The sequence below is a fragment of the Rhinatrema bivittatum genome, chromosome 5, assembly GCF_901001135.1.
Source record: "Rhinatrema bivittatum chromosome 5, aRhiBiv1.1, whole genome shotgun sequence".
Classification (NCBI taxonomy): Eukaryota; Metazoa; Chordata; class Amphibia; order Gymnophiona; family Rhinatrematidae; genus Rhinatrema; species Rhinatrema bivittatum.
In genome coordinates this window covers 300,946,986-301,235,343 of record NC_042619.1, presented here as the reverse complement: position 1 = coordinate 301,235,343, position 288,358 = coordinate 300,946,986, and the positions used below count along the sequence as shown (strand labels likewise).

The 288,358-nt window shown below is 46.5% G+C and overlaps 1 protein-coding gene and 1 long non-coding RNA gene across 4 annotated transcripts; one reads left to right on the top strand and one right to left on the bottom strand.

The window, feature by feature from the left end:
* The first annotated feature begins 68,452 nt into the window (after window positions 1-68,452).
* Window positions 68,453-81,546, top strand: LOC115092840. The gene is made up of 3 exons (XR_003857094.1): window positions 68,453-68,513; window positions 72,976-73,119; window positions 80,713-81,546. It is a non-coding gene; the product is annotated as an uncharacterized LOC115092840 (long non-coding RNA).
* A 3,412-nt stretch (window positions 81,547-84,958) lies between these two features.
* On the bottom strand, window positions 84,959-247,801 carry ELMOD3 (ELMO domain containing 3). 3 transcript variants are annotated; one of them, XM_029604179.1, is made up of 14 exons: window positions 247,720-247,801; window positions 240,374-240,428; window positions 239,126-239,232; window positions 210,401-210,478; window positions 202,902-202,971; window positions 186,486-186,548; window positions 181,940-181,963; window positions 149,567-149,658; window positions 148,542-148,665; window positions 133,037-133,159; window positions 132,778-132,908; window positions 120,434-120,510; window positions 120,224-120,351; window positions 84,959-89,114 (listed from the first exon to the last, which is right to left on the bottom strand). In XM_029604179.1, the coding sequence occupies exons 3-14, from the start codon at window positions 239,162-239,164 to the stop codon at window positions 88,885-88,887; spliced, it is 1,179 nt and encodes a 392-aa protein (XP_029460039.1). In that variant the 5' UTR covers window positions 239,165-239,232; window positions 240,374-240,428; window positions 247,720-247,801; the 3' UTR covers window positions 84,959-88,884. The 3 variants fall into 3 exon arrangements, with proteins under 3 accessions (XP_029460039.1, XP_029460040.1, XP_029460038.1); XM_029604180.1 differs by having other exon boundaries at window positions 247,702-247,772; XM_029604178.1 differs by lacking the exons at window positions 239,126-239,232; window positions 240,374-240,428; window positions 247,720-247,801 and adding an exon at window positions 230,022-230,191.
* Window positions 247,802-288,358: the final 40,557 nt, after the last annotated feature.

Here is a 288,358-nt window from a genome sequence, read left to right as displayed (position 1 = left end):
TCTACTACTTTACTGCTCTACAGCTACATCTCTTGTTCTGCCTCTAAGCAAAAACTGCACTGAATGTGTCAAGTTAATCCATACCACTACTCCAGATGGATTCCAGATTGTCTCTACCATTATACACCAATCTCAGCCACCTGACTCATGTGCAAATCAGCCTGCGTGCTCATTAAATACAACTCAAGGATACCAATCTTTTCACCGGTGCCTACAAAATGACAAGGTCATTTGTCATACACCTACAACTCCCAAGTACTATAACATCACCTTGACCGCCGGATTACCAAAGAGCTATACCTCAACCATCGTTCCAGAAGGAAAAGGCATCCTGTACTACGTCAACTCGACCAAAGTCCTTGTTGGAGGAGAATCTACTGCCACCATTATCTTCAACGCCTGTGAAGCCATTGGAAAGCACCCGAACGCCCTCCACTGCGGATCCAAAGCCTGGAAACAGGCCTATGCTCACAACCATAAGTACCTTTGCCCTTACAATCGGGTGGCCAATCCATCTCAATGGCTACCATGTCAAGGAGACTTAATTTCATCAGGATGGGCTCTGGTATGTGACTATACAGGAGGAGGATATCATGGTTGCCATGGAATTGGCCGGTTAACTGCAGTAGCTGGTAATACCATGTCCATACAATGGCCCATACGGGGTGAAGGATATCCCTGGCAAGATACTTGGGGCTTTGGAATCGATGGAACAGGAAAAGACCCCATGACCTATATAACAATTACCCAACGTCGAGACAAACCTCGACCAATTATTCATCAGACTACTGTAGTAGGCTATCAGTCCTTCTTTGATGAAATATCCCACGCATCAGAAGAATTGAAAAAACATGCATTCTCCAAGCAAGCAAAGAATATGTTTGTTAATCTGGCTGAGAATATAGCTCTCTCTCTTGAAATTAAAAATTGTTTTGTCTGCGGAGGAACGCACACTGGAGAACAATGGCCATGGGAAGCTAAAGAGGTCTTCCAAACCGATCTCAATCAATTGAACGCGACAATAACTTACAAACGAAAACCTCACCCATATGAATGGGCTCTCCAAACAGATGTCATTGGCAGACATTGCATATCTCGACAACATTCCCGAGTATATACTACTTCTGTTGGTAATTCCCCATGTACTGGGGTCCTTACTGCTAACCTAACCAAACAAACCTGGTGGCAAACTGAGAATTTGACAATGCCCACCACCATGTGGACTGAAGCAGTCCTCAACAAAACGTGGACTAATGCTGGAGTGCCAACCACCCTCTTCTCTGCACCAGACGGCTATTATTTCGTTTGTGGCCGCCGGGCATATGAATTACTCCCGCTAAACTGGTATGGCACCTGTTTCCTAGCCACCATACGACCAAGTTTCTTTCTCTTACCAATCACAGCGGGTGAAACATTGGGTGTACCTGTCTATAGCCCTATGAAACCAAACAAACGTCGCAGAAGTCCTAAAGTTTCCATTGGTGACTGGAAAGATCAGGAGTGGCCCCCTGAGCGAATTGTACAATACTACGGCCCTGCTACATGGGCTGAAGATGGATCCTATGGATATAGAACTCCAATATACATGTTAAATCGCATCATTCGCTTACAAGCAGTACTAGAACTCCTGACCAATGACTCCGCTATGGCACTCAATATCTTGGCCAAACAAAACACCAAAATAATAACAGCTGTCTACCAAAACCGTTTAGCCTTGGACTACCTCCTTGCACAAGAAGGTGGTGTCTGTGGCAAATTTAATCTCTCCAATTGTTGTTTACAGATCGATGATAAAAGCAAAGTTATCGAAGAGATTACTGATCGCATGATACGATTAGCTCATGTCCCTGTACAAACATGGACCGGTATCCTTGATTGGACTTCCTCACTACCAAATTGGCTTACTTCAATCCCCGGATTGAAGGACATCTTCATTCCTCTTTTATTTTTTATTCTAACTTGCATTCTGTTCCCTCTTTGTTTACCTCTTATTTTCAGAAATCTACGATCAATGATTGAAACCATTGCTGATCGCAGGGCTGCAGCACATATTATGATGATCAATAAGTATGTGTCAATTTCTACTTTCCCTGATTCTGATGGTTCTGACTCTGATGATATCTCTTTTGATTCTGATAATGATTATTTTGATACTAAACTCTAAAACCACCTAATCCACAGATAGGACCACTTTTGTTACTAGGGAAAGCCGGGCTACAAAGGGGGTTGACGCCATTAGGGCCCATCCGTCTCAAACCCGTGAAGAAACCAACGACCTAGTAACATTTTAGGGTCCACCTTAACAGTTAATAGTATTGATTTTTGTTTCTATTTTCAGTTACTTAACAGCAGCGAGTGATACTTCCACTACCCATCGTCGTTGAAGTATCAAAGGGGGGAATGAAGGAGTTCGATTCCATGAACCCCTGAACAGTGCACAACTGTGACGCCTCTCGTCTCATCATGCTGCAGTGAAACGCACAGCCATTTTGATTTACTAACATTTGCAACGCAAACGGAATCTAATACGTAATGACGTACTTACGCACTAACGTTTAGTGAACGTAACTCCATTTTGGATTTATATTTTGTATTGTATTAATACGAACGCTATCGCGAATGTCTAACCCGTCAATTAAATGACGAAACAATAGTCTGATCATAAGCTACACCTACTAGAGACCACGCTAGCTATTGCTTGCTCAGCAGTTTGTAAAATGTTTGTTCAGCAAAACCAGAACGCATGTGTGAAAGATAAGAACTGTAAAGTGTATAAAGGTTTGCTCCAGAGGGGGCGTGGCATGCAGTTGTACTAAGCCGTTGTCTTAGCTGCATCTTGCTGGCAATAAAAGTCTATCTTTGCGGATCAGTTGTCTGGACCTCCTTACTGACAGAAAAACAGACGGTTACAAAACCACCCTATTAGCCATTACAGGTGTCATTCCATTAGATATAGGGATTCCTTTTCCAATTTATGGTACAAAAATACAGTGCTTACAAGCCATTTTTTAAAGTTGTGGCTTGTGAATTTGAATGTGCTTTTAACAGGACTATTGAGGAGTTGTCACAGCCATATGTACAAATGATTGTTATTATCCCAAAGCGAAGTATGTGCTATTGTAAAAGGACAAGGTTGTATTTCCATTGATAATAATTTTGAATTAGTAATGGATTTGGTCTAATTGGTGGGAACAACTGCTAAACTGGCTCACATTTCATGGGGAAATTGGCAGTGGTTTCTTGTGGTTTGCTCTGATCCTTTGCTTGTGTGAAAGTAGTGTGAATGTGTTTGCCTACCCGTTTATTGTTTTATCGGCCTAAAACAATGACTCCTATCACCTTGAATATAGTCAACATTTAGAGGTCATGTATGACACAGAAGCCCTATTACAGCAGCTTTTCTGGTAAGAAACCTCCTCAGGATGAGTCATGTTGACAATGACGGGTAAGATCAGAGTATGCCCTCTGACAACCAAAGACAGTTGTATGGCCCTGAGTGTGATGATTGTCCCCAATCATTAAGAGGGAAATAATGAAAATGTGGGTTATTTGTTAATTGCTGCTTTAGAAGAAAGCTACCTCATGTTAACAAGTAACTGGAACATGAAGGCCTGAACAGCATGGGAATACAGAGTAAATGTGAAGATGAGACTGAGTAAGCAGAGAATGTGTGATGTCTGAGAGATGCGTGAGGGGAATGTACCTGCAACGTAAGAGAATATGAGAGCCATGTTTAACAGCCCAAAAGAGGGTAATGCAAATTTAAAACAATGCTACGTTTACTCCTATAAGGAAAATACAATCTCATTCTTTTGGTTTCCACTATTTCTTTGTATAAGATTTGGTTAACCTACCACTAGGATGGGTAATTCCGGGCAACCTAAGACAGCCGGATACAGGCCATTTGGTGTGAAGAATTAGTAGTGCTAATTCTTCAAGAGGAGAATGATAATAAACTGGATTAAAACAGTTAAATAATGAAATTAATGAAACAGCTTTGCACAAGTGAAAGAATGTGTTTTGTCTTCATGAGCAAGTAAAACAGTCCATGGGTGACAGGCAGAAGCAGTTTGTGTAGAAACTTGCTGACACTTCAAAGCCTAGCTACTGAACAGGGAAAGAAGGGAGTGTACCAAGATAATGCACGGTGACATCATTAGTTTTAGTAGAGATTTCAGTAATTCTCCACTCCAAATAAGAGAGCCATCCCAGAGAAAAAAAATGAAAAAGCGTTGTTAGCCATATCTGTATATAAGACAATGATGTATCCTGTAATAACTGAGCAGATTAGGCAATACATCACTGTTAGAGGTACTGCGCTGCTACCAAGAAAGCTAATATGTTAATTTCTTGCATTTTACTAAAAAAGATTATTCATTAAGAAAAGAGTTGATAATTATTCTAGAAGGACCGACCTTCTCTCCAGGAGCATAGGCTCTGGCATTGAACTCTCTGTGTACGTGGAGAACACAGGTGATGATTCTTTTTCAACATGCTGCAAGGGCAGTAAACGATCTGAACTCCTTGGGCAACGCAGCCCAAGGTAAATGAACAGGTCCTGGCTCTGACCTACACCCTGGGTCGGGGCCCCGGCTCTGACCTATGCCCCAGGTTGAGGTCCCGGCTCTGACCTATGCCCCGGATCTAGGTTCCGGCTCTTACTTATGCTAGGGGTCGGGGTCCTGGCTCTGACCTATGCCCCGGGTTGGGGTTCCGGCTCTGACCTATGCCCCGGGTCAGGGTCCCGGCTCTGATCTATGCCCCAGGTCTGGGTCCTGGCTCTGACCTCTGCCCTGCGTCGGGGTCCAGGCTCTGACCTATGCTCTGGGTCTAGGGTCTCGGCTCTGACCAATGCCGCGAGTCGGTGTCCCTGCCCTGACCTGTGCCCCGAGTTGGGGTCCCGGCTGTGACCTATGCCCCGGGTCGGGATCCCGGCTCTGATCTATGCCCCGGGTGTGGGGTCCCGGCTCTGACCTATGCCCAGGGTTGGGGTCCCGGCTCTGACCTATGCCCCGGGTCGGGTTCCCAGCTCTGACCAATGCCCTGGGTAGGGGTCCCGGCTCTAACCTATAACCCGGGTGTGGGGTCCCGGCTCTGACCTGTGCCCCAGGTCTGGGTACTGGCTCTGACCTATGCCCTGGGTCGGGATCCCGGCTCTGATCTATGCCCCGGGTGGGGTCCCGGCTCTAACCTATGCCCCGGGTCTGGGTCCTGGTTCTGACCTATGCCCCGTGTGGGGTTGTCGGGGTCCCGGCTCTAACCTATGCCCAGGGTAGAGGTCCAGGCTCTGACCTATGCCGCGGGTCAGGGTCCCGGCTCTGATCTATGCCCTGGATGTGGGATCCCAGCTCTGACCTATGCCCCGGGTCAGTGTCCCGGCTTTGACCTATGCCCAGGGTCGGGGTCCCGGCTCTAACCTATGCCCCTGGTGGGGTTGTCGGGGTCCAGGTTCTGACCTATGCTCCAGGTGGGGTCCCAGCTCAGATCTATGCCCCGGGTCAGAGTCCCAGCTCTGACCTATGCCGCGAGTCAGGGTCCCGGCTCTGACCTATGCCCAGGGTCAGGGTCCCGGCTCTGACCTATGCCCAGGGTCGGGGTCCGGGCTCTGACCTATGCCAAGGGTCGGGGTCCCGATTCTGACCTATGCCCCGGGTCGGGGTCCCGGCTCTGACCTATGCCCCAGGTGGGGTCTAGGTTCTGACCTATTTCCTGGGTGGGGTCCCGGGTCTGACCAATGCCCCGGGTCGGGATCCCGGCTCTGACCTCTGCTCCGGGTCGGGGTCTGGGCTCTGACCTATGCCCTGGGTCGGGATCCCGGCTCTGAGCTATGCCCTGGGTTGGGATCCCGGCTCTGACTATGCCCCAGGGTTGGGATCCCGGCTCTGAGCTATGCCCTGGGTTGGGATCCCGGCTCTGACCTGTGCCCTGGGTTGAGTTCCTGACACTGACTTATGCCCCGGGTCTGGGTCCCGGCTCTGACCTATGCTCCGGGTCAGGGTCCCGGCCCTGACCTATGCCCCAGGTGTGGGTTCCCGGCTCTGACGTATGCCCAGGGTCGGGGTCCCTGGCTCTGATCTATGCCCAGGGTCGGGGTCCCGGCACTGGCTATGTCCCGGGTGTGGGATCCCGGATGTAATCTCTGCCCCGGGTCGCGGTCCTGGCTCTTACTTATCCCACGGGAGTGAGGTCCCGGCTCTGACCTATGCCCTGGGTGTGGGGTCCCGACTCTGACCAATACCTCAGGTTGGGGTCCCAGCTCTGACCTATGCCCCGGGTGTGGGTTCCCAGCTCTGTCCTATACCCCGGCTCAGTGTCCCAGCTCTGACCTATGCCCCGGGTCAAGGTCCAGGCTCTGACCTATGGCCCGGGTCGGGACTGACCTATGGCCCCGGGTGGGGTCCCGACTGACCTATGCCCTAGGTCGGGTTCCCGGTTCTGACCTATGACCTGGGTGTGGAGCCCCGGCTCTGACCATTGCCCCGAGTCAGGGTCCCACCTCTGATCTATGCCCCGGGTCGGGGTCCGGGCTCTGGCCTATGCCCCGGGTCGGGGTCCCGGCTCTGACCTATGCCCCGGGTGGGGTTGTCGGCATCCTGGCTCTGACCTATGCCCCAGGTGGGGTTCCGACTCTGACCTATGCCCTGGGTCGGGGTCCCAGCTCTGACCTATGACCCGGGTGGGTTCCCTGTTCTGAACTATGCCCCGGGTTGGGGTCCTGCCTATGACCCATTGCTCTGGGTGGATTCCCGGCTCTGACCTATGCCCCGGATGTGGGGTTCTGGCTCTGACCAATGTCCCGGGTCGGTGACCCGGCTCTGAACTATGCCCCGGGTCGGGGTCCCGGATATGACCCATGCTTCGGGTGGAGTACCGGCTCTGACCTATGCCCCGGATGTGGGGTCCCGGCTCTGACCAATGCCCCGGGTTGGTGACCCGGTTCTGACTTATATCCCGGGTCAGGATTCCGGCTCTGACCTCTGCCCCGAATCGGTGTCCTGGCTCTGACCAATGCCCTGGGTTGGGGTCCAGGCTCTGACTGTGCCACGGATCGAAGTCCAGAAAACACTTCACAGTGAACTGAAAGAGGCCCCATGGATTGAAAAAAAAAGACAACATTCAAGTTATCTGGAAGGGGAGATAGTTGTGCCAAGGGAAAAAACAGCACAAGACTTCCAGAAAGCTAGATATCAATGGATGAGTAGAGAGGGATTGTGTGTGTAACTGAACGTAGAAGCCACTAAGATGGCGAGTATACTTTCATCAGCAGTGTGGTAGGCCCAAGTCAGAAAGGGGAAGCAGGATCCCTTCAGCCCAAGCAAGGGCTTGGGCTGAAGGGATCCTGTGGGTCCTGTTTGGAATATCTGAACCATGGGAAGGGAAAGCCCGTTGGTGGACTGCATTGTAGCTGGAATCAATATGTTGTTGATTGCTCTAGACAAGGGGAGATGAGCAAGTACTGAGCGCTTAACATCCAGCCCTGAGTGAGGTATGAAAAAATCTGATGATAACTTGGAACTAAAGAACGCTTTGCAGGATGTGTCCCCAGTTATATAGGGGAATCAATGGAAAGCTGTACAAGATACTTTATAGCTTCAGTGTGACATAAGGAAATATGGTCATGCAGCTGCAGTAGCAATGACTTGGCAATCAGCAGAAGTGGTGAAAAAAGATTGAGGTGGCTTTTCCCCCAGTGGAAAAGGAAAATGCCCTAAACCTATCTGAGATCACTGTGTAGAAACAAGAACATAGCGATCTAGTTTCTAGCTCTGTATCAATGCAAACAGGTCAATGGCATTCAAACCCCTAAAATGAATAGTTTGCTGGCTGAGGATTGTCGAAAAGATGACTTGTGTGGTCAGAAAATTTTGCTGAAGTGATACGCCAGCATGTTGGATATTTCCAGAAAATAGAAGGCCTATAGGATCTCATTGCGTACACCATCTTGAATGCTCCCTTGCAAAAAGGTTACAATTCAGCGCCTCCCTATTTCTTGACATAAAACAGAGCAACTTGGAAGACATTTTGAATTAAAGTGCTGTTCCCTCGTAGACAGAACTGAAAACGTGACAAATGCATACTTCCGCTTTCAAAAGTGGATGTGGGTAATAAAAACAGTCTAGAAAATTGCAGGAAAGAAAACCACCTTCAGATTTTGACTACAGTCACTAGGATAGTAACCCACACAGAACTGGTGCATAGAGATATAGGCAGAAAACATGGACCTTTGGAAGAATTCTTTGCCAAGAAATGGTTAGGAGCCCTATTCAAGGCAGATCCAATGATGACTAACTGATGCAGCAGTCGGACAACTGTGAACCCCAGATAATTTTAACTTTGCATTTGAGATTCAGCTTTGTAGCTATTAGAATAACAGAGGCAGGCATTTCCACATTCTCATCAGCAAACAGTTCAGAATGCTGAAGACTGGGAGAGCCCCTAGCTCTGAAAGGGCATCCAATAACTGGAGGGACCAAAAGATTGCTAGGGAAGGGACTTTGACACTAATAGGTGAATGTTCAAAGGAGTTACCTAGGCAAATTTAATACAGGTAAAGTTTATGTACACAAGGAGACCCTAGATCTAAGCATGGAAACGTCCATCTCTAAACCTTGAGTATGACAGGTGTGCCAGTGCAACGTCAGGCTTATCCAGATATGGGTCAGAAAGTGTATTCGTAGAACCCTGTCATGAAAGCAAAGCTTTACTAATCCAGGACTCCAATGATGATGAAGGTGAACCATGAGGATCTACTGTGATTGAGTGATAACATCCATATCCCCATTATCAAGGGTTCTGGAAAAAGTGTTCACCAAGATGGATGATGCTGGAACTCTGATCTAAGGAATGACTGTAGCAACGCTGAAAAGAATTTGGTTATTCTGTCTCTTTGCATACCCAGGCAGGAAAAAACACATTTTTTTGCCACTTTATCTGATTGTATTTGTAAACCGCTGACCCTGTGGGATGGGATCGCTGTTGTGACCAGGATTGGTATTGAAAGTGTAGTCTTCAGAACGGGCAGCAAGCTCTCAGATGTTTCCCACAGGAGAGTGCAGTTCAATGTCTTTCTCCCTTCTGGGACTCCCTTAGGTTTGGGTACATAAGGATTTGGGATACTACCACCCACCCAGTGAAGTTTCTTGGCGGTAAGAATAAATAGAACAATACTGTATTATTTGATATTTATTTAAACACTTTCAAAGAAAATATACTGTTTCATAATGACAATGTGCATATTTAAACAACAATTATCCCAATAAACTTTAACATAAATTTCTCTTCTTTTTTCTAAAGAAATTATAACCTACATCTAAGCAAGAAATTACAAAAAAAAACGCTCGTGTTGCTTGTATTTCAGCTACTTATCAGATAAGTGTTCCTCTTTAATTTCCTCTTTTATCTCGGTATTATAGTTAATGTTCCATATATTGTTTCTTTAACTAAAAAAATTACTGATTCTTTGTGTTTCCTTTTCTTTCTTTTTGTTTTAGGTCCAGTATTACTACTTTTCCTTGGTATTCAGGTAAGTATTATTCTTTCAAAAAAGTCTTTTATTTTATCACTTTCTCTTAGCTTCTATTCTTTCACTGTCTTTTCTTGTGTTTTATCTTTAATAACTCACAATTGACGTTTGTGTGTGCTCAGGCCTGGCTCAAGTGTTAAGTGTTATTTTGGTATACCAACTTATCTGTTTCTTCTTCTGCCAGTGCTGGCTAGCTTTCATTTTTGACGTCGTCTTCTTTTCCTACTAACGCATTCGTCAAATAAATCAACAAAAGAAACTGTCTCCCTGCAACTGCTCCAGGTCTTCCATAAGCTAGTTAGTATGGTCCCTCAATGTAAATGTATTTGCAGAATATCTAGCTAGTATAAATCAAAAGATAATTACAATGTCCCTATTTTTCTTTTTATATGAAAGAACAATTTCACCAAATAATAAAATTACTTTAGTCACTCAAACATTCATTCTTCGGTTACTGCCACATTAAACTTAGATATTCCTTTTATCATGTATGGACTTTGGTTTCTCTCTCTATATATATCAGCACATCTAATACTTGGCTTTGTCAAGGTATACCTACCTATGGGCCATGACATTATGGCCAGTCTCTCTCTCTCTCTCTTCCTGAAATAGGACTTACGGGAGACATCGCAAATGGCAATGAAACCTTACCGCATGGTCACGGCAGCTATCGCACAGCCTAACGCAATCCAAAGAGGTGTAGTTAAAATCAGCGTTATGGCTGTGCAATAGCTCTTCGCAGACAGGCTAACCCAGCCCACTCTCCGCCCCTAACTCCTCCTATTTTCTGAATTTGCATCGCACCATACGATATGGTGCGATCGCATGCGTTAAACACGTTTTCGCATGCGATAAGCCCTTAATGCATGATAAATGGCCCCCATAGATGGGCCACTGGCACTGCTATAACACGCACAGAGTGAGCCTTCACTCTGCCGGCCAGCTCGAGGCCTGCCTGCTCATAGCAGAAGGCAATGCAATCCGCTAGCCAGTTGGAAAGGGTCTGCTTTCCCACTGCTGCTCCCAGCCTCTTGGTGTCAAAGGACACAAAGAGCTGGGTGGACTGTCTGTGCCTCGCTGTACATTCCAAGTAGAAAGCGAGCACCTGTTTTGCAGTCCAGGGTGTGAGGAGCACATTCCCCCAGGTGAGAATGAGGCCGCAGGAAGAACATGGGAAGGATAATTGACTGGTTGATGTGGAACGCAGTCACCACCTTTGGTAGAAATTTTGAATGCGTGCGCAGCACCATACGATCATGGAAGAACTTTGTGTAGAGTCTAGAGAGTGTATGTAACCAGGGCTTGGATCTCGCAGACCCTGCAAGCGGAAGTGATCGCCACAAGGAACAAAACCTTCCAGGTGAGCAACTTCAGGTCACAGGATTTGAGAGGCTTGAACGGATGTCACATGAGCCTGGCTAGGACAACGTTGAGATCACATGGGGTCGCCGGCACGCAAAGCAGGGATTTTACTTGGACTAGGTCCTGCATAAAACGCCCGACCAGCAGCTGGATTGAGATGGGCGCCCCAGTGACACCCTGATGGTATGCGCTGAGGGCGCTGAGGTGTACTCGGACTGAGCTTGTCTGGAGGCCAGACTCGGACAGGTGCCACAGATAATCCAGCAGGCGGGGGAGCAGGCAAGGTAAAGGGTCCAGTCCGTGGCCCCCTCACCAGGTGGAGAAATGCTTCCTCTTTGAGCTGTAAGATCTGCGAGTGAAAGGTTTCCAGGATTCAATCAAGTCCCTGGACACCCCATCCGAGAGTTGCAAGGGCTGGAGGATCATGCGCTTAACATCCATGTTGTGAGGGCCAGGACCTGGAGGTTCGAGTGGTTCAAGGTACCCTGGTTCTGCGATAGGAGGTCAGGAGCCATCCCAGCAGAACCGGTGTGCTCATGGACAGGTCCTGAAGCAGAGGGAACCACACCTGCTCTTGTGGTTTTGACATTGAGTTGTGGACCCTTGGTCACTGCAAGAGATGGCACCTCCCACAGGGCTCTGCCCTGTGGGGACTTGTAGCGATAGGCTAGCTCTAGCAGTAATGGACACAGTGATATGCAAGTCTTTATTATACTGGAATGATGTTGATAGCCCGAAGAATGGGCAGTGATCCTTAGCAAGAAGAGGAGGGTCTCTGATGGTGTTGTCCCGTCTGTCTCTCACAGCGTAGAAATGCAGATGCAAGGTCCTGGGAAGGTGATGGGTCCAGTAGTGGTCTGCAGAGTGGGGTAGGCCGAGAACCCAGATACCGATGATATGCCAGTGAAGGTAGATCCAGTAGTGGTCCGCGATGCGGGGTACACCGAGAATCTACTTTGAAGGAGGTGAGACAAAGGCAGAGACAGAGCAAAGGCTGATGTACTCACTCTGAGGCTGGAAGCTGTTGTAGAGGGAGACCCCCGAGAAGCGAAGATATGGGATGGATCAGGGCCCCCAAGGAGCGGGTACCTTAGGCGTCCTTGCTGGAATCTGGTAACCCTGGAGGGTAGGTAGGAGCGAGGCAAGGCCCCTGAGGAGTGGGTACCTAAGTCGTCCGTGCTGGAAGCTGGTAACCCAGAAGGTAGACAGGAGCGAGGCAAGGCCCTTGAGGAGCGGGTACCTAAGTAGTCCAGGAGTGAGAACACAGAGCGGAAGCGTCTGGTAACAAAGCGAAGTTGCAGGACGGAATCCTTGCTAACTCGTAGCTGGTACAGTGAAGGGAGTTTAAATATCCGGAGTTCGTGACATCATGCAGGGGTATGCCCCCAAGGTTCCCGCCATGACGCACGTAAAGGAAGCGGTAGCGCACGTGCACGCGCCCTAGGTGATCCCGGGAGAAAGATGGTGAACGCAATCGCCCATGCTGGTCCGGGGACGCCGGAGAGGATGGCTTGTGGAAGCGGAGACAGCCATCTTGCCCATATGGACTGAAGCAGACAGGAAAAAGGTGAGCAACAGAGGGCACAGCCGTCTGCAACCGAAGGGCGCAACACCTGCCTTGGCCAGGAGGGTGCCACCAGGATCACAGTGCCCTCGTCCTCTTGCAGCTTCATAAGAAACTTCAAGAGAAGCTGAATTGGGGGGTATGATACATGAGACCTTGTCCCCAGTGGAGGAAGAACACATCACAGGTTGGACGGTCCTTCCCCAGAAACAGGGAGCAGAAAATGCTCACCTTGTGATTATGGGGAGAGGCAAACAGGTCCATGTCCAGCGTGGCCCAGCAACAGAATAGGCTGGCTGCTACTGCCAGGTTCAAGGACCACTTGTGTGGTTGGAAGGACCAGGTGAGGCAGTCCGCCAACGTGTTTAGGTGGCCTGGCAGGTATGTGGCCCACATATACATCCCCCTTGGAGAGGGCCCAATCCCAGACCTATAAAACTTCCTGGCAGGGAAGGAGCCCATGCCTCCCTGCTTGTTGATGTACTACATTGCCATCTGGTTGTCCGTTCTGATGAGACCGACCTTGGAGGACAGCCTGTCCTGGAAGGCCCACAGGGCGTACCAGATCGCTCGCAATTCCAGAAAGTTTATCTGGCAGCGGGATTCAGCCACAGTCCAAAGGCTCTGAGTATGCAGGTCATCCGTGTAGGCCCCCCATCCCTGAGGTGAGGCATCGGTGGTGAGGGCCACCTGGGGCAGAGCAGGCTGGAATGGGAGTCTGATTTTCAGATTGGATAGGGCTTCCCACCAGGCTAGGGAAAGACGGAGAGGGTCTGTGACCATCACAGGTGATTCCAGACCTGGGACACCTGCCGCCATTGACACTGCAAGGCCCACTGCGGGCCCCTCATAAGGAGGTGGGCCAAGGGGGTCACATGGACCGAGGCTGCCATATTGGGCCATATGGCAGCCTCGGTCCATGTGACCCCCTTGGCCCACCTCCTTATGAGGGGCCAGCAGGCGGAGCAGCAGATGGGCTGGTTCTGTCATCAGCGAAGAGAGGTCGACCGCTCGATCCCTGGGCAGAAAAGCTTTCACTTTCACTGTATACAACCTGGCATGGATAAAGCCCAACAAACAAGAGAACCAGAGAGGGAATAGAATATAATCCTATAAACCACAGTTAAATATAACAAAGAGACAATATCATATGCTTATGCTCAAGAGTATTTAATCTGCTGTCTCTTGCCCACAATGGGATAAAGCCCAGCCATGGAGAGGGATTGAGATGTGACTTGGGGAAGTTGATAACGAATCCCAGAGTCTGTAAGGTGTAGACCGTCAAGGCTAGAGAGTTCATGGCTCCGCAGTGTGAATTGCTCCGGAGTGTGAATTGCTCCGGATCAGCCAGTCGTCCAGGTATGGAAAGATGTAGGCTAATGATGTCCAAATTATCCCCAACAACTGAAAAGCAGGTTGTTAATACAAACAAAAAACACACTTTGAAATGTCTGTATGCCAATGCCAGAAGTCTAAGAAGTAAGATGGGAGAGTTAGAGTGTATAGCAGCAAATGATGAGATTGACATGATTGGCATCACAGAGACCTAGTGGAAGGAGGATAACCAATGGGACAGTGCTATATCAGGGTACAAATTATATCGTAATGATAGGGAGGATCAACTTGGTGGGGGGTGTGGCACTTTATGTCCGGGAGGGTATAGAGTCCAACAGGATAAAGATCATACAAGAGACTAAATGCTCAGTAGAATCTATATGGATAGAAATCCCATGTGTGTTGGGTAAGAGTACAGTGATAGGAGTATACTACCGTCCATCTGGACAAAATGGTCAGACAGATAATGAAATGCTAAGAGAAATCAGGGAAGCTAACCAATTTGACAGTGCAATATTAATGGGAGATTTCAATTACCCCAATATATACTGGGTAAATGTAACATCAGGAATTGCTAGAGATATAAAGTTCCTGGATGTAATAAAAGACTGCTTCATGGAGCAATTGGTTCAGGACCAACAAAAGAGGGAGCAATTTTAGATTTAATCCTTAGTGGAATGCAGGATTTGGTGAGAGAGGTAATGGTGGTGGGGCCACTTGGCAATAGGAATCATAACATGATCAAATTTAAAATAATAACTGGAAGGGGGCCAATAAGTAAATCTACAGCTCTAACACTAAATTTTCAAAAGGGAAACTTTGATAAAATGAGGAAAATAGAAAAAAACTGAAAGATGCAACTGCAAAGGTTAAAAGTGTTCAACAAGCATGGACATTGTTTTAAAATACAATCCTAGATGTGCAGTCCAGATGTATTCCACTCATTAAGAAAGGTGGAAGGCAAAAAGATTACCAGCATGGTTAAAAGGTGAGGTGAAAGAGGCTATTTTAGCCCAAAAATATCCCTCAAAAATTGGAAGAAGGATCCATCTGAATAGGATAAAGCACAAGCATTGTCAAGTTAAGTGTAAAACATTGATAAAACAGTCAATGAGAGAATTTGAAATGAAGTTGACTGTAGAGGCAAAAACATAATAAAAACGTTTAAAAATATATCAGAAGCAAGAAACCTGTGAGGGAGTCAGTTGGACCTTTAGATGACCGTGGGGTTAAAGGGGCTATTAGGGAAGATAAGGCCATTGCAGAAAGACTAAATGAATTCTTTGCTTCCATGTTTACTAATGAGGATGTTGGAGAGATACCTGTTCCAGAGATGGTTTTCGAGGGTGATGAGTCAGATGAACTGAACCAAATCACTGTGAACCTGGAAGATGTAGTAGGCCAGATTGACAAACTAAAGAGAAGCATAGGGTACTGAAGGAACTAAAAAATGAAATTTCTGAACTATTAGTTAAAATGTATAACCTATCATTAAAATCATCCATTGTACCTGAAGACTGGTGGGTGGCCAATGTAACCCAAATATTTAAAAAGGGCTCCAGGGGCGATCCAGGAAACTATAGACCAGTGAGCCTGTGTTGTGCCCGTCAGTTGCTCACCTTTCTCCTGCCTAATTCAGCTCCATTGGATAAGATGGCTGCCTCCACTTCCGCAAGCCGCCCTCTCCGGCGTCCTTGGACTGGCATGGGCGATTGCGTTCGCCATTTTCCTCCTGGGATTACCTAGGGCTTACGCGTGCACCCTGACCCTCCTTTTACCTGCGTAATGGCGGGAACCTCAGGGGCGACCCATCTGCATGACATCACTGTCTCCGGATATTTAAACTCCCTTCGCTAAACCAGCTACGAGTTAGCAAGGATTCCCTTCCTGCTGATTTTGCCTTTTGACCAGACACTCGCTGCGCTGTGTTCTCGCTTCTGGACAACTTAGGTACCCGCTCCTCGGGGGCCTTGTCTTGTTCTGGACTCTCGCTCCATGGGGGTTCCTCTCTACTACCTCCTGCAAGCCTCTGAGTGAGTACTCTTGCTCTTCAGTCTGTCTCTATCTCTACCTCACCAATTACAGAGTGGATTCACGGCATACCTTGCACTGTGGACCACTACTGGATCCATCTCTCCAAGGCCTCCCTTCTACTGTGGATTCTCGGCATACTCCGCACTGCGGACCACTATCAGACCCATCTCCTTTTCAGGACCTGGTAGACTCCATCTTCGTGTTTTCCATGCTACAGAGTACAGATAGAACTATGCCATCTAAGACTCTCCTCATCTGGGCTAAAGATCTCCGCCCGCTCCTCAGGTTATATCCAGTATTTGCTGTACAATAAAAACTCCATTTCCTCTGTATCAGTTACTGCTAGAGCCAGCCTATCGTGGCAAGTCCCCACAGGGCTCCGCCCTGTACGAGGAGTCATCTCTTGTTGCAATCAAGGGTCCACGACTCACGTCAAATTATAACAGATTGCTAACCCCATGGACCCGGCTCAGCTCTCAGCCTTAATTGCCATTCCTGGCCTGGTTCAATGGATCACCGAGCAGCAGAAATCTCTGGAGACACTAGCCATCATCTTCAATCAGCTGAATGCCAGACTGAACACTCCGACAGTTCCAGATAGACTCCTCTTCTCAAATGATTACTGTTCGAACCACTGTGCCTCTACCAATTCCTACACGCTTTCCTGGTGATGCCCTGTTGTGTAGGGGCTTCCTTAATGAGTGCTGCATGCACTTCTTGTTGCAACCAAATTACTTTCCCAACGCTGTTTCCAAGACTATATATACCCTATTGTTACTTGATGGAAGAGCCCTGGCCTGGGCTTCACCACTTTGGGAATGCAACAATCCAGTCCTAAGTGATCTGACTGGGTTCATGACCCTCTTCAAATCTGTGTTTGATGACCCAGCTCGTCAGACCATAGCAGGGTCTACTCTTCTGCATCTTCAGCAAGGGAGCAAGACTCTACCGGACTACATTATTGAATTTAAAACACTATCGTCTGAACCCCACTGGGATCTGGGATGTCTACGTGCTATATTCTTAGAGGGCCTCAACTCCTGTATAAAGAATGAAATAGCGACTCGTGACTTGCCAGACACCCTGTAAGCTTTCATTGATTTAGCTGGGAGAGTTGATCGCCGGATACATGATCGGACCCAGGAAGCAAAGAGCCCCAAGAAGCATGCCTCAGGAGGTACCTGTCCTAGGACCATGCATACGGCTTCCACCCAACCTTCTGCACCCAGTGAACCAATGCAGTTAGGCCGCAGTCACTTAACCGCTAAAGAGAGACGCTATCACAAACGCATGGGTCTCTGCATGTTTTGCTGGTAGTGGCAGAAAGTACAGTCCATGTAGAAGTAAGGAGCCAGGCTAAATGAGATTAATCCGACGATATCCGACACTGTGGTGTTTCGGAGAAACCTCCTTCTTCAGGGAGTCGGATGATTTTTCTTGCCGGCACGAGGACTGTAAATTCATGAAAAATTCTTATGTCACTGCGACCGTGCATTTCAATGTATTTCAGTGTCGGATATCGTCGGATTAATCTCATTTAGCCTGGCTCCTTACTTCTACATGGACTGTACTTTCTGCCACTACCAGCAAAACTTGGACTGGAGGGCATTTCAACACATTCAACAAGATAAGTGCATTTCATGATAACTTCATTAGTTGAAGTATCTTTCAATATCGCTTAGCTTCCATTGGGAGCATTTGTTAAAACATTCTCAGTGACCAATGATTAAAAAGGCCTAACGCTCCTCAGAGCTCTCTGAGCCTGTAGCTCTCTGGGCACGTTATATGAGGTCACTTTGAGAACAACACATCGTTGACCCACATACATATACAGCAGGATCTGATTTTTGTGTTACTTCGTGGTTTCCTGACTGTTTTGGATTCTTTCATTTATTGTATTTACACGAGAAGAATGTCCATGCAAATACTCTTTCACGCTCCTTTTTACCTTTTGCCTGATGAACCTCGCCACATCATCAATCCAGAAAAGTGGTTCTGGCTGCTACTCATGCTATTCCCGCTGGTAAAATGGTGGTGGCTCGGGGAATGAGGAAAAAACTATTAAGATGGAAACATGACTCCCGTCTGGCCCATCATCCCAGGCAAGCCAGCACGTTAGCCATGCTCCAACACTATTATTGGTGGCCAACCATGAAGGCAGATGTCCAAGCATATGTAGCTTCCTGTGCTACCTGCGCAAGACAGAAACCTCCTCCCGGACGTCCCTGGGGCCTCCTTCAACCTCTGCCAGTACCTGAGGAACCATGGACACACATTGCGACCGATTTCGTGGTGCGACTGATTTCCCATGATATGGGTGACTGTTGATCACTTTTCGAAAATGGCACAATTCGTGGCACTGCCGAGATTACCATCCGCTGCTGAACTGGCTAAACTATTTGTAAAATACATCTTCTGTCTCCATGGTATGCCCAAACACAACCTATCGGATAGAGGCGTCCAGTTCATTGCCAAGTTCTGGAGAGCGCTTTGTCAAAAATTTGACATCTCCTTGGATCTAACTTCGGCCTACCACCTGCAATCCAATGGACAGATGGAGAGAATGAATTGGACCCTCAAACAATTCCTATGTTCCTATGTGAATTCAAGACAAAGCGACTGGGCAGATTTACTTCCCTGGGCCGAGTTCGCCCTAAACTCGCATCCTGCTTCAGCTACTGGGTCAACCCCATTTCAAATTGTGTATAGTCGCCAACCATTACCTCCATTACCCTCTGCCGCTGTTTGTGGCTTCCCCAGCAGCCCAAACCACTGCAATAGAGTTGCAACAACTTTGGAGACAAACCAAGGATCTACTGCTCAAGGCGGGACAAAGGGCCAAGAAAACATATGACGCCCCATCACAGAAAGGCGCCTCAGTTCCAGCCAGGAGACAAGGTATGGCTCAGTACGAGATTTCTTCACCTCAAGTTACCCTCTGCATGCTTCGCCCTTCAATACGTCGGACCCTTTTCCATTCTCCGACATCTAGGAGCACTGACATACAGCTTAAAGCTACCTCCATCCATGAAGATACACAATGCCTTTCATTGTGTATCTTCTGCTGAAACTGTTCGTCCTTTTAGAGTTCTCCAACAAAACTCCAGAACCCGTGCCACTTGATGCTGAGGAGGATATCGCTTACACAGTCGATGACATCCTGGATGTCCACAAAAGAGGTAAACATTGGGAGTATCTTATCTCCTGGGAAGGATATGGACTGGAGGAGAACTCCTAGGAGCCCGCTATCAATATACTTGACAAAGACATGATCCGACATTTCCATCAGACTTATCCTAGGAAACCAAAACCCCCTGGGAGTGGCCCTAAGAAGAGGGATACTGTTGTGCCCGGTCGCAGACGGCTGCGCCCTCTGTTGCTCACCTTTCTCCTACCTAATTCAGCTCCAGTGGGTAATCGGACCGGCATGGGCGATTGCGTTCGCCATTTTCCTCTATGACGCACGCTGACACTCCTTTTATGTGCGTCATGGCGGGAACCTTGGGGGGCGTCCCCTCCCCATGATGTCACTGTCTCCAGATATTTAAACTCCCTTCGCTAAACCAGCTATGAGTTAGCAAGGATTCCCTTCTGCTGATTTCGCCTTGTGGCCAAACGATCGCTACGCTGTTTTCCTGCTTCTGGACGACTTAGGTACCCGCTTCTCGGGGGCCTTGCCTTGCTCCTATCTACCCTTCGGGTTCAGCCTGCTTCCTGCAAGGAATCCTAAGGTACCAGCTCCTCGGGGGCCTTGTCTCATCCTGGACTCTCGCTCCACAGGGGCTCCTCTCTACTACCACCTTCAAGCCTCTGAGTGAGTACTCCTGCTCTTCAGTCTGTCTCTATCTCTACCTCACCTATTACAGAATTGATTCACGGCATACACTGCGCTGCAGACCACTATCGGATCCATCTCTCCAAGGCTTCCCTTCTACTGTGGATTCTTGGCGTATTCCGCACTGCGGACCACTACCGGATCTACCCCTTGCTGACCTACCATCTGCAACTGGGTTCTCAGCCTACCCTGCTCCACAGACCACTACCGGACCCATCTCCTTTTCAGGACCTGGTGAGACTCCATCTCCACGTTTTCCACGATACAGAGTACAGACAGGATTACGCCATCTAAGACTCTCCTCATCTGGGCTAAGGATCTCTGCCCGCTCCTCAGGTTATATCCAGTATTTGTTGTACAATAAAAACTCTATTTCCTCTGTGTCTGTTACTGCTAGAGCCAGCCTATTGTGGCAAGTCCCCACAGGGTGGAGCCCTGTGGGAGGAGTCATCTCTTGTTGCGACCAAGACCCCACGACTCACGTCAAATTATAACAGCCTGACTTCAGTGCCGGGAAAAATAGTGGAATCTATTCTAAAGATCTAAATTGTAGAGCATATAGAAAGACATGGTTTAATGGAACACAGTCAACATGGATTTACCCAAGTCTTGCTATTAAAACTCTGCTTTATTTTTTAAAGGGGTTAATAAAGATGTGGTTAAAGGTGAACCGGAAGATGTAGTGTATTTGGATTTTTGGAAGGAGTTTGACAAAGTCCTTCATGAGAGGCTTCTAAGAAAACTAAAAAGTCATGGGATAGGAGGCAATGTCCTTTCATGGATTACAAACTGGTTAAAAGACAGGAAACAGAGAGTAGGATTAAATGGTAAATTTTCTCAGTGGAGTGCCTCAGTGGAGTGCCTCATGGATCTGTACTTGGTCCGGTGCTTTTCAATATATTTATAAATGATCTGGAAAGGAATATGACGAGTGAGGTTATCAAATTTGCGGACGATACAAAATTATTCAGAGTAGTTAAATCACAAGCGGATTGTGATAAATTACAGGAGGACCTTCCAAAACTGGAAGATTGGGCATCCAAATGGCAGATGAAATGAAATGTGGACAGGTGCAATGTGATGCATATAGGGAAAAATAACCCTTGCTGTAGTTACATGATGTTAGGTTCCATATTAAGAGCTACCACCCAGGAAAGAGATCTAGGCATCATAGTGGATAATACATTGAACTCGTCGGCTCAGTGTGCTGTGGCAGTCAAAGCAAACAGAATGTTAGGAATTATTAGGCAGGGAATGGTGAATAAAACGGAAAAATGTCATAATGCCTCTGTATCACGCCATGGTGACACCATACCTTGAGTACTATGTACAATTCTGGTTGCAATGGAGAAGCTACAGAGAAGGGCAACCAAAATGATAAAGGGGATGGAGCAGCTCCCCTATGAGGAAAGGCTATGAGGTTAGGGATGTTCAGCTTGGAGAAGAGATGGCTGAGGGGGGATATGATCGAAGTCTTTAAAATCATGAGAGGTCTAGAACGGGTAAATGTGAATCGGTTATTTACTCTTTTAGATAATAGAGGACTAGGGGCACTCCATGAAGTTAGCAAGTAGCACATTTAAGATTAATTGAAGAAAATGTTTTCACTCAATGCACAATTATGCTCTGGAATTTTTTGCCAGAGGATGTGGTTAGTGCAGTTAGTGTAGCTGGGTTTAAAAAAGGTTGGATAAATTAATGGAGGAGAAGTCCATTAACTGCTATTAATCAAGTTGTCTTAGAGAATAGCCACTGCTATTACTGGCTTCAGTAGCATGGGATCTACTTAGTGTTACGGTCGTGGACCCTTGGGCTGGCTGAGACTGCAAGTGTTGCACTGTGGGGACCCACAGTGAGCGTCGCCGCCGGGAGGCGGCGCTGAAGAGAGACTCTGAAGAAGGCTTCACCACTGGAAGTCCGAGGTCCCCCCAGGAGGAGCCTGTAGGGACCCGGACTTAGGTGGGACCCTATGTGACCAAGGATCCAGGAAGCGGCTGAAGAGATGGTCGATGAGGACGTCAAGAAGATACAATAATTATTAATAACACTTAAAATTAAAAGAGAGAATAGTACAATATTTCATAAATAGCTGTTAAAAATAGGTATTAGATAATTAAGAGCAGATAAAATAAGTAAAATAAGTGAAAATTATAGGATCATATCAAGGCAGATCTATAACATAGAATGCAAGTGCTAAAAAAATAACTGGACAGGTAAAAAAACTAAAAACTACAACGGTCGAAATGCTGGTATTCAGGAGGATGGACATCAGAATGGCAATGGAAGAAAACGAAGCTTGCATCCAGATGAAGCGCAGGTGAGCTGCAGTGGTGTCCAACCTCCACAGAAGCATGTGCGTGATGTGCACTTCTCTGATGCAGAGAAGGAGCAGCTCTACCTGAGTGTCTGCGAAAACTACAGGGCGCTCTTCAAATTAAAGGGCTCACAGTTGACCAGAAAGCAAATCTGGGAGCAGATCGCTTGAGAGGTCAGTCTCCAGGGGGTCAAGACCAGGGATGTCAACAGATCCAGCACCGCTGGCATGACATCCACAGGAAGGTGAAGGAGAAACCTGCCAAAATTGGGGCTTCACAGAAACAGACAGTTGGTGGACCTGCTTGTAGTCTGCAATTGACTGCCCTGGAGGAACTGATCCTCTCCACAGTGCACTCAGAGGCACTTGACGGAGTAACTGCACCGACAGCTGTGACTCAGGGTGACCAGAAGGTACAATTTTCGAAATGACTACCATGTTTGCATTGTTTGTTTCTTTGTATGTACTTGGGTAAGCGACCAATAATTACTATTTTGTCCATTCCTGCAGCTGCTGTCTCAAACGTGAGAAGAAACAAGATGGATGAGGGTGTGGAAGGAGATTCAGACTCTCCTTCCATGCCTGAATTCATGTTCCCCGACATCACCGATGAGAACCCTCCCACTGAGACCCAAGTGGTCGAGGAGACGCAGACCCTGTAGAGACACCCCTCCAGAGGATGCCCCTGAAACACAGCCGGCAGAGACTACAGGGGGCTCCAGTAGACCAGCAAGTGGACGAGGTTCGCATGCCCATCATCTGCCTGGATGAGCTTGCCAACAACATGGTGACCAACCTAATTGAACATCAGCAAGGTCACAACTCTGCTGTTGCAGAGGGGTGGACTGGAGTCCAATCGGTCCTCCAGCAGATGTTGCGGGAGAATTTAGGATTCCACAACAACAACACCGCACTGGTGGGAAGCCTGGTTTTGGCCGTGGAGGCCTTAAGCCAAGTCTTCACATCAGCGACACCACAGTGACAGTTTGATTTATGTTTTCTCAATAAATTAGTTCCCTGTTTTTCAAAGGCTGCAATGTCTCTCATTTTTCCAGTGTTTTCAAGATGTCTATGTTTTACCTTCTTATGCTTTATTCGAGTATGATTAAGTGTTTTCCCAAATGTGGGAAGCCTGCTAATAAAAACACAGGTGATAATGGCACAACCTCAGATTTTCTTCCCTTTTCTCACCTTTTCCCCCAACCCCTAGACATTGCCACCTGGGCAGTCCTACCTATCTTCAGCTACTCTCTCCCCATTTCCCACCTATGTCATCCTCCCCCCAACTTCTCCGATGCACATTACAGGCACAGAGAGAGATAGAGGTGAAAGGGAGGGTCAATAAGAGAATGTAAATGAGGAAATACCTTTCAATTTTTTCTTTTATTTATATGAATTTAAATATATTTGTTGTTATAACAATCTTATATTCTTATGCAAGTTATTCAAAATCAATAGAAATATGTTTCAACACATAACACGGATACCAATATTTTGTACTATACTCTAAAATGTTTACAATCACGTTTGTCAGATAAGTACTATTTTTTTTCTCCTCTTTACTTAACATTCCATTTAAAATTTATTAAAACTCATTTTCTTATTTATAAAATTAGTAAGAGTTCTAAGTCTTTGTGCACTTTTATGTATTTCAGATGTGACATGAATTCAGTATTCCAGAACCAAAAGTTAAGCGTTCTATTTTTTTATATATTAATGTTTTTTTCTTGTCTATTCTCTGTTGTTAAATTCTGTATAAACTTGTCTCCTTGCAATTTCTTATTTCTGTTAATGCTATTCAATGTTGGTGTATGCATACACTTATCTGTATTTCTTTTCAGTATCGTCTTCTTTCTTCTTTCTTTTCTGTATTCTCTTCTTTCTTTAACCTACTAACTTATGCTTTAACAAAATCAACAAAAGAAAATTCCTTCCTACAACAGCTGCAGATCTTCCTTAAGCTAGTCAGTGCGTTCCCTCAGTGTAAGTGTCTTTGACAGCTTATTGATACTGAATTTCTAACTAAGTAAAAAAAAAAAATCGAAATGACCCTATTTCTCTTTTTATATGAAAGAACAGCTCACAAAATAATAAAATAACTTTTGTCATTCAGACATTCATTCTTCTTTTCCTGCCATATTACATTTAAATATTCTTTATATCAGGCATGGACCTTGGCTTGCACATATATATATATATAGATATATCAAGACTGAACCTAAAACTTTTTTTCTTTTATGACAGCGTATTCAATCCTTGCTTTAACAAGTATTGTTATTACTGTTACTATTAACAATTACTCTGTCATGCGACAGTATATTTAACAACTCCTCAGGATAGGGTATGTCTCTTTCATGTGATCTCCACTTCCCTTGATGAAGCGCTCTGAATTCTCAATTTTTCAGAGTTCATCAATAATAACAATCACGATCACTCACAATCTAGTATTGACTCTAATAATTGCTGTGTTAACACGCGGTACAGCAACAAAGTTTATATTTAAACTTCCCTAAATTACATCTTACCTTTAGCAGGAACCTGCAAACACTCATTCAGTCATTCATTCATTCTTTCCTATCAGTGTGAGTGCTCTTTCATGACTTAAAAGTACTTATTATACTTTATATAGGCCCTTGAAGTCAGAGTACATTTACAGCACTTCTGATACATTTGACTTCAGGCTCTTAAATGATGCCTCAGATCCTGAAATTCTAAACAGTCTTTCAGCTATCACCGACCACTGCACTTGTAACCAGGGAAGTCAAACGTACGCTAGCACTGGTTACAGCTATAGAATTTTCCTATAGCCCCCCCCCCCCCCCCCCCCCCTCGGAATTATGGGTGCCCTGCTGATGTCACCAATTACATAAGCACAGAGGCCTAGATATTTTATTTCTCCATCAGGGCCTTTTATAGCTCCTCTGTCAATTTCCTTTTTTTTTTTTATATATAAACAAGGTAGAAGCAGCAGTTAGCCTCTGAGAGAAACATCAGGCATTTACCCACTCCCTGCAGTCAGCATGAGAGCAAAAATTGCCCTGCTTCAAGCAGGTAAAGACAGAAGAACAAGACTTCCCTCCTGCTAGAGGGCGCCCAACCCAAACAAACAAATGAAACACCCTCCTTTCATCTGCATGAAAGCAGACATCACCCTGCCGGCCCTGCCAACACTCCCAAACGTCGAGTAGCAAACAAACAAAACCACATGCCTCAAACAGCACTGGGCCTCTCTCCCTTGTCCACACTCCTCCCTACAAGTGCAGCAGTTGTTACACAAAAAAAACCCCTCAATGACAGCTCAACTTCTTTAAAGAAACGATTCTTGCTACCCCTGAAACTCTCTCCCCATTTCCCACCTATGTCATTACTCTTGTCATCATCCTCTCCCCCAACTTCTCCGATGCACATTACAGGCACAGCACTGAAGGCCAGTGCAGGTCATAATACCATAGAGTCAACAGGACATGCATCAAAAGTTTAAAATGATGAATATTTTTATATTGAAAAATAAAAACTATTTACAAATTGACTATTTACAGAAAGGGTAGGGATGGAGGACAGGGATTGGGCAAGTTTCCCGGGGGGATGAGGAGGAGCGTCACTGGCGGGGCAGCAGGGACCCACTTGGCCGGGGCCGGGACAGGACCATCAGCGATCCAGCTCCTGCCATGGTTGACAGAAGCTCAATCATCTGCTGCTGGCCGGGTACCAGCTCTGCCAAATTGGCCCCCACATACACCAGGAGCCCTTGCATTGTGTCCATCCTGCGGTCCAGCCGACTGAGCAGTGCTAGTTTAACCTCCCCCTTCTTTCTACGAGACCTTCTCCCGCTTCACGGTGGCTAGGGTTCCGTGTGTCGATGTTTCTAATAGGAAAATCTCTTTCACAAGAGGGGGTGATTAAGAGGAATACCCTCCTTTCATTCAGGGCACCTGACCAGGACTACTTGGGAATTTCTCCCACCTAAACTCATCCCTCGGAGATAAAGGTGAAAGGCAGGGTCAATAAGAGAATGTAAATGAGGAAATACCTTTCAGTTTTTTCTTTTATTTATATGAATTTAAATATATTTGTTGTTATAACAATCTTATATTCTGATGCAAGTTATTCAAAATCAATAGAAATATGTTTCAACACATAACACGGATACCAATATATTGTATTATACTCTAAAATGTTTACAATCACGTTTGTCAGATAAGTACTATTATTTTTCTCCTCTTTACTTAACATTCCATTTAAAATTTATTAAAACTAATTTTCTTATTTATAAAATTAATAAGAGTTCTAAGTCTTTGTGCACTTTTATGTATTTCAGATGTGACATGAATAGTATTCCGGAACCAAAGGTAAGCGTTCTACTTTTTTATATATTAATGTTTCTTTTCTGGTCTATTCTCTGTCTTTAAATTCTGTATAAACTTGTCTCCTTGCAATTTCTTATTTCTGTTAATGCTATTCAATGTTGGTGTATGCATACACTTATCTGTATTTCTTTTCAGTATCTTCTTCTTTCTTCTTTCTTTTCTGAATTCTCTTCTTTCTTTAACCTACTAACTTATGCTTTAACAAAATCAACAAAAGACACTTCCTTCCTACAACCGCTCCAGATCTTCCTTAAGATCTGGAGTCAGTGTGTTCCCTCAATGTAAGTGTCTTTGACAGCTTATTGATACTGAATCTCTAACTAAGTAAAAAAAAAAAATTGAAATGACCCTATTTCTCTTTTTATATGAAAGAACAGCTCACAAAATAATAAAATAACTTTTGTCATTCAGACATTCATTCTTCTTTTCCTGCCATATTACATTTAAATATTCTCTATATCAGGCATGGACCTTGGCTTCCACATATATATATATAGATATATCAAGACTGAAACTAAAAATTATTTTTTTTTAGGACAGCGTATTCAATACTTGCTTTAACAAGTATTATTACTGTTACTATTAACAATTACTCTGTCATGCGACAGTATGTTTAACAACTCCTCAGGATAGAGTATGTCTCTTTCATGTGATCTCCACTTCCTTTGATGAAGCGCTCTGAATTCTCAAATTTTCAGAGTTCATCAATAATAACAATCACGATCACTCACAATCTAGTATTGACTCTAATAATTGCTGTGTTAACACGCGGTACAGCAACAAAGTTTATATTTAAACTTCCCTAAATTACATCTTACCTTTAGCAGGAACCTGCAAACACTCATTCAGTCATTCATTCATTCTTTCCTATCAGTGTGAGTGCTCTTTCATTACTTAAAAGTACTTATTATACTTTATATAGGCCTTTGAAGTCAGAGTACATTTACAGCACTTCTGATACATTTGACTTCAGGCTCTTAAATGATGCCTCAGATCCTGAAATTCTAAACAGTCTTTCAGCTATCACCGACCACTGCACTTGTAACCAGGGAAGTCAAACGTACGCTAGCACTGGTTACAGCTATAGAATTTTCCTATAGCCCCCCCCCCCTCTCGGAATTATGGGTGCCCTGCTGATGTCACCAATTACATAAGCACAGAGGCCTAGATATTTTATTTCTCCATCAGGGCCTTTTATAGCTCCTCTGTCAATTTCCTTTTTTTTTTTTATATATAAACAAGGTAGAAGCAGCAGTTAGCCTCTGAGACAAACATCAGGCATTTACCCACTCCCTGCAGTCAGCATGAGAGCAAAAATTGCCCTGCTTCAAGCAGGTAAAGACAGAAGAACAAGACTTCCCTCCTACTAGAGGGCGCCCAACCCAAACAAACAAATGAAACACCCTCCTTTCATCTGCATGAAAGCAGACATCACCCTGCCGGCCCTGCCAACAGTCGCAAACTTGGAGTAGGAAACAAACAAAACCACATGCCTCAAACAGCACTGGGCCTCTCTCCCTTGTCCACACTCCTCCCTACAAGTGCAGCAGTTGTTACACAAAAAACCCCCTCAATGACAGCTCAACTTCTTTAAAGAAAAGATTCTTGCTACCCCTGGAACTCTCTCCCCATTTCCCACCTATGTCATTACTCTTGTCATCATCCTCTCCCCCAACTTCTCCGATGCACATTACAGGCACAGCACTGGAGGCCAGTGCAGGTCATAATACCATAGAGTCAACAGGACATGCATCAAAAGTTTAAAATGAATATTTTTATATTGAAAAATAAAAACTATTTACAAATTGACTATTTACAGAAAGGGTTGGGATGGAGGACAGGGATTGGGCAAGTTTCCCGGGGGGGACGAGGAGGAGCGTCACTGGCGAGGCAGCAGGGGCCCACTTGGCCGGGACAGGACCATCAGCGATCCAGCTCCTGCCATGGTTGACAGAAGCTCAATCATCTGCTGCTGGCCGGGTACCAGCTCTGCCAAATTGGCCCCCACATACACCAGGAGCCCTTGCATTGTGTCCATCCTGCGGTCCAGCCGACTGAGCAGTGCTAGTTTAACCTCCCCCTTCTTGCTACGAGACCTTCTCCCGCTTCACAGTGGCTAGGGTTCCGTGTGTCGATATTTCTAATAGGAAAATCTCTTTCACAAGGGGGGGTGATTAAGAGGAATACCCTCCTTTCATTCAGGGCACCTGACCAGGACTACTTAGGAATTTCTCCCACCTGAACTCATCCCTCGGAGATAGAGGTAAAAGGGAGGGTCAATAAGAGATTGTAAATGAGGAAATCCCTTTCCATTTTTTCTTTTATTTATATGAATTTAAATATATTTGTTGTTATAATAATCTTATATTCTTATGCAAGTTATTCAAAATCAATAGAAATGTTTCAACATATAACACAGATACCAATATATTGTACTGTACTCTAAAATGTTTACAATCACGTTTGTCAGATAAGAACTAATTTTTTCTCCTCTTTACTTAACATTCCATTTAAAATTTATTCATTCTTTCCTATCAGTGTGAGTGCTCTTTCATTACTTAAAAGTACTTATTATACTTTATATAGTCCCTTGAAGTCAGAGTACATTTACAGCACTTCTGATACATTTAACTTCAGGCTCTTAAATGATGCCTCAGATCCTGAAGTTCTAAACAGTCTTTCAGCTATCACCGACCACTGAACTTGAAGCCAAACGTATGCTAGCCCTGGTTACAGCTATAGAATTTTCCTATAGCCCCGCCCCCCTCGGAATTATGGGTGCCCTGCTGATGTCACTAATTACATAAGCACAGAGGCCTAGATATTTTATTTCTCCATCAGGGCCTTTTATAGCTCCCCTGTCAATTTCCTTTTTTTTTTATATATATATATAAACAAGGTAGCAGCAGCAGTTAGCCTCTGAGACAAACATCAGACATTTACCCACTCCCTGCAGTCAGCATCAGAGCAAAGATTGCCCTGCTTCAAGCAGGTAAAGACAGCAGAACAAGACTTCCCTCCTGCTAGAGGGCGCCCAACCCAAACAAACGAAGGAAACACCCTCCTTTCATCTGCATGAAAGCAGACATCACCCTGCCGGCCCTGCCAACAGTCCCAAACTTCGAGTAGCAAACAAACAAAACAACATGCCTCAAACGAGTTACGCCGCTGGCAGGCGTAACTCGTGCGACCCGGCAGGCCAGGCTCCGACACAGGCCGCTGTGTCAGGGCACTCGGCCATGCCCCCGGACCGCCCAAGACCACAGACATGGCCCCCGGACACGCCCCCCTGGACCACCCATTTTAGCAAGCCCCAGGACTTACGCACGTCCCAGGGCTTTGCGCGCGCCGGCAGCCTATGCAAAATATATATCTCATAGTGCGCAGTATCACCAATTAGTGCGCACTGTTTCGTAAGTGCATAGTGTGCAGTAATGTCCATTAGTGCGCACTGATCTGGACATTACTGCACACTAATGGGAATTAGCGAGCAGTGTTCTCATGAAATGTACTGTGCACTAACTCTGTGGTAGTGCGCACTAACAGCTGTTAGTGAGCAGTAAGAGATGTCAGCATTGTGGGCCCTTGAGCCGGCACGCGAGCTGGAACTCCCACAGTGGGAAGGTCCACCAGGGGATCTCGTAGCCGGGAGGCGGTGCAGGACCAGGAGACCTGACAGGAACTTCACCTATACTAGCCCTCGTTCCCCTCAGGTTGAGCCCTTGGCAGGTCTTAGGCGAGGGTCTCCTGGCGCATAGATGTTCATGGATGGAAGCAGAGTAGACGGTCCAGGTCATGGTGGCAGAGGTCTGGAAGATGAGGACAGTCCAGGAGTCAGGGCAGGCAGCGAAGATGCAGCACGAGGAAGCAGGTCAGACATCTGGGGAGGCAGAAGACAAGTAGGTACTGGGAATATACCAATAATCAGGACGGGCAGGGGGCAGCAGAATCAGGAAGCCAGGCCGAAGTCAGAACCGAGAAGACAATCTGAGGGCTGGAATCATGAGAGGTAGCAGAACCATGGGAACAGGAGCAGGAGGTCAGGAACGCAGGAACAGGCAGGAACAATCAGGAACAAGCTGGAACGCAGCAACTAGAAACTCCGAGGAGTAGACCCGTTGACAAGCCAAGGAACAGAGCAGAGAGCTGGACTTAAATAGGCCTGAATGATGACCTCATCTTCAGGGGCTGGGCCGAGGTTTCCCTCTGTGGCCCCTTTAAGAAGCAACAGATGCTGCACAGCTAGGGAGACGGACATGAAGAGGAAGTTGGTGGCGACTGAAGCTGCGTGGGAGGTGCACTGCAGTAGGGCCTGGGAGTGGCCTGCCTCGTGCCGTTGGGGAGAGAGGCAGAAGCCGGCACCTGGCAGCAGAGGTAAGAAAGCCCGGCTGCAGCGATCCTCATCCGGGATTCCTAACAGTACCTTCCCTTACGCCCCCTCACAGAATGCCCAGGCTTGTAGAGGTATGCATGATGAAATTGTAGGAGGACTGATTTATCCAATATATTGGAAGCAGGCTCCCAAGTGTTCTCCTCTGGGCCGAAGCCCTCCTAGGAGATTAAGTACTCCTAGCGCCTGTGGTTGTACCTGATGTCAAGTATGTCCTGGACTTGGTAAACTGAGTCCTCATCGGCAACTGCATTCAGGGGTTCAGGTGGCTTGCGATGAAAGGCTGAGAGCACCAAGGGCTTTAACAGAGAGACATGGAAGACATTGTGTATTTTTAGACCCGAAGGTAAACGCAGACAGTAGGAAACTGGACCCAAGCGTACATTCACCGAGAAGGGACCAATGTATTTGAGTGCCAACCACATAGAGGGCACTCTAAGGTGAATGTGTCGAGTGCTAACCCACACCCGATCTCCAGGATTGAAGAGAGGAGCCCGGCGATGATGTTTGTCTGTACCCTTCTTGACGGACTCGGCCGCCCATTGCAGGTTAGCTTGAGTGGAATTCCAGAGTGTGTGGAGCTGTTGGGCCATAAGTTGAGCTGCAGGCGAGGGTACATTCAAAGGCAGAGGCAGGAAACAGAGAGTAGGATTAAATGGACAATTTTCTCAGTGGAAGGGTGTAGGCAGTGGAGTGCCTCAGGGATCTGTATTGGGACCCTTACTTTTCAATATATTTATAAATGATCTGGAAAGAAATACGACAAGTGAGGTAATCAAATTTGCAGATGATACAAAATTGTTCAGAGTAGTTAAATCACAAGCAGATTGTGATAAATTGCAGGAAGAACTTGTGAGGCTGGAAAATTGGGCATCAGAATGGCAGATGAAATTTAATGTGGACAAGTGCAAGATGATGCATATAGGTAAAAATAACCCATGCTATAGTTACACAATGTTAGGTTTCATATTAGGTGCTACTACCCAAGAAAGAGATCTAGGCGTCATAGTAGATAACACATTGAAATCCTCAGTTCAGTGTGCTGCGGCAGTCAAAAAAGCAAACAGAATGTTGGGAATTATTAGAAAGGGAATGGTGAATAAAACGGAAAATGTCATAATGCCTCTGTATCGCTCCATGGTGAGACTGCACCTTGAATACTGTGTACAATTCTGGTCGCCGCATCTCAAAAAAGATATAATTGCGATGGAGAAGGTACAGAGAAGGGCGACCAAAATGATAAAGGGAATGGAACAGCTCCCCTATGAGGAAAGACTAAAGAGGTTAGGACTTTTCAGCTTGGAGAAGAGACGGCTGAGGGGGGATATGATAGAGGTGTTTAAAATCATGAGAGGTCTAGAACGGGTAGATGTGAATCGGTTTTTCACTCTTTCGGATAATAGAAAGACTAGGGGGCACTCCATGAAGTTAGCATATGGCACATTTAAAACTAATCGGAGAAAGTTCTTTTTCACTCAACGCACAATTAAACTCTGGAATTTGTTGCCAGAAGATGTGGTTAGTGCAGTTATTGTAGCTATGTTTAAAAAAGGATTGGATAAGTTCTTGGAGAAGTCCGTTACCTGCTATTAATTGTTGACTTAGATAATAACCACCGCTATTACTAGCAATGGTAACATGGAATAGACTTAGTTTTTGGGTACTTGCCAGGTTCTTATGGTCTAGATTGGCCACTGTTGGAAACAGGATGCTAGGCTTGATGGACCCTTGGTCTGACCCAGTATGGCATGTTCTTATGTTCCTATGTTTTTGTGGTTGCTTCCCAAAGATGATTTGAAAGGGGGATGCTCCCATCACGGAGTGGGCATGCTGGTTATGGGAGAACTCCACCCAAGGCAATAGAGCTGCCCAGTCATCCTGTCTATCTCCGACAAAAGAGCAAAGGAATTCCTTTAAGGCTCGATTAGTCCGCTCCGCCTGGCTATTCCCTTGCGGATGAAAGGTGGATGTGAAATCTAATTGGATCCCAAATTTATTGCACAGTGCCTGCCAATATTTGGCCATGAATTGAGATCCTCGGTCGGAAGCTATGTCTTGGTAGACCATGCAGATGGGAGATATGTTGAGTAAACAATTGGGCAAGCTCGGGAGCAGTGGGGAGTTTTGGGAGTGCCACGAAGTGGGCCATCTTTGAGAATCTGTCAATGGTTACCCAGATGACTTACTTGCTTCCCTTCGGATACCAATAGATCTACCGCAAAATCCATGGAGATGTGGTCCAAAGCTCCTCAGGAATGGGAAGCGGCTGCAAAAGTCCCCAAAGGTGACCAGGCAATGACTTCTGTCGTGCACAGGTCGGGCAAGAACTGACGTATGCCCGGACGTCATGGTCCACATGACACCACCAGTAGTAGCGGGTTAGAAGTTCCAGCATGTGACCCTGCCGGGATGGCCGTCAGTCAAGGAGTCGTGTGCCCAGGAGAGCACTTTCCTGCGAAGGCGGAGTGGCACAATAGTCTTGCCTAGGAGAATGATGATTGGTGGCAGTGAGGTAGACTTTAGCTGGGTCCAGAATATATTGGGATGTGGCCATAATTTCCTCGGTCTCCGAAGTTCGGGAGAGGGCGTCCGCTCTAGTGTTTTTTGAGGCCGGGCGATACTGCAGAGAGAAGTCGAATCTGCTGAAGAACAGGGACCAGCATGCCTGCCGAGGATTCAGTTGCTGAGCCCGGCATAAGTATTCCAGATTCTTGTGATCTGTGTATACTGTAATGGGATGTTGAGCCTCCTCCAACCATTGCCGCCACTCCTCGAATGCCATTTTAATAGCTAGGAGCTCTTTGTCTCCCATACCGTGGTTCCTCTCGGCTGGTGAAAATTTTTGAGAGAAATATGAGCATGGTACTAGGGTGCCATTGCAAGAGAACTGGCTGAGTACAGCTCCTACCGCTGAGTCAGAGGGACAAGAAGCATCAGGGTGGCGCAGGCAAGAGTCATGAAGGAACTCCTGTTTCAGTTCTTCGAATGCCTAAAGCGCCTCAAGTAGCCAGTCCCTGGCATTGGAGCCCATCCTAGTAAGGGCTCCAATGCCATCGCTGACGCCCTGAGTTCGCCTGTTGTTAAGCTTTTATGTCCGCCTGTTGTTAAGCTACATTTCTAAGCTGCTCTTGTGTTATCCCCCTCCCAGTTCTTTCTCCCTGTTAATATGTACTTTCAAACCTGCCATTCAAATGTGAACCAGTATGATGTCCCTACTAATACGGGTATATAAAAGTCTCTAAGTAAGTAAGTAAGTAAGTAAGTAAATAAATAAATAAATAAATAAGGGCAGTGAGAAGAGCTATCTTATGTGAGTAGTGAGGGATGAAGTGCCAATAGAAGTTGGCGAAGCCGAGGAACCGCTGGAGGGCGCGGATCCCCACCGGACGTGGCCAGTCCCTGATGCTTGCGACCTTCTCTGGGTCCATGTGGAAACTGGTGGTTAATACTATATATCCCAGAAATGGGAGCGACTCACGCCCAAAGAGGCACTTCTCAAGTTTGGCAAATAGAAGATGTTCCCGGAGGCATTGTAAGATGAGTCGCACCTCCTTGCAATGAGTAGGAAGATCCTTGGAATACACTAGCACCTCATCCAAGTAGACAATCTCGCAGGTGTGGAGGATGTCCCAAAAGACCTTGTTCATGAAGTTTTGGAAGACCGCCGGGACATTACACAGTCCAAAAGGCATTACTAAATACTCATAATGCTCGTCGTGGGTATTGAAGATGGTTTTCATTCATCGCCAGGCTTTATTCGGACTAGGTTATAAGTCCCCCAGAGGTCGAGCTTCGTAAAGATTTTTGCCCCTTGCAGACGGTCCAAGAGCTCTGGGATGAGTGGGAGAGGTTACCTGTCCCTATGGGTTATGGTGTTGAGGCCACAATAGTCTATGCATGGCCTTAGGGAGGCATCTTTCTTGGCCTTGAAGAAACCACTGGACCTTGCCAGGGAGGTTGAAGGTTGAATAAACCCCCTCTTTAGATTTTCTTGGATATATTGTGACATTGCTTGGGTCTCTGGTAGGGACAAGGGGTAAACTCGGCCTTGAGGAGGAGTAGAATTGGGTAAGAGGTCTATAGCACAGTTGAAGGGTCAGTGTTCAGGAAGAGTCTCAGCTTTCTGTTTTGAGAACACATTGGCGAAGTCCGCGTAGTGAGCTGGGAGTTCCAGGGTCGTAGTTGCCAAAGGTAGGCGAGACTGGGGTAATTCTGGCAAGCAGGATGAGAAGCAGGCCAGACCCCAGGCAGTGATTTGAAGGGTGTCTCAGTCTCTGCGCGGGGAATGCTTCTGGAGCCAGGGTAGTCCCAACACAATGGGGTGAATCGCTTTTTCCAAAATAAAGAAGGTGATCTCCTCCTAATAGAGAATCCCAGTGCGGAGAGACACTGGAGCAGTCACCGCGGTGACCCAGCCAGAAAGTGGACTCCCATGGATAGAGGATATTTGCAGTGGTGGATTTCTTGGTAATACTGGGAGCTGTAGCTGTTCCACCAAGTCAGCCAAGATGAAGTTCCTTCTGGCTCCCGAGTCGATGAATGTTAGCATAGGGAACGATCCTCCCAAGTAGGCAAGGGACACAGGAACAGTGCATTGGGGAGCAGGATTTGCACAGCCTAGGGTCAGCTCCCCTATGACACCTAGGCTCGGGAGTTTCCCGGACATTCCGTGCATTGAGCCAATAAATGGCCCTTGCCACTGCAGTAGAGGCAGAGGCCAAGTGAGTGGCACCACTGTCTCTCTTTGGGAGTGAGAGGGCTGCGACTCAGCTGCATGAGTTCTTCATCACGTGAAGAGTTGTGCTTAGCAGGAGGAGGCGGAGCCATCGGTTGAGAGAAGGAAGGAGCCAGTAGTACAGGCCTATGCCCAGGTTTCAGCTCTCGTGCACACTGCTATAGACAGCGGTCACTACGCCCAGTCGGGTCAACTAGAGACTCTAGGTCTTCAGGGAGTTCCCGAGTAGCGAGCTCATCCTTGAACCTTGAGGTCAGGCCTTTAAGGAAAATACTTTGCAGGCTGTCCTCCCCGCCCGCCCAGCTCCGAAGCCAGTGTGTGAAATTCAATGGCATAGTCTACCAAGGATCAGAATCCCTGGCGTAGGTGGAGATCTGTGGCAGTTGTGGACAGTTAAGCTGGCTCGTCGAAGACCTGCTTGAACATGTGGATGAACTGTGGAAGGTCACCTAGCAGGGAGTTGCCACGCTTTCAAACGGGGGAGGCCCATGCCAGGGCCTTGCCATCCAATAAGGACAAGATAAAGATTGTCTTGACCTGCTCTGACATGAATTGCCCCTGCTGGAGAGAGAAGCGCATAAAGCAGTGGTTGAGGAAACCACGGAACTGCTTAGGATCCCCAGAGTAACGGGGTGGTGCCGGAAGATGCAAGGATGCTGAGGGCACCTGAACTGGAGGGGGAGGCGGTGGCGGAGCATCGGGTTGAGGAGTTGCATCCAGGCGATTCGCCAATAGCTCGACAGTGGCCACCAAGAGATCCAGACAATGCTGCTGCTGTTGTAGACATTGAGCCAGGCCTGCAATGGCCTGATGTCCGGAGAGGTACATTGGGTCCACGGCCTTGGCAAACTGTTAGCGCTGTGGACCCTTCAGCCGGCACGAGAGCTGGAACTCCCACAGTGGGAAGGCCCACCAGGGGATCTCGTAGCCGGGAGGCAGGACCAGGCAGGACCAGGAGACCCAACAGGAACTTCACCTATTCCAGCCCTCGTTCCCTTCAGGTTGAGCCCTTGGGTGCCGGGGCAGGCAGGTCTTAGGTGAGGGTCTCCTGGTGAAGAGATGTCCACGGACAGAAGCAGAGTAGGCAGTCCGGGTCGAGGATGGCGGAGGCCGGAAGACGAGGACATTCCAGGAGTCAGAGCAGGCAGCAAAGATGCAGCACGAGGAACCAGGCCAGATATCGGGGCGGGCAGAAGACAAGCAGATACTGGGAACACGCCAATGGTCAGGATGGGCAGCGGACAGCAGAATCAGGAAGCCAGGCTGAAGTCAGAACCGAGAAGACAATCTGAGGGCTGGAATCAGGAGAGGAAGTGGAACCACGGGAACAGGAGCAGGCAGTCAGGAACTCAGGAATACAGGAACAAGAAGGAACAAGATGGAATGCAGCAACTAGGAACTCTGAGTAGCAGACCCATTGCCAAGGCAAGGAACAGAGCAGAGAGCTAGGCTTAAATAGCCCTGAATGATGACCTCATCTTCGGGGACCAGGCCAAGGTTTCCCGCTGTGGCCCCTTTAAGAAGCGGCAGACATCGAGCACATGCGCCTAGGGAGGCAGACGCGAGGAGGAAGTCGGCGGCGTCTGAAGCCACGTGGGAGGTGTGCTGCAGTAGGTCCTGGGAGCGGCCAGCCCCGCTCCGCCAGGGAGAGAGGCGGAAGCCGGCGCCTGCCAGCCAAGGTAAGAAAACCTGGCTGCGTCGATCAATGGCTGGGATTCCCAACAAGAGATGCGCATTAACATTGATTAGTGTGCACTGTTTCGTAATTGCATAGTGCGCAGTAATGTCCATTAGTGTGCACTGATCCAGACATTATTGCGTACTAATGGGAATTAGCGCGCAGTATGCTTATGAAATATAGTGTGCACTAACTCTGTGGTAGTGTGTACTAACAGCTGTTAGTGTGCGGTAAGAGAAAATGATAATAAATTGACACTTTTTAGTCAATTTAGGAATGAATATGTATTCCAATTGGCTGTCTTCTTGTTATTTATTCGTTACCAAGGTTCCCACTGAGGTGGTGTTTTTTTTTACAGTGTGTTTTATATGGGGGATGGGGAATGGGAATGGGGGATAGCTTGACAAAAAGATCAAGTCCTACTGTGATTACATGTCATCAGTCATGTGACTAGAACTTGTTTGTTTATTCTGGCGTTACCAGCACTGCCAATCCCTGTATATTTTAGAAAGGGGATCTTGGCATTATACATGCATTATGCACACACTTTTAATTTTCCAATCCTGCTTCATTTTTTATGAGAGGTACATGGTAATTGGTTAAGTGTATTTTTGAATTGGCTACTTATAGGTTTATTTTCCCTCCTACTTTTACTCACTAGCTATATAATAAGGGGATCTCTGCTTGTGTGTTGCTTTTGTTTTGTGGGGTTTGAGGAGAAAACATCAGCTCTTTATTCAATCCATTCATTCGAGTTCTTCTAGATTTATTATATCAATCTACTAGATTTATTATTGATTTATTATATCAATCAATCAGTAATTAACTGCAGCTGGTGATTGATACTACAAGTCTTTCTTGTTAAGGGGTAGCTCATAGGTAGCTAGCTGCTGCTACTAGCCTAGTGTCACTGGCTATGGCTACTAGCCAGTGAGCTACTGCTGCTTACTTAGCATTTAGCAGCCTTATCCTAGACTAGGTAGGCACCAGCCAGCCACAGCAACATTGCTTGTAAGGTAGGTGCTTTCTGTGCAGTGCAGCAGCAGTAGTGTTTTAGTAAATTTATTATATCAATCTACTAGATTTATTATTGATTTATTATATTTATTTATTTATTTGTCTTTTTTTATACCGACATTCGATTTGGAATATCACATTGGTTTACAGAAATAACTCATGGTATAATATGACCACAGTGTCATTATTATTATTACATTTTAAGATAGAAACTTAGTTAAACAATTTGGAACTTAAGTTTGATTTACATAGAGACTGTGTAACTTAATTAACAGATGGCGAGGAGCGCGGGCAGGTCCCCTACCTCCCGCGGCCAGTCGGGCCACTGCCGCTGCTCCCTCCGACACGGCACGGGAACCGTGTTTTTCTCCTGCCCTGCACAGCAGGGCTGAGCCGCCGGGAGCTCTCCCTGGTGGCTGGGATCCCTGCTGCCGCTCCTGTTTTCGCAGCTGGAGCCGCTCCCGAGGTCCTCTCTGCTACCGGGGACCTTGCCTGGCAGGGAAGCTGTCCCTGCCAGTGCCTACTGCTGTCCTCGTCCATCTCTAAAGCGTTATTCTCTTACGTATCATCTCTCACCAAACCGACACCACCATCCATTCCAGACCAACTAGCGCTCAGCAAGGCCAACGAATTAGCCACCTACTTCAAAACAAAAATCTCAAACCTCACTAGCTCCCTCACAACCCATCAAACTCTACCAATACCTCATAGCTCATACCAACCCACTCTGAATTCTAGACTAAAGTCATTCGAGCCCACATCCGCCATGGAGATTGAAAATTTACTTAAAAAAATTAAACCATCTGCACATCCATCGGACCCACTCCCTACCAATCTGCTCACTGCCATCCCTAGCACCGTCGCAAAACCTATTGCAGAAATCATCAACACCTCTTTGGCCATGGGCACAGTTCCTAACCAACTAAAACTTGCAATCATCAAACCCCTACTGAAAAAACCAAATGCATCACTAACGGACCCAGCTAACTTCAGACCCATTGCAAACCTGCCCCTGATCTCCAAATTGATGGAAAAAGCCGTAAACAAACAACTTTCCGATTATCTCGAGGAATACAACATTCTCTCCCCTGCACAATATGGTTTTCGAAAATCACTAAGCACAGAGTCTCTTTTGCTTTCTCTCACTGATAATTTACTTTTGAACCTTGAGAAAAAACAATCATTCTTACTGGTCCTACTAGACCTATCCTCAGCGTTCGACACGGTAAATCACTCACAACTCTTGGAACAACTATCAAACATAGGAATTAAAGGCACAGCTCTCAGTTGGTTCAAATCATTCCTATCAAACAGGTTTTACCAGGTCAGAATTAATAACAAGGATTCTAACCCCATCCTATCAGACCAAGGTGTACCTCAAGGTTCTTCCCTCTCTCCCACCCTGTTCAACGTCTACCTCCTCCCCCTCTGCCATCTGCTATCACAGCTTAAACTTACTCATTACCTCTATGCAGACGACATCCAGATCCTCATCCCTATCACAGAATCTATTCAAAAAACCTTCGCCTACTGGGAGAATTGTCTTCAACCAATTAAACAAGTACTCTCCAGCCTGAACCTGATTCTAAACTCCAGCAAAACAGAGTTGCTACTGATTTCACACAACCCGAACACCCACACACCTAACCTGACACAAACCACATCTTTAAACATTGAGCTCTCTGCTGACGTCAGGAATCTAGGAGCATGGCTGGACAATCAACTTAACCTAAAAAAATTCATAAACACAACCACCAGGGACTGCTTCTTTAAACTACAGGTCCTAAAGAAACTAAAGCCACTCCTTCACTTCAATGACTTTCGCCTCGTACTTCAATCCATTATTTTTTCGAAACTTGATTACTGCAACTCAATCTTACTTGGCCTCCCCTCCAACAGCATCAAACCCCTACAGATAGTACAAAATGCCGCAGCCAGAATCCTAACTAACACGAAGAGAAGAGACCATATTACCCCCATCTTGAGCAACCTCCACTGGCTACCCATCAAACAGAGAATCCTATATAAAACATTAACCATCATTCATAAAGCAATTCATAACGTCGCACCTATATCTCTACAAACCCAACTTCGTCCACACTTATCTTCCAGACCCATCAGAAGCGCCTACAAAGGCACATTAGCTGCAGCTCCTGCCAAATCAACACTAAGAAAAAGAGCACTCTCCACTGCGGGACCACACCAATGGAATGCGCTCCCACCAGACCTTCGACTCGAATCCAATCTACTAGAGTTCAAAAAAAGGTTAAAAACCTGGCTCTTCAGGCAAGCTTTCCAATAGGCACCTCCTCCTGACTTTCAGATCCAACCATTGCAGGGTATCACCAACACCTTGCCACTTAATTTTCATACCGTAATTGCTTATTCACAATTCTATCAGTCATTATTCACCTTTATATAACCGTCTACTGCAGACCATATTCGCTACTAAAGTTCCTTGTAAAAAAGGTTAAATCTGTTAAACGCTATTGTTACACTCTATGTTATTTGTAATAATGTTCAATGGTTTATTGTTATTGTTCCATGTTCTATGTAAAAAAAACCCAGGTCTAACTTCCCAGACCAGGGCAACCTCTTTCGTTACTTGTAAACCGGACTGATTTGTATTGCATACAGGAATGCCGGTATATAAAAATTTAAAATAAATAAATAAATCTCCTGGCAGGGAAGCCGTCCCTGTCGGTGCCTGCAGCCCGCCTTCCTTCATCTTCATGGCAGGGCTGCTCCTACAGCCTGCCTTGCTTCTTTGGGCCTTCCACGTGGCTGGGAGGATGCCGCCAACGATCCTGCTCCTCTCTTCCAGATCTCCTAAGGCGCAGGCATGCACTTCTCTTCTGTATTTCAAGGGCCAGCCAGGTGTGGCCTTCTCCTAGCTCGTCCCCGGGCGTTGGCCTCTTCAGCCGTACAAAAGGGCCCAGCCTTCACTCCAGCTTTGCCTTCGCAAGGAGTTAGATGCTCCTGGAATCTTCCTGTCCTTCGCTCCAGGAGTCGTCCCTGTTCCAGCTCATCTTCAAGGTCCTGTGTTTCCTGTTCTTTGTTGGAGCTCCTCGTCTTGTCCAGTTGTCCATGTTCCAGTCCAGATGTCCGCCTGCTGTTCCTGATACCCTTTGTCTTCCAGTTCCTGATATCCATGATCTAGTCCAGATGTTCGTCTCCTGTTCCTGATGTCCGTATTCCAGTACAGTTGTCCTGAACCCCTGGTTCCTTGTTTCCACCCTTCCTGGCATGCCATGTCGCGGGCTGAGTAGGGCGCCTCGTGGTGCAATGCCTTCCTCACTTCTGCAGCACAAGCCTCCGGGAGACTTCCGCTTGTATCCTTGTCCCTGGTCTATGGAGTCCCTTGTGCTTGCTCCATCCATGCCAAAGACTCTGCTAGTACCTGTGCCATTCTAACGTGGTCCGCGACCAGCCTCTGTCGGCTGTGTAGGGCGCGCCATGGTGCAGTCCGCTCCAACTTCTGAGACATGCTCTGTTCATTACTCCACATCTCATCTAGAGGCCATTTCAAGTCCAGCGTGGTCTGCGACCAGTCCCGCGGGTGGACTGTGTAGGGCGTGCTGCGTCGCAGTCTCAACCCAGTACTTTGTTTGACTTGCCTGAATACCTTGAACCCTTCTTGAGTCTCCTGAATACCTTGAACCCTGCTTGAGTCTTCTGAATACCTTGAACCATGCCTGAGTCTTCGTCTGTGCATCCAAGTACCTCGTTCCTGAGTCTTTATGTAAATTTCCATGTTCCGGTCTTCGCTGCCCTGGCCTCCATCTGGCCTGCCACTTCTTGCCGTACCTAGCGGCAGGCCCGAAAGGGCTTGGAACTGTCGGAGGACTGTTCATAAGACCACCATTGCGTTGCTGGACTTCCCGAAGTGTGCAGGTCCGGAGGAGGGTCAGTATCTTCAGTCATCCGTCTTCAGTCCAGCCTCGTTCCTGTCCAGCCCATGCTCGGACATGCCTCACCTGCCGCGGCACCTCTTCGGAGTTCCTCTGGGGTTGAGCCATGGTCCAAGAACACACAAACCCCTGGAAAGTGGAACCACTCTCCTAGTGCTTCCTATACTTCTAATGCATGTGAGGATGTAGAAGTACAAGGTTACTTGCAGGACAAGGAAAGAGCTAAATCAGAACAATGTGAGGGAAAGGTCAAATTCTTAGATGAAAGAACAGTGCTAGAGAAAGTCTTGAGGAGCAGGATGACGATGTTGATGATTAGAATTTCTTGGCTAGTAAAAATTCTGAGGAGGAGGAGGAGAACACCACCAATGACAATGTACTGTCAGATGATGGTAATACTAGTCAGATTGCAAAAACCACTGCCAGTGCCAGTATCGCCCCTACACCATTTGAACTTCGGCAAGTGACCAACTACTACTACTACTACTATTGTTAGTACTAGTATGAAAATGACAACAAGTGTCCAGCCTTCAGTAAGGGACAATAGAAAGACATCTAAGATATGGAATCATTTTCATGCTGTGGCTGATCAGAGATTTGGTGAATGTATCCATTGTAAAATGATGGTGAGCCATGGAAGAATTATTGGACATCTTACTAACAGCAACATGAAATATCACCTTGAAAAAGAACATAGAGCATTGTTGCTTGCAGAAGAAGCTGGTCCCACCATTGTGCTTGCCCAGGCTATAAGTAAAGCAACAGGGAAGCCACAGAAGGAAACTAGTACAGAAGATTGTATGCATCTGCAGCAGCAGCAGTCTCCTCCTTCTCTTCCCCAGCAGCAGCGGCAAGCTACCATTGAGCAGCTGGGGTGGTGTCCTTCTGCAATTTTACAGAGTTGGAAACAGGCAATATCCAAAGTGGCTACATGACATATTGCTGTAATGATCGCTTTGGATGATCAGCCACTGTAGATTGTAGAGAATGATGGATTTAAGCAGCTTGTTATGATTCCTGCCTGCGGAGCTACCCTCCGCGAGCAGGCCTCTCACCTCTTCTGACCGCCGCGCTGCCTTTCCGCGACAGGGACCTGCTGAGACTACTGCTCCTCCGCAGCCCGAATCGCCACGCTGACTTCCACCTATGCAGTCGGGTGACCGCCGAGCTTCTGCCACCCTTCTGCGGCCGGGAGGACGACGCTGCCACTCCTCCTTCGTGGCAGGGAGCCACTGCCAGGGTCCTTACTTGGCAGGGAGGCTGTCCCTGCCAGTGCCTGCTCCTCTGCTGTCTTCATCGAGCCCTCCATGCGGCCTGGAGGCCGCTCCCAATGCCTGTTTGCTTCTGCGTGGCTGGGCGCCGCTGTTCGAGGTCCTGCTCCTCTTCTGGCCTTCTTAGTCGCCGGCGCATGCCTCTTCAGTGTATTTAAAGAGCCAGTAGCAGGAAGTGCTCCTGGCCCCACCAGAACACAGCTGATCATCATTTCCTGCTTCATCCCTATTTAAAGGCCCTGCCTGCCTTCATCCAGTGCCTTCGGATCGGGTTCCACAGTTGTCTGTGCTCCGTGACTGGTCCAGGTCCTCCGTGGTCTTATTTATTTATTTTATTTATTTAACATCTCTTTTATACCGATATCCGTTCGCACATCGCATCGGTTCACAATAAACAAAAACTTTTGGGCGGGTGCCCTTACATGTAACAGATAACTTAGTGAACTAGGAAAAATACAATTAACTTTTGGGAGGAGCCCTTACATATAACAAACATCAATGGGTAGAAGCAATGCAATAGAACTGTAACTATAACTATATACATGAGAGTGCACAGTACAAAATCAGCAGACATAAGGCGTTCATAACAAAATAACAGTGTAAAATTCACAGGGGGGTTTTATGTAATAGGGGGTGACATGGGGTAGGCTTGTTGAAAGAGCCAGGTTTTAAGTTTCTTTTTGAAAGTGGGGGTATATGTCTCCATGCGAATATCATGGGGCAGGGAGTTCCATATGGTGGGGCCGGCAAGAGAAAAGGCTCTGTTTATAGTAGAGGAGAGTTTAAAAGATTTGATAGATTGGGCACGAAGTGTTCCTTGGAGGGCTGGGCGGGTAGGTCTCTTGGAGGTGCGAGGTAGGAGGGGGGGGATTAAGCCAGTTGAGGTTGGAATTTAATAGACTCTTGTGTATGATAGATAGAGTTTTATATAGAATTCGTGACTGTATAGGGAGCCAGTGTAGTTCGATAAGTGTGGGAGTGATGTGATCTCTTTTCTTTGTGTTTGACAGTATCCGAGCGGCGGCATTTTGTAGGAGTTGTAATGGCTTAGTGTGTGTGTTGCGGGAATGCTAAGGAAGAGTGCATTGCAATAGTCAATTTTCGATAAAATAATAGACTGGAGTACTGTACGGAAATCAGTGAAGTGTAGTAGGGGTCTGAGTTTCTTTATCGTTTGTAGCTTAAAATAGCAATCCTTTATGATGGATTTAATGAATGGTTTAAAAGAAAGGTGATTATCAATAATGACTCCTAAATTACGAGTGTGTGATGGCTTTGTGTTCAGTGTCTTTGTGTTCAGTGTCTTCATGTCTTCATGTCCCTGGTCTCGTTCTCCATTGGAGCTCCTTCGCTGTTTCCTGATGTTCCCTGTCCTGATGTTCTGAGGTTTTGTTCATCCATTGTTTGCTCCAAGTCTAGATGTCCTGATTTCGCACGCCCTGATGTTCCTGTTCCTGATGTTTCAAGGTCCCCTCCTTCGCCGCTTGTTCCAAATCCTCGCCTGAGTCTTCCTAGCGCTCAGAGTTCCTCCAAGTCCTCGTCTGAATCTTCCTAGCGCTTAGAATTCCTCCACACCCTCGACTGAGTTTTCCTAGCGCTCAGAGTTTCTCCAAGTCTCTTGACCTTCCAGCTCCTTGAGACCTCCAGATGGCCATCCCGAGGGTAGTTCCGTTCCCTCCGGTTCCTGTTTCCAGTCATTGGAGCCTCGTCTGGCTGGGTTCCCTTCCTGTGCTTGTCCCACTCTCTGCGTGGCCCGCAACCAGCCTTCTCAGGTTGTGTAGGGCGCACAGTGGGACAGGTGGTCCATGACCAGCCCATTGGATCTGCCCATGACGGTGGGCTGTGTAGGGCACTCTGAGAGACAGTGCCTATGTCTGAACCTTCCAAGCTCCTTGTCTCATCTAGAGTCTTCTATGTCAAGGCCTTCGTCTGCCCTCGTCCTCTGTCCGGCCTGCCTCCTATTGCCATTACCCAGTGGCAGGTCCAAAAGGGCCTGGAATGGTCGGAGGACTGTTCATTGATCAACATTGTGTTGTTGGTCATCCTGAGGTGTGCAGGTCCGGTAGAGGGTCAGACCTTCCGTCTCCTTGTCTTCGTTCCAGCTTGTCCTGCTCCCTGTTACCCATGCTCACACCAGCTTACCTCCTACGGTGTGTCTTGGGGCTCCTCCCTGAGTCATGCCGTGGCCTAAGGGCTCACCACACCCGTTCCAGAAACGACTGCACCTCTGCGCTTGCAACACAGCTGATCCATTTTTTTGCCCCTTACTACAAACTTCGTTCAAGAACTACATTTATCCATCGGGTGATTCCTTCCTTGTACACAAAATGTTGTGCTCAAATGCAGATTATGATGACAAGGGCAAAGGGGAGGAGCATTCATCTCACTACTGATGTTTGGACTAGTATGCATGCAATGCATGCATTGCATTCATACTGAACGGTACTTAAGCATATGCAATATTATATACCACTCTGTTACTTGGATTAATTATGTTCAATGTTATTTATTTATTCATTTATTAACTCGCATGTTATTTATTAACTGTTTAGCAATACTATATACTATTCTGTTACTTAGATTAATTATGTTCAATGTAAACCGCTAAATGAAGCGATAGTTACTGTTCCTTGTAAACCGGGGTGATATGTATATTATACAGGAACTTCCGGTATATAAATCCTTTAAATAAATAAATACATAAATAAATAAATATTTGTCTCTAACAGCATATTGGTGGCACCTGGAGGATTCATTACTTGTAAGCAGTGGCAGCAGTAGCACCAACAGCTCCAAAAACGTTTTGCCAGGATACTGGTAGACTTTACTGCACGCTCAAGTGATAGACAAGAGCCACACTTCAGAAAATATCTTACAGGCAATTCAGGGGATGATGGAAAGATGGAATGGGCTACTTAGAAGCAGTGATATGGAATGTTTAAATGGATATTTCATTACTGACAATGGTGCCAATATTAAGGCTCTGGCTGATGGTGGATTAAAGGGCATCCAATGCTTTGCACATATGCTGCACCTGGTAGTGAGGGATGCTTTGCGGCTTAGTGGCAAGGAAGGTGATACCTGTCAAGTCCTGAAGCGGTTGATTGAAAAGTGTTGCAAAATAGCTGGACATTTCATTCGCAGTGTGAAAAGTGGAAAGGAACTCAGAGCGGCAAGTAGCAGTTGGGGCACCATTGCGCAACTTGTTCAGGATTTTGCTACCAGATGGAATTCCACTTATCTTATGTTGGAGAGGTTGTGTGAACAGCAGACACCTCTTCATGATTTGGGAATGGCATCTGAAAGTGGATTGGAAAGTCCTCTTGGATGTCAGGACTGGACAAACATTGCACAGATGGTGCATGTCTTCAAGCCTTTCAAAGTATATACTGATGCACTGAGTTCAGCAATGGCCACGTTAGGTGATGTCATCCCTGCAATATGCTATCTGGAGCAGGTATTAGAGGAATATCTGCATCAGCCAGAGTTCTTGAACGAAGTGTTGCTACTTTTGAAATGCTTAAAAGAGCAAGTACAGAAAAGGTTGAGACCTCTCATACAAAGGGATTGCTATGAAAGGCAGTTTTGCTGTCAAGTGCAATGCTTTTACACACTGAAAAAAATAAGTTGATTACAATGGTTGAAAAGATAATGTCAAAGAGGGTCAGTGTTAAGGATGATGATGATGAATTAGGATCATCATATTTTCAGTCTCCAACTCCATCCTGCTCAACTGCTTCCACCAGCTGCTCCCCTCCCATGAGAGACCAATCTCAGCCCAAGTTTCATGAATTGGGTATCATGTACCAAGCAAGAGCATCACTTGTTGGCAGAATTGTGAGTGGGACTGACCAGCAGCAATACCTGCAAGAGAAGTTTCAGAAATTCAGGTTAAGAGTTTTCTGTCTGAGATAATTCAGAGCATGGACTCAGATCCTTTGATATATTGGGCACAGAAAGCTTTAATGTGGCTTGATCTTGCCATAGTAGCACAGCACTTTCTTTCCTGCTCACCAACCAGTGTGCAAAGTGAAAGAGTATTTTCAATAACAGGGAACATTGTGAGTCTACACCGTGCATGTTTGTCTCCAGACTTAGTAGAGCAATTGGTTTTCATCAAAATGAACTTTCAGCTGCTTGGGTATCCGGACATTCCCTGTGACTGGGAGGAGAAGTGAGCCTCTTGTCTAGGCCCAGGATGCAAGGTGGAGGGCTAGAAGAGAAGATTCACTCTGTGGAGCTGTGCTCCCGCACCACCCGCTGGTGCACCCACTACCACGCTGCCAATGCCACCTCTTGTGACCCCAAGAAGCAGCCAGTCTGGGAACCACAACACATGTACACTTCGTCCTGCTACATCCCCAGCACCGCCCATTGGGGCACACTACAGCCTGCCATCAGTGAGTGCTACTCCTGCCTCCTATGTGCCTCCTGTCCACACATAAGATGCAAGGTTGAGGATGGAAAAAAGGCTTCACTCGGTGCAGCTGTGCTCCCTGCACCACCCGCTGGGGCACCTGCTACTACATTGCTCTGCTGCCTCTTGTGATCCAAGAAGAAGCCTGTCTGGAACCCACAACACAAGAACGCTCCTTCCTGCTGCATCCCCAACATCACACACAGGCTTCTCACTCCCATGCTCTCTCTCTACCACAGACACACACCAGCTTCTCACTCCCATGCTCTCTCTCTCCCACAGAAACACACCGGCTTCTCACTCCCATGCTCTCTCTCCCACAGACACACACAGGCTTCTCACTCCCATGCTCTCTCTCCCACAGACACACACCGGCTTCTCACTCCCATGCTCTCTCTCCCACAGACACAAGAGACACATAGGCTTCTCACTCCCATGCTCTCTCTCCCACAGACACACACCGGCTTCTCACTCCCATGCTCTCTCTCCCACAGCCACACACCGGCTTCTCACTCCCATGCTCTCTCTCTCACAGACATACACAGGCTTCTCACTCCCATGCTCTCTCTCCCACACACACACACAGGCTTCTCACTCCCATGCTCTCTCTCCCACAGACACACACAGGCTTCTCACTCCCATGCTCTCTCTCTCCCACAGACACAAGAGGCACACAGGCTTCTCACTCCCATGCTCTCTCTCCCACAGACACACACCGGCTTCTCACTCCCATGCTCTCTCTCCCACAGACACACACAGGCTTCTCACTCCCATGCTCTCTCTCTCCCACAGACACACACAGGCTTCTCACTCCCATGCTCTCTCTCTCCCACAGACACACACAGGCTTCTCACTCCCATGCTCTCTCTCCCACAGACACACACCGGCTTCTCACTCCCATGCTCTCTCTCTCCCACAGACACACACCGGCTTCTCACTCCCATGCTCTCTCTCTCCCACAGACACACACCGGCTTCTCACTCCCATGCTCTCTCTCTCCCACAGACACACACCGGCTTCTCACTCCCATGCTCTCTCTCTCCCACAGACACACACAGGCTTCTCACTCCCATGCTCTCTCTCTCCCATACACACACAGGCTTCTCACTCCCATGCTCTCTCTCTCCCATACACACACACAGGCTTCTCACTCCCATGCTCTCTCTCTCCCACAGACACACACAGGCTTCTCACTCCCATGCTCTCTCTCTCCCACAGACACACACAGGCTTCTCACTCCCATGCTCTCTCTCCCACAGACACACACAGGCTTCTCACTCCCATGCTCTCTCTCTCCCACAGACACACACAGGCTTCTCACTCCCATGCTCTCTCTCTCCCACAGACACACACAGGCTCTCACTCCATGCTCTCTCTCTCCCACAGAAACACACAGGCTTCTCACTCCCATGCTCTCTCTCCCACAGACACACACAGGCTTCTCACTCCCATGCTCTCTCTCCCACAGACACACACAGGCTTCTCACTCCCATGCTCTCTCTCTCCCACAGACACACACAGGCTTCTCACTCCCATGCTCTCTCTCCCACAGACACACACAGGCTTCTCACTCCCATGCTCTCTCTCTCCCACAAACACACACAGGCTTCTCATTCCCATGCTCTCTCTCCACACACATACACCGGCTTCTCACTCCCATGCTCTCTCTCCTACACACACACACAGGCTTCTCACTCCCATGCTCTCTCTCTCCCATACACACACACAGGCTTCTCACTCCCATGCTCTCTCTCCCCACACACATACACAGGCTTCTCACTCCCATGCTCTCTCTCTCCCATACACACACACAGGCTTCTCACTCCCATGCTCTCTCTCTCCCACAGACACACACAGGCTTCTCACTCCCATGCTCTCTCTCCCACAGACACACACAGGCTCTCACTCCCATGCTCTCTCTCTCCCACAGACACACACAGGCTTCTCACGCCCATGCTCTCTCTCTCCCACAGACACACACAGGCTTCTCACTCCCATGCTCTCTCTCTCCCACAGACACACACAGGCTTCTCACTCCCAGGCTGCCTCCTTTACCCCAGCGTCCACCTCTGAGGCAGGGTCTCAGACTCATTTCCAAAACAAAATAATTGTGTGAATGAAGCATGAAAGAATTTAAGGCCGATGCAATAAAGTGCACTTCCATGCAATCTTTGCATTGTGCGCAGAGAGTTTGCATCTGTTCGATCCCAGTACCGTAAGAATACATCGACTAAAATAAAAATACACACACAATGGGCCGGATTTTCAAAGCGCTACGCGTGCCGGGCCTTTTTTAAAAGAGGCCCAGTTACACACGTGAAGCCCCGGGACGCGTACAAGTCCCGGGGCTATCAAAAAGGGGCAGGGAGGGGGGTGGGGTGGGGGTCAAAGGCTCGCAGCACAGAGGCCATTTGCCACTGTGCCGGGGATCATACGCCAGCAGTTGGCCAGCCCGTGCAACAGATTAGGACAATTTTTTTTTTGGAGGGGGTGGAAGAGTTAATGGAAAGGAAGGTGGGGTGGGGAGAAGGAAAGTTCCCTCCGGGGCCACTTCGATTTCGGTGCAGCCTGGGAGGGAACAGGGAAGGCAGTGTGGCCTCAGCGCGCCCATGGACGCGTGCACGCAAGTCATAAAATCTACCTCAATATATGCAACAATATAGATTCAAATAAAAATAAGCACACCCTGGAGTGTGTGTTGTGTGTGCAGAAACACTTTGATTCCAAAAGTTGCAATGTGTCCTAAGAGCCCATTTAAAGTGGAGAATGTAATACTGTGATTCTGCCAGTCCCAGTATTGGTGTTCATTGCGATACTACTCGTAAAGTAGGACTAAGAAAGCCGAATCATGTAAAATAAACCTTCAGAAATAATAAGAAAAAAAGAGAAAAACTGAGCGACCAGCCGTTGTAAATTTCTGAGGGGTTTTTTTTTTCATGATTCTGCTTTTCCTCCTACTTTAGTATCACAAGCATTACATTTACGCTTTAAATGGCTGCCTTGGTCATGGCTGCAATGTTTGGCATCGAAGTGTATACTTGTGGCAGTGGCTTGAGTGCAGGGCAGTGACGTGTGAATGGTCAGTAGCCATGGTTGAAGCCTTGACGTTGGCGCTACTGCTCACAAGTATACAAGGTGTGCTAATTCAGCCTGACTGAATGTTTTATGGAAGTGTATGACTGAGTGCCACACTAGTAAAAACACTGAAATGTGTTGGATTATAATATGTACGCCTGCTTTCTATAATTTAGTACCATACTACTTTAAAAAAAAGTTATCTAACTTAATAATTATTATGAAATTAATAGTATAGTAATAAATACAGAAAAGACATCTATGAACGTAATCAAACACACTGGGCAGTTTGTCACATTAGAAGAATTCTCAGTCCACTAATATTTCTAAAATTACAAAATAAACACTTTTTTTAAACAATACATTTATTGAAACATTTATAAAAATCTCAAACATTTACAAAAATAATTATATATATATATATATATATATATAAAATATAAAAAAAACATGAGTGGAGTAGTCCTGTGGTTCAGGGCAAAATCGGATGCCGACTTGACTTCATGATGTTGCAGAGTCATGTGAAGAAGAGGGTGGTGACCCTGGAGGATCCTGCTCTGGAGTAGAGGGCACTGGCATCTCCTCCTCACGAGATGCCATTGCCCTCTGCTCCTGAAAGGCCTCCTCCAGGGCTGAGAGCCTCCTCTCCACATTCTCTTGCAACATCATAAAGTCAGCATCCTATTTTGCCCTGAACTGACGTGCTTCCTGCAGAATCTCCTCCAGCATGGCAAACTGTGCAGGGCAAGCACAGCTAGGAGGAGATCCTGGAAGAAGTACGGCAGAACTGGTGCTGGGCCGGGCTGCTGCTGCTCCTGCCGCTGCCTTTACTTGCCCTGTAAAGAAATGTAAAAAAAAATTCAACATGAGACACAGAACAATACATATATGTCAAATAAATAAGCAAATATTGGAATATTAGTGTTATATTCCAGACACAGTCATACTATATAGTAGGGGCCGGATTTCTAAAAGACCTACCTATTTTTAAAGGCCCAGTGACGCTCGTAAAACCCCGGGACATGTTTAAGTCCCAGGGTAGAAGAAAAGGGGTGGGGCACCAGCGCTCGCATCCTGCGCCTGCTTCAAACAAGTGCAAAAGTAAGTTAAGGCTTTGGGGGGGGGGGGGGGGGCTAGGTTAGGGGAAGGGATAGGAAGGTGAGGCTAAGGGGTAGGGAAGTTCCCTCCCAGTCCACTCCTAAATTGCATTTGCCGACCCCTGATTTTATAACATGCACGCACCAGTGTGCATGCGCAAGTTTATAAAATCTACCCCTTAGTTTACTAACCTAGAGGGTTTTAGGAAAATGAGGAGTTTATAACAGGGGGGCGGGAGGGGGAGAGCAAAGGGATATCAATCTAGATAGATTAGAGGGAGTATGTAACTAGAAGGATTGGAAGGAGAAATAAAAGGAGTCTCTACTAGAGATGTGCTTCGGGGAAAAATTTCATGTCAGGCTTCGTTTCGGGGCCCCCCCCTCCATGGAAATTTTGTTTTTCTCATGATTTGGGGCCCCGATTTTCAAAAATTCAAAAATGAATTTTTTCCAAAATTTCAGAAAAAATTAAATCGTTTTTCGGTTCTCCCGAATCATTCAAAATTAGGCAATTTCCCACTCTCGGGCCATCAGCTGCCAGTAAACAAAATGGTGCCAGTGGCCCTTTGCCCTTACCATGTGATGGGGCTGTTGGTGCCATTGGTCAGCCCCTGTCACATGGAAGGAGCAATGGACGGCCCACGCCATTTTGGTGCCGGCCATCCATTGCTCCTACCATGTGATTTTAATTTTAAGGGTTGGGGTGGGTTTGGGGTTTTTTTTGTTTTTATAAATAAATGTGCCCCTCCCCCCCCCCCGGGCTAGCCCGAACAAATTTTCCCCGAAGTTCGGGAAAAATCCGTCTCAGGATTCGGGTCCTCTGATCCATGCCAAATTGGACTATTTCTTTGAACAATTTGACAAAAATGATTGCACATCTCTATCACATACCACCTGCACATTCATTGAATGGAATGACTTCCAATTGTCGAATGCACTCTCCTGTTCTGAGCTGGGGGTAAGTGCAATATGGGTGCAGTCTATTGCTCCCAATACATAGGATATCCCAGCTATGTCCCAATACATAGGGCATCCCAGCTATGTCAAAGAATCCACGCCGGATCTCCTGCAGTTGCACTGGGTCCACCGGGAAATAAATTTACTGTCGAAAACATTTCATCATAGTCCTCATGACTTGTCCAAAGTGCTGCAAGACTGAGGACTGATTTGTCCCGCAAAAGGTGCGATTGTATTCTGGAAACTTCCTGTTGCAAAAAAAATGCACGGCACACAGAAGTTTCACCAGTCCTGGGACAGCATGGTTGTGAGAGACGAAGGGATCTATATCATTGTGCAGGTCCTGGTACAGGGTCTCAATTGCACCATTTCAGGCTCAGGGAATCCTAGGAGAGTTGTTCATGGCCAGAAAACACGCTGCCTCCAGGGTCTATGGATGGCTTCAGGCTGTACCTGGAAACATACCGTAAGGAACATAAGACATAGGGTCACAGCAGCAAGGATCCATAAGGTGTTTTCTGAACAGTTAGACCAACCACATCCTCAGCTTACAAAAGAACAGTTTCAAACAGACCCGGAACTAAAGGACTGTAGGATTATTTAAAGACGCAAAATTAATGAACATTCAACTGTAAAAAATGCCAATGTAACCGTCATCCAACCCTAGGATATCTTAATGGCCCAAAAATTGGATGTGAATTCAACAGATTTCAATGAAAATTAAAACAAAAAAGAAAAGAAAAGAATCATTTCCTAACCTCTGCCTGCTCTTCCAGTCTTCTTCTGTCATTGGCGGGGTTATTTGCTATTGCCCATGTAGTTGCCCTAATCCTTGCTTACGGGTGCAAGAAAAAGGTCAACACGACAAGGAAATAAACAGTATCCATTACAGAAACAGAAAACACCATAAACCAGCAGCTATCAGCACAATAATGTCAGTAAAAAGTAGGCGCAAAATTTTGATCGCTAAAAAACTCGCTGAAGACGCACAAAATAACAGCGCACGTTATTGCATCAGGTACAAATACCTAATTGGCGCATTTAACTAAGATTTGCATGCCAATGGTGTTATGCCGTATGTGCAGATTTTCTTCGTGTGTTAAGGACGCGTAAAACCTGATATTACATTCTCCTTCCCTCTGCACTCGAAAATTGTGCGTTCAACTGCGCGTTCACGACCGCACTAAGCCGAACGCCTCGTATTGCATCGGCCCCTAGATTTGATGCACTTCCTAGGCACTTTTTCTGCTTTTTTGAGCTGATTGTTATTTTCTCCTCCTGGTATTGCTTGGGGTGACGTCATTTTCATTGGGCATTTCCTGCCACCCCTGTTCTTTAGTTTAAATGTCTCATCTGAATTTCTCACTTAGCATCCTCCTTCCTGCTTCTTAATTGATATATAATACATTCGCATTATTTCATATTGTCTGTAAAGCTTGTTGCTAATGTTTTTTGTTTATTGTAAACCGAGGTGATGTTATTAACGTGCCGCGGTATATAAAAAAAAATCACCAAATAAATAAATAAATACAGACAAATGTAGGCCATCCTTACCATATAGCCTTTTACTGCTACCAACATGACCCCAGCTTCCAGTGTATCCAAAACCATTTTCTGTACATCAGGTTTTGAACCCAGCAATTGAAATTATTTACATGGCATATTTTCTCATTTCCCTTTCCATGAACAGGTAATATTTTTGAAAAGGCAATAGTCTGTGTAGTGTGTGACCTCCACTCTGGGATATTACTTCATTTAGTGACTCTGCTGGCAATATCTGAAACCTCTTTACACATAATTGCCGCCTTAGCCACCATAATAAGAGGGGCCACTACATTCCAGAGGGGCAGGGTTTAGACACTTCCATAAATAATGGGTTTTAGTAGGAGACTCCTTTTTCAACAAGTACAGAAAAAGACTCCCTTTCACAAATTCTGAAAATGGAGCTGAGGCTCAGTAGGGCTACAGAGAAGTGCACTAAGAAACATGGCCTCAGAGATGTGAAAGCCCCGAGGAGACAAAAGCTCATGTAAATCTAACCCCCTCTCTGGTTTAGGAGCCAGGTGAGCAGGGGCACATGAGGATCCCACTCTGATACAGTCCAAGGGTCCCGGGACAGGGTTCCTTCCATTGGAGGGGAGGTCTAAGTCCTCCAAGGCCCAAGATGGCTGGGGCAACAGGTCTGGTTCAACCTTAAAGGATGTGAGTGCCAACAAAAGACTCTGGAGGCTCGGTTTGAGAGTCCAAAATGAGATCTTTACTGTTAGAGTTCTTGAGTAGTAAATTGACACTGTTCACATCAGTCCTTGGCTTAAAAAGTGAAATTTATAGTTCTCCAATTTATCTGTGCAAATGTTTCTTAGATTTGGGTAGGGAAACTCTCACCTTCCAGGGTTTGGCTAAGTAAGGTTCCTTGTTGGACAGGGTATCTTTATTTGGGACAGAAAACCCCTTCCAAAAATACTGATGGCAAAACGGACTACAGTCTTTGTCCAATCTCCCCAAAGTGTCGCTTTCCCAGGGTGAAAACTCTGGTTAGGATTCTCAGACTAGAATCAAAGGTCTCCTCTTCACTTGTCACAATGGGATTTTTCTTAGGAAGCAGCAGGGAACCTAGCATCTCTCTACAGATATCCCTCTTCAGGCAGGAAGGGTGGCCATAAACTTCCTCCTGGGAACGTGGAGAAATTCTTCACAAAAAAGGCAAAAAACTAGAACTCCTCTGCAGTAGTTCACCATTTGGAATCTTCCCTATCTCCTGATCTGACCTTACTGGTAGAAACCTCAACTTCCTCCAGCCAGGGGCACCAGGGCTCTCACAAAAGGAATTCTCAAAACGGCAGAAAACATCCAAAAGTCTCAATCAAAATGTGGAACCAGCACCAAGGCAGGCACTGATCCGCTTCCCACTAAGTTATTGGCCTAGGCTGTGAAACAGAGAGAGTAGGAATGTTTTTCTTGAGTTGTTCCCCTGCTTAGATACTCCAACTCCTAACCAAAATCCCACCCCCAGCTAAGCTGCAGCCTGCTTTTATACACAGCAGGGGGCTGGCCAATCCAGCAACCTCAGTGGAGGAGCTGTTCTGAAAGGCACACTCCTCCCTCCATTACCTTTTCTATCCTGGCTCACAGGTTTCAAGACTAGGGCCATATATTGATGATCTCAAAGGATCGTCACAAACATACCTAATTCCTTTTTTTTTTTTTTGTGAAATAAAACATATGTCTGGCTCATCTGTCTATAAAGAGAAGCGACCAGATCAAATTACTCAATTTCCACCTCAAGTGTTTGTTTATAAGTGAAAATAAGAGCATCAGAAGTTGCCATACTGGGTCAGTCCAAGGATCCATCAAGCCCAGTATCCTGTTTCTAGTAATAGCCAATCCAGGATACAGGTACATAGCAAGTAAGTACCCAAACATTAAATAGATCCCATGCTACTAATGCCAGTAATAACAGTGGCTATTCCCTAGGTCATGCTTTGCCTTAAAGTATTACTAGATATGGACAGTTCTGAACACCACAAAACAGAAAGACAGTTTGGCCATATATCTGTTTGGGCTTGTTTAGTAAGCTTCCCTCTCCTTCCTGCCAATACACATAGAATGGAAGAGAGGCCTTAGTAAATCAGGTCCATTTTCTCCTTCCCTAATGCTAAGATACCTTGCTTGAAAATAAAATCTTATCCAAGGATTTATCTACATAGGAAAATTAGTTCCTACATGTTAATTTTCTTTCCGTTTATTCTTTCCTATCTCTTCCTTCTTATCCAAGTTCTGCTACCCTTGTTATTTGTAACTGCTCCTTCGATCACCACAGTTCTAGTTGTTGTATTTAATGCACTCCCGTTCCATGTAAACCAGCAAGATATGTGCTCATGATTGCCGGTATATAAAAACCTTAAATAAATAAATAAATAAATAAATAAATTTTCGTTCCTGTAGTACCACAGATCAGTCCAGAACATGGGTTGAACCTCCTTTCCAGCAGGTGGAGACAGACTAAAGCTGAAAGGATATCCTATATGAGGACAGAGCCTACCCTGTTACCCTTCAGTATAACCATTGTCAAAGCAGAGAAAGAAAACATCATGGAACAAGCAAGTAACAGAAGAACTCTAGTAACCAAAAGAGAATTTCGAAATATTTTGAACAAGAGAAAACAGTGAATGAACTCTGTGCATGGACACTCTTGCATGAATGCCCACAATCATCACATGGATGCTTCTGGTGCCTCATATGAAGAAACACACAGTAGGCAAAAATAAGGCTCTTCAAGCGGACAGGAAGACAAGATACGGGAAGGGCATCTGGACTGATCCGTGGTACTATAGGAATGAAAATTAACAGGTAAGAACTAATTTTCTTTCCGGATCAGTCCAGACCATGGGATGTACCAAAGCTTCCCTAGACAAGGTGGGACCTTGACAGTCTCGCTTGAAGCACCTGCCACCCAAAGAAACCAAAGACTGGCGCTTGAGCATCCAGGTGGTAATGTCTAGCGAAGGTATGCAGGGACTTCCAAGTAGCTGCCCTGCATATCTCCTGCGGGGAGACCAATTGGCTCTCCGCCCAGGACGACGCCTGAGAACACAAGGAGAGACCCTCCGGGACCGGACATCCCTGTCAGATGTAAGCCGATGAGATCGCTTCCTTCAGCCAGCGAGATATCGTAGTCTTAGAGGCCTGTTTGCCCCGGTTGGGGCCACTCCATAAGACAAAAAGATAATCCGATACTCGAAAGTCATTGGTGACCTCCAGATAACGCATGAGGATGCATTTCACATCCAGACAGCGTAGATCATCCCCGCCAGGGCTTGCAATGTCCGCAGAAGAGAACGCGGGGAGCTCGACTGACTGATTGACATGAAAAGAAGACACGACCTTCGGTAAGAAAGACAGGATCGTCTTGAGAGAGACTCCGGAATCCGAAAAGCGTAAGAAAGGCTAGCGGCAAGACAACGCTTGGATCTCAGACACCTGCCTGGCGGAACAGATGACCACTAGAAATACCGACTTGAGCGTCAAATCTTTGAGAGTGGAACAGCGAATAGGCTCAAAGGGAGCCTGACAGAGTGCCCGAAGGACCAAGTTCAAACTCCACGAGGGACAAGTGGGATGCAATGGTGGCTTCAAATGCTTGACCCCTTTGAGGAAGCAGACAATATCTGGATGGGACGCAAACGCATGGCCGTCGAGGCATCCCAAGACAGAACCGATGGCAGACACCTGAACACGGAGAGAACTAAAAGAGAGACCCTGAGAGAGACCTCGCTGAAGGAATGAGAGGACGAGCGAGACTGAGGCCGATCGAGTCGGAACGCCCGCCTCCATGCAGGCCAGCTCGAAGACCTTCCAAACCCGGATATAGGTAAGGGAAGTAGAGGTTTTGTGGGCCTGCAAGATAGTGGAGATGACGTCTTCGGCATATCCCCTCCGCCTTAGCCTTCCCCGTTCAAAAGCAAAGCCGCAAGACAGAAGCGTTCCGCCTGGTTGAAAAATACAGGCCCTTGGCTGAGAAGGTGAGGAAGATGGCCCAGGCGAAGAGGACCGTCCAACACTAGGTTGACTAGGTCCGCGAACCACGGTCTGCGAGGCCACTCGGGAGCTACGAGGAAGACCGGGCCTCTGTGAACCTCTATCCTTCTGAGTACTTTCCCGATGAGTGGCCACGGAGGGAACACGTACAGCAGAAAGTTGCTTGGCCACGGAAGGGCTAGGGCATCCACCCCTTCCGTGCAGTGTTCTCGCCATCGGCTGAAGAACCGGGGAGCCTTGGCGTTGTTCAGATTCGCCATCAAGTCCAGATGCGGGGGACCCCATCTGTCGATGATGAGAGACATGGCGTCTTCGGACAGCTCCCACTCGCCTGGGTCCAGACGCTGGCGACTCAAGAAGTCTGCGTGCACGTTCTCGTTGCCCGCAATGTTTGAGGTTGCGAGGCAGTCCAGGTGCTGCTCCGCCCATGCGAGAAGGCGACTTGCTTCGAGGGCTACCAGATGGCTCCTGGTGCCCCCTTGGCGATTGATGTATGCCATGGTGGTAGAATTGTCCGAGAGCACCTGGACCGCCCAGCGACGAAATAGAGGAAGAAAGGCCTTGAGTGCTAGACGAACCGCCCGGGACTCCAGGCGGTTAATGTGCCAGCGAGACTGGGCTGAGGACCAGTGCCCCTGCATGGTCTGAGACTGGCAAACCGCTCCCTAACCGGACAGGCTGGCATCCATCGTGACTACCATCCATTGCGGGGTCCGAAGGGACATTCCACGGAGAAGGTGCTTCAGAGAAAGCCACCACTGTAATTCGCTGATGGTAGGGTTGGAAAGCGGGAGCTGCATCTGAAACTGCTCCGATACCGGCTGCCAACGAGCCAGCAAGGCTCTCTGTAATGGTCGCATATGTGCAAACGCCCAGGGAACCAGGTCGATCGTGGAAGCCATGGTCCCCAGGATTTGCAGATAATCCCACACCATGGGAAGAGGTATGGAGAAGAAGCCCTGGAGTTGATCCATCAGCTTGAAAGCTCTCGAGTCCAGTAGAAAGACCTTGCCAACACGGGTATCGAAGCAAGCCCCCAGGAACTCCAAGACCTGAGACAGCTGGAGATTGCTCTTGGAGAAGTTGACTATCCAACCTAGGGACGAGAGAAGAGCGAGTACGCGGTCCACCGCCTGGCGGCATAGGGTCTCCGACTTGGCCCAGATTAACCAATCATCCAAGTATGGATGAACCAGGATGCCGTCCTTCCGAAGGGCTGCTGCCACTACCACCATTATCTTGGTAAACGTGCGTGGTGCTGTGGCGAGACCAAAGGGCAGAGCCCTGAACTGGAAGTGTTGCCCTAAATGTGAAACCGAAGGAACCTCTGATGTTCAGTACGGATCGGAATATGCAGATAGGCCTCCGTCAGGTCGAGGGAGGCCAAGAATTCTCCGGGATGTACCGACGCTGTCACCGCCCGAAGGGTTTCCATTAGGAAATGGGGCACCTTGAGGGCCCGGTTGACCCTCTTGAGATCCAGGATGAGACGGAAGAAATCGTCCTTCTTCGGGACCCCGAAGTAGATTGAGTATTGGCCGGTGCCGCGCTCCGCCACCGGAACCGGGCAGATGGCCCCCAGCCTCTGAAGTCTGAGAAGAGTCTGGGTGACCGTGGCCCGCCTCCGGTGGCCGCATGGGGAGACCATATACAAGTCGGGGATGGCGCAAGCAAACTCTAAAGCATAGCCTTTGTGGATGGTTTCAAGGACCCACTGGTCCGACGTGATCGTGGCCCATTCCCCCATGAACAGGGACAAATGACCACCTAAGTTGTGAATGGAGGGATGGGCCGGCGGATTCTCATTGGGAGGCGGGCTTGGGCGCAGGACGGTGGGAAGCGGCATCTCAAAAGGGCCGATGGCCTCGAAAGGACTGGGGCCATGACTGGGTCCGAGAAGAAGTTCCCCTGGGGAAGGCGCCCCTCGCTCTAGGGTTATAGCGGTGTTGGCCCAGGAAGTGGGTACGAGTAGGGAAGTAAAATCTAGCCTTTTTCGGATGGTCTTCAGGCAACTTATGGACCTTGTTCTCCCCTAGGGACTTAATAAGCTGGTCCAGGTCCTCCCCAAAGAGTAACTTACCTTTGAAAAGAAGAGTGCCCAGTAGCACCTTGGAAGAGGAATCAGCCGCCCAGTGGCGTAGCCAGAGGAGCCGTCTAGCCGAGACCGCCGAAGTCATTGCCTTTGCCTGTACGCGGAACAAATCATATAGGGCATCCGCCCCATAAGCTATAGCGCCTTCTAACCGGTCAGCCTGCTCTGCCTCTGCAGGCAGGTCCTGGGTGCTGAGCAATTGCTGGACCCACCTAAGACTTGCCCGCTCCATGATACTGCTGCAAATCGACGCCCTAACACCCAGGGCAAGGATTTAAAAAATGTGCTTGAGATGGAATTCGAGCTTACGATCTTATACAATCTCTCAAGGCTGTAGCCCCAACCACCGGGATGGTGGTATGTTTAGTGACTGCCGTCACAGAAGAGTCCACCTTAGGCAGCTTCAATAAATCTAAACACTCCTCCGGGAGGGAATAAAGTTTTTCCATGGCCCTCCCGACTCGAAGACTCGCCTCAGGGGCCTGGCATTCCCTTAGTAGCATGAGCTTATGCATAGGGTGAAAAGGAAAAGAGCACGGTAGAGCCCTGAGCCCCCCAAGACCAGGTCCGAGGAAGCTGGCATTGCCGCCAAAAACTCGTCCACTGGGGGACAGTCAATCCCTAATTCTTGGGAAATAAAGGGGAGGAGTGGTTCCAGTTCCTCCCTATGAAGGGGGGAGTGACATCAACTGAGTCCGGATCCTGATCCGGGTCCTGGGAAGGGGGGGGGGGGGCCGGCAGAGCGGATGGGGAGGAGGGCTCCCCGGGACCACACGGACCCGCATCGCTCTCTGCCCAGCCAGAGCCGCAGGAGGAGAAGGAACGGGGAGCCGAGGGACCTTAACCGGGGGAGGGGGTCTGCTTCTTCTTGTAAACTGTCCAAATAGGATTTGTGCAATAAAAGCACAAATTCAGTTTAAAAACGGGTCTAACGCCCCCGGGGGGTGGCTCCAAAATAAATCGTGTCCTGTGGCTCAGGCTGCTCAGAAAAAGAAGCAGCAGGGAAACCTAAAATGTCGGGACTGCAGGAACGGAGGCAGAGAGTGACGTCTGCACGCTCCTAGACTCTCTCAGAGACTGCCAAAAGTAAGTTAGAGAACTTTTCTCCCTTATAGTAATCAAATGCTCCCTTTTTTTTTTTTTTTAAAAGAAGGCAGGGAAAACTCCCAGCAGGCAGTCTTAAAGAAATTCAACTCCATGAAGGGAGAAAATTATGGAGGGAGAGAGAGAGAGCTGCTGACCAGGGGGAGTGACTGGCACCACCAATATCCACCCCTGCAGCTGAGGACCACTGGGAATAGGGAGCCTAGGCTATATAAAACAAGGGGCACAGCCCCCCCTGGGACCCCGCACGAGCAAGGAGACAGGAACTGTCGCCTGTGGAAACAAAACACAAAGTTCAAACAAAGTCTAAATCTCCTTTTTTTGTTGTTTTTTTAAATCAATGAAGAGTAAATACTTGCTTGATCCAGACAACGTGAGAAGAAAAAGGATAAAGACTCCCCAAAGGGACAGAATGAGATAACCAGGGAACCACAGGGTGAGCTGTTCCACCTGCTGGAGACAGACAAATACTGAAGGGCTACAGGGTAGGCTCTGTCCTCATATAGGATATCCTTTCAGTTTTAGTCTGTTTCCAGCTGCTGGAAAGGAGGCTCAACCCATGGTCTGGACTGATCCGGGTACGTACAGGGAAATTATGAATTTGGAAAAACAAATCTGTGACAAAACCTCACCATTTGTTATCAGAAATCTATCTTCTTTTTTTTTTTGGCTGCTTTTCATTCTTTCTTGGAGTCACAAGTTCTCTTGTGATATTGCAGTCTGCTGCTAAGTGGTGAATAAAGGAATTAGGGAAAGCAGCCAGCAAATGTAAATTCTGAAGAATTTATATTTTGCTTTATCTCTGTGTCCTTTCATTAAGAACAGAGGATTAATAGAGATAAACATTTAATATTTACACAGTGTTATCAGTAGAAATAGGTTAGCATGGGATAACTCAGACCCAGAGTAATAATTTCCAAGTCCCTTCTGGATTCCTCCTTTTATACCGCCCGCCCCTGACAAAGAAAGAAGTGGCAGGATGCCCCATTCCTGCCACTCTTCCTTACCTCGGGCATGCAATTAGCTTCCTGGAATCCCAACCCTACCCCCGTCCCTGCCCCCATTACAACAATGACACAATACAATTTCCATAACGCTCTTTATTGAGTGGATAAAAACGGCCACATCCATACAAGCGTGAACTTAAACCTATTATACAGAAATACTTTATGCAAACTTAACGTTAATCTTTTATAAGAGACGGACCTACATCCCCACCGGCAAATACTTCATGCTGTTATCCCACGCTTGCTGCCCCTATCCCAGTGAGGCGGCAGCCCTCCAATCTTCCGCTCCGTGAAGGCGGTACCCACTGGCATTTCACTTCGTGCAATGTGCCGCCGCCTCACCACCCCCCTGGCCATCCTTGCAGGCCACGCCTATTTATTTACGCCAGGCCTTCATTTGGCCAACCCCAGACCGGCCACCATCTCGGTCTGCGCCATCCATTGCACAGGTCCATCGCCTCCTGCATATTAATAGACCGACCAATAGCACCCTGCTTCATGCGCCCCCCCTACCCCCACAAACTTCCCCCTGTATGTAATCTTTGGCATTTGGACCCTTCCCCCTCCCCCAAACACCAAAGCATCCCCCTAAGTGCCGGCGAGGGCCCTGTCGCTGTTAGCTTAAGGCTGTGACAAAGTCCCACCCACAACCCATGCCCTGTAGTGCTGTGCGGTGGTGGGAGGGTTGCTTTCTCATCCTCCGGCAAAAGTGCTCCCTACCCTGTATTGCTTCTGAGCCCTTGCTGCTTCTCCCCTTCTCATTGACTGCTGGCTTAGTTTTAAATCAATAAATTATCAATACCACCTAACAGCGATATATAATTATACTTCAATCAAAAAAGGAACTGCTCAATCACTGTGCTGAAAAGTTATACAATCCACTTCAAATGATTCACTACATATATAAAATTTTCACTTGCTATGTAATGAATGTAAAGCCTACATGACTGTGGTAAGAAATAATTTTGGTGAATGTATGTTCATTTGAAATAACTTTTAAAATATTTATAGGAATTGGTTGAAGGTTTCATTTAATCGTGTAGGCGTCCCTGCACCACATCTGCATTTTATAATCATTAACCTCCAACCTCCTCCTTAGTGAACAATTTTTTTGATTTTACTTAATTTATTGTATGACATCCAGTAAGATTGTTCCTGTAAAATTATTTCCCACAACATTATGTTCCAAATACTATTGTAGTATAGTGAGTTCCTTATCCCAACTGTAGTATAGTGAGTACCTTATCCCAACTGCTTCAGACACTATCATCTTTCCTCAGGAGAATGTGCTCTATAAGACAAGGTTACAAAGAGATGGTCATTACCCCTCCATCCTTCACAGTAACATTATAACTTAACTTCGCTCTTTTTATTGGACTCCACTGAATTCGCTGTTCCCAAACAGATCCGGGTCTTGATCTCTTCCACTCTGGATGTCAACTAACCCAATGCAAAAAAACTGGTCCCTTATAACCAACGCCTCAGCGTTGAGATCTACCAATCCGAAGGTTTTAAAGACCTTGAGAGCCAATGGTGAACTGCAGTGTTAAACATGTCCATTCATTGCTCTTGATGAGCTGAGCCACACCTCCCTTGCCTCTGTGCTATGGCAGTCTCGCTGTCCCTCAAAGTCGGACCTGGTTGAAAACTGCTATCATTGCTTTATTATACTGTCGATCCTGGTTGAGAACTATCTTCACAACTTTGATCACAGGAAAATGTGCCTGAATGGGGCAAATGGAACAGTGTGAATAATAACTTTTCAACTTATCCTGTACAGATGTTTTTAATGAACTCAACACATGAGAAAAGAGTGTTCATTACTAATCTGGATACAGCTGTTATGATACAGTCATTAAATTTAATTCTTCATTCATCCCCATTGGATGCAATGACTGTACTGTATAAATCCAGAATAATTCACGATAGTTCAATCTCATATTCAAATCCCCACCACGGGCATGTCCTGCCTCCTTCAGATGTTGTACCATAGGTGCTGTCATTTTTGCAGTAGTGTACCGAGATTTGTGCTCCTCTAATCTGACTTGTACTGGGCATGTGGTCCGGCCCACATAAAGCTTGGGACCTGGGCATATAATTGCGTACACAACATTACTGGAGTTGCAATTAGTGTTGGATTTTCTCCAAACTTTATAATTCGTAACCGAGTCCACCCACTCTTTCCCCACTATGGCTTGTTGGCACCAGCTACAGTGCCCACAGATCTGATAACCTAGTATTTCCTCTGAGGGGACGCTGTGATCCAGTTGTGCATGTACCAACATGTACCTTATATTCCAACCTCTTGTTGTGGCAAACAATGGGAGTTCATTGAACTCTTTGTGCAATGATAAAATATGCCAATGTTTTTTGATGGCTGAGATGATGACTCCTGTGGCAGTAGACTGCTGTAACACAAACTAATCGGGATGCTTCCTTTTCAGGTTTGTAAGATAAAAGCTGTTGGTGGTCACTGAATTTTGCTCTTTTATATGCCCTCTGGATTGCCTTGTAAGGGTATCCTCTAACTCGAAATCTCTCTTTTAATATGTTCACTTGAGTTTCAAATTCCATGTCTATGGAACAAATATCTTATTCTGAAAAATTGGCTCACGGGTAATCCAGTTTTGAAATTATGAGCATGGTGGTTTGGAAATTTCAATAAATTGTTCCTGTCCGTTGGTTTTTGGTATACTGTGGTCTGTAGCTGTCCATTGATTTTAGTAATTACTACATCCAAAAAGGTGATCTGGTCTCGTGATGAATGTGCTGTAAATGCCAGATGACAGTCAACAGTATTAATCCATGTTAAAAGCCTTTGTAACTGCTGATCCGAACTCGTCCAAATGAATAAGATGTCATCTATAAAGCGGAGCCAGCATTTTATGTCTGCCCACCAGTCAGATGGAACTATATGGCACTCCTCAAAGTTGGTAACATATAAATTTGCCACGGCTGGTGCTAAGGGTGAACCCATGTATTTGTTGAAAGCAATCCTGCTCAAACCAAAAATAGTTATTGAATAACACAATTTCTGTTAAATCTATTAGCAACTCCATTGTAATTCTATGGGGAGTAACCTGTTGTGAGATATCTATTAAAGATGGAGGTGTAAGAAATTAGTATATTGTTGAAACTTTCATGAATATCCAAATTATTCTACTATAATGTTTTAAAAAAAAATAATTTTTTTTTCCTCACAAATTTCATCTTCTTGGAATTGCCTCTATGATGTCTAGTTTTTGAACAAATAGGTTTACTTCTTATTTGTAAGTTGTGTAATTAGAATGTATGTTCAAAACTTTAATATTTCATTTTGCAAAGTTGAGTCTTACTTTGTAATAGTTTTGAAAAACTAATAAATAAATAAAAAAAAAGATGGTGGACTCTGCCATCGTGCAGGACCATTTTGTCGCAGTATTTTTCCCCACTGTATTTTATTGCTGGGAAAAATCCTACCAGATATCCTAAGACATGGTACTGGGTACTGGACAGCCTTTTTTTTTCTTCTTATGGAAAATTTGAATTGAAGATTTTTTTCTACTATGGAAAATTTGAATTGAAGATTTATATTCAGCCTCTTGTGACAGATTGTAAACCATTCTGGCTGACCAAAGAGGATCATGTACTATGCTGCTTTAGGTGTTTACTGAATGGTACATATCTTAATACAGCAATAACTTGTAGTTATTCCCCTCCCCCCCCATGTGCGGTGGTAATGAGGCAATTAGCAAGAAATGCTTGTTAATCATCTCATGTCTAACCAAAATAATGCAGTTTGCTTTATTGCTAATGCAAGTCCAAATGGTCTTGGACTATCTTTTAAAGGAACCTATCAGGTCAAAAAATGATCTACTCTCATTCTAATTAAAACACCCAGGACACTCTCCCACCCCTTCCCCTAATGCCCTGTGAGGGCATTTTCTAAAGTCAAAGTCCCTGTGCTTGGATCCTACCCCTTCCCCAAGCTCCTCCTTTAAGCATCAGAAAATAACCCCTGCAAATCTCCAACAATCCCCAAACTCATATCTTCATTACCTCAAGATCCCTGGTGATCTAGTGGGGCCTGGGCTCCAAGCCCAATTCCGCCATGCTTTATATGGTGCCGGCCAATTACTTAAGTACTTTTGCCCTTATCATGTGATAGGCAATGAAGGATGAAGTGATTTGCCCAAGGTCACAAGGAGAGACAATGAGAGAAGCAGGATTTGAGCCTTGGCTTTCCTGGTTCTCAGCCTGCCACTCTAAGCATTAGGTGACTCCACCTCCATGATTCCTTGTCTCAAAGTAGCATTTTTCATAGAATGAAAAGATAAATGACAGTCGTCACATGAAGTTGAAGGGAGAAAGGTTATAGGAGCCAAACAGAGGGCAGAATTCAAACATGCACAGGAGAGATTTTAATGGCAAAGGAAGTGGAAGCAGCACAGATTGAGTAAGACCTATAGCAGCACAGAAGGCAGGCACAACTTTTTATATTCTGCTTTTTTCAGCACTTCAAAGCAGAATATATTCAGATACTGTAGGTATTTCCCTATCCCCAGATAGCTTACATTACAATCTAAGGCAGCGGTTCTCAACCTGGGGGTCGCAACCCCGGCGGGGGTCGAACGCCCACAACACAGGGGTCGCCTAAAGCAGGGTCCCCAACCACCGGTACCGGGCCGTTGGGGTTTTTTGCCGGTCCGCGGCTATTTTTTCTGCCAGTCGCGTTTTTTCAGGCTTGTTGGGCGGGACTTGTGCTCTGAATCAGGGCGGACTGTAACAGAGCTCAAGTTGGGCGGGACTTGTGCTCTGTTACAGTGATTGGCTGCTGCTGCTGCGATGAAGCCTGTCCATAGCAGGCGCACCCTATCCCTATATTGCAGCAGTAAGCCAATCAGAGCAGGAGCTGCAAGCCTTGTTGATGCATACGTCAGGAGCACATTTTGTGGGCAGACCCAGCCAGCACAGCATCGCACGTGGGCGGAATGGGAAGACCAGCAGCACAGCGTTGGAGAAAAACAGCAAAGGAATCCAGAGTGTGCAGCTACAGCCAAATATCAGGAGGGAAGGAGTTAGTATGTTGGGAGAGGGTAATGAGTGTGTGGGGGCCGGGGATGTACTGGGGGGAATGAGTGTGTGGGGGCTGGGATGTACTGGGGGGAATGATTGTGTGGGGGGCCAGAAATGTGCTTGGAGAGGGTTAGGAAGGTGGGAATGAGTGTGTGGGGCCAGAGATGTGCTGGGAGGGGGGGGAATGAGAGTGTGTGGGGCCAGAGATGTGCTGGGGAGGAGGGAGGGGGAATGAGAGTGTGTGGGGCCAGAGATGTGCTGGGGGGGGGGAATGAGAGTGTGTGGGGCCAGAGATGTGCTGGGAGGGGGAATGAGAGTGTGTGGGGCCAGAGATGTGCTGGGGGGGGGGGGGGGAATGAGAGTGTGTGGGGCCAGAGATGTGCTGGGAGGGAGGGAGGGGGAATGAGAGTGTGTGGGGCCAGAGATGTGCTGGGGGGGGGAATGAGAGTGTGTGGGGCCAGAGATGTGCTGGGAGGGAGGGAGGGAGGGGGGGAATGAGAGTGTGTGGGGCCAGAGATGTGCTGGGAGGGGGGGGGGGGGGAATGAGTGTGTGGGGGGCCAGAGATTTGCTTGGGGGGGGCGGGGGGGGGGGGTATGAGTATGTGAGGGCATTAACTGCTATAAAAAATAAAATGTTTCAATCTCATGTGTTTTGGGCTTGTTTTTTTGGAAAAAAGTGCTTGTTCGTTCATGAAAACCTGGCAACACTGCCGGAGCCGCACGGGCAGGAAGGAGGAGGCGCTTCAGCTGCGTGCAGAAGAGGAGCAGCGGGCCGGGAAGACTAGGGCCGCTGCAGAGCCCATCCTGTGGCAACCCGTAAAGAAGAGGCCCAGAGGTAAGAGAGAGGTGTGTGCGAGTATGAGATGAGTTGAGAGACTGTGTGTGTTTGCAGAGACAGCATGTGAGAGCCTCTGTGTGTGTGAAAGAGACAGCATGTAAGAGTGAGAGCCTGTGCTTGAGCAAGGCAGCATGTGGGGGTGTGAGAGAGCCTGTGTGTGAAACTCAGACAGCCTGTGCCAGTGAGAGCCTGTGTATGTGTGTGTGAGAGAGAAATGCATGTGAGAATGAGAACCTGACTGTGTGTTTGAGGGAAGAAGACAGGTGGAGAGAAAAGAAATAGAAAAAAAGGCAATATTAAAGGAAATGGCAAAAAATTAGAAAGGGAAGCAGATGTAAAAAAAAAACCATTTTATTTTTTTATAGCAGTTAATGCCCTCACATACTCATACCCCCCTCCCCACCCCCCTACAAGCAAATCTCTGGCCCCCACACTCTTTCCCCCCTCCCTAACCCCTCCTAGCACATCTCTGGTCCCCACACTCTCATTCCCCCCCCTCTGTAACCCCTCCGAGCACATCTATGGCTCCACACACACTGATTCCCCCCTCCCTAACCCCTCCTAGCACATCTCTGGCCCCCACATACTCATTCCTCTCTCCTCAGCCCCCTCCAAGCACATCTCTGGCCCCTCACACACATTCCCACCTCTCTAACCCCTCCGAGCACATCTCTGGCCCCCCACACGCTGATTCCCTCCTCCCAGCACATCTCTGGTCACCACACTCTCATTCCCCCTCTCCGTAACCCCTCCGAGCACATCTCTGGCCCCCCACACTCATTCCCACTTCCCTAACCCCTCCGAGCACATCTCTGGCCCCCCACACACTCATTCCCCAGCCCCCTCCCAGCACATCTCTGGCCCCCACACTCATTCCCACTTCTCTAACCCCTCCAAGCACATCTCTGGCCTCCCACACACTCATTCCCCCTCCCTACATCCTAATTCCTCCCCTCCTGCTACCTGGCTGTAGCTGCACACTCTGGATTCCTTTGCTGTTGCGCTCCAATGCCGTGCTGCTCTTCCCGTTCCGCCCATGTGAGATGCTGTGCAGTGCTGGCTAGGTCTGCCCACAAAATGTGCTCCTGACGTGTGCATCAACAAGGCTTGCAGCTCCTGCTCTGATTGGCTTACTGCTGCAATATAGGGATAGGGTGCGCCTGCTATGGACAGGCTTCATCGCAGCAGCCAATCACTGTAACATGATTCAGAGCACAAGTCCCGCCCAACAAGCCCAAAAAAAACACGACTGGCAGAAAAAATAGCCCAATTAAAAGCAACCCGCGAATCGGAAAAAAAAACCGCGAATGACTACAAAAAGAAGCCCAATCTCGTGGTAAATAAGCGAGGTTGGCAACACTGGTGGCAATAGCAGCAATCAGCGCCTCCCCAATAGCCACGTGGCAGCAGTGGCAGTAATTAGATTAATTGTTTGACTCAGCTGGAGGTGACAAAGTATGAAGTGGGATGTGAAATCAGCTTGATCTGGTGGAGAATTAGGATTGCTGTTACACATGAACTGTATTTGGCAAACATTAAATTAAACTTATTAAAGGGAGCCAGGATAATCAATTGAAGCCTGCAGCTGAGGACTGATTCATTATGACTCATGTAGAAATTAGTGCATTTTCCAGATTAGTCTGCATAACACAATTCTCAACATTCAGCATTATTTCTGCTGCATAGAGTTTTATCTGAGAGGCTCTGAGGTTGTGAGGGAGCCAGTAAGAGTGAGAGCATGAGTGTGTATGAGAAAATCCAGGGGAGTAAGAGTGTGTGTGAGTGGGGGGGGGGGGGGGGGGGGGGGGGAGAGAGTGTCTTACACCCTGAGAGTGTGTCAGTGTCTGTGAGAGGTTATGGTGCATATAAGAGCATGAATGTGTATGTATGTGACAGTATATGTGTGAGAGAGAATGGACATGTGAGTATGTGTGTGAGAGAGAGGATAACCTCCTAATCCTCGACAATATCAGGGTGACTGGAAATCAAGAGCTCCCATGTATGGACAAGCAGGGGCTTTTTAAAATCCTTATTAGTTTTAATTATTGGGTGTTATTTGATATATGTGCTGTTTTGAAATATTTTATTGGTGTTTGGGAAATTATAAAAATGTATATGATTTTAATTAATAGAAATTCTATTTATCAGTAATTTTAAAGTATTCTTTTATTAGTATGGTTTTACTATTATAACTGATGCTTTATGTTTCTTAATTGTATTGTTTTATGAGGAATGGTGGTTCTGTTTATAAATGTCATAATAAATAAATATGCACTAAAATCCAACCCCATCCATAACCCCGCCCCCATGACCAAAGCCCCACCCTCGTCCCCGCCCTCGCCCCGCCCTGCGAGGGCGGGGCGAGGGGTCACCGCAACATGAGGAACTGTATTACGGGGTCACGGCATTAGAAAGGTTGAGAACCACTGATCTAAGGGCTAGATTCATCAAATGATATAGCACTTGCAATCTTAGCACTTCACATAGGTATTACCACACAGTGCTTTAACTTTTTCACACTTTGGGATAATACCATAAATATTACATATGAGAGAGAGAGAGAGAGAGAGAAAAAAAGAGTCCCACCTATCCATAAGGCCCTTCTAGTAGCTATTTATATCTCTACAGGAGGCTCACCTAGTAACTCAAGGTGAGGTTTAGGTAGTAGTGTAAGGGGTTAGGGGTCACTTTGACATGCAGAGTAAGACTTACGAACAGAACAGTACACTCGTGTGAAGATTTGATGTCCTTAGGAGTGAGGAAACTCACACAAAGATGAGATTTGTACAATGTTCTCTTATACAAATCTCATCTTTGTGTGAGTTTCCTCACTCCTAAGGACATCAAATCTTCACAAGTGTACTGTTCTGTTCATTCGTCTCACTCTGCATGTCAAAGTGACCCCTAACCCCTTACACTACTACCTAATCCTCACCTCAAGTTACTAGGTGGGCCTCCTATAGAGGTATAAATACATAACTACTAAAAGGGCCTTATAGCTAGGTGTTCTCTCTCAACTATTTCACTATAGGAGGGCCAGCTAATAACTGGAGGTGAGGTTTAGGGTTTTGTTGCAGTTTTATATGCAGAGACATATGAATAGCACAGTACACCTCAGTGAAGATTTGATGTCATTTGGAGTGAAGAAAGTCTCATAAGATGAGATTTCTCACCCTAGCTTGATAGTACCCTGGTACAGAGTCTAACTGCACTATTGAATATACCTCCAAAGTGAGCCATATAGGTTTATTCAGATAAATTTGCTATCCAGACAGTGAATGAATATGGACATCCTTGGTTTTTTTTTCTTACTTTTGGAATATTTTTATAATTCTCTTTTATGATTAAAATATAGAGTATGTTATGCAGATCAGTAAAACAAACTCTAATGCATTTTGCTTTGTATTTTTTAGACTGCAGAATGAAAGCATGTACACTATATTTCAAAATATGGCAGCAGATTTGGGATTGTGCTAGTATAGTATATGTCTGGCTGTATATTGGTTCTTTGTTGGTGTACATTTATATGTTCTTACATGGCAATCAGGAGCCTTCATTTGCAACTTTCCCACTATTCTTATATCTGCTTCCAACTTACTTTTGTCCAGTCATCCCAGTGAAAGTTCCTTGCCAGGGGCCATATACCGGTAATCATGAAACTCTGAAACCATAAACTCTAAATCCAGCCACTAGGTGTTACCACTGCTTGATAACAATGATTTCCTCTCCCCCTGGGCTGTGAATGCCTGCCTCCACACTAACCCAGGAAGTAAGAGACCTGAGCTGGGAATTAAGCCCAGAAATGCCACAGAGAAGCTGCACTTTTAAACTGTATTATTGACAACCTACAGTATGTTTGTAATACATAACATATCTCTCTCTGAAGTCTTCTCTCTCTCTGGGTTGTGTAACTGAGGTTTTGTTCTGGTAAAAGTATAAATGTCCAAAGGCATTCTGATGCTCTCATCCTAAGGCACTTGATCCCATTAAAAAAAATAAATTTATAAAGATGTAGCAGGTGCTTTTATCTCCCAAGTTACCCTGACTAGAACTTGTTTTCAGGAAGTGCTCACCCTTTTAACAGTAGGATAGTCAAGTGCAAGGTACAAACAATTGAACACCCACACACATAACCAAAATCAATGTGTGTAGTTTTTATTTTAGTGTTAACTTCATTTTTTTTTCTTGTTCATCAATAAAGGATAAAAGCACAATGACAAAGCTAATCTTGTATCCAAAACTGATACAATGAGAAATGGACATAATTTATCACACTTACCAATTAATATTGTTTACAAACTATGTTACCGAACCTTAATGGCACCTGTGTAATTTGATATATTTTAGCATCATTTTTATGTGCCTTACTGTAAACAGTTGTGACGGTATCCATCTTGACAGTATAGAAAAAAGTTAAAATAAATAAATCTTAACAGATGCAATGTTCAACTCTTTACAGGTTCCTATGAAGTTAGTTCCACAGTCGGAGCGGATCTGAGTGGCTGAATCCCTGATCACGAAGAATCTACGTAATGCATTTATAAAACTTGAAGTGTCCAGAGATTCTATAACCTCAATATGCACAGCATAAATGCTCATGCAGGTGAATATCACTGCCCAACGCTTGTTATTCATCCATCCACCTCTAGTATGTCTGGACATAACTGACTAGGGTCCGAATACATCTAGCCCCACATAGGTAAACGGGGGCTCAGTGCTGAGTCGATCTGCTGGCAGATCAACCATCTGTTGTTGTTGAAGATTGCTGCACAATTTGCGACACTTAATGCATTTGTAAATTACAGAGGTGATGCATCGTTTCGCTCCCACAATCCATAATCCCGCGGCTCTGACGGCTCCCTCTGTAAAGTGCCAGCCTTGGAGCTTGACCTGTTCATGGTAGTGTCGCACGAGCAGGGTGGCTATGTGGTGTGGACTAGGAACATCAACAGGGTTCTTCTCACCACAATCTAGCTCTGCATGGGTAAGGCGGCCACCTTTATCAATGAAAGGGTTCAACTTCCGAAGGGTGCTGTCTTTGGGGAAGTTCATACCTCTGCTGATGCATCTACATTCTTGCATATGTTTCCTGTAGTACACAGCGTAAGATGGCACTCTCTGCTTGGGTAAGCTCATTCACCGAGAGGGGCTCTTTGCAAAGGTGCCATCGATGACAGGTCTCCGGCCTGTCATCAGCTGATTGGTGTCTTGAGAGTGTTATATGAATGAGGTGTGCTATTGCTCTCCTTAGTGTTGTCTAACTTGAGAAGTGACAGAAACTGTGAGCTCCCAAATTGCTTTCATGAACAATACTGGTGAGAAGAGTAGTTGTGGTTGGGCGAATATCCGAAGCAGCATCGGGGTCTACAAGATCAAATGAGTGCTCAGGGGACCTGTGCTCTGCTTTCCGGAGAAAATCTGGTCCTGTCAGCCACGCTGTCTTCATTAAGTGGGATGCTGGTACAATTCTTGTAGCGTGATCAGCTGGATTCTGGTTGGTGGGCACAAAGGAAAATGTTGGGATTACTTACCTGGTAATCTCCTTTTCCTTAGTGTATGCAGATGGACTCAAAACAAATGGTATAGTGTGCTCGTGCTAGCAGTTGGAGACGGATCTGACAGCAGCACAGGTACATATACCCCCACAGGAAGTGAAGCAATTCAGTAATCTTCCTTGCAAAGCTGTTATAGCTATATGTGTACTGACCGATCGATTAATCAACAGGATTACCCTGACCAATTGATGGTAGCTGGAGACCGCTAGTGTTCTCAACCCGAAGGCGTCGACACCCGGCAGGGTGGAAGCCCTATTATAAGCAAAACATGGCTTACCGTGAGTAAGCGAATCCCCGTGTATACCAGCAGCCGGGCGGGAGGCCGAGTCCATCTGCATACACTAAGGAAAAGGAGATTACCAGGTAAGTAATCCCAACATTTCCTAGCGTGTAGCAGATGGACTCAAAACAAATGGGATGTACAAAAGCTACTCCCGGACTGGGCAGGAGGCTGCTCGAGGACCGTGTAGGATTGCCCTCGCAAATGCTGTGTCCTCCCTGGCCTGAACGTCCAGACGGTAGAATCTGGAGAAGGTATGGAGGGAGGACCACGTCGCCGCTTTACATATCTCTGCAGGCGACAGCAGCTTAGCTTCTGCCCAAGAGGCTGATTGTGCTCTGGTAGAGTGAGCCTTGACCTGTAGAGGTGGTGGTTTTCCTGCCTTTACGTAGGCTGCCTTGATAACTTCTTTAATCCAGCGGGCGATGGGCGGCCGTGAGGCCGCTTCCCCTTGCTTCTTCCCGCTGTGCAAGACAAACAGGTGGTCCATCTTTCGTACTGCTTCTGACATTTCCAGGTATCTGGACAGCAGTCTGCCGATGTCGAGATGACGTAGTATTCGACCTTCTTCCGATTTCTTCAAACCTTCCGTGGTAGGCAAGGATATGGTTTGGTTGAGGTGAAAGTGTGAGACCACCTTAGGTAAAAAGGAGGGAACTGTGCGAAGATGGATAGCCTCTGGAGTGATTCTGAGAAATGGATCACGACAGGATAGTGCTTGTAGCTCTGAGATGCGGCGTGCTGAACACACAGCCAGCAGGAACACCATCTTCAAGGTCAATAACCGGAGCGACAGGCCTCGAAGGGGCCTGAAGGCTGATCCCGCTAGAAATTCCAACACTAGGTTGAGGTTCCACAAGGGCACTGGCCACTTCAGTGGCGGGCGAATGTGCTTGACTCCTTTCAGGAAACGTGAAACGTCTGGGTGCTGGGCAATGGATTTGCCGTCACGTCTGGGACCGTAGCAAGACAGCGCTGCTACCTGTACCTTGAAGGAGCTGAGGGACAGACCCTTCTGAAGTCCATCTTGTAGAAAGTCCAAGATGAGAGGAATCTTAGCGGCATGTGAATTGGTACCGTGAGAATCGCACCAGGCTTCAAAAACTCTCCAGATCCTGATATATGTAAGTGATGTGGAGAACTTGCGTGCTCGGAGGAGTGTATCTATCACTGGCTCAGAGTATCCCCTTTTCTTCAGTCTAGCCCTCTCAATGGCCAGACCGTAAGAGAGAATTGAGCTGGATCCTCGTGGAGAATGGGGCCTTGCCGTAGCAGGTCCTGGTATGGAGGCAGAGGAAGAGGATTCCCTGCCAGTAGTCTTCTCATGTCTGTGTACCAGGGTCTTCTTGGCCAGTCCGGGGCCACTAGAAGAACTAGGCCTCTGTGTCGCTGAATCCTGAGAACAATGGCGCCCAGCAGGGGCCATGGAGGAAAGGCGTATAGCAGGATCCCCTGAGGCCACGGCTGTACCAGGGCATCGATCCCCTGAGTCCGAGGATCTTGCCTGCGGCTGAAATATCTGGGAACTTGAGCGTTGGACCTGTCTGCTAGTAGGTCCATGGCTGGCATCCCCCATCGATCCACAATTATCTGAAAAACTGTGGGTGACAGTTGCCATTCCCCCGGGTTTAGGCTTTCTCTGCTGAGGAAGTCCGCCGTCGTGTTGTCCTTCCCGGCAATGTGGACGGCGGAGATGTCCTGGAGATTTGCTTCTGCCCAAATCATCAGGGGAGTTATTTCCAGGGACACTTGTTGGCTTCTGGTTCCGCCCTGTCGGTTGATGTATGCCACCGTGGTGGCGTTGTCTGACATCACTCTGACCGCTTTGTTGCGAAGTCTGTAGGCAAATCGCAGGCACGCTAGCCTGACTGCCCGTGCCTCTAGTCGGTTGATATTCCACCTTGACTCTTCTCTGGTCCACCGTCCTTGGGCGGTGAGCTCCTCGCAGTGCACTCCCCATCTGTTCAGGCTGGTATCTGTGGTGAGCAGAATCCAGGTTGGGGAGGACATTCTTGACCCCTGGCTCAAGTGGCCGGGCCGTAACCACCAGCGTAGTTGATTCCGCACTCTGGCTGGTAGAGGCAGGTATATGGTGTAGTCCTGTGATCGTGGACTCCATCGAGATAGAAGGGCGCGTTGCAATGGTCTCATATGAGCCTGCGCCCATGGCACCACCTCCAGAGTGGATGCCATGAGGCCGAGGACTTGTAGATAATCCAGAGCTGTGGGCCGGCTGGCGCTCAGCAGGACCTGCAGATGATTCCGGAGTTTTGACTGTCTCTTGAAGGTCAGGCTGACCTTGTCTTCTTGGGTGTCGAATTGGACCCCTAGGTATTCCAGCAACTGGGATGGCTGTAGGGAACTCTTCTTTATTTTGACTACCCATCCTAGGCTTTCCAGAAGAGCTATAACTCTGTTGGTTGCCCTTGACTCTCCTCCGGTGACTTTGCCCTGATCAGCCAATCGTCCAGGTAGGGATGGACGAGGATTCCTTCCTTCCTGAGTGCCGCTGCCACTACTACTATTGCCTTGGTAAAGATCCGCGGCGCGGTGGCTAACCCGAAGGGTAAAGCCCGGAAGTGGAAGTGCTGATTTAGGACTTTGAAGTGTAAATAGCGCTGGTGATCCCGATGGATTGGGATATGCAGGTAGGCTTCTGACAGATCTAGGGAGGTGAGGAACTCCCCTGGCTGTACTGAGTTCTTGACAGACTGTAGAGTTTCCATGCGAAAGCTGGGGACCCGTAGGTGTCGATTGACTGACCTGAGGTCCAGGACGGGCCTGAAGGTGCCCTCTTTCTTGGGTACTATGAAATAAATGGAATAATGCCCAGAAGTTACCTCTTCCGCAGGTACTGGGATTATGGCTTTTAGGGCCAGGAGCCTCTGTAAGGTCACTTCTAGTGCCGCTGTCTTGAGCGGCGAACAAGGAGATTCCACAAACTTGTTCGGCGGAAGCCGAAAGAAATCCAGGTAATATCCTTCCCGGATGATGGCGAGGACCCACTGGTCCGAAGTGATCTCGACCCACCTGCGGTAGAAGAGGGTTAGCCTGCCCCCTATGGCTGCTACCCTCGGATGGGTCGGCTGATTGTCATTGTGGGGTACGGCCGGGGCCAGAACCCGGGCCGGTTCTCTTCTTGGTGTGCTTAGCCCGAAAGGGCTGATTCCTGGCCTGAGAACGAGGTGCTTGATAGCGAGACCTGTAAGGGTTGAAGCGCTGCGAGTTTCTACCTCTGGATGGTCTGGAAACAGGACGCTGGCTCCTCCTTGACCTGTCTTCTGGTAGACGGGGTAACAGAGAGGCACCCCATTTAGTAGCCCAATTCTCAAGGTCGATGCCGAACAGTAGTGAACCCTTAAAGGGCATTCTTGTGAGTCGAGTCTTGGAGGACGAGTCGGCCGCCCAATTGCGTAGCCAAAGCTGTCTCCTGGCTGCCACTGAGGAGGACACTCCCTTGGCTGCCGTAAGGACGAGGTCGGAGGCTGCGTCTGTGAGAAAAGCGAGAGCCGATTCCATGTCTTATCCTGGGGTGTTGTTTCTTGCCTGTGATAAACAGGAGCGTGTCACCACGGTGCAGCAAGTCACGATTCGAAGAGACATGGCTGCTACCTCAAAAGCTTGTTTCAAAATGGTGTCCATGCGTCGGTCATGTGCATCCTTGAGAGCCGCTCCCCCCTCCACCGGAATGGTGGTGCGTTTCACGATTGCATTAATTATGGCGTCTACCCTGGGGCACGCCAGCAATTCCTTGTCTGTCGGATCTAGAGGGTACATGCCTGACAAGGCCCGACCCCCTTTGAATGAGGCCTCTGGTGCCTTCCATTCCAGCTCGATTAGCTGCTGTGCTGCTTGTAGGAGGGGAAAGTGGTGAGCCGTTTGGCGCAGGCTATCTAGCAGAGGGTTCTGTACAGGGACCCCTGGGGGGTCCTGGCCCGGAATGGCCAGCTCCGATAAGCATTGTGAGACCAGGCCTGGCAGATCTTCTCTCCGAAAGAAGCGTCTCATGGTCCGATATGGTTCTATCTCCGAGGGAAGTTCATTCTCTTCGGGGGGCTCCTCACTTACCTGTGAATAATCCGAATCCCCATGATTGGGGCTGTTGGGTGGTGAGTGGCTGCGCCTAGGTCTCGAGGGTCCAGGGGCTGGATCAACCGGACGGAAAGACCCATCCGAGGAGCAGACTGCATCTGGACAAAGGCGTGAATCCCCTTGAATAATTCCACCCAGGAAAGCGAAGCCAGATCTGGCCGCAGGGGTACCAGGTCTCTCGGATTCCCTGGCTGCTCGCCGCGACCTGCGAAGTCCATTGTGGTCCCCGAGGAACCGCTAGGCTGGGACCGGTCCTGTCCTGCAACTGCCATGGCTTCCTCACATTGAGCGCATAGGGAGTCTGCTTCCTCGCTCTGTGTAGTTCTAAGGTTGCATGCTGAGCAGAGGCTTAGAGCATTCATGCCTGATTCTGGGGGTGCCGGCTCTGCGGACGCAGAGGCATTCTTATGCTCCATTTGCTTTAAGTGCGGTGGCGTCCTACGATGTGCGCCTAACACGGGCGCTCAACAGCATGCGCCTAGAACGAGCGTCTTTAAACAGTGCGCCTATAAACGGGCGTCTTATAACGTGTGCCTATAGTAGGCGTCGTATAAGCAGTGTGCCTATGAACGGGCGTCTTCTAAATGTGCGCCTACAGCGGGCGTCTTAGAAATGTGCGCCTACAGCGGGCGTCTTATGAACGTGCGCCTACAGCGGGCGTCTTATGAACGTGCGCCTATAGCGGGCGTCTTATGAACGTGCGCCTATAGCGGGCGTCTTATGAACGTGCGCCTATAGCGGGCGTCCTAGAAATGTGCAACCTCCCAGGCGGGCGGCCTCGTAGGCAGGCCCAGTCAGTCCACAATTCCTCGGAGACCAAGTAAAGATGTATGCCTTACCTTGTCTTCGGCGCTTCCCGGCTGCGACCCGGGCGGTCTCCGGCTGCGGGGGGAGAGGGGAATACCTTCACCGCCGCGCTTAAGGAAGTGCACCCGCTGCCTCTAGGCCGCGCCCGAACCGCTCGGGGGCCAAGCCGCGCCCGAGCCCTTCTCACTCGGGGGCTGGGTCCCTGCCGCGAACCGGCCACCGGACCGAGGCTCCTACCTCCGAGGGACCACGGAAGTCAGCTCGGGAAACTCAACTGGGTGAGTGACCGCCTGGTATCACCACAGGAGTGCGGGGCTCTTCTTCAGTAGATTTCTTCTATGAATTTAGTAGATAGAATTTGGAAACACGCTCAGCGAGCGTGGGTAGCTCCAAACTGCTTTGGAGACGGAAATTACTAAATTGCTTCACTTCCTGTGGGGGTATATATACCCGTGCTGACGTCAGATCCGTCTCCAACTGCTAGCACGAGCACACTATACCCATTTGTTTTGGGTCCATCTGCTACACGCTAGGAAATGTTATTTATTTATTTATTTTTAACTTTTATATACCGACATTCTTGCATTAAATGCAAATCATGCCGGTTTACAGTGAAACAGAAAAAGTAGGAAAAAATTCCTTAGTCGAATACAATGAAACAGCTTAGTTAACAAAGGAAACATAAAAATACATTTTTACATATACACAAAGGTTTGCACAAAGGGGTGCACAAAGGGGAGAGCCCCTTTGTCGCGCGACGCCTGGTGTTGAGGCTGTCTTAACTGTCCGATGTTAGTGATGTCATGGGGGGGCGGGTCTAATGATCGCAGCACTTACATCGCTGCTTCTTTCCAGTTTCAGGTGAAGATCAAGCTGTTTCTTTCACTTCCCCTCCCATGACTGTGGGGTGAGAAGCGCTGCAGGGTGCTTATTGTTATTGTTGTCTAAATGCTCAGCTAGTTGTTTTTGTACTGTTTTTTCAATCAGTTTAGCAAGTAGGGGTAGGTTTGAGACAGGTCTGTAGTTACTTAGTATATTTGGATCACTGCTTCTTTTCTTTAATATGGGTTTGATTATTGCACCTTTAAGAATATCTGGGTTTGATCCTTCGTTCAGGGAAAGGTTAATTATGTTGGTTATTGTATGGGAAACAGTGTAGTCTAGTTTTTTTATGTCTATGGTAGGAATTGTATCGATTTTATGTGGTGCTGGATTTAAATTTTTTAGCATGGATTCAACTTCGATACTGGATACCTCATCGAATGTGGACCATGGTGTCACATCTCTAGTTTGCATTGTAATTTCCTGTTTTGTTGAATTTGAATTTGGGATTTTTGCTTTTAGGTTTGTTATTTTGTCTATGAAATAGTGTGCTATTTCGTTACATTTATTCTCCTCTGGGATTTGTGTTGTTTCTGTTTTATCTTTAGTCAGGTTTTTTTTTGTTTTTTTTTATTTAAAGATTTTTATTGAAACAACAACATAAAGCAACCTACAGACCGGACCATATAATCAGGAGAACAACATGCTTAAGAAACAGCCCAGATATGAAAACAAAACCGTTATCTGCTGTAGGTTATACATCAAAGGTTTGCAACGAAGTTGTTCACATTGAATTTATATAATCCACCCCACCCCCCACCCCCCATGCTTCTCAGTTACAATGTCAAAATTTGCACAAACATAGTATAAATGGTGTCACACCAGAGAGAATAGATATGCCTATAGGGTTACCCCAAGAGGATTAAAGGAGCCAAAGGATTTCCGCTACACATTCACTATTTAAGTCGGAATACCCAGGGATACACTAGAAAGCCAAGTGTGATAGGGGTGCCAAATTGATGTAAAGCGAGAGACTTTCTTATGTTTAAATGCTGTGATTTTGGATAATAAAAAGATTTTACGCACTCTGTGTTGAATGTCCTCTAACTTGGGAATACTAGTAGCCTTCCATAAATTTAGTCAGGTTTTTAACAATGTTGAATAGTGTTCTAGGGGTGTTAGATTTTTCAATTTTTCGGCTGAAGAATTGTTTTTTGCGTCGAGAATTACTTTTTTGTAGTATGCTAATTGTTTTCTGAAATTAGTCAACCTCTCTGCTGCGAATGGAGCCCGAATGGCAACACCCAGTACTGGAAGTGTTGTTTCCCCACCACAAAGTGGAGATAGTTCCTGGGACCGAGGAAAAACTTGATATGGGTGTATATGTCCTTTAGGTTAAGGGAGCATAGCCAATCCCCTATTTGCAAAACGGGGATCAAGGTGCCCAGGGAAACCATCTTGAACTTTTCTTAGAAACTTGTTCAAAGCCCTCAGATCTAGGATGGGACAGTCCCCTCCTGTTTTGTTTTTTTTTTTGAATCAGGAAGTATCTGGCATAGAATCCCCACCTCTTAGCCCTGGTGGTATGGGCTCAACCGCTCTGGCCATTAAGAGCTCCATTTGTAGTACCACCTGATATGCTACTGGCCCCCAAAATGGGCAAGGAGAGCAATTTGGCAGGACACCCAATAGGTTTAATTAGTACCCCTGGTGGACGATGGACAAAACCCTACTGGTCTGAGGTTACAGTGGGCCACTGGTTTCCCAAAGAAACGCAGCCTGCCCCCAACTGGAGGGTCCAGCACCCCGGGTACAGGCAACTGGCTTATGCTCCCTACGGCTCAGTCAAAACCCCATCTCAAGAGTTGACTGAGGAGCTGGCTGGGCCTTGGAAGCTCTCTGCTGCCTGGAATGGCTGCAGGAGTCTGATGGTGTGTATGGGATTGAGGAGGCAGAGGTTAGTACTTGCTTTGGTGAAAGAAAGACTTCCTGGGCCTCTGCCTCAATGGACTCCTGGATGAGGACGACGGGTCTGGAGTGCTGGTGGAGATTTTTTTTTTTTTTTTTTAGAGTATTTCATGATGGTCTCAGAGTTGGGCCACAGCATCCTATACTATCTCCAAAGAGATTCTCTCCAGTGCATTGCCCGTCAGCAAGTCGTTCCTGTACCTCTGCTCTGAGATCCAAGGCCCGCAGTCATGCCAGTCTGTGGGTACTGACTCCTTCTGCAGAGACCCTTGATGCCGTTTCAAAAATTCTGTAGGTTGGATGGACCAGTTCTCCCACACTCCAAACCGTTGTGCACCAGTGACATAAGGGCATCTTGCTGCTGTTGAGGCAGCTGCTCAGCCACTTCCAGCACCTGCTTCCAGATGTCCTGCGAGTATTGGCTCATATAGAGCTGGTAGGCAGTGGTATGGGCAATAAGCATGGCGCTTTGGAACACCTTCCTCCCAAGAGCATTCAATGCTCTGTGGTCCTTCCCCAGGGGCGCCGAGGAATGGGTCTGAGAGCACTTGGCCTCGAGGACAGATTCAACCACCACCGATTGGTGGGGTAGCCAATGCTTATTGGATCTGGAAGCCTTTTCAACGAGGTAAACCTCTTCTGCCTTCTTATTCATGGGAGGCACTGAGAGGGGGTGTTCCCAAATCCTCCGCAGCAACTCCGTAAGGATCTTATGCACTGGGACCGCTACGATTTCCTTAGGAGGCTCCACAAACTGAAGAAACTCAAGCATTTTGTGCCTGGCATCTTCTTCAATCAATAGCTGGAATGGAATGGCCTCTGCCATTAAACTGACAAACTATGCGAAGGTCAAGTCCTCACGTTGGGACTTTCTTCGCTCTTCTGGAGGAGAAGGTTCTGATGGGAGACCATCTAAATCAGAGAATTTTGTCTGATCATCCACGCAGGGGTCATAGGGACCCTTATTTTCACTGTATACCACAGGGGATGAGCCCAACTGCTCGGCCGACATCCAGAGGGGCAGGCACCAATGGAACTGGACAGGGGACTACCGGCCTCATCTCCGCAGGCCTCGGTGCAACTTCCTCCTCCTTGAAACCAGTGACGACCACTATAGCGGTAGGGGAAGGCCTTGGTGCCCTGCTGGGCACTGATGCCAGCTGGACCGGTAAGGCACCGAGTACATTGAGCTTCTCTAGAAACGGAACAAGCATAGGTGGCACCAGCTCTGGTACCGAGACTGAAGGACTGCAGTGACCCGCTCCACTGGTATCATGCTCAAAAGTTGCCAATGCCAACACAGACTTGGAGGAAGGAGGGGAGGCCAGATCTTCTTCAGACCTGCGAGGGGGATTGGCGACTGGCACCAGGAACGGTGGAGACAGTCGTAGAACCCTGAGCATCGATGGAGGTTTGGCACACCTCGCCATGGGGTCGCTTTGGGGGCATTGTGGCAAAAGCCGGTGTGTCCCTGTGCCCGGCAATGTGCATCAACCGATCAGTACAGATGCTTCTTGGTTTTCCCTTGATACCCAGACTGGTCTTTCCTGGTACCGAGGCTGAGGACAAATGAACCCAATGTTCTCAGCCCTGAGAACAACAGTTGGTCTCTGAGCCCCTATCCACCAGCAACCTCGATGAAACAGACAGGCCTGTTGCTGCCAATGGCATGGTGTCCATCAGTGTGGCTCCTAGGTCCTCCGATGCAGATGGCTCACACTTCTTCAACCTGAAGAGGTAGTTCATCATGTCAAGTTGAAGCAGACGTCCCTTCGTGGTCATCTGGGTGCACAGGTAGCAACCCTGGACATCATGTGATGCCCCCAGGCAGAAGATGCAACCTTTATGAGGATCAGTGATCGACATGATCCTCGATGGAAGCCAGACGTGGCCATGAGGGGGTGAAACAAATGGGAAAAATAGAGAATGATGGTTGCAGGCATCGATGGAAGATGGGCACTGAGACACCACCACCACAGGGGAACCGACTGCAAAAGGAACTTGCACAAACGCCAAAAACCCCGACTGGGGACACTACAGGGAGGTACCGAGAGGGACCCAGCAACGGACTTTCGAAGAGAGTGAAAAAACTGCAAAAGCATGAGGCAAAAAGCCAAAGGTTTTAGAGCTCAATCCAAGCATGATGCTGACACCTCTGTGGAAAGAGAGACTGAAGAGGGACCCTGGTTGGACATGTGGTATAGTGTACGATGGGCATGTTCAGTGTGCCAAGTCAAAGTTCTAGAAACCTCAACATACGTTTTCTGTGCCAGGGCTCCATCTGTCACCCATGTGCAACGACTACCATCCTGCTTGTCCTCGGAGAAAGAGGTGAAACCCATAAAAAAAAGGCCAAAACATTCCTCACATCAAGCCCGGTGAGGATGAAACTACGAAGGGGGAGCTTTACACACACACACACTTTCACATCTGGTCAATTCTCTCATATCTTTGACTCCTCTAAAACTACGAACTATCCTAAACATTATCTACTACCAAATATGTTTCACTGTAACTTTTTCAGAAGATGGCTAGTTTCTTTTAGCAACTCTTCTCTCTGAGCACAAGTTCCCATCTCCTGAAAATGACAATATTGGGAGTGAGGGAAGAAAGAAGTATGGACAGGACCTAAGGAGATTGTTCTATAGATAGCTGAGGGAAGGGTACACCAGCTCACAATTACTTCTTGTTGCTCCCATACCAGCAGTCTGCACCAGAACATGCTTGAGAATGTCTCTCTCAACTTACAGTAGAGATCAGTGCTCATGGCTAGTCTTCAGAAACATATTTTAATCTTCTATTAAATACAGGTTTGTTAAGTGGAACCTCACATCTATTATTGTGGCATTTTTAAAAAATTTCTCTGGGAAGCAGAGCTTATGCACTGCACTAGCTGCTAAGCAAGCACAAGGACAAACTTAAGTTTCGTTTTTTTCTTTTTTATTGTACCGTGCCTCCATTTACATGTGTAGGTGTATATACTAATATTTACCTCTGTTCTATTGGCATCAATACAGCTCTGTGAACATACTGCAGCACAAATGAGGATACCTGAATCACTTGAGAGCCTGAGGGGGGAGAGGAGAGAGGAACAAGAGCACATATCATAGGGAAGTCTGGGGCTGGTGGTGGGGGAATGCAGGGAAGAGAACAAATGGCAGGTTCCACAGCAATTAAATCCATTTGATATCCTGCCACACAGCTCATTCCTGAATCTGAAGGCTGTGACAGCAGCAATGTCAACATGCTCTAATTCTCTCACAGACATAAAATGGATGCAGCCATTCATTTAATATTAGATTAGGGGAGACAAAAGGGACCTAAAAACCATGAGGTCCATATTCAGTAGCAAGGTGTGTGATAGAAGTTATCCAGCTACCAGATAACTTTAGCTAAATATTTAGCAGGATAAGTCTGCCACTGGACAAACTTGGCTAAAAGTTATCTGGGTAACTGCTGCTCACTAGTGTGCTGAATATTAAAAAGAACAAAACGACCAGCTGCAGCAACCCAATCTGGTTCCCACCCCCAATTAAGAAAAACCCCATGCCAGCAGCAATGCTCTTCGCTATCCCACCCCCACAAGAATTTAGGTTTGCAGGGTCATCTCCCCCACAATTTTTTTTCACATTTAAATGTTAAGGTTATAGTTAGTGTACAAGCCCCTTTTCTCTCACTTGAAAAAGTTCAGGCAACACCCCCCCTTCACTACCCCAGCAGCAGCAGGGTGAATATCTAAATAGGCTACAGCAAAAAGGTACCAGAGCTTAGCTATATATTTAATTTACTTCACTCTGTTGCAGATCAGTTAACTCTGGGGATAGCTGACCAATGCCCATTGAGAACAGAGTACCCGTTTGCTGTACCGAGATTTGGATATTCACTCTTCAGGAGGTGTTACAAGCTTATCCTCCTCCCACTGGAGTACTAGAAGACCCCTAACATTTAAATATTAAAAAAATAATTAATTTCAAAGGGGGAATTGGGAAGAGGAGGACAAAATAAAACTCTGTCCCTTGCAGGCCCCTTAACTTAACCAGCTATATGATGAATACAGCCAGTTAGGACTGAAGTTGTCTGGGTAAATGTGCCCAGATAACTTTAGACCTGCTTTCTACTATGAGCAGACTTGCTTGGCTAAACGTACCCAGGCAGCACTGAATATCAGCTCCACCCAGCAAAGTTTAAGCCCCACCCCTGCCTTTTTTTTTTTCATCCAAATAAGTTTTAGCCAGGTACTAGCTTACTTGACCAAAAAGAAGAGATCTGTCTGGTCAGCAGGAAGAAATATTTAAAATCCAAGGTTTGTCTGGTTAAGTTTGAATTTAGCTGACCATCCCTTTTGAATATGGACCTCCATTTCTCGTTAGGTTGGTACCTTCATCTGGCTGGACAAGTCTTCCTTTATTCTACCCCTAAAAGTTGCTCCATTAAGAAAACAGAGAGCTGGATCAAGCTTGCAGCCAGTGCTACACACATCTCTGACCTCTCTAGACTTTACCTAGGCATACACCTATAGAATACAGCAAGTTTCCCAGTAAAACCAACTATTATCTTCTGTGGCTATGTTATGCACCCATAAAATTACATTTCTGCTGGTCCAGTTACTGCAAATTCAACCAAGTTGACAGGGGAGGAAGAGAACACCCCCTATCTCTAGCAGTAATGACAGATCAAGGGGGCATAATGGGATAGGGGCCCCAAGGCTCTCTTAATTTGTCCCTTACCAGTAGTAAACAGTCTAGAATCAGAATAATGTCTTCATTAATGCAAGAAGGAATATAGTACAGCCCTCAGTCAAAGTTCTGCAGTTTTGAGCTTGACTTGTAAAATCAGCCAACCCAGAATATACAAATTACATTTATCAGAAGATGCATCCCTATCCATCTGCCATTCTAGTGATGTTTTAAATCATGGAAACATTGCTAAACATTATAGACCCTGGGAACTCAGGGAATTGTGCATTTGGGCTTTGAGTGTTTACTGATCACTTTCCTATATTCTGCTACTGCTCAGTGCGTGCGGGAGCACTTGCGAGTTCACACAGTAATCTTCCTGTTATGACATCTCAAGAAGTAGCTAGCAAAACTAAATGAGTTGGAGCAAACAGTGCTAGAGTTACAAGACAAATTCTGTGCTCCTTCCAGAGTCCAGTGCTAGTGAGTCACTGAGCAATCTCACCAGCAGAGGAGCTCACAGCATAATCAGTGTCTGCAAAAGTGAGATGGATGTGAATGAGTGCTTGGGAGCAATATAAAAATGCACAAAATACCATTCCCAATGTGACACCTTTCAGTACAAGAGCAACAAGCATTTGTGGAAATCCTAGCATGGCTTGTGAAAGGATTAATACAATTTAGCAAGGATTTCCATGTCCCAAAGATTGGAGAATTTACCAGACTCCTTTAAGGGAGAAGCCTGGCATGCGAGAAGAGACTGACTCATTGTACTCCCCTGCCAGATTTTAACCCTAAATTTGTAAGCAGACTGAATTTTCACCCTAAAACTCATCAGGCAACTTCCAGTGTACACAGACACAGAGCATATTGAATAAACACACACTGCAATATTTAGCTTTGGTCTCTACAATCTGTTACAGATACAGCAGGTGAAGCTGCAGGTGAATCTCATGCATAGGTATAATGGGTGACAATGGCTGCATCTCTTACTGAGGATTAATAGGGGCTGAAATTTTCTCTCCCTGTGGATATAGGGGGTGACCTGCTGGCTGAGAGTTTTCTACAGCTCAATGATAAGATACATGAGAATGAAAAAGGAGTCGATCTTTTCAGAGAAGCCAAAACACAAGATTTCTCACATACTAGAGGGAAAACAATCTGTAACCTTCACAAAGACAAAAGTAAAACATGCTTTCTGAAAAGCAAGAAATGTATGTATATACAGATAAAAAAACTAAAGCCTGGAAGACTTGCTAGATGTAAAAGTAGAACCTGAGATTCAGCAAGTTTCTCTCAGGCTTCTCAGTGTACATAAACATATATATACACATACACACATATACACAAACTTGTTTTTGCACAAGTACATTTCATTTTTGCTTGTGGGAAGGTTACAGATGTTTTCCCTCTTTACTATGAGATACATCTTATATTTTAGCTTCCCTGAACAGATCTAGTCTTTTTCATTGTCACTTGTCTACTCTTGAGCTGTAGGAAACTCTCAGCCAGTAGGTCATTCTCTGTGTTCACAGGGAGACAGTCCATTCAGCCAAAATCCCCTACTACACCTCAGTGACAGCCAGTGTCACCCATCGCACCCCAAACATGAATCACCTAGCGCTTCATTTGCTGTGTCCTATTGTTAGATTTAGTCTTTTACTGTCACATTGATGCTACAGTGGCTGCTGCTACATGGTATGTCATGCTGTAGATTTTTTTTTTTACCCAATCTTTACTAATTTGCTTTGGCAAAGGCAGAGCAGTTTCAGTGTTTGAGCCAGGATTTTCTAAAAAGTAGGAGCAGAAAGTGCTATTTAACATTTCCAACTGTGAATTTATCCCTTTTTCACCAAGCTCCTTTTGCAAACATATCAGTGCAATTCAGGACAACACAAAAAAATGAAAAGAACCAGTTTGCTGCTACAGTTGCTGGCCAGTCAACATGTTTCTACACCTTATGGTTCCAGATCCAGCTGGTTGTATCTCCAACATCCAGTATCAGCTTTCCCTCATTGATGAACATGTGCTGCCAAGTCACAAACACCCACTCCACACAAGTTCTGATCCAGTCGTATTGTGCCACCAAATGCCAGCAGAGGTGGAATTGGCAGTCTTCTCTTTGTGGTGCATGACCTGCTCTTGTTCTATGGTGACCCCCTTCTGGCTCAGACAAGACATGCTTCTCCTTCAGGCCTTGCTTCCAAGTCGCATACTCCAGTGAATTTGAGCTCTCTGGTGGGCGAGTGTAAGTTGGGACTGTGAGGAACAGAAGAGGGGGAAGGATGCAGAGACCAGCTGTCTGTTGGGGAAGTGGTAATGTTAGGACGCTCATCCAGGTGCAGCTCCAGCCGTCTCAGCAATTGCTTGGGATTCTTCTTAGCAAACGCCTCAACCTCTGAACAGGGAAAAAAAAACATCCACAAAACATTACAGAACAATTCAAAGGCAGGAGCAACTTCCCCAGAAGAGGGGGAGAGGATTTTGCTTCAACAGTATTTAATATATAGAAGACAGAATTCCTACACCTAGAACGGAAAAATATGGAAATCAGAGCCCAGTCACACTCAAAAACAACCAACAATTAATGCTAGTAGAGAAAGTACACAAGCTAGGAGTAATAATTGACTCAGAACTAAGCTTAAAACATATATCCCTAAAAGTAAAGTAAGGATAAGCTAAACTCATGGTCCTCAGAAGACTTAAACCACTTCTAACCACTGCCAACTTTCGATCAGTACTACAAGCATTGATATTTGCAAGCACAGACTACTGTAATGCACTTCTACTAGGTCTACCATACACCTCACTAAGACCATTACAAATTTTACAAAACACTGCTGCAAGAGTTTTAACCGGCAAACGTTAAAGAGAACATATCACTGAAACACTGGCCGAATTACATTGGCTGCCCATTGAACAAAGAATACATTACAAAATATTGTGCACCATACATAAATCAATACATAACGATAACGCAGACTGGTTAAACACAGCCCTTCGTGTACACATCCCTAACAGGAACCTAAGATCTGCAAACAAAGCACTGCTAACTATCCCATCAGTCAAAACAGAAAGACTAACACAAGTAAGAGAAACGGTACTATCATTGGCAGGACCCATACTGTGGAACTCCATGCCCTTGGAGTTAAGATTACAAAGAGACAGCAAAACCTTTAGAAAAAGTTTAAAGACCTGGCTCTTTAAACAAGCGTTTAAAAGAGAGAAAGAAGGGAGAATAGAATAAAATGCCAGGGTAGGGCAAAGCACGAACAATCAAACACCCATACATGCACTGCAGTATCCACTAAGGGTGTAGTTTTTTTTAAATTAAATAACGCATCACTAAAGGATAAGTTACAAGTTTAAAGATAGTTTTGTACTCAAAGCTGAGAATGACCTGGACATGATTCATCACATGTAACAATTAAACATTTATAACAAACTATGTTACCGAACCTTATGGCACCTGTGTAAACTGACAAATTTTAGTATCATTACTTTTATGTGCCTTATTGTAAACCGCTGTGACGGTCCCTGCCAAATGACGGTATAGAAAAGATTGATAATAAATAAATAAATAAACAGATAAGTTATATTGTTAAGATGCTGCTTCCTGGTACTCAAAGTGCCTTTATAGCACTGAATGATGCCATGTGAATCAGACATCTGGATTCCATGTCTATACATATCTTCTTAGGTGGTCAAACATCACATGGTCTCCCTATCATTGCAATGGATATTCATGCAGTAAGATCATAACATAAAAAAAACCCCTTTGTAAGAACATGCCATACTGGGTCAGACCAAGGGTCCAACAAGCCCAGCATCCTGTCTCCAACAGTGGCCAATCCAGGCCATAAGAACCTGGCAAGTACCCAAAAACTAAGTCTATCCCATGCTACTGTTGCAAATAATAGCAGTGGCTATTTTCTAAGTCAACTTAATTAATAGCAGGTAATGGACTTCTCCAAGAACTTATCCAATCCTTTTTTAACCCAGCTACACTAACTGCACTAATCACATCCTCTGGCAACAAATTCCAGAGCTTAATTGTGTGTTGAGTGAAAAAGAACTTTCTCCGATTAGTTTTAAATGTGCCCCATGCTAACTTCATGGAGTGCCCCCTAGTCCTATTATCCGAAAGAGTAAATAACCAATTCACATCTACCTGTTCAAGACCTCATGATTTTAAACACCTCTATCATATCACCCCCTCAGCTGTCTCTTCTCCAAGCTGAACAGTCCTAACCTCTTTTGTCTTTCCTCATAGGGGAGCCGTTACATCCCCTTTATCATTTTGGTTGCCCTTCATTGTTTGCTTTGACTGCTGCAGCACACTGAACCGACAATTTCAATGTGTTATCCACTATGACGCCTAGATCTCTTTCTTGGGTGGTAGCTCCTAATATGGAACCTAACATCGTGTAACTAATAGCATGGGTTATTTTTCCCTATATGCATCACTTTGCACTTATCCACATTAAATTTCAAATGCCATGTGGATGCCCAATTTTCCAGTCTCACAAGGTCTTCCTGCAATTTATCACAATCCGCTTGTGATTTAAATACTCTGAATAATTTTGTATCATCTGCAAATTTGATTACCTCACTCTTATTCCTTTCCAGATCATTTATAAATATATTGAAAAGCATGGGTCCCAATACAGATCCCTGAGGCACTCAACTGCCCACTCCCCTCCACTGAGAAACTTGTCCATTTAATCCTACTCTGTTTCCTGTCTTTTGCCATTGTAATCCACGAAAGTATAGCGTCACCTATCCCATGATTTTTACTTTCCTAGAAGCCTCATGAGAAACTTTGTCAAATGCCTTCTGAAAATCCAAATACGCTACATCTAACGGTTCACCTTTATCTACATGTTTATTAACTCCTTCCAAAAAATGAAGCAGATTTGTGAGGCAAGACTTCCCTTGGGTAAATCCATGTTGACTGTGTTCCATTAAACCATGTATTTCTATATGCTCTACCATTTTGATCTTTAGAATAGTTTCCACTATTTTTCCCATCACTGAAGTCAGGCTCACTGGTCTGTAGTTTTCCGGATCGTCCCTGGAGCCCTTTTTAAATATCGGGGTTACATTAGCCACCCTCTAGTCTTCAGGTACAACGGATGATTTTAATGATAGGTTACAAATTTTTACTAATAGATCTGAAATTTCATTTTTTAGTTCCTTCAGAACCCTGGAGTGTATACCATCTGATCCAGGTGATTTACTACTCTTCAATTTGTCAATCAGGCCTACCACATCTTTTAGGTTCACCATGATTTGGTTAAGTCTATCTGAATCATTACCCATGAAAACCTTCTCCGGAATGGGTACATCCCCAACATCCTCTTCATTAAACACCGAAGAAAAGAAATTGTTTAATCTTTCCACGATGGCCTTATCTTCTCTAAGTGCCCCTTTAACCCCTGCTTATCTAACGGTCCCAACTGACTCCCTTGTAGGCTTTCTGCTTCAGATATATTTTAAAAGTTTTTACTGTGAGTTTTTGCCTCTACGGCCAACTTCTTTTCAAATTCTCTCTTAGCCTGTTCAATGTCTTACATTTAAGTTGCCAACGCTTATGCTTTATCCTATTTTCTTCTGTTGGATCCTTCTTCCAGTTTTTGAATGAAGATCTTTTGGCTAAAATAGCCTCTTTCACCTCACCTTTTAACCATGCCAGTTTTGCCTTCCTTCCATCTTTCTTAATGTGCGGAATACATCTGGACTGTGCTTCTAGGATGGTATTTTTTTTTAATCATGTTCATGCCTCTTGTACACTTTTTAACTTTGTAGCTGCTCCTTTCAGTTTTTTTCTATTTTTCTCATTTTATTAGTTTCCTTTTGAAAGTTTAGCACTAGAGCAGTGGATTTTCTTACTGTCCCCCTTCCATTTGTTAATTCAAATTTGAACATATGATTACTATTGCCAAGCGGCCCCACCACCGTTACCTCTCTCACCAAATCCTGTACTCCACTGAGAATGAGATCTAAAATTGCTCCCTCTCTCATTGGTTCCTGAACCAATTGAGCCATAAAACTGTCATTTATTCCATCCAGGAATTTTATCTCTCTAGCATGTCCCGATGATACATTTATCCAGTCAATTTTGGGGTAATTGGAATCTCCCATTATTACTGCACTAACAATTTTGTTAGCTTCCCTAATTTCTCTTAGCGTTTCACTGTCCGTCTCACCATCTTGGCAAGGTGGATGGTAGTATACTCCTATCACTATACCCATCCCCAACACACAAGGGATTTTTACCCATAAAGATTCGATCATGCCTTTAGTCTCATGCAGGATGTTTATCCTGTTGGACTCTATGCCATTCCAGACAAAGTGCCACACCGCCTCCCGGATGCTCCTCTCTGTCATTGCGATATAGTTTGTACTCCAGTATAGCACTGTCCCATTGGTTATCCTCCTTCCCTCCATATCACTGAGATGCCAATTAAGTTTGTCATCATTCACCGCTATACATTCTAATTCCCCCATCTTACTTCTTAGACTTCTGGCATTAGCATACAAATATTTCAAAGTGCATTTGTTGTTTGTAATTTCATTCTGCTTTTTAATTGATAGGGATAAGTTAAATTTTTTTAGCTCATGTGAGGTTTTAGTTATAGGCACTTGGACTACTTTTCTTATGGAACCTCACTGTCAGGATTGCCCTAATTCTAATGCGTCATTAGAATCTTTGAAGATACCTCCCTCCGAACCAAGCACTGCTGAGCTACTATCAGCTTTCCCCTTTGTTCTAGTTTAAAACCAGCTCTATCTCCTTTTTAAAGATTAGCACCAGCAGTCTGGTTCCACCCTGGTTAAGGTGGAGCTCATCCCTTCGGAAGACTCCTCCCTTCCTTACAAAACTGAATCCCTCTTCCTTGCACCATCGCCTCATCCATGTATAGAGACTCCAGAGCTCTGCCTGCCTCTGGGGACCTGAGCGTGAAACAGTGAGTATTTCAGAGAATGCTACCCTGGAGGTTCTGGATTTAAGCTTTCTATCTAAGAGCCTAAATTTGGCTTCCAGAACCTTCCTCCCACATTTTCCTATGTCGTTGGTGCCCACATGTACCACGACAGTCGCTCCTCCCCAGCACTGTCTAAAATCCTATCTAGGTGACATGTGAGGTCTGCCACCTTCGCACTAGGTAGGCATGTTACCAGGCAATCCTCACGCCCACTAGCCACCTGGCTATCTACATGCCTAATAATCGGATCACCAACTATGACAGCCGACCTAACCCTTCCCTCCTGGGCAGTAGCCCTTTGAAACACATCCTCAGTGCGAAAGGACAATGCACCACTTGGAGAGCAGGTCCTTGCTACAGGATCCTTTCTTGCTGCACCAGGTTGATGCTCTCTGATCATGAGACCTCCTTCCTCCAAGACAGCACCAAGGCTGCCAGACTGAAGTTGGGATTTGGCTACTATGTCCCTGAAGGTCTGCTTTACAAATGTCAGGAAGCGGCACCGATCGAAGGTGTGCCACTGAAGTCGCCATGGCCCTCACAGAGTGTGCTTTAACACGGTCTTGGAAAGGAATGCCAGCTTGCTGATAGCAAAAAGAAATGCAGTCCGCCAACCAGGAGGAAAGAGCCTGCTTACCCACAGGTTGTCCCAACTTGTTAGGATGGAAGGAGACAAACAATTGAGTGCTCTTCCTGTGAGCAACTGTACGGTCTAGATAAAACGCTAGAGCTCGTTTACAGTCTAGGGTATGCAGAGTCTGTTCCCCAGAGTTGGAATGGGGCCTGGGAAAAAAGATAGGTAGTATGATGGATTGATTGATATGAAATGCAGAAACTACCTTAGGTAAAAATTTAGGGTGAGTGCGGAGCACCGCCCTGTCTTGCAGGAGTTTAGTGTAAGGCGGATAGGTGACTAAGGCCTGTAACTCACTAACCCTGCGAGCTGAAGTGATAGCCAATAGGAATAATACTTTCCATGTGAGATACTTCAATTCACAGGAGTGCAGAGGTTCGAAAGGTGGTTTCATTAGACGACCAAGAACCAGATTAAGGTCCCAAGATGGGGCCGGAGGACGTAAGGGTGGCTTCAGATGGAGCAAGCCTTTAAGAAAGCGTGTCACCAGGGGTTGTACTGAAATAGGGACACCTTCTATACCTTTATGGAAGGCGGCTACCGCACTGACATGCATCCTAATGGAAGAGGTCTTTAGACCGGATTCTGATAGGTGCCATAAATAGTCCAGGAACTTAGAGATTGGACAGGAAAGGGGATCAAGGGACTGAGAAGTGCACCATGATGTGTACCTTTTCCATTTATATGAATAGGATCTTCTGGTGGAGGGCTTTCGTGAAGCTATCAGGACACGAGAAACCAAATCCGAAAGGTTAAAAGGCTGAAGGACTAACCTTTCAACATCCATGCCGTCAGGGACAAGGCTTGGAGGTTGGGATGGAGGAGGCATCCGTCGTTTTGAGTGAGCAGATGCGGATCCGTTCCCAGAGGGATGTGCCTGCGGATGGAGAGATCCTGGAGTATGGGAAACCACACTTGGCGTGGCCAGTGGGGAGCTATCAGGATCATGGTTCCCCTGTCCTGGCGTAGCTTCACGAGAGTCCTTGACAGAAGAGGTAGTGGAGGGAATGCATAAAGCAGACCTGTCGTCCACTTGAGGGAGAAGGCATCCTCGGCTGAGAGTGTTGGCTCCGAATGAGAGAGCAGTAATCGTCCACTTTGTGGTTCTGAGGGGACGCAAAGAGGACTATGCGGGGAAAACCCCTCTTGTGAAACAGAGAGGTCACTACCAGAGGATCGAGTGACCACTCGTGTGGCTTGAAGACACGGCTCAGCTGGTCTGCCAATACATTGTCTACTCCCGGCAAGTAAGTGGCCTTGAGGTACATGGAATGGGAGAGGGCTTCTGCCCAAATCTGCGCAGCTTCCTGACACAGAAGGAAGGAGCCTGTGCCTCCCTGCTTGTTTATGTACCACATGGCCACTTGGTTGTCTGTCTGGATTAAGATTATCTGATCTGATAGATGATCTTTGAAAGTTCTGAGCGCGTAGCGAATTGCTCGAAGTTCCAAGAAATTTATCTGGTGTTCGGCTTCCTCTGGCGACCACAACCCTTGGGTTTGTAATTCGTCCACATGGGCCCCCCAACCGATGTGGGAAGCATCGGTGGTTAGGATTACCTGTGGATCTGGTAGGAGAAAGGGTAAGCCCTGAAGGAGATTGACTTGAGTCGTCCACCAGGTTAAAGACAGGCGTAGCGCTTGTGTAACTGTGACGATGTAGGCCAGAGGCTGGAAAGCTTGAAGCCATTGGTGTCGCAGAGTCCATTGTGTTACTCTCATGGCTAGTCGGGTCAAGGGAGTAACTTGAACCGAGGATGCCATGTGTCCTAGGAGGATGAGGAATTGGCGAGCTGTGGCAGTGTGTTGAGACTGGAGCTGGCGAGCTAGAGACATGAGAGTTTGGACTCGTTGAAGTGGAAGATAGGCTTTTGCCTGTAAGGTGTCCAAGTCTGCTCCAATGAAGGATAAGGTCTGAGATGGGACCAAGCAAGATTTCTCGTAATTGACAAGAAACCCTAAGGAGAGGAGTGTGTGAATTGTCAACTTTAGGGAGGATTGCGCAATTTGAGGGGTGGAGGCCCTGATTAGCCAATCGTCCAGATAGGGGTAGACGTGGACACCTTCCTTCCTGAGAAATGCTGCTACTACTACGAGACATTTGGTAAAGACTCGTGGAGCAGATGCCAGCCCGAAAGGTAGTACCCGGTATTGATAATGGTCGTGGCCTATCAGAAAACGCAGATACTTGCGATGAGATTGTGTTATCGCAATGTGGGTATAAGCGTCCTTGAGGTCGAGAGAGCACAGCCAATCCCCCTTTTGCAACAAAGGGAGCAAGGCGCCCAGGGTTACCATCTTGAACTTCTCTTTTTGCAGATACTTGTTGAGGGCCCGAAGGTCCAGAATTGGACGTAACCCCCCTGATTTCTTTGGTATTAGGAAGTATCTGGAATAGAATCCTTTCCCTTGTTGACAAGGAGGGACGGGTTCTATAGCATTTGATTGTAGAAGAAGGGATACTTCTTGATGTAATTGAGTCAAATGGCTGGTTAGACTCCATGCCTGATGGGGCGGGGAGTCTGGCGGAAGTGTTATGAAGTTGAGGTGGTAACCCTGTGCGATAATTGCTAGCACCCACTGATCTGAGGTGATCTGTTTCCAACAGGGTAAGAAGTGGTACAGCCGACCTCCCACAGGGATGTGTGGAAGAGGGAGTTGGCATGTGCTCAATACAGGGAAGTCAAAGGCCCGCCGCAGGCCCAGGAGGTGGGGCTACAGTAGGTCTTTGCTTTCTTGGCTGACGAGGCTGAGGCCTGTTAGAGGACCGTGCAGGACGAGCCCTAGTTGACGGAGGGTAGTAGCGGCGTGGTCGAAAGAACGACTTCTTAGAGTCCTTCTTTTGCGGTTGCTTGGAGGTCACCTCAGGTGGGACAGATGAAAGTTGTTTCAACGTCTCATGGTGGTCTTTTAACTCCGCCACAATCTGTTGAATTTGCTCTCCAAACAAATTGTCGCCTAAGCAGGGCAAATCAGCAAGACGATCTTGGACCTCTGGGCGAAGGTTGGATGACTTTAACCAAGCCCAACGTCTGGCTGAGATGGCTGTGGCTGAAACCTTCGTGGAAGCATCGAATATGTCGTAGGCAGTCCTAATCTCGTGCTTCCCTGCCTCAAATCCCTTGTGAAGAAGGGCTTGAAGCTGCGGTTGGTATTGGTCCGGCAACGTGTCAGCATAGTCTTGCATCTGCTTAAGGATGGCTCTGTTGTATTGAGTCATGTAAAATTGATATGAAGCTATGCGTGAAATCAACATAGCTCCATGATACACTTTCCGTCCCACACGATCCAGGAACTTGTTGTCCCTGGTAGGTGGGGTAGAAGAGTGCGGCTTAAGACGCTTGGCCTTCTTCTGCGCGGACTCAACCACAACAGAGCGATGATCCAGTTGAGGTTTTTGGAAACCTGGTGCTGACTGGACAAGGTATGTGGAGTCAGCTTTCTTGTTAACTGGTGACACCGATGAAGGAGATTCCCAGTTTTTTCTTGAGCAGATCCAAAAACACCTGGTGTATAGGGATGGAAGCGATGATTTTTGGAGCATCCAGAAATTGAAGTAGTTCCATCATCTGGTGTCTGTCATCAGCTTCAGATTGTAGTTGAAAAGGTACAACTTCTGACATCTCTTTCACAAAATTAATGAAAGATAGATCCTCAGGAGGAGACTTTTTCTACTCTCTGTAGGAGATGGTGGCGAAGGCAAATCTGTGTCAGAAGAGGTATCATCATCATCACCCCCAGGTATCGTAGGGATCATGTGGGGCTTGTAGCCCTGATGGACCTGGCTGAGGCTCTGAAGGCATCGATGGAAACCGAGGTGGAATCGGTGCGGTAGGTGGAACCAGAAATGGCATTGATGGCTTCGGTGCTGCCGATGGAATCGGTGGCCTGGCGCGGAATCGATGGAGCCGAAGGATAAATCGGTGGAGATATACCAGAAGGTACCGATGGAACTACCCCGGAAGGGGGAATTCGAAACGGTGTTTCTCCTGCCGATGAGAAACCAAGTCGGAGACGGTGGTGTTGTCGATGGCACTGGAATCACCGATGGAAGGGCCGTCATGAGTGCCTCCATGCGGCTCAGTAGCGGTGCTAGCGCTTGTATCAACGGCTCGGTGGTCGGTTCCCTCCTCGGTGGCGAAGCCGGTGCCGGCGGCGGCACTGGAACCGGTGCCGGAGACGGTGCCGATGGAGGTTGTAATTTCTTCATCGCTTTCTCGATGGCCTCCTGGACCAGCCGGTCCAGTTCTGCCCGGAGACCAGGGGTAACCATACCCGGCTCGACGGGGAGAGGGAGGCTGAGGCAGGGCCGGAGGGACCACCGTAACCGGTGGGATCACGGCCCCCACACCCCGAGAGGGGGAGGGTTTCCTCGATGCCGGCGAACGAGACGTGGAGGGCGTCCGGTCTGTTCGCGGCTTCTTTGTCGGTGGCTCGGCTTGAGCAGAGGTCGATGGCTGTGGATCCTCGACAGGCCGAGACTTGTGCCGTCGATGGCGGTGCTTTCCTTCCGATCCCCTCGCCCATCCGGGGAAGGGACGGGAGTCGACGGCCGAGAAGCGATCGATGGCGGACGGTCACCGGAGGGTTGACGATGATGGTACAACTTCGACGGTGCCGGTTCCGATGACGTCGATGCTATCGATGGCGTTGGGGGTGGGTGCATGGAAGAGGAGCCCCATCTTCTCCATCCTGGCTTTGCGACCCTTGGGTGTCATTAAGGCACATTTGGTGCAAGTCAGGACATCATGCTCACTACCCAAACACATTACACAAACCCTGTGGGGGTCTGTGATGGACATAGTCCGGGTACAATCCGGACAACGACGGAACCCCGTTGCCATGGCTGGAAGCCAAAATTTAGGCTGGGGATCGGTAAGTGCCAACAGGCCTCGAGGGCCAAAATCGACGGCAGTCGATGGAAGAAGGCAAAAAACTTACCGGGTTCCGTAAGATGACTAAAAAATTTGTCGAAGGGAGACCCCTGAGGGGCAAATTTTCTTAGGAAATTAATTTCCAAATTCCTGTCAGGAACGTGGTTAGAGAGCTCCTTTCACCGCGTGGCAACTGCTGCGCGGAAAAAAGAAGACTGAAGGGAGACCCCTGCTGGCTGCAGGGTCAGTGCCTTGCTGGGCATGCCCAGTAGGGGCCAGTCAAAGTTCTATTAAACTTTGACAGAAGTTTTCCGTGGTGGGCTCCATCCTCGATGTCACCCATTTGTGAGGACAACCATCCTGCTTGTCCTGTGAGAAAAATTCATACATGTGACACTTGATGCAAAAGATTAGGAAGCCCACCTCTTGCTGCTGGACACTGCCTTCATCTCAAATTTGTTCAGTTCCTAGTTAAGTTTTAGGTTATTTGTTTTTTTTATACCAACATTCAATAAGGAACATCACATCGGTTTATATGGTAACTTGTGGTATAATTTGACAACAGGTCAAGTTATCTTTACATTGTAACAGCAACAACTTCATTATTCCGTTATACTGTTATTCTAACAGTATAACGGATTTGTGAGATACTTTGACAACAGGTCATAATATCTTTACATCGTATCGGTGGCAAGGTCAAATAATCCTAACAATGTGTCAGACTAAGTTAGTAAACTGGGTGTATATGAGCTCTAGGGCTGAGGTCTACAGATATTCTTGGGGGGTGGGGGCGGGGGGACAGATTATTCTGAAGTCTAGTCTGAGATTTACTGTAGTCTTAATGGTGTATTCTCGTATTAAGTAATGGTCCGGATTGATTTTCTGGTTGGTTACGGAGTCGCAGGGTTAACTTGTTGGTTGGAAGGCTTTCCAGAATAGCCAGGTTTTAGTGATTTCTTGAAAATCTGTGTTGAGGGTTCCGTTCTGAGTTTTGAAGGTAGCTTATTCCACAGTGCGGGGCCTGCTACTTGAGATTGCACGTTCTCATTGTTGAGCTGAGGTGAGCCTGTTTGTTGGCGGGGATGGTAAATAGTCCGGTGTTTTTGGATCGCAGGTTTCTTTGTGAGTTGTGTGGATGGAGGCTGTCTTTTAGCCAATCTGTCTTTTCGTTGTTGATGGATTTGTGCATGAGGGTTAGGGCTTTGTATTGAATTCTGTGAGTTATGGGAGCCAGTGGAGGTCTTTCAGTATGGGGGTTGATGTGTGTGGAGCGTTTGCTGTTTGTGAGGGATCTGGCTACCGCATTTTTGCAGTAGTTGGAGAGACTGGAGGTTGGGAGTCCTAGCAGAATGGAATTGCAATAATCAAGTCTGGAGAAGATGAGGACCTGGAGTACTGACCAGTAGTCCTGATTAAGTAGTAGGGGTTTGAGTTTTTTGAGGAGTTGTAGTTTGAAGTAGCCCTCTTTTATTATTGTACTGATGTGTGTTTTAAGGTTGAGCTTAGAGTCTAAGGTGACGCCTAGGTCTCTAACAGTTGTGACGAGTTGAATTTTATGTTGTGTGAGTGAGAGATCTTGAATATTTCTTGCTGGGGGTTTGTTAGATATGCATAAGATCTCTGTTTTTGAGTGGTTACGGGTGAGCGACATCTGGAATAGGAGTTTTTGAATTTGGGATGAGATGGAGTTCCCTTGTAGTAGGGTGTTCAGTATGTTTTCTTTCGTGGGGAGAAGGATCTGGACTTCATCAGTGTATACGTAGTATTGGAGGCCCAGGTTGGTGAGAAGTTTGCATAGTGGAAGCAGGTAAATGTTGAAGAGGGTGAAGGAGAGAGATGATCCTTGCAGGACGCCATGTGAGAGGGGGAATTGCTTTGATTCATTGTTAAGTGTAACTTTGTACATTCTATTTGATAGGTAGGAGCCGAACCATTGTATGGTGGTGCTGCTTAAGGCAATCTCGTTTAGTCTGGTTAGCAGGATGTTGTGGTTGATAGAGTTGAAAGCGGCGGATTTATCTAGTAGTATCAGAAGGTAGGATTAGCCAGCGTCTAGACCTCAGAGTGCTGTGTCAGCGAGTGTTAGGAGGAGTGTCTCCGTGCTGAGTGATTTCCTGAATCCGTGTTGCGATGGGTATAATATTTTCTAGGTTTCCAGGTGTTCGGAGAGTTGGTTTACAATTTTTTCTAGAATTTGTGATGTGAAAGAGAGGTTAGATATGGGTCTAATGTTGGTGGGATTTTTTTGAGTATGGATTTGATGACAGTGCATTTTAGGGCTTAAGGGAAGTTACCTTGCTCTAGAGATGTGTTGATATCTCCTATAGGTTTGGCGATGATTTCTGGAATGTATTAGTGAATTCACTATGTCTGGTAGATGTCGCCCCAATACTTAAAAAAAAAAAAAAAAAAAAGTTTCCCAAGCAAAACTTACTGATTCCTTTCAGCCACCAGCAAAGGTGATCTTCTCAGTGCTCCCACTTACTTCATAATTTCTTCTCATTACACAAGTGGCTAACAAATGTCATCTGTGACTATCTTTGCTAGTGTTTTTAAACCTAGAATCTTTAAAATTAAAAAAGTTATCCCCAATATGTCTGTGTTTAAAGCAAACTGTTTTGTTTCATGGTTTTAGTGCAGGTCTTCTACAGATGCAGGTTCTGTGTTCCAAACCCTCCTTCCATGTTCTCATACATGTATACTTGCCACCTCCCAGGACCTTAGAGGTGGCAAGTATACTGCCCTGTCAAGGTACTGGAGAGAATGTGCAGAAATGCTCTGCACTGCTACAATCCTATTTATGCAATAAATGGCCAATCCTGGTAGGTTACCGCACTGTCTTTTTGACAGTAAACTGTAACCATAACCATTGATTTGTGCAGCTTACCCCTAGACTATCCATGGCCTGTAGTGTCGTCATACTTCTACTATTACTTCACTTTTTGAAAGCAAGAACTTACAGCACCTGCTGTTGAAGGACAGTCCTGGCATCCTCCACCCTTTCCATAAAAAAATATTTTGACATTCCTGAATCTACTGCCCCAGGAGCAGTAGATTCAGCTCTAGCTGACCAGGGACCACTGGTGTGTAACATTCATAGATGAGCCAGAAAAGGGAGCAATAAGTGAGGTGATCAAATCTATAGGCAATACAAAGTTATTCAAAGTTATTTAAACATAAGCAGACTGTAAGGAATTTGCAAGACTTGGGGGACTAGGCATCTAAATTGCAGATAAAATGTAATGTGAACAAGTACAAAGTGATGCATATAGACATTTTTTCCTAACTATAGGTATACAATGCTGGGTTCCATTTTAGGCGTCACCAACCAGGAAAAAAGATCCTGCAGTCAATGTGTACAACACATTGAAGGCAAGGGTAGACAGACCTTGTAATTCTGAGTCTGAGGTGCCCACTGAGACAGAAGAGAAGACTAAAAAGGTGTCATGTGAGCCATGGCCCATTGGACTAGACCCAAGCAGCTCCTATGCCCTTGGGGCTGTCAGGGCAGAAAATTTCCTAAAATGGTAACATAGTAATAATGGCAGAAAGACCAAATGGTCCATCCTGTCTGCCTAGCAAGATTCTTATGGTAGTAACTTCTGCTCCGTGTAGTTTACCCCCATGCTTCTGTTAGAGGTAGCAACTGCCACTCCGTGCAGGTTACCCCAAGCATTATGTTAAAGATAGAAAAGTTTACAATCAAAATCAAGCAACTGTCAAATCTATAACAAAATTACTGCTAGCAACATTTTTGCAGGGTGAGCAGCCTTTTTAATTCAGACAATGCTGCTTGAATGTGCTTTGCTTTTGGACTTGGCTGTAGAAGGAAGCAGTTCTGCACTTTTTTTTCCTAATGTCTGCATATCAGTACCCCGGACAGTAAACAATGAGGCCCAGCATTGGCTGTCGTCTGAATTCAATTTCCCTCCCTCCCCCCCCCCCCCCCACCAAAGCGGAGAGCTATGTTGCAGTTGCGCCAAAAAATTAAGGCTAGTTGGTTAAAGATGGTAATTCCCATATTCTTTGCTAAGGGTTCTAACTGCTGCTCCATGCAGGTTACCCCCATGCGCCCTTTATTTCCAACCTCTAGCCTTTAGGGATCCATAGTGTTTATTCCATGCCTTTTTGAATTAGTTTACTGTGTTTGTCCTCACCATCTCTTCCAGAAGGGCATTCCAGCCATCCATCATCTTCTCTGTGAAGAAATATTTCCTGATGTTGGTTCTGAGTCGTCCTCCCTGAAGTTTCACATCATGACCCCTAGTTCTACTGTTTTCTTTTCAATGGAAAAGGTTCAAAGTTCGTGCATCATTAAAACCTTTCAGGTATCTTAAGATCTGTATCATATCTGCCCTACACCTGCTCTCTTCCAGGGTATACATATTTAAATCTATCAACATCTCTGCATAAGTCTTCCAATACAGACTCCATACTATTTTGGTCACCTTTCTTTGGACTGCCTCCATCCCTTTTGAGATATAGTCTCCAGAAATGAACAGAACCTACAGATGAGGCCTCACCAAGGACCTGTATAAGGGCATTATCACCTTTTTCTTACTGGTTATTCCTTTCTATGCAACCCAGCATTCTTCTGGCTTTAGCTATGGCCTTGTGACATTGCTTCGCTGCCTTCAGATTGCCAGACACTATTACCCCAAGGTCCTTCTCCCAGTCTTTGCACATTAATTTTTCACCCCCTCCCACCCCATCATATATACAGCTCTTTTGGATTATCACACTCCAGATGCATGACTGCACTTTTTGGCACTAAATCCTAGCTGCCAAATCTTTGACCACTCTTCAAGTTTTAAATAATTTTTCATATTCTCTGCTCCTTCAAGTGTGTCCACTCTGTTGCAGATCCTAGTGCCATCCGCAAATAGACAAACTTTACTTTCTATCCCTTCCACAATGTTGCTCAAAGATATTGAGCAGAACCAGTCCCAAAACTAATCCTTGTGGCACTCCACAACACTGTTCTCTCTTCAGAGTAGGTTCCATTTACCATTACACCCTATCACCTGTCAGTCAATAGTTTGTAATCTACTCTACCACCTGGGCGCCCCCTTCCAAGCTTCATTTATTCACAAGCTGACTATGTGGGACCATATCATAAGCTTTGCTGAAATCCAAATAAATCATGAGCGCTCTTCCTTAATCCAGTTCACTCATCACCCAGACAAATTCTATCAGATTTGTCTGACAGAACCTTCCCCTTGATGAATCCATGCTTCTTCAGGTCCAGCAACCTACTGGACTGGAGATCATTCCCTATTTTTATTTCTTCAGCGAAGTCTCCATTAATTTTCCCACCACCGAGATGAGGCTCACCAGCTTATAGTTTTCAGCCTCCTCTTTGGTACTGCTCTTGTAAAGTGGGACCACAATCGCTTTTGTCCAGTCCTGTGTCACCACTCATTTCCAGGGATCTAGTGAACAAGGCTTTTAGCAAAACCGGCAGCACATCTCTGAGTTCCTTTAGTGTCCTAGAATGTACTTCATCTGGCCCCATAGCCTTATCCACTTTCGTTTTTCCTAGCTCTTCCCATACATTCTCTTCTGTAAATGTAGTTGCATCTACCTCACGGTCCATCTTCAGGGTCTTCTTTAGTGAACATTGAACTGAAGTATTTGTTTAATGTTTGAGCAGGGACAGTATTTTTTGGGTTTATACGGCGCTGTATACCCACAGTACCTGAATGTAAACCGATGTGATATCTCAGATCGAATGTCGTTAAAATAAAAAATAAATAAATAAAAAATAGAAATGTTAAGTAGTAATAGTAAGTCCAATTGAGCCTGGAGTGTTCTTTCTGCCCAGGCTGAAGCCACTGCAGTGACAGGGCTACCTCAGTTCCTCACTGACTCTCCTGCCACTGCTCCTTTTTTTTTTTTTTTTTTGTAAGCCAGCCAGCCTCTGGGCAGAGAACTGGGGTGGGGAGAGAAACTTGCTCAAAGTTGGAAGTTTTTAAAGCAAGGCTGTACTTGAATCTCCTTTAGGCTTTTTTTTTTTTTAAAAGCTATCCCCTTCTGGGTTCAACCAAGACCCCAAGAACCCCTTAGGCAGACTTGCTCTGCCGGTTGAACCAGTGGCTTAGCCCACAGAATACCAGTGTGCTATGCCAAAAATTCCTGTTGCACCACAGAGTTCCAACATCTGTTGGAGACAGAGAATAGGAAAAATCCAGGCAAGTGGGTTTTGCATCTCTACCAGCAGATGAAGGCAAAGAACAAAAGCTTTGAGGCACTGCAACATATCTGAATGAGCCACCTGCAATCCCTCAGTTCTGACCTGTACCCAAGCCAAACTAAATTTAAAACCAAACTTTCCCCACTCTATCAGGGCAAACATCAAAACCAGGATTGAAGCCCCCTGAATTGGAGTCTAACACCAACTCCAAGGAAACCAACCAAACCTGGTTATCCTATAAGCTCTGAATATATACATACTGAAATCTGATCTGATTGCATGAACAAAATCTGAACAGTCTTTCGCAGATAAGGGGCTGGGTCTCTGGACTGATCGAAAATTAGCAGGTAAGAGCTAATTTTGCTTTCTTGTTTGTACCCCAGATCAGTCCAGACATGTGGGACATACCAAAGCACCCCTACACTGGGTAGGCATGCAAATGACCTGCTCAACACACACTTGCCAAACATCAGCTCACCCGGCACTCGAACATCCAACCAGTAATGACGGGAGAAAGTGTGTAGCAAAGACCACGCTGCTGCCCTACAGATCTCCTGAGGCAACACCAGTTGAAACTCAGCCCAGGAGGTGCCCTAGTACAGCATGCTCGCAACTTTGCAAAGATAGTTGAAAACCTATTTTTTTTGGCCTAACGAGCAATCATACCCTTAGAAACTTTAAGAACATAAGAAATTGCCATGCTGGGTCAGACCAAGGGTCCACCAAGTCCAGCATCCTGTTTCCAACAGAGGCCAAACCAGGCCACAAGAACCTGGCAATTACCCAGACACCAAGAAGATCCCATGCTACCGATGCAATTAATAGCAGTGGCTATTCCCTAAGTAAACTTGATTAATAGCAGTTAATGGACTTCTCCTCCAAGAACTTATCCAAACTTTTTTGAACCCAGCCACACTTTAGTTCCTTTCTTCGCTCCCCCAAAGCCAAACAGATGATCTGACCACCGAAAGCTGCTGGTGGCCTTCAGATACCACAAAAGAACCTGGTGAACATCTTATAAATGTAGCTCCCTCGCCTCTGGAGTTTCCAAAGACAAATTCAGTAAAGCAGGGAGCTCCACTGTCTGGTCCAGGTGGAACGAAGACACCACCTTTGGAAGAAATGAGGGAACTGTATGCAGAAATACCCAGTCATCCTCAATCCTCAGAAACAGCTCCCTACAGGCAAGGCCTATAACTCTGAAATCTGTCTGGTGGAATAAATTGTCACCAGAAACACTTTTAGGGTGAGATCCTTCAGCAATACCCTCCACAGCGGCTCAAATGGAGGCCCACAGAAAACCTGAAGAACCAAGTTCAAACTCCACGCCGGACACATTCTGCGTAACTGTGGTCACAAATGCTTGACCCCTTTTAAAAACTGCACGACAGGATGCACTGCCAAAGGTCTCCCTTGTAGCTTACCTCTGAAACACCCTAAGGTTGCCACTTGCACATGAAGATTTGAATGCCACACCCTTAGAAAAGACCTGCTGTAAAAAGACCAGAATATAAGGGATATCAGGCCTCAATGGGTCCAGGCCCTCCTCCATACACCAGGCCTCAAAACTCTCCACTCCCTAACATAATGCAAGGGGACATCTCCTGGCCTGGAGTAATATAGCAATCACCAGCTCTAAGTACCCCTTCAACATTAAACGACTCCACTCAAAAGCCAAGCTGAGAGACAAAAGTGATCTGCTCGATCCGAAAAGATAAGTCCTTTTCGCAATAGCCCCTGCAGATGCGCTAATCTGAGGGGCTCGTCTACAATGAGAGAAGTCAGATCCACAGACGGCATGGCCACTCTGGTGCCACCAGCACAAACCTTCCTGGATGTCTCTCTATGCATCCAATATGCATTCTATTAATAGCCATGGAAGAAGAATGTACAGAAGAATTCCTTTAGGCCATGGAAGAACCATAGCATCTATTCCCTCAGCTCCAACCTCTCGCTGGTGACTGAAAAACTGTGCTGCCTTGGCATTACTCCGTGCTGCTATCAGATCCAGCAGAGGAGTGCCCCAGCAAGATCAAATAAGGTTGAAGGCCTGTGCTGACAACTTCTACTCCCTAGGATCCAACTGTTGCCTGCTGAGATAGTCTGCCTGCACATTGTCCACTCTGGCCACATGCGATGCCATTATCCCCTCCAGATGCCATTCAGCCAAGACAAAAAGCTCCTGGGCCTCCTGATCCACAGTGCGGCTCTTTGTCCCGCCCTGACAGTTGATATATGCCACAGTCGTGGCATTGTCCAAGAAAACTCTCACCACTTGCCCCAAGACTTGAGGGAGAAAAATCATCAATGCCCTGCAAACTGCTATTGTTTCCAAACGATTGATCAACCAGGCTGTTTCTGCAGGTGACCATTGACCTTGGGCTGTCCGCCCCGACAGACTGCCCCCAACACTGAAGCTGGCATCTGTGGTCATCACCTCCCAGTCTAGAGTTTCTAGGTTCACCCCCCCTTCTCCAAATTGTGGCGAGATAGCCACCACGAGAGACTAGATCTGGATACTCCTTGCAGAGATAAAGGCCACTGATACTCCTCCTACAATGGATTCCAAAGGGACAACAGATCCATCTGAACAGACAGTATGTGGGCAAAAGTCATGAAACAAACTTCTGGTGGTCCTACCAGATGGCCATATGCAGATAGGCTTCCATCAGATTCACAGACACCAGAAACTCTCCTCTCTGGACTGTTGCGATCACCGTACGCAGAGTCTCCATCAGAAAACATGGCACTCACAATGCATTGTTGACTTTCTGGAGGTCCAATATGGATCGAAACATGCACTTTTTGGTAACGACGAAATATACTGAGTACCTTCCCCGGCCTCTTTCCAGGGGCAGAACCAGTACAATCGCTTCCAGCGTTTGCAGGTGGTACAACGTATTCCGCACTGTCTCCGGTTTGATTCGGGAGATGCAATGGGATACCATGAAAACCTCTCTGATTGGATGAGAAAATTCTAAGGTATAGCCTTCTCATCATCTCTAGAACCCACTGGTCAGACATTATCTTGGTCCACTCTTCGTAGAACAGGAATAGCCTCCCTCCTACAGCTTCCACTGAAGAGTGGATCAGCCCGACTTCATTGCAAGGTCTTCTCTCCTCCAGTCCCCTAACTAGAACTATCCCTGCGGGACCCCTGAAAGTACTGCTATCTGCCCAAGGTCTACTTCTGCCCCGATACCACAGCACTCCTGCCAGACTGAAAAAGTCTCAAATCCCAAAAATGGGATCATGGCAGGAAGGTCCTCTTGACACTTTTATCCTCTGGCAATGTATTCCCTTTGGACTCCCCCTAGGTGCTTCATCAACTACCCCAGGACCTCTCCAAACAGCAGCTTTCCCTTAAAAGACTGCAGGTTTGCACCTCTACTATTTGCTGGAGACAGATAAATACTTCCCTACCAGCAAATGGAGGCAGAGAACAAAAACCTTTAGGCACTGCTACATATCCGAGAGTGCCACTTACAGTTCCTCAGCATTGACCTGTATCCAAGCTAAGATGGCCAAATTAACTGACTAATAAACTAACAAGCCCCAAACAACCGGCCAGCAGAGAACCAGTTGAAGCCCCCTAGAACCCCTTGAAAAAAAACCACATACATACATACATTCATGCACACTCACTCTGCACATGAGTGTGTACTGCCTCAACCACATCCAGAAGCGAGGAAGTCTTTTGATTGAAGGGTATGGGTCTCTGGACTGATCTATGGTACTACAAGAATGAAAATTGTCAGGTATGAACAAATTTTCCTTTCCTGTTCCTACCCCTGATCAGTCCAGAAAAGTGGGATGTACTCAAGCTCCCCTAAACGGGGCAGGAACCTGAAAGACCTGCACACAACACACTTTTCCCAAAATTCTCCTCCGGCGCCGCACATCCAGGCAGTAACGTCCGGAGAAAGTATACAAAGAAGACCATGTCACTACTCAACAAATCTGCGGAGATATGAACTGACACTCCATCCAAGACGTTGCCTGCACCTGCAACCCTTCCGGAACAGACCTGCTCTTATAGATGTAAGCTGTACTGATTGCCTCTCTCAATCATCTTGCATTCATGGCCTAGGAAGCCTTATTGCTCTTCTTCACCCCACTAAACAAGATGAAAAGATAATTGGATCTCCGAAAAGGATTCGTAACCTTAAGGTACCGCAAAAGAATCTGAATCATATCCAACAAGTGCAATTCCCTTGCCATAGGATCATTGCAAGCTGACTTTGGTAAGGCCGGAAATTCTACCATCTGGTTAAGATGAAAGGATGAAACCACTTTAGGCAGAAAGGAAGGCACTGTACACAACAACACTCCATCCTCAGTTGTTAAAAAAGGATCGCTACACGACAAATCGTGCAGTTTCAAAATTCTTCTAGCAGAACAGATAGCCACCAAGAAAACAGACTTCAAGGTTAGATCCTTCAAGGAAGCCCATCTAACCAGTTCAAAGGGAGGACCACAAAGAACTCTAAGAACTAGGTTAAGGTTCCACTCCGGATATACTTTCCGGAGAGGCTGCCACAGATGCTTAGTCCCTCTCAAGAAACGCATTGCATCTGGATGGGCCACCAGCATTCTTCCCTGTACCTTACCTCAAAGTCAACCTAAGACCGCCACTTGAACCCGAAGGGAATTATAGGCCAAGCCCTTAGTCAATTCACTCTGTAAGAAGGATAACACTCGTGGAACATCCACCTTCAAAGGCTGCAAGTTATTCTTAAGCGACAGGACTCAAAGGTTCTCCAAACCTGGACATAAGCCAGAGAAGTGGAAGACTTTCTCGTGTGAAGCAATGTAGTAATAACAGGTTCTGAGTAACCCTTCATGCGGAACTGCCGCCTTTCAAAAACCTGGCCACTATACAGGTCTGAAAATATGGGCCCCTGCCGCAGTAACCCTGGCAGATGAGCTAAGTGTACGGGCCCATCCACCGCCAGAGAATCCAGATTCGCAAACCACGGATGATGCGTCCACTCAGGAGCCACAAGAATCACCCTGTCTGGATGAAGCTCGATGCGTTGCAACACTCTCCCTATGAGACACCGTGGGTGAAACACATATAGCAACAGCTTTGTTGGCCACGGCTGGACAAGCGCATCGATACCCTCGAAGCCGACCTCTCACCGGCAGCTGAAGAAGTGCACCGACTTCATGTTCCCGGGCATCGCCATGAGGTCTAATTCCGGCCTGCCCCACTTGGACTGGATTAGAGCCAAGGCCTCCACCAACAGCTCCCACTACCCAGAATCCAATCGCTGTCTGCTGAGGTAATCTGTCTGCACATTGTCCACCCAGGCTACATGTGAAGCCGCTATTCTTGTCAGATGATTCTCCGCCCACAGGAACAGCTCCTGTGTCTCTCCTGTGCTACCTGACAACTATTTGTGCTGCCCAGACAATAGATGTACACTATCGTCGTCACATTGTCCAAACACACCCTCACTGACTTTCCCTGTATGAGTGGGAGAAACCCCAGCAACACCTTGTGAACAGCTCTGGTCTCCAATCGACTGCTGACCACAGCCCCTGGGCCAATCTGCCTTAACAAATCGTCCCCCATCTTTTGAGACTGGCATCAGTGGTCACCAGCACCCAGTAGGACACCTCCAAATCCATTCCTCTCTCCAGATTGCTTTGAGACAGCCACCACGAGAGAATGGACTTGACATCCCCCAGAAGCGGAAAAGGAAGCTGAAATTCCTCCGAATGCGGATTTCATTGGGACAACAGAGCCCTCTGCAATGGCCACATATGAGCAAAGGCCCACAGAACTAACTCCTGCGCAAAAGCCATAGAGCCCAGGACCTGCAAATAGTCCCAGACCTGAGGCATCACCAGCCACAGAAGATGGAGTACCTGACTCTGCAACCTGACCACTCTCTCTATGGTTAGAAACACCTTCCCTGACCGGGTATCAAATTGAGCCCCTAGGTACTCCAAAGACTGGGACAATTCCAAATGACTCTTCGATAGGTTTGTGATCCAGCCTAACAAGTCTAGAAGCTGCATCACTCATCGAACCAACCAATGACTCTCCACTTCCGATTTTGCATGAATGAGCCAATTGTCCAGGTACAGATGCACCAGGATTCCCTCTTTTCTGAGAACAGCCTCCACCACCTTCGTGAACATCCACAGAGCAGTCGCCAGCCCAAGGGGAGTGCCCAAAATTGGAAATGTTCCCCCAGAACCATGAACCTCAGGAATCTCTGACAATCGGCCTTTATGGGAATGTGGAGATAGGCCTCCATTAGACCCAAATTGCCAGAAACTCTCCTTTGTGAGCCGTTGCTATTGCAGTTCGCAACGTTTCCATCCAAAAACTTGGCACCTGGAGGGCAACACTGACCTTCTGCAGGTCCAGGATGGGACGAAAAGTCCCTTCCTTCTTGGGCATCACGAAATAAATGGAGTACCTTCCCTGCCCGCTCTCCTGAGGCAGCACTGGAATGATTGCTTGCAGAAGCTGCAACCTTTATAAGGTGTCCCGCACCATCTCACACTTGGCACGGGAAACACAGTGGGAGATCACAAAGGCATTCCTGAGCGGTCGAGAAAATTCTAAGGCATAGATGTCTTACACCACATCCAGCACTCAATGGTCTGACGTGACTCTGGTCCACTCCTCGTAAAAGAGGGACAGCATCTACTGGGGAGGAATGGACCAGTTTGCCTTCATTGGGCAATCTTATTTTTGCCTCCCCCCCTTGGCACCTCCGTCCCGGGGAGATCGATATTGCATTCGAAAGGACTGCTGCCTACTCGAGCCCTGCTTTTGCATTGCAGCCACAGGGCCTCTGCTTGACCTAAATCTCCTCGTGTCTCGAAAACAAGCCTGCAGCGGAAAGGACTTCTTGGCTATTTTCTTGTCCTCTGGCAACTTATTTCCCTTTGACTCTCCAACTGCTTCATCAGCTGCTCTAGGTCTTCTCCGAACAGAAACTTGCCCTTAAAGAGAAGGTTACCCAGCTATACCTTCGATCACACATCCATGGACCAATTTTGCAACCACAGAAGTCTCTGCACCACCACTGCTGAAACTATATTCCTAGCTGACGTGCGAACCATGTCTTACAAGGCATCTGCCACGTAAGTAATTCCTGCTTCCAAATGGGCAGCCTGAGCGGCCGCACTAGGTGCCCCCACCATCCTCTCCTGAGCCTTCTGGGCTCAGCACAGACAGCTGCAGAGAGGCTCAAGGCTGAAACCTCAAACCACCTCTTCAGTAAAATTCCCAGTTTTCGATCCTGCACATCCTTCAACATGGCTGCGCCTGCCACCGGGATTGGTAGTCTGCCTGGTCATAACTGACATGGCTGTATCCACCTTAGGAATTTTCTAGAACTCTAAGGTCTGTTCAACAAGGGTTACAGCTTAGCCATAAACCGGGCAACCTTGAGTCCCGCCTCAGGAGATTCCCACTCCCGATCCACCAATTTCTTCACTGGCTTTGGCAACGGAAAACCCTTCGGTGGACCTCGCAGCCCTTCCAGGCCCAGGTTCATTCTCTCATTGTTGGAGCCTTCCTCCGCAACCTTGATCCCCAGCTCCTCCAGAACCTAGGGAATAAGATGATGCAGCTCTTCCCTAAGGAAGAGCCTGACCACCCGAGGATCATCCCCCTCCGCTACCGGGATTGTCCTGGGAATCCTGCATTGAGTCCCTCACTGTGGCATCAGGATCCTTATCCGGCTCCCCTAACACTGCTTCAGGGTCCTTATCCAAGTCCCCTGTATGTCATCTGACATGTCCCCAGCGTCATCTGCAGACCTTCCGAGCACCAGTAGCCGCCGAATGCCACCGGACCCCTAAGACGTTTCCCCCCTAGGTTTCTTAGATGGCCAAGCCTTTCTAGGGAACAGTCATTTGGACCCTGCCTCCTCCTTGGCCAAATAGGCCTTGTGGAGGAGTAGGACAAAATCAGTTGAACTCTGATCACGGCTTGCGTCCCCCTCCCCCCCAGGGTCTGAATCGCAGGAAAAAGCGGGGGAGGGGAATCCCGAAGTTCCACAGCTCAAGCCATGCTCCTAAGCACGCGGAACTAAAATGGCTGCCGTATCCTCAGATCCCCCCCCCCAGGGCCTCCTGCACCCGAGGCACCAACCTCACCAGCGATCCCCTCAGAGGTTCCCCCCACTCTGTGCAATATGTGGTTGCGCTGAGATGTGACCGCTTCTCCCTACAGCTGCGGCAAACTTTCCCACATTGAGCAGGAAGCGCCATGACATGAGATCGAGCCTAAAAATAGCCCTGCCTGCAACGCAGTCGGCGGCGCTGTCCTGGTGTTGAAACCCAGCCCCAGCAACACCAACAATCTGGCCCACTCACCTCAGACTGCTTTCTGGCAGCACACTACGATTAGCCGCTGGAGCCCTGCTTCACTCTGCACTTCTTCCTGCACTGTGTCTTTTTTTTTTTTTTTTTTAAAGAAACACATCCGCAGAAAAACACACAACCCAAAGGGAATAAAACAAAATACTTCCCTGCTTCTAGCTGGAAGGGGCTGATCACTACAAGAGACAAGGACCCAGAGGGGGTGACTGAATCAGGTCCTCTGGCTATCACCTCCCTGCAGACAAGGGCCAAGCTAGGACAAGGATAACCAACTCCCCGCTCGCCCTGCTCTACCCGAGGGATGGCCCATGAAGGAACCTAACACCTCTAGAAATCTTCCTTCCCAGAATTTTTTTTATCTCCCTAGGACTGCAGACTGCATGTTTGCACCTCTACCATCTGCTGGAGAGAGAGAAATACTGAGGGACTGCAGGTGTAACTCTTGGATATGTAGCAGTGCCTAAAGGTTTCTGTTCTCTGCCTCTATCTGCTGGTAGGGAAGCAAAACCCACTCGTCTGGACTGATCCGAGGTACAAACAGGAAACTTGGTTCTTATCTGCTAATTTTTATTCCTGTAGTACCACGGATCAGTCCAGACTGCTGGGTTTTGCCTCCCTTCCGGCCGATGGAGACAGAGAAAAACTTTTAAGAGCACCCCTTCTTAACTGGATGTGGCACTTGCCTCTCCTCAGTATTAGAATTTTCAAAGCAGAAAGCGTATTGCAACCATTCAACAAGACAGACAAGCAAGGACAAGAAGGAAATGAGCAAAATATAATACAGTGCGCTCGTTTAACCCACTGTTGGACGCGGATTAAATAGGCGCTAATCCACCCCCTAATGCAATAGGGGATTAGCACCTATTTAACGCACGTCTGACGCGGAGTGAATGAGTTAGCGCTCATCACATGCAAATGCATGTGAATGAGGCTATTACTCATTCACTCCAAATGCAAAAAAATAAATGTGCGTCTCAGACGCACATTTATCGCTCAGATATTAATGTCTGCCTGGAGCAGGCGTTAATAGCTGAGCATACTGAAAAAAAGTCAGAAAAGCTGAAAAAACTGCTTTTCTGTACTTTTTTTAAAAGTTAAAAAAAAAGAAAAAAGAATTCTGCCAGCTGCTTTGAAGACTGACACAGATATGCTCGACGTCGCTTTTCATAACCGGCAGACCGCCGGTAACCACGGGGTCACATTAGCAAGGAGCTGCTAAGGTTGCGCTAGCGTGACCCCCTAATTTGTTTATTGCATGGCGCTCCCCTTGCAGGCACCATGCGGGCGTTAAGAAAGCGGGTGCTGAAAAGTCAGCACCTGCTTTCCGCAAATTTTATTGCATCAGCTCCTATGTACATTTGAACTTCTGCGATCAGGATAAGGAAAAATGGATCCTGTAGTGGAGCTGAAAAAGGTTATGAAGACAGATCGAGCGGGCAGAAGAATTGTGTCGACTCCCAAAGGTGGACTGATCCTGTGGTACTACAAGAACGAAATGTATCAGGTAAGAGCCAATTTTCCTTTCCCTGTACGTACCCGGATCAGTCCAGACTGCTGGCATGTACCAAAGCTTCTCTATCTGGGGTGAGACTTCGACAGTCCTGCTCGAATGACATTGCTCCGAAAAACTAGAAACTTCTGGCGCCTGGACATCCAAACGATAGTGTCTGGCAAAGGTGTGTAAGGACTTCTAGGTCGCTGCTCTTGTTGTGAAACCAACTGACACTCTGCTTTCATACCTTCAGAGATAGGACATCCACAACAAAAATAAGCAGAAGCAATAGCCTCTTTCAACAAACAAGCTATGGCCACTTTTGACGCTTTGTGCCCCCTTCTTAGCACCACTCCAAAGAACAAAAAGATGATCGGAGACTGAAAGGCATCAGTAACCTAGAGGTATAAGAGGGCCCTCCTGATATCTAGACACCTCAATTCTCTAGCATGAGGCGCATTCAGCTTGACATTGGTAAAAGCTGGAAGCTGCACTGACTGGTTTAAGAGGAAAGCTAAGACCACCTACGGTAGAAAAGAGGGAACCATTCTGAGGGAAACCCCAGAATCAGAAATTCATAAAAAAAAAAAAAGATCCTGCACGAAAAGGCTTGGAACTCAGACACCCTCCGAGCTGAGCAGATTGCACCAAAAACACAGTCTTCAGAGTTAAATCCTTCAAGGTGGTCTTCCTAGGATTGAAAAGGGGCTTTGCACAAGACAACACCAAGTTAAGGCTCCAAGATGGACATACTGGCCAAATAGGGGGATTCACATCCAGATGAGCCGCTAGCGGTGCCCCATGAAGCTTGCCCCTCAGGCATCCTAAAGCTGCAACCTGAACCCGGAGGGAATTAAGGGACAATCCGCTGCTGAGCCACTCTGCAAGAAAGCTAGAATCTGCGCCACTGAGGACTGTCGGGGAAGGATTATCTGCTCGCAACACCAAGATTCGAAGACCTTCTAGTCTTGGACATGTTAAAGAAGTAGAGGTCTTCCGGGCCCGAAGCAGAGTAGTAATAACGTCTTCCGGATAGCCCTTCTTCCTTAACTGCTTCCTTTAAAAAACCAGGGCGCTAGACAAACGCGATCCGCCTGGTTGAAAAATAGAGGGCCTTGCCACAGCAAGTATGGAAGATGACTCAGTTGTAGGGGTCCATCCACTGAGAGGTTGACTAGGTCGGCGAACTACGGCCTCCAGGGCCACTCAAATTACTGTCCCTGGGTGAACTTCTATTCTCCACAGAAGCTTGCCTATCAGAGGCCACCGAGGGAACACAAAGCAGAACATTGTGCGGCCATGGAAGTACCAGGGCATTGACCCCTTCCGCTCTGTGTTCTCTTCTGCGACTGAAGAAATGTTGTGCTTTGGCATTTGTTCGTTGCCATAAAATCCAGACGAGGAGTGCCCCATCTGCACGAAATGAGGGTCATTGCTTCCCATGATAGCTCCCACTCTCCGGGATCTATTGTTTGGTGGCTCAGAAAATCCGTTTGCACATTGTCTGTCCCCGCTATGTGTGTAAGGCTAAATGCTGTTCTGCCTAGGACATCAGCTGCTTCGCTTCCAGAGCGACCTGACCACTTTTCGTTCCCCATTGACGGTTAATGTAGGCCACTGCTGTCGCATTGTCCGACAGAACCCGCACGGCCCAGTTGCACACGAGTAGAAGAAACCTCTGTAATTGCCAGCCTCACCGCTTTGGTCTCTAGGTGATTGACGGACCACTGCACCTTCTCCGTCCACAATGGGCCCTGGACCAACTGGGACTGGCACACTGCCCCCCCCCCCCCCCCCAACTGGAGAGGCTGGTGTCTGTGGTCACATTCACCCACTGAGGCACCTCGAGATCCACCCCGCGCCTCAAGTGTTTGCGGAGAAGCCACCAACCAAGACTGGACCTGGTGGACTCTGTGAGCAATAAGGTTACCTGGAACTCCTCCAACATCGGGTCCCAAGGAGATAGCAATGCTTTCTGTAAGGGTCTCATATAAGCAAACACTCACAGGATCAACCCCAGAGTGGACGCTATAGAGCCAAGGACCTGAAAATAATCCCAGACTCTGGGCACCGAAGGTGCCAAAAGATATTGAACTTGAGACTGCAACTCCAGGATTCAGTCCTCCACTAGGAAGACCTTGCCCACTCAGGTATCGAATCATGCTAAGAAGTCCAGAACCTGAAAAGGATGAAGATGTCTCTTGGACTGGTTGACAACCCAGTGGTTTAAATCCACCAGTCTTAAATCCACCAAAGAGCGTTCCTTCTCCACAGCAGGCCCTGTCCTCTGGAACAGACTACCGACTGACCTAAGACTTGAACCCTGCCTTCATACCTTTCGAAGAAAACTTAAGACGTGGCTTTTCCTCCAAGCCTTCCCCTAAGTCAAAATTTCACGTCGGACTCAGCACAAGGAATGGGATGTTCACTAATCTCTTAAACCATCTCATATTATTTATATGTTGTTAATTTCCGATCTGCCTACTTCCTGGCTACTATAGCCCCCAAGTTCTATGTCCCTATTATATGTAACTTTGCTTGCTTCGGCCTTCTTGTTTGGTTACACTTGTTAATCCCAAGTTCCATGTAAACCGGCCTGATGTGAATTTTATTCATGAAGTCCGGTACAGAAATATATATTAAATAAATAAATAAATAACCCAACAGAGGGACCTCAAATGGAACAAGTCCTTGTCCACCGCACAACTTTTGGATCTTTTCCAGATCTTCGCCCTGATCTCTACTAAGGAGATAAGGGTCCGCAACAGAATCATAAGCAGCGGGCGCCATGAGGTCAGACAATCCCGAAGGGGGGGTCACCACCCGCCCTGTGGCTCCTGTCTCTTGGGGACCTTTGCGGGCGGGCCTTCAGGTGGTCTGCGCTGCGGGAGGGCACTCCGGCGGGCCTGACTGGCGAGATAGACTTCGTACATTAAAAGCACGGAGTCAGCAGTAAAACCAGTCGGGCCCCTAGAACCCCTCTCCAGGGGATCGGGTTCCTCCTCCAAACAATCAGGGAACTCATCCTGAAGATCCTCAGGATTTAATTCGTTCCCCGCACTTAGTGGGAACGGATTGGCCTTGAGGTCCGGAGCAACAGGCCGTTTGCCCGCACCATGGGCCTTGCCTACCTTCGCCCCCACCGCTCCTGAGGACCCCTCCCCTCCGGCACAAGACAACCGGGAACAGGTCTTCCCACAGGCAGAACATCGGGTCCCACGCAGCATGGCAGCGGTACAAGAGGAGTGCGCGCGGGTGGGGGCGCCTACCAGAGAAGCGGGAGGGAAAGGAAACCTGGAGCTCTCCACGCGGACAACCGCTAGTTCAGAGCCTGGCTGCGCGCAACCCGTGCCAGGAAGCAAAGGGTCTGCTGCCAGCGATTCTTACCTTTTATTTATTTATTTTTTTTACTGTACTAGTCAGGGAGCTTCACCGGATCCACTAAGAAGGGGGGGGGGGGGGGGAGGGAGGGAGGGAGGGATCGGACTACCAGGCACCACCTATAAGAGGGTAGCTAGCAATCCTTGCTCCTGAAAGCCTGCTACCAGGGGGGATGGTCCCAACAACAGATCGTTCTTGTCCCGCTTTGAAGCAGTCAGAGCCACAGGTTTTGCACCACCTCCATTTGTTGGACACAGACAAATACTGAGGAGAGGCAGGTGCTACACCCAGTTAAGAGGGGGTGCTCTCAAAGTTTCTCTCTGTCTCCATCTAATGGAAGGAAGGCAAAACCCAGCAATCTGGACTGATCCGGGTACGTACAGGGAACTACATTTACTGGTAGGGTGACAAAACCCACTTGTATGGATGGCCTTGAACTAGCGTAGCAAGATGAAATTGAATTTCTTAGGAGTTACCACCCAGGAAACAGATCTATGCATCATACTGTATAATACATTGAAATCGGCTCAGTGTGCTGTAGCAACCAAAAAAGCAAACAGAATGTAAGGAATTATTAGAAGGAAATGGCAAATAAAATAATGGATGTCATAATGCCTCTGTATTGCTCCACGGTGAGACCGCATCTTGAATACTATGTGCAATTCTGGTCGCCACATCTCAAAAATAGTTGCACTGGAGAAAGTGCAAAGAAGGGTGTTCAAAATAAGGGGCATGAATAGCTGCCCTATGAGGTAAGATTAAGGAAGTTAGGGCTGTTCAGTTTTGAGAAGAGATGACTGAGGGGGGATATGATAGAGATCTACAAAATCATGAAAGGACTTGAACAAGTTAATGTAAATTGGTTATTTACTCTCAGATAATAGAACGACTAAGGGGCGCTCCATGAAGTTAGCAAGTAGCTCATTTAAAACAAATTGAAGAAATTTATTTTTACTCGGCGCATAGTTAAGCTCTGGAATTCATTGCCAGAGGATGTGGTTATGGCAGTTAGTATAACTAGGTTTGAAAAAGGTTTGAATAAGTTCCTAGAGGAATTAATAAGCAATAGTAGCTTGTGATTTATTTAAATGTTTGGGAACTTGCCAGATACTTGTGACTTGAATTGGCCACTGTTGGAAACAGGATATTGGGCTTGATGGACCCTTGGTCTGACTCAGTATGGCATATCCTATGTTCTTAATAAATAAAAAAAATGGAAGCAGTTTAATGTTTCGGAAATAGACAATATAGCTTTTAAATTTTGGCTTAATATGATCTCACTGTCACAGCTTCTATTTTTATTACACCACTATAAAATGTACACCTAATATATAGGCTATATATTATATATAGGCTATATATTAGATTCTTAAAATTCTACAACTGGCTACCTAGTCATCATTTGCCCAACGCTCACGATTCAACTGTAATACTGAATGTTTACTACAGATTCCAAATCTATCCAATTTTCTGTGTCTGCAACCTCATACACAACTGTTTTGCTTTGGAAAAAAATGTGACCATGTCCCTTAAAGGGATATGTTTTCGGATTAGAGGGAGGTACAGTCAAAGGAATATGCTTGGCAAGCTCACCTTTCAGTATGAAGCCAGAGTCCGAAATGGTTTTATTCTGCGTTTTCCAGATATGATACAGATGCAAGAATGTGGCCACATAGAAGTCATTCAGCACAGCAACTACCTGCTGCCTCCGGTTGCATTCTCTGAAAACCACAATTACAGTAGCACTGGTAATAGTAAAAAACCCCATGCCCTCTCATCAGAACCCAATTGCACCATACTCACCTGGAGAGACATTCTTCTCTCAGGGCCTGGATGGCAATGCGAGTAATATTGATGGACATCACACAAAAGGGAAAATTCTATACAAGAACAAGAAAACTGGAGGTAAACTAAAGCAATGTCTCCCATTAAGTTTCGATTCCTCACAGGATGATCTTCTGCAGGTGACTGAAATCCCCTTACATTCCTTAAGCTTTCTGTAGTTAAGAATGTAAGCTCTTTGGCATACTGCAACATTTCTTTGTAAAAACTTCTCCTAAGTTCTGTTATGTATTTCAGAACATATAATGCTTTAATATTGTTCTGAGGGACTGCAGAACTTCCACATATCATGCAAATGCTTGGCCCATGCAAGAGAGCAGGAAAGCCCTTCTCTCAACTAAAGATTAGTGATGAATAGGGAAGAGCAGGAAATGCAGCTGATCACCACAGAGTTTGCTCTAAGCTCATGGACCTTGGAGGATTTTGCTGGTCTGAAACCTCACTCATTATTAGAATTAAACCCTGTGGTCTAGACCGGCAGGAAAAACTACACCAGACAGGAGAACTCCTGGGACTGTTGAGATCAAATCTTGCTTTCACATGGATTATGGATAAATTACTTTATTTTCCTGTGCCTCAATATATCCTACTTCCATTTGGCAACAGTTCTCTCACCTCTTTACAAGCTTTCATACAAACCCAGGCATCAGAAATGTGTTACCACCTATTGCAGTATGAACTGCATGTACAGTATGTTTCTGAAATATGGAAGCAACATAAATCAGGATCCTTTCTGAATAAGGGCCAAATAAAACCCAAACCATTAACAAAACATTCAAGGCTATTATAAAAATAATTCTTGATATTACCATTGGTAGCAGCTTATGAAAGGTAGAACAGAGGACTAACTGGCACACATTTCTGCATCTACATTTATTGCCTGAGGACATAACTTCTGCACCACCACAAATTCTAAACACAACTAATTTCTGAAGGGTCAGATGCAACAGCCCAATGCGTTTGATCAAACTAAGAAGGTTGCTGGACTGGGACTCTACATGATGTACACAAATTGAAGTGATAGAGGGCAGGGAAAGGAAAATTGGTTCTTACTTGCTAATTTTCATTCCTGTAATACCACAGATCAGTCCAGACAAGTGGGTTTTGCATCTCTACCAGCAGATTGAGGCAGAGAACAAAACCTTTGAGATACTGCTACATATCAGAGTGCCACCTGCAGTCCCTCAGTATTGATCTGTATCCAAGCTAAAGAGTAGAGACCATCTCCCCCTTTTTTTTTTTTTTTTTTAGGGCAAACAAACTCAGGGTTGGGAACCTCCTGACCTGGAGCCCCCATGCTTCCAGAAAAAAATACACTGATAACCACATAACCCAAAAGTCATCAACTTATTCACAGTTTGTAAAGTTTCTGCAATTAATACCATTCAGTCTTTCGGCAGTAAAACCAAGGCAGGTCTCTGGACTTATCTGTGGTATTATAGGAACAAAAATTAGCAGGAAAGAACCAATTTTATTTTCTTGTTCATACCTAGATCAGTCCAGACAAGTGGGATGTACCAAAGCACCCCTGGACTGGGTGGGATCCTGAAAGACCCACTTGCAGAACACTCACCAAAAGTCACATCTTCCTGCATCCAAATATCTAATTGGTAATGCTTGGTGAAAGTATGAAGATTTGACCATGCTGCTGCCCTATATATTTCCTGTGGAGACATCAACTGACAGTCCACCCAGGAGGCTACCTGTGCCCTTATAGAATGGGCTCGCAAGCCTACCAAACCTCCCGACCTTTACAAATATAAGTGGAGGAAATAGTTTCCTTCAGCCAACAAGAGATTGTAGCTTTTGAGGCCTTATCTTCTTTCTTCACATCCCCAAACACAAAGAGGTGATCTGACCACCAGAAAGTATTAGTATCCTTAAGATAATGCATTAGAGTCTTGCGTACATCCAAATGTCGATGCTCCCTCCTGCGGAGACTCCCTAGAGCAGTCCAGAAAAGCCGAAAGTTCCAATCTGATTCAAATGAAAGGAGGAAACCACCTTTGGTAAAAAGGAGGGAACCATTCACAACATCACCCTGTCATTATCAATATGCAGAAAGGGATCCCTGCAAGATAGAGCCTGCAGCTCCAAAAACCACCTAGCTGAACATATGGCTACCAGAAAAACAGCCCTCAGTGTCAGATCCTTCAATAACTCTTCTCTTAAGGGCTCAAAAGGAGCCTCACAGAGCACTCGCAGTACCAGGATGAGGTTCCAATCGGGACATAACTTCTTTACCGGAGGCCGTAAATGCCTGACTCCTGTCAGAAATTGCACAACATCTAGTTGGGAAGCTAATGACCTCCCCCGCCACCTGTCCCTAAGGCAACCCAAGGCTGAAATCTGAACGCAGAGTGAGCTATAAATCAGTCCCTCAGATAGCCACTGCTGATGCCTCAAAAAAAAAAAAAAAAAAAAAAGCCAAAATGTGAGGAACACCCACAGTTAGGAGATCCAGGCACTATGTAGACACCAAGACTCAAACACCTTCCAGACCCTGACATAAGCCATAGAGGTAGCCTGGAGCAAAGTGGAAATGACTATCTCTGACTATCCCCTCAAGCGCAATGGATGCCTCTCAAAAGCCAAGCCACAAGACAAAAGCAATCCTCCTGATTCGAAAATATAGGACCTTGCCAAAGTAACCCTGGCAGGTGAGCCAACCTGAGGGGTCCGTCTAGCGCGAGACATACCAGATCTGTGAACCATGGCAGAAGCAGCCACTCTGGCGCCATCAGAAAAGAAAATTATTCCTTATCTGCTAATTTTCGTTCCTGTAGTACACGGATCAGTTCAGACAGTGGGTTATGTCCCCCTTCCAGCAGATGGAGTCAGAGCAAAAACTGTAAAGACGGCCCCTAATAGATTGGAGTGCCCTCTGCGTCCCATCAGTATAAAGAATATCAAAGCAAACAAGGAACATTGGATGGATCAAGTAACATTGAATTTTAATGTTAATTGTGTAGCACAGAGTCAAACTTGCAAAAATGAAGTATTAGTCAAATAACAATACAAAGTGAATTAAGCAGTCGAGCTGAGAACAATCCCTATCCTGTAGATCCTTAGGGAGGGCATCTGGACTGATCCGTGGTACTACAGGAACGAAAGTTAGCAGGTAAGCAATAATTTTCTTTTCCCTGTACATACCCGGATCAGTCCAGACAGTGGGATGTACCAAAGCTTCCTACATAGGGTGGTCCCCGGATAGCCCAGCTCGAATGACCTGACACCGAAAGAACCAAACACCAGTGGTTGTACATTCAAGCGATAGTGACGTGCAAACGTGTGGAACGATTTCCAGGTAGCTGCTCTGCATATCTCCTGTGGAGAGACTGTCTGGCTTTCTGCCCAGGAGGCTGCTTAAGCACGAAGCGAATGAGCTTTGATGCCATCCGAAGTGAGCGACCCGCACTGATGTATGCTGAAGAAATTGCCTCCTTTAGCCAACGAGCAATGGTTGTTTTAGAAGCCTTGTCTCCTCTGTTGGGATCGCTCCAAAGGACAAAGAGGTAGTCCGATAAGTGGAAATCATTTGTAACCTCCAAATAGCAAATGAGGATGCACTTAACATAGAGTCGAAGTTCTCTGGGTTCTTTGTCCGCAAAAGATGTAAGTTCCACCCTCTGATTCACATGAAAAGCGGAGACTACCTTAGGCAGGAAAAAAGGTAGTATGCGCAAGGATACTCCAGAATCCGAGAAACGGAGGTAGGGCTCCCTACACGTCAGAGCTTGTAGCTCCGCAATCCGCCAAGCCGAACAGATAGATACCAGGAAAACTGCCTTGAGAGTGAGATCTTTGATGGTAGCTCTTGCCAGCGGCTCGAAAGGCGGGCCAGTGAGAATTTGGAGGACCAAGTTCAGGTTCCAAGAGGGACACAAACTGTGCACCGGTGGTTTTAAGTGCTTCGCTCCCCGCAAAAATCATACAAAGTCAGGATGAGACAAGCTCCATCCAACTGACGTACAAGTAAACCAAGGGCCGCCACCTGAACCCTCAGGGAATTGTAGGCCAAGCATTTCTCCAGACCCTGCTGTAAAAAGAAGAGAATGTTGGCTACCGAAGCATGACGTGGAGAAACATGCACGGAGTCACACCAAGTCTCAAATACTTTCCAGACTCGCACATATGCGATGGAGTAGAAGTTTTTCGGGCTTTGAGGAGGGTGGAAACACCCTCCTCCGGGTAACCTCGTCTTCTCAGTCTGCGCCTTTCAAAAGCCAGGCTGCAAGACAGAAGCGATCTGCCCAGTTGAAAAATACCGGCCCCTGACATAGGAGGTTCAGCAGATGCCCCAGCTGAAGAGGTCTTTCCACTGCCATGTTGACTAAGTCTGCAAACCACAATCTGCAGGGCCACTCCGGTGCCACGAGGATTACTAGCTCTTGGTGAACTTGTATTCTTCGAATCACTTTTCCCACCAGAGGCCATGGCGGGAACACAGAGCAGAAGGTGATGTGGCAATGGGTGGACCAGAGCATCCACTCCTTCCGCTCCGAGCTCTCTTCTGCGACTGAAGCAACGCGGGGCTTTCGCATTCTGTTGAGTGGCCATGAGGTCTAGATGGGGAGGGGGTTCCCCATTGGCGGAAGAGCAGCTGCACCGCTTCGGACAGTTCCCACTCTCCGGGATCTAAATGTTGACGGCTTAAGAAGTCTGCCTGAACATTGTTCACTCCTGCGATGTGGGAAGCTGCTATCCTGGTGAGGTGAAGCTCCGCCCATGCCATCAACTTGTCTCCCGGGATATATGACAGATCCTTATTCCCCCCCGACGGTTGACATATGCTACTGTCGTCACGTTGTCGGAGAGAGTGTCCGCACCGCTCGCCCCTGGACTAGGGGGAGGAAACGCTGCAAGGCGAGACGAACCGCTCTGGTTTCCAGGCGATTGGCTATTGCGCCTGCACGGGCGTCCATTAGCCCTGAGTCGACAGCCTCTCGCACACCGCCCCCCAGCCGGAGAGGCTGGCATCCGTGGTGACGATCACCCACTGGGGAACCTCTAAGTCCACTCCCCGCAATAAGTGATCCAGGCTGAGCCACCAGAGCAGGATGTCCTTGGCCAAGTCCAGCAACGGGAGCCGTGCTTGGAACTCTCGAGATACTGGCTTCCAGCGAGAAAGCAATGCACTCTGTAGAGGACGCAGATGTGCGAAGGCCCAAGGAACTAAATCTATAGTCACTGAAAAGTAAAAGGCGGCTATGCAAAACTCATGGTACCCAGAAAACTAAAACCACTAACAATAACTGATTTCAGAACAGTACTTCAAGCACTAGCTTTCTCCAGCACAGACTACTGTAATGCCCTTTTACTAGGACTCCCGAATTCAACATTAAGGCCACTTCAAATACTTCAAAACACAGCAGCTAGAATACTAACCGGAAAAAGGAGGAGGGACCATATAACCGAAACCCTGGCAGAATTACATTGGCAACCTATTGAACACAGAATTAAATACAAAGCCCTATGTACCATACATAAACTAATACATGATGAAAAAATCGGACTGGCTAAACACAGCATTGCGAGTGCACGTCCCACACAGAAACCTTCGATTGGCAAATAAAGCACTCTTAACCATTCCCTCAGTAAAAACAGCGAGACTAACTCAAGTGAGAGAAAGGGCCTTATCTTTAGCAGGCCCCACACTTTGGAACACAATGCCTACAGAGATCAGATTGCAAATATCTCAAAACCTTTAAGAAATGTTTAGAAACATGGCTTTTTAAACAAGCATTTTATAAAGAGACTGGAGAATGAAAATATACAGGAATAGGCAGAAAAACACCAGCACACAGCACTATTCTAAGAATGTGCATTTTAATAATCTATGAACTCTACCTCACAATAAACGTAATTGTAAACACTATAAATATGATTGTTACCAGTGAACCATACCCTTACAGGTACACTTGGTCATGACCTACTTCACTAAACAAAACAATTTATTATAACTGAACCTTTTGTGGCACCTGTTAGAATGTACTATAGTACACATCCACCTACATTAATTTATGTGCCTCCATGTAAACCATTGCGATGGTATATAACTTAGCAACGGTATAGAAAAGAATTTAAATAAATAAAATAAATAGTTGACACCATAGAGCCCAGTACCTGGAGATAGTCCCATGCTTGGGAAGCGGAAGGCAACTGAAGTACTGAATCTGAGCGAGTAGAGATTGCGCCCGATCACGATGAAGGAAGACCTTGCCCAGCCTGGTATTGAAATGTGCTCAAAGGAAGTCTATCGTTTGCGAGGGCGTAAGACTGCTCTTGGCCAAGTTGGTGGCCCATCCATGAGAGCGGAGAAGATGGAGGACTCTGTCGACCGCTCGCTGGCACAGATGTCTGGACTTTGCTCGGATGAGCCAGTCGTTCAGGTAAGGGTGTACTAGGATCCCTCCCTTCCGTAGGGCTGCCGCTACAACCACCATCACCTTGGTGAATGTGTGCGGCACGGTCACCAGACCAGAGGGCAGGGCCTGAAATTGGAAATGCTGGCTGAGGATCTTGAAGCGGAGAAAGCGCTGGTGATCTTGCTGTATAGGGATGTGTAGATAGGCTTCCATCACATCCAAGAAAGCTAGGAATTCCCCTTTGTGTACCGCTGCCTTCACGGAACGCAAGGTTTCCATCCGGAAATGTGGGCCCTGTTGACCATCTCAAGATGGTTTGGACAAAAAGACCCTTCGTTCTTGGGAACTACAAAGTAGATGGAATAATGGCCTAACCCTTGTTCCGCAAAGGGCACCGGAACAATGGCCCTTATGTCCAGGAGACGATAGAGTGTCTGGCGAACTATGCATTGTTTCTTCACAGGTCCGCAAAGGGAGAAGACAAACCTGTCTCTTAGTGGCCGAGCAAATTCTAAAGCGTAACCATGCTGTAGAATATCCAGGACCCATTGGTCTGATGTGATTTTGACCCACTCCTCGTAGTAGAGAGACAGCCATCCCCCTATCCTGGGAGTCGAAGAGTGGGCTGGCAATACTTCATTGGGAGGATTTGGAAGGAGCCCCTTGTGAGGGGTTATCCCTGGTTGGTTTTCGTCCCTGAAAGGAATGGGACCAAGACTGCGACCTGGAAGAGGTGAAACTGTTCGTGATTGCCAAAAGCAACGTTGACCCCGGAAACGGATACGAGTAGCACTGAATGTCCTGGAACTCCGAGGATGATCTTCGGGAAACTTGTGGATCTTGTTCTCACCAAGGGACTTGATGAGCTGGTCCAGTTTCTCTCCAAACAGCACTTTCCTTTGAATGGCAGAGAGCCCAGCTGAGACTTGGGGGAAGAATCAGTTGACCAGTTGCGGAGCCAAAGCAGGCGTCTAGCCGAAACTGCGGAGACCATAGATCTGGCCAGAACCCGGAGTAGTTCGTAGAACGCATCGGTTCCATAGGCTATTACCACTTCCAAGCGTTCCAACTGCTGTGCCTTCCCTGGAGGTAGCTCTTGACTACTGAGTAGCTGTTGTACCCATCTGAGGCCTGCTCTTTGCATAAGAGAGCTACAGACAGCTGCTATGACACCTAAAGCGGACACCTCAAAGACTAAGTATACCTCGAGCTTACGATCCTGCATATCTCGCAGAGCTGCACCTCCCATGACTGGAATGGTTGTTCTTTTCGTGACCGCCGACACTGATGCATCCACCTTGGGGACCCTGAGGAAATCCAAGGAGTCTTCAGAGAGTGGGTACAACTTGTCCATCGCTCTGCCGACCCTCAGAGAAGTCTCCGGAGCATCCCACTCCCTGGACAACAACTGAAGGAGCATGGGATGAAAAGGAAATGTCTTAGCTGGTGGGCGTAGGCCCACCAGGACGGGATCCCCCTTCCTTGCCATTGTACTGGGCCCTGTAGCATCTTGTGGGGCCTCAATATCTAGTTCGTCCAGTACATGGGGGATAAGAGGATCTAATTCATCCCTCTGAAAAAGTTGCAGCACCTGGGGATCAGCCCCTTCTAATTGCACCGCAGGTGTCTGATCATCCAGTTCTGGGTCAATATCAGGGTTCTGAGGAGGCGGATTGGGAATGAGAGGGTGAGCAACCATCCATACCTGGGAGGACCCCTGTGGTACCCCTGGAGCTTGGGGGGCTACTGGTAGTTGGGGTACCCCTCCTCCTGTAGACCCCAGGGGGAACTCCTGATGCTTGAGGAGTGAGTGCCATAGTATTCCCAGACTCATCCAGCCTAATTACCTTGGAAAGAGGGGGGAGGGGCTAAGGCTGGGTCCATCCTTTATAAGTATGGATTATGGAGCAAAAGAATAAACTCCACGGAGAAAGGCTCTGGAGGAGGGGGGGGGGGGCAGGACTGCAGGAAATTGCCCCGATTGTTATTCTGCAGGAAATTGCCCCAATGGTGCTTCTGTATCTGGAGGGATCGTGGGAGTCAGAATCGGCGGTGAAGGAAAAAATCCGCGGTCTGCCGCTAAATCTGGCTGCATCAGAGCAGGAGACAAAATTTCCGCCGTTCCTGCGTTGGACGAGAACGGGCCGACCCGACCCCCCCCCCCCCCCCCCCCAAGGGCATGCACGTTCGAGCGCGCGAAGCAGGGCACCCCGCTGGCCTCGAGGAACCCTCCCCATCGGGGAGGCACCTCGCACATAGGCCTTCCCGGGAGAGCTGCGATCCGGACTCTCCACAGGCACAACATCGTGTTGGACGCAGCATCGGAGGGGAACAGAGCCAGCCAGAAATCACCCTCCGGAGGCTTTCAGCAGCAACCAGAAAACCTGTGCTGGCAAGGTAAACAAATGACCAATTTAATAAAATATAATTTAGACAGAGGAATAGCGCCTCTCTGTCAGAGCTGCCCTGAGGAAACGGCGTCTCAGGGTAGCTGGTCGTTGTAGGCAAGGGGGGAGAGGTTGCACCACCAACGTGCACCCCTGTCAGACAGCTAGGCAGTTAAGAGGACTCTTGTGAAAAGAAAAATTACAGAACTTACCCCAAAGTGAAAGGAAAGAGACAAATTTATGAAGTCTACTAGTATCAAGAGTTCTGTTTACAATTTTCAGAAATACTAAGAAAATTAAGATAAATCCCTCACAGATCCTCCTATATTGGTTTTTCTTTTGTTTTGTTTTTTTAAATTTGATCCATCCAAAAGAAAGAAGATAGCAAGAAATCTATCAAGATTATAGGGGAACTGCAGGTGCCAACTTTCATCTGCTGGAGTCAGAGTAATACTGAAGGGACGCAGAGGGCGCTCCAACCTTGCCGACTCGGGTATTGAAGTGCGCTCCCAGAAATTCCAGAACTTGGGAGGGCTGAAGGTTGCTCTTGGAGAAATTGACTATCCACCCGAGGGGAGGTGAGGCGAGCAAGAACCCAATCGACCGCTATTCTGCAAAGAGTCACTGACTTGGCCCGCACGAGCCGGTCGTCCAGGTAAGGATGGACTAGGATCCCTTCTCAGCGAAGAGCTGCTGCCACCACTACTACCATGACCTTGGTAAAGGTTCGGGGAGCAGTGGCAAGGCCGAAAGGCAGAGCTCGGAACTGGAAGTGTTGGCCCAGGATATTGAAAGAGAGATACTTCTGATGCTCACGACGAATAGGTATGTGGAGATAGGCCTTCGTCAAGTCGAGGGAGGCCAGATATTCGCCTGGACGAACTGCCGCTATCACCGCCCTCAGGGTTTCCATTCGGAAATGGGGTACCCTGAGGGCCCGATTGACCCTCTTGAGATCCAAGATGGGGCGGAAAGAATTGTCCTTCTTTGGCACGACGAAGTAGATGGAATACTGGCTGACGCCTTGTTCCTCCACCAGAACTAGGACTATGGCTCCCAAATCCTGTAGCCTGGCGAGATTCTGACAAACGGCCGCCCGTTTCTGGTGACCGCAAGAAGAGACCATGTGCAGGTCTGGCAGATCTCGAGCAAACTCTGAAACGTAACCTTTCTCTATCACCTCGAGGACCCACTGGTCCGACGTGATTTTGACCCATTCCTCCAGAAAACGGGAGACACGTCCACCTAAGTCTGGAACGGAGGAATGGGCCGTCCAGATCTCATTGGGAGGCGGGCTTTGTAGTTGAATGTTGCAGGTTACCATCCCGGAATGTCTGGTGGCCACGAAAGGAATGAGACCATGCCTGGGTCCTGGATGAGTTCCCTCTTGGAAAGGAACCCCATGCCTGTTGGTATACCTCCTCTGTCCCCTGAAATGGGAATGCGTAGGAAAGAAAGACCTAAGCTGCTTAGGGCGGTCCTCCGGCAGCTTATGGATCTTGTTCTCACCCAAGGATTTAATAAGCTGCTCTAGGTCCTCGCCAAAAAGCAACTTACCCTTGAAAGGAAGTGTGCCCAACTGGGATATGGAAGAGGAGTCCACCAACCAGTTGCGCAACCAGAGGAGGCGACTGGTCTGCTGAGACCATCGCCTTGGCCCATACCCGGAGTTAATCGTAGAGGGCATCTGCACCATACGCCACTGCGCCCTCCAGTCGTTCAGCCTGCTCCGCCTCTGCAGACAGGAGCTCCTGGGTGCTGAGCAATTGTTGGACCTACCTAAGACTTACCCGCTGCATGAGACTGCTACAGATCGTCGCTCGGACACCTAAAGCCAAGACTTCGAAGATATGCTTAAGATAAATTTCAAGTTTGTAGTCCTGGACATCCTTGAGCGCTTGGTGACCGCAGAGACCGAAGAGTCCACCTTGGGAATTTTCAGCATTTCCAGGCAATCCTCAGGAAGAGGATAGAGATTGTCCATAGCCCTACCCACACGTAGCCCCATCTCAGGAGCTTCCCATTCCCGAAGCAGCAGCAGCTTGTGCATGGGAGCTCCCTGAGTCCCGCCAGGGCCGGGTCCTTGCGGGCTGGCATTGTGGCCATAACCGTATCATCTGGAGGGATTTCAATCCCCAGTTCCTTCAGGATGAAGGGAATGAGAGCCTCCAGCTCTTCCCTCTGAAACAAACGTAGCACATGGGGGTCATCCCCTTCGAGAGGGGGACAAGGCAAAGAATCCGCGTCCGGATCCTGGTCCAGAACTGTGGGTGGCTGAGGCGGATCTGGGGGTGGTGGTACCCCCAGTACCACTCTAATCCTGACTGAGCCTGCGGATCCGGCACCGCAGGAGCAGGTGGAGTGGGCATCTGTGGGATTTTGGCGGGCGGGGGACTTGGGGGGGGTGGGGTGTCCTCCTCCTCTTGCAAGCTAGCCAGGTAAGATTTGTGCATCAACAGCACAATTTCTGAAGAAAAACGTTGCCTTGATTTCCAGGGGGGGGGGGCGGGATTCTCATCTGGAGGGGGTACAGGGCTCAAATCGGGGGGAGAAGCATGAAAATCTGGCTCCTCTCCCCCCTGCAGCTCCGAAACAGGAGCTGCACGAACACCCAAAATGGCCGCTGTTCCCGCGGTTTGCCGGGTCAGGAATGGCCTGGCCATGTGACCCGAGGAACGCCCCGGGTCCCTGGTGGAGGAGTCTGCGCCACGGAGGGACCCACCCCACCCGGCAAGCACCCCGTACAGAGCCTATCACGGGAGAGCTACAAAGCAGGCTCCCCCACAGGCTAAGCAAAAGTGAGATTGCGACATGATTGACAGGTCTGTCCCCTGAGAAATCACCTATAGCAGGAGAAAACAGCTGAGTCGAGTTGGGGAGAGGTGAGAGTGTAGGCAAATGAACCCTACCCGTTACTTTCCTCTGCTGTAGCAGAGAAGGGAAGCTGCCTTCCGATAAAATTAGCAAAAAATCTTGTTTCTTTCTTTTTTTTTTTTTGTCAGACAGGGGAATGAACGTCCCTGAAAGTGCTGCTGGGGAATTACAACGTCCTGAGGCCCAAAGCAGTTTCTTAGGGGGAGTGACTGGACCACCAGTATCGCTCCAGTACACGGGTCACCGGGAAGGGAGCCTAGACTGAGAAAACTCAAGGGGCAAGCCCCTCTAGGCCCCCCAAGAGCGAGGAGACAGCGCTGTCCCCTAAATGACAGAGCGGAGTTAAAAACAGTTTCAAATGTATTATTTTTTTTAAATTAAACACAGAGAACAATAATTCTTGCTTGAGCTTGAGAAATAGAAAAAAACCCCGCAAGGCAATAAAGGAATAAAGTAAGAGAACCGCAAGGTGAGCTGCCTGCATCTGCTGGAGACAGACAAATACTGAAGAGATGCAGGGTAGGCTCTGTCCTGATATAGGATACCCTTTCAGTTTTGGTCTGTCTATCTGCTGGACAGGAGGCTCAACCCACGGTCTGGACTGATCTGGGTATGTACAGGGAACTTCTAATTTAGCTTCTGAGTTAGCTAGCTGGATGCTACCTTAAACACATACCTGTGTTTCATGCTGCGAGAGTTTGAAAATGTCTCGAGCGAGTGATAAGGTCCGAGTGTTCATCACCAGGTATAAGGTATGCATCAGGCCCAGAAATCCAGTTCCACGCAAGTCTGTGGCAGGGTCCAAGCCTAGAGGGAAAATGAAGAAGGCAAAAATAGTCAGTTGAGACTCCAATGAGAGACTGTCCCACAGCTATCAGTATTTAAAAACACAGCCATAACAAGAGTAACAGATATGATAACCAAAACACTTTTACCCTGGAACCCCAACTGTTCCCAATGGGCTCCATAGCGAGGACAGTCAAAACCTGAGCCGGTGAGCTTCTTGTAGATGGTCTGTAGGACTCTCATATGCACCTTCTGGTTATTATCCAAAGCACCTGTGCAGGGGAAGAGTCACACAAGGAAAAAGAACAAGCCGTTTATTGTACTGAGTGTGTGCAATAAGGGAGACACCACAAACTGCTTAGAAATATGTACTGTATCTTTAACAGGATGTTTCATGCAGATTACACACGAATGGAACATTTCAAACTAAACTGCCACTTCACCTATTCCTGTCTCTTCATTTCTTATTGCCTTCTGTAGCAGAATGTTAAGATTACTTACCTGGTAATCTCCTTTTCCTTAGTGTATGCAGATGCACTCAAAACAAATGGGTATAGTGTGCTCGTGCTAGCAGTTGGAGACGGATCTGACGTCAGCACGGGTACATATACCCCCACAGGAAGTGAAGCAATTCAGTAATCTTCCTTGCAAAAGCTGTTATCGCCATATGTGTACTGACTGATCGATTAATCAACAGGATTACCCTGACCAATTGATGGTAGCTGGAGACCGCCAGTGTTCTCAACCAGAAGGCGTCGACACCCGGCAGGGTGGAAGCCCTATCATAAGCATAACATGGTTTACCTTGAGTCAGCGAATCCCCATGTATATCGGCAGCCGGGCAGGATGCTGAGTCCATCTGCATACACTAAGGAAAAGGAGATTACCAGGTAAGTAATCTTAACATTTTCTAGCATGTAGCAGATGGACTCAAAACAAATGGGATGTACAAAAGCTACTCCCGGACTGGGCGGGAGGCTGCACGAGGACCGTGTAGGATCACCCTCGCAAATGCTGTGTCCTCCCTGGCTTGAACGTCCAGACGGTAGAACCTGGAGAAGGTATGGAGGGAGGACCACGTCGCCGCTTTACATATCTCTGCAGGCGACAGCAGCTTAGCTTCTGCCCAAGAGGCCGATTGTGCTCTGGTAGAATGAGCCTTGACCTGTAGAGGTGGTGGTTTTCCTGCCTCTACGTAGGCTGCCTTGATAACTTCCTTAATTCAGCGGGCGATGGTCGGCCGTGAGGCCGCTTCCCCTTGCTTCTTCCCGCTGTGCAGGACGAACAGGTGGCCGTCTTTCGTACTGCTTCTGACATTTCCAGGTATCTGGATAGGAGTCTGCCGATGTCGAGATGCCGTAGTATTCGACCTTCTTCCGATTTCTTCAAACCTTCCGTGGTAGGCAAGGATATGGTTTGGTTGAGGTGAAAGTGGGAGACCACTTTAGGTAAAAAGGAAGGAACTGTACGAAGATGGATAGCCTCTGGAGTGATTCTACGAAATGGATCATGACAGGATAGTGCTTGTAGCTCTGAGATGCGGCGTGCTGAACACACAGCCAGCAAGAACACCATCTTCAAGGTTAACAAATGGAGAGACAGACCTCGAAGGGGCCTGAAGGCTGATCCCGCTAGAAATTCCAATAGTAGGTTAAGGTTCCACAAGGGCACTGGCCACTTCAGTGGCGGGCGAATGTGTTTAACTCCTTTCAGGAAGCGTGAAACGTCTGGGTGCTGGGCAATGGATTTGTCGTCACGTCTGGGACCGTAGCAAGACAGCGCTGCTACCTGTACCTTGATGGAGCTGAGGGAGAGACCCTTCTGAAGTCCATCTTGTAGGAAGTCCAAAATGATAGGAATCTGTGCGGTATGTGAATTGGTGCTGTGAGAATTGCACCAGGCTTCAAAAATTCTCCAGATCCCGATATATGTTAGTGATATGGAGAACTTGCGTGCTCGGAGGAGTGTATCTATCACCAGCTCTGAGTATCCTCTTTTCTTCAGTCTAGCCCTCTCAATGGCCAGACCGTAAGAGAGAATTGAGCTGGATCCTCGTGGAGAATGGGGCCTTGTCTTAGCAGGTCCCGGTATGGAGGCATAGGTAGAGGATTCCCTGCCAGTAGTCTTCTCATGTCTGCGTACCAGGGTCTTCTTGGCCAGTCCGGGGCCACTAGAAGAACTAGACCTCTGTGTCGCTGAATCCGGTGAACAATGGCGCCCAACAGGGGCCATGGAGGAAATGCATATAGCAGGATCCCCTGAGGCCACGGCTGTACCAGGGCATCGATCCCCTGAGCTTGAGGATCCCGCCTGCGGCTGAAATATCTGTGAACTTGAGCATTGATCCTGTCTGCTAATAGGTCCATGGATGGCGTCCCCCAGTGATCCACAATTAACTGAAAGGCTGTGGGTGTCAGCTGCCATTCTCCCGGGTTTAGGCGTTCTCTGCTGAGGAAGTCTGCCGCAGTGTTTTCCTTCCCGGCAATGTGTACGGCGGAGATGTCCTGAAGATTGGCTTCTGCCCAAATCATCAGGGGCGTTATTTCTAGGGACACTTGTTGGCTTCTGGTTCCGCCCTGACGATTGATGTATGCCACTGTGGTGGCGTTGTTTGACAACACTCTGACCGCTCTGTTGTGAAGTCTGTGGGCAAAACGCAGGCATGCTAGCTTGACTGCCCGTGCCTCCAGTCGGTTGATATTCCACCTTGACCTTTCTCTGGTCCACCGCCCTTGAGCGGTGAGCTCCTCGCAGTGCGCTCCCCATCCGTTCAGGCTGGCATCTGTGGTGAGCAGAATCCAGGTTGGGGAGGACATTCGTAACCCCCGGCTCAAGTGGCCGGGCTGTAACCACCAGCGTAGATGCTTCCGCACTCTGGCTGGTAGAGGCAGGTGTATGGTGTAGTCCTATGATCGTGGACTCCATCGAGATAGAAGGGCGCGTTGCAATGGTCTCATATGAGCCCGCGCCCATGGCACCACCTCCAGGGTGGATGCCATGAGGCAGAGGACTTGGAGATAATCTCGAGCTGTGGGCCGGCTGGCGCTCAGCAAGACCTGCAGATGAGTCCGGAGTTTTGACTTTCTCTTGGAGGTCAGGCTGACCTAGTCTTGGGTGTCAAATTGGACCCCTAGGTATTCCAGCAACTGGGATGGCTGCAGGGAACTCTTCTTTATGTTGACTACCCATCCTAAGCTTTCCAGAAGAGCTATAACTCTGTTGGTTGCCCGGTGACTCTCTTCCAGTGACTTTGCCCTGATCAGCCAATCGTCCAGGTAGGGATGGACGAGGATTCCTTCCTTCCTGAGTGCCGCTGCCACTACAACTGTTACTTTGGTAAAGATCCGCGGCGCGGTGGCTAACCCAAAGGGTAAGGCCCTAGAAACCTAGGGGTCCAATTCGACACCCAAGACTAGGTCAGCCTGACCTCCAAGAGAAAGTCAAAACTCCGGACTCATCTGCAGGTCTTGCTGAGCGCCAGCCGGCCCACAGCTCGAGATTATCTCCAAGTCCTCTGCCTCATGGCATCCACCCTGGAGGTGGTGCCATGGGCGCGGGCTCATATGAGACCATTGCAACGCGCCCTTCTATCTCGATGGAGTCCACGGGCCTTACCCGGATGCCAGATGTCCTATTAAAATGCTTTATTCAAATGGAGACGAACTACGTTGAAAAAAACCTGACTCTGGCCAAGTTTCGCCCCTTATAAATGGGGCTGCCTCAGGGGCTACAATAAATGAACGTAATATATAAAACCATATTAAAACAAGTAAAAAACATTTTGTTTTGTTTGTAAACAAACAAAATGTTAACATTAAAAATGGATAAACGATTAATAGATCAAAGTTGAGTGATTTAAATATGCTAACTCTGTGTACATTGGCAAAGACCAATAGAAATAATAAGTAGAATCTGAACAAAACTGTTTTACTCGTACATCAGTGCATCGTGATGAACAAAATACAAACAAAAACATTCAAAGAGAAAAATATTTATGTGCAGATGTAGATGCAGCAATTATTTTTAAAAAGAATTTGATATACCTATATGCGTTTGAAACACTGGAAATTCAAATGTGGTATTGCACAGAATAGTCGATCTAGAGCAAAATAACCAATTTATATGTAATTTCTGAAGATGTAAAATCATGATTAAAAAGTATTTAGCAAGTATTTAATCCCAATTGTGTACTTGTGGGAAAATGAATGATAGTTAAGGGTTGGCAAATAAATAATTTTCCAAATAATGGACGCATGAATTGTGATGTGCAAATGTGTAACCTTAAATAAAAGCATAAATAAAGATGTGGGTTGGCAAGACTAAACTAGACAGCAGCCTGACATGATTGATATTTTAAAATTGCCAGTGCTATGCTTTTATGAACTGATCTGTCCATGCCAATTATTTTTGGCATTTAGTGTTAATAAAAACACTAAACGCAGATTAGTTGACCTGACCTGTATGGGTGTTGTGAAGAGAATGATGTACAGGCAGTATGAAAGAAAAATTACTTAATGGCAAATGATCAGTAAAAATAATAACTAAATCATCCGGTAGGTTCTAAATGAAACGGAGTAAAACCAGAAAATGACTTGCCGAGGGATATCCCTTAGCGAGCACATTTAAAATGAAAAGAATGAAAAAAATATTTAAAAAGTACCTAAGAGAAAAATTAACTTGTGCGGGTGGTATAAAGGAAAAAGCACTGGCATTATAAATAACAAAAATATAAATTTGCGGGAGAGTATACCTACTTCAAAGCAGCTACGCCAGTTAGTTAGTCTCCATTTGAATAAAGCATTTCAATAGGACATCTGGCATCTATTCTCCTTTGTCTACCCTCACGGTGTTTTTAGATTGCCTTCCTTACTGTTTTTTGGATCAGGTCTGAAAGAGCATCGATCCCCAGGGACCATTGACCTCTTTTGCAACTGAAGAATTGAGGAACCTTCACATTGTGAGATGTGGCCAGCAGGTTGATGGTCGGGAGACCCCAGCGATCTATCAGCTGAAAGGCTGTAGCTGACACTGCCCACGCTCTTGGATCCAGACTCTCCCTGCTTAGAAAGACTGCTCTGACATTGTCTTTTCCTGCGATGTGGGAGGCTGAGATAGTCTGTAGATATATTTCTGCCCATTCCATAAGGAGATCGATCTCCTGTGACACTTGCTGGCTCTTGGTTCCACCCTGGTAGTTGATATAGGCTACCGTTGTGTTGTCAGACATTACACGGACTGCTTCACCCTGGAGTCTGTGGCTGAATTGTAGACATGCCAAATCTGACTACCCGGGCTTCCAGGTGGTTGACGTTCCAGAGGGCCTCTTCCTCGGTCCAACATCCCTGCGCTGTCAGTTCCTGACAGTGAGTTCCCCAGCCCCGGAGGCTTGCGTCTGTTGTGAGGACCAACCAGTTCAAAGAGGACAGGGGTACACCCCTGCTCAGATGAGCTTCCTGCAGCCACCACTAGAGCTGAGAGCATACTCCCATCAGTAAGTGGAGGTGAATCGAATAGTCTTGAGACTGCGGGTTCCAGCATGACAGAAGTGAGCACTGAAGTGGTCGCATGTGTACCTTCGCCCACGGCACTACCTCCAGGGTTGCTGCCAAACAGAGAACTTGGAGATAGCTCCACACCCTCGGGCATATTATGCTCATCAACCGATGCTCATCAACCGATGCAACTTCCTTATCCGAGTAGTTGGAAGGAAGTCCTTGCCCTGCTTGGTGTCGAACTGGACTCCCAGATTCCAAGGATTGGGAGGGCTTGAGATTGCTTTTGTCCAGGAAACAAATAAAGACCTGGCTATTTGAACAGGCCTTTCCCAACCAATCATGATCTTATTTTATTTCTACAGATGGAGCAGTTATAGCAACTATAGCAAGGGGAGAAGGGCGAAAAGGGAGATGATTTGATGGACAAGGGTTTGGCGAGGAAGGGTAAACTTATGAATAATAGGGATGACAGGAGGGGTTAAATGTATAAAAAGTAGGGTAATTCTACTAGTAATAAATAAATGGGTGGCTTTCTATGATAATTTTGTAATATGTTTTAGTTTAATTATATATTGGCTATGTAAGAAACATCAGGGTATGTTATATGTTTGTGTATTTACTTGAGCTTTGCTACTGCAACTCAACTTTATTGTAAACCGCCTTGAAATGAACTTGAAAGTCGGTATATAAGGATATAAATAAATAAATAAATAAATAAATAAATGACCCAACTGAGTTCCTGAAGCAAGGAGGTCAGGCTGATGGTCACCCAGAGACTCTCTTCCATGGACTTGGCCCAGATCAACCAGTTGTCCAAGAACAGATAACACCAGGATTCCCTCTTTTCTCAATGATGCTGCTAGGACCACCATAATCTTGGAAAATGTTCTGGAGGCTGTGGCTAGGCCAAAGGGCAATGTCCAAACTGATAATGGTGACTCAGTACCGCAAAGCTTAGGAAACTGTGTTCTTGACAGATTGAAATATGTAGGTAGGGCTCAGATAGGTCTAGGGAGGTTGAGAACTCTCCTGATTATATGCTAGAGTGTAGGGTTTCTATGCAGAAATGTTTGACTCAGATGTCGGTTGATGCTCTTGAGGTCCAGGATGGGGCGAAAGGAACCTCTCTCTTCTTGGGTACGATGAAATAGATGAAATAACTCCCCATATTTTCCTGGGGCGCAGGTACTGGGATTATAGCCATCATCCTGAGGAGCCTTAAAAAGAGTACTCACTGCCTGCCTCTTGTGCTGGAAGTGGCAAGGAGACGACATGAATATGTCCCGAGGAGTGCTTGAAATTCCAGCGCATATCCTTCTCGTATGACCTCCAGTACCTATTTATCCGAAGTGATCTCAACCCACCTCTGGTAGAAGAGGGACAGTCGACCCCTATCTCCTCCTCCTGAGGTTGGTTCAGCAAAATTTCATTGGGGGGGTTTGGGGCAAACCTAAATCCGGGCCTGCCCCTCTCTTGGGCTGTCGACTATGAAAGGACTAAGATCGGGTCACGTGGGGCGATGCACTGAGGAAGACGTGATTCTCTCAGCTCTGGGTGCCCTGCCCCAATATCTACCGGCATCGTTTCATATCGGCTTCATAGCGCGGCACACAAACCACTGCTACCTTCATCTCATGTCGATTGTTCACTACATGAACAAGACGTCACCTCCGATGGCTGCCCGAGGGGGAAAACGGGAGAGAGACAAAGAGAAGGGTAAGGCCGCGGACCCCAAGATGGCGGCGGGTGGCGCAGAATCGGGGCAGTCGCCGGGAGCGCCGTTGACGGTAGAATTACTTAAAGAAACTCTAGACGCAGCACTTGATGATAAACTTGCGGGCATTGCCCAAAACCTGACGGAAGTAAAAACCACGTTGGAGGTCTTGGGTCCGCGGATAGATTTACTGGAGGAACGTGTGTCGGGGCTGGAAGACAGAGAAGCGGCTACCGCCACGGCCAATACCGCACATGCTACAGCCCTAAAAGAATGCAGGGACAAGATCGACGAACTGGAAAACAGGCTTCGCCGGGACAACTTGCGGTTCCTGGGCCTGCCTGACGGGATGGATGAAAAAGGCCTGGGCGTTTTCTTGGAGGAGTGGCTCCCTGAAGCGGTGGGTCTGCCCGACTTAAAGGGAGAGCTACGGGTGGAGAGAGCGCACCGGCTGGGCACTCGTAGACCCTCAGACACCCGGCCCAGGATCGCCATAGCCAAAATTCTAAATTCGGCTGTGAAACAAAGGATCTGGCTGGCTTATAAGAAGACCCCGGAGCTTCTGTATCAAGGTCATAAAATCCGTATCACACAGGATTACTCGGTCTTAGTGACCCAACAACGGCGCAAATTCTCGCCGGTCTGTTCTACTTTGTTTGACCGCAAGATCAAATTTGCTCTTCAATATCCCGCGGTACTACGAATTTGGCACGAGGGCAAGCAACACAGCTTTTCGGATTCAGAGGCGGCAGCCCGCTTCCTGTCCAACATTTGAAAGGGAATGCTTCCCGGGCTCTGTGTTTTTTGACTGTGCCTACGGCATTGGAATTCTGCAACATCCTAACTCAGGCTTGTTAACCTTTATCCCCTGGCTCCTTTGAGTAACGGCTGGTCCTACCACACAGGGCTGCAGCCTTTTGGAAGCGGTTACGGACGGGACTTTCTAAGAGTTTTTCGGAGGACTACCTCGCCCCTCGGTTTTCTGGAAGCCTAGACATGCGGTACTGTCGGCGGCTGGGTCGGATTACGGACGGATGGCAGGATTGGCTGGGACGCTTCGTTTCGAGGATCTTCAGCCGTATCTCGGGAGCAGGGCACCTAAGCGCCCTACCAACGTGACCTCTGGACTAGACTCTTCCTTTAGGGGGAGTAAAGTCACTTTAGTTAAGGGACAGCTGGGTAGACGGGTTGGGAGGAGGGGGGGGGGGAGGGGTATTTGGGGGTGGGGAGGGGGTTGGGAGGGGGATTGCATGGTTGTGGGTTAATAATGTTTTGTGTGTTTGTATGCTCCTGGAGGTACCACAAGGTACTTATTGGGTATCTGAAGGGAGCACGGCGAAGGGGCGTCCTATGGGGGCACCTAAATGGGATCAGCGGGATGGGGCGGCTGGGACCCCATCCTCTGAGTTATTTTCTATTACACCGGTACTTATATGTCTAATCCTATTCACTCATGGCTAAATTAGTGTCCTGGAATGTGCACGGGATGGGTTCCCCAATCAAACGTAAGAAGGTCTTGACTCACCTAAAGAGGCTCAGAGGAGATATTGTTTGTTTGCAGGAGACCCATATGAATGCGACGGAGAGTCTTAAGCTTCAGAGAGATTGGGTCGAAGTATGTATTTATGCAGAAGCCAAGAACAGAAAAGCGGGGGTAGCCATACTTATCAGCAAAACCGCAGGGTTTATATTACACAACACTATTGTGGATGTAGAAGGTCATTATGTTATGGCGATGGGGACTTGGCAAGGTACCCTAGTTACGATCTGTAACATTTACGTTCCCACGACCAACCCCCAGAGTTATCTCAATCACTTTCAGAATGTTGTGATGACTCATAGAATGGGTTTATTACTAGTGGCAGGTGATTTTAACTGTGTGGCCGATTGTACTTTAGATAGATCTACAGTTCGAGGACAGGGTGGGAGGTCACGCGGAGAGGGAGTGGGAGCATTTGTCGACTATTTGAGAGTCCTAGATGTATGGCGCACGCTTCACCCCTCTGAGAGGGACTACACCTTTTACTCGCACCCTCATGACTCCTTGTCCAGGATAGATTATATCCTCTTGGCTGAAGAGGGGTTTTCAAGGATTCACAAAGCTGATATTGAGCCACCAGTGATATCAGATCACTCCCCCATTTCCATCTCATTATCCCTTGATGTACGTAGGTCTGGCTCTGTCATTTGGCGTTTCCCTGCTGAACTTAAAGGGGATCAGGACTTTCAACAGTTTTTAAGGGATAAATGGTCTGAGTACAAAGTCCATAACAGTCAACACTTGGCGGACTCAGTGCTATATTGGGAAGCGGCTAAGGCAGTCATGCGGGGCGAAATTATCAGTTACACAGCATCTCGCGCCAAGAGATTGAGTCAGGATATACTAAGGCTGGATGCCTTATCTAAGCAGGCCAGAAGGTTATGGTTGCGACATCCACAGGAAGATAATAAAAAAAGATATTTTAGTGCCCTTAATCAATTGAACACGGCTCTGCATATCCGAGCTAGTAAAGCACTGCAGGTGTCTAAGCATAATTATTTCAGATTTGGGAATAAAATAGGCAAACCCTTAGCAAACCTGATCCGAGCGCAGAGACCTAGGACGGTTGTAGCCCATATGCGTACCGCCCAAGGGACAAAAGTATCTGCGGTATCGGATATCTGTGAAGTGTTTCGCATGTTTTATGCCTCCCTGTATAAGGCCGACCCAGTCCCGCCCTTAGATATAGAACGAGATTTTTTCTCGGACATTTCACTGCCAAGCCTTTCGGGATCTCATAGGGAGTTTCTGAATCGCCCTATCCAAACGTACGAAGTCACTCGTATCATAGACTCTATGCCCTTTGGTAAATCTCCCGGACCTGATGGGTTCGCGTATGCTTTTTACAAAATGTTGGGTGCACAGATTGTTGTTCCATTGACGGATTTTTATACTAAGGGCTTGGCAGAGAACTCCTTCCCCAAAGATTTTAACAGTGCCCACATAATAGTCCTCCCTAAAGCTGGAAAAGATGTGGAAAAACCAGAATCGTACAGGCCTATCTCACTGCTTAACAGTGACTTGAAAATTCTGGCAAAGGTTCTGGCAGAGAGATTGAATGTCATCCTCCCTCACTTGATATCCCCATCCCAAGTGGGGTTCGTTAAGGGTCGGAAAGCCACGGGCCATATCTTAAAGTTGCTCACGGCTATGGCTTTTTGTCAACAACAAGATAGACCGGCGATAGCCGTGGGCTTCGATTCAGAAAAGGCCTTTGACAGGGTGGCATGGTCATATATGTTTTCGGTACTGTCCAGATATGGATTTGAAGGGGCATTTGTTGATTATATTTGGCTCCTTTATGAAACACCTACATCGAAGATAATCGTTAATAACACCTGCTCTGAGCCAGTGCCTATACAGAGGGGGGTACGCCAGGGCTGCCCCCTCTCTCCTCTTCTGTACATACTTTCGATTGATCCACTCCTTCACAAGATACAAGAATGCACGAAGGTGAGAGGGTTTGATATGGCTGGCCACTCCTTCAAAATAGCGGCTTTTGCCGATGACGTCTTAGTCTTTCTAACCAACCCATCACATTCTCTGCTCCCACTATTGTCTCTGCAAGAGGACTTTGGCTTATTCGCCGGACTGAAAATAAATAGAGAGAACTCTGAAGCGCTTGATGTTACCGGTACAGTTCAGCATAGCTGGCAGGGTATATTCCCACTCCGATGGGCTTCTGGGGAGCTTAAATATTTGGGAGTTCACATACCGGCTTGCCTGGCGGATATTTATAAGTTAAATATTACTCCCAAACTTAAATATACTCAAGACACACTACGCAGATGGCATAACTTGCCAATCTCGCTTTCAGGCAGAATTCATCTCTATCAAATGGTAATTTTGCCAAAATGGCTGTATACGCTTCAAATGTTGCCTCTCTGCATCTCTATGACGGATGCTAGTATTCTCTCTAAAGTACTTCGAACATTTCTTTGGAGGAGCCGGAAAGCTCGGATCCCTCTCCGGAGGCTGCAACAACCATTAGCCGCAGGTGGGTTGGGGTGTCCGGATTTAATCTCCTATAACATAGCTTGTAACCTACGTTTGATCAGAGACTGGATGTTTCATACCTCTGTTTATGTCCCGTCTCAGACCTTCCTAGCATGGTATGGGGTTGGGTCTCTGAACGGCCTTCTCCACATGCCGGTGGCTCGCATTCCATTCCCTATTAAGGACCATCTGTTAGTAAGGACCTGTCGAGCCACATGGTCCCGCGTGTGCCGATTATTTCAACAACCTTTAGGAGTCACTCCCCTCTCCCAATTAGTGGATAACCCATGGTTCTCACCGGGAGAGGGTATATCCCCTTTTCTGAGATGGAGTAGAGGGGGTCTCAAATATATTTACCAACTTATACACCCACTTCAAGGGGCACTCTACACTTTTTCTGACCTTCAGCTTCAATATGCCATTCCTCAAGCTGATTTTTATGCTTATCTACAGGTTAGGCATTTCTTGCACAGCCATAAGATCCATTGGGGGGACACGCAAAGAACCCAATCTCTTCTAGATTTATTTGCAGGACCTATTAAAAAACCGCCATCGATATCTACCTACTACAAGGAGGTAAGATCCAAAAATAACCAGCCCCATTTATTGCAGGCTTTGTTTGACAAATGGAGTTTATGGCCGGGATTCACCCTTACTTATCCAGTTTTTTTAAAGGGCTTCTCAGAAATACCATTGATCACTGTTATTGAAACTTTACGCGAAACACAATTCAAATTTTTATGGCAGGGGTACATTACTCCAGTCCAAGCGTTCAAATTTGGCCTTTCTGAATCACCTCTGTGTAAAAAATGTAGACAATTCCCAGGATCCTACTACCATGTTTTTTGGGACTGTCCTGCTATACAGGTGTTTTGGGAGGAGATATTACAATTTTGTACACAACTCTGGAATTGTTCGTTACCCCTGGAGCCGGGCATGTGGTTGTTTGGGACTGCCTCACAATTAACGGGGTCAACAGCAAAGGCGGGTATGTGGCGCTTCCTTCTGAAAGCAGCGGTGATCGGCAAGAAAGTTATTCTCACTAAATGGCTTGAAGCAGATGTACCGACAAAGGATCAATGGTTTAAACAGATGCTGACTCTCTGTACTCATGAGATGTATTGTCTTAAACATCAAAATAAAAGTGGGGGCAAGTTGTCTGAGGAGATCTGGGCCCCATTCTTGGATTATTTGAAACCTTCACCGTCCCTGGCATCTCCAGCTAAGGGGTAGCATGGATGGCGGGTCAGTAATGCACTGGAATTTATTTATTTATTCATTCAAGCCCTCCGTGCAGAGCAACGCCTCTGGGGTACCCTGGTGCTTCCTAACTAAGGTCTCCACCTTCGCTTGTTTGTAGCGCATTCATTATTTCCACTACTAATTCCAGAATCCAGACTTTACGTGCGGGAAGCCCAAGCTCACTTGAGATTTTGGTGCAGTTCTCAGATATGCTGAGTTCTTGCAGACCATGCAATCTAGGGGGAGGGAGGGGGGAAGGAAGGGGGGGAGGGAAGGTACTAAGGGGAGGGGGAAAAAAAGTTCAGGGCATTCAACGCATTGTATGTTGCATCTGCTCTATGTTATGGTTGTATTCTGCAGTAGCTTTCTCGATGTGGATGTTTTCCATTAATGGATGTTGTGTTTTGTTTTGTGTTGTTGGTTGATCCTGTTTCAAAACTCAATAAATATATTACTAAAAAAAAAAAAAAAAAAAAGAAAGGACTAAGGTCTCCCAAAGGGCCAAGACTTCTAAAATGTCGAGTTTCTGTAGGGATGAAAGTGTTGGGAGCCCCTGGATTGACTCCTCATAGGCGAGGGACGCTGTAACTGCTTTCTCTTATTTTCTGGTAGCCGGGGAAATGGAGATTCACTCCATTTACAGGCCAACTTTTCCAATTCGCTTCCAAAAAGGAAAGATCCTTTAAAGGGCATCTTTGTAAGACTTGCCTTGGAGGGTGCATCTGCTGACCAATTCTGCAACCAAAGCTGTCTTCTGGTTGCCACCACTGAGGCCACTCCTCTGGCTGAAGTATGGACTAGATCTGAGCCCGCATCAGCTAAAAAGGCAGCGGCGGGTTGCATTACCGCTCTGGAATTTGCCCCCAAGTCATCCACTTCCTAAGAGAGGAGTAGGCACGAATGAGCTACCAGGGAACAAGAAGAAGCAATCTGTAAGGTCATTGCTACTGCGAAGGCCAGTTTAGGGATGGACTCCATCCATCTATTGTGTGCATCCTTTAAGGCCGCTCCTCCCTCCACTGGGATAATTGTTCACTTAGAGACGGCACAGACCAGCACATCCACTTTAGGGAAATGCAAACGCTCTCTCACTGCCGGATCCAGTGCATATAAAGCTTCTAATGCTTGACCCCTATTAAAACTTGCTTCTGGGGCATCCCATTCCAGGTCAATCAACTCCTGAATGGCTTCCAGTACTGGAAAGTAGCAAGAGGCTTTCCATAGGGAAATCAGATTAGGATTCTTCTTTGGTTCCATCAGAGCTCGGCCCAGGAATTCCCAGCATCTTCAGGGTCTGGGAAACCAGGGCCGGCAATTTGTCTCTATGGAAAAACCATAACATGGTCCGATAAAGTTCTAAACCAAGGGGAATTTCCCCATCTTCCAAAGAATCTGTATCCTCCTCTTCGTCCATTCCATCCGGGACCTTGCCAGGGATACTCTTGGTGAGACAAGGCATGCCTCAAGGTCTGCCAATAGGACTGGGAGAGGGAGTGCTTACTGGCTGGGGTTATGTCTGGACAGGGGCAAGCGAGGTAGCAGACTGCGCCTGTACGAAGGCTTGAAGGCCCTGGAAAAATTCCACCCAAGAAAAGGCAGCTGGGTCCATGCCTAGCCCAAGAGGTACTGCGGTATGTGCCGCTGAATTTCCCTCTCCCATGAATGATCCAGTTCCAGGGTGCTTACAGTTAAGGCTGTGGCTAACCCATCCTCTGAATGGGAGGAGCTGGGCTTAGCAAAGTCCAGGGAGGCCAACTCTCCCTGGGCTTTCTCACAGTGCTGAAATAAGTTGGAATCCAGGTCAGACTGTGAAGCCCTAATATGACAAGCCGCACAGAGATAAAAGGGCTTATGTTTCTTGGCTGCCAGAGTCATTGGCGGCGGCAAACTGTCTCTTCTGTTGATTCGTGCTTAAAATTTTATGTGCGCAGATTTTGGGCACCTAGGTAGGACACAGTGAGGCGCATGCACAGCCCACGCGCCCAGCTTTACCTGTATTCTGCGCTTAGTAGGTTGTGCCCGTATGTACGCGAGCAACATTATGTACACAGTGCGTTTGCAGAGCCAATGCACTGTGCATACCAACATTCTATGGAGTGCAATATGGCACACACAGAGACGTGTGCAAGATGGCGCTGCAATGGCCTACCACACGGTGTGATGACCAAGCCTAAAGTGGGGCCTAGCCCACCGGGGGACTGCTCAACCTGCTCGTAAGCCCACTTCCCCTTACCCCAACGGGATCGGGAACGATGTCGGTACAGCACACTGAGCAAGGAGAGCAGAGAAAGTCTTACTGAAACCTCTCCAAATGTCTCTGAATCGGGAGGTAAATCTCTTTTTTTTTTTTTTTTTTTTTTTTTTTTAAAGTTACCTGGGCTCAGTGCTTACCAGTTGAGTACAGAGACAGTGTCGAACTGCAGGGGGAGAGGGCTTTGACAGTCACCACCACACTCGGCTTCTTGCACCTGTTGCCTTTCAGCTGCTTAAGCAAAGTCCATGCCGGGAACCGGCCACCGGACCAAGGCACACCTCTGAGGGATCTCAAATTGCCTCAGGAATTCTCAACTGGAGGAAGGACCTTTTGGTATCACCGCAGGAGAGTGGGGCTCAATTTTTTTTCTCCAATTTAAATGTAGAATTTCTCCTTCCAAAAAGTACAGCAATCCCCATAGGGAGAGGTATGTCCACCATCTGCTGAAAGATGGAGAAATACTGAAGGGCTGAGGTCACTGCAGGTATTTATTTAGGGTGATGTCAGCTTTGAAATCTGACTGTCTCCATCTGCTGGCAGGGGAGCATAACTCTTGTTCCTGAGTCCATCTGGCTACACGCTAGAAAATGTTACATCTCGATATTATAGTGTTATGTTTTTTTTTTGTTTTTTTAAATACTGAGTATGTTTATTGTAATCCACTGAGATCTGCAGATTGGAAGATTTATTTTATTTATAAAGTTTATAAAGAAGCAGTAAAAATAGATCTTGCCCAGAGCAAGTCATTTTACCTATTTTAATTTCCCATCTTTCCCTTCGACCTCAACGCGGGATGCAGTATGTGGTTTAGTTTTCTTTTTTTTTTTTTTTAAATAAAGGGGAAAGCATGTAGGAGAAAGTCAAAAAAATAATGGAGGCCAGCCAAGGAGAACAAAATAAGGTGCATACTCACACTGGGCAATAGCAAGAGCCAAGTCCCGCTCTTCCTGAAGCTCCCGATGCAGCCTTGGGGGTCCAAAGAGAAAGTGGGCAATTGCAGACAATCCCGTCCTGTACATTGTTGGCTGGATCTTCCTCTGAGGACATGGGAAAGAAAGGCAAAAGGGACTGGAAATGAAGTTCTCTGCTAACCATCATCCCTCACAATGGATTTCTAGCACTAGGAATTTGCCAATAGGTAGAGGAAGAGAAATGATCTACTGGTTACGGCATGAAATCCAGAATCAGGAGCACAGGATACGAGTTTTGATTCTAGTGCTGCCACTGATAATCTATGTAGCATTACAAATATCACATTCACTTGTGCCTCAATTAATCCAACTCTAACTCATTAGTAAAATTTATTTTTCCCTTTGTAGAAATATAAAGAACAAAAGCTATAGGTGATAACTGATTCGATTAAATATATTTTTGGCTATTGTGTGGGTGCAACTTCATACGTAGCTCATTTTTCATTGATCCGATAAAGAGGGCATAACTCTGAAAACTAGTCACAAATGAATTAAATTAATCCAATAAAATGGCTTACCTAAAGCTCGTTTTAGGATCTTTATTTCTACATATTGGCGTGGACCAACATCAACCATGCCCTTTTCAAGCCCTTATGCAATTGGGGTACCAGAGGCACACAGCAGTGGTATGTACTGCACTCCTGGGTAGCACATTAACCCAACACAAAGGCATTTATTTCTCTGGACAATCTTGTATCTGCAGATACACACAGTTTTCAAAGAAGACATTTCCATAAACCACCACTTACATAGTAATGACAGCAGCTAAAAACCAAGTGGTCCATTGTCTGCCCAGCAAGCTGCTTACAGTTATAACTGCTGCAATGCATAACTAAATTCTAATTCTGTCAGCTAATGATAATCTGTTGTACAACTGCAGCAAGAGATTAGCTCAGGATAGATGCTTCCAGTTACAGACAGGTGTGGTCTGTCCCCAAGTAGCGAAGCAAGTTAGGATCTGACATACCCTACAGTCAGAAAGGTCAGCAGTCTGGAAGTACTGCAAAGCTTCGTTGAAGGAAATCAGCGGAGTATGGCCAGCAAAATCCTCCAAGAGCCCTGAAAAGTTCAAGAGGAACATATTCTCATTTCTAAACCTTAAAAAAGAATTTTACTGGTGTGATAACCTTCACTATATACAAACGAACAGCAATGTACAGAACAAAAGCTGTTCAAAAGGAGTGAGGAGTAGCCTAGTTTGCTACAGCAGCAGGTTAAGCACATGCAATTAGGGCCACTTCAGTAACAAATGTAACCTTTTATAACAGTGCTGAGGCAATAAAGGGTTAAAGCTAGTTTGAAGTTCAATGTGCAAGCTTTGCAAAAAAAAAAAAAAAGGAATAGGTAAAATACACCACACTAGAGGGATCAGGGGGGCAGCAAAGCACTAAAGAGCAGAAAAACTAGGCATGTGAGAGGACAATAGGAACATAATGTTTGGATGTAGACAGTGGTGCAGTTCTGTAAATGGGAGGCAGAGAACACAGGGAATGGAAACTGTTACAGCATGAGGTCAGCTGATGTCCAGATGGATTTTAGACACGTCAGAGAGAAAAAATTATTCAAGTCATCTTTAAAGAATTTTATAGAAAAAATGATACAGGAAAAGATTTAGCAAAGAATCATGTGAGAAGAAAGAAGGTACAAAGATTCATCTCACTCCAGTCCTACGACACCCCCTGCTATTCTAATGCCAAGAACCCCCAGGTACAGCGAATGCGATTTAGCCATCACCTGTTATATCCCCTTTCTCCTTCAGGTGGGAGCCTCAAGACTACCAACAGTGCTTATTCTATACTAACACCAGCTATAAAAGCCTTTTGTATTTAGATTACAAATTTGAATCCCACCCATGCCAGTAAAAGTCACTTGTCATTTTGTATGAAATGTTCTCAGCTCAGCTCCCAGGAGAAATGTCTTCAGCCACAACCCCAGCAGCATTTGCAATACATGCAAACAGAGAGCACCCACCAGGAGACAGGGACTGAATACATAAGTAAGTGCCCCTCTGATTTAAGACCCTTCCTTGGTGGGGATTCAGGCACACTGGCAGGGTATGTAAAGAAACCTGCATGATTGCTATCTGCACCATGAGGAAACCAAGTACTTGGGTTTCCAAGTTCATGGAGACAAGGAAAAAAGGAAAAGGGAAAAAGTTTAAAAAGTATCTTGGGGGTCACGTGATGTGGTGAGCCGTTGTATTGCAGAAGAGCTCTGGCACACCCCTACAATCTCTTACCTAATCTTCCTTGCTATCGCTGATTTTATCATGGTCTGGGACCCTAAAGATTTCTTACATCAGTTTGCTTACCAGATTGACCCAGAGATGTCTAATCGTGGACAAAAGGAGGAAAAAGACAAAACAAGCCGAAGACAAAATGGCTGACAGATAGGACTCATTCAGCCCTCTGGTGCTTGATGGTGCAGTTATCGCTGCACTAACTTCGGTGGTGGTAAATGCCTTGGATCAAAAACTGGATAAAATTAATCTAAACAGCATAGAACTGAAGGATTCGATATCTGATTTTCAGGTAGATAAGCAGCTGAATTAGCCATGCTGTATGGGTACATCCTCCGTGCCACTGGGTGGCGGAGCTCTCAAAGTCTAGTAAAATCTTTTTAGCCAGGAGCTCCCTCCCTCCTGTAACCTGACAGGATTACCTCAGGCTCCTCAATCTGATTTTTTCCGCGCACTACTCTCCTTTCCTTAACTACAAATAAATAGTAAAAACTAAGAATAGAACCTACACAGATCATAACTAATGAAGGAAAGGAACATCAAAATCGAATAAACAGAAAAAAAGAAGAGGAGAACATTTTTTCATAAGTTGCCCTACTGAGATCCTCCTGCAGCATCTCAGGGCACCCCTCCCCCTCCCAGACTATTCACTACCTGGGCTAATCTCGTTTGCCCCCCCCCCAATGGACAGGGCTGGCACCAAGCTGAGTCAGGGGAGGGACACAGTTCCTCTGCTAAACTGAGGACAGGCAGCTTAGTTCAAACAAGCTACACTGTCAATCCAAACGCGCCAAAACACAACTGTAGCACCGAGACTTAAACCGGTGCAGGTTAAAAAAACCAAACGAAGTAGATGACTAACGGCACCGAGAAGACACAGGAGCCGAACCGTTTGATGCGAGTGCCGGCGTGCGGTGACATCAACACAGGCAGAGACGAGCCTCAGCGTCGACAGCGGCGCTGATGCACCGAGAATTTGACGACACCGGTGCCGCATCGATGCAGCTGCGGGCAGACTAACACTTGCCCAAGCTTTTTCTCCGGCTCACTGACGCAGCTTGCGCCAGCACACCAATGCGCATCTGGGATAGCCAGCGTTAAGACATATCGGCACAGCCGCCGAGTCATTGGTGAGAGGACCGGCGCATCACCGCGGCCCCGGACGTCCCGATACACCCATGGGAATACCGGCACGCCGACTCATCACAAATGGCATTACATTGCCGACACGTTGATGAGGCCACCGAAGCTGACCCATGAGGCTGCCGCGAGCACATATTTCGGGCATCAGATAGCCAATGCGTCGATAAGGCCATGCGAGCGTGCTGATGCATCCATGTGACTGCACTCACGCAGACGTACTGACCAGCGCGCCGAGGTGTCAGCCGGCGCGCTGAGACCCAGACTCCAGGGAGAGTAACCTCACTGCCTCATCGGCCCGACCATAGCCAGCTGAGCGCACCAAGAGGGTGCTGCGAGCGCTGCGCGCAGAGGCATCAGGAGCATCTGCCATGCCACGTCATCGGCACCAGAACCAAGTGCTCTAGAGCCGGTGTCCGCCAGCACGGATCTTTAAAAAAATTAATTAATAAATAAATAAAAGCCGAAGGTGGGCATGTTGAAGCCCGGATCGTCCGCAGCCATGAAACTCCAACTACTTAGTCCATAGGGTGAGCTACAGATCCTGGCCAACACCGAGAGCATGCCGCTAAACCGTGATGACATGCTACACTGGATGCAATTTCAAGTTTCCTACTGCACCAATAACTTGGTTACAACTCCCGGTTAATGGCCTTGAGGTACCTTCTCCTAAGATACCCCTTTTACTTCCCCAACGTCTCGTAATGTCAACTTGAAGCACGTTCGACTTTCAGCTCACTAGATGACACTGCAATCGACAATATATATTGTCTACTGACTACAGTTTTTTCACTAATGCCGGATGACCATAAGTTAAAAAAAAAAAAAAAAGGCTCATTTTCCACCTGACCTTGTCTTGAAAGCTTGGCATCAATAGAAAGGGGAAGTTCTTCCTGAACTCAGTCCAAGAACTTTAAGATCTCCTTTGAGGCTCGGGCAGATACCTTGACAGTCGAACATCTTCCATGCTGTGCACTAGCATGACAGCTGGCCATACTTATTAGATTGTCCAGTTCTTGTTCGACAATTGATTTCACTGCTGCAGTCACAAGGTCTTAGTAACAGGTAACCAGCAGTTCGCTTTTCATGGCATCTCCTCAATGTCCATCCTGTCAGGATGTCACGGTGCAGCTTCGGCTCTCCACCACTTAACATCTATCGTGCAGATATCCTGGCATTGTCACATCGTGAGTAGTACAAATGGAAGATTCGTCTTTCTATACTAACGTTTTTCCTTCCATATCACTCTGGGGTGGTTCAGTTGGCAATGCAAACGTCTAGTGAGTCCGGAAGTCATTCCAACTCTCCGCAGCACGAACACCAGAAGTCCTTCAAAGACAAAAAAAAAAAAGGAAAAAGGAGGTCCATTTCATCTCAGACTCTCAAACCGCATGCAAACCACCAACTTGCATCGTGCCTATCTATGCTGATCTTCGCTCCGAAGGTTCTAAGTCTATTCTAAGACTTTGACAGCCTTCCAGGCTCACGTACTAGTGCCACATGACATGTTATTTCACGACAACTGGGCATTTTTTCCCATGTCGTCCAGCCATTTCTTCGGAGCTCATTTCACCGATCAGACCACAAGCCTTGGGGAACAGAGAAAAGCAGTTCATTTCCCAACATCTCCTTGATGTCCATCTCTATAGCAACATCAATATTCAGCCTCGGCCCTCTAACTAGGATAAAAAAAAAAGGGGGCATCCATAAAATAATACTGAAGGACTTCTCTCCAGTCCATCCCTCAATCCATCATCCCGTGGATTGCATTACCTGTGCAACAGGCATATGCATCCAATCTACCGCTATTACAGGAGAATCTTCTACCAACAATTTCTTGCCTAGGCAATCTCGGGCTCCTAATCAACTATGAAACGTTAAAAATTGCAGCACACACAAACTTTACCGTTAATAGGAACCTACATCGATACTATACAAGACAGGGCTGCCTACCACACCCGAGAGCAGTAGCTCTCTCCACGCTGGCTACAACTTTATCTATTTTGAGACATATGGTGGCAGCCATTTACCTGGTTCCACACTCATGCCAGCATATGCGCCGCCTACAATGGGATCTCCAAACTCAATGAACTCAATCCCTACTTCCATTATCCATACCCATTTCCTTTACCAGCAGCATGGAAAGAAACCTGCAATGGCGACTACTCCCACTATCGACAGGTTCCCCTCTGAGACCCTTCGACATCAGATGATACTCACCACAGATGCATCCCCCAGTGGATGGGGGAGCTCATCTGGACAAATTATAGACACAAGGTCTATGGACTTCGTGCAAACATACACTACATATCAATCTTCTGCAGCTCAAACCGGTCAGAAATGCACTTAGAACCTTCAAGGATTCCCTACAAGGGAAGACAGTCATGGTACACATGGACAACCAAGTGACCATGTTCTATATAAACAAATAAGGAAAGTCCGGTTCATAGAACCTTGGCAAGGAGGCAGTTCAATTGCTGAGAGGGCTCAAAGATCCATCTCACTACAGGCAACGTATCTGCCGGGAATTCACAATTCCAGAGCGAACAAGCTCAGCAGAATTTTTCGACCCCACCAATGGGACCTACATCAAGAAGTAGCTGAAAAAAACCAAAACACTTTCACAAGGTGGGGTCTCCCTACAGTCGTTCTGTTTGCAACAGAGAGCAAAAGGAAACTAGAGAACTTTGCTCGGTATATCCGAGCCCAGACTCGCTCCAAATGCCTCTCATTAGTTAGTCTCATGGCCTCCTCTACACCTTCCCTCCGATTCCACTCATCTCTCGCACAATCCAGAGATGCATTGAGGACCAAGTGGATCTGTTCCTAATCGCGCCAGCATCGCCATGGCGACCATGGTACAGTTACCTACTGCGCCTATCAATCCGCAACCTAATTCCCCTGGGCGACAATCCAAGGCTTCTCACCCAAGACAAGGGAACACTACTACACCCTTTTCACTCCTCCCTACACCTCACGACATGGAGATTGAAAGGTTCACTTAACGCTTAAGCATTTCTCCTACTCTTCAGGACAGTTTCCTGTAAGACAACAATATATCACCCAGGATAAATTACCAGAGACAATGGTCTCACTACACGTCCTGATGTGCATCGCTGGGTATCAACCCATTAGCTTGCTCACCTGAACGGCTTTCTCTCATATCTCCATCTGCTTTACAGCTAGGGCCTTGCTACATCATAACTATGAGTTCGTTTAAGCATTATAGCAGCTTATCACACACCTCTAGATGGAGAGCCTATTTCATGTCATACCTTAGTATCCAGGTTTATAAAGGGCGTTATTACACCTCCATACACCTGTACACAAACCACCGGTACAATGGGACATTAACATAGTTCTCGAACAGCTGATGCTTTCGCCTTTTGAACCTTTAGAATCTTGTCACTTTCACCACCTTTCCTGGAAGGTGCTGTTTCTGGTTGCTTTAACGTCTGCAAGACGAGTTAGTGAATAACAGGCCTTACTTCACTACCCTCCTTATCTGCAATTTCACCAGGACAAGGTGACTATGCACTCACCCTAAATTTCTACCAAAGGTGATCTCCAGTTTCCATAGTAACCAGACCATTACCTTGCCCATATTTCATCCTAAACCTCATGCTAATGAGAAAAAGTTACATACTTTAGATTGCAAACGTGCACTAGCCTACTACAAAAGGCGCACGCTTTCACCCAACTAACCTTCACAACTCTTTCTTTTAATCCAACCGTTCCAGAGCGTCCTGTGACAAAAAGAACCTTATCCACATGGATATCGAACTGTATACAGTTTTGTTATCATCAAATGTCACAAACTTTATCTGAAACACCTAAGGCGCCTCAGCTGCGTGCCATGGCAGCCTCGATAGCCTCTCTCCATCAAGTTCCTATCAGACATATGTAAAGTGGTGACATGGTCATCACTTCACGCCTTTCACATCCCACTATTGTTTAGATAAACAAACGGCGAATGTTGCCCTAGTGGAGCGGACTATCCTTCAGAAGAGCACAGATTCTATATAATTACAGCCTTCATAGGAACTGTCCACTATGTTTCATCGTATTGAGCAAAAAAAACCAACAAAAAACGTTACACACATTACCTGCTCAATATGTTAGCTGGGGTCTCCCATACAGCATGGCTAATTCAGCTGCTTATCTATGTGAAAAGAGCAAGTTTGCTTACTGTAAACTGTGTTTTCCGTAGATAGATGAATTAGCCATGCTGACCCGCCCGCCTCCCCGGACAGTTCTAGCACACCTACCTTGCTTTGATACTGACTGAGGAGCCTGAGGTAATTCTGTCAGGTTACAGGAGGGAGGGAGCTCCTGGCTAAAAAGATTTTACTAGACTAAGAGCTCCACTACCTAGTGGCACGTAGGACGTACCCATACAGTATGACTAATTCATCTGCTATCTACAGAAAACACCATTTACGGTAAGCAAACTTGCTCTTCTGGCAGATGGATGAAGGATGCGGAAGCAAGGATTTCGATGGCAGAGGACACGTCAGATATGGCTAATAAAATGGCTAAATTGGAGAAGCAAGTATGTATACAAGCTCAAAAAAAAACAGACGATCCTGAGAATAGATCTTGCCGAAAGAACTTGAGAATTGTTGGACTACTGACTTCCTTACAAGGTTGAGGCCTTGGCAAGATTGGTTTCCTCATGCATTGCAATTGCCTGATCCGACAGGTAAGGTACAAATTGAACATGCTCATAGAGTGGGCCCCAAGACATCTAACAGCATGAACATAAGAAATTGCCATGCTGAGTCAGACCAAGGGTCCATCAAGCCCAGCATCCTGTTTTCAACAGAGGCCAAACCTGGCAATTACCCAAACACTAAGAAGACCCCATGCTACTGATGCAATTAATAGCAATGGCTATTTTCCAGCATGCATTAGAGTGTGAAATTTTTGAGCCATAAGCAAAAAACCAGCAAGTTTTGACAACAGTACTCGTTTGAAAACCACAAAATTTTAATCTTTCAAGATTTTTCCAGCACGGTGGCTCTTAAAAGGAAGAAATTTGCCACGATTTGTTTAGACCTGTATAAAAGTAAGATTTGTTTTCAATTGCAATACCCGGCAAAGCTTCATGTCTGCTTTGAGGGCAAGATTTTATTCTACAAATCTGCGAAAGAAATGAAGCACACTCTGCAAATTTCGATTTCCAATAACTCTACCTTGGATGAAAATGAGTGATTTAAAGATGTATTTTCAACTGGATACCACAGTGATGAAGCGCTGTTTATGCCGTTGTGGCAGCTGTTTTATATATCCTTCTGCTTAACATTGCAAATCTTTGAATTATGAAAATATGTTTTCTCTGCAATGCAGTAATATGGAAAAGCCGAATGTCTTAAAGCCTCTTGTTTTTTGTTTGCTGCAATAATTGGACTGTGTGTGTGAGTTTAATTCTTAGCTATGATTATGGTTTTCCATTATTCTATTGGATAATATTGATCCTTTACTTTGGGTTTTATACTATATCATTTTCAAGAACCAAGGTTTTTTAATAGGGGTGGCACCCTACTCATCTATGTTCCCTGATATATGTAGCAATTAAAGTTTGCCACAGTTCATAGTTTTGTTAAATGTGGATATTTTGGGGGGGGGGGGGGGAATGGAAGCAAGGTTTTCTGAGGGTCTTGAAAGCCATTGATGGACAACTGCTGAGAAATTTTGTTCTCTGGAGAAACATTTCAAGATATTTCTTTCACTAGGAGACCTCTGAATTTTGGGTGAATCCATATTTATTTTTTCTATTTTGCCATCCCGCAATAGCTATGGGAGAGTTAAAGTTGATTGAAAATTCTTCGATTTACTTTAATTTTCTCTTTTTAATGAGTAAAAATGTCTACTTTAAAGCTAATCACTTGGAACATAGGTGGCTTAGGCACACCTATCAAAAAGAGAAAAGCTTTTTAGTCATTTAAGTAGGCTTAAATGCTCCATTGCGTTCCTGCAGGAAACGCATTTAAACTATGTGGAACATCAAAAATTGAAAAGAAAAGCAAGTTTGCTTACCATAAACTGTGTTTAACAGATAGCAGCATGAATTAGCCATGCTGTCTGGGATTTCCAGGTGGCCGGGCGAAGCTTAACTAAGCTGACAGAACTTTACTCTGTGTGAGGCTGCGCGTCCTTTCCCATGTGGCGCCATCTTCTCAGTCTGTTCCCAAAGTGTATCTGCAAAGCATAAGGTGGAAACTGTCCGGGGAGATGGGCAGGTCAGCATAACTAGTTCATCCTACTATCATGGAAAACACCGTATATGGTAAGCAAACTGGCTTTTTTCCTGCAGATAAGCAGTCTGAATTAGTCATGCTGTTTGGGAGTTCCCAGCTGAAGGTTGGGAGCACAGCCTGAAGAAGTCCTTGCAAACAGCTGGACAGTTCCAAAAAGGCTGAGTGACTGTTTTGGCTCAACCTGGTCTATGGCAGCGGACAGTCTCTCTTAAGTGGTCACTGATTGGAGTATGTATCTTCCCATCACTACATCTGCAGTAGCCTGCTGGTCTAAGCAGTGAGTAGTGAACACATACAGTAAGGACCGTAGCTGCCTTGCATGTGTCTTGGATCGGGACTTCATGTAAGTGGGCTACTGATGCCGCTATCACTCTGACCTGATGTCTAACTGGTTAGTCTCTCTGATCTTTTAGCACAACAGTATTGGATGCACAGCAAAATCCATGTTGAGAGAGTTCTTTTGGAAACCGAAAGACCAGGAGCATTCAGGTTGAAGGAAATGAAGAGTTGTGGGGCTCTGGTTTCGGATTGCTTTTGTTTATAGTACACCAAGGCTCATTTGCAGTCCAGCGCATGTAGCCGCCTCTCCATTTTTGTGTAGTTTCAGGAAGAAGGTTGGCAGGGTGATGCTTTGGTTTGTGCGCGAAACAGACTACTTTGGGCAAGAAGGGTGGGTCCGCAAGGTAACCTTGCTGTGATGGAATTCCAGGTATGGCGAGTAGTGACTAACTCACTGACCCTTCTTGCGGAGGTCAGAGAAATTAATAGCACCTTCCAGGAGAGATCTCTCAGATTAGTAGATTCTAGGGGTTCAAAGGACTGAAGCATGAGCTGATCTAGAACAAGACTGAGATCCCAAGGGTCTGGTGATTTGTGCATCAGTGGTCTGAGTCCTAGGATGTCTCTCATTAAGCAGGAGACTAGGAGATGGTTGGATATCAGTAGACCTTGGTGGGGGTGATAAGCTGCAATCGTTCTGACATGAACTCTCGCCAAAGCCATCACCAGCCCTGCCTGAAAGAGGGAATGGAGGTACTCCAAAAGTTGTTCTGGGGAGTAAGAGAAGGGGTCTATAACCTTGGCATCAGATCAAGCTTGATAGTTGCGCTTGGTGGAGAACTTCCGGGATGATATCAGCACATCCTGGACTCTTGAGGGCAGCCACAGGTGACAATACTGCCCTTTCAATCTCTGCGCCTTGAGGTGCAGGGAGGAGTACAATGGGTGAAGCAGAGTGCCCCTGTCCTGTGACAGTAGAACTGTTCTGTGGCCCAGCAGAATGGGCAGTTTGGTAGAGAGACGTAGTACCATGGTTGTCTGGGCCACAGTGAAGCAATCAAAATGAGGTCTGCAAAGTCCATCATACACTTCTGTATGGTTCTTGAAATGAGTGGTATTAGGGGGTAAGCGTAGAGAAGTCCTCCTGTCCATATGTGGAATGCATCCGGTGCCAGATGGTTCTGACTGAGGTACACTGAACAGAATGCTTGCACCTTCCTATTGCTCTCAGTAGCAAAGAGATCTACTTGTGGGAGGCCCCACAAGTAGATCTCTTCGCTACTGTTGACCTGGAAGCAGGTCAACAATCGACACTACCAATACAAAGTATTGCATAGGGATATGTGAGTAAGCATCCTTGAGATTTAACATTTTTATATACCGACATTCGTTCGGAACATCACATCGGTTTCCACAGAACTGGTAATGCAGCTAACAGAGCTTTACAATGAACGGTTTTAAAATCCATTCATTGTAAACAAGATCCAGGGAAGGACGGATTTGAGCTACTTCATCTTGAATTTCTCCTTCTCGAGAAACCTGTTGAGGGCTCTGAGGTCTAAGATGGGGCACGGCCCTCCAGATTTTTTGGGAATGAGGAAGTATTGGGAGTAGAATCCCTGATCCAGCTGTGACCTGGGAATCCGGATTGAGCACTGCTGGAGCAGCACAGACCTACTTTTCTAAGCAATGAAGGTTCTCCAAGGTGGATTTACGCTGGCTCACTCGACAGGGAAGAGTGGGTGTGGTCTTGAAGTATAGGGAATAGCCTTCCCTGACAATGGGGAGGACCCAACGGTCGGAGGTGATAGCTTCCCAAGATCTGTACATAGCGGAAAAAGTGGCCCCGGTGTCTCTAAAAACCCTGCTGGGGCTTTGTGTTATTGCTAGCCGGTGGCAGGCGTTGCTGTCTTTAGCTCCTTTGTTCACTTCTGGCCTGTTGCTGCTGTGGCCGAGTTCTCGCCGGAGGGGGGGGGGGGAGCCAGTGGGCGGTTCGCCAGATAAGGTCGGAAAGGACGTTTCTGGAACTAGGGTTTCCTGTAGCCCGGATAGTATTTCTGACGCAGATTATTCCTTCGGGGATGCCAGGGACAGTACTGCAATGTTCTATTCTTTCAATTGTACCACCGTCTCACAGAGCTTGTCCCCAAAATGGTTGTCCTGAAGACAAGGGAGATCTGCCAACTTCTCGTGAACGTCTTCACGAATGGCACTAGACCTGTGCCACACCATCTTATGGGCGGTGATACCTCTTGCGTGGTACAAGCTGATGTCTCAAACACCTCATAGATCGTACGTAACAGATGTCTCAGACCTTCCCTCCAGGTTATAGAACTGCTGTGGCAAGCTGGTGACGAAGGGCTTGAGGGACTGCAGGCACTCAAAGGTATTGAGTGAAATAAAATTGATGCTGTTGGATCTCAGCATTTAGCATCCCCGCCTGGAATCCATGCCTTCCAAAGTCATCCAGGGTATTTTGAGTCATGCCCTGGATGGGTATTGGAGTGGAGGCGTGATTTTTGGGCCCTTTTCATAGCAGATTCTACGACTACAGACAAATGTGGCAACTGCACTTTGCTGTAGAAAGAAGAGTGCCTCATATGGAACTTAAGGTCTGTTTTCCTAGAGGTCACCAGTCCCAAAAACGGAGACTCCCATATTTTTGTCATAATCGCATCCAAAACAACATGTGAAGGCACGGCTTTTGGTTCGCTGGTGTTTCAAATATCTTTAGAATTCCTAGGACCTCTGCATGTTGTCTGGTACCTTCCATGTTTCTGTGTTACATAAGAACATAAGAAAATGCCATAGGGGTAGATTTTCAAAAAGCGCGCCTTCGCGTACTTTTGTTGGCGCATCAGGCGCAAACAAAAGTATGCTGGATTTTAGTAGATACGCGCGTAGCCGCGCGTATCCGCTAAAATCCTGGATCGGCGCGCGCAAGGCTGCCGATTTCGTGTAGCCGGCGCGTGCCAAGCCGCACAGCCTGCCGCCATTCCCTCCAAGGCCGCTCCGAAATCGGAGCGGCCTCGGAGGGAACTCGCTTTCGCCCTCCCCTCACCTTCCCCTCCCTTCCTCTATCTAACCCACCCCCCCGGCCCTATCTAGACCCCCCCCTACCTTTGTCAGGGGATTTACGACTCCCGGAGGGAGAAGTAAATCCTCGCGCGCCGAGACGCGACCTGGGGGCGGTTCCGGAGGGCGCGGCCACGCCCCTGGACCGCCCCGGGCCGAAACCACGCCCCCGGGCCCCCCCCGAAACGCCGCGTCCCGCCCCCAAAACGCCGCACCGATCCGACATGCCCCCGACCCGCCCCCCTCGAAAAACCCTGGGACTTACGCGAGTCCCGGGGCTCTGCGCGCGCCGGTAGGCCTATGGAACATAGGCGCACCAGCGCGCAAGGCCCTGCTCGCGTAAATCCGGGCGGATTTACGCGAGCAGGGCTTTTAAAATCCGCCCCAAGGGTCCATCAAGCCCAGCATCCTGTTTCCAACAGTGGCCAATCCAGGTCATAAGAACCTGCTAACTACCCAAAAAAAGTCTATTCCATGCTACCATTGCTAATGGCAGTGGCTATTCTCTAAGTGAACTTAATAGCAGGTAATGGACTTCTCCTCCAAGAACTTATCCAATCCTTTTTTAAACACAGCTATACTAACTGCACTAACCACATCCTCTGGCAACAAATTCCAGAGTTTAATTGTGCACTGAGCAAAAAAGAACTTTCTCCGATTAGTTTTAAATGTGCCCCATGCTAACTTCATGGAGTGCCCCCTAGTCTTTCTACTATCCGAAAGAGTAAATAACCAATTCACATCTACCTGTTCTAGACCTCTCATGATTTTAAACACCTCTATCATATCCCCCCTCAGTCGTCTCTTCTCCAAGCTGAAAAGTCCTAACCTCTTTAGTCTTTCCTCATAGGGGAGTTGTTCCATTCCCCTTATCATTTTGGTAGCCCTTCTCTATACCTTCTCCATCGCAATTATATCTTTTTTGAGATGCGGCGACCAGAATTGTACACAGTATTCAAGGTGCGGTCTCACCATGGAGCGATACAGAGGCATTATGACATTTTCCGTTTTATTCACCATTCCCTTTCTAATAATTCCCAACATTCTGTTTGCTTTTTTGACTGCCGCAGCACACTGTACCGACGATTTCAATGTGTTATCCACTATGACACCTAGATCTCTTTCTTGGGTTGTAGCACCTAATATGGCACCCACCTTCTCTACAAACGGAGTACGAAGGCTCTTCTGGTCTGGGCTGATGTCCTCCTGCGGAGGCGAAGGTAGTCCACCTCGGGGGGAGCCTTCCCTTGGAAGAGGGCGAGACATGGCACTGCCTTGGTCCTCCACTAAGGATATGAACTGGGACAGCATCTGTGAGATCTGGGACATTGTCTATGAGGCATCCTAGGTGGTATTGTCGCTAGAAGGATGTCTGAATCAGGGCCTCGGGGCCAGAATGGTACACGCTCCGAAGCAGATGGCCTGTGACGCTTTCAGAGAGGCTCTTGCAGACGTGGGGTTGATCTTTTGTGTCTGGAAACAGACAGGTCTGAATAGACGTGGTCTGAGGAGCTCGAAGACCCTTAGACCGACACCTGATCATCAGAGAACACAAGATCCAAGTCAGGGAGGATGGCTTTCTTGCAGTTCTACTGGAGCCGAATCCTTGGAGGCGCCCTCCCGATGGTGTGTTGGCGTGTCGTGCATCGATGCACCGAAGCGTCGACTCCTCCTTGTGCTTCAGCTTTGACGCATGCACAATGTGTTTATGTGGGTGCTTGGTGCCGGGTGACGCATCGGGCTTGTGCATTGGTGGTCCACACCGGACGATACCGGGCACAATGGCGGATGCGTCTGTTCATCTCCCAACACTTTCTGTGCTGATTGCGGTTGCTGTGGGTTGGGTTTTTTACTCCCTGGGCCTCTTCGCTGCTCCAGGGGTCCCACAGAGAAGGCTCATTTTGATTTTTTGGGGTGGCCCAGCCGGGGCTCTGGGGAGGAGTGAGCCGATAGGCACTTAGAGATGGGGCATAGGACCCTGATTTTCCTTCCTTGAGCCTGGTGATCTTGGCAGCACACTGCTGCTGAGCCCGGGGAGACATGCGGCCGCGTGCCGCATGTCTGGTACTTGGACTGTTTGCGGTTTGGGCCGAGGCACAAATAATTGTGCAGTCGATAGCTGATATTTTGGTGCACAAACAATTTGAATCCCGGCAGCCATGGGGGCATCTTCGAGAGCGGAAAGACGTTTTTGAAGAGAAAAATTCCCGATCTCTGAGGAGAGAGCGAAGCTCCGCGTGCAGCCTGCAGCACAGAAGACGATGACTGAGGAGAAGATGGCGCCGCGCAGGAAAGGACACGCAGCCTCACACAGAGCAAAGCTCTGTCAGCTTAGTTAAGCTCCACCCAGCCGTCCCGGAAGATGTCCCAGACAGCATGGCTAATTCAGCCTGCTTACCTGCAGGAAAAAGTGGGTTCCTCAAGTCTATTTTGTCTCTGGCTCTACGGGAAGTAAAGGGGTTGCCATTCTGCTAAATAAAAATGTTCGCTTTAGTCTGAAACGGTCCATTATGGATAAAGAAGGGAGATGTGTTATTCTATTAGGGGAACTTTACACCCAAAAAATTATTCTCTGTGATGCACCTAATATATATATGACCATGTTTTTTTCAGCTCATTGGTCTCCCAAGTGCTTTCATTAAGGGGATTTCCTATCATATTAGGCGGAGACTTGAACTGTACTATGGCCCTGGTATGGACAGATTTCCAATATGAAGAGATGAATCTATGAATCCTAATAAAGAATACCCTTTTTTGTGCTCACATTTGAGACTCCTTAATTTATGGAGAATTTTAAATACTACCTCCAAAGATTAGACTCACCAGGCCAGGGCCCACGATACATGTACCCATATTAACTATATATTATGCTCAGAGATACAGTTCAGTAGATTGAACATCTCCAAAATTGAGAACATGGTCATCTGTGATTATAGCCCTGTCTCCTGTGTGCAAACTCCTCTTTCCATTCTTTATGGTAAATGCCTCCATCCTTGTCTTTAGATAAGAAGTTTCCTAAATTTTTACAAAAGTGCTGGCACGATTATGAGCTCCACAATGCTATTCACAAGGACAATCCAGAATCGTATTGGGAGACAGGACAATCCGTAATGAGAGGCAACAGCATTAAAAAGAAAAGAAGCCTGAATGCTGATATATTAGCCTTAGATAAACAAGTCAGGAGCAAAATGTTACTTTGGCTACAGTCACGTTTCCCCCTACATAAGCAAGAATACTTTTTTGCCCAACACAAATTGAATAATTTGCTGCATTGTAAAGCAGGGCACTCATTCAATCTCTTAGCTTTATTCCCATAAAAATAAAATTTGTGTCTAGTAGGCTGCTATCGAATCTTAAGGTCCAACAGGGATCACGGTACATTGCAGGTATTAAAAACTTGGGGGGGGGGGGGGGCGGGGGCAGTGCTTTCTTCTCCCAAAGATATTTGTTCTTAGAGATTTTTTTGCAAGTCTATACACTGTAGAAAAGGAAAATTCTCTTTGTAGGGAGGAATTTATGAAAAATTTTGGTCTACCTCATGTTTCTGAAACTGATGCCTATAGGCTAAATGCCCCATTTATCAATATGGTAATTCTACATGTTATACGTTTTGAAATGTTTTAAGGCTCCAGGACCTGTTGCGCTGGATGCCAATTATAAATCTTTGAAGGACTTATTTGTTGAAGACTTAAGGGCTTTATTTGAAAGTATAGCAAACAGTGACTCTATGCCTTAATCTATATGGAATGCAGCGATTGTGGTCCTACCTAAATCTGGTAGAGACCCGACTTTGGCTGTCTCCTATAGGCCGATATCACTTTTGAGTATTGATATTAAAATTTGTGCCTCAGTATTGGCTAATAGATTAAAATATATTGACTTCCGGGTGTGCTCCGAGCCTGACAGACGTCTGTTGCTGAGCTCCCGCAGGGCCTACACTAAATTTGACTTCAGTACGATAAAATCTTCTCCGTTTCAACTCTGATGGCTCTCTCGAAAGACTCTAGCCAGAGCTCTCTCCCTGATCTTTGGTCAAAGAGACGTTCTAAAATCCGGAAGATTTCTAGGGAGAAATTGCTTGAATGGGCTACCTCGCCGACTTCCCCTCCTCCGGCAGATGATTCGGAAGAGTACGGTTCTGGTGCAGCAGAGGATCACGATCGCATGTTGGCGCTTATGGAGGAATTTGCCTCGCACCTAATTAAGAGGCTAGACACGTAACTGCATTGTTGTCGATAAAATAGCGCAGCTCACGGAGACTGTGTATGAGCATGATGGCCGCATTGATGAGGCAGAGACGCGGATTTCAGACCTCGAGGACTCTCTCACCATGATGCAGGCAAACATTGAAAAGCTGGAGCGCCAGCAAGCTTCCACAGCAGCCAAAACAGACGATCTCGAGAATCACTCGAGAAGGAACATCAGAATCCTTGGATTCCCTGAGCAGCCTGAAGAAAAAGACGTGGCTTTTATCTCTCACTGGCTGCCTCAGCTGCTGGGCCTACCTGGCAAAGATGGCGCTTTCAAGATTGGCCGCGCGCACCGCGTGGCTCTACCACAAGCAGACAAGGCCCAGTGCCCTCTGATCATGATTGCCCTGCTTCATAACTTTACAGACAAGCAAAAGATCCTACGGTCAGCTAGGGAGGCAGGGTTGTTGCTGCTTGAAGGAGCCCGCATTATGATATTCCCTGATTTCTTGGCAGAACTACAGCGACAGCAACAACTATACAACCCGATTAAAAAAAAAGAACTCTGGCACCTGAGGATTGCTTATGCATTGCTTTTCCCAGCCCGCTTAAAGATTACCCAGAATGGCAAAACAACTATCTGTGCTACGCCTAAAGAGGCTGAAGCCTTGGTGAAGGACCTTAAAAGACGGATGCCAGACACTGATGATTGATTCTGTTCATTGGGAAGCCTCGCTGATGTCTATGCTTTGAGTCCTATGATGCTGGACAATGCTGATAGCCACTACTTGCTGAAGATATCTTTACTGTTTAGTTGTTGCCTCACGGGAGGGCAAGCGATCTGCTCTCGATGTCTCAACTGGAGGTTCCTACCCTGTCAGCCTCTGCCTTCTCCTCGACACAATATCTCAAGGAGTGGAGAGACTTCCTTACTTCTGGACGTTATCTACAGTTTGGGATTTTTTTTTTTTATACTGACTACAATAATTTTTCTTTTGTCTTTGTATGAGACCTCTTTCTCCGTGCCTGATCCCACTCTTTTTCCAGGAACTCTAACTGGGTTTTGTTATGCTGAACTCCTTTTGGGTTTTTTTTCACTTTATATTAATTCGGTAATGGATCCGCCCAAGTTTTCCTTTTCATGGACGCCTAATGTTTGCACAGTATCTGCCACGGAAGTGGTGGTTTTCTTGTGTCTTTTATAGATGTTTGGTGCTCAGGGACATATCTTTTCCCTTGTGCTCTACAGCTTTCATAGGAATTGTTTTGTACTTTCGTGTGTGTGTGTGGGGGGGGGTTTCTTGCGTGGGGGAAAGGGGAAATTCAGGAGTTGGGCCCCTGGTCCCAAAGTGATTCCCATTGGGGCTTTTTCCGACCATAGGGAGGTTTTTTTGTAGGGGGTTGAATCAGCTGCTGCGTCATGACGATCGCTTATATTTTTGGCATGGTTACGTCTGCCATTCTCTCTCTTTTCTGTTTATGTGGTTCCTGTGATGCTCCGCCTAACTACAGATTTGGGGTGGGACTGTTTGCGGTGGGGTGTTTGTTGGGGGGTTTTGTGGGTTGCTGATTCTGTATATTGTAATTTCTGCAAAGCTTTAGTGCCTTGGATCTAGCTTTTCAATATTTTACTTGTACCGATTTTTCCTCTACCATGTAAGGTTGCCTTTGTTCTCTTTTTTCATGGGGTCTTTCCTTGTCCTGGCAAGAGGCCTGCTCTTTTTACTTATATTACACATCAGTTGCCCATTGTCTCTAGGATGTGTCCTCTTTTCTTATGACTTCCGAAATTGTCTTTCCTTGAATGCTCTACACCAGTGAAACGCAAACACATGTTTATTATTCATCTTTTAATTCTAAAAGCCGAGGCATATGTATACTTATTGCTAAGTCCTTGCCTTTGAAGGTTCATAAGTTTGTAAAGTACTCTGAAGGACGGTATGTTATTCTTGCTTCTTTATACGGACAACTTTTTGTTGGTTAGCATATATGGTCCCAACCAGGCGCAAGAAGATTTCTACCATACCTTCTTAAAATCCCTCGTCTCATTGCGGAGTGAGAAACTCTGTATGGGAGGTGACTGGAACATATGCATGGATCGTTTGCGCGGGGATGGTCGTTCTATCCTGTCGGGGTTGGCTCAGCACAGCTTAGTTACTTCTCTTCGCCTTTTGGATCTTTGGAGATCCTATCATAGTACCAAGCGAGACTACACCTACTTCTTCCCCTCGGCATAGATCTTATAACCGGATTGACTACCTTTTATGCTCCCCTTCCTTTTTAGCTAATACCCAAAGCTGCTTGATTCTTCCTTGTACCATTTGAGACCACCATGTTGTGCAGCTCACACTCAAATCTATTGATACTTGGAAGCACACTCCACGGTGGCGGCTTAATACATCCTTACTAAGCAGGCTGGATTTTCTTCGTATGATCAAGACGGTGGTCCACGACTCTATTGATCATAATCCTGCCTCCAATTACTCACTGGTCCTCCACTGGGAAACCCTTAAAGCATGTCTGAGGGGCCATATTATTAGTTATGCCAGTCATGCTCAGAGGGACTACCGTGGCCAGATAGCCAGCCTGCACGCCAAGATAGAACAATTGGAAACTCAGCACAAAAGGGATTGCCTACCTTGAATTTATAAACAACTTGAGTCAGTCCATCAGGACCTTCGTTCCTTAGAGATTAGTCAAATAGAGCGGTCTCTTAAATTCACTAAATTACGTTATGAGCATGGTGATCGAGCTGAGGCTCTTTTAGCTAAGCTGGTTCAGAAATGGAAGGCCTCTTCATATATTGCCCAACTGCAGGATGCCTCTGCGTCTTTTACAACCAATCCACTTGGCATAGAACAGGAGATGATGCAGTACTTTTCTGACCTATACTCTTCTCCACCCTGCGACTCCTCGCACACACGGAAGTTCTTGGATAGTTTGGATTTGCCCGGGCTCGAGGAGCCGCAGGTGCAGGTGGAAATGTTGGCAGCCCCTATTATGCTGGAAGAGCTTTGAGCGGCTATTCAGGTGCTCCCTAATGGGAAATATACCTGATGAGTACCCTGTTGATTTCTTTAAGAAGTGTTTTTCAGATGTGGGGCTATTTATACTTGCTATGTATGATTCAAACCAGTCTCTGTCTGTCTCCTCTTTGGGATCCTTGGGTGACACTACTATATCTCTTATTCACAAGGAAGGGAAAGACTAGTCTAGCTGTGGGTTATCACTCGATCTCCCTTCTAAACACAGACATTAAAATTCTGGCAAAAATCCTGCAGCTTCATTTAGAAACTGTCCTTCCGTGTCTAGTTCACCCGATCAGTAAGGCTACGTCAAAGGTCGTATCTCTATGTCCAGCACCAGGCGGATGATTAATATTATTCACCTTGCCAAAGTGCTAGGGAAAACTGGCCTAATCTCTCACGCGGTGAAAGGCCTTTTCCGCATTATCTTGGTCTTACCTATATATTGTCTTGCACCACCTGCGATTGCCGGAACGTTTCTTGCAATGGGTACAGGCTATGTATGAAAAACCCCAGGCTCAACTCATTAATGGAGTCCTGTCTCCGCAGGTCCCTATCGCATGTGGTACTAGACAAGGTTGCTCTCTTTCCCTGCATCTGTTCAACCTTGCAATTGAACCCCTGGCTGCTCATATCAGACAGCATGCGGATATCCAAGGTTTTCAATTTGGCTCTGCTACACATTCTATTTCTTTATACACGGACAATGTCCTCCTTTTCCTTTCTAACCCCCATGTTTCGGGCCCTGTCCTGATGACTGCACTCACTATGTTCAGCACACTCTCTGGTTATAAGCTCAACTTTACTAAATCAGAGGTTCTTCCCCTGGGTCCCTGTAGTGATTCCGTTGTGCCTGAAGGACTTTCAGGTGGTGAGGGACAGCTTCACTTATTTGGGGATTTATATCCCCCACAATCTTTCTGACCTTTTTACAAGAAATGATGATGCGATCTTGGCCTATACCAAGTCAAAACTGCATAAGTGGGTCATCTGCCACTATCGTGGGCCGGACGTATTAATTTGGTCAAGATGGTTATTCTGCTGAAGTTCTTGTATTTATTCCAGCATATTCCTTGCAACATATCAAAGATTTTTGACTCTTTGCATAGTACCGTTTCACGGTTTATCTGGAATTCACGTCGCCCTCGCATTCGATTGCGTCAGCTTTGGCTTGCCAAATGACAGGGCAGAATGGCCCTCCCCATTTTTCACTTTTACTATTGGGCTGCCAAGCTTTTTGTTCTCAAGGTATGGTTCTGCCATGTGGGAGCAGTGTGGCACCCTCTTGAGCAGATGCAGTCTGATGTTGCAGATTTAGCCATGTTACCCTTCTTGCCACTTGACTCTCCGATCCACTGAAGAGCTACTAGACTCAACCCTATTATAGCACACACTCAACATTTGGCAACAAGTTACACAATATTTGTGCTTAAACTTGGACCCTTTCTCTTGTCTCGCTCCCATTTATGGAAATGCCTTAGTTTCTGGCCACACATTTTCCCCGGCTTTCAGAGACTGGAGAGAGAATGGCCTCTGCCACTTAATACAGCTATGGGAGGACAGATGCTTTCAGACCTATGAAGAGTTAAGTTTAGAATACGATCTCCCGCCCTCCTCACATACCAATTACCTTCTACTGCTCTCTCTGCCACCTTTGACCTACAGGCGCAACTTCCAGATCCCCCTGGGCTCTATACATATCTATCCGATCTGGATGCTTCCGGGAAAGGTACTTCTCTTATACAAAAGGTATTCTTCACGCCAGCCTGGGTACTACTATTCCCCAGGCTTTAATTGACAGTAGGAACAATGACTTGGGCACTGCTTATACACCCCATACCTAGAAATGGATCTAGAATAATGCTCACCGCAGCTCTATTTGCCAACGCTATATTGAGTTAATGATTCTGCTGCTACATAGAACGTACCGCACACCTATATATTTTGCAAACATCTCCTTCTCTGATAGTTTGCAATACTGGCGGAGCTGAGGGGAGCAAGGGTCATACATCCATATGTGGTGGTATTGCATAGGGGTTCAGTTTTTCTGGGAAAAGGTGGCAGATAAATTAGCAGATATCCTACAACTTTCTATCCATCAGTCCCCTCGTCTAGGGTTACTGTGAAGGTGGGATGACACTAGTCCTCCGGAAGCATAGGCAGTTGGTGGGTCAACTTTTATTAGCTGCCAGGTTTACCATAGCTACCTTTTGGAAACGTAACCCGTGTCTTGATTGGAGAAAACAGGTATGCAGTGCAGCTGACTTAGAAAAACTCCGTTACAGTCTGCAGCATGAGCAGTTTAAATTTAACGCTGCCTGGAAGACATATTACGATTACATTACAGCTCACCCGCATACGGCTTAATCTGTAAAGACTTCTGGGAATTCCATTTCTGCTTTTTCTTGTATGTGGTTTTTAGAAAGCACCGTACACTATGTGGCTGTAGAACACTACTACTTTGCTTACATTATTGTTACTAAGACATGCTGGATCCTTTTTACATTTCTTGTTGTATTGTTTTGCATATGTATGTGTATATTAAATGCAAAAATTTAAATGAGTTGTAAAAAAATATATACTCTGCCTACTTTAATCAAAAGCCAGTCTGGCTTTGAACATGGAAGACTATCAAGTATTAACATGCACAAGTTATTACTGGCGTTGGAGTTATGTTACAAGGGATTCATACCAGACCCTCTAACAGTGGGATTTGACACTGAAAAAACATTTGACAGTTTCCTGGTCCTTTTTGAAATATATCTTACAGTGATTATTATTGGTATTTTATATTCTAATCCCACTGGTGAATGTGACTGATCGCTTCGAGCTGAATAGGGGAACCAGTCAAGGGTGTCCCCTATCCCCTTTAATATTTGAACATTGGAGCCCTTAGTTTAAAGAAGCCTTTCCTGACCTAATCTCTAACCTCCCAGCTGGCATCCTATCATTTTAGAATGTTCATTCAGATGCTTTTTAAGTTTTAACTTCTTTTAATAGATACTCAGATGTTTTATTCTTTTAATATTTTATTAAGTTCAGATTTTATTGGCATATAATTATTTATTCTAAATGTTTTAATAATCTTATGTATTTCATTTTTTCATTTGTTTTTGGAAAATCAAATGTTTTAATTTTGCATTTGACAATATTTTGTAAACCAATGTGATGTTCTTCAAACGTCTGTATAAAAAAATTGTTAAATAAATAAAATAAGATATTCTTTGCTTCATCATCCTTGCATAACAGGTGTTGGGAGGGGCTCGGCTTTTTAAAAAATTCTGCTATTTGCAGATGATATATTAATGACCCTCTAATTCACGGATATCTTTGCCTGCAAGTGTTACAAGTTTTTGCAGAGTATGGGTCTTTTTCTGGATTAAAGCTAAATTTAGATAAGTCAGAGGCTCTTTTTTTTTATAATTTAAATGTTTATTAATTTTCAATCAATGATTAACATCATGAACAAGAAAATATGTTTTACAACAAAAGCAAAATCATATAAAATATATACTATTAATAACATTTCCAGTTGTAACATATTCCATAATAGGGGGAGACACTTCAAGAAAAAATAAAGAAAAACATTTTATACCTTAAGGAGAAGGAGAATATATTCATTTTTACACACCATTGACCTTTAAGCCTCAGCAGGTGCCTGACTCTTATCAGAAAGAAAAGTTTCCAAGTGTGTTGGGTCTACAAAACCAAATTTTTTACCCCTATAATTAATTAAACATAAACACGGAAATTTAAGAAAAAAGGTAGCACCAATAGCAATTACCCGCTCTTTTAAGGACAAGAAGTATTTTCTTCTTGCCTGAGTGGCTCTAGCCACGTCCGGAAATATCTGCACTTTTTGTCCACAAAACATGATATCTTTATATCCAAAAAATGTTTTAAACAATTTCTCCTTGTCTTGTTCAGCTACAAATGAAATAAATAGAGTAGCTCTATTATTTATAACGTCTAATGACTCTTCAAGAAAAGTTGATACACCCAAAGTATCTGGGGCACCAACATTATCTTTTTGCCCCTCTATTCCTTTAAATGGATTTTTAATTAAGTAATAAATCTTCGAAACACTAGGGAAATCTTCCTCGGAGTACATTAGAAACTCTTTTAGAAATTTTTTGAACATTTCCCAAGGTGAAAGTAGTCTAGTAATTGGAAAATTTATTATTCTTAAATTTTTTGATCTTTGTAAATTCTCTATGTGCTCTATTTCCTTATGCATAGTGATGCTATCCCGTATAAAAACATTTTCTGAAGACTGCATCAATTGTATCTTATTAGTCATTGCTGATATTTCTTCCTGATGTTTTTCTAATTTCTTCCCTTGATCTTCTAATTGGGTTCTATTAGAACTAATAGCTAACAACAAAGATTCATTCATTTTAGCAACATTATTATCTAACTTACAAATCATCCTACCCAAATCCACTAGAGTAACATTTTCAGGAATTACCATCGGGTCATGGTCAGGCACTAAATTAACTGGTAGGACAGATTGTTGTATATTTAGAGTAGAAGTAATAACATTTTCAGTTCCTTGAAGCACTGTTGTGCTTCCCTGAACTTTTCCTACCAGTGTTTGAGATGTTTCTGCTGCTGATGGCTGCAATAAGGACAAAGATGTTTCGCCGGGACTTGAGGAGGATACGGACAAACCTCCTACACTGTCCCCTTGTGGCGTTTCCAGCCGTCTTATAACGTGCTGGTCCATTGGGCCTGTGCGATGTTGCTGCACTGGAGAGGAGGTGGTAAATTTCGCCTTCCGTTTCTTTCCCATCCGGATAGCAAAATAAAATAAATCCAACCGGCCTCCGGCCTTCGCCGGGGAGAGTGTGAAGGAGAAGGGGGAGAGTGTGAAGGAGAAGGAGGAGGTGCTCACCCTCCTTTGCTTTTGTTTCCGGACTCCGAGTAAAGAACTGGCAGTGGGCGAGGCTGAGTCGCCGGCGGGTGACGTCAGCTGTGCGCGTCCCGACTGACTATTTAAACTGCGGTTGGGCTCTGCTTCGACGGGGAGAGTGTGAAGGAGAAGGAGGAGGTGCTCACCCTCCTTTGCTTTTGTTTCCGGACTCCGAGTAAAGAACTGGCAGTGGGCGAGGCTGAGTCGCCGGCGGGTGACGTCAGCTGTGCGCGTCCCAACTGACTATTTAAACTGCGGTTGGGCTCTGCTTCGACGGGGAGAGTGTGAAGGAGAAGGAGGAGGTGCTCACCCTCCTTTGCTTTTGTTTCCAGACTCCGAGTAAAGAACTGGCAGTGGGCGAGGCTGAGTTGCCGGCGGGTGACGTCAGCTGTGCGCGTCCCGACTGACTATTTAAACTGCGGTTGGGCTCTGCTTCGACGGGGAGAGTGTGAAGGAGAAGGAGGAGGTGCTCACCCTCCTTTGCTTTTGTTTCCGGACTCTGAGTAAAGAACTGGCAGTGGGCGAGGCTGAGTCGCCGGCGGGTGACGTCAGCTGTGCACGTCCCGACTGACTATTTAAACTGCGGTTGGGCGGCGCCCCGCCGCCGCCGGCGCGACGCCTAAGCCGCGCGAGTCAGAGGCTCTTGGCCAAATTTTCCACTTCAATGGAAATTACAGACCCTTAAGTCTTGGTATCCCATAAACATTAAATCTTGGTATCCCATACATATTAAGCCTATTCTAGACAATTTCCAACAAAAATAATTGGGATGGTTAAATGTTCCTCTCTCCATCCAGGTCGTATAACCTTAAAATGGTATTATTACCTAAATTACTCTATGCTAGAGATGCTTCCAGTGATTTTCTCCCTGGCACATGTTAAAATATTGAATGGAGCTTGTTCCAGTTTTATCTGGAGAGGGAAAAAACCTAGGACATCTTTAGTTAAATTAATGTTGCCAAAGATGAAGGAGGATTAAACTTTCCAAATTTTAAACTGTATTTGGCTTGTTTAATGAGACCACTGGGTGACTGGGTGCTTCACACTAGTTCCTATTCTAATGTAATTTTTGAAACTCAGATGTTGCGCCCTCTCAACTTATGCATGTCTTTGCATCAAACAACAATAGGAAAGGAAAAAGGTAAGCCAATATCACTCTTAGTTATACCCATGCAGAAAGCTTGGAGCTTTATGCGAGGGAAGTTGTCGTTATCGCCTCGTGTTTCAGGGTTTCTTCCACTAGTGGGTAATATTGATTTCCCTCCTGGGAACCCGTATAGTAGATATCAGGAGTTCCATTTACAGGACTATCAGACTCTCTCACTTTCTCAACATTGGGGAGATACAAATGCAATCTTTTATAGATTGTAAACAGAAGATGGGTTTGAGTAATATGGACTGCTTTCTCTATTTACAAATTCAACACTATGTCACTTCTTTAGTGAAGAAGACATCTTCTCCTCTAAATTTTAAAGAGTTCATGTTATTACACTACTTGTGAGCCATGTTATTACACTGCTTGTGAGACTGCTCTGAAATTGCTCGTTTTTGGGACTCAGTGATTGTCTGAGAAATATGTTGCATTCTTCTGTACCTAAACATAGTCCTTTTTATCTCCTGGGTATCAATGTTAAACATGTTTTTGAAATACCCACAAAAATGTTCTTGCTTAAAGCTGAGTTAATAGCAAAGAATTGTATACTTTTATATTGGTTGGACACTAAAACACCATCATTATCGTTATGGTATGTCAAACTGTATGAATTGGAATTTCATACTACAACTTTATTAACAAATTCACAACATCAATTGTTCCAAGAAATATGGATGACATATCTTAAACAGCTGCCTGAAGGAGATTGAAACCCTTTTGTCTTCAAATTGCAATTTAATCGATAAGGACTCATGACAAAGGACCAACCAGAGTGATCCCTCACGATTGTGAAGCTTAGGAGAACCTGACGGGCCTATCATTACTGGTTGTTGAGAAGCACCATGAACACGGATATACACATTTATAAATTTGGGTTTGCAGTTCATCCAGACTAGGGGGGGTGGTCAGGGATAAGGGTAAGAGCTGTGATTCAGGGGTGGGGGGGGTGTTTATGAGGGGAAAAAGCAAATGTTGCTTACCTGATGTAACAGGTGTTCTCACAGGACAGCAGGATGTTAGTCCTCACAAATGGGTGACATCGAGGATGGAGCCCACCACGGAAAACTTCTGTCAAAGTTTAACAGAACTTTGACTGGCCCCTACTGGGCATGCCCAGCACGGCACTGACCCTGCAGCCAGCAGGGGTCTCCCTTCAGTCTGATTTTCAAAGCTACAGGCAGTGCCTAGAAAGTAAAAAATAAAACGAACCCAACACCGCGGGGTGGCGGGCGGGTTTCGTGAGGACTAACATCCTGCTGTCCTGTGAGAACACCTGTTACATCAGGTAAGCAACATTTGCTTTCTCACAGGACAAGCAGGATGGTTGTCCTCACAAATGGGTGAGTACCGAGCTGAGGATGTCCTGACTTGCACCAAATGCACCCAACGGCGTGCAACAGGCACAACAACTGGGGTGGAATTTGGGAAAGGGCATCCGCACCCTCCCGGGAAGGTGGAAGGGTGTTGGTACATCAAGTTGGAAAAAGGTTACGCAAGACAGATTGGCCGAAGATGGAATCCTGTCTTCCAGCTTTATCCAAACAATAGTGGGCTGCAAAGGTATGGAGGGAACTCCAGGTTGTAGCTTTGCAGATGTCAGGAAGCGGCACCGATCGAAGGTGTGCTACTGAAGTCGCCATGGCCCTCACAGAGTGTGCTTTGACACGGTCTTGGAAAGGAATGCCAGCTTGCTGATAGCAAAAAGAAATGCAGTCCGCCAACCAGGAGGAGAGAGCCTGCTTACCCACAGGTTGTCCTAACTTGTTAGGATGGAAAGAGACGAATAATTGAGTGCTCTTCCTGGGAGAAACTGTACGGTCTAGATAAAAAGCTAGAGCCCGTTTACAGTCTAGGGTATGCAGAGTCTGTTCCCCAGAGTTGGAGTGGGGCCTGGGAAAGAAGATAGGTAGTATGATGGATTGATTGATATGAAATTCCGAAACTACCTTAGGTAAAAATTTAGGGTGAGTGCGGAGTACCGCCCGGTCCTGCAGGAGTTTAGTGTAAGGCGGATAGGTAACTAGGGCCTGTAATTCACTAACCCTGCGAGCTGAAGTGATAGCCAAAAGGAATAACACTTTCCATGTGAGATATTTCAGGTCACAGGAGTGGAGAGGTTCGAAAGGTGGTTTCATTAGACGACCAAGAACCAGATTTAGGTCCCAAGATGGGGCCGGAGGACGTAAGGGTGGCTTCAGATGGAGCAAGCCTTTAAGAAAGCGTGTTACCAGGGGTTGTACTGAAATAGGGACACCCTGTATACCTTTATGGAAGGCGGCTACCGCACTGACATGCATCCTAATGGAAGAGGTTTTAAGACCGGATTCTGATAGATGCCATAAATAGTCCAAGAACTTAGAGATTGGACAGGAAAGGGGATCAAGGGACTGAGAAGTGCACCATGATGTGTACCTTTTCCATTTATATGAATAGGATCTTCTGGTGGAGGGCTTTCGTGAAGCTATCAGGACACGAGAAACCGAATCCGAAAGGTTAAATGGCTGAAGGACTAACCTTTCAACATCCATGCCGTCAGGGACAAGGCTTGGAGGTTGGGATGGAGGAGGCATCCGTCGTTTTGAGTGAGCAGATGCGGATCCGTTCCCAGAGGGATGTGCCTGCGGATGGAGAGATCCTGAAGTATGGGAAACCACACTTGGCGTGGCCAGTGGGGTGCTATCAGGATCATGGTTCCTACGTCCTGGCGAAGCTTCACGAGAGTCCTTGACAGAAGAGGAAGTGGAGGGAATGCATAGAGCAGACCTGTCGTCCACTTGAGGGAGAAGGCATCCCTCGGCCGAGAGTGCTGGCTCCGAATGAGAGAGCAGTAAGTGTCCACTTTGTGGTTCTGTGGAGAAGCAAAGAGGTCTATGTGGGGATAACCCCACTTGTGAAACAGAGAGGTCGCTACCAGAGGATCGAGTGACCACTCGTGTGGTTGGAAGACACGGCTTAGCTGGTCTGCCAACACATTGTCTACTCCCGGCAGGTAAGTGGCCCTGAGGTACATGGAGTGGGAGAGGGCTTCTGCCCAAATCTGCGCAGCTTCCTGACACAGAAGGAAGGAGCCTGTGCCTCCCTGCTTGTTTATGTACCACATGGCCACTTGGTTGTCTGTCTGGATTAAGATTATCTGATTCGATAGATGATCTTGGAAAGTTTTGAGCGCGTAGCGGATTGCTCGAAGTTCCAAGAAATTTATCTGGTGCTCGGCTTCCTCTGGTGACCATAACCCTTGGGTTTGGAAATCGTCCACATGGGCTCCCCAACCGATGTGGGAAGCGTCGGTGGTTAGGGTTACTTGTGGATCTGGGAGGAGAAAAGGCAATCCCTGAAGGAGGTTGACTTGAGTCGTCCACCAGGTTAAAGACAGGCGTAGCGCTTGTGTAACTGTGACTATGGAGGACAGAGGCTGAAGAGCTTGAATCCATTGGTGTCGCAGAGTCCATTGTGTTACTCTCATGGCTAGTCGGGTCATGGGAGTGACTTGAACCGAGGATGCCATGTGTCCGAGGAGAATGAGGAATTGGCGAGCCGTGGCAGTGTTCTGAGACTGTAGTTGGCGAGCAAGGGACATGAGAGTTTGGACCCTTTGAAGCGGAAGGTAGGCCTTTGCCTGTAAGGTGTCCAAGTCTGCCCCAATGAAGGATAAGGTTTGAGATGGGACTAAGCAAGATTTCTCGTAATTGACAAGAAACCCTAAGGAAAGGAGTGTGTGAATTGTCAATTTTAGGGAGGATTGAGCAATCTGAGGGGTGGAGACCCTGACTAGCCAATCGTCCAGGTAGGGGTAGACGTGGACACCTTCCTTCCTGAGGAATGCTGCTACTACTACGAGACATTTGGTAAAGACTCGTGGAGCAGATGCCAGACCGAAAGGTAGTACCCGGTATTGATAATGGTCGCTGCCTACCAGAAACCGCAGATACTTGCGATGGGATTGTGTAATCGCAATGTGGGTATAAGCGTCCTTGAGGTCGAGAGAGCACAGCCAATCCCCCTTTTGCAGCAGAGGGAGCAGCGTGCCCAGGGTTACCATCTTGAACTTTTCTTTTTGAAGGTATTTGTTGAGGGCCCGAAGGTCCAAAATGGAACGTAGTCCCCCTGATTTCTTTGGGATGAGGAAGTACCTGGAATAGAATCCCTTCCCTCGTTGAGAGGGAGGGACGGGTTCTATAGCATTTGATTGCAGAAGAAGGGATACTTCCTGTTGTAATTGAGTCAAATGGCTGGTTAGACTCCATGCTTGAAGAGGCGGGGAGTCTGCCGGAAGAGTTATGAAGTTGAGGTGGTAACCCTGTGCGATAATTGCTAGCACCCACTGGTCTGAGGTGATCTGTATCCAGCGTTGTAAAAAGTGGTACAGTCGACCCCCTACAGGGATGTCTGGGAGTGGGATGTGGCATGTGCTCCGTACAGGGAAGTCAAAGGCCCGCCGCAGGCCCAGGAGGTGGGGCTACAGCAGGTCTTTGTTTCCTAGGCTGACGTGGCTGAGGTCTGTTGGAGGATCGAGCAGGACGAGGCCTGGCCGATGGAGGATAGTAACGACGTGGCCGAAAGAACGACTTTTTAGAGTCCTTCTTAGGTGGTTGTTTGGAGGACACCTCAGATGGAACAGATGAAAGTTGTTTCAACGTCTCGTGGTGATCTTTTAATTCTGCCACAATCTGCTGAATTTGTTCTCCAAACAAATTGTCCCCTAAGCAGGGTAAATCAGCTAGACGATCCTGGACCTCTGGGCGAAGGTTGGATGACTTTAACCAAGCCCAACGTCTGGCTGAGATGGCAGTAGCTGAAACTTTTGTGGAAGCGTCGAAGATGTCATAGGCCGTTCTGATCTCGTGCTTCCCTGCCTCAAACCCTTTGTTAAGAAGGGTTTGAAGTTGTGGCTGGTATTGGTCCGGCAAAGTGTCAGCGTAGTCTTTCATCTGTTTAAGGATGGCTCTGTTATATTGAGTCATGTAAAGTTGGTATGAAGCTATGCGTGAAATCAACATAGCCCCATGATACACTTTCCGTCCCACACTATCCAGGAATTTATTGTCCTTGATAGGTGGAGTGGAAGAGTGTGGCTTTAGACGCTTGGCCTTCTTTTGCGCGGACTCAACCATAACAGAGCGATGATCCAGTTGAGGCTTCTGAAAACCTGGTGCTGACTGGACGAGGTATGTGGAGTCAGCCTTCTTGTTAACTGGAGACACAGATGAAGGAGATTCCCAGTTTTTCTTTAAAAGGTCAAGAAACACCTGGTGAATGGGGATGGAAGCGATGATTTTTGGAGCATCCAGAAATTGGAGCAGTTCCATCATCTGGTGTCTGTCATCGGTCTCAGATTGCAGCTGAAAAGGTACAATTTCTGACATCTCCTTTACAAAATTAATAAAGGAGAGATCCTCAGGAGGAGATCGTTTTCTACTCTCTGTAGGAGATGGTGGTGAAGGTAAATCTGTGTCAGAAGATGTATCATCACCCCAGGTATCGTAAGGATCATGTGGGGCTTGAAGCCCTGAAGGACCTGGTTGAGGATCCGAAGGCATCGAATGAAACCGTGATGGAATCTGTGCTGCAGGCGGAATTGAGAATGGCATCGAGGGTTTCGGGCCTGCCGATGGAATCGGTGCCGGTCTTGGAATCGATGGAGCCGAAGGATAGATCGGTGGAGAGATATGCGAAGGCACCGATGGGACCACCCCGGACGGGGGAATCAGAAACGGTGTTTCTCCTGCCGATGAAAATCCTGTCGGAGACGATGGTGTTGTCGGTACTACTGGAATCACCGATGGAAGGGCCGTCACAAGTGCCTCCATGCGGCGCAGTAGCGGTGCTAGAGCGTCCACCAAAGGCTCGGTGGTCGGTTCCCTCCTCGGTGCCGGAGACGGTGCCGGAATCGACGCCGGAGACGGTGCCGGTGGAGGTTGGAACCTTCGCATCGCTTTCTCGATGGCCTCCTGGACCAGCCGGTCCAGTTCTGCCCGGAGACCAGGGATAACGATACCCGGCTCGACGGGAGAGGGAGGCTGAGGCAGAGCCGGAGGGACCACCGTAACCGGTGGGATCACGGCTCCCGCACCCCGAGAGGGTGAGGGTTTCCTCGGTGCCTGCGAACGAGACGTGGACGATGCCAGGTCTGACCGAAGCTTTTTAGTCGGTGGCTCGGCCTGTTCAGAGGTCGATGGTTGTGGATCCTCGACGGGCCGAGACTTGTGCCGTCGATGGCGATGCTTGTCCTTCCGGTCTCCTCGCCCATCCGGGGAGGGGACAGGAGTCGACGGCCGGGAAGTCATCGATGCTTGATGGTCACCGGAGGGTTGACGGTGGTGGTGCAACTTCGACGGTGCCGGTTCCGATGACGTCGATGCTATCGATGGCGTTGGGGTGGGTGCATGGAAGAGGAGCCCCATCTTCTCCATCCTGGCTTTGCGACCCTTAGGTGTCATTAAGGCACATTTGGTGCAAGTCAGGACATCATGCTCACTACCCAAACACAAAACACAAACCCTATGGGGGTCTGTGATTGACATAGTCCGGGTGCAATCCGGACATCGACGGAACCCCGTCGCCATGGCCTAGGGCCAAATTTAGCCGCGGGATCGGTAAGTGCCAACAGGCCTCGAGGGCCAAAAATCGACGGCAGTCGATAAAAAACGGCAAAAAACTTACCGGATTCCGCGAAGGTGACAAAAATTTGTCGAAGGGAGACCCCTGAGGGGCAAATTTTCTTCGGAAAGAAAAAACCGAATTCCTGTCAGGAACGTGGTAAGAGCAGCTCCTTTCACCGCGTGGCAACTGCTGCGCGGAAAAAAGAAGACTGAAGGGAGACCCCTGCTGGCTGCAGGGTCAGTGCCGTGCTGGGCATGCCCAGTAGGGGCCAGTCAAAGTTCTGTTAAACTTTGACAGAAGTTTTCCGTGGTGGGCTCCATCCTCGATGTCACCCATTTGTGAGGACAACCATCCTGCTTGTCCTGTGAGAATCAATGTTTCACCTACTGTCTTTACAATGCTGTATGGTTTTTTCTTGTGCATTTTACATCATGAATAAAAATAGTTTTAAAAAGTAGCATCTTACCTGTTTTGTTCTCACACAACAGACCTAAAACACAACCAGAGATGCCATTTAGAGTACATCTGGATAATCAGCCAGAGCAGGATAGTACCATTATCCAGCTGCTCCTCCTCAGTGGAAACCCTCACCCCCCACACCATTGCAGTCACCTGAATTGCTAGAGATTTTAAAACAAGTAAACTCCAACTGTAATGAAACTTCTGGTAACTCTGGGCAACTATCCCCCATCCCAGAAGGCAAAAATGGGTTATGAAACTTTTGCTTTTGTTAACAGTCAGAAAATGAGATTCAATCAGATAACTGTATCTGATGGCATCAGAGTGTTTTTACCATGCAGTACTTAAGTGACTAGTAACAAGATGTATCCAATTATAAAGGACAGTGCACAATGTCAAGGAAGCTTCAAGACAGACTCTGGTAGAGGGCAGGGGCTCACCACATAAAAATGGGTTTGAGAGATGAGAGTTGTTGTGGAGATTTAGTTAGATCTAAAACAATCACAACCTTTCCATAGTCACCTGACTGCATCACATCACTAACTGGACAAGAAAGGTCATCAATGTCTGTTCCCACTGGGCTCTGCCATTTAACCAGAAAATTGAATAGTCAATCTACTTCATTTATTTGAAGAAAATATATATATTATACACACAAAGTGATGGAATGTAATATTACCCAACACACACACATATATACTATTGAGAAATAACTACTTACCTGATAATTTCCTTTTCTCTAATGAAGACAGGCTAATCTATGATCAGTGGTTATGCACCTCTACCAGCAGATGGCAATGGAGAAAAGCTGACATCCTGCACCGCTTCTCCTGAGGTGCTACCTTAGGGTTCCTCTCTCAGTTGAGTTCTTCTGAGGTGACTGAGGGAGCGATCATCAGATATCGAGTGCCTCGGTCCGGTAGCCGGTTCCTGACATGGACAGCTGCCAGGAGAGAATCAGCTGAGAGGCTAGCAGGTGCAGGAAGCCAAGCACGGCGGTGAAGGCATTAGTCCTCTCCTCCTACTGCTGGAGACCAACTCTATACTCAACTGGGACCGGCTGAGCTCAGGTAGAGTTTAAAAAAAAAAAAAAAGAGTAATGAGAGATTTAGGGATTCCTCTCCCCTTGTCTGCTTCTGGTCTGAGCCCTGGCGTACCAATCCGACATGCGCTCCTGTCTCCATGGGGTCTTAGGGAGTTGCAGTAATTTTGGCAGATTGAGCGGCCCTTTCGGCCGGGCCCTGATCTCAGGCTTTACTGGGACATTGCGTGATAGGCTGCACGGCGTTTGCACACTTTTTCTGCACAAGTCGCCCACTAAAGCAGAATCTGATGTCTGTTCGCGCAGGTGCATCCAGGCTGACCTTCTGTTTGGACCATGTGGTTGGACGTCCAAGTGGTATGAGCGTTCAATGGAGAAACTTCTTTTTCACTCAATGTACAATTAAGCTCTGGAATTTGCTGCCAGAGGATGTGGTTAGTGCAGTTAGTATAGCTGGTTTTAAAAAAGGTTTGGATAAGTTCTTGGAGAAGTCCATTAACTGCTATTAATCAAGCTAACTTAGGGAATAGCCACTGCTATCACTGGCATCAGTAGCATGGGATCTGCTTAGTGTTTGGATACTTGCCAGGGACTTGTAGCCTGGATTGGCCACTGTTGGAAACAGGATGCTGGGCTTGATAGACCCTTTATCTGACATAGCATGGCAGTTTCTTATGTTCTTAAATATGTCCTATAACTGAGCATCCTGTCCGGGCTTGCTGGGCACGGACACACTTAGATGCACAATTGTGTTGTTGAGCGTGCTGCCTCTGGATGTCCTTTTTCCATGGCACTGGTAGCAAAGAAGCCTAAGTGCCTTGTGATTTGTATGGCTTGCCATATTCGAGCATCACAGCCGGGGTCCCTTCTAATCTTTGTGAGCGCTGCTTGGAGGCTCAGGGAGAGTTATCTCCAATTGGTTTTGAGACTCCCCTAACTGGTTCATCAGCAGGGGAGGGCAACTCAGTGGGCACCAGACAGATGACCCCTGGTTTTGGTATGGACCCTTCCACCTTCTCTTGGGTGGAATTTTTTCAGGGGCTGAAGTCCTTTTCTACAGGCATGTTCAGCAGAGCCGACCAAACCTGAAATTTTAGGATCACAGGCTGTGGAATCCCACAAGGCTGGAGCCGCAGGTAAACAGGAGCCTTGGGCTGTTGTGGGTCACACTGATGGGGTCCCAGATGGCACAGAGAAGGATGATGATCCTTACTCTCTGGAGGATAGGGAAATTCCTCTGGGGTTGGAACCTTATAGAACAAAGTTATGCTTCTTTCACAAAGATGAGTTGCCAGCACTAATCTCTCAGACACTGAAGATGCTGGGAGTAGTGGGTACTGATCCCATGTCTGAGCCAAAGAAAAATCCTATTTTGGTTACTTTGCGTAAAGCATCATGTTTCTTCACCGTGATGGATGCTATTCAAGAGTTGATTGATCTTGAATGGGGTGCTCCGGAAGCTAATTTTAAAAGGGGATGAGCCTTGGAAGGTCTGTACCCCCTGGATCTGGTGGCGAGAGAGCAGTTGCATTTTCCGAAAATGAATGCGCAAGTGTGTTCAGTCACCGAGTGGATGACCATTCCAGTAGGAGGAGGAATGGCACTGAAGGATGCTCAGGATAGGAGAATTGAGGCTATCCTTAAGCAGGCCTTTGAGCAGTAGCACTGTACTTGCAAATAGCTTCATGCTGCTCCCTGGTGGCTCGGGCTTGTTTGCTTCTCTCTCAGGAGGTCGATGAGACTGGCTTGAATTCCAGGGCAGTGATGGAACCAGCAGCCACCTTTTTGGTGGATGCGAGCTGCAACCTGGTCCCTACTTCTAACCAGAGGGGTGGCTTCAATGATAATGGCCAGACGTCAGCCTTGGCTGTGGAATTGGTCGGCAGAGGCAATTTCAATCTTACCAAAATTGTCTTTTAAAGGATCACACTTATTTAGGAGTGAGTTAGAGAAAATAGCCGTTAAGTGGGGTGAGTTCCAGGTTCCTCAGTTATCAGAAGATAAGAAGCAGGCACCATGCTCGTTCGATGCAAGAGGCTGTACTAGGGGTTTCAGATGTTTTTGACCCTACAAAGGAACGGCTTCGCGGAGGGCTAGGGTAGGTCTCAGATCTTTTGGCCCAGGAGCCCAGATGGGGTGTGGGCTCAGGTAGTAGTGCCTCCCGATCCCTTAATGAAGGTGTACTGACCCACCTCCCTGAGCAGGAGATAGGGGGTTGTATATCTGTTTTAGCAGAGGTGGGTCAGGATCAAGTCAGACCACTGAGTTCTAGAGGTGATAAAGGACTGCTATGCTCTGGAATTTCTCAACTTTCTTCGGGACGTCCATGGAGTCTCCCTGCAGCTCCCCGCAAAAGATGCAGGCAGTGGAGACTACACTGTCGATGCTCCTGAGCTTGCGGGCCGTGATTCCAGGGCCCAAATCAGAAGAAAGTATGGACTATTATTCCATTTATTTTGTTGTGTCCAAGAAAGAGTTCTTTTTGGCCCATCCTGGACTTGAAGGGAGTCAATAGTCATTTGCAAGTGACTTGTTTCCGCATGGAAACAGTATGCTTTGTAATAATGGCAGTACAATCGGAGGAGTTTTACATCTCTGGATTTGTCAGAGGCGTATCTACATATTCCCATTCATCTGGAGCATCAACGGTTTCTGCGGTTCACCATTATGAGGTGACATTATCAGTTTTGAGCGCTCCCCTTCGGTTTGGCCCCTGCACCCAGAACTTTCTCCAAGATCATGGTGGTGGTAGCAGCAGCATTAAGATAGGATGGCATTCTGGTCGACCCGTACTTAGACAACTAGCTAATTTGGGTCAAAAGCTTTGAAAAGAGTCTTCAAGCCTTGCGCAAGGTGATCTCCCTTCTGCAGGAGCTAGTTTGGGTGATCAAGAGCAATTTCGTTTTAACCTGAAGCAAGGCAGGGTTTTTCTGCCAGAGATCCGCATGCAGAAGCTGATGGCTCAGGTGTGACTATTGATAGAAGCAGTTCGCCTGATGGTGTGGTCTTACCTGCAGATGCTCAGTTTGATGGTGGCCACCCTAGATGTGGTTCCGTGGGCAAGGGCGCATATGCGTCCTCTTCAGCACATACTACTTGCCCCGTGGAGTCCACGGTCTCAGGACTACTCGATATGGCTTCAGTTACCGGTGGAGATCGGCATTTACTGAAATGGTGGTTGCAGGTGGCACATCTAATGAAGGGAGTTTCCTTGTAGCACCGGACTGGCTGGTGCTCACGACGGATACAAGCCTCCAGGGTTGGGGGCTCACTGTCAGGAGTCGATGGCACAGGATTGCTGCAGTGCAGAGTCGCCACTCTGGCGTATCAATCGTCTGGAAGCGAGTGCCGTTCAGTTGGGTAAGTATGAGCTGCACATCACAAGCATAACAGAAGGTTCTCTAGTGCAAGTTCTTAAATCTTGAACCCTTCCCAACAAAAAAGCAACTTACTTGCAGTTTCTCAGCTGTTTTATGCTCTAGATCCTGTGTCCCACACCTGTTTTACTTACCTGCCTGAGTAAGTTCCACAGCCTCCCACTCTTCCTGAGCTTGTAATACATCCTCACTTACTTCTGGGAACACAAATGAGGTAAAGTTTAACTTTCAACATCTTTACGAAACAATAGCAGATTACAAAATAAGTTCAGCAGACTGCAATACAATTGCCAAATTTGAACACTCACAGAAATATGAAAATCTTTTTCCATCTTTTATGATCTATCCTTTGTTTGCCCCATCCCTCTCTTTGCATCCCCTCACTGCAATATCAACTTGAGGAACCTCTATATGATGTCCAATATTTGATCAGAATGTCATATACGACATTTGTTTCTTAGTCCTCCATAATTAAAATGATACCCTTTAAACCTTCCTTATTTATTTATTTTATTTAACTCTTTTTCTATACCGACATTCATGATACAAATCATATATTGGTTCACATGGAACAGGGGTGTTGTAACATTAATATTGAAGATGAAAAGTTACAATACAACAAAGTTATGTGAACTTGGAAGCTGAAAGTGCCAGTGACAGAGCCATTGACCACTTGTCATATCTAGTAAGCAAACAGAATGTTGGGAATTATTAGAAAGGGAATGGTTAATAAAACGGAAAATGTCATAATGCCTCTATATTGCTCCATGGTGAGACCGCACCTTGAATACTGTGTACAATTCTGGTCACCGCATCTCAAAGATATAGTTGCGATGGAGAAGGTACAGAGAAGGGCGACCAAAATGAAAAAAGGGATGGAACAGTTACTTTCCCATAAATGGCTTGTACAAACAAAGACTCAAGGCAAGAGACCCTGAATATATTTTTGCCACACAAAGAAATGTCCTCCGTCTCACAAATGTTATGACTAGCCATGTTTTCCATCTGCATCAAAAAGTGAAGCTTATTTCACCAGTCCCAGAAGGAAGGTTTGTCTGAGGCTTTCCAAACAGATAGAGCTGACTTACTGCCTAATAAGAGCTTTCCTCACAAAACGTTTTTCTTCCTCAACACAAAACTAATTTAAAGCCTCAAAGACAAGATTAATATCACAGGGCACTTTATTAAACAACTTGACTTAAAAAAAAAACAACTCAGTTCCATAAAGATTTTATCAGGGGACAATCCCAAAATACATGAAGGAAAGATCCTGGAGTGGTCATACATTTTTGGCAGGTGTCTATTTAAAAAATGGATTAACCAGCAAAAAAAACTCTGTACTCTAATTGCAGAGATCAGAAAACACCAAACCTTTGGGTGACTGTCCTTTATTCTGATATTTACACTTTCCTATATATGCCTTACTTCAATGTACTAATTACTTCTAGTTGTTGGATAAGGAATATTTTGTTTCAATAAACCAGACCAGAAGCTTTATCCAGAACATTGACTGAAATCTTCAAGACCACTATAGCAAGTGCAGGAGATGAGGAAACTGGACAATTTCATGCACACTGCACCAAAATGAGTACTTTTGTGAGCAAGTCCAACTACTTTGAAAATGTTAAAAAGAACATTTGATTGCCTATAAAGAACACTTTCTTACATAAGAACATAAATTGCCATGCTGAGTCAGACCAAGGGTCCATCAAGCCCAGCATCCTGTTTCCAACAGAAGCCAAACCAGGCCACAAGAACCTGGCAATTACCCTAACACTAAGAAGATCCCATGCTACTGATGCAATTAATAGCAGTTGCTATTCCCTAAGTAAACTTGATTAACAGCCTTTAATGGACTTCTCCTCCAAGAACTTATCCAAACCTTTTTTGAACCCAGCTACACTAACCACATCCTCTGACAACAAATTCCAGAGCTTTGTGCGTTGAGTGAAAAAGAATTTTCTCCGATTAGTCTTAAATGTGCTACTTGCTAACTTAATGGAATGCCCCCTAGTCCTATTATTTGAAAGTGTAAATAACCACTTCACATCTACTTGTTCAAGACCTCTATCATATCCCACTTCAGCCATCTCTTCTCCAAGCTGAACAGCCCTAACCTCTTTAGCCTTTCCTCATAGGGGAGCTGTTCTATCCCCTTTATCATTTTGGTCACCTTTCTCTGTACCTTCTCCATTGCAACTATATCTTTTTTGAGATGCGGCGACCAGAATTGTACACAGTATTCAAGATGTGGTCTCACCACATTAGTAACCATTCCCTTCCTAATAATTCCTAACATTCTGTTTGCTTACTAGATGTGACAAGTGGTCAATGGCTTTAAAGCTTCCTTTGGCCAGCAGCAAAAAGTTCAGTGTTAAACCGATGGAATCAGAGTGCAAACTGTTTAAGGCTAGATATCAATTTTATTTCCTTAATTGTAAATAGGAGTTCATTTTATTTTGCATTTAGCTCGCAGCTTTCCACTGGTAACTCAAGGCAAGAAACATTCAGGTACTGTATTTTCTAGGGATGTGCATTTGTTTAAAATGAAAGAATGTCAACGACAATGTTTATTTTGTTTCATTTGAATAGAACTAAAAAAGAAAAAAACTTTTTTTTTTTTTTAGTTGTATGCACTAAGAATTTAATGCACATTAACCATAAAAATAGGGAAAAATGAAGGAAAAAGCAAACCATTTTAAAAACAAAATAAGCAAAAAGAAAACAATGACAAAAAACCCCACTGCACACCCCTAGTATTTTTCTTGCCTCCAGAAGGCTCACAAGCTATCAGGCCGATCCTATATAGTGCGCTCAGCCAAGCGCACTATATAGGATGGTGGTTGGACATGGGTGGTTGGACATGGGTTTGGACACGCGTTCACAACCCCTTATTCTATAAGGAGATTAGTGCATCCAGCCCCCTGTGAAACTAATAGAGCTCATCACATGCAAATGCATGTTGATGAGGCTGTTATCTATTCTCCCCCCCCACTCCCCACCCCTGATCCAAAAAAAAAAAGTGCACCCAAGGAGCATATTTTTGCCCTCAGAAATTAACACCTACCCAGAGCAAGAGTTAATTTCTAAGCAGCCCAAAAAAGTGAACAGAAAAACAGAACCTGTGTACAGGTTAGGAAAAACTGAGAGACCCTTTTCCTAACCCCACTGACAGCCGACCCCTCCTTTGCAGCACATCATCTCATTTAAATATTTGATCGCGTGCCCAGGAGAGGAGGGCTGGGTGCAGTTTTTTGCACTGCTTTATTGGATTGGCCTGTATGTTAGTATCTGAGGCAATGGAGGGTGAGGGACTTATTTACTTAGCTAAAAGAAAATTATTCCTTACCTGCTAATTTTCGTTCCTGTAGTACCAAGGATCAGTCCAGACAGTGGGGTTATCTCCCCCTTCCAGCAGATGGAGTCAGAACTTTGAAGGATGCTTCCTTATAAGGTAGGGAACCCTCTACTAATCCTCAGTATGGAGTATATCAAAGCAAAGAAGAAAACCAGGATGGATCAAGAACAATAGAATTAAGTAACAAATAACAGTGTGCAATGGGCACAAAACAGTGTCAAACAACAAATTTGCAGAATGAACCATTAACCAGCCAAAGGAAAAAAGGCACTGAAGAACAATTTGAGCAGAGAGGCAATCCCAAAACCAATAAACAGTCACGGAGGGCTTCTGGACTGATCCTTGGTACTACAGGAACGAAAATTAGCAGGTAAGGAATCATTTTCTTTTCCCTGTATGTACCAGGATCAGTCCAGACAGTGGGATGTACCAAAACTTCCCTACGTGGGGTGGGCCCCAGAAAGCCCTGCTCGAATGACCCTAGAGCCAAAGGAGCCAAAAGTAGGTGACTATATGTGTAGATGATAATGACGAGCAAAAGGTATGTAACGATTTCCAAATTGCCGCTCGACAAATCTCCTGGAAGAAGGTGAGACAGGTTGAACCACCACGAAAGACTGTCCTTGGCTCCCTGCAGGAGAGGAAGGATGGCTTGGAAGTCCCGAGACACCGGCTTCCAGCAGGAGAGCAAGGCGCGCTGTAAGGGACGCATATGTGCAAACGCCCAGGGGACCAGATCGATGGTGGAAGCCATGGATCCCAGGACCTGGAGGTAATCCCACACCGTTGGAAGCGAGAGACCGATGAATCGCTGTATCTGAGCTATGAGTGTATGAGCCCTGTCCGGGGGCAGACACACCTTGCCCAGCGCTGTGTCGAAATGCGCCCCCAGGAAGTCGAGACTGAGATGGAGAAAGGCTGCTCTTGGCAAAATTGACCACCCAACCAAGGGAGTGAAGAAGCGTCAACACCTTGTCGACCGCCCGGTGGCACTGGGCTGAGGACTTTGCCCGAATGAGCCAGTCGTACAGGTATGGGTGCTCCAAGATTCCCTCCCTCCGGAGAGCGGCAGCTACTACTATCATCACCTTCGTGAAGGTTTGAGGAACGGTCGCAAAACCAAAGGGTAGAGCCTGGAACTGGAAATGCTGTCCCAGAATCTTGAATCGCAGAAAATGCTGATGTGCTTGGAGGATGGGAATGTGTAGATAAGCTTCCATCAGATCCAGGGAGACCAAAAATTCTCCGGAGTCTACCACCTATCACGAAGCGCAAGGTTTCCATCTGAAAGTGGGGAATCTTGAGGGCCCTGTTGACCATCTTGAGATCCAAGATCGGGTGGAAGGAACCTTCCTTCTTGGGGACTACGAAGTATACTGAATAATGTCCCCGGCCTACTTCCGGAGGGCGGGGGGGACCAGACGAATCGCTCTGAGAGCCAGAAGCCTGTCGGGTGTCTGCCGGACTATGAGTTGTTTCTGGACTGGGCCACATGGAGAGAAGAAGAAGCTGTCTCTTAGCGGCCGAGCAAATTCTAACGCGTAGCCGTGTCTTAGAATATCCAGGACCGACTGATCTGACGTGATGTTGACCCACTCCGCGTAAAAAAGGGAGAGACGTCCCCCAATCCTGGGGATCGGGGAGTGGGCCGGCATAGTTTCATTGTGAAGACTTGGAGGACGTCCCCTGGGCCGGACCAGAGCAGGGCTGTCTTCGGGCACGAAAGGACTGAGTCCAAGATTAAGATTGAGAGGACGGCTGACGAGGAGCTGCAGTCCTTGCCTGGCGGAAATGACGTTGATTCCTGAATCAGCTTCTAGTGGAATTAAGCGACCTAGAAGAACAAGGGCGATCCTCTGGCAGTTTGTGTACCTTATTCTCTCCGAGGGACTTGATAATCTGGTCTAGATCCTCCCCAAATAGTAGCTTGCCCTTGAAGGGTAGGGATCCCAGCTGCGACTTGGAAGAAGAATCCACCGACCAGTTGCAAAGCCAGAGGAGGCGTCTAGCCGAGACTTCAGAAACCACAGATCTGGCCAATACGCTCAGAATGTCATATAGAGCATCTGCTCCATATGCTATGACGGCCTCCAGGTGGTCTGCCTGAAGTGCTTCTTCAGGAGGCAACTCCTGGGAGCTGAGCAGCTGTTGAAGCCAGCGAAGGCCTGCACGCTGAGTGAAGGAACTACAAATGGCCGCCTGGACCTCCAGGGCGGACACCTCGAAAACACTTAAGATAAACTTCCAGCTTTCAATCTTGAAGATCTCGCAAGGCTGCACCACCCGTTACTGGAATGGTAGTTCTTTTCGTCACCGCTGAGACTGCAGAATCTACTTTGGGAACCTTAAGAAGCTCTAGGAAATCATCCGAGAGGATATAGCTTATCCATGGCTCTGCTGACCTTGAGGGAGGTCTCCAGAGAATCCCATTCCCTGGATAACAGTTGAAGGAACGTGGGATGGGAAGGAAAGGACCTACATGGCGGACGTAGGCCAGCCAGAAGGGGGTCCCCTTTCTTCGCTGGTGGATTAGGCTCAGGCAGGTCCTGAGGGGCCTCAATGTCCAATTCCTGTAGGATATGTGGAATGAGGGGGTCCAGCTCATCCCTCTGGAAGATCCGCAGGACTCTAGGATCATCCTCTTCCAATTGAGCCGCAGTTGAAGGTTCATCCAGATCCGGGTCCTGCTGAGGAACGGAGAGCTTGAGGTGGTCGGAGGTACCCCGTTCCTGGGACCGCTGACCCTTAGGCACTCCCCACGGTCTGGGCACTTCCCAAGACCTCAGTGGAATCAGCCATTCTGGGTACCTTAGGAGGAGGAGGTCCCGCCAGAAATTCCTGATGCTGGCCCATTCTGGCCAGGTAAGCATTGTGAAGCAGGAGAACAAAATCCGTGGAAAACTGAGGTGGCCCCGATGGAGAAAGAGTGGGAAGCTCCCCTTACGGAGGAAAAGGCTCCAGAGGTGGAACGGGCGTCAAAACCGGCGGCTGAGATGAAAAAGGAGTGTCTTGCTCTTCTCCTGTTAGCGCCGGAGCAGCGAGTCTGGAGACAAAATGGCCGCCGTTCCCACAGTCAGCGGGATCGGGGCCGGCCCCTGAGCGTCGAGGTGTGCCAGAAGATGAGAACCGGAGCGGCCCGGCGGAGAGGGTCCTTCCCCACCAGGAAGGCAAGCTATGCAAATCCCCTAGCAGGAGAGCCTCGACCCGGGCTCTCCACAAGCACAGTACCTGGACGAACGAGGCATGGGGATCCCTGATGGAGCCGTGAGGGAACCAGCTGTTCTTAACGCGAGAAACAGACAGGGTTTAAAGCTGCGGGAAAAAACCTCCGCTTCAGCCTGTTCTTCCTCACGCTCACCAGGTTTGTGGCTGTAAGAAGCGGGTAGTAGCCTCTGCTTCAGTCCTGCTCTCTCTCTATCCCTCAGTGACCCACAGATAGAGGCACAGAGGAATAACGCCTCTCTGTGCCGGCTGCCCCGTGGAAAACGGCGTCTCAGGGGCAGCGGGTCGGATAGCAGCCACAGGGGGAGAGGTCAGCACCTCCGACTTGCACCCCGGAGAGAGGAAGAGAGGAAATAACCTGTCAAAAGGAAATAAAAACAAACTTACCCAGACAACAGAGATGGGAGGGATGGGGAGAGCTGCAAATATAGTACTGCCTGCAAGCTATACAATGCTCCCACTAAAACAGGAGCGGAGGCTACTGGAAAAGAAAATACTGAGGATGGTCGAAGATATGGCATCTGAGATTCAATGCCAAGAAGTGCAGAGTCATGCATATGGGGAGTGGAAATCCGAATGAACTGTATTCGATGGGGGGGGAAAGGCTGATGTGCACGGAGCAGGAGAAGGACCTAGGGGTTATAGTGTCTAATGATATGAAGTCTGCGAAACAATGCGACAAGGCGATAGCAAAAGCCAGAAGAATGCTGGGCTGCGTAGAGAGAGGAATATCGAGTAAGAAAAGGGAAGGGATTATCCCCTTATACAGGTCCTTGGTGAGGCCTCACCTGGAGTACTGTGTTCAGTTCTGGAGACTGCATCTACAAAGAGACAGAGACAAGATGGAAGCGGTACAGAGAAGAGCGACCAAAAAGGTGGAGGGTCTTCATCGGATGTCATACGAAGAGAGATTGAAGAATCTAAATATGTACACCCTGGAGGAAAGGAGGAACAGGGGTGATATGATTCAGACCTTCAGATACTTGAAAAACTTTAACGATCCAAAGACAACGACAAACCTTTTCCGTCAGAAAAAAATCAGCAGAACCAGTGGTCCCGAGCTGAGGCTCCAGGGAGGAAGACTAAGAACCAATGTCAGGAAATATTTCTTCAAGGAGAGAGTGGTGGATGCCTGGAATGCCCTTCCGGAGGAAGTGGTGAAGTCCAAAACTGTGAAGGACTTCAAAGGGGCATGGGATAAACACTGTGGATCCATCAGGTCTAGAGGAAGTGTATAAAGATGAGGCAGCAAAACACTGCACGGAGCGGCAGTAGCCACAGAGGCATTCACGGAGCAGGATGCCAGTGGCCAGTGGTTGGTGTTCCACCTTCACGGAGCGGAAGGATGGAGGCCTGCCATCTCCATATTTAAAAAAAAAAAAACAGGGGTGGGCAAGAGTATGTAAAATTAACGAAGAGTTCATAAGCTATAGGTACTACCAGTTATTAGGCTTATTCAATATTTGTTGATAGATAATGTGGCTTTCAAACCATACTTCACTTTCAATACATATCCAACATAGCTCTCTGCTTCAACAGCAGGGGAGAAGAAAAACTAATACTTCACGCATATCCAGCATAGCTCTCTGCTTCAACGGCAGGGGAGAAGTAAAACTAATACTTCACGCATATCCAGCATTGCTCTCTGCTTCAACGGCAGGGGAGAAGTAAAACTAATACTTCACGCATATCCAGCATAGCTCTCTGCTTCAACGGCAGGGGAGAAGTAAAACTAATACTTCACGCATATCCAGCATAGCTCTCTGCTTCAACGGCAGGGGAGAAGTAAAACTAATACTTCACGCATATCCAGCATAGCTCTCTGCTTCAACGGTAGGGGAGAAGTAAAACTAATAGTTCACGCTTATCCAGCATAGCTCTCTGCTATGGCAGGGGAGAAGAAAACCAACCAATAAGGGCTGAATAACAGTCTGGGTAAAACAAATAAGCATGGGTGTAGCTTGCTTATTGCGGCGGTTACTACCCCTAACTAATCAAGCATGATATTTCACTTGGATGCAGCTCCATCACTGCTCTCTGCATTAATGGTGGGCGTGAAAGGGAAGTAGAACCAAAGGTTACTAGGAGCCAAGGGAAACAGATAAGTATGAGAAAAAAAGAAGTGTGAGGCTTGCTGGGCAGACTGGATGGGCCGATTGGTCTTCTTCTGCCGTCATTTCTATGTTTCTATTAGTAGAGAGTGCACTACCTTATAAGGAAGCATCCTTCAAAGTTCTATCTGACTCCATCTGCTGGAAAGGGGAGATAACCCACTGTCTGGACTGATCCTGGTACGTACAGGGAATGAAAAGTTATCTTAATAAAATGTGACCAAGAGATGTGCACAATATTACAAATTTGATTTAAAAAATTAAACTTTAGAAACAAGTAACAGAAAGGGACCAAAAAAAAAGTAAGACTGATTCCTTCCTCCATTCCTGGCTCTATGGGCAAAAAAACCCCCAAACAACCAATCGTAGAAGTTTCACAGGCAGTAGTTTGGCCTGGTCATCAAGGCAACATCAGCTTTTCAAATGGCTACACTGTAGTTAGAAGCAAAAAGATACAGATTTTAAGCCATCTATTAAAGAGTAAAATAAAGTTTGGCTTTGGCTAAGTGATTTCTTATTTGTTCCAGCTCAAATTTGAAACAGGGCTGGGATCCTGGCACCATGAGCTTTTATGTACATCTATGTTGGATCCTGCCCACGAGGAGCGCGAGCAGGCTCTTACCTTCACGGCCAGTCGGGCCGATGATGCTGCTGCTTCTCTCTCCTTGAATCAGCTGGGGCCGTCCCCGCTGCTGTTGCCATGCGGCCGGCCCCTCTGTTGCTGTTTCTGGCTTCCCCCGACGTGCTGCTGCGATCCCGGGACCTTCAGCCAGCAGGGTGACCGTCCCTGCCGGTGCCTGCTTCAACCCGGGTCCTCACCCGGCAGGGACCTGTCCCTGCCGGTGCCTGCAGCCTCTCACAACTCCCTGCAGCCAGCACTTCTCTCTTCAGCCTTGCAGCGTGGAGCGGTGCCTGAAGCCTGCTACAGCTCCCTGCTTCCCCTGCAGCCAGCCATACCTCTCTCTGCTTCTTCCTGCTTCAGTCCTTGCGGCTGGGAGCTGCTCCAGTGACCTGCCTTCACCCAGCTCCAGCCCAGGGCTGCTCCGCTGCTTCCCTGGGCCTTCCACGTGGCTGAGGACGCCACCAGCTTCCAGCTCTTCGCTCCAGCTTCCTAGGGCGCGGGCGCGTGCCTCTCTGCTCCTCTTCAAGGGCCAGCCAGGTGTGGCCCCCTGCTGACCCCTCCCTGGGCGTTGTCCACCTCAGCTCTACTAAAGGGCTCAGCGTTCAGTCTGTCTTTGCCTTCGCAAGGAGTTGGTCACTCCTGAGATCCTTCGCTCCAGGAAGTCGTCCGTGTTCCAGCACTTCTGCAAGGTCCTGTGTTTCTTGTTCCCTGTCGGAGCTCCTCGTCCAGTCCTGATGTCTGCCTTCTGTTCCAGTCCTGACGTCCGCCTGCTGTTCCAGTCCCAAGGTCTGTCTCTTGATCCAGTTCCCGTGTTCCAGTCCTGATGTTACCTGATGTTCCAGATGTCCATGTTCCAGCCCTGAGGTGTGTCTCCTGATCCAGTATCCGTGTTCCAGTCCTGATGTTTCCTGCTGTCCCAGATGTCCTTGTTCCAGCCCTGAGGTCTGTCTTAGTCCTTGTTCCTGACCCTGATGCTTTAACCTGCCTTGAGCTGCCAGGAGTACAGCGAATCTGCCTTGAGCTGCCAGGAGTGCAGCAACCTGCTTCTTCCCTGTGCTCTCCCGCTCTCAGCGTGGTCCGCGACCAGCCTTCCAGGACTGTGTAGGGCGCGCATGGGACAGGGTGGTCCGCGACTCAGTCCCGCGGGTGGTCTGAGTAGGGCGCCCTGAGGGACAGTGCCCATGTCTTCCTTCAGCCCTTGTTCCTGAGTCCATCTCTGTGCACCCAGTACCTTGTCCTGAGTCCACGTCTGTTCCTGCGTCCACCTCTGTGCATCCAGTACCTCGTCTGGGCCTGAGTCCACCTCTGTGCATCCAGTACCTCGTCTTGAGTCCACGTCTGTGCCTGAGTTTTCGTCGTTCCTGAGTCTCGTCTGAATCCATGTTCCAGTCTTCGCTGCCCTGGCCTCCATCCGGCCTGCCGCTTCGTGCCATACCCTGCGGCAGGTCCGAAAGGGCTGGGAACGGTCGGAGGACTGTTCACAAGACCAACATTGCGTTGTTGGGTCTTCCAAAGCGTGCAGGTCCGGAGGAGGGCCTGTCTTCCAGTCATCACTCCAGCCTTGCTCCTGTCCAGCCCATGCTCGGGCATGCCACACCTCCCGCGGCACCTCCTCGGAGTTCCTCTGGGGTCGAGCCGTGGCCCAAGGACACACATCTCCCAGGAGTGGGATCGCTCTCCTAGCGCTCCACAACACATCTACCTGGTAATTTCCCCCTATTTTAATAGACCCACCCTCCCACTGTTCGAGTCTGGCAACTGCAGCAATAGTGTTGCTGGGAGCTATGCACCAAGGCTTCTTTCAGAACCCTGTACCATGGGCTCTAAGTCCAGTCATCAGGAGTTGCCCTTATTGAGGACCACAACTCTCCATCCCAGAGGCTGTGAATACTGTCTTCACAGCATCCCCAGCTGGCTCAGATTGCAGAAGATCTGAGAAAAGATTTGAAAATCAGAGACCTTCCACATGGAAGAGCAAAACCATGTGCCACTGAGTCAGCCAGATTTGTAGCTGGGGGTTTCCACTTTTTATTTATTAAATGTCATATATTACACAAGAATAACTTGTTCCAGAAAATTAAGGCATACATACTCTGAGAAAAAAAATGAAAAAAATAAGAATCAAACAAATGCTATTGGCCCATCACTAAGGGGAGATCCAAATTAAAGTCCTAGTCTTACAGGAAATAGGAAGAAAAGCAGCATGAGAGACATAGCAGATTGTTCTAATTATTGAACAAGCAGCTTACGGGAAAATTGGTTCTTGCCTGCTAATTTTCTTTCCTGAAGTACCACAGATCAGTTCAGACAAGTGGGTTTATCCATCCCTACCAGCAGATGGGGGAAGAACTAAAAAGGTTTTCAGGCACTGCTACTTAACTGAGAGTGCCACTTGCAGTCCCTCAATGTTTCTCTGTCTCCAGCAGATGGTAGAGGTGCAAACCTGCAGTCTGGAGTTTCAAAAAAAAAAGAGAAAATAAGAGTAAGGAGATTTCAGTTCCCCCCATGTGTTAGGTTCCTTCATGGGCCATCCCTAGGGTACAGCAGGGCAAGCGGGAGGTTGGTGATCCCTGTTCTGGCTCAGCCTTTGTTTTTGGGGTTTTTTTTGGGGGGGGGGGGGGGGGGGGGGGGGGAAGGTGAAAGCCAGCAGTCCTGGTTCTCTCACTCCCTCTAGGCCCCTGGTACCCCCAGCACTCTGCCTCCTTCCAGAAGCAGGGAAGTATTTTGATTTTATTCCCTGTCCTGGTCTCTGTATGTGTTTCTTTAAGTTAAAAAAAAAAAAAAACACACAGGAAGGCAGTAGCAAGAGTAGGGCTGAGGCAGCCTTTTGAGCGGCTGACTCCTTTCTTTGCCAGGAGGCAGGTAAGGGTGAGCGGGGTAGAATTTGTTTGTCCGACAGGACTAGGTGTCTTTTCAGCACCAGACATCGCAGCTGTTAGTTTGCGTTGGCAGGGGCTATTTTTAGGCCCGATTGCGCCGGCATACCGCCTCTCGTGCAGTGCAGCAAAGTTTGTTGCGGCTGCAGATCAAAACTGGCTCAGCTCAATTAGACTGCATTTTTCCTAAAATGCACTTCAAGGGCTGGGACCACCTTGGGACTGGGGGGGGGGGGGGGGGGGGGTGAGGGAGGTGGCATGAGCAAGAGGTCAGTTGGGCCAGTTCTGGAGATCCCTGGGGTCAGAGGAGCCGGCAGCCATTTTGTTTGCACATGCTGGAAAAGCTGCTGTTTCACAGCCTTGGACTCCCCTCCCCCCACTGTGTCCTGCTGAGCAGGACCCTGCTGGTGGCAGGAGAAGAGATTCAGGGGGACACGGATCAGGACCCTTTCAAATGAATTTGTCCTCCTCCTCTTCCATAAGGCCTATTTAGGCAGGAACTAAGAGGACTTTACCCAGGAAGTCCTGGGCGGTCAAGAAGTATAGGGGAGGATCTGGATCAGCACATGAAGCAGTTGGGGGAGTCGAAGGGTAATAAGTTATCTGAGGACAGGAAAACCCTCAAGAAGTCCTTTCCTCCATGAGCTCGGTTCCGAGATGTGGTGAAGAGGTTTTGTGCTGCCAGGAGCCATGGACCGATGGCGCAAAAGCAGAATTCGGGCAGCAGTCCTTTCAAGCCCAATTCCTTTCTTCGGAAGCTTTCGGAGGGAGGCTGTCCCTCCTTTACGAGAAGTGGATCAGGATCACGTTGGACCAGTGGGTCCTGGAGGTGGTAAGAGACGGGTATGCATTAGAATGTTCTCGTCCGTTCAGGGATGCTTCTGTAGTCTCCTGCTGCATCTCCTGGTACAAGCAGGAGGCAGTTGTGATACTTTGCAATGGCTGTAGCCCCTGCACGCCATTGAGCCAGTGCCCCCTCAGGAGAGGGGGCAGGGTCGGTACTCCGTGTACTTTATGGTGCCCAAAAAGGGAGGGGACTTTTCAGCCCATTCTTGATCTGTAGAAGGTCAATGCTGCCCTCTGGGTGCCACAGTTTCAGATGGAGACCTTGTGCACGGTGATAGCGGCAGTGTGCAAAGGGGAGTTTCTGGTGTTGTTGGACTTGACAGAAGCCTATCTCCATACCCCATTTGGGTTGAACTCCAGAGATTCCTGAGGTTCATAGTCCTGTGGGAACATTTCCAATTTCAGGCCCTTCCCTTTGGGTTGGCAACAGTGCTGCGCATGTTCACAAAGGTGATGGTGGTAGCGCTCAGGAAGGAAGTTATCCTGGTGCACCCATACCTGGACGTATGGGCGAAGTCGGAAGTGAAGTGATGTCGCTCAGTCCAGCGTGTCCTGCAACTCCTGGATTCATTGGGCTGGATGATGAATCTGGCAGAGTCATTTGAAATTGGCCCAGTCATTGAAATATCTGGGGGCGCACTTCGATACCCGGATAGGGAAGGTGTTTTTGACTACAGAGAGGGTAGTCAAGTTGCAGAATCAGGTCCTTCGTCTGCCGGTTCCCAGGGTCTGGGATTATTTACAGATCCTGGGTTCCATGGCTTCCTTGCTGGAATTAGTTCCATGGGCCTTTGCTCACATGCGTTCTTTGCAGAGGGCTCTGTTATCCCATTGGAATCCACTTGCAGAGGAGTTTCAGCTTCCTTTGCTGTTGCCGGAGGATGCCAGGTCCAGTCTCTCGTAGTGGCTGTCGCGGCACAATTTGGAGAAAGGGATGGATCTGGAAGCGCCTGACTGGGTGGTGGTGACCACCGATGCCAGCCTCTCTGGTTGAAGGGTGATTTGTCAAGGGAAATCGGCCTAGGGTCAGTGGTCAGAGGAGACAACCTGGTCCATTAATCGGCTGGAAACCAGGGCAGTGCGCGAAGCCTTACTGGCATTTCTCATGCTTATTCAAGACAGGTCTGTGCAAGTGTTCACGGACAATGCGACAACAGTGGCACACATCCATCATCAGGGCAGAACGAAGAGTTGTCTGGTAGCGCTGGAGGCGCAGGAACTGTTTGTTTGGGCGGAGAAATATCTGGTAAGAATAGCTGCTTCCCATATGGCTGGAGTGGACAACGAGCAGGCGGACTTCCTCAGCAGACAATGTCTGGATCCATGGGAGTGGGAGTTGTCAGCGGAGGCCTTCGCCTTGATTCAGGCCAGGTGGGGTAGACCAGCGGTAGACCTCATGGTGACTCCAGGAAATGCGAAGATGGATCAGTTTTTCAGTTGCAGATGGGAGGTCAGCTTGGAGGGCATCAACGCTCTTGTTCAACCTTGGCCGACTCATCTGTTGCTGTACGTGTTTCCACCATGGCCTCCTCATAGGTTGAGTGCTATGGCACACTGAGCTTTATCTGGGAACGGTGATTCTGGTGGCAACCGACTGGCTGCGCTGGCCATAGTTTGCAGTCCTTCATCTAACGGTGGACGGTCCCGTTCCCTTGATCCATCTCTGTCAGGGTTGTTGAGGCAGAGACCTGTATTTTCAAACCGGATCACTTCTTTCTAGCAACTTGGCTTTTGAGAGGCGACGACTCCGCTGAAGGGTTATTTGCAGCCTGTGATTCCCTCCTCTGGCAAGGCGGCCTTCTGCATAGTTGGCGTATGTCAAAGTATGGAGAGTGTTCGAATCATGGTGTTTGCAGAATAAGGTGCAGCTTTTGAAGGTGGAAGTTCTGCAGATTCTGGCCTTTTTGCAAAGTGGCTTGGCTAAGGGTTTGGCCTATAATTTTCTTCGGGTTCAGGTGGCAGTCTTAGGGTCCCTTTGAAGTAGGATTCAGGGAAGACTGTTGGTATCTCATCCATATGAGGTTCATTTCCTCAAGGGGGCAAGACATCTGCGTCCTCCAGTTCGGAAGATTTGTCCAGCATGGAATCTGAATTTAGTTCAGGTGCTGTGTGTTCCTCCCTTTAAACCTGTTAAGAGGGCTTTGTTAAAGGATTTAACCCTGAAGACTGTTTTCCTGGTGACTATCTGTTCAGCTAGAAGGATTTCTGAGCTGCAAGCATTGTCATGTAGGGACCCTTTCCCATGCTTTTCGGAGGAGGGGGTTTCTTTACATATGGTTTCTTCTTTCTTGCCTAAGGTGTTTCTTCCTTCCACCTTAACCAGGTGATCGAGCTATCGACCTTTCCAAATTTGTCAGCGGATGCTCCTATGGTGAGGGAGCTTCACTTATTTGATATGCAACAAATTCTTTTGCGATATCTTAAGGTGACAAGTGCCTTTCGGAGATCTGTTTATCTGTTTGTCCTGTTCAGTGGAACAAAGAAGGGAAATAAGGCTTCCAAGGGTACTACTGCACGATGGTTAAAAGAGATGATAGCTTCGGCTTACATATGTAATGGCTGGTCGGTGCCAGAGGGGTTGAGAATGCATTCCACTAGGGCACAGGCAACCTCATGGGCAGAGTGTCAATTGCTTTCTCCATAGGAGATTTATTGTGCAGCGATGTGATCTCTTCACACTTTTATCAAACATTACCATTGGATGTATGGGTGCTGGAGGTATCTTTTGGAAAAAGCGTGTTGCATGCGGATCTTTTGAGTTCCCACCCAGACTAGAGGGGCTTGGGTACATACCACTTGTCTGGACTGATCTAGGGTACAAACAGGAAAGGAAAATTGGTTCTTACCTTCTAATTTTCTTTCCTGAAGTACCACAAATCAGTCCAGAGACCTATCCCAATCTTTCGAAAGACTTCCTCCCTTCTGGATGTTGCTGAGCTGGTATGTGATATACTCAGTTTAATGATAAGTGTACATAGTTTGGTATAAGTTAAGGGGGGTCTAGTTTTCAGGGGGCTCCAACTTTAAGTCTCTGTTCGCCCAAGGGTTTATTGGAGTTTAAGGTAGACATCTTGCTTGGGTACAGGGCAATAGTGAGGGACTGCAGGCGGCATTCTCGGTTATGTAGCAGTACCTCAAAGTTTTGTTCTCTACCTCCACCTGCTGGTAGGGATGAATAGACCACTTGTCTGGACTGATCTGGGGAACAAACAGGAATAAACACCCAACACCTTTTTAGAATCCAACAAAAACATGCAACTATGATGGCTAAAAATCTCATTTAACAGCATTTAAACCAATATACATTTATAAGGAAACTAATGTAAACCACACACCGAGTCAGATTTGTGTTTTTTTCAAATACATTAGTGCTACATGTATTAATATCCAGTAGACTTGGCCTATCTGAATCAAACGTACTTGCCATCTAACATCACTGGACAACTATGGGAAGGAGGAAGCCACATATGCACTAAACATGTGTGGAGTTGTGTGGAAGAGAAAAGGCGGCTTACCAGCTTTTTTCTGTTCATTCTCACCAGCCACCAATGCCTGCAGAAGCCCATTCTGTTTCAGAACAGAGATCTAAGAGAGAGGTTAGCAGTCACATCTTAAGTAGTCTTGCAAAACAAACACATTGTAAGTACCAAAAATGTGACAGTCATGAGTCCTGTGACTAAGGGGATTTTGGTCTAAGAAAACCATTTGTTGGTGTTTGGTTATGGGTTGGTGGCCAGTAGTGATTTTTTTCAAGCTGCGAGATGATGTTCTTCAGTTGGAGGGAAACTGATGGGATACAGGATGCTATTATTTTTCCTTTATATGTGTTAGATATTGATTATATTTTGTGCTATTTGCAGCAATAATAGCCATGAGTCATTTAAGATAAGGGTCAACCAACTTTACACAGCAAGATGGTGGGGTTTTTGCCCATTCTTCTTGGCAGAAGAGCTCAAACCCCAAGGGATATTAAAACAAAATTTGTTTTATAGCCTTCCCCCAATCTGTACCTTTTAGCAGCAATTTGTTTTGCAAGTTTTGACCTTTGTTTTACATCCACTTCTACAACAAACAGCTTGATTCTTCATCCAGGAACATTTGAGTCCGCTCAGCTACTGTGACTGGACATAGGTGGGCTCTATTTAACTTATTATGGGCCATAAGGATACATTTCCTTACCTGTTAATTTCATTTCCATTAGTCCTGCTACACCAGTCCAGCCATGACAAGTGGGAAGTACTAAAGCTTCATCCACCCAGGTGGGAGGAAGCAAGGGCTGGCTTCAGGGCCCCTGCTTCGAACACTGTATCCTCCCATGCCATAACATCCAGCTGATAACGTTTCACAAAAGTGTGCAATGAGGACCAAGTGGCTGCTCTGCAAATATCAGCGGACACCAGTGCCTGCACTTCTGCCCAGGATGCTGATTACGACCTGGTGGAGTGTGCGGCACCAATTCCGGAGGGCATTTGACCTACAGAAGGTAAGTTAACTATCGTCTCCTTTATCAAAGGAGCCAAAGTAGCCTTAGAGGGCAATCTCCTTTCCACTATCCTCCTAAAAGGAGAAATATCTGACTTGTGGAAATCATTTGTGACCTTCAAATAGTGCAGAATGATTTGTTGCAAATCCAAGCACCTGAGGGAACAAAGCTCAGGTCTGTACTCTTCCCGAGAAAAAGCTGGGTGGGATATTGACTGATTGATGTGAAAAAACAAACTGACCTGAGGGAGAAAAGAGGGCACTGGGTAAAACATCACTGCATCTGATCAGATTACCAGAAACAGGTCCTGACAAGAGAGGGCCTGAAGCTCCAAGACCCATTGTACAGAACAGATTGCAACAAAGACATTTTCAAGGACAAATATTTTAAAGAACTCTGCTTCAAAGGGACCCCAGTTAGGGTTCTCAAAACCAGATTCCGGTCCCACAGGGGAACAAATAGGCTGGAAATGTGAACGTAGCCTCTTCACACCCCCCCCCCCCCCCCCACCCCAGCAGGAAATGGGGGACATCTCTGCAGCGGCAATGGAGAAACTCTCTATGGCCCCCCGGTAACATGCCAGAGCCGCTACCTGTACCTTCAAAGAGTTCAGGGCGAGTCCTTTGTCCAAACCGCCCTGGAGAAAGGCTAAAATGCAGGCAACCTTAGCACGCCAGGATGAATCCAACCTAGTATGACAGAATTGCTCAAACAGGCACCAGACATGGATGTAAGCCAAGAAAGTAGACCATTTCCCGGACTTCATAAGAATGACATACTAGGTCAGACCAAGGGTCCATCAAACCCAGTATCCTGTATCCAGAGACCAACCAGGTCACAAGTACCTGGCAAGTACCCAAACATTAAATGAATAGATCCCAAGCTACTAATCTTTATTAGGAACTTATCCAAAGCTTTTTTAAAAACCCGGCTATATTAACTTCCCTAACCACCTCCTCTGGCAATGAATTCCAGAGTTTAATTATGCGCTGAGTGAAAAAGAATTTTCTCCAATTTGTTTTACATGAGCTACTTGCTGTTATGGTTGTGAGGTGTTTGAGTGGATTCTTGGGTACTGTGGAAGCTGACCACGCCCATGGGGAGGAGCCCCGTGGGGAGCCACAGTACTGGGCTAGACTCAGGACGCACAAACACTGAATTGTCTATTATACAGCAGATGTAGGCCACCAGAGGTGGCAGTAGTGAGCAGGTTCTGAAGTAGCAGTCCAGGGACCCTCGGCAGAGGGACCCTTCTCACCAAGTTGATATAGGGAAGTTCCGGTGTAGTTTTCCCAGACAGCAAAGCTGTAGATGAGCTAGACAAAGTTATATTACTCACTAGCTGTTATGTAGAAGGTTTCCACCAGGCAGAAGTAGTTGGTTCCAGGCCCGGAGGCAGGGAGAGCAGGCCCTCAAGGAGCGAGTACCTGATCCCAGTAAGGCACCTGAAAGAAGAGGAAGGGCCCCAGAGAAGCAGGTACCTAGGTTAGTAGTTACCCTGAAGGGCAGAGAGAGCTTCCAGCAGCTGCACGGAAGCGGCAGAGCAGCGTAGCCGGACAAATCCAATCTGTTGCTAACTCAATTAGCTAGCAAATGAGGGCAGGCTAAATACCCGGATGCTGTGACGCCACTCGAGGGGGGACGCCCCCGAGGTTCACGCCATAGCTGGAATAAAGATGTGGGTAGCGAGCGCGCACCCTAGTAGGCCCTTGGGAGGAACATGGCGGGAGGCAACGACATAGCTATTCCGGGGACACCGGAGAGGGTGGCTTGCAGATGTGGCAGTAGCCATTTTCCCAAGGTAAGCGGGAGGAGCCGAGAACAAGGTGAGGCATACGGGGCAAAGCCGTCTGAGACCGACGGACGCAACACTTGCTAACTTCATGGAGTGTCCCCTAGTCCTTTTATTGGGTTGCCATCAGATCCAGCTGAGGACAACCCTACTTGCAACAAATTGCATGAAATGTCTCCTCACACAATTCCCATTCCTCAGGATCTAAACTATTTCAGCTGAGAAAATCAGACTAAACATTCTCCAATCCCACAATGTGAGCTACAAGTAACAGGGCAAAGTGCCTCTCTGCCCACAGGAAAAGAAGAGTTGTTTACAGTGAGACCTCGTGGCTCCTGATGCCCCCCTGATGATTTACATACACCCCACTGGTGGTGGTGTCTACAAGGATGTGAATGGCCCTCCCCCAAATCAGTGGGAGGAAATGGAGAGCTAGGCAAATCGCCCTGTCTCCAACTGGTTGATGGAGCACGAGGCCTCCTCTGAGCACCAACTCCCCTGACCCACCTAAGCCTGAAACTGCGCTCTCCAGTTGGACAGCCAGTGTCTGTGGTGACCAGGATCCAAGCTGGAGTGATAACACAGACTCCCATCAACAAATGGATGGGATTCAGCCACCAGAGCAGTGATCGATGCACTGAGTTGGAGGGAGTTGCACTCCATAGTCCTGCAACTGCAGGCACCACTGGGCCAGAAGAGACACCTGGAAAGGTTGCATATGAATCCTGGCCCATGGAACCAAATTCAGAGTCACCACCATTAACTGGAGTACCTGCAGATAATCTCAGGCAGAAGGGATCAGTGACTCCAGGAAAACCTGCACCTGACAAAATCTTGTGCACCTGCTCGTTGGTGAGAAACACTTGACCCACTCGCATGTCAAACCACACCCCTAAGTACTCTAGGGACTGAGTGGGCTGCAGGGAGCTCTTGGCAAAATTGATGACCCAGACCAAGTCTTCTAAAAAATGAACCACTAGATGGGGCACCCGCTGTGTCTCTTTGCAAGACGGCACTCAAATTAACCAATTGTCAAGATACAGGTGGACAGTGATTCCCTCAGAGCACAGAGCTGCTACCACTATGACCGTTACCTTGGAGAAGACCTGTGGTGGTGCTGTGGACAGAATGAAGGGCAATGCGTGGAACTGAACGCGTTCCCCCAGGACACAAATTCAGGAACCTCTGATCCACATCCCAAATGGGAATATGTATATAGGTTTCTGACAGGTCCAATGAGCGTAGGAACTCTCCCTGCCGGACCATGTCCAGAGCCAACCGCAACGTCTCCATATGGAAGCACGGGACATGAGACAGAGATTCACACCCTTGAGATCCAGAATAGAGTGAAAAGAACCATACTTTTTGTGAAACACGAAATAAGTGGCATAACATCCTTGGCCCTGCTACAACTGAGGCACGGGCACCATTGCCCACAAAAGTTGTAGCTTCAGTAGGGTCTCGTGGACTGCCCACTTCTTGACCAGAGCCATACACAGGGAAACCATGAAGGCATCTCCGATGGGATAATGCAGGTCCAGGCTGTAACAGAGAAAGATTATCTCCAAGACCAACTGATCACTTGTTATATGGGTCAATTCCCTGTAGAACTCCTGTAGATGGCCTCCTACAGAAGCTAAAAGTGAGTGAACCCAGGGAGCCTCAGGAAGCAGCTCTATCAGCTCCTGAAGAAAGAGCAGAGTTGCCTCTCTGCCTTCTAGCTCTGCAAAAAGACTCACCCTGGTCTTGGGGGCTCTCAATATAAGGTAGAGGTGGCCCCAAAAAGCTGCCTTCATGGGCAATACCACCGCAAAGCTCAGAAATGCCTGCAACCCCCTACTGCGTCTATAGAAAGATTGGCCCTTGTCCTCCAGACACTGGGGCTTAGGATCGCTGAGATTCTTAACAAACTGATCAAGATACTCGCTAAAGAGTAGCCAGCCCTTAAAAGGCAACTTCCCCAGCCATATCTAAGACCAGGAATCAGCTGCCCAATTGCACAACCATAAGAGCGATGCACCCCGGCCAACAAGGCCACCAACCTGGTGAAGCTCTGCAACAAGGTATCTGCCAGGAAAGTCACAGCAGACTCCATCCTAGCTAACTCCTCGCTCTCAGGGAGCTGCTGTACCCAGCGAAGGAGAGCCTGGATAAATAAGACTGAGCAGATGGAAATCTGTACCACTGTAGCCGAAGTGACAAAATTATCTAAGGGGCGGCTTTCATCTTCCTATTCTGGGGGTCTCTGAGCAAAGCATCCCCCTCCACCAGGATAATGGTGCACCTGTCATCACCGTGACCAACGGATCGACCACCGGCACTTGAAAAAACATCTGCAACACCGGAGGAAGAAGAGGATAGCGTCAATGTAGAAGACTGACTCCTTTTAGGCCTGTCTCAGGGGACTCCCAATTCCACCAGCATCATCTCCTCCACCTCCAGATGGAATGGAAAGCCAGTGATAGTCTTGCATTTGACTTTAATAATAGCCTCCTGTGGCTTGAACTCCTCCAACCTGAGGCACAAAACCACCTGCTCAATCAATCCGCTTATTTCATTCCTGTGAAATAAGTGGATTACCGAATCATCCTCCGGGTCCAGGATCATGCTCCCCTCAAAAGATGCCAAACTATCCCCGGCACCTCAAGGGCTGGGCATGCCCTCGTGACAGGGGCAGAGGACGAAGGAGCCAGAAGAAGGCCCGCTGTTATGTTAAGGTTAGCCCCTCAAGCTCTTCCCTCTGTCTCACAAAAGCAAAAAGGCCTGCTGAAAAAAAATGAAAAAACTCCGGTAAGAAATCTCCCTGGGGCACCCAGCAGCAACCCCCCCCCCCCCCTCCAATTGAAGGGCTCCCCAGAGAGCCAGAATCAAGACCGGAGGTACCCAGAATTTCTCACCCGCCTTTGGTGTCTCCCCTTGCTCAAGACCCAATCACATGGGAGGTCTCAAAATGGCTGCCGCCTCAAATGACCATGTATCAGGCCCCTCCAAGTGCTGCAGGCCCAAAAAAGGAAGCAGGAAAGGAAGCAGGCACTAAGCCTGCTATGGGCAGTCACCAGGGATCTCCCTCGTGCGTGCACACACCCAGTAGATCGGGCTCTTCAGCAGCGGCATGAAGCAAGCCCCAAACTTTGCAGTGACTTGCTTCTCAGATGGGCTTCTCAATGCTGCTTGCACCCAAGCAAAGTACTGCCACTTCCCTAGACCGCCGCCGAAGCTAACTGGTCCCCTTCTGGTGCTAACCCACCTACCTCCACATGCAGTCTTCACCTGCCGGCAACCTTAACACAGGTACAGTGCAAACCTGTCCTTTTTTCTTTTTGTAAAGGACCTATCCTGGCTGCCAAACGCGATAGAAAGGAGGAGGGAAGGAGTGGGGGAAGGGTCGACCAGGAGAGGACAACAAACCAAGGGAAAAGAAACACCCTTCTCAGAATTCCAAATTAAAATTAAAACAGACACCACTTAGCTGAAGTTGCCTGCTCTGTCTTCTCCTCCACCCCATCTCAACGGCTGGGAGTGTACAGACAGGCTCACACTGCTGGCGTATGGCAGTGACCTGGCCCAGGGGGTCTGATCTCTGATCCAACGTAGAGCTGTTACACCACCCAACCTTACTATCTGCTGGAGACAGAAAATACTTGATCTCTGCTGCTAGATCCCCCGCCCCCCCCCAAAGTAGTGGGTGTGATGTCACTGTGGAAATCAGTTTAGTCTGCCTCCATCTTCTGGTAAGAGGATATAACCCACTTGTCATGGCTGGACTGGTGTCCCAGGTCAACATGGAAGGCAATTTTTTTGCTATGACAAAATGTGTGAAGTTGTTTGCAATAAACACTGGTTTGATTTTTTTTTTTTTTTACAGCATTACTTTTGGAATATTTCTTTAATTGTTCTTTCACAATTAAAGTGTACAGTATGTATGTGGGGCTGAGCTCCGATTTCCATACTTTCTTCCTCCATTTGTGGGGAAAAATGGGTACCAGAAACTCAGGCTTAGAAGAGTGTTTAGGCTATTGAATCTACTCCCTAACAGGCCAAAGTCCAGGGTCAGTCAGAAACTTCACATTTATGAAGGGAAATAATTTTATTAAGGTCCATTATCCCACTACCAGTAATGCAGGAATCCCTCTGAAACCTGGCAATTGTTTGGCCACCTAGTAATGAAAATTAGTAGCCAGACCAGTCCTGTAGTCACCATTTATCACTGGAAGTTGAAGCATCAGTATGAAGTAACACACATAGCATCACCTACCCATGAGTATGTGTTACAGCACAGGTGGGTTTTGAGTCTATTAAACCAAGGCACAGTTTCAAACGTACTGGTAAGTAAATAGTACAATCCCTTGACCACTCAGCAGCACCTATTGAATCTCAGGCAGTCAGGATCACTCAAGACTCACTTTCTGAAAAGGGAGAACTAGCAAATAAATTTGCAAATTATAAAAGAACCAACTACTCTGGATTCAATCCTGAGTTTTGGTTCTAAATGGCACATGATTTAGAAACTGAATGGTTACATGCTTCACAAGCCCTAACAGTACAAGACAAGCATCATGTGATCTATATCAAGAGAAGGTGACAGAATTGTTGACAGCTGCTAATACTGCAATTTAGGAAAAAAGGTACAATTTTAAGGTTCATTGAGTGAATGGTTTATATGCTCTTCTGGTTCTGTCTGAACACTATTTATAGAAGCGTAAATACCAGAGTGTCGCTACTATAGTGGATATACATACCGGTACGGATTTAATGGCTGGAAGGAAGCTCTTGTAGCCTTTAGATTGGTGGGGATCCCGATCATTTGAATCTCTATCCTGAAGAAAGAGTGTATCAGAATCTGCAGCACCACTTGCAGGTCATGCAAATCCCTCCCCACCTCACCCCCATCATTTAATTTATTAAAATATATCGCCTAACACTGACAGTCTAAGCGATGTACAAAATAAAACATTCCCAGATAACATGTAAATATAAAAGAAAACTTATCAAAAACATTTACATATTAAAGTCGTAATTCACAGCATAGATACTTTTCGCAGGACCACCAATAGCAAGAAACAGATCCCAGCTTTCTAATGCAAAGCTGTAGCATAACACCAGAAGGCAAGCTAGCTGATAATTCTGAAACCTCCAGTTATGTACCAGCCCCTCCTCCACTATGAATGTTCTATAGGGCAGAGGTTCACAACCTTTTTTCCATCATGACACACCTAACAGATGTTGCTCATGTGCATGACACATTGCACACTAACTATACTAAAAAAAAAACCCCTAAATATTTTGTTCAAAATGATGCACTAGAAAGATAACATTCTTTAATTTCAATAACTGTTTATAAAATATCATTATTAAATGTTATTTTTTCACAAAAATGTTAATCTTTGCTTACTGCATCAATGAGAAATCTGGGACTGATATGCAATCTCATGCATTTCACTGTCAACCTCAGAAAAATCCTGACCTCTCTGGAGTTTATACAGAGCAGAGTTAGGGAGTTTCCCTTTCAACTCACCATGCAAAAATTATATTCAAATTCTGCTATCCCCTCAGTAATAGTACTTCAAAATCCCTTCCCTGTCAGTCACTTTGTGAAATAACAGGAAAATCTGCTAAAAAGACATTAGGAATTATATAGCATACCAGCCACACCATAAGAGCACTAACACCCAGGACCTGAACAGCAACAACCTGGCCTATGAAAAAGCAAGACTGCAAATATAGAACACAGTACACTTACTATTGGAAAAGAAAGCAAGCCAGACTGCTCTAGATTCCTACTACAGAATCTACATCCTAGTTAGCAGAATCCCTCACCTCTGTCAAACATGCAGATTGATTCTTATATAAAACACAAAATAAAACCATAAATTATAAACAAGCTTAGAGAGAAAAACCATCTCCAAGAAGCCGAGGGGGTGGTGTGGCGGGATGGCAGGGCAGGAGACATCATGCCTGCAACATTTCTGGCTTGGATTGGTGGTGGCACTGATTGCCAGGGTTGAGGGAAAAGCAGAAACAGGGAGTGGTGATGAGGAATATTAACTACCAGCTACTTACTCTGCTCTCTCCTCAAGCCGCGAGCACATGTGGCTGTTATAGAAAGCATAGGCTTGCTATGTCAAATTTTTGGTGACACACTGGTTGAGAACCACTGCTATAGGTCAAAAAAAGATAAGATAAACGAGGTGATAAGGCCCTTGGTGAGGCCTCACTTGGGAGTACTGTGTTCAGTTCTGGAGTCCATATTGCAAAAGGGACAAAGACAGGATTGAGGCGGTCCAGAGAAGAGCGACTAAAATGGTGTGGGGTCTGTATGAGGAGACCTATGAGGAGAGGCTGATGGATCTGAATATGAATACCCTGAAAGAGGAGGTGCAGGGAAGATATGATACAGAGCCTTCAGATACCTGAAAAGTTTTAATGATGCACAAAAACTTTTTCTGATGGAAAGAAATCAGTAAGAACATAAGAACATGCCATACTGGGTCAGACCAAGGGTGCATCAAGCCCAGCATCCTATTTCCAACAGTGGCCAATCCAGGCCATAAGAACCTGGCAAGTACCCAAAAACTAAGTCTATTCCATGTTACCATTGCTAATGGCAGTGGCTATTCTCTAAGTGAACTTAATAGCAGGTAATGGACTTCTCCTCCAAGAACTTATCCAATCCTTTTTTTAAACACAGCTATACTAACTGCACTAACCACATCCTCTGGCAACAAATTCCAGAGTTTAATTGTGCATTGAGTGAAAAAGAACTTTCTCCGATTAGTTTTAAATGTGCCCCATGCTAACTTCATGGAGTGCCCCTTAGTCTTTCTACTATCCGAAAGAGTAAATAACCGATTCACATCTACCCGTTCTAGACCTCTCAGATTTTAAACATCTCTATCATATCCCCCCTCGGACCCCTCAGTAGAACTAGGGGTCACGAAATGAAAATCCAGGGAGGACAACTTAGAACCAACATCAGGAAATATTTCTTTATAGAGGGTGATGGATGTCTGGAATGCCCTTCCGGAGGAGGTGGTGAAGATAAAAACAGTGAAAGAATTCAAAGGGGCATGGGATAAACACTGTGGATCTCTAAAGACTACAGGATGGAAATGAAGAAATAAGTGCATGAGGGTAATCTGGCTGGTGTGGCGGTTACTACCCTTAACCAATAAGCCTTCATACTGTTGATGCAACTCCATCATTGCTCTCTGCTTCAACAGCAGGAGAAAAGGGGCATTGGATCCAGAAAGTAACCAATGAAGGCCCAGACTTCTACGGACTGGGGAAACAAACATGGGGGTAATTTTTCTGTTGCAGCAGTTACTTCCCTTAACCAATAGGAAAATTGGTTCTTACCTGCTAATTTTCATTCCTGTAGTACCACAGATCAGTCCAGTCTCCTGGGTTTTGCCTCCCTTCCAGCAGATGGAGACAGAAAAAGTTTCGCTGACACTGCCACATAACCCAAGGTGCCACCTGCAGTCCCTCAGTATTGATATTAACAATACTAATACCAACAATGAAAAAAAATATCCCCTGTATGAGCAGTGGGAAGTGGAAACCTATAACAGATAACCCTGCCCACAGTAAAAACCTGCAGGACTAACAAAAACCTGCACCATTCTTCAGATTACTACAATAACAGATTGAGTGGACTCTTCAATTCTCCCTTTCCTCCACTGAGCGGGACTCTAAACTGATCTGTCGTACTACAGGAACAAAAATTAGAAGGTAAGAATCAATTTTCCTTTCCTTGAATGTACCCAGATCAGTCCAGACTCCTGGGATGTACCAGAACTTCCCTAAAAGGGGTGGGACCACAAGAGTCCTGCTCGAAGTGCACTCTTACCAAAGCCCATGGCCTCTGGGGCCTGGACATCCAAACGATAATGCCTGGCGAAAGTGTGCAATGACTTCCAAGTAGCTGCCCTGCAAATCTCTTGCGGTGACACTTGCTTATATTCGGACCAAGAGGCCGCCTAAGAACGAGTAGAATGAGCCCTTAATACCTCTGGGACAGGGCCACCTTGACAGATGTAGGCAGAGCCAATGGCTTCTTTCAACCACCGTGCAATCGTGGTTTTTGACGCCTTATGACCCTTTTTTGCACTACTCCATAGTACAAAAAGATTATCCGACAATCTGAAGCTGTTAGAGACCTTAAGGTATTGCAACAATGCACGCTTCACATCCAAACGCTGCAACTCCTTAGCATGAGGTGCCACAATAATCAAACTTGGGAAGGACGGGAGCTCCACTGACTGATTTAAGTGGAATGATGATACCACCTTCGGCAGAAATGAAGTAACCGTGAATCTGAAATTCTTAAAAGGCTCTCTACATGACAAAGTCTGAATTTCCGAGATCCGCCGAGCAGAACAAATCACCACCAAGAAAACCACTTTCAAAGTGAGATCTTTCATAGTAGCTCTTTTCAGAGGTTCAAACAGCACCACACACATGCTCTTAAGGACTACGTTAAAGCTCCAGGAGGGAAACCAGCTTCTGAACCGGAGGTCGCAAATGTTTCCCCACCCCCTCCCGGGGAAGATGAACCACATCCGGATGCGCAGCTAGAGTTGCTCCCAGTACCTTACCTCAAAGGCAGCCCAAAGCCGCTACCTGAACTCTGAGGGAGCTAAAGGATAAACCCTTCACTAGTCCCACTTGCAGAAAAGCTGGAATATATGCATGGAGGCCCATATAGGATCCACACCTTGCTCCACACACCAAGCCTCAAAAACTCTCCATACTCTCACATACACCAAGGAGGTGGAAGTCTTTCTAGCTTGCAAAAGAGTAGCAATTATCCCCTCAGAATAACCCTTATTCTTTAAATCGCTTCCTCTCAAAAGCCAAGCCACTAGACAAAAGCAAGCCACCTGATTTGAAAATATGGGACCTAGACGCAGAACCTTTGGCAGATGAGCGAACCTCAGCGAAAACACATACAGAAGAATGTCCCTCAGCCAAGGCAGAATTAAGGCATCGATCCCTTCTGCTCCTGGCTCCCTTCTTCGAGTAAAGAACCGCGGGGCCTTGGCATTTCGGAAAGTTGCCATCAGATCCATGTGCGGACTGTCCCATACGCGACTGATGAGGCGCATTACTTCCTCTGACAGCTTCTATTCCCTGGGGTCCAGCAGTTGTCGATTGAGAAAATCTGCTTATTCATTGTCCCTGCCTACAATGTGAGAGGCTGCTAACAGCGCCAGATGGTGCTCTGCCCAGCTGATCAATTCCTGGGCCTCTACCCTTTGTGTTGATGTAAGCCACTGTCATCGCATTGTCCAAGATTCTCACTGGCTTCCCCCTCAGGGCAGAAATGCATGCAGTGCCAAGCTCACCGCCGTCATCTCTAACCGACTGATAGACAACAATGCCTCCTCCGCAGACTACTGCCCCTGTATGGACTGGTTCTGACAGACTGGCATCGGTGGTAACGACCATCCAGACTGAGACTTCAAGTCCACGCCTCACCCAATTTGTCCGGAACAAATCACCATGAGAGGCTGGACCTGGCAAAATAAGGGGAAGTGGCAGCTGAAACTGCCCTGACAACAGGTCCCAACGAGATAGTAAAGCAGACTGTAGATGTCACATATGAGCAAATGCCCACAGATCCAACTCCAAGACAGACCCGAGCTATAGGTAATCCCAGACCTTGGGCACCCGCTTCTCCAATAATCCACGGGCTTGAGCCTGCAGTTTGGAAATTCGTTCCGCGGTGAGAAAGCAGAGTTGCTTACCTGTAACAGGTGTTCTCCCAGGTCAGCAGGATGTTAGTCCTCACATATGGGTGACATCATCAGATGGAGCCCTGTCATGGAATACTTTTGTCAAAGTTTCTAGAACTTTGACTGGCATACTGAGCATGCCTAGCATGCCACTAACCCTGTGGCCACCAGGGGTCCCCCTTTCAGTCTCGTTTGTAGCAAATGTACAAGCGAAAAATAAAATAAGATGACGTTATCGAACCCAACTCCGCGGGATGGCGGGTGGGTTTCATGAGGACTAACATCCTGCTTTCTCCCAGGACAAGGTAGTCCTCACATATGGGTGAATAGCAAGCTACAGGCTGAGTCATACAAATGAGGCCAAGCAGCACTCAAAATGTGCAACAGGCACAACAACTGTGGTGCTATTGGCAATAATGAAGCAGCCTGAAATTCACAGCGGGTCAAGGTAGGACGAGTTGGGTTCCTACTCTGGGAATAGGTTTCTTAGGACAGACTGGCCAAAGAGAGTCTTGTCGTCCAGCCTTGTCAAGACAGTAGTGGGCTGCGAAGGTGTGGAGAGAGCTCCATGTCGCAGCCTTGCAGATGTCGACAATCGGTACTGAACGATAGTGTGCTACTGACATTGCCATGGCTATGACGGAGTGTGCCTTCACTCGTCCCTGCAATGGAAGGCCTGTTTGCTGGTAGCAGAATGCAATGCAGTCTGCCAACCAGTTGGAGAGTGTCTGCTTGCTCACTGCAACTCCAAGCTTGTTTTTATCAAAAGATACAAAGAGTTGGGTGGATTTCCTATGGACTGCGGTGCGGTCTAAATAAAATGGAAGAGCACGCTTACAGTCCAAGGTGTGCAGAGCTCGCTCACCCGGGTGAGCGTGAGGCTTTGGAAAGAAAGTAGGCAAGATTATGGACTGATTTAAATGGAAATCAGTTACCACTTTAGGAAGGAATTTAGGGTGAGTGCAAAGAACCACTCGGTCATGGAGGAACCTTGTGTAGGTCACAAGGGCCTGTAACTCACTTACCCTGCGAGCAGAGGTGATGGCTACTAGGAAAAGTACTTTCCATGTAAGGTATGAGTTCGCAGGAGTGCAAGGGCTCAAAAGGAGTGTGCATGAGCCGTGCAAGGACAACACTGAGGTCCCATGCCACGACCAGTGGCTGTAGAGGGGGCTTAAGCTGTAATAAGCCTCTCATGAAGGGACTCACCAGGGGTTGAGCCATTATCGGGGCATCCCCTACTCCTTGGTGGTAAGCAGAGATGGCACTAAGGTGTACTCTAATAGATGACGTCTGGAGGCCAGATTCCGAGAGGTGCCAGAGATAGTCTAACAGATTCGATGTGGGCAAGAAAAGGGGACCAAGCCCTTTTGTGTGTACCACAAGGTAAATCTTTTCCATTTAGAGTGGTAAGACCTCTGTGTGGAAGGCTTCCATGAAGCTACGAGGACTTGAGAGACGTCCTTAGAAAGATTGAGTGGTTGTAGTATCAACCTTTCAACATCCAGGCTGTCAGAGACTGGGTCTGGAGGTTCAGGTGACGTAACTTGCCGTCACCTGAACCTGTGTTATGAGGTTGGGTGACATGCCCAGATGAATGGGTTCCTGAACAGAGAGGTGGAGAAGTATGGGGAACCAAACTTGGCATGGCCAATACGGGGCTATGAGTATCACTGAGCCTCGGTCCTATTGCAGCTTCACGAGAGTCTTGCTTATGAGCAGAATCAGAGGAAAAGCAAATAGCAGGCCTGTGATCCAGGGACAGGCGAAGGCATCCAAGGTTGGTACTCTGCAGTCCCTGCGCAGAGTACCAACACTTCACAAATCTTCTTGAGGTGAACTTCCAGCTTCCTATCTTGAAGGTCTTTTATCACTGTAGAACCGGCCACCGGAATGGTAGTTTTCTTAGTAACAGCCAAAACAGAGGCATCCACCTTCCGGGACCTTCAGGAGCTCAAGCGTATCCTCCGGTAAAGGATATAACTTGTCCATCACTCAGTTAACCTTCAAGCCTGTCTCAGGAGTATCCCACTTCCAACTTTTTAACAGACTTATGGAAAGGAAAAGACTTATTTATTTAAAATCTTTTCTATACCGTCAAGTTATATACCATCATAACGGTTTACAGATAGGCACATATAGTAATGTTAAAATTGTATTGGGTAATACTTTGATAGAAAGTGCCAGTAAAGGTCCGGTTACATAGTTTCAACAATAAAGAATATTTGATGAGTGTCATGAATCTTGTCCACTTATACGTGGAAAATTTTACCTTACATGTATAATATTTTTGTACTGTATATTTTTATCTAAAATTAGCAGTGCAAAGTAAAAAAAACAAAATATGCACATATTTTAACTACGTACTGTGAGTTGATGTTCTGCTGCCTGCTTTATTTTCCTATTCTCCGTTCTCTTTGTAGAACGCTTGTTTGAAAAGCCAGGTTTTTAAGCTTTTTTTTTTTTTTAAAGTTTGAAATTTTTCTGCAAGCTAATTTCAAGGGGCATGGTGTTCCAAAGTATGGGTCCTGCTAAGGATAGTGCCGCTCTCTAACTTGGGTCAGTCTTGCTGTCCTAACTGAAGGGATAGTTAAGAGGGCTTTGTTGGCCAATCTAAGATTTCTGTGTAATGTACTCTTTGTTCTATGGGTAGCCAGTGTAATTCTGCTAGTGTTTCAGTAATGTGATCACTTTTCCTTTTACCAGTAATTATTCTTGCAGCAGAGTTTTGTAAAATTTGAAGTGGTCTTATAGTTGTGTATGGTAAACCCAAAAACAGTGTGTTACAGTAGTCCGTACTAGAAAATATTAGTGCTTGTAAAACTGTTCAAAAGTTTGTTGGTGTTAATAACTGTTTTAGCCTCCTGAGAACCATAAGTTTGGCATAACCTTCTTTTACTTTCAGTGATACGTGTTTAAAGCTGAGTTCCATGTCAACTATTACACCGAGGTTCCGTACTCTCTCAGCTAGTTCTATTTTCTGATTATTTTTTAGCATAATTGGAGTTTGGATAATCTCAATGTTTTTTCGTTCTAAATGTAGGAATTTTTTTAATATTAATAACTAGCTCCATTTGGTTTAGTAGTTGTTTGATTATGTCTAAGTACATGTTAGCTAGGTTTAAAGTTTTTTCAATTGAGTCAACAGGTAGAATTAGTTGTGTGTCATCAGCGTATATGTAATGTATGATTCCCAGACCTGCCAGGAGGTGGCACAAAGGAAGTAGGTAAATGTTAAAGAGTGTTGCGGACATAGCTGATCCCTGTGGTACTCCTGTTTGTAGACTAATTTTCTCTGACATGTTTTTAATCTGTACTTGAAAAAAATCTGTTATTTAGATAAGATTTAAACCAGGCAATTGTATTTTTGTAGTCCTATTTCTTCTAATCTCTGTAATAGTATCTCATGATTTACTGTGTCAAAAGTTGATGACAAGTCTAATAGCACAAGAATGTAATGTTTTCCACTATCAAATCCTCTCAGAATATTATCTGTCAGTGAGAGCAGTAGTGTTTGTGCTGTAATGCTTACGGAATCCATGTTGTGAAGGATACAGTATGTTATTGTTATCTAAGTGTTCGGTGTCAGAGGACACGGTCCAGTCAACTAGCATAGTGGGGTTTAAAAGAGGTTTGGACAACTTCCTGGAGGAAAAGTTCACAAACAACTATTGGCCAGGTAGGAACACCATCACTTATCCCTGGGAATGAGCAACAGGAAATAGATCTACTTTTTGGGATCTGCCTGGTACTTGTGACCTGAACAAGCCACTGTCAGACAGGATGCTGGGCTCTGCAGACTTTGGTTTGATCCAGCAAGGTATATCCTATATTCTTATGACTGAATAGCTTATTGTAGAGTGATGAGGAATGGACCACCTGGAAGGCCCTAAACCGCCTATGTGGCCAGGTCAGCAGAAAAAGTCAACAGGACAAAATGGGGTATTCTATCCTGAAACTGTGGCAAGAGGCAGATCATGCAACACTTTTTAGTCTGCCACCTGCCTGGAAGATTATCCTCCTCCCCCCCCCCCCCTCCCTTTACAGTGTGGGAGATTGCAACGGTCAATTTACAAGCACTGAAATGTGCTCAATGGAAAGAAATATGACTGGTGAATGAACACAAGACAGTTCCTCCAAATCTTAATCAGGGACACAACAGGGAGAGCATTTCTGCTTATGTACACCTCAGATCCTGTGCAGCATGTGGAAGATAGGATGCTGAGCGTAAAAGGAAATTCTATTTCAGTCATCCATTCTCTTCTCACTAATAAGAACTTCTAAAATACACTGAATATTTGTGGTACAAATCGGCACAGACATAGGAAGGTGTGAGAGAGGTTCTCAAAGCCAAATTTAGACTTTTAGGTAGAAAGTTGAAATCCAGAACCTCCAGGGTTGTATTCTCTGAAATGCTCCCTTTTACACATGCAGGACCCCAGAGGCAGGCAGAGCTCCATAGTCTCAGTTTTGTAAGGAACTGGCCAACCTTTTGAGGAAAGGGGGGTGGGGAGGGGAGTCTTTTCCGCAAGGATGGACGCCACCTTAACCAGGGCGAACAGAATGCTAGGAATTATTAGGAAGGGAATGGTGAATAAAACAGAATTTCATAATGCCTCTGTATCGCTCCATGGTAAGACCACACTTCGAGTACTATGTTCAATGCTGTTCATCACATCTCAAAAGAGATATAGATGCACTAGAGAAGGAACAGAGAAGGGCAACCAAAATGATGAATGGGATGGAATGGCTCCCCTATGAGGAAAGGCTAAAGGTTTGGCTGTTCAGCTTGAAAAGACAGCTAAAGGGAGATATGATGGAAGTCTACAAAATCATAAGAGGAATAGAATGGGTAAATGTGAATCTGTTCTTTTTCAGATAATAGAAGGCCTAGGAGGCATTCTATGAAATATTTAAAACAAATTAGAGAAAATTATCTCACTCAATGCACAAATAAGCTCTGGAATTCGTTGCCAGTGGATGTGGTTAAGGCAGTTAGCTTAGCTGGGTTTTAAAAAGTTCCTGGAAAAATTCATAAATTACTATTAATCAGGCTGACTTAGGGAATAACCACTTATTACTGGCATTGGTAGCATGGGATCTATTTAATGTCCGAGTACATGCCAGGTACTTGTATCCTGGATTGGCCACTGTTGGAAACAGGATGTTGGGCTTGATGGATCCTCAGTCTGGCAACTTCTTATATTCTTATTCATCATAATTCTAAAAAGAAAATTGGTTCTTACCTGCTAATTTTCATTCCTGTAGTACCACAGATCAGTCCAGACTCCTGGGTTTTACCTCCCTTCCAGCAGATGGAGACAAGGTTTCACAGGCACCGCCTCCATCTCCTCAGTATTAAATCAGTACCCAAGCATAAAAAACTATAAAACATTCAACCAATTAACTCGACTGTATCCCCCGGAACAAGCAGAGGACAAGGAAAATCGCTAGTGAATTTATAACACTTCGTAAAAGGACTAATGAGAAACCTGTGCCATTCTTCAGGATTAATCAGAATTATTACAGTATACAAATCAAGCGGAGTCTCCAAATCTCCTCTCCCCCACTGGGTGGCACACTGGACTGATCTGTGGTACTAAACGAATAAAAATTAGCGAGTAAGAACCAATTTTCCTTTCCCTGTACGTACCCAGATCAGTCCAGACTCCTGGGATGTACCAAAGCTTCCCTAACCAGGGCGAGACTGCAAGAGTCCTGTTCGAAGAACACTTTCACCTAAATTGCTGATGTCCAGGGCCTGGATGTCCAATCAGTAGTGTCTGGCAAAGGTACGTAAACACTTCCAAGTAGCCGCCCTGCAAATCTTACGGTGAAACTAGTTGGCACTCTGCCCAGGAGGCTGCTTGCGAACGGGTAGAATGAGCCCCTAACCCCTCTGGGATGGGTTGACAGAGATACACGTGGAGCCAATAGCTTCCTTCAACCAACGCGTTATCATTGCCTTTGACACCTTTTGACCCTTTTTTGCACCACTCCAAAGCACAAAATGTGATATGACAATCTGAAACTGTTCGTGACCTCCAGATAATGCAAAGCAGCCCTTCGGACATCCAACCATCTTATTGTAAAGGCCGGAAGCTCCACTGACTGACTTAGGTGGAATGCTGAAACTACCTTCAGCAGAAAGGATGAGACTGTCCTCGAGACACTCCGGAATCTGAAATCCGCAAAAAGGGCTTCCTACATGACAAGGCTTGAAGTTCATACTCTCTTCTGGCTGAAGAGATTGCCACCAAGAAAACAACTTTCAAAGTCAGATCGTTAATAGTGGCTCTCTTAAGAGGCTCAAACGGAGGATCGAACAAACCCTTGAGGACCACAATAAGGCTCCCGGAAGGACACACTTTATGAACAGGGGGTGCAAATGCTTCTACCCATGAAGGAAATGCACCACATCAGGATGCACAACCGGAGTTGTTCCCTGAACCTTGCCCCCCAAGCAGCCCAAGGCTAACACCTGCACTCGCAGGGAACTAAAGGACAAACCTTTCTTTAGGCTTCATTGTAAAAAGGCCAGCTCGACAAGGATCAACCCCCTGGTCTGTACACCAGGACTCAAAGACCCTCCAAACCCAGACATATGCCAAGGAAGTTATGTCTTACGAGCTCACAGCAGAGTAGAAACCACCACCTCCGGATATCCTTCTTTCTTAATTGCCTCCTTTTCAAAAGCCAAGTCACTAGGCAAAAGCGATCCGCTTGATCTGAAAATATAGGGCCCTGCCGTAGAAGATTTGGTAGATGTCCCCAGCCTCAGGGGACCGTCCACTGCTAGCTTTACCAGATTCTCAAACCAAGGCCGTCATGGCTACTCTGGAGCTACGAGAATCACCTTTCCTGGGTGGACCTCTATTCTCCTTAGAGCCTTGCCCACCAGAGGCCATGGAGGAAACACAGATCAAAACATTGTGTGGCCAAGGAAGCACCAGGGCACAACCCCTTCTGCTCCATGCTCTTCTGCGACTGAAGAAACGCAGTGCTTTGGCATTCCTTTGAGTCACCATTAGATCCATATGAGGCATGCCCCACCTGTGAGAAATGAGGGTCATTGCTTCCTCCGATAGCTCCCATTCTCCTGGATCCAACTGCCTGCAAATTGTCGGACCCCACTATGTGTGATGCCGCTAGCAAGGCCAAATGTTACTCCACCCAGGACATTAGCCTCTCTGCTTCCAGAGCAACCATTCGACTCTTGGTACCTCCCTGGCTGTTGATGTAGGCCATCATAGCATTGTCTGACAGAACTCTGACTGCACGGTTCTGCAGCAGGGGAAGAAACTCCACCAGAGCCAGATGCACCACTCGTCTCGAGGCGACTGATGGACCAGGTTGTTTCCTCAATTGACTGGGACTGACACACTGCTCCCCCCAACCAGTGAGACTGATGTTGGTAGTCACTACCATTCACTGAGGCACCTCTAGGTCCACTCCGCGGCACAAACTGTCCTGGCCAAGCCATCACGAAATACTGGACCTGGCATACTCTAAGCCAGCGCTTCTCAACTGGTGTGTCGCGACACCCCAGTGTATCGCGTGCTCCCGGTCTCTCCCGCTGCTTTCTTCCCTGCTGCCATTGCCGCCGGGCTATCAGCACGTTCAAGCCCAGTGGGAACGGCAGCGGTGCTAGAAGAAGCTGTGGCACCTTTGGCTGGCCTTTTCTTCTTCCCGCGCCTGCCCCCCCCCCCGTGACCCGGAACAGGAAGTGTTACACAGTGCGGTGCGCGGGAATGAGAAACAGCCGTGCCGCGTGGAAAAGTAGCAGCGGCGGCAGCAGCATCGGCCCCAGAGCAATCGAAGCAGTCGGTAATCGGAAAAGGAGACAGCAGCATGAGCCTCCCGCGGCCGATGGGATTCTTCTTTCTTAGCCTGCGGGGGCTGGAGGAGGAGGCTGCTGCAGCTACCATTTGTGCTCGGGGAGGGGCGGGGGGGGGGGGGGGAGAAGCAGCCAGCCAGCCTGTGTGTAAGTGAGAGAATGTATTTGATTGAGAGCATGTGTGTGATTGAGAGAAACTGGTCAGAGAGCTGGTGTGTGTGTATATGTGAGAGGCAATGAAAGTGACTGATGTGTATGTGAGAGTGTGAGACATTAGTCAGGGAGGTGACTACTGTGTGTGTGTGAGAGAGAGAAAAAGCATGGAAGTAAGAAATCTGGGTATGTGAGAAAGCATGGGAGTAAGAAGCCTGATGTTGTGGGGGTGTGTGTGAAAGAAAGCATGGGAATGAGAAGCCTGATTATGTGAGAGAGAGCATGGGAGCGGGAAGCCTGTGTGTGTGCATGCATGAGAGAGAGACTGGTTGGTAAGGTGACTGTGTGTGTGAGAGAAAGAGACTGGGGTGTGTGAATGTGAGAGAAAGAATGTGATTCAGGGAATGAGACGCCTGTGCACATGGAGAGCGAGCATGGAAATGAGAGAGACACTGGTGTGTGTGTGTGTGTGTGTGTGTGTAACAGAGAAAGTGATTATGGGAATGAGAAGCCTGTGCATGTGAAGACACAGCATGGGAGAGAGAAGCCTTTATATGTAAGACAGAACATGGAAGTGGGAAGCCAGTGTGTGAGTGTATGCATGAGAGATCAGGTAACTAGTGTGTGTTTGTGTGTATGCGTATGTGTGTGTGTGTGTGTGTGTGTGTTTGTGTGTGTGAGAGAGAGAAAGAAAGTGATTATGGGAATGAGAAGGCTGTGCATGTGAAGAGTGAGCATGAGAGTGAGAAACTTGGGTGTGTGTGAGACACAGCATGGGAGTGAGAAGCCTGTATATCTGAAAGAGAACATGGGAGTGGGAAGCCTGTGTGTGTGTGTATGCATGAGAGAAATCAGGTGACTGGTGTGTGTTTGTGTGTGTGTGTGTGTGTGAGAAAGAGAAAGAAAGTGATTATGGGAATGAGAAGCCTGTGCATGTGGAGAGAACAAGCATGGGAGTGAGAGACTGGTGAATGTGTGTGAGACAGAGAAAGTGATTATGAGAGTGAACACAGCCCGTGGGAAGCCTGTGTGTGTGTGTATGGCATGAGAGAAACTGTTCAGGAAAGTGACTGGTGTGTGTGTCAAAGACTGTTTGGGAGATGATTGGTGTGTGAGAGACAGAAACTGGTCATGGGGGCATGACTGGTATGGTGTGTGTGAGAGAGACATGGGCCCTAAAGAAGAGGACCAGGAGTATAGAGCTTAGCCACTACTGCTGCTTCTGGTGTGTGCCACGGCCTGCATGGAAGGGGAGTAGGAGATCTGCTGAAGGGGCTAAGTAAAGGTGGCTTTTTAAGTTTATTTTTCTTGATTTTTATGTGATGTGTCTGCTTTTTTTTGAAATATTTTATTGGTGTTTGGAGAATTTTTAATAGTTTTTATGAGTTTTTAATTGTTGGATGTTATTCTGTTCATAGCTGTTTTGAAACATTTATTCTGCTTATTAGTATAGTTTTACAATTATTTCTGTGTGGGGATCTATAGCTGCTTGCTAGTTCTGTTTTCCTAATAAGAGGTGTATTGGTTTTTAGGGCCTGATTTAATATTTGTAGTGTTGCCTTTTCGTAGATAGGGTTGCTCCTGTTTGAGTGTATTCCATAATACAGGTGTAACTGTGTGCGGATTATTTACTACAGATCCTGGGAGTATGTTAAGTTGGTTCTGTGTCTGTTACCGAGATATTTTACTAGCATGTAAGCGTTTGTATGAGTCTTATTTGTTGTGTTTTCTCAAGAGGACATGCATTGGTGGTAAACTGCTGTCTTTTCATAAGTAGGGCTATTGAGCCTGGAAGTAGAAGGAGTTTGAGTTGCTGTTACTGAGATGACACTAGAACATCTTTTTTGTAGGGTGAGTTGTATGGAGAATGTCATAATTCTGCTTTACATCCATTATTGTGGGTCAAGGGGGGTTCCCCGTGGATGCAAACTGTACTTTTACATCTAGCCCCGTGATGATCATGGGTCAGTGTGTCATGCATGTGAGAACCATCCATCAGGTGTGTCCCAACAGAAAAAAGGTTGAGAACCACTGCTCTAAGTGGTAGCGGAAGGTGAAACTGCTCTGAAAATCGGATCCCACTAGGATAGCAAAGCTTTCTGTAGTGGTCTCATATGAACAAACACCCACAGGACCAGCTCCAAAATCAAGGACATGAAACTGGGGACCTGCAAGTAATCCCAGATCCTGGGCTCCGGGGTCTCCAACAGGTTCCAAACTAGCATCTGTGAGGAAGACCTTGTCCACATGGGTATCGAAACGTGCTCCCAAGAATTCCAGACCCTGTGAAGGCAAAAGGTGGCTCTTGGTCAGGTTCACAATCCAACCCAAGCATCTAAAATGGGGCAAGACCACTTCCAGCACCTGTCTGCAAATGTCCTCCAACTTTGCTCAAATGAGCCAATCATCCAGATATGAACCAGCACCCCCTTCTTTCTGAGGGCTGCCACTACCACCACCATTACTTTGGTGAAAGTCGGAGCAGTGGCTAAACCAAAGGGGAGTGTGCAAAACTGAAAATGCTTCCCGAGGATCATGAACCTGAGGTATCTCTGATGATCCCGGCAAATCCCAATGTGCAAACATGCTTCTGTTAAATCCAGGGAAGCCAAAATCTCTCTGCTTCGCACTGCTGCTATGACAGACCTGAGAGTCTCCATCCTGAATAGGGAACTTCAGGTCTAGGATTGGATGAAATGTCCCTTCCTTCTTCGACACCACAAAATAGATGGAATACCTTCCCATTCCCCCCTCTTCCTGGGGAACGGAACAATGGCCCCCAGCATTCTTAGCCTTTGGATGGTCTGTTGATCGATACGTTTCTTTGCTGGCGAAGCACAGGGAGATACAATGAACAGGCTTTCTTAGTGGCCGAGCAAATTCTAAAGCATAGCTTTGTTCTATCATGCTTAGAACCCACTCCTCATAAAAAAAAAAAAAAAAAAAAGAGTCAAGTGACCCCCGATCGCTGGGATTGAGGAGTGGGTCGGCCTCGCTTCAATGCGTGGATTTGACTATACTAGGCCCTTTGCTGGAGCCATCTCGGTTCGCTCTGCGTCCATAAAAGGTCTGGGAATAGGACTGAAATCTCCCTGAAGTCTGCCTCTGGCCTGAGCCCAGAGCCCTGCTCTAATGGAAATGTCTTTGGCTTCGGCTTTTGGCCCTTTAGGTTTGTCTTCCAGTAGCTTGTGCACTTTATTATCTCCGAGTTGCTTACTCCAAGTCCTCTCCAAAAAGGAGTTGGCCCTTAAAAGGGAGCGCCCCAAGCTGTGCCTTTGACAAAACATCCGCTGACCAGTTTCGCAACCATAAGAGTCTCCTAGCTAATACTGCAGAGACCATTGTCTTAGAAGAGGTGCAAATAAGATCATATAAAGTGTCAGCTCTGTAGGCTACCGCTGCTTCTAAACGCTCCGCCTGCTCGGATTCCTGGGGTGAAAGATCCCTGGCACTCTTAACTGCTGCACCCATCTCAGGCTTGCCTGAAGCATAAATCTGCTGCACACTGCAGCACGGGTGCCCAGAGCAGAGACTTCAAAAATCTTTTGAGTGCACCTCGAGCTTCCTGACCTGCAGATCTTTCAGAGCTGCTGTGCCAGTTACTGGAATGGTGGTTCTAGTAACTGCTGACACAAAAGCATCCACCTTCGGCACCCTTAAGAGCTCCAGGGTCTCCTCAGGCAAAGGATAAAGCTTATCCATAGCCCTACTAACCTTAAGACCAGTTTCCAGAGTTTTCCACTCCCTGATCATCAACTGCTTGACCATTAAATGGAAAGGAAAGATTTTGACCGGGCCCCACAAACCAGCAATGACTGGATCCAGTGTGTCCTGGTCCAGCTCTTCCTGTGGAACCACAATTCACAACTCTGTCAGTACATGCGAAATCATGGACCTAGCTCTTCCCTCTGAAACAGGCGAACAACCTTAGGATCGTCTCCTCCCATGGCCAGAATCTTTCCAGGCTCTCTCTCCTGATCCAGACTACTGTTGGGAAGAGAGACACCAAGGGGATCATCTCCCGAGGGCAACCCCTGGTCAGACTCCTCCAAGGAAAATTCATATGCAGTCCCCTGCATCACCAGACCTCTAACCTTATGGAACCTTGTGGCTCCCGGCACCTCTGACAACCTGGGCACCTTTTTGGGCAGATCCTCTGGGACCCTGCGTCTGGAGGAGCAACCCAGCTTGGCCTGACTGGTCAGATATGCTTAGTGCAATAGAAGAATAAAATTTGGAGAAAATTGAGTACCACACAAATCTCCCTCCAGGTGATCAAGATCCCCTCCTGACTCCCCCCTACCCCTTGGGCCCTGGGTCTCCTCAGCGCTAGAATCAGCCGGCGACAGTGCTGGCGGGGGATCCCCTCCCCCTGCCTCTCTCTTCTCTGCAGCTGCAAAAATTTTCAAGATGGTCGCCATTTCCACACTTATTACGGGACGGCCACTTCCTCCACAGCAGGTGGCAACCTGCCACAGCCATGTTGCTGAGATGACACTGCTACAGATCCCCACAAAGAGGCAGCGAGAGCTTTGGCCATGAGCAGCGGCTCGCATGTGGCATGGCCCGGCGCACCTAACTGCGCAAATGCTGGAGACAGTGAATGGGATCGGGTGCCGTGGGACCGACAGCCTGAGCGCCCTGCCTTCGCTTGCCCCCAGCAATGGGGTGAATGCTGGAAAAAAAAAAACAAGCACAACTTTTCTTACTTTTTTTTTGTTGAAACTTTACTAACAAGAAAGAAAAAGAAAAAAAAGTTTACTTCCCTGAAGAAAGGTGGCAGAGGCTTCCCATGATCCTCGCTGAGCGAGAGGGAGCTGGACTACTGACTATCATTCGCAGTTATCTGAAAGAGCAAATTTGGGGTCACCAATCCCCTGTTCATCCTTAACCTGCTACCAAGAGGGATGGTCCTACCAGGACCTGCCAACCTCCTGGGAGAAAAGTCTGAACAAAGTCCAAGAATACCTAAGTCCCTAGTACTTTACTTTTTTTTTTTTTTTAAACTAGGGTTTACACCACCTCCATCTGCTGGAGACAGAAGTACTGAGAAGATGCAGATGGCACACTGGTTTAAGAGGCGGTGCCTGAGAAACTGTCTCCATCTGCTGGAAGGGAGGCAAAACCCAGGAGTGTAGACTGATCTGGGTAAGTACAGGGAAATCTGTTTACAAACAGAATGACCCTCAGTGCTTCATATTTTGTCATCTTTAGAAATTTTGGAAGTGACTGCATAGAATAGCTTTAAATACAGAATAAGTTTAAACCCATGGATTTTATATTGGGGCTTTTGGAAATAGATTACACAGACAGCCACCATCATAGGTATCCAGGCACACAACAGCATCAGACCCAAATACTCAAAAACCCTGACATATAAAAATGAACAATTAGTACCACGTCTCTATCCATAAACTTGGAGACACGTTCTGACAAACAGAACAAATAAGTGAGACGCTACCAGCACACTTGAAGGGAAAAACCCCCAAAATTTGCAAAACAAAGAATTAGACCAGTAAACAAGGAAACAAATTGGCAAAGGCACAAAATATAATAGAAAACCTGTTGCATCATGCATAAGGCCATCTATGGACATAAAACTGATTGGCTAAATTTCTCTATTCGCATGCACACTCCTCATAGATCATTAAAATCCGCCAATAAAGGGCTGCTTTATGTCCCTTCAATAAATATCGCACATTTGGCCTTAGTCCAAGACAGAGTAATCTCTATCACAGGCCCAAGCAACTGGAACACCTTGCCAGCCAAATTGCAACAAACCTGAGTCAAAGAAATTCAAGAAAGGGTTGAAGACGTGGCTCTTTGAGCAAGCCTTGATAGATAAGCCAACAAGCATAGTTTTAAATTAAGAAGTAATTACCTCTGAAAACTGTACTGTATATATGAAGTTTTTTTTAACTGTGTTAAATTTTGTACTGTATTTGACTATTGTTCCTTGACCGATGTATTTTAATGTTTTTTAAGGTCTTTGTACACCGTTGTGATGTGATTATGAATGACGGTATATAAAATCTTTTAAATAAATAAATAAATAATGAAGTGTTAGCTCAGAAACCCCATGTCAATCAAAATGCTAAGAGGAGACTTAAACCTAAAGATGAGACACTGATAACTATAGCACAGAACAATGGACAAGGTGGCTCACAGCCCGCAGAGAAACCGCCCCCCACCCCCTAAGTAAAACAGACAAATGCAGATTTTGTAAAACAGAATTGTAAATGCTTACACATAGCACACTGGCCTGATCAAAGAACTTCCAGGCACATCTTGATATGTTGCCTGTACATATTAATTCCTATGAATTCCAAAAGGAAGCTCTTTAACAATGCAAATAAGAGCATTAGCAATAAATCAGAGAGATCATTCCTAGTATATCCTAGTTTAGGAATGATGTTTTCTCCTGTTAAATTGTGCACAAAATTAACCCAGTTTGGAGACACTGTCCCCAGAGTTAATTTGGTTGAAATAAGGCAGAATACCCATCGAGCTAGACTATTATAGCTGGGTCTCTCATGACCGTATTTGTTTGATGGAAGAACTAACCCTTGTACAAAAATCATTCTAGCAAATTTCCCACTCTCAAAACAGGAATGGAGGATTCAAAGGACTCACATTTGGTTGACTGTAGCAAAAGCTTTGATCTACAAAATTCATTGTTACATGCCTTCTATTTCCCATTTTGATTCTTTGTACAGTATCATAAAAACATATAAAAGCCAAAAGGTCCAGTTTCCTCATTTTCCCTTCCTTTTGCAATACCACATATAACCTGTACCATGTCCAATCCATTAAATTGTTATTTTTGTTGAAAGAAAGCCATCCCATTCAAATGTATCTGAATTATCCAAACTTGAATTTGTGGAGATGCAAAAGGTAAAAAGCCAATAGAACAAAAATCCATTACTTCCCACAGGTAAGAAACACTTTCAAAGCCCAAGATGACACCAGCTAGCTCCTTCCTTCCCTCACTAGCTACTCCCTTCTGGTACTATTTAGTTTGCTCACTGGAGCTGTTCTCCTTTCATCACTGCAACATTGTTGCCTAGACAGCAACAGAACAAACAGCCGCCCAATCTCAAGTGTGCCAATTAACTACAGCAGTAATGATCCAGGTGCTCTGACACCTGTAATCCCTTGAGATTTCCAAGTACAGCCTTCCCACAATTATTTTCTCAATCAGCAGATCCTCCTTATAAGGCCATGCAGGCTAAGAAGATGATGCTGAAACTTTCATCATCAAAATGTTCCCATAATATGGAAAACTTGCATACTGAGTGTTCCATGCCTGTGAACAAAGAGGCAGCTTCAGTTTTCAAGCACAACACTTGGGAACACTACAGATTTAAAATTACTGTAAACGGACACCATAATCATTTACTTTAGGAAACAGTTTCAAAATAAACATTTTCACTTTTTGCCGCAATAGTGCAACCAAGATGTCTATTTTCCCTGCATGCAGTGTCAGGAGAAAATTTCTACTGTCTTATATACAGAGATAGTGAGCTGAGAGCTACATACATGTAAAGTGCAAATACTGGAACTAGACAGACTGGATGGGTTAATTATGCACAAATTCCATGCTGGGTCAGATCAAGATCCATCAAGCCCAATATCCTGTCTCTAAGAGGACCTGGCAGATTCCATAGGGTAGAGCTGTTTCCCATTACTCCCTCCTCCTGGGGATAGCAATAGCTTTCTCTAGTCTAGCTGGTTAACGATGTTTTATGGACTCACTATGCTAGTCGCTTTGATCACATCTTGCAATTAGTCCTTATCTGATGTCAGCTACTATGTTATGTGATACAATAATTTCAGAGGGAAAAAAAACCTTTTTTTGGACACTTTCCTGAAAACTAATGCTGTATCTTAAGAGCAGAAATGAAAGAACACTCAAACCAGCCCAATGACTCAGATCGCAAGTGCAGCTATCTGGAAGGTCCCCAGATTTTTTTTTTTTTTGGTGGGGAGGGGGAGAGGGGCAAGCAATGCAAGGGTCATCATTCTTAAGTGTGACATCTGGTGGCCATAATCAGTGCCTATCGGGCCGATTCAGTAAAATGCACGGGAGAGCCGGCGCTTTGAGGCGAGCGCCCGCTCTCCCAACGTACGCCTAGGCCACTCTCCTGGGCGTGCGATTCTGTATGCAAATGAGGGCCCGCGCTAATAAGGAGGCAGCGGCTATCAGCGGGTTTGACAGCAGACGCTCAATTTTACCGGCATCAGTTGTCGAACCCACTGAGCCACAGGTTCGGAAAATGGACGCTGGCAAAATTGAGTGTCTGTTTTCCAACCTGTGGGCAGATTTTTTTTTTTTTTTTAAACTTTTGGGGCCTCCAACTTAATATCGCTGTGATATTAAGTTGGAGGATGTACAGAAAAGCAGTTTTTTCTGCTTTTCTGTGCACTTTTCCGGTGCTGTCAAGCGTTTAATTTCTGAGAGTAAAGTGTGCGGCTTGGCTGCACATTTTACTTTCTGTATGGTGTGGGACTAGCTAATAGACTCATCAATATGCATTTGTATGTTGAGGGCGCTATTAGTTTCAGGGGGGTTTGACGCGTGTTTCCCACGCGCTATTACTACCCCTTCCTGTATAAAGGGTAATAAAGCGCATCCAAACGGGGGCTAACTGTGCGCTCGGCCTGAGCGCCCCGTACTGAATCAGCCTGTATGACTGCGGAGTTCCAGGAGGAACTCTGGTGCATATCCCCTGGCCCAGGACTGTCAGTCACTGCAATGACCAGATTAGTAAACTGGAGGAGGAGGAATATAAAATAGGGAAAAATCCTCAGGTAGCTGCAAACAAAGGGCCATGATGCCAGATCTCAGCCCTGATTATGACTGAGCTGGAAGTACAAAAAAGGACCAGGATGGAACTGCAGGGTCGAAAAAAAGGAGCACAATATACATGGCAGTGTGAACAATTCACATTTTTCTGAACACTTAATTAAAACTTGTATGTGTGTCTAAAACAAATAGGTTTCCTTATCTACACAGGTATTCATTTCAAGGCTTCTCACCTGTTCAAGTACAGCCTATGCTTATAATAAAACCTGTCCATATGTGCAAGTAGGGATCATATCGCCTTCTCAGGTTCTAGTTTATGCACAGAGTGAAGGCTTCCCTTACCACCACTAGGCACTGTAGGAAAATTGGTTCTTACCTGCTAATTTTCATTCCTGAAATACTACAGATCAGTCCGGACAAGTGGGTATTGTATCCCTACCAGCAGATGGGGGCAGAGAACTGAATGTGAAGGGAGAGGTAGTTTTTCTGCTCGGGGTTGAAGAACATTTGCTTGATAATTAAATCTTACTTTGATCTCCTGAAGAAGATTGCTTTGCAATCAAAACATGTCGGGACAGCTTTAAACGGGACAGCTTTAAATGAGATGACGGTGTTTTACACTGCATGAGCCCTTTGGGCCGCATCAAACTAAGCGCTAAGTATATGTTTCTTCGACGTTTGGGTATTAGTTATTAGGGATTTTAGTATTGGGGTAGTTTATAATGTGGGAGATTTAACATTTTGAACTTGGGTTTTGAGATTTCCTAGTGGTGTATTATCACAGTTTTTGATATCAATTAAAACCTTATAAAAAAAATTTTCTGTAAAAATTTGGTATAACTTTACAGCAAGATGACAGTAAATGATTACAAATAACTTATTGCTTCATTGACCGATTACGGCTTGCGGCCCATTGAGTGGCGAGAGGCTGCAGAGAGATATCTTGAGGCAATCATTGATGATATTGTCATCTGCTGTTATATAAGTTTTTTGAGATTAGTTTTGGTATATTCGATATATTGGATTTGTATCCTTTTTCCTCTTCTTGTCCTTATTGAATAACAATTGGAGAGGGTTTTGCTTCTTTATTGTTGATATGAGAAAGGGAGCCAGACCACTAGCTATATCCATTTCCACACTCTTCAGGCTGAATCAAGCAAGGGTTCCCAACCTTGTTCAGCTACTCTACTTGGGGAATGGCCCCTGATAAAGCCTAATACCCCAGGAAGCAAGAATTTATTTATTTTTTATCAGCTCCAGGCTGCAAGTTTTAACCTCTACCATCTGCTAGAGATAAAGAAATACCGAGGGACTGCAGGTAGCACATTAGTTAAGAAGCAATGTCAGTAAAGCTTTTCTTCTCTGTCTCTATCTACTGGCAGGAAGGCAGAATCCAGGAGTTTGGATTGATCTGGGGTATGAACAGGAAACCTTAATTTTCACATTTGTATGTTGAACATATCAGCAACTATGGCAGTATTTTAAGGTAGCAGAGAGTGGAGCAGCTCTAGCACAAAGCTATGAAGCCCTGCTCCGTTCTGAGTCCATCTCCACTCCAGCAATCCCAGCTTCAGTTCCACTCCAAAACATAACTAAAAAAAAATGACCAGTTCTAGTCTGGCTCCAGGTCTTGGAGCAGACCAAGTTTCAGAGCCAAAGACCCAGCTATTCCTACATGATACAATGAGTGAGCTTAGACTGATTTCACAGTATTAAAGGAAAATTTGTTCTTACCTGCTAATTTTCATTCCTGTACCACCACAGATCAGTCCAGACTCCTGGGTTTTGCATCCCTGCCAGCAGATACAGACAGAGAAAGTTTTACTGACACTGTACATAATTCCCCCAACATGGGGAAATGGGTGAAGGTGAAGCTGCAGCCCAATGAAACTTGGAAAACCATATAAGTAAACAGCTTTGGAGACACCCAACTATTCTGCATTATACGTTACATACAGACTGCTCCTATAGGTGGGGCTATGGACTGATCTGCGATACTACAGGAGAAAAACGAGCAGACAAAATTTTCTTTTCCTGTTCATACCCAGATCAGTCCAGACTCCTGAGATGTACCCAAATTCCCTTGAACCGGGTGGAATCTGGAGAGTCCCACCCCCAAAGTACATGGACAACGGAGCCCTGACACCGTGCAAATCTCCTGCGGAGACACCAGTTGTAATTTGGCCCAAGAGATTGCCTAAGAACCGCTTGAGTGAGCCCTTAGGCACAGGACTACTCTGACATATATAAATTGATCCCTTTGTCTCCTTAAGCCACCACACAATGGAAACATTAGAAGCCTTACACTCCTTTTCTGGACCACTCCACAGAACAAAAGTTGATTGGATCTATGAAAATCAATGGTGATTTTCAGATACCCCAAGAAAGCATGCCTTATAACCAAGAGCTTAAATTCTCTTGTGGGGGGGTGTGGAGTTATCCAAATCTGGAAAAGCTAGAAGTTCAACAGTCTGATTAAAATGGAACACAGAACCCACTCCTGCTAGAAAGGAAGGCACCATACATAGCACCCTCGAATCTGAAATCTTAAAAAAGATCTTGACACAAAGCCCGGAGCTTCAAAATTCTCCTGACTGAACAGCCAGCCATCACAAATCCCACCTTGAAAGTCAAGTCCTTCAAAGTTGCCCCCATTAGTGGTTCAAATGGAGCCGCACACATCCCTATAAGCACCAGATTAAGATTCCAAGATGGACAGATCTTTAATACTGGAGGATGCAAATTCGTCGTCTCCCGAGGAAATCATACAACATTTGGATGTGCGGACAGAGGATATCCCTGCACCTTAGCCCAGAGACAGCCCAAGGCCGGTACCTAGACCCTCCGTAAGGAAGGTCAGACCCTTGACCAAACCCTCCTGCAGAAAGGCCAAAATATGCGACACCATAGCCAAAATAGGCTGTACTCCATTGACTGCATAGCAGGCCTTGAAGACCACCACAAAACTTCATGTACGCCAAGGACAAGAATGGTTACTTGGCCTGCAATAAAGTGGTAATAACGGACTTGGAATATCCCTTCCATCGCAGCTGTCTTCTCTCAAAAGCCAGGGAATGAAACAGAAGTGAGCCACTTAATCCGAACATTTTGAGCCCTGGTGAAGATTCGACAGATGGGTGACCCCAGCAGTCCGTCTATGGCCATGCTGACCAGATCCGTGAACCATGGACAACGTGGCCAAATCATGATGCCTACATTCTTCTTTATGCAGAAGAATGTCTCAAGGCCATGGCAGAACTAGAGCATCGATGCCTTCTGCCTCGTATCTTCTCTGATAGCTGTGAAAATGAGATGCCTTGGCATTCTGCTTGGTCACCATCAAGTCCATAAGAGGATATCCTCATGTTCTGGGGATGGGACGCATCACCGCCTCTGACAGCTTCCACTCCCCGGGATCTAAGTTTCTTCAACTGTGAAAAGCTGCCTGAACATTGTCCACCCCAGCAATGTGAAACACCGATATCTTCTCCAAGTGCTGTTCCACCAAAAGAATCAACTCCTGGGCCTCTTGAGCCACTGCCCAACACTTGGTTACTCCCTGCCTACTGAAATAGGCAGAAAGGCAAGCAAAACGTCATGCACAGCTATCATCTCTAACTGACTGATAGACTATGAAGCCTTCTCCTTTGACCAATGGACCTGTGCCGACTGAGTCTGACATGCTGCTCCCCAACTGGAAAAGCTGGCATCAATTGGGTGTATCATCCAATCCGGAACTTCCAATTCCACACCATGTTCCAGATTGGCCCAAATAAGCCACCACAAAAAACTGTCACTGCCTTCCCCCTTGAGAGGAAGGGGGAGATAGAACTCCTCTGATAACCAATTCCAGCAGGAGAGGAGAGTCCTCAGAAGAGGTCACATATGCACGAACATTGAATGCACTAGCTCCAAAATTGATGCCATCGAACCTAGCACCTGTAAGTAGTCCCAGGTGTCGAACTTGTCCTTGCCACTTCAGCAACCTCACTTCTGTGAGAAACACTCTCCCCTCCGTTTCGAACCAAACTCCCAGAAATTCCAGTGTCTGAGAGAAAATGAGATGGCTCTTCGTTCGATGCACCAGCAAGAGGAGCAAAGTAGCCCAGAGACATCAACCGCAATAGTATTTTCTGAACAGACTGCTGACAGAGGTCCTCTGATTTCTGAGAAACACTTTGGCTAGCCTGGTATTGAAGTGAGCCACTAGGCACACCAGCGACTGGGCCGGAGCCTAGTTGCTAGTCAGATTTTCCCTGCAACACAGGGTTCATAACCCCTGCAAAACGAGAGGAAGAGCCTGCTAACCTAGTACCTTTGACATCTCCTGAATTAGCCAAGCATCCATATAAGAATGCACTAAAGGCCTTTTGTTCATTGCACTGCGGCCAGAACCCCCATCACCTTGGTGAATGTCTGCAGTGCTGGCCTAACCCAAACAGGAGCAGGAGAAACTGAACATACTCACAGCCACCTGAAGAGAAGGAATCCCTGATGCACCTTCCTGAAGGGGATAAGAATATATGCCTCTGTGAGAACCAGAATAGCCAGAAACTCCCCTTTGTGGACAGCTGCAACCACCAAGCAGAGACACTCCATCTGGAAATGTGGTACTCACAGATCCATCTGCACCTCCTCAGATATAGAAAGGCTTCTGTCTTCTGGTCTCGAATCAGATGGAATATTGTCCCCTGCCCTACTCCTCCAGGTAGTTGAGTGAACCACCTCTAGTTTGTAGGGGCAGTGCATAGAGAGCTCATGTAGACCCCACAGACCTCCTGAGAAAATTCTACAACATATCCATCTCCGATGAGAATGAAGACCCACTGGTCCACTACTATCCAGATTCCCACTTCAGAAAAGCGGGCCAACTGTCCAGCCATGCTGCCTTGAGCACCCTTACTCCAAACTGCCATGGGAATCCGGAAAGCAAAGCAGACGCCTGCCTCTGAGAGAAGGATCTTTTGTCTGGCTGGTTTGGAAGTTCTAATCTCAGATCTTGGACCACCCAAGTGCTTCCTGCCAGCATTCACCAAACCAAGGCCTACTCAAGAAGGTAAGACTGCCAAATTATGACTTGGAGCCAAAGACACTTCAGTTCAAAACAGCGAACCTCATGTTCCTTGTAGGCCTGCACTCTCTCCAACTGTTGCATATCCACAGACTGTGCTGTCTGTAAACTCTGGAGCTATCGCACCCTGCACAAACAGACTTCCAGCATCAATCTGCTGCCAACTGCAGCTCGGATGCTCCACAAGGAGACCTCGAACATCTTCTGAAGATGGATTCCCACAACTGGTCCCAGGTATTCCTCAGCGCTGCTGACCCCGCTACCTGAATGGTAGTCTTTATAGTCAATGCTGAAACTGATACATCCTCCGGAGTATCCCTAGTCGCAGATAAAGCTTAGCTATGGCCGTGCTAACCTTTCTTCCTCAAACGACCCTCTCAACTGGCCGTTTGAAAGAATGCATTCTAGCCAGGCCATGGGAAGCCTCCATTTGAATCAACTGCCCTTGATCCAGCTTACTAGGGGATTAAAGGAAGGATCCACCTTCCAGATGAGCTACGTTTCTCTGAGGACATCCTCATTGGACTCCCGTTGGCCTCTGAACCATCGAAGCCTTAAAATGACCCTGCCATTTATGGAAAATCCTGGATTTATCCCGTGTCTGAGAACTGTTGTATCGAGTCCACCTACCAGTGGCATCCCTTGTGCCAGAGAAGTTGCTGTGCAATACTAGCAAATTCCATGAAAAAAAATCCTCCCAGGATCAGAGCCCCTTTCCGGTGACTCATTCTTTCCACTATCTACCCATGAAGCTGGGCCCTTCCCCACATCCTCCGGCAATGCAGGAGCTGCATCTAAGATGGCCACCGTTCCCATGCTGCAGGGAAGGGAGGCCCTGCTCGCTACTGCCGCTCTATAATTCTCTTGGTGCGATCCCTACAGCTGCTGCTTTTCAGTTCTCTCACTCAGAGCGGTCCCTGCAGCCCTGTCTGTGCCACCTAATCAGTACCTGCCCCATCGGCCAGCCGCAGCAGCCTTGATGTTTCTCCTACTGACACAGCAATGATTGACACAAACCCCCGAACTCCATGCCACTTTTGCTGCATGCGCATGCTGTTCCTCTCACCACTACCACTTCAACAGCAAGCAGGAGAACACGGTACCATGGAGGCAATACCCAGTCTTCTCCACAGGCAGAGAAGTTGCTGAAAACCCCCACTGCTGAGCTCCCCCATAGCTCATCCCCCCAGAATCCTGATGCTGCACAGATTCCTCTAACTAGCTCTGTTTGTTTTTTGTTGGGTTTTTTTTTTTTTTGTTTTTTAACTCTCAGAACAAATAAAGATACATAGAAGCTAATACTTTTCTTTGGTGTAGAGGTTCCAGGAATGCAGGCCGCATGGCAGATCAGAAGAGAGGCAGGCCACTGGCTATATCCATCTCCACTCCTATTGCCAAACTTTAGCGACACAGCCCAGGAAAAACCGCATAAAAGGGATACTTCCCCGCTTCACTGGACGTGCAGTGCAGAACTGCCAGACTGCCAGCATGTTCCACCGCTGTCTCATGGGGATGAAGGATCTGGAGCACCAGATATCCATCCCACAGACCTCTGGACTGAGCTACCTGAAAGGTCACCAACCCCATGCTCGTCCGCCTCAAACAAGGTGGGATGGCCCCACCAGGTCCTCACAACCACCACCACCCCCACCCCAAGAAACTTTGTCTTATTCTTTTTTTTTCCTCTTCAGAGAAATACAGGACTGCAGGTGGCATGCTAAGTTATGTACAGTATCAGTAAAACTCTGTCTCCTTCTGCTGGCAGGGATGCAAAATCCAGGAGTCTGGACTGATCTGGGTATGAACAGGAAAATGGTCAGTACTTTATTTGCTCCAGGAGAAAACAGGATCCTCTCTTACCTCTTTCCCATTCAGATTCTGGCATGCATCTCCATCCATGACACTGCAGTAGACTCCTTGGTAAACAGAAGATGGTGATGTTCCCCCACACCTCTCTCTACATAGACCTGGGAAAGATTCAGCAATGTCAACCTTGCCACAGCACAGAGCAGAGTTACCTACTAATTAAGAGGCTGCAGTTTCATTCAGCTCAGACAAGCTGTACACTAGCTTCATAGTCCAGCTGACCTGTCTATGCTTATTTCAAGCCTCATTGCTTTGACTATACGACTACAAGTGCAAGCAAATTTTGTACTCAACCAACACTTTCTCTGACTCCTTTCAAAATTCCTTGAAGATGGTGCAAACAAAATACACATTTTAGGTGAGGAATTTATCCTTGGGCATACACTTCTGTTTTTTTCTTAGTTGTCAAGATGGACTATCATTCAATGTGCGATTGTCTGTCAGGTCTCCTCAGTCACATCTTATCCACAAGGTCAAACATTTTTAAACCATGAATTCTAGAAATGTATAATTCTCATAATGGACCATTCTTCTTAAAAAGATTTTGTTCTTATTTGTACACAATTAGCCATTTAAAAAAAAAAAAATAGTCCTTGAATGCCTCTATCACTTTCACCTAGACCTTTAGAAATCCTCATTTTACTGTTTTGAAAAACAAATGTTCTACTCCTATGGACTCCAACCAAAACAGGTTTGAGGCATATTCTTCCCCTTCATAGATCACCACATCATGGCTAATACTAATCTGGAAATCAGTAGTTATGCTGAGAACCTGGGACTGCATTCCCTATAACCCAACACAAGAGTTAGATTGGTGATCAGCAACAGGAAAAGTAATATCTGAGGGCCCCTTTCAAGTCACTGACCATGCTATTCATCCCCTACACTTTGTTAAATTAATGGAGATGCCAAAATTCTATCAAAACCTCAATGTCTTTGTGAAAATGTTCTGTAAACTATCTACATCCCAACAGTAGTTACTGATCAAGTGCCACAAGCTGGTCAGGTTTTCAAAATATTTAAAACAAATATGCATAAGATGCATTTGCAAACAAAGGAGGCAGCGTATGCAAATTCATCTCATGAATATCCTATGTGGATATCATGAAAATCCAACTAGCTTGCAGCACTCAAGGACCAGAATTACCTATTCCTGTCTATCATGTTATAAAGCCCAAAGACTCCACAAACAATATGAACAGTCCAAGAGTTGTGAAGTAGTTCAGCTGAAGCCTATATTACCTCATCTATTTGATCTTTTTCCAAGACATGATTCAATTTTCTTGTTAATCACCATCTAGAAGAAGATAAACAAAAATGCTATTAACATTTATGTGGGCCTTTACTTAGAAAAAAAGACATAATAAGGCTAAGCATATTTCTATAGCAATGTTGATTTCATAGAAAGGCCCCCAGTCTCTCCTAACAAACATTTATCTTCTACAGGTCTCTTATGACCATGTCATTTTATCATCTGTTTGTCAAATTATATAATGAGATGGAAAAGTCCCTGGCCACCTACAGTTCACTTCCTTCCACACAAGCACTGGCAGATAGTTACATGAGCAAGAAAGTGAATAAAACTGAAGTCACTAACAAAAAACACATGCCATGTCCACCAAGAATGGGGTTGCTTTCTGTAGAATACTTGGGATTTGCACACAATCATCCAAGTATATTGCTAGAAATTTTAAGTATCTGGTGCCAGAAATAGACCTGCATGGGTTGAGGGCGGCGGAGAAGAAGAGGCTCAGTAAAAAAAAACTTCAGCTCGCCACATGGGCCATCTTGAGCCTCAACAGGCTGTTCACAGAGTGCCACAATTTCTCAAAGTCTTACCCCTAAAGGGAGGGAAATCCCACCCACTAAACTTCTTTCCCAGGTGGAGGCACCAGGCACCAAGAACTGACATTTTGTCTGCCCTGGGGGAGGGCCTCCAACCAGGTCAGTCCTGGACCCAGGAATGCCCCGCAAGGTAAGTGGTCAAAGGGATGTTACATACATTTTTGCCCCACCCCCACCAGGGCAGACTGTCAGTCCTCATATTCTTGGTGCCTCCACCTGGGGAAGAAGGTGTTAGTAACAAATGGGATTGTGAACAAAGCTGGTAGTATGTACAAATATATACAGGTTTATTAGACTATATTAGTATATATATTTCTACATAACTATGTATATCGCTATTAGGATGTCAAACAGCACACTTATCTATTCATGGTTAATAGTCTCAGGCCACACAACTATACACACTTCTACAAGGTAGCAAGAACATGTAATATTTGGTAATTTGGGGTTCTTGGCCCCCACAGAATACCACCATATAGAAGGGACCTCAAATTCCCGCTTAATCAAGTATTATCCTTCCCCTTTTTTCCCCTCCAAGTCTCACCTATGTCAAAAGATGCAACTCGGCTGGTGGGCAGTGTTGGCCTGATGGGTCCACTGTATCCAAACCTCTGCCATCTCCTCAGTGCTGCTTCTGCTCCGCTGAAAGGTCTGTGTCAACACTGGGGTCCACACCCTCCTGGGGACTGACTCCGCCTCCCATTCTGTCACTGGGGTCCACACCCTCATGGGGACTTGACTCCACCTTCTGAAATGTTGCTGGGGTTTACACCCTTCTGGGGACCCCAACTGCACCTCTGAACCTGCTGCTGGAGTATCCTCCTTTCTGGGGGACAGCTCGATCTGCAGCTAGTGACCACATCCTCCTGAGGAACTGCTCCACCTCCAGATATGCCGCTGTCCTTCAGTTCTTCTCCCGTGGTAGGAGGGTTTTCCCTGGCTTGGGTTTACAGCTCCACTAGGCTCATGGCTTGTTTAGCATTCAGTGATTCAGGCCCTCCACAGTCTCAGCTTTCAGTGATTTTAGCTCTGCTAAGCTCATGGCCAGTAATTTGCTGTTACCCAGCCTGGATAGGTCATCTTCTCTCAGCCAAAAGACCAAGACCCAGGCAGAACCTTGGAAAGAGAATGTGTGTACACCCTTCCATCCTGCCTGGCCTTTTCTTCTGTTGTCTGAGAACTGAGTATCCAAGGGTCTGACTGCCCTTGTTAGGGCAAGAATCTGTTTGCATCCTAGGATTGTTTTTCAGTACATTTTCTCACCAATCCCCCTTCTCATTCAGAATTCTCTAATGTAGGACTTTTCCAGTCAGTTCTGTAATTTAAGATTTTGCTATCCTTTGATTTATAGTGATTTTTCACTGTAAGTTACCAACAGTAGTCCAGGGGGCTGTGACAAACAAATCCCATACCTGAGTCTAGCTATTCAATGGTCATTTAAGCACCTTTCCAGAAAGGGGTCTGGCAACCTTTTTAATATCATTCTGGGTTTCCTTATGTTACATAGCTGCATTGTCCTCTTTTTTCTCTGCTGCAATTCACTTAAATGGTAGCATGCTCTTTACCCTCTCTATCTTGGGGGGGGGGGGGGGTTTCACACCTCTACCAGGAGATGGAGACAGAGAAAGCTGACATCACGGTATATATACCCCTGCTATTACATCAGCCCACCAGTATTTTCTGCAAAAGCCAGTTGTGGACAAACTAACAATACTTGATTATAACCATTTTCAGACAACCACTCAAGCCTCAGCAACAGGAAACACTAAGTGAAGCCAAAGATTCTAACAACACTATAGGATCTGAAACGGACACCAGTTATCCCCTGAACACAGGCACTCAAGAGTACAATAGAACCACAAACTGGCAGCCAAAGGCGGGAAAATGGAAAGGAAATTGTCAGGTAAGTAGTAATTTCTCATTTTTCAGCATTCAGACAGGTTAATCCACGACCAGTGGGATGTACTCAAGCTACTCCCAAAAAGAGCAGAAGGCTGCTTGCGGTCCAACACTGCATGTACAAAGGCTGTGTTCTCCTGGGCCTGCACATGCAGATGGTAATATCTGGAAAAAGTAAGTGAGGAGGACCATATTGCAACTTGGCAAATTTCGATGGGAGATAACAATCAAAGCTCTGCCCATAACACTGCCTGAACCCTAGTGGAAAGAGCCCTAACCTGCTTAGGTAACGGCTGCTCAACATCCACATACACATCTGTGATAGCTTCCTTAATCCAGTGGGCTATTGTAGCCCACAACACTGACTCACCCTGTTTACTTCCATCGTGAAGCACAAACAGTTGTCAATTTTCCTAAGAGGTCTAGAAACTTCCAAATATCTCAAGAGATGGCGCTTGATATCCAAGGTCTGCAACATGCGATATTCTTCCACATGTTTTTCCCTATCCAGTGCCGGCAGGGAAATTGATTGATTCAAGTGAAAATCCAAAACCACTTTTGGTAACAAGACAGAATAGTTTGCAGCTGGACTGCAGGAACGGTTCCTGACAAGAAAGAGCCTGCAGTTCAGAAACTCTAGGAACAGAACAAATTGCCACCAAAAAAACACTGCCCACCAGCAGAGTTGCATCTTTTGACATAGGTGAGACTTGGGGGAAAAAAAGGGGAAGGATAATACTTGATTAAGCGGGAAATTGAGGTCCCTTCTATATGGTGGTATACTGCGGGGGCCAACAACCCCAAATTACCAAATATTACATGTTCTTGCTACCTTGTAGAAGTGTATATAGTTGTGTGGCCTGAGACTATTAACCATGAATAGATAAGTTAACCTCAGAGGGTACACAGTGGCTGAAAGGTGGGACCCGTCAGGAAATCCAGAACCAGATTAAGGCTCCAGGAGGACATTGGAAACCACAAGGGATGATGAAGATGCTCCATCCCCTTCAAGAACCAGGCCACATCCGGATGAGCTGACAAGGATCCACCATTCACCTGGGCCCGGAAACAGGCAATAACTGCCACCTGTACCTTCAAGGAATTAAGGGCCTAGATCTTAATCAACCCATCCTGCAAAAAGTCCAAAATGCATAGGATCTTAACCTAACAACCTCACAACCTCACATCAAGCCTCAAATACTCAAGCCTCAAATACTCAAACTCTAACATAGACTAAGGAGGTTGAGAACTTCCGAGCTCGAAGCAAGGTGGAAATCACAGCAGTCAACTATCCCTGCGTCAGCAACCAAGCCCTTTAAAAGGGCCATATTTAAGACAAAATAGAGTCAGATCCTTGTGAAGAATAGGCCTCTGTCGCAATAGATCTCTTTGGAGCAGAAACCAGAGAGGAGAGGTGGACAAGATTCTCTACACATCCGAATACCACAGCCTTCTGGGCCAGTCCTGAGCCACCAGTAGCAGCATCTCCTTGTGCCTCTCAATCTTCTGAACCAACCTGCCCCACAAGGGTCACTTTTTTTTTTTTTTTTAAACCCAAGCAATCCCCAGTAGGGAGATGCACATCCATCTGCTGGAGACGGAGAATACTGGTGGGGTGGTGTCAGTGCAAGGGTATATATACTGTGACATCAGCTTTGCTTTCTCTGTCTGCTGGTAGAGGTGCATAACCCACTAGTCATGGATTAACCGGTCTGAATGTGTTGATTTACAGTATGAATGTTACTTTTATAAACAATTGTGATATTTGGAAAGGCAGTATATAAACTGTCTAAAGAAAGAAACTCACATTAATCTGAAGATAAAATCCGTGTGGCTGCTGTGTTAGCCATTTGAATGCACAGAAATAAAAGTTAAACATATAGCATAACTTAATACATTTCTTGACTAGCTTTCAAAACAGGTAAAAAATATATATTACCAGGAAATAAGTGAATCATAAAAGGCATTCCAATGATAGTGTGAAGGGGAGAGGACCAAGAAGGTTTTGATAAGTGATCAGAAGGCCACAGGCAGTATAATTTTATGGCTCACGAAATCTAGATCTTTTGTTCAGTCCCTTATGTTAGTGGGAGAGCATTTTTCAGAGCCAAACCACTGCATCAATGGTAATCAGGAGAATTAAAAGGAAAATTTAGAACTATCCAGAAACAAGACTTCTGAAGTTTAAATAATCATGCACTTTGGGCTGGACATAAAAAAAAAAAAAAAAGGACTGAAAGAACTAGATCTCTTCACACATTATGAGCCATAAACATTTTATGGTTTGTCACCTTCTGATCACCAATCAACTCCCCCATCCACTTCCCCTCTATAGAATGCATTTTAGGATTCCCTTATATTTCCTGGCAATGTCATCTTTTACTCATTGTGTTCTGACCCAAAGAAGATTATTAACTCCCAGAAACTAATCAAGAAATGTATTATGTTAGTCCAATAAAAAGTATCACTTTATACATTTTATTTTTGTTGCTTTTGTCAACATTTATTTCTGTGCATTTATTTTAAGTCTTCTGTCCTTTCCCTTCATCTGAACCAACACATTTGGGCCCATGACAGCTGTGCATGAAGGGAGTATCGAAAGGGGCAGAAGTATTTACCCCTAGCAGGATGAGGCATTTTGAACACACAATGTAGTTTTGTCCATCTCCTTTCTCCAAGCAAGGAAAGGAGGGAAGGGCAACGGCATTTTCTGTCATCAAGGCCTCACCCAAGACTTTAAAAGGCCTGATTTTGTAAAATATTTCCTTGCAGGTATGAATGAAGTAAATCCTTTATTGTGGAGGTTAAGACAAATATGCCCCAGCCTTCTAAAATGTTAATCACACACTAAGCTTCTCAAAAAAGAGACAAGTGTGCCGAGCCACGTTTTAGGGAGTTAAATCATTAACAGGTCAATACAGTAAAGTGCGGCTGCGGTTACCCTGTTTCTAACCCGCCTTTTACTCACAATTTGGCCGCGTTAGCCCAACCCACGATCCACAATCCCCTTTAACCCATTCTTACCGCCTCTTTAAATCAACAAGTAACCCTTTCCTCCCGCAGCATGTATATGAGATGTAAACGATCGGATTAGCTATTCCCCCCCCATTCAGTAACGCGCGCCCCGACTATCGCCTTTTTAACCTGCAGTTTTAGCCGCGCGTTTAACCTGCTAACTTACCACCTACCCTTACCCCTGCGTTAGAGGCAGGGGTAAGGGTAGGCGGCAAACTTTCTCCCAGCCCTCGCTCACCTGCCCTGGCCGGTGAGCGAAAAAGGGGCAGCCCAATCCTCTCTACCCTCCTCTCGAAGCAACGAAAGCGAAAATGGAGAAAAGCGACATGTGAAGTGTAACTTACTCTTGCAGCCCTCCTCCGGAGACGCACCACGGCTCCCCTGCCTCCCGAGGGCTGCCCCCTGCCTCCTGGGGACTGCTGGCGGCAAAAAGATAGCCGGCGGCGAAAGACAGCACGGGCCCTCTGACACAATCACTCCAGCTGCGGCCACTTCTCCTGCGTGCATTCAGCCTGTGCGTGCAATTTGGCCGCTCAAGGCGTGATGTCACTATGTCACGCCTTGAGCGGCCAAATTGCACGCACAGGCTGAATGCACGCAGGAGAAGTGGCCGCAGCTGGAGCGATCGTGTCAGAGGGCCCGTGCAGGCATCCATCTTCGCCGGTGGGGCCACTTTCGCCACCGGCTGCCCCCGGGAGGCAGGGGGCAGCCCTCGGGAGGCAGGGGAGCCGCGGTGCGTCTCCGGAGGAGGGCTGCAAGAGTAAGTAACACTTCACATGTTGCTTTTCTCCTTTTTCACTCCTTTTTCGCTTTCGTTGCTTCGGGAGGAGGGTAGAGAGGACTGGGCTGCCCCTTTTTCGCTCACTGGCCAGCTTTCGTTGCTTCGGGAGGAGGGTAGAGAGGACTGGCAATCCCGAGCGTAGGAGAACCGTCCACTTCCTGGTACCTGTCATTTCAAATGTCATTTGAAATGACAGGTACCAGCGCACCCAGGTTACTGTATAGGCGCTGTATAGCGCTCTATACAGTAAAATGGATTGCACGGGCCTAACCCTTCTCGGACGAGGCTTGCATTTGCAAGCTATTTAAATACAGTATCGAGCGGTAGGCGAGCCGGACTGTGCGTGCGGCAAACGCGGGTGCGCCCAGCACTAACGCAGCTCTTCCTACCGCTTCTTACTGTATCGGCCCGTAAATTAGTTTGATTCCAGTTTGGGTTCAGCTGCGACTGAAGTTGCTCCCTTTGAGGCCAATAAACAGTGATCGACTGGTTCAGCACACAGACGACGGTCATTATAAGGGTCACTGGCACAGGGGGCTGAGCAAACTAAGAGCCACTCAGACAGTGGGCACTATCTGTAACAAAGTACTATGAAGCAAGCACACATGAAACAAAAACCAAGTTCTAAGTGTCTAAGAGTAAATTAGAAATGCTTATTTTATTTGCACCAGCAAAATCTTCCCAGAGATTAGTTTTATTTGTATTCTTTTTTGCAATTGAATTTGTGTTAAATTTATTTTACACAAACAACTTTATGATACCTCTGTTCATGACTGTTCACAAATATAAGCTCATTTCAAACATATATAACAGAAAATAGGCCTATTTAACCTATAGGGTGCAAACATAAATTTAAAAAAAATGAAAAATTAAGTTCAGTCAGTGCAAGAGAGGGGCCTGACATCTTTTCCTTAACGGGCTGTATACAAAAGCAGAGCCCATCACACGCCGGAAAATAAACAACTATTTTGCTAACATTTCAGGAAATATTTGCAGTTATAAAAAAAAAAAAATAGATTAAAAAAATTACCTCACTTGTCTTCCCTACCTGCAATCTCAACCGCCATTCCCCTACCCAAACACGCCCCCCGCCCAGGAGCGCTGGGATTTATAGTTTCCGGGGCTCCGCCTCCATCCTAGCTGTAGGCGCAGTTTAGTCCGCCCCTCGGACTACAATTCCCAAGCGGGAGCAAGGCGGTGCGGCGGACGTTCTTAAACGTCGCACCGCACAGAGCTTCTGGGAGTTGTAGTATATGTTTTGTAAACCCCGGACAAAACTGGCGGAAACATCCACGTTCTAGGGGTACCAGTTGGTCTCTACGGATCTACCCCCCCCCCAAATCGATTGCCACCTAGACAGAACGCACCTTGCTAGACGCGGAGTCGCCGGGGGAAATAGCTGTAGCTAATGAGGATCCCTAGGCCCTGCCAGCTCAAGAGGTGCTGGCCCGCGAATTTCAAACATGCGGTGCCGGCAACTTAATGGAGGAAGCCAATGGTAGGGAAGGTCAGAGGGAAAAGGGAGAAGATACTTCGGGGGAATAGGATGGAAGATGCTGGCAGAGGCTTGGAGCGGCAGGGGAAGAGGTGGGTAGATGCTGACAGATTGAGGAAGATGCAGATGCTAGGGGAAGATGGTTAGGCAGAGGGATAAATGCTACGGGAAGGAGAAGGGGTAGAGTTAGAAATAGGGAGGGATGGGGAGAGGCAAGGGAAGAGAGAGTCAGAGGGAAAATGGATGCTGGGAAAGGAGGCAGGAAATGGATGCAGGAAGACAGATGCTGTGGGAAGGGGAGAAGGCAGATACGTGGGAGTGGGAGATCAGAGGTTCAGAGGTGCTCAGGGATTGGGTGGGAGAGCAAAGCACAGACGCAGATTGGTAGGTTATATGAATAAGAGTGGAGACTCAGATTTGGGTGGGAATGCAAGCGAGGATTCAGAGATAGGGTAGGATGGGAGGTGACTAAGATTGGGTATTCATTGAGTAGGTGGATAGTGAGAACTAAGCAATTGGATGGGGGTGATGAGTAGGAGTGTGTTGGATGAGAGATAGGGTCCAGAAATGTGGGGAGATGTGGCATGAAGGACCTGGGGAGGGGCTGAAGAGCCGTTGAGAGGCAGTGAAAATAGGTTTTGGAGGTGAGAGTCAAAGGACAGGGCCAGGTCTTTGAATGGGGTGACAGAAGGTGGAAATGGAGGTGAAATGAAATGGAAGAGTAGGTAAGGCATAAGAGACAGAAGAAAGGGACTAAAGGCAGAGGCAGGAATGAGTGAAAGGGAAGAAGCTGCGGTTGGTAAGAGGACAAAAGACAGAGGAAGGTAAATGATGTGGTCTGGGGGGAGGGGATGAATGCAGAGAACGGAAATAGGGGACTAGGGTGGGTGAAAGACTAGGGGGGAGAGGAGGCTTAGTGCCCCTATACAGCTGCAGCATATGATGTTACAGCCACAAAACTATAGCTTGGCAGTAACCTACAAGAAGGCTCAGAGATGTACACTGCTGAAGTCCTGTCCTGGGCAACACTGCCTCAAAAGCAGGTCGAGTCTGTCACACCAGATTATGAGATCTCCATCTGAACTGCAGGTGCCAGACAAGTGTATGGAGCAAATACAAAGACACACCCAATGGGATACAGTGCTGCAAGTCTTGAAGACAACAGTTTTAGCTGGCTTGCTGGACCTGAAGGATGATAGTCCTGTCAGCATCAGGAATTACTGAGCTTTCTGAGATGAAATAAGCCTGGAGCATGGTATTCTGTACAAAGGGCAAAGTCATCATACCCAAGACTATGGCACCAGAAATGGTGGAAAGAATCCATGCTAACCGTAGAGGCCTGTCCTATTCTGGCCACACTTGAAAAGGTGGTTCAGGACTGTGACACTTGCAATGAATAGTTGTAATAAGCATTTCCTACAGTGATGCAGAAGGGTAGGGGGAGTCCCCCTCCAATTAGATGGGCACTGCTGATAAGAGGGACTATGCAGGAGCATGTGTCTCCATCTTCTATCTCAGGGATGGCAAACTCCAGTCCTCGAGTGCCAAAACAGGCCAGGTTTTCAGGATATCCACAATGAATATGCATAAGAAAGAGTTGAAACACTCCATCTATTGTATGCAAATTCTCTCATACATATTGTAGAAAGCCTGAAAACCTGGCCTTTCCCTGTACGTACCCGGATCAGTCCAGACTGTGGGTTGAGCCTCCTTTCCAGCAGGTGGAGACAGCCCAAAACTGAAAGGATATCCTATATGAGTCTCATACTGCGGGCAGGTCTCAGGTGGGCTCAACAGTTGCTCTGCACTCGGGACCTCCAGTGGGCAGAGGCTGCGCATACGACCTTCTCTGCGTCCAGGCAAAGGCGATGGCTTCGGCGATGTCCACCAAACGGCTCCTCTGGCTGCACCATTGGTCGGCCGATCGGTCCTCCAAAGCCCGGTTGGGCACGTTGCTGTTCAAAGGTAAGCTGCTCTTTGGCAAGGACCTTGAGAAACTATGGATTCCTTAGGGGAAAGTAGTCCATAAGCTTCCGGAGGACCGTCCAAAACCATCCCGTTCCTTTACACCCTCTCGTCCACGTTTTCGGGGCCAGAGACAGTATACCCCCACGCGGGCAGGGTGACTCCTCGGGGGGTTTTTCCTTCTTGATTGCAGTCTTGGTCGCAGCCTTCTCGTGGGCGCCGTCCCTTTCGCAAGGGCCAGCCCATGCGCTCCATCCTTACGCCTGCCACACAATGAAGTTCACTTGACTCATTCCTCGGTCCCCTTCCTAGGCTGTCGCCTTTCCCTGCTTTTCGTGGAATGGGTCAAAATCATGTCGGGCCAGTGGGTCCTCGACATTCTCGGAGACGGGTACACCTTCGCTTTGCTCGAGATTTTTGGGATCTTTTTCTATTTTCCTTGTGCGGTCGGTCCCTGCGGCAAACGGTGGAGCAAACCCCTGCCAGGCTCCTGTGTCTGGGCGCGGTGATCCCGATTCCAGACAGCGAACTTGCCGCAGGAGAGTATTCTATTTACTTCGTCATTCCCTAACAAGACAGGTCTTCGTCCGATCTTAGACCTCAAAAGAGTCAACCGGGCTCTCAAGATTCCGCTTTTCCGCATTGAAAATCTGCGAGCGGTCCTCGTGCTGTTTCACCCCGGCAAGTTCCTCGCCTCACTCAATTTGACAGAGGCGTATTTCCATATTCCAATTCATCGCGGCTACCGTAGTCTGTTTGCGTTCACATCCTCCTTCGGGACTTCCAGTTCAGGGCGCTTCCCTTTGGTCTCGCGACAGCACCTCGCACCTTCACCAAAGTCATGGTGGTGGTGGCAGCAGCTCTCCGCCGGGAAGGAATCCTTGTTCATCCCTACCTGGACGTCTGGCTCGTCAGGGCCAAGGCGGAGGCTCTTTGCCGGCAGGCGGTGGATCGCGTGTTAGCTCTTCGTGCTTCTCTCGGGTGGATACTGAATTTCTCCAAGAGCAACCTTCAGCCTTCCCAAGAGTTAGAGTTCCTGGAAGCCCACTTCGACACCTGGGTGGGCAAGGTCTTCTTGCCTCACACGCGGGCTCTCAAGTTGATCGGCTAGTTTCTGAGTCTGATCTTACTGCCTTCTCCGACAGCTTGTGACTACCTGCATGTCTCGGTCTCCTTGGCGTCTACCATCGACCTAGTCCCTTGGGCCTTTGCTCATATGTGACCGTTTCAGAAAGCTTTGCTGTCCCGTTGGCAGCCAGTGGCGGAACAGTTTCACACAGTCCTCCCGTTTTTGGGCTCTACCGTCGCCGACTTCAGTTGTGGCTTTCCCTTCCTCTTTTGCTACAGGGAATGCCTCTCCAAGTCTCTCAGTGGACGATAGTAACCACGGATGCCAGTCTCTCGGGTTGGGGTGCGGTTTTCCTCTCCCAGTACGCCCAGGGGATCTGGCCAGCAGCTCAGTCTCGCTGGCACATCATTCAGTTGGAGGCTCGGGTGGTGTTCCTAGCTCTTCTGGAGTTTCTTCCCCTCATCCATGGCAAGGTGATACGGGTCTTGTCCGACAACTCCACCACCGTGGCTTACATCAGTCGTCAAGGAGGCGCCCGCAGTCCGCTGGTGGCCCTGGAAACCAATCGTCTCTTCGCCTGGGCAGAGCGACATCTACAGTGCCCGGCAGCCTCCCACATCGCGGGCAAGTGGAATGTTCAGGCCGATTTTCTCAGTCGCTCGATCCCAGGGAGTAGGAACACTCTGACGCAGCCATGAATCTCATCTTCAACAGGTGGTCCCCCCCACCTGGGCCTCATGGCGACCCTTCGCAATGCCAAGGCAAATTGGTTCTTCCGCCGCTGGAGGGAACACAGCTCAGAGGGCGTAGATGCTCTGGCTCTCCCTTGGCCGGCGGACATCCTTCTGTACATGTTCCCCCCGTGGCCCCTGGTCGGGAAAGTTCTCAGAAGAATAGAACTCCACCGGGGTCCCGTGGTTCTGGTAGCACCAGAGTGGCCGCGCAGGCTGTGGTTCGCGGATTTTCTCAACCTAGCGACGGACGGACCTCTGCGGCTACGCCATCATCCTCGGCTCCTTCGTCAAGGACCGGTATTTTTCGACCAAGCCGATCGCTCCTGTCTAGCAGCCTGGCTTTTGAATGGCGACGCCTAAGGCGCAAGGGCTATTAGGAGGAAGTCATCTCCACCTTGCTGCGGGCCCGGAAATAGTCGACTTCCCTGGCGTACGTGCGTATCTGGAACGTGTTTGAATCTGTTTATGCGGAGTCGGGTATCTCAGCACACTCCGCCCCAATCTCGTTAGTCCTCTCTTCTCCAAGAAGGTCTCTCCAAGGGTCTTTCCTTTTGTTCTCTGCGCGTATAGGTCTCCCTTTTCGGCTCTCTCCTGGATCGGATAGAAGGTCATCACTGAGCGGGCCACCCGGATGTGATTTGGTGCTTGAAGGGTGTCAAGCATCTACGTCCACCTTCTCGACTGCTTGCCCGTCGGGGAGTTTTAATCTGGTCTTTCGGGCCCTCTGTGCAGCTCTGTTCGAACCTCTCCGTCGCGCTACCTTGAAAGCTCTTTGGTCTCTATCTCTTCTGCTCATCAGATCTTGGAGATCCAAGTGCTGTCCTGTCGGGAACCTTTTTTGCGATTTTCCGATTCCGGGGTATCCCTCGTGATGGGCCCTTCCTTCTTAGAGAAGGTTCTTCTAACCTCCATGTCAACCAGTCGGCAGAACTCCCTGCGTTTTCCCCTGCTACTGGGGACGATCTCCGTAAACTCAATGCCATATGGGTTCTACTTCACTATCTACCGGTTACCAATCGCTTTCGGGTCTCGGTCCATCCTTTGTCCTCTGGAGTGGACCCAATCGGGGTAAGCCGGCTTCGAAGACCACTATAGCACGGTGGTTGAAGGAAGCGATCTCCTCGGCCTATCTTTGTCAAGGTCGGGTGGTTCCCGAGGGCCTCACGGCTCATTCACTGCATTCTCAAACTACTTCCTGGGCGGACAGTCAATCGGTCTTTCCACAGCAGATTTGCAGTGCTGCCACTTGGATGTCATAAGAACATAAGAAAATGCCATACTGGGTCAGACCAAGGGTCCATCAAGCCCAGCATCCTGTTTCCAACAGTGGCCAATCCAGGCCATAAGAACCTGGCAAGTACCCAAAAACTAAGTCTATTCCATGTTACCATTGCTAATGGCAGTGGCTATTCTCTAAGTGAACTTAATAGCAGGTAATGGACTTCCCCTCCAAGAACTTATCCAATCCTTTTTTAAACACAGCTATACTAACTGCACTAACCACATCCTCTGGCAACAAATTCCAGAGTTTAGTTATGCATTGAGTAAAAAAGAACTTTCTCCGATTAGTTTTAAATGTGCCCCATGCTAACTTCATGGAGTGCCCCCTAGTCTTTCTACTATCCGAAAGAGTAAATAACTGATTCACATCTAGCCGTTCTAGACCTCTCATGATTTTAAACATCTCTATCATATCCCCCCTCAGTCGTCTCTTCTCCAAGCTGAAAAGTCCTAACCTCTTTAGTCTTTCCTCATAGGGGAGCTGTTCCATTCCCCTTATCATTTTGGTAGCCCTTCTCTGTACCTTCTCCATCGCAATTATATCTTTTTTGAGATGCGGCGACCAGAATTGTACACAGTATTCAAGGTGCGGTCTCACCATGGAGCGATACAGAGGCATTATGACATTTTCCATTTTATTCACCATTCCCTTTCTAATAATTCCCAACATTCTGTTTGCTTTTTTGACTGCCGCAGCACACTGAACCAATGATTTCAATGTGTTATCCACTATGACACCTAGATCTCTTTCTTGGGTTGTAACACTTAATATGGAACCCAACATTGTGTAATTATAGCTTGGGTTATTTTTCCCTATATGCATCACCTTGCACTTATCCACATTAAATTTCATCTGCCATTTGGATGCCCAATTTTCCAGTCTCACAAGGTCTTCCTGCAATTTATCACAATCTGCTTGTGATTTAACTACTCTGAACAATTTTGTGTCATCTGCAAATTTGATTATCTCACTCGTCGTATTTATTTCCAGATCATTTATAAATATATTGAAAAGTAAGGGTCTTAATACAGATCCCTGAGGCACTCCACTGCCCACTCCCTTCCACTGAGAAAATTGTCCATTTAATCCTACTCTCTGTTTCCTGTCTTTTAGCCAGTTTGCAATCCACGAAAGGACATCGCCACCTATCCCATGACTTTTTACTTTTCCTAGAAGCCTCTCATGAGGAACTTTGTCAAACGCCTTCTGAAAATCCAAGTATACTATATCTACCGGTTCACCTTTATCCACATGTTTATTAACTCCTTCAAAAAAGTGAAGCAGATTTGTGAGGCAAGACTTGTCCTGGGTAAAGCCATGCTGACTTTGTTCCTTTAAACTATGTCTTTCTATATGTTCAAAAAAGGTTTGGATAAGTTCTTGGAGGAGAAGTCCATTAATGGCTATTAATCAATTATACTTAGGGAATAGCCACTGCTATTAATTGCATCAGTAGCATGGGTTCTTCTTAGAGTTTGGGTAATTGCCAGGTTCTTGTGGCCTGGTTTTTGGCCTCTGTTGGAAACAGGATGCTGGGCTTGATGGACCCTTGGTCTGTCCCAGCATGGCAATTTCTTATGTTCTTATGTTATGTTCTGTGATTTTGATGTTTAGAACACTTTCCACTATTTTTCCTGGCACTGAAGTCAGGCTAACAGGTCTGTAGTTTCCCGGATCGCCCCTGGAGCCCTTTTTAAATATTGGGGTTACATTTGCTATCCTCCAGTCTTCAGCTACAATGGATGATTTTAATGATAGGTTACAAATTTTTACTAATAGGTCTGAAATTTCATTTTTTAGTTCCTTCAGAACTCTGGTGTGTATACCATCCGGTCCTGGTGATTTACTACTCTTCAGTTTGTCAATCAGGCCTACCACATCTTCTAGGTTCACCGTGATGTGATTCAGTCCTTGCATACTTTTGCTCGACACTAACGCTTCTTGGTTCTTTTGGGCTACAAGTGCTTTGAGAGGTACTGTCTCGGTCCCACCCGGTTTAGGGAAGCTTTGGTACATCCCACAGTCTGGACTGATCCGGGTATGTACAGGGAAAGGAAAATTAGTTCTTACCTGTTAATTTTCATTCCTGTAGTACCACAGATCAGTCCAGACGCCCTTCCCTGTTTGTCTTCTTTCTGTCCTCTCGAAGCTTGTTTCTCTTGCAGATTTGTAGATTTCCACACATCTTTTTTGTGCACGAATACTGAGCAAATACACCAGAAGCCTTGGTTGCTCAGCACCAAGTATATGCAAGAGCGGTTAGTCATACCATATCTATTACATTGTTCTACATCTGCTCCATTGAGCTTTCTGGTTACTTGCTTGATCCTATTCTGGTTTTGTTGTTTTCTGCTTTGACAATGGTTATCCTGAAGGGTTACAGGATAGGCTCTGTCCTCATATAGGATATCCTTTTAGTTTTAGTCTGTCTGCACCTGCTGGAAAGGAGGCTCAACCCACAGTCTGGACTGATCCGTGGTACTACAGGAACGAAAATTAACAGGCAAGAACTAATTTTCCTATGCTTGGCACTCGGGGACTGGAGTTTGCCATCACTGTCCTATCCCATCTACTGCCAACATGCCTCTCCCCTAACCCTTCTTTACGGCCCTTCTCTCCAAGCCCCCTCCGCTCTTTCATGCAGTCTTCCAGCCTTTTCTCTCCTATCCCCATCCTTTCAGCTTCTATTTCCTATGCTTCCCCATTCCATACAATCTCCCTCTCCTCCATTGCCAATTTCACTCTTTCCCTCTTCTCCTCCTTTGCCACCACTGCTTCCTTCACAGCCAGCCAGGGCTGATGATGCAGTCAATACTGCTTTCTCACTTCCACTGGCATGTGCTGAGGGTGCAGCCATGGCCACTTCCACAATCCATCCTGCTAGCTCACGGGCTGGCGCTGGAGGACCAATGGTCTACTATCTTGGAAGCCCATACCATCACATCTACTTTTAGAAAAATTATTTTCCCCCAAAAAAGTTTGCTTCTTCAGTATTACTTATACCTTTGAAGTATTTGGATGAACATAAGAACATGCCATACTGGGTCAGACCAAGAGTCCATCAAGCCCAGCATCCTTTCTGTTATCTGAAAGACTAAATAACCTCATGGTTCTATTATATTCTCATGCCTAGGATATGATTATATTTGGGTTAAGAAAAGCACATCTCCACCCACTCCCCTTCTGCTGTAGAACCAAGGCTGGTGTCATCAGTGAAGCCTGTTACTAATCATGTCCTTTCAGAGCTGTGCTGGAGACCTGCTGCTTTTACTGAGACTCATCTGCATTAATGAACAAGCAGGTGTGGGTTTGTGGACAAAGCTGGTTGTAGTCAGCAGTCTCAGGTGAGACCTGAACATACTTAGGACACCATCCCAGAGAGGTCTCATGAACCCTGGGGACACCTCCTATGGCCCATAGCATATAGGCAACAGAAAATTATGAACAAACAGAAATTTAAAAAAAATCTGTGTAAAAGATAACACAGCATTATAAAGTGAATCCAGAAGGTATTTTTTAAAACTTTTATTTTCTTGATAATATCCAAACCAGAGCTGTAGTCCATGGCTACAGTTGTGTTTTTGTGTAAAAAAAAAAAAAAAAAGGGAATATCAGTGCACACTAATATCAGACGAAATTTAGTAGTTTAAAATTGCATCTAGTCCTGGTTCTTGGAGATAGCTGTAGCTTATAGAGCTCTATTACTACTAAATTTCCTCCAGTCAGTGTATAAATTACTGAAAGCAGAAACTGAAGTCCTGGAGGCTTAAGAGTGCCTCGGGCTGGAAATACCAGAAGGCAGGAAAAATTGCAAAGGCAGCACCTACAATGCCTTGTCTTCTCACCCTTGTACATTTTTCACATCCTATCTAAAAAATACAAATCAAGATGTATTGAAGTTGGAGTTTGTTTCACTGATCTATAGAACATGATCTACCCTTTAATCATGAAAGAGCAATTATAGAGATATTCCAAAAGTTAATGAAGAATAAATAAAGTCTTGCTAAATCTTCACACTCCTTGCTGGAAGAACCTTCTGCAGCAATAACAGCCATGAGTCACGGAGGATAAGTCTCTACCAACTTTGCACAGAGGGATGGTGCAGGTTTGGCCCGTTCGAAGTGGCAGAAGAGCTCAAGCTCTTCCAGGTTGGGTGGGGATTATTTGTGGACTGCAGTCTTCAAGTCTTGCCCCAGAATTTCTTTTGCATTCAGGTCTGGGCTTTAACTGGGCCACGCGAGGACATTTACTTTTTTTCCTGTTGACCCATTCCATTGTTGCTTTGGCGTTGTGATTGGAATCACTGTCCTGCTGAAAGGTGAATCTTCTCAGGCCCACGTCAATAGCAAGTATAGGATGTACCTGTACTTTGCACCATTTTTCCCTCAGTCTTCACAAACATCCCCACTCCATAAACACTGGCTCCAGCATGCTTTACGGCAGGGATGATGTAAGCAGGCTGATGTGCCACCTTTGTTTTACCCCATCCACAGGACGTAGTGTCGAGACCAGAGCACCACATCCTCTTCACATTACGTATGAGAGTATCCCCCTACTTATTTCTTTATAAATGCTATGCACCACATCATCTAGCTTTTCCTCAGCAGTGACTTCTCACCTTCCTCCTATATAGGACATGTTTGTGAAGTATTTGGGAAACTGTTGAACAGTAAATCTGCAGCCAGAATCAGCTTACCAGACTACTATGAACATTGGAAGGAGAGTCTGATCATAGCAGTATCTTGATGGTACCAAAATTTTTCCCACTTTACAATGATTTAAACTTTCTTCTAGCCTTCCTTTAATCTGTACCTTTGAATAATATTGTTTACAATATCTTTCAACAGTTCCTTCTTGGGTCTGTTTTGCCTGTGCTTCAAATTCACTTCATACAATAACAGATTTATTTTTGATGCAAAAGCATTCAAATGATCTCAGCTACCACAAACACCTGAGCTTTATTTAAGTTATTACAGGCCTTAAAGGTAACTTTTTGAACCAGAGTTCATTTAGGGTTGGTGTAAGAGAGGGCATGAGACTTCTGCAATCACAACTTTTTTTTTTTTTCAATTTTTATTGAATCACAAACATTGTATCAGTTAATTAGCTGACAACAAACCAATGTCCACAATAAAAAAACAAAGAATGCCAATGGGTTCTTTTTTTTTTTATTCTTAATTACTTTTGGAATATTTCGATAATTATTCTCTCATTAACAAAGTGTAGATCAGTGAAACAAAACTCCTACTTTAAAAATGCAAATCAAAATGCCGTAGACAGTAGAATGAGATAATGTACAAGATGTGAAAACTATTGCAAGGCATTCTTTGTTAAACCTCTAACTATAGAACATTCTTGTGGAATTCTTAAGTTCTGAATGGTGGGGGAAAATTAAGTTGTAAACCAGATACGTAGGCCTTGCTCCAGCTACAGCATGAGTAGTGAAATTGTACATTATTTTAGTGCTAGGGTCAGATCATGATTAAAGAACTGGGGTTGGATTCTCTTGCTCTGTTCTCTTACCTCCCTGGGCTCAATTTAGGAACTCAATGGTGCTGTAGGCTTATAGGTATAGACTTGATTTTGTATACCAAAGCATACATTGCCGGCACTAGATATATAATAAATGTCTCATTTTCACACAATTTAAATCTCTTGTTATATGAGAACACTCTAAAGACTTTTATCCTTTAAATGAGTACCCTGGTAGTAATAGAAAGGATGACTCGTCCAGCTAGGTGCAAATACCCACCCACCGGCCTTCAGTTTTATGGTGCTAATGTTATAAGGCGCACTGACCTTATTGTCAGTTTTAACCCACATTTTAGAGAATATTTTTTCCATGCAAGATTAAGCCAGTTATTTAAAAGGGTTTTCTGGCAAGGAAAAAACCCATATCACACTTAGCACTGTCCATATTAAATCCCATACCACTGAATGAAATTAGCTATTACCCTACAAAGCAGAGATGTGTGCTAAATGACAAGACTGCTTTGTGTGTACTGTTTTTTTCCACAGGAAATTCAAGACCTGGGTCAGAAGTAGTGTAAATTTACAAAAATATTGAAACTGTTACAAAATGGAAAGAGAGATCTGCAAGGGAAGGAGAGAAGGGTTTCAGACTGCTGTGAACTTAAGAAAAGTACTCCTGTAACCATCAAGTAGGGCTTCCACTATTATACTCTCTCCCTTCACATTTTGTGGACTATTTTAGGAGTGTGCCATGATGGGATATTGGAGAAATTACTGTACTTGATAATTGTGTTTCCTAGCATGGAGACAGATGGACTCAGGACCAGTGGATTTATGCTCCCCTGGCCAGCAGATGGAGATGGAGCAAGCTGACATCACAGTAGATATAGCCCTGCAGCGACCCCAACCTGCCAGTATTCTCTTCAAAAGCAACTATGGACAGACTAGCAAAAAACTTGATATAAAACAGATAACCAGAACTGTACTCAGCCAACCATAAAACACTGAACTCGCATAAGATTCTAGGTACCCCAAGCTAGAGATTGGATGAACCCTTACCAATAATCCCTTGGGACCCAGAGCCCCACAGGAGGACTGCCAACACACTCATGTGGCAGCCAAAGGCAGGAAGCGGAGTCCATCTGTCTAAGGGAAAAAAAATATTATCAGGTAAGTAATTTCTCCATTTCCTAGCGTGTAGACAGATGGACTCAGGACAAGTGGGATGTACAAAAGCTACTCCCCAACAAGGTGGGAGGCTGCCTGCAGTCCAGTCAATACTGCATGTGCAAAGGCTGCATCCTCCCGGGCCTACATATCCAGATAATAAAACCTGGAGAAAATGTGCAAGGAGGACCACATCGCAGCTCAGCAGATATCAATGGGAGATAACAGACTTATCTCCACCCATGACACTGCCTGAGCTCTAGTGGAATGGGCCCTAACCTGAGTAGACAACAGCTTTCCAGCATCCGCAAACGCAGCTGCAACCACCTCCTTAATCCAATGAGCTATGGTAGCCGCGAAGCCAGAGCGGCCTGCTTACTCCTGTCATGGAGAATAAATAGGTGATCAGTCTCTCAAAGAGACTCAGAGACCTCCAGATACCGCACGACAAGACGCTAAACATCCAAGGAGCGCAAAAAGCGAAACTACTCCGCATCCATGACCTTATCCAGGGATGGCAAGATGAACTGATTCAAATGAAAGTCCGAGACTACCTTGGGCAAGAAGGATGCAACAGTACACAGCTGTAAGACCCCCCAAGACACCCGAAGGAAGGCTCCTGGCAGGACAAGGGCTGCAGCTCAGAAATCCAATGCACAGAACATATAGCCACCAAGAACACAGTCTTCAAGGCCAACAAATGTAAAGAAAGGCTATGAGGTGGTCAGAACGTAGGGCCCACCAAAAAGTCTAGCACCAAATTAAGACTCCACAATGCAAGCGGTAACCTCAAGGGAGGTCCAAGATGCTTCACTCCCTTCAAAAAAAAGGGCTACATCAGGATGAGATGACAAAGAAATTCCATTCACCATGCCTCAAACAGGCAAGAGCCTTAACCTGCACCCTCAAGGAAATAAGGGTCAAGCCTTTATTCAAACCATCATGCAAAAAATCCCCAATGAGAGGGTTCTTAACTGAATGAGGAAGAAAACCCCCTTCCTCACACCAGGCCTCAAAAACTCTCCAAACTTGCACATAAGCCAAGGAAGTGGAAAACTTGAGAGTAGAGTAAAGTGGCAATCACTGCAGAGGGATAGCCACGCTTTAACAGTTGAGCCCTTTCAAGGGCCAAACCTTAAGACAGAATTGAATCAGATCCTTGTGAAGAACTCCCATAGCAGATCCATGTGTGGTCAAAGACTAAGGGGGGCCTCCCCCAGGTGTTGTCGCAAATCCGTATACTATGGACACCTGGGCCAGTCAGGTACTAGCCCCCTGTAGCCTTCAATCTTGCAAATTATCCTGCACAACAAGGGCCACAGAGGAAAGGCATAAAGCTCAAGTGGTAGAGCGCTCGCTTAGCATGCGAGAGGTAGCGGGATCGATGCCCGCATTCTCCATGTTGCTATTTCACGGCACGATGTGTGGCAGCAGCAGTTGGCATTTTCTTGAGAAAGCAAAGCTCGGCGACAAGGGACCACCCTATGAAAAAGAAGGAAGGAAAGCTTTGTAAAATAAATAAATAAATACAAAATTATTCTTGGAGAAGTCCATTAGCTGCTATTAATTAAGTTGACTTAGATAATAACCACCACTATTACTAGCAACGGTAACATGGAATAGACTTAGTTTTTGGGTACTTGCCAGGTTCTTATGGCCTGGATTGGCCATTGTTGGAAACAGGATGCTGGGCTTGATGGACCCTTGGTCCGACCCAGTATGGCATGTTCTTATGTTTTCCGGCCAGACCTGTACGACAGCGTTTATTTCCAGGGACCATTGATCTCTACTGCAACTGTAGAATTGAGAAACCTTCGCATTTCGAGAAAACGCCAGCAGGTATAGGAACATAAGTCCCAATGATCCACAATCAGCTAAAATGCCTCGGCTGACAACACCCACTCTCCTGGGTCCAGACTCTCCCTGCTGAAAAAGTCCACTCTTACATATGGGCCAATACAGTAAAATCGTGGGAGAGTCTGGACCCAGGTCACTCTCCTGTGCGCGTGATACAGTATTTTAATTTATTAAAATTAGGGCCCGCGGTAAAAAAAAAAAAAAAAAGAGGCGCTAGGGACACTAGTGCGTCCCTAGCGCCTCTTTTTTGACAGGAGCGGTGGCCGTCAGCTGGTTTGACAGCCGACGCTCAAGTTTGCCGGTGTCGGTTCTCGAGCCCGCTGACAGCCACGGGTTTGGAAACGGACGCCGGCAAAATTGAGCGTCGGGTTTTTGACCCGCGAGCCTATTTCAATTTTTTTTTTTTAAACTTTCGGGGCCTCTGACTTAATATCGTCATGATATTAAGTTGGAGGGTGCACAGAAAAGCAGTTTTTACTGCTTTTCTGTGCACTTTCCCGGTGCCCGGAGAAATTAGCGCCTACCCAAAGGTAGGCGCTAATTTCTGAAAGTAAAATGTGCGGCTTGGCTGCACATTTTACTTTCTGTATCGCACAGGAATACCTAATAGGGCCATCAACATGCATTTGCATGTTGCGGGTGCTATTAAGTTTGGGGGTGGGGGGGGGTTGGACACGCGTTTTGGACACGCTATTACCTCTTACTGAATAAGGGGTAAAGCTAGCGCGTCCAAAACATGCGTCCAGTCACAGGTTAACAGTGTGCTCCGCCAGAGCGCACTGTACTGTATCAGCCTGATAGTCTTTACCTGCAATGTGAGGCTGAAATCATCTGCAGATGACCTTCTGCCCATTCCATCAGCTGCTATTTCCTATGACACTTGCTGGCTCTTGGTTCCCCCCTGGTCATTGATATAGGCCACCGTCGTTGCATTGTCTGACATCACGTGAACCGCTTGATACCGCAGCCTATGGTTGAACTGCAAGTATGCCAGCCGTACCGCCCGGGCCTCCAGGTGATTGATGTTCAAACAGGACTCTTCAGCATTCCAGCACCCCTGGGCCATTAACTCCAGACAGCAAGCCACCCCAATCGTGAAGACTCTCATCTTTCGCGAGTACCAACCAGGCCGGAAAGGACAAGGTTAACTCCCTTTCTCAGATGATCCTCCTGCAACCACCACTGGAGCTGGGACCAAATGTCCATCAACAAGTAGAGCTGAACTGCATAATTCTGAGACTGTGGGTTCCAACAAGATAGCAGAGAGCGCGAAGACAACACATATATGTGCCCTTGCCCATGGCACCACTTCTAGGGTAGTGGCCATCAAGCCAAGTACCTGTAGGTAGAACCACAACCTCAGCCGTAGGGTGTTCATCAACTGATGCACTTGAGACATCAATCTCTGGATCCAAACTTCTGGTAGGAAAACTCTGTCCTGTCCCATGTCAAACCGGACCCTAGATACTCCTACGACTGGGATGGTTGAAGATAGCTCTTGGTCAGGTTCACCACCCAACTGAGCTCCTGCAATAAGGAACTCACCTTGTGTGTCACCAGGTGGCTCTCTTCCTGAGACTTGGCTCGAATCAGGCAGTCGTCCAAATGCAGGTGCACCAGGATTTCTTCTTTTCACAAGGCCGCCGCTACTACCACCATAATCATGAAAAATGTTCTGGGAGCAGCGGCTAGACCAAAAGGCAGCGCCTGAAACAGATAATGGCGCCCCAGCACCGCAAAGTGTAGAAAGCGTTGTGACAGATCCAAGGAGGTCAGAAATTCCCCTGAGTGTACCACCATTATCACAGAGTGTAAGATTTCCATTCGAAAATGAGTCACCTTCAAGTGACAGTTGACCTTCTTGAGATCCAGGATGGGATGAAAGGAACCCTCCTTCTTGGGCACAACAAAATAAATGGAATATCGCCCCATACTTTCTTGAGACTTGGGAACCGGAACCACAGCCCTCAGTCTGAGGAGCCTTTGAAACGTGAACTTCATTGCCTGCTTCTTCTGCGGGGAGTGGCAAAGGGACACCATGAACACGCTCTGAGGAATACTGCAAAATTCCAGTACATACCCTTCATGCATCACCTCCAGGACCCACTGGTCCGATGTGATCTCAACCCACCTCAGATGAAAGAGAGATTTCTGTTCCAGAATGTGGGTCGGCAAACTTTCATTGGGAAGTTCTGGAAGGACCACCGCCTGAGCCCGCTCTTCTCTTGCGCTGTGAGGATTGAAAGACCTACCGAAAGGCAGAGTCTGCTGAAAGGTCACCTCTCTGTAGGGATGAAAACGCCCCCTCATACTAAAGGGGCGCTGTAACTCTTTCCTATCCTCTAGCAGCCAAGGTACTGGAGACTCATCCCACTTACTGGCCAGTTTCTCCAACTCATTCCCAAACAAGAGCGAGCCTTTAAAGGGCAGCTTGGTAAGATTGGCTTTGGAAGCTGCGTCAGCTGACAAATTTCGCAACCAGAGTTGACGCCTGGCTCTATCACTGAAGCCACTCCTCTGGCCGAGGTTTGGACCAAATCACAGCCTGCATCTGCTAAAGGTGGCAGCAGACTCCAAAATCACTCTGGAATTCCCTCCAGACTCAGCCTCCTGAGACAAAAGCAGACAAGATCTCACCACTAGGGTGCAACAAGAGGCAATCTGTAAATTCATCGCCACTGCCTCAAAAGCTTGCTTAAGAAGAGCCTCAATCCTTCTATCATGAACATCCTTCAAGGCTGCTCCTCCCCTCTACGGGGATAGTCATCTGCTTAGAAATGGAACATACCAGAGCATCCACTTTGAGAAAAGCGCAGTTGCTCATCTGTAACAGGTGTTCTCCTAGGACAGCAGGATGTTAGTCCTCACATATGTGGGTGACATCAGATTGAGCTTGGCACGGAAAACTTTTGTTAAAGTTTCTAGAACCTTTGACATGCACACTGAGCATGCCCAGCATGCAACTATCTGCGCGTCCATGCGAGGTCCCCCTTCAGTCTCGTAACAGATAAAAATACAAGCGAAAATAAACAAAATGCAGGAGAACCCAACTCCTCGGGGAGATGGGTGGGATTTCTGAGAACTAACATCCTGCTGTCCTAGGAGAACACCTGTTACAGGTAAGCAACTGTGCTTTCTCCTAGGATGTGGGTGAATACCAAGCTCCAAGCTGTCACAGTGACTAGGAGAGACCAACAGATGCCGAACAAGGTGCCAACAGGCACAACACAACTGCGGCACTGCTGGTTGGCAGGAGACTGCCTGGCATCAATCAAGGGCACTAGGCTGCAAGAGTTGGGTTCAGGTGTGGAAAAGATTGTGCAGGACAGACTGACCAAATGCACTGTCGTGCCACCCATCTTTGTCCAAGCAGTTATGAACGTGTGAAGAGAATTCCATGTTGCGGCCCGACAAATTTCATCAACGGGAACCACTCGCAAATGAGCCACCATAAGAACATGCCATTCTGGGTCAGACCAAGGGTCCATCAAGCCCAGCATCTTGTTTCCATCAGTGGCCAATCCAGGCCATAAGAACCTGGCAAGTACCCAAAAACTAAGTCTATTCCATGCTACTGTTGCTAGTAATAGCAGTGGCTATTTTCTAAGTCAACTTAATTAATAGCAGGTAACGGACTTCTCATCCAAGAACTTATCCAATCCTTTTTTAAACACAGATACACTAACTGCACTAACCACATCCTCTGGCAACAAATTCCAGAGTTTAATTGTGCGTTGAGTGAAAAAGAACTTTCTCCGATTAGTTTTAAATGTGCCACTTGCTAACTTCATGGAGTGCCCCCTAGTCTTTCTATTATCTGAAAGAGTAAATAACCGATTCACATCTACCCGATCTAGACCTCTCATGATTTTAAACACCTCTATCATATCCCCCCTCAGCCGTCTCTTCTCCAAGCTGAAAAGTCCTAACCTCTTTAGTCTTTCCTCATAGGGGAGCTGTTCCATTCCCCTTATTTTGGTCGCCCTTCTCTGTACCTTCTCCATCGCAACTATATCTTTTTTGAGATGCGGCGACCAGAATTGTACACAGTATTCAAGGTGCGGTCTTCACCATGGAGCGATACAGAGGCATTATGACATTTTCCTTTTTATTCACCATTCCCTTTCTAATAATTCCCAACATTGTTTGCTTTTTTGACTGCTGCAGCACACTGAACCGACGATTTCAATGTGTTATCCACTATGATGCCTAGATCTCTTTCTTAGGTGGTAGCACTTAATATGGAACCTAACATTGTGTAACTATAGCATGGGTTATTTTTCCCTATATGCATCACCTTGCACTTATCCACATTAAATTTCATCTGCCATTTCGATGCTCAATTTTCCAGTCTCACAAGGTCAATTTATCACAATCTGCTTGTGATTTAACTACTCTGAACAATTTTGTATCATCTGCAAATTTGATTACCTCACTTGTCATATTTCTTTCCAGATCATTCATAAATATATTGAAAAGTAAGGGTCCCAATACAGATCCTGGAGGCATTCCACTACCCACTCCCTTCCACTGAGAAAATTGTCCATTTAATCCTACTCTCTGCTTCCTGTCTTTTAGCCAGTTTGTAATCCTCGAAAGGACATCTTCTATTCCATGACTTTTTACTTTTCCTAGAAGCCTCTCATGAGGAACTTTGTCAAACGCCTTCTGAAAATCCAAGTACACTACATCTACCAGTTCACCTTTATCTACATGTTTATTAACCCCTTCAAAAAAGTGAAGCAAATTTGTGAGGCAAGACTTGCTTTGGATAAAGCTATGCTGACTTTGTTCTATTAAACCATGTCTTTCTATTTGTTCTGTGATTTTGATATTTAGAACACTTTCCACTATTTTTCCTGACACTGAAGTCAGGCTAACCGGTCTGTAGTTTCCCGGATCGCCCCTGGAGTCCTTTTTAAGTATTGGGGTTACATTAGCTATCCTCCAGTCATCAGGGTCAATGGATGATTTTAATGATAGGTTACAAATTTTTATTAATAGGTCTGAAATTTCATTTTTCAGTTCCTTCAGAACTCTGGGGTGTATACCATCCAGTCCAGGTGATTTATTACTCTTCAATTTGTCAATCAGGCCTACCACATCTTCTAGGTTCACCGTGATTTGGTTCAGTCCATTTGAATCATTACCCATGAAAACCTTCTCCGGTATGGGGACCTCCCCAACATCCTCTTCAGTAAACATCGAAGCAAAGAAATAATTTAATCTTTCTGCAATGGTCTTATCTTCTCTAAGTGCCCCTTTAACCCCTCGATCATCTAATGGTCCAACTGACTCCCTCACAGGCTTTCTGCTTCGGATATATTTTAGAAAGTTTTTACTGTGAGTTTTTGCCTCTACGGCCAACTTCTTTTCAAATTCTCTCTTAGCCTGTCTTATCAATGTCTTACATTTAACTTGCCAACGCTTATGCATTATCCTATTTTCTTCTGTTGGATCCTTCTTCCAATTTTTGAATGAAGATCTTTTGGCTAAAATAGTTTCTTTTAACCATGCTGGTTATCATTTTGCCTTCTTTCCACCTTTCTTAATGTGTGGAATACATCTGGACTGTGTTCTAGGATGGTTTTTTTTTTTTGTTTTGTTTTTTTTAACAATGACCACGCCTCTTGCACACTTTTTACCTTTGTAGCTGCTCTTTTCAGTTTTTTTCTAAACTATTTTTCTCATTTTATCAAAGTTTCCCATTTGAAAGTTTAGCACAAGAGCCATGGATTTGCTTACTGTCCCCCTTCCAGTCATTAATTCAAATGTGATCATATTATGATAACTATTGCCAAGCGGCCCCACCACTGTTACCTCTCTCACCAAATCCTGTGCTCCACTGAAAATTAGATCTAAAATTGCTCCCTCTCTTGTCTGTTCCTGAACCAATTGCTCCATAAAAATGTCATTTATTCCATCCAGGAACTTTATATCTCTAGCATGTCCCGATGATACATTTACCCAGTCAATTTTGGGGTAATTGAAATCTCCCATTATTACTGCTCTATCAATTTGGTTAGCTTCCCTAATTTCTCTTAGCATTTCACCAATGCAGTCATGGCCCGCACATAGGGAGCTTTGATGCAGCCAGTTAGCGCATAGCAGAAGGCGATTCAATCTGCTAGCCAATTGGACAAGGTCTGCTTACCCACTGCCATGCCCAGCCTAATGGGGACAAAGGGCACAGAGCGCTATGTGGGCTGTCTGTGCCCAGCTGTGCATTCTAAGTAGAAAGCCAAGGCCCTCTTGCAGTCCAGAGTATGAAGGGCCTATTCCCCTGGGTAGGAATGAGGCCTGGGAAAGAAAGTGGGCAGAAAAATGGACTGATTGATGTGGAAATCAGATACTATCTTAGGCAGGAACTTCGGATGTGTATACAAGACCACACGATCATGGAAAAAATGCATGTATGGCAGGTGCGTGACCAAGGCCTGAAGCTCACTGACTCCACAAGCCAAAGTAATTGCCACTAGGAAAATTACTTTCCAGGTAAGGAACTTCAGATCGCAGGAATGCAGCAGCTTGAAAGGACGACACATGAGCCATGCCAGGACAATGTTAAGGTCCCAGGATGCAATAGAATGCCGAAGAGGGGGCTTCAACTGAAGTAGGGCCCTCATAAAAAATGTCCCACCAAGGGCTGCGCCAATATCGGCGTGTCAGCAATGCCTCACTCGTACACACCAAGCGCGCTGAGATGGACCCTGACCGAGCTGGTTTGAAGCCCAGATTCTGAAAGGTGCCACAAGTAGTCCAACAGTTTTGGAAGGGGGCATGAGAATGGATCCAGTGCATACCCCGCACACCAGATGAACAGTCTCCACTTCGAACTGTAGGACTTTCTGATGGAAGGCTTTCTAGAGGCCACCAGGACCTGGGAGACAGTGGCTGAAAGGTTCAGGGGCTGGAGAACTAGGCTCTCAACATCCATGCCGTGAGGGCTAGTGCCCGGAGGTTTGGGTGGCGCAGGGCACCCTGGTTCTGAGTTATAGGGTCACGCGCAGTCCCCAGCCGAATGGGATCCCTGATTGACAGATCCTGGAGGAGAGGAAACCAGACCTGTTGGGACCAATAAGGTGCCACGAGGATCATGGTCCCTCCATCCTGTTGAAGCTTCAACAGAGTCCTTCAAGAGGCATGGGAGAGGAGAGTATGTATACAGCAGACCCTTACCCCAATGAAGGGAGAAGGTGTCGCAGGTCAGAAGTCCGCCCCCTGGTGACATCTTGTGGTTGTATGGGGAGGTAAAGAGATCCACATGCAGGGTACCCCACTGATGGAAGATTCTGGCCACCACCACCGGATTGAAGGACCACTTGTGTGGCTGAAAGGAGTGGCTCAGCTGGTCCACTAGCACATTTAGCATCCCAGGCAGGTATGTCGCCCAGGACCACATCAGTACCGCCTCACAACAGAGGAGGAACGACCCCATGCCTCTGTTTGTTGATATACCACATTGCTACCTGGTTGTTCATCCTGATCAGGACTTCCTTGTGGGACAACTGGTCTTTGAATGCCCACAGAGCATAGCAAATTGCCCGAAGCTCCAGGAAGTTTATTGGGCAACGAGCTTTGCAGGCAGTCCAGAGACCCTGTGTGTAAAGGCCGTTCACATGGGCTCCCCAGCCCTGAGTGGACACATCAGTTGTGAGTAGCACTTGAGGCAGTGTCGCCTGGAAGGGAACACCCTGCTGCAGGTTGGAGATCTTACACCACTATGACAGGGATATCCTTAGAGGCTCTGTGATCAAGAGAGAAGTCTAAAGGTCTTGGGAGGCCTGTTGCCACTGTGCCAACAGGATCCACTGCGCCGATGCAAGGGGCGAGAGGAGTAACTTGGACCAAGTCTGCCATGTGGCCTAATAAGCGGAGCAGGAGGTCACATGCTGCCTGCTGTGCACAAAGATTTCCAGCGAGTTGAGGGCAAGCGCCTGGTCGCGAGACAAAAAGGCTTTGGCCTGCACCATGTCCAGCCTGGCCCCTATAAAGGCCACCTGAGGAGATTAACAGAGTTGAGACTTTAGGTAGTTGATCACACTGTTAGAGCCAGAGCACTCAGGGCCCCTGGGTGGGAGTTGACCTTGATCAACTAGTCATCTAGGTACGGAAAGATGTGTACTGCACAACGGAGGTATGCCGCTACCACCGCTATTCATTTGGTGAAGACACAAGGGGCTGAAGACAGCCCAAAAAGCAACACCTTGTACAGATAGTGAGCCTTCCCCACCACGAAATGGAGGTATTTCCTGTGGCCGGGGAAAATTGCGATGTAAGCGTAAGCCTCCTTGAGAACGAGGGAGCAGAGCCAGTCTCCTCTTTGAGGAGAGGTATCAGCATATCCAGAGAGACCATCTTGAACCTTTCTTTTAAGAGAAACTTGTTCAACGCTCTGAGGTCAAGAATGGGGCGCAAGCCCCTGCTTCTCTTCGGAATAAGAAAATACCTGGAATAGAACCCTCAGCCCTGCTGAGGGTGATGGATGGGCTCTACTGCCCCCACCGTGAGAAGGGCAGAGAGTTCTGTCAAAGTATAGCCTACCTCTCCCCCATGTCCCCACAATGGACATGGGGGAGAGGTCTCTGGGAGTCAACTGAAGTTTGAGTCAGTACCCATGACAGACTATAGTAAGGACCCATTGGTTCAAGGTGATTTCCTCTCAGCAATGGGCAAAGACAAGAAGCCTGCACTCTGAGGGATCTGGCATCAGGGGTATACTCAACTGACTCGTGCTCCCTCGCCGCCAGTCAAAACCCCGTAGCCGGAGCCTGTGGGGCGCAGGCTGAGGCCTGGGTGCTAACTGCTGACGAGGGCGACCCCTAGAGCCAATGCATGCCATATGAGCTCTGGAGGCCGGATGATAATATTTCTTCTGCCTGTAAAAGGGCTTCCTGGAACTGGGCCTTGAAGATTTCCCGACAGGAGAAGGGACATCTGAGGCGCTAGCAGAGAGCTGCTGAAGGGTGTCATGGTGGTCCTTCAATTGGGCCAACGCATCCCGAACCTTATCCCCAAAGAGGTGATCACCCATGCAGGGGATGTCAGCTAGCTTTTCCTGCACCTCTGGACAGAGGCCCTAAGTCAAGCCATCCTATGGGCACTGATGCCCACATCAGCTACACGAACCGCAGTTTCAAAGACATTGTAGGTGGACCTCATCTCGTGTTTGCCAGCCTACAAACCTTGAAGGACAATAGCAGAAAGCACCTCCTGCTGCTGCAGGGTCTCCGTGAGATCCTGGACCTATTTCCACAGGTTCCAGTTGTACTGAGTTATGTACAACTGGTAGGCGGCGATATGGGCGATGAGCATTTCCCCCTGGAAGGCCTTGCGACCCAAGTCATCGAGCTCCTTGTGTTCGTGCCCCAGAGGGGCTGAGGTGTGGGTACAGGAGCAGCTGGCTCTTTTGAGAGTGAACTCCACAACCACCGACTGGTTGGGGAGATGCTGCTTCTCGAAGCTCACAGCTTGCTGCACCAGATAGGTGGCATCCACCTTCCTATTGATAGGGAAATGGAGATCGGGTGTTCCCACATCCAAAGGAGGAGGTCCTTGAAGATGTCATGGATGGGCCCTGCCACAATCTCCTTAGGAGCGTCAAACTGGAGCAACTCCAACATTTTGTGTCGCACATACTCCTCTGTAAGCAGTTGGAAGGGGATAGCCTTGGTCATGGCCCTGACAAAGCCCGCGAAAGACAGATCCTCCAGGAGGAGACAGACGCCATTCCTCAGGCGGGGAAGGCTTGGATAGGAGTCGTCCAAGTATTCAGAGGAAGACTCAGTGGAATTGTCCCCCAGGGGTCATAAGGCCCTTCCTCCTCACTAGGGCCAGCGTGACACAGACAAGGGCTGTGGGGGATATCAGTCCTGAGCTCCAATGGCTTCAGAGGTCTCGAGGGCACCGCAGGAATCAGTCCCCTGGTATCGAGGGGTCCAGAGGCCGCGGAAGGCTGGAGGGACCCAGTAAAGGCTCGGGGAACAGAAACCTCGGGAACGTGGCACCGGCCACATCTTCCTCCTCCTTAGACCAGATGACAGGGAATCACTCCGAAGGGGGGCATCTGGGGCGCTGGGGAGCCGAAGGTCCTTCGGGCACTGGTTACGTTGGTAGGATGCCTAAAAGGAGGTCCAGACGCTCAAGCAGAGGCATCGGCATAGGGACGAGGGGCTCGGGCGGCTCGATGATCCAAATAGCTCTGAGCACTGCGGTCTGCAACCTGCGGTCCAACTCCTCCTGAAAGTCCGGAGAGGCCAGGACTGGGGGGGGGGGGGGGGGGGGCGAGCTATAACCAACTCTTCCTTGGTCTTCCGAGGTGGCATGGTGCCCAGCAACAATATTGGTGGGGAATGCCTGGGACATTGGAAGATGGGGCCTCTGATGGCCAGGGTCATTTCAGTGGCGGTGTGGCCGCTACCAGCACCGCATCTGAACCAGGGCCGTGCATTGACAGTGACTAGCGGCGATGCTTAATGGATTCTCTCATGGTGCTCGGCCTGATCTTTCCCCGGCGCCGAGAAGGCAGAAGATCCCAACCTCTGGGACACCAGTGAGATCATGGCGGATTGGTCACCGTCCCCACAATCCTTCAAAGAGGTGGAGAGAGGAGTAGTGAGAGAGCATATTGAGGGGATCTCCTTGACCCCTTGGCATTGACTCCGCCATGGGTATGGAGCGGACTTTGCGGAGCCAAAACTTTTCTCCATCTTATCAAGGCAATCATGATGTCCCTTGGGGGTCATGTAGTCACACAGCTGACACCCATGGATGTCATGCGAGGCCCCCAGGCAGAGGATACAAACCTCATGCGGATCCATGGACGGACATGGTTCGTGGGCACTGGGTGCACAGACGAAAGCCGGACGACGTCATAAAAGCTACCTGACATGTGGTCATTGACCTGCGGTCACCAGGAGGCAAGGTGCTGAGAATCAACTGCAAAGAAGCGAAAAAAAACAGCAATTTTAACCTATCATGGTGAGGAGGCACCGACTGCTAAGGGGCACCCAACGATGGAACAGGAAAAAACACTACTTTTGGCACAAAACAAGAAAAGTGGAGCTCCATGAACCATGATGCAACTGCACCGAGGAAAAGAAAAGACTGAAGGAGGACCTTGTGTGGACGCAGGTAGTGGCATACTGGGCATGTTCAGCATGCAGGTCAAAGCTTCTTGAAATTTTGACAGAAGTTTTCTGGGCCGGGCTCCATCTGATGTCATCCACATGTGAGGACTTACCATCCTGTTTGTCCTAGGAGAAACACAAACTCTCTCACACAGCTGGATCCAGAGGGTTCAGCCCAGAAAACAAGAAGGTAGGCGATCTAAAACAGCTGTTAGGAAAACAAAAGAGGATTAGATGCCAAAGTCTTTTTCAATCTTTATTGCAGTGGAGACTTTTTTAAATAATTGCCCGACTCAGGCAGAGTTTCGTCGTTCATGCGACTGCTGCCTCAGGGGCTTAGACTCATTTGAACTTGCGACCTTTAAGGAAGCATCAAGTTTATAAATCAGTTTCATTTAAAAATATTCCGCAGTGGGAGCATATCTTGAATACTCTTATTTTCCAGGGGGGTTCAGGCCTTCCAATATCCGACCCCCTTTAAAAAATTTACCTCTGGGGCATCCCATTCCAGATCAATCAATTCCTGAATGGCATCCATCACAGGGAAAGAACAAGAGGATTTATGTAAGGAAACCAAAATGGGATTCTTCCTGGGCTCAGACATAGCATCTGAACCAGGAACACCCAGCTGTTTCAAGGTCTGGAAAATCAGGGCATGTGGTTAATCTCTATGAAAGAACTGCAAAATGGTTTATTTATTTAACATCTTTTATATACCGTCGCTCAGAATCTGTCGAAACGGTTCACAAGTAAAAATTAACATATATATTATAAAATTAGCATACAGTATAAAACTTATAACTAATCCTCTCCAGCTAAAATTACTATTAAAATATTATTAAAAATGTAGCTGCTATCATGTCCTACGACACTCCAGATTCTCCTTCAGTGTGTAAAACATATCTAAAATCCTAATAAAATTCTAAAACATAGCTTCATTCAATTCCTACCTCAATTCCCACTTTCTCCTTTAATACAAACATGTCTAAAATTAATACCTACTTTTATTAAAGTAAAATTTTTTGTATAGACTTAATAACCACTATCTGCTTTAAATGTCCTCTTCAGCCTTCTTAAAACCGATTTGATCTCAGTATTTCCAACAGTAAATTGAATTATTCTGTATAGGCTTTAGTAAAGAACCAGGTCTTAAGTTCCTGCTTAAACTTTTTAAAGTTTGGTTCTAGCCTCAGCGGAGCTGGGAGTCAGTTCCAAATTCCTGGGCCAGCTAAAGATAGCGCTCTTTCTCTGGACCCGATTAAGATGTGCTGACTGAACTGTTGGTAAGGAAAGCAAGCCCTTATTTGCTGAGCGCAAATTCCTTTGGGGGACATGTAATTTTATGGCTGCATTCAGCCAATCTACCTGTTCTGCAAAAATTAAATTTATGCAGAATACACATGGCCTTGAATTTAATGCGGTACTCTATCGGCAGCCAGTGCAATCTAATCAGTATAGGTGTAATGTGCTCATTCTTCCTCACCCCCATCAAGACTCTGGCTGCCGCATTCTGCAATACCTGTAATGGTCGGATAGTAGATGCAGGCAGTCCCAACAAAAGGGAGTTACAATAATCCAGGCTTCCAAAGATAAGGGTCTGTAATATTGTGCGAAAATCATTTCTCTCTAACAGTGACTTTAATCTTCTTAACATTAACAATTTTGCATAACCCTCTCTCACTTTTGCAAGGATATGCTTTTTAAAAGAAAATTCTGGGTCGATTATAAAGCCCAAATCCCTAACTGAATCTGAAAATTGTAAGGTGATATTATCCTGGAGTTTTATCTGGCTTATGTCTCTAGGGGAGATCTTTCTCTCCAGTATAATTATCTCCGTTTTTTCCATATTGAGTACAAGTCTCAACTGATCCAGGACCTGTGTAATAGCCTTCAAATATATAGATAAAAGTTTACATGTATCCTCTACCGAATTTTCTATTGGTAATAAAATTTGAATGTCATCTGCATACAAAAAATATTTTTGATACGGTTCCAGCCCTGGAGGAATTTCCCCATCTTCCAGGTAATCAGAATCAACTTCATCATCAGGGCCAGCCAGATTCCTGTTGGGACACCCACCGGGAGCCAAGGCAAGCCCCAGCGCTTAAGCATAGGACTGGAAGAGGGAGGAGCCACCGGCTGAGGATCTGACTGGATAGAAATGGGGGAAGCGGAAGACTGTGCCTGAAGAAAGGCTTGTAAGCCTTGAAAAATTCCACCTAAGAAAAAGCAGCCAGGTCCAGACCAAGCCCAGAAGGAAATAGAGCTGGTCTCACAGAACTGTCCTTGCCAGCGGAGAAGCCAGTCAAGGGAGAACCAAGATCTGGAGCATTTCCAGCCAAAATCGTAACCAGACCATCATCAGAATGAGAGGATCCAGGTTTGGCAAAATCCAAGGAAGACAACGCTCCCTGAGCATCTGAATGGCACCAACACTGGTTAGAAGCCATGTCAGAGTAAGAAGCCCTAATATATGAAAGGCACCACAAAGAGAAAGGTGTTTAGTCTTCTTGTTTAAATTCAGCACCACGAGCGGTGGTAACTGTGCATTCAAATGGCTTGTGCTCAAAAACGTTGCGCACACAAATTATAGGCACCCCAGCAATAAGCGTGGCAAGGCACATGCACTACTAGTGCACCCTGCTGAAGGGTATCGCCACACTCAAAAAGGTTATGTGCAGAAAAGTTACGCCTAGCGTGGTGTGCACAACACGTCCACAGAGCCAACGCATTGCGCACACAGACGTGCTATAGAGGGCAGAAAGCACGTACAAGCGCGTGAAAGTGCCGCCAGCCTACCATGCAGCGTGCCGAGAAAAGCCTATCGCAGGGCCTAGCCCACTTGGGCCGCTCAACCCGCCAGGCTGCCCAGTTCTCCTAACCCCAATAGGAGGGGGAACGATGTTGGGATGGTACGCCGAATACGCAGACTGAAGGAAGGCCTAAAATCCCCCTAACTCTCTCTCTCTTTAGATAAAAGTTTTTTCTTCTTTCCCTTTTTCTTTTTTTTTTTAAACTTACCAGAGCTCAGTGCTTATCAGCTGAGCACAGAGACAGTCTCCAACTGCAGGGAAAGAAGGCATCTGCTGTTACTGCCACGCTCTCCCTTCTGCACCCGCTGTCTTTCAGCTGTAGAGGGAGCTAAGTCCACGCTGGGAACAGGCTACCAGACCAAGGTATACCTCTGAGGGACCATGGAAATCACCTGAGGAATTCTCAACTGGGGAAGGGACCATTAGGTATCACTGCAGGGCTTTTCTTTTCCTGAATTTAGAATTTCAAATTTCTCCTTCCAAAAAGCTTGAAGCAATCCCCATAGGATAGGGAGATGCACGTCTGCCATCTGCTGGAGACTGAGAATACTGGCAGACTGGGGTCACTGCAGGTCTATATATACTGTGACGACAGCTTGCTCTGTGTCCATCTGCTGGCAGGGGAGCATAAACCCACTGGTCCTGAGTCCATCTGTCTACACGCTAGGAAATTTCAGTTTCCTTTTATTATAACCCCATTGGATTTTCTTATATCTTGGTTACCCTGTGCTTCTTAAAACAGAAGTGGAGGCAGCAAGAAGAGAGAAATGATTAATCTGAGGACCAACAAATAATCTCCTTGCTAAGGGAGATACAATATACCCAAAGATCCTATCATCCCTGCAACAGAAGTATCATGAGTTGCTGCTGGCCCTGCCCCAAACCACCGGGCACAAACACCAAGCTCTGGCAACAGCCTCCAGCTCCTGCCACCTCACCTCCTTAGGGCAAGCAGGGAAAATGCTGTCTCTCACTCAATCCATCATGTCCCCAAAGACCGAATAAAGACTGAAATCTAGGCCAAACCATCATCTGGTTCACAAGTTTTATTTTTGGGTGCGCAGCCTGCTGAAGTTACAAGGATTTTTGTGTGTAACTGTCTCATGCACAGTTTTCTGGGAGCACTGAGAAGAGAGAAATCACCTTGCTGGTGGCTGAAGAGAAATCGGTAAGTACTGCTTTGGGAAATTTTTAGAACTTAAGATTTGGGAAGAACTAACTACTGGGGTACATTTTCTATTGTGTTAAATAGCTAGTCAGAATCAGGCAAAAGCTAAGAGTTTTGTGTTTGCTTTTCCTTCCCTCCCTCCCACCCCTAGCTTATCCTTTGATTTATAGACAGGAAACAATTTAAAAACATAAATCAGCCATTTAACTTTAACTCAGGATTGCCCCAGGCCTTATCAAGAGTTTAATCATTACCAGATATATTTAACAGTTTTTTTTTATACCGACATTAAAATACACATCATACCGGTTTACATTATAACAGCAGGAGGAAAATACATTGAACGGGGAAGGGGTGTGGACAACCAGCAAACAAGAATTAGAAGGGCTCTAATAGAGAGCCTGAGGTATAGGTGAACGAGAATGGGGCGAGGGGTATAAAAGGGAAACGATTTACAAGGCTAGGGTGGGGGATATAAGAGAAAATTATTTACATGGTTGCAGGGAGAGTGATGTTTGTAACAGAGTTAGTCCGGAAAGGCTTGGTGGAAGAGCCAGGTTTTTAGCATTTTTCTGAATTTATTTGGGCATGACTCCAATCAGAGGTTTGAGGGCAGTGCATTCCATTGGGTCGGGCCTGCAATTGAGAGGGCACGGTCCTTGGTTGAGGTTAGTCGGGCCCTCTTAAGAGGTGGGACTTGCAGTGTACATTTGTGGTTTGCTCTGGTGGGGCGGGTAGATTGTGTGAGACTGATCGGTTCACTGAGCCAAGAGGAGTTATCTTTGTAGATAGCTTTATGTATGATGGTGTTTTGAAAAGGATATGGGATGGGATGGGAAGTCAATGCAGGTCCTTGAGGATAGGGGTTATGTGGTCTGTTTTTCCAGCATTGCTATTTATCCTTGCCGGTGCATTTTGGAGGATCTGTAGGGCTTTAATAGTAGAGTAGAGGAGACCAAGGTACAGCGAGTTACAGTAGTCTAACTTGGGATGACAAGGTAGCTTGAATGACCGTTTTGAGGTCATGCGTGTGGAGCAGCGGCTTGAGCTTTTTTATGACGTTGAGTTTATAGAAGCCACCTTTTACGGAGCTAATATGCTTTTTTAGGTTCAATGATGGGTCGATAAGGACGCCGAGGTTTTGAACAGAGGGTTGCAAGGTGAGAGAGGGGGCCATAGGGTTGCTGGTGGGAAGGGACTTGAGGGTCTGATGGCTGTGGATAAGGATGAGCTCAGTTTTGGACGAGTTGAGAGCAAGTTGCAGGGAAGTGAGTAGAGAGTTAATAGAAGTGAGGCATTCCTCCCAGTAGCTTATAGTGGCGGCTAAAGATTCGCATAGGGGGATGATGATCTGAACATCATCCGCATAGATGTAGAATTTGAGGCCGAGTTCCGTGAGGTGATGATAGATGAGGAGGAGGTAAATGTTGAAGAGGGTAGAGGAAAAGGAGAAACCTTGGGGAACGCCTTGGGAGAGGGTAAAGTGTGAAGATTCGGAATTTCCGAGTTTAACTGAGAAACATCTGTTAGGTACGATTTAAACCAGAGGAGGGCTATGCCGGAGATACCTATATCTGCTAGACGGGAGATGAGTAGATTGTGGCTTATCGTGTCGAAAGCCGCAGATATATCAAGAAAGGCAATGAGATAGTTATGTCCATGGTCAAGGCCAATGAGGAGGGAGTCAGTGAGTGATAGTAGGAGGGTTTCAGTGTTCAGGTTTTTACAGAAGCCAAATTGGGAGGAGTGAAATATGTTATTGTCTTTGAGATACTCCATCAGTTGGGTGTTTACTACTTTCTCCATGATTTTAGCAATGAGGGGGAGATTCGAGATAGGACGGTAATTTGATGGGTCTTTAGGGTCAAGGGTTGGCTTCTTGATGAAGGGTTTGACTATTGCGTGCTTTAGGGAATCAGGAACGGAGCCAGAGGCTAGGGAGCAGTTGATGTCTGCTAAAGGTTTTGCGATGGTGTTAGGAATGGAGAGGAGTGATTTGGTAGGAATGGTATCAGATGGGTGGGATGCTGGCTTGATTCTTTTAAGGATGGACTCGATTTCCTTGGAGGAGGTGAGGTCGATGGTGTGGAGCAAATTATTAGGAGATCAAGGGAGTTGATTGTGAGAGGGAGTGTTGGACATGGGGGTGGTTGTATGGGGAAACTTGGAGTATGTTGGCTATTTTGTTGTGGAAGTACTGAGCTAGTTCTTGACATTTAGAGCTGGCTTCATCATCGGTGATAGAGGGGGTGATTGGTTTGGTGAGGGCCGCAACGTAAAAGAGGGCCTTGGGATTAAACGTGTACTGGTGTATCTTGGTAGCGTAGTAGTCACGTTTGGTTTTTTGAATGGTGAGGCGGTATGTGTGTATGTTTTGTAGGATGCGGAATGCTGTAAAGATGGGACTTTGCGCCAAGCTCTTTCTTTTAGTCTGAGGGTGAGTTTCATTTGGTGTAGTTCGGTCGTGTACCAGGGCTTGCTGCTAGAGGATGCAGTGTGTTTGTGGGTGATGAGTGGGCATAAGTGGTTAGCTACGTCCTGGGAGAGTTTGTTCCAGGATTTGAGTGCAGCGTCAGGGGATGTGCAGTCAAGTTTATTTATGGAATCAGAGGGCTGCGGTGAGCTCCTCAGATGAGCAGGTTTTGCAGAAAGAGAATGAGTTGTTTTGGGGCTGGGTGCAGGTGGGGATGGTGTTTATGGTGAGGTGGGTTTCAATAAGGGAGTGGTCAGACCACGGTACAGGGGTGCATGTGGCTGGTGACGGGGACTGAATGCTTGAGTTGATAAATATGAGGTCTAAGGTATGTCCAGCTTCGTGTGTGGGGGTAGTTATAATTTGGGAGAAGCCTAGGGCAGCTAGTATGGTTTCGCACTCTTTTCCAAAACAGATTACTGTAACTCTCTTCTCCTCGGGCTCCCTACTTCATCTATCAAACCACTACAGATGCTCCAAAATGCTGCGGCAAGAATCCTGACTAATACCAACAGAGGAACACACATCACCCCCATACTACAGAACCTGCACTGGCTGCCAATCAAATATAGAATATTACACAAGGCTATCACTATAATTCACAAAGTCATTCACAACCAACAACAACTAGACCTCCAGATTCCCCTCAAATTATACACATCAGACAGACCGATTCGAGAAGCATATAAAGGCACCCTGCAACCCCCTACAACGAAATCTACCCGCCTATCATCTACCAAAGAACGAACCTTCTCTACAGCTGGCCCAGCCATCTGGAACAAGATGCCCACAGAACTCAGATTAGAACCATGCCCGTCTACCTTCCGCAAAAAACTTAAGACATGGCTCTTCATCCAGGCCTTCACTTAACCAACAGTTCCAGCAATTCCTCACTAATTCAGACACTGACTCCTAGCTAAACTCTATGACAAGTGTAGCCTATACACTTACGCCTCTTCTCATCATATTATTGTATCATCTAATTATCTAATTTGTTCAGTTATGCCTTCTATCGCTCCGGCTATTCTAGCCATCCAGGTTAATACCCCCTGTTATATGTAACTTTCATTTCTTGTTATATGATTGACTTTGTTATTCCCCTCATGTTATTTGTAAACCGATCTGATATGAATTTCTTTCATGAAGGTCGGTATATAAAAATGTTAAATAAATAAATAAATAAATAAGATGGTGAAAGGGGAGAGGAGTCTACGTGGAGATTGAAATCTCCCAGTAGAATGGCTGGTTTTTCATTGTTGATATTGTTAGATACAAGTTCAATGAGAGGGGAAGGATCGTGTTCTAGTAGGCCTGGATGGGCATAAACAAGGCATATTTGAAGGTCAGTGGATTTGAACAGGCCAACTTCAAGCTTGGGATGGGGACAGATATTGATGGGCCCAAGTTTGAAGTTTTTGTTGGCCGCTAGGAGTATGCCCCCACCTCTTTTTTTCGGTATGGGCTGGTGAATAATGAATATACAAATTTAAAGGACTAACTGTATGCATTCCAACTCCCATAACAATCTAAACTTAACTAGGAACTGAACAAAATTAAGATCAAGACAGCAGTCCAGCAGCAAGAGGGGGGTCCTCCAGTCTTTTGCATCAAGTGTCACATGTATGATTTTTTTTTTTACCTGCTAGCAACCAGTAAAGGCTCCCTCCAAATCCCATTCCTTAAGAGCTCACCTCTCCTCCACAAGGGATCGAGCCCTGTCCATTGCAGGCCTTACCTGCTGAAACTCACCATCCACAAATCTCTGCCTCGAACCTTGCTCTATCAACTTCAAGAAAAAGTTAAAGACCTAGCTCTTCAAGCAGGCTTACCCAGACTAGGGCCCTGCCCCATGATCTCACCGCCTTAGAATTTCCCACCCTAATTTATTTTTATGTCATCATGTCAATTCTTCATGCGTGCAATACTTATATATATTGTCACATTTTTCGTTATGTTAAGAACATAAGAACATGCCATACTGGGTCAGACCAAGGGTCCAGCAAGCACAGTATCCTGTTTCCAACAGTGGCCAATCCAGGCCATAAGAACCTGGCAAGTACCCAAACACTAAGTCTATTCCATGTTACCGTTGCTAGTAATAGCGGTGGTTATTATCTAAGTCAACTTAATTAATAGCAGGTAATGGACTTCTCCTCCAAGAGCGTATCCAATTCTTTTTTAAACACAGCTATACTAACTGCACTAACCACATCCTCTGGCAACAAATGCCAGAGTTTAATTGTGCGTTGAGTGAAAAAGAAAAGAACTTTCTCCAATTAGTTTTAAATGTGCCACATGCTAACTTCATGGAGTGCCCCCTAGTCTTTCTATTATCTGAAAGAATAATATGTATTGATATAGTTACACTCTCGTTTCTTCCTCTATTTTTTCCTTATCTAGTTCAAACTTCTTGTTTATTTATATTTTGTTCTAATTCTTTTGTCCATTCCGCCTACCTGTTCCATGTATTTTCTACCTTCAGTTTTTTATAAACCGATATGTTTCACACTAATATCAGTATAAAAAAGTTCTTAAATAAATATTTGGATTTTCAGAAGGCATTCAACAAAATCACTCATGAAAGATTCTAAAAAAACTGAAAAGTCATGGGATAGGAGGCAATGTCCTTTTGTGGATTACAAACTGGTTAAAAGACAGGAAACAGAGTTGGATTACATGGTCAATTTTCACAGTGGAAAAAGGTAAACAGTGGAGTGCCTCGGGGATCTGTACTTGACCAGTGTTTTTTTTAATATATTTATAAATGATCTGGAAAAGGGTACGATGAGTGAGGTGATCAAATTTGCAGATGACACAAAATTATGCAGAGTAGTTAAATCTCATGCAAATTTTGATAAACTGCAAGAGGACCTTGTGAGGCTGGAAGATTGGGCGTTCAAATGGCAGGTGAAATTTAATGTGGACAAAATAACCCTTGCTATAGTTACACAATGTTAGGCTCCACATCAGGAGTTACCACCCAGGAAAGAGATCTAGGCCTCATAGCGGATAATACATTGAAATAGTTGGCTCAGTGTGCTGTGACTGTTAAAAACAGTAGATTTTATTTGAAGAGTTTTATATACCGTCATTCGGAAACGTTAAAATAACACCATCATAACGGTTTACAAAATAGGTTATAGGGAAATGAGGGGTTAACAATGGTTGTAAAGTACAAAGTGTTATTATTTATTTATTTTTTATTTGGGGTTTTTTATATACCGAAGTATAGCGTTTTGCCTTCACTCCGGTTTACAGGATAACAACGTAATACATACAAATATCTTATAACTATCTTTAACATTCAAAGAGTAGAACCTTATTTAACATATTAAATGGGAAAATTATATACAGGAGATAATCTATACGAAGATATAATATATGATATTCATTAGCTATTATGTGGAACAAATAGCAATCTGATAACGCAAGTAATGATTAAGTTCAGTTTATGAGTTCTTTCTTATTTAAGAAAAGCATAGATGTGATGAATTTCAATTAGTCATGAGGTTGTGTTGGAGGATGGCGATGTTTAGATGATCCTTTGGGTGGATTGGTATGCTTTGTTGAACAACCAAGTTTTTAATTCTTTTTTAAAGGTTTTTAGGTTTTCTTGAATTCTTAGCTTAGTCGGGAGGGAGTTCCATAGTTTTGGGCTACCAAGGGAGATAGCTCTATTTTGGGTGGAGGTGAGTTGATTTGAATGCATTGGTGGTGTTTTTAGGAGTCCTTTGTTTGCTGACCTCAGGTTTCTACTTGGGATATGTAGGTGTATGTAGGGGCTTAGCCAATTTTTTTGTTCTCCATATATAATTTTATGTAAGATGGAAAGGACCTTGTATTCAATCCTGTATTTTATTGGTAGCCAATGGAGTGAAATAAGGGTTGGGGTGAGGTGGTCATGCTTTTTGGCTCCTGTGAGGATTCTTGCAGCTGCATTCTGCAGGATCTGGAGAGGGCGAATGGTGTTTAGAGGTAAGTTGAGAAGTAGAGAGTTGCAGTAGTCTATACTGGAGAAAATTAGTAATTGTAGAACTGTTCTGAAGTCATTATTTGGGAGAAAAGGTTTTAGATGACGAAGTGTGAGTAGTTTATGAAGACCGTCTTTGATTTTTGTTGATATATGATTTTTGAATGAAAGATCTTTGTCTATAATTACTCCGAGGTTGCGGGCATGGTTGATTGGAGATGATATTGAATTTTGGTCTATGAGATTGAGTGGCGGAGTTTGTAGAGAGTTGTTCTTTCTGTCAAGTAATATCAATTCAGTTTTGTCAAAGTTGAGGATGAGTTTTATGTTGGCTAGTATTTCCTTAATGCCTGTTAGGTAATTGGCAGATAATTTGTATGTTTCTTCAATCAAATTTTTTATTGGAATTAATATTTGAATATCATCAGCATAGATGAAGTGGGTTAGATTCAGATTTGCAAGGAAGTGGCATAGTGGGAGGAGATATATGCTAAAGAGCGTTGCAGAAGGGCGGATCCTTGGGGGACTCCAGTGTCTAAGCTGATTTTCTTTGATAGGGAATCATTAAGTAGTACTTGGTAGGATCTTTGTGACAAGAAAGAGGAGAACCATTGAAGGGTTGTTTTGTTAGCACCAATTTCAGATAGACGATTAATCAGTATGGAATGGTTTACAGTATCAAATGCTGCTGATAGGTCGAGCAGGATTAGAAGGTAGCTTTAGCCTTTTTCGAATCCTTTGAGTACGAAATCATTCATGGCAAGTAGTAGTGTTTCTGTGTTAAGTTGCTTTCTGAAGCCAAATTGAGAAGGTAAGAGGATGTTATCATCTAGATGGTCAGTGAGTTGAGTGTGGACAATTATCTCAATGAATGGGAGGTTTGATATGGGTCTGTAGTTCATTAGATTTTCTGGATCTAGATTGTTTTTTTTCAGAATGGGTTTAATGATGGCCAATTTTAGGCATTCTGGGTAGTTTCCTTCAGAAAGGGAAAGGTTTACAATTTTAGTTAGTGTTTTGGTAATTGATGGATCGAGATTTTTTATTGTTGTGATGGGAATGGTGTCAATGGGGTGTTTAGCTGGGTTCATTTTTTTGATGCCCATTTGGATTTCTAAGGAAGATGCCGTTTCAAAGTTGGACCAGGTTTTTGATTGAATGTTCAGTAATTTCTGGTTTTGAGATTCATTTTTTAGGTTGTTTTTTATGAGTAATTTGATTTTTTCATTAAAGAAATTAGCGAAGTCATCGCAGTTGATCTTTGATAATGAAAGAGGTTATTCATCTTTAGAGGATTTTATTAAGCTTTTTACTATGTTGAAGAGCATCTTCGGGTTTTGTTGGTATTTGTTAGTTATTTTGGAGTAGAAGTCTTTTTGTTTTATGGATGAGTTTTTTGTATTCGGCGAGTTGTGTTCTGTATACGTATGGTAGTGTGGTTATTTTATTTTTTCTCCAGGATATTTCTATTTTTCTGAGTTTCCTTTTGGCTGCTCTGATGTTTTTGTTGTACCAAGGATTCTGATTTTTTGTTTCTTTTATAGTTTTTGTTATTATGGGGTTTATCTTGTCTGCTATTGTTTTCGTCATGTTGAACCATGAAGATGTTGCATTTTCTATGTTTGATAGATCAATGTTAGTTATTTCAGACTGCAGATTTGTTTGAAGGGTTTCTATGCAGAAAGGTAGACGATAGGAGAAGGATTTGGTTGTGTTTTTTCTTGTGGACCGTTTATGATGTGAGAATAGATTTGTGTGGATGATAGAATGGGCAGACCATGGAATTTTTGAAATTGTGGTTTGGTCGTTTAGATGTCATAATGCCTCTTTACTCCATGGTGAGACCGCACCTTGAATACTGTGTACAATTCTAGTTCCCGCATCTCAAAAAAGATATAGTTGCATTGGAGAAAGTACAAAGAAGGGTGACCAAAATGATAAAAGGGTATGGAATGGCTCCCCTATGAGGAAAGGCTAAAGAGGTTAGGGCTGTTCAGTTTGGGGGGGGGGGGAATATGATAGAGTTCTACAAAATCATGAAAGGACTCAAACAGGTAAATGTAAATCAGTTATTTATTCTCTCAGACAATAAAAGGACTAGGGGGCACTCCATGAAGTTAGCAAGTAGCTCATTTAAAACAAATCATAGAAAATTCTTTCACTCAATGCATAATTAAGCTCTGGAATTCATTACCAGTGGATGTGGTCATGGCAGTTAATGTAACTGGGTTTAAAAAAGGTTTGGATAAGTTCTAGAGCAGAAGTCCATAAACTGCTATTAATTATAAGGAATAATAGCTTGAGATCTATTTAATGTTTGGGTACTTGTGACTTGACCACTGTTGGAAAACAGGATACTGGGCTCGATAGACCCTTGGTCTGACCCAGTATGGCATCTCTTATGTTCTTATGTAATGGAAAAAATAAAAATAAAATATTAGCCCCAGACCTTGGCAAAGAGAAGTGTTGGGAGGGCATGGAAGTTAAAGTCTGGACACAAGATCACAAGGCTGAACGCATCTGACCTGTGCACGGATGACTGTAATAAGAAAATAAAAAGACTCATATAAGCAGCTGCTGGGGTAGAAGAGGTCTCACGAGAAAACCAGTGCACATTCAGCAGATCCCAGTGGCAGGGGAGGGGGCGTGTGTGCTAGAAATCCATCTTAACTGATGGTTTTTCCATGGCCATTTTTAGCATGGATTTCCCATTTAATGGTATGGGGGGGAAAAAAGTTTTTAATTTTTATTTTTTTTTTATTTTTTTTTTTAACTCAGACCATTTGCATGCTATTAATTTATTATGCTGTTACACCACTTTTTTTTTTTTTTTTTAAACAGGTGCATACAAGAACATCCACGCTCAAAAATAGTGCAGGTTTCAATGTGTGTCTAGCAGGAGACACCTCAGATGGGAGCCAAACAGCCACTCAATGGTCCCAAGTCTTGGGAAGCGGACAGGACGTGGTCCTGTTACTGTCTACAGCAGGGGTGGGCAAGTCCGGTCCTCGAGGGCTGCAAACCAGTCGGGTTTTCAGGATACCCCTTAATGAATATGCATGAGAGAGACCTGCATACACACTGCCTCAAGTTGTATGCAAATCTATTTCATGCATATTCATTAGGGGTATCCTGAAAACCCGACTGGTTTGCAGCCCTCGAGGACCGGACTTGCCCACCCCATTTAGTAGAAATACAGGTGCACTCTGCTGCTAAAGCTGCGCTTGGGTTCAAGATATTACTGGGCCTTTCAGAATGGCCCAAGCGTTTTCCTTTGCTTGCTGAGAAAGAAAAGCCTGGCTCCTCATGCTGCTCATGCTGCATTACTCAGAAAATAATTCCTCATGCTGCATTACTCAGAAAATAATTCCCCAATACCAAAGAATAACCAGGAGTCAAGAAAAAGAAATACAGTAGGCTCAGGTAGGATTACACATGTGTCCCATAGTCACCCATTCGTGACAGATTTGCAGCCAACAAGTATACCCCCCCACTCAAGCAGGTCATTAAGTAAATCATTAAAAACCAGGATTACAGTGGGCTCTGGTAGAATTGGACCAGTTACTAGGAGACACACACAGTATCAAATGCAACAAGAACAAAAAGCCTTCCCTATATTAAAAACTGAAGTCCTAGAGAAAAACATTGAAGTGTTACCAGAAAAGAGAGAAAACCAATGCATGCAGAATTTCAAGATACATAACCAAAAGAAAAAGCAAATTGAGATGGATAACTCTGGCATCAGTGGCACAACTGCAAAAGGAAAGAGTGAAGTGAATAACAAATCTCAACTAAAGTCTCATAAGGAGTACAGGAAAAGCAATAATCTTAAAGAGAGTACCTGGAAAGCTATGACCACAAATGCTCATAGTTTGGGAAATAAAATACCAGATCTGCAGGCCCTAATGATAGAGGCAGAAGTGGACATTGTTGCTATCACAGAGACATGGTTCACAGAATCTCATGATTGGGATACGGCAATACCAGGCTATAACTTGTTAAGGAAGGACAGAGTGGATAGAAAAGGGGGAGGTGTGGCTCTTTATGTCAGAAACAATATCCAAGCATCTGAGCTACAAGGAAGTTGGGGCAAGGAAGAAGCACTATGGGTAGACCTAAAAACAGATGATGGAGCATCAATTTATATTGGAGTGGTTTACAGGCCCCCGAACCAAAAGGAAGAGCTGGACAGAGACCTGGTTGAAGACATCCATAAGATAGGTAAGAAGGGAGAAGTGGTGATCGTGGGTGACTTTAATATGCCAGATGTAGACTGGAAAATCCCATCTGCAGAATCTAAAAATAGTAGAGCAATAGTGGATGCCATGCAAGTAGCTTTGTTCAAACAAATGGTATTAGAACCCACGAGAGAAGGAAATATACTCGACTTAGTGCTCACTAATGCAGATAATGTCTCTGATGTCGAGGTGGGCACCCACCTCAGCACCAGTGATCATCAAACAATATGGTTTAATATCACTAAAAGAATAGGGAAAAGAACCACAAAGACCCGAGTTTTACAATTCAAAAACACAGACTTTGAGGAAATGGGGAAGTACCTAGAGGAAGAACTAAATGGATGGGAGAATGAGAGAGATGTGGATCAGCAGTGGATCAATCTAAAAGGAGCAATCACCAAGGCAACTACTCTTTATGTTAGAAATGTAAAGAAAAGCAAAAGGAAAATGAAACCTATCTGGTTCTCAAACGAGGTGGCTGACAAAATTAAAGCTAAAAGAACAGCATTCAAAAAATATAAAAGATCCCAAAGGGAGGAGCACAAAGAAGAATATTTGATTCAACTGAGGGAGACGAAGAAATTAATCAAGTTGGCAAAAAGTCAAGCGGAAGAGAGGATTGCCAAGGAGATAAAAAATGGTGACAAAACATTTTTCAGATACATCAGCGAAAAGAGAAAAGTCCATAGTGGTATAGTGAAATTGAAAGGTGGAAATGATCAATGTGTGGAGAGAGACGAAGAAATGGCAGAAATATTAAATGAATACTTCAGCTCTGTATTCACTAAAGAAGACCCTGGAGAAGGACCATTTCTACACAAGAAGCTGGAGGGTAGTGGAATAGATGAAAATCAT

Coding starts and splice junctions, on each gene's coding strand:
- ELMOD3 (XM_029604178.1), bottom strand. CDS start 230,147: ATGAGGAAACTGGACCTTTTGGCTTTTATATGTTTTTATGATACTGTA. Junction 202,972..210,400: donor CAGCCATTAAATCCGTACCG/GTATGTATATCC, acceptor CCTCTCTCTTAG/ATCTCTGTTCTGAAACAGAA. Junction 133,160..148,541: donor GGCTCTTGCTATTGCCCAGT/GTGAGTATGCAC, acceptor TCCCCTGCACAG/GTGCTTTGGATAATAACCAG.